This window comes from Xiphias gladius, chromosome 21 (genome assembly GCF_016859285.1).
Source record: "Xiphias gladius isolate SHS-SW01 ecotype Sanya breed wild chromosome 21, ASM1685928v1, whole genome shotgun sequence".
Lineage (NCBI taxonomy): Eukaryota > Metazoa > Chordata > Actinopteri > Istiophoriformes > Xiphiidae > Xiphias > Xiphias gladius.
Genome location: NC_053420.1, coordinates 13,543,925 through 13,767,665, shown reverse-complemented (window position 1 = coordinate 13,767,665; position 223,741 = coordinate 13,543,925). Strand labels below are relative to the sequence as shown.

Genomic DNA, 223,741 nt, shown 5'->3' with positions numbered 1-223,741 from the left:
AGGGCCTTCAGTGAAGAAAAATAGGCCAAAAATGTTTCCATTTTAAAGACAACGTGTTTGAAAACATGACTTTAGAATGATTTATACCAGATATGATAATTATATTCTAATTTTACAAATCTGTCTTCAGAAACTGAGTTCAGAGCCGTGTGCAGGTATGCTAAGAAATGATTAAGAGATGCTCTGGGGGTCTTGGTTTTATTCTTCGAGATTATGTGTCACAGGGAGTAAAAAGCTCCCAGCTGTCGCCATGAAAGCACTTACAGTATAATAATCCCCCAAATCCTGTAATTATGCCAGCATACGCCGTGTACCTGAGCCTCAGCTTTGTGCTCGTCACCTCAAGGATCCCACTGACACAGACGCACAGCTTGGTTTGCATATATCTTCTTCTCAACTGTGTGTTTTGCATAGGGAGAAAATCTTATTTTCAGAAAATTTTAGGTATTTTGAATTTCATGGTTACCCCTCTCAGGTATTATAGATAGATAATCTGTCATGTATGAGTAAAAAAGCAGGAGCTCAGATTGGGTATTGTCATATCTTAAAGTCGCCTGATTTACCAGAAACTCTGTCCAAGTTGTAAAATCTTTTACCTACATTGCATTTGATCAGTTTACATGTAGTTTATAAGAAAGGACTTATTACTTATTTTTCCAGTATTGCAAAGACATGTGTGCACATCCATGCACAAATACACACAGTCCAATGCACACCTCCCTTAAAGCAGTTTTTAAATAACAAAAGGAGAAGAAAAAAAAGTCCAAGTAAAGTTGTAAATCTAAGAAATCGGAGTGAGATAAAAATCACTGTGAAGCCAAGCTTGATTTACATTTAAAATCTGAGCTGTGCTCTCAAACTAATTAATATTAATAACAAAAATGGAAATGAGTGCAGTGGCGGCCCTAAGTGAAGAACAAGCTGGGTGCATTCAGTCAGGAGATTCATATATAAGCCCTTTCTCAGGAGAAGTGGGCTCTAAACAGGCGTGACGGCAGGGCATAGACCGCCATACACAGAGACAATTTTTCTAGATAATAGCCTATCACGCAGGATACAATTTAAATTAAAAAATGCAATTTTCACCTTGAAATGAACAAATGATTACAATTTCTATACAAATTAAGGCATCCAGGCTGTGCCTCAGTACTGTGCCAAGGCCATGAAACCTGACATAATTACCATGAAATACATTTTCAAATATTTGTATTTTGTCCATCGCTTTAAAACATGCCACTCTGCCTTCTGTGGGTTTGTGATCTCACCTTCTGGGGGAAATACATAAAAAAGAGAGAAAATCATCAGAGATGAAAAGCTCTTCAACAGGAGAGATAAAAATGTGGAAAAAAACAACCTCCCATACACACAGTAAATCAGCGCAGCTCAGCAGAGCGGCCCCCGGAGCTATCTCTAAAAGCCAAATTACTGCTCCTTATCTAAGGAATCATATCTACTAGTTATCTGCTCCTGAGATAGGCTCCTCTCTCTCTTGTGCCTTGTGCTCATCGCCAGAAATGCTATTTATTTGTGATTACACACACCCTTTGAATAAAAGATGTTTGTGTTTGAGATCCAAAGTTTCGGCAGATTCTGAACTCTTCAGATTCTTCAGAGAGGAGAGTACTTACGGCAGAACACCTTATTTGGGCAGGGTTGCTAGGGGTGGTCTGCTGCAGAGAGAGGGATGAAAGTGTAGCCGATGGGAAATACGAGACAAGACCTCAAACTTCTCTGACGCTTCATATCACATATGCTTTCAGAGGGGATTCATACTGAGATGAGGTGTTGAATTGACTTTAAGTGCAGAACCTTATGTTTGAAACACATGGGGATGGCAAGCTCTCGCATATATTTTGTAGAAAGCTGCCAAAAGCTGCAAAGTTTGGAGTTTTTGGAGTTTCTTTACTCAGAGATATAACTGCCCTCAACTGGGAGGAAGACGTGAAAGTAGAATGCTAGCAAAAGGTTTCTAGCAAATAAATGGAGAAGTAAAGTGCCATCTACTGGAAACTAATTTTGTATTAATATGATTAGGAGTATTTCAAGATGAAAAACAAGGTAAGAAAACAAAAAAAAACCCCAAAACACAAGGTTAATCCAAATATTGAACATGACCTTGAATAAATGGACACAAATTTTCATTATAATATTCAAATTCATGATCACGTCCTCTCTTCAATTCACTTCTGTCCACTTCAGTCAAATAATGGGTCAGAGTGATGTTTTTGCCATGCTTATAAACATGTTCACCTCCCCACAAAAAGGTGACTTTTAACATTGTCTGTTTGTTTCTTAAAATTTGTATTTCCTTACAAAGGATTTTTCCTGAATTTAAACAAGCCAGGATAAAGCAGATCACTACTGTCAGGAATGTGACTTTTGGTGGAAAAACCGAAAACAAATTCTCACCCTTCTGTCAGATTCTTTGACTTGTTTTGAACAATGTAACTTTTTAAGACTCAGTGCTACAATGCATGTCTTGTTAAGATGATTCTTTTACAAACACCTCCGTTCCCCTTCCACTTCTTACCTTCCCTCTCTTTCCCTCCATCTGTTGAAGTCCCTCAGCCAGAGAGGCGCACATCAGATTTCAATAGTTGACCTCTTAATGCTGAGGTCAGTACTGCACCGGCAGCGATTTCACACTCAAGATGAAAGGGAAATGAACACTGAGGATGCTGGGGGTGACATGGGGCCCTGACCACACCAGCCATTGCCTCTCTAACCGCTTCACTGCACCAGGCTTAGATGTGAGAGGAGTCGAGGAGGAGGTGCTAAGATTGAGGTTTGCCACCTGTACAACAACGGTTAAAGTCACTGGCCTAAAACTGATATGCACTGATTGGTTTTCAGTGCAATCAGCGCTATTGATTTGTGATGCAGCGCGAGAAATAGAGAAACTAACAGGCAGACACATGTAAAGCAGCTCTACTGTCAGCAGGTCTGGAGAGCTGCGCTCCCATGTGACTGAAACTCCAATCTCGCCGAGGCTCTCGGCGTCAAAGTCTCTACAAGCTACTGAACCCTGACGGCTTTTTTTTTCTTTTTTTTTTTCAATGAGCCTGGACCATCTTAAAGGTCTCCTGATGCTTAGCGTCAGAGTCCCGGCCTTCCTGCCCAGTTACAACGGCTCATTACTGGTGCATTTCTCAGAGGCCATTATTGAATGAACACTGAGACAAGGCTCGCGGTGAATGGACAGTTTGGCTACACCGCCGTGAGGCTTGAGCTCCTCAGAGTAATGTACCGCTTAAGTACCTGTCAGCTTTATAAAGGAGGGAGTAGACTGTGTAAATGTGTGTGTAAATAGAGTGTCAGATCAGGACCCCAGGGAGTGGAGGTGGGGAGTGTGCATGTGTGTGTGTGCATGCTCTTTTGTCCACTGACGCATATGTGTGTGCATGTGAGTGTCACAATAATGATCATTTAACCCTCCTCAGCATTCCCCAGGGCTCCACGTTCCCCTTTCGACTTCATATTGCTCAAGCCCCCCCACCACCCCCACCCCCACCAAACCACCCCCCGCCCCCTCTGTCTGCTCCTCACGGCTGGGCACAGTTGGGGAGCAGCTCCTTATTCATTCATGAGAGAAGCACTGGATAAATAAAAAGGTTCATTACTGTGCTAAAGTGTTACTAATGACATGTACCTGCCACTGAGCACCTCCGAAAATCTAATGTGACACACTAGAATGGAAAATCTATTCTGCCGCACCAAGGCCTCCAATGGCGCTAGCACATACTCTATGGAAATTTCTCTCCGCTTGCCCTCCAATTGTGTCTCTCTAAAACCAATATTTACAATCCCATAGCCATTATGTCCTACTACGCCCTCTGCGCCTGCTGTTGCGACCTCCATATTAGCTGAAAATTGGACTTTGCAAACTTAGCAGGGGAGAAGAGACTCTTCTCACAGATGAGAGGGGGCAGCACCAGGGAACTCAGCGTGAGGCCTGCGGTGGCTCTTAACTCCCTGCTGCCCCACAGCCTACACTGACAACACCCACCAAACGACAAACAAAAATACAGAAATCTCACAATGTGGCATTCCATCATTCAGTGCAGTCAAATTCAAATTCTGCAATAGTCAAATGACAATAAAAATGCTGATATACTAAAAAGATGCTAATAAAACATGAACTGACCCTTAAAACGACACCATGAAAACATCGAAAAATCTAATTTGTGTGTTTGTGTTGTTTCACTTGAGATGTGAGTTCTCTTCTACCACTAAAATAGCACTTCATCACATACCTGCCGCCACTGGGTTATAGGCACTGAAAATAAACACTTCAGCAAGAATGAAGAATGCTTTGCCAATTGTTAGATTAAAAAGTTTACTTGATAGGAGAGGGGCTCCCACAGTAACAGCGCTTAATGTCTTTGATGGCACACTTCAGTACTGCTGATGTTATAGTACTACCAACAATTCCCATGAAATCTTGAATTTTTTCATGATGTTATACGATTTTAATCAGATGCATATATGGTTCTCAATTACAGTAAAACATAATGTTTTTTTAATTGTTTTGCTATAATAGGATTTTATATACTATAATAATTTTGGTAGTTTTCAAGCATATGTTTTTGTAATGAATACATTGCCCTGCAAGATTAAACTTGAAAATACAGTTGTTCAGAAAATAACAAGTAAGCTACTATAGTTCCTACTCAAAGCAAAAGGAACTGTGATTTTTGCAGACTTTTTATTGCAGCAACTTTAGCAGCACAAAAGTTGAATCAGAGCAAAGGCTACTGAGTTAGTGAGAAAGAACAGACACTAAGTATGAGTTTCAGTGTGGCTTCAATACGTAACGTGTTGAAGATTATGTTGAAAAGATAAAAGTCCAATTCTGAAATACATGTCATTGGAATTTTTGTTACTTGTAACTGAAAATATGCTTGTAAAGTAGTAACTAGCCTGCTAGCCAACCATGTAATGAGACAATAATTGCCCGATGCAAACGAATGATAATGTTGTGGCATTTCATTTTAATTACATACAAAATATGTTGCGTTTGTAGCAGGGGTGAAATGTAAAATGGTGTAATATACTATAAAGTCAGACAAAGAAGTGAGAAAAAGAAGTTAACAAGATGTTCCCACTAGTGACGCTGTGAGGTTGTGTTTTACACACGTCGACAGGTGTTCCGGGTGTTTTCAAGCTCTCACAGAACTGCCCCTTCCTGGACCTCTGGTGCTGACCTCTCGATGCTCTGTACCAAACAAAAAATTTTTTTTTACTATTTACAATAATATTCAATAAAAAGAAAGTATTGCCGAAATTTACAATGTTTCCCAATATTACTCAGATTCTGCAGCTGTTCTCTCTCTCTTATCTATCAAAGAATTCGCCTGTGTGGGTGTCAGTCAGCTGTGGGCTTCCGCTGAAGCCAGCTGTGGTTGTTGTCCTCCCTCCTGAGAAAAGACTTGTTGCATCTTTAAGAGCTCAGAATCTAATTGAATCATGGCTTCTATCAGTGTCTCAGCAGAGTACTAAATGACTGTTTGCTCAACATGTCTGCCCATTTCCACTGATTAATTCATATGAAGCCAAACGAAATGTTCTGCCTTGTTTGTCATGTTATATCCAGGCCCTGCAGTCGTTCCCCTATCAGAATGAGTGTTTTTAGACTGGAGCAACAACACTGGAAAGTAAAGTAGAGAATTCATATAAGTAATAATATAATTCAGATTTATATTCAGAATGCAAGTGGAATTGCAGAGTGATGCATTTTCTTGTATTATTTAGTGTGTGCATAATGTCTATATAACTGTATCTAAATATTAAATCCTCACAAAATGAGATATTTAATGAGGTTTGTAGGTTGACAGTAGCAGCATGTACACACAAAACAAAGGTGTAGGTCCCACTGTTGTGAGCCCAGATTCACGTCATCAAAATTCATCATTTCCCACATTCGTAACGGCAAAATTGTACGACAAATGAACGGATCTCAAGAGGGGAAACTGTTCACCTTTTATCACTGAACACTAACACTAAGCATTCATGTTGAAAAGGAGTAGAAAAACACCAGTGAGATTTTTACAAGGGACAAGGTCCCTATCTTGCGCAGTTTTTACAATAGCTATTTTACACGTTTGCCATCAGATCTATTCCTCTTTTGTGTATACACAAAGGGAACGTGTGTCCTTGGCTGCATCCCAGTGGGTAAAACTTATCTGGTCAGTTGCGATTAGACATGATGCAGAAAAGGGCAACAACAATCAACAACAGGAACAATGTAAGACCAAACGTATTCCAAAGCACAGCACTTTCAACATCACTACACAAACCCATCTGTGTTGTCGTACACTAATTAAATAATTTATTCCCGATTATTTAACATTGGTGATGCATGGCCCAGTTGTCAAATACATAACCTCACACCAGAAGGAAATGCTATCAGCAGCAAATCAATCCCAGTCGGGTTTGATTTGATGTGTTCAAATCAGGCCCACTAACCATGATTAAACCATTCTTTTGCCACAACTAAGACGAACTTGGTGAGTCTGATCCATACTCAAGAGGTAACTCAGTGGGCCTGTGGACGGGATGTGATTCCCTGTGAAAACACCCTGATTACAACAACAGGTAATTTCGTTTTTCAGGTCCTTTCACAGCTCACCTACAGGTGACAAGTACAGGGAGTTTCATTTGCAGACGAGGTCACACACTGTTGGCATCAGGCCTTCAGATAGTCTTCTAAAGATGAGGTGTTATCAGCCTGTAAAATAGTATTTTAATATCAGCTGTTGATGGCTGCATATGTGTGTAAATATATATGCCTGTGTGGATGGGATATGGTGTTGTTTTACACTCAAAAGCATGTGTTAGTCTTATTGTGCTTACTATGAGAACAGAAATTCAAAGGACATTAGTATGGGTTAAATACTTAGTGCTGTTGTTATATCACAGACCTTGTGACAGCCACTATAATTATCTCCCCTCCCAGTGCTTCCCAAGGGTCCTATAAACCACATTAGCCACTCTAGCCAGGCAGATCATTTAGACGTATTTGAGGGGCCTCCTCCTCTGAACATCACTGCACCAATCCACTGAGGCATCTACGTCCAGGGTTCGACACAGCCATAAATATTCAAATATGATGATTTCATTACAATGTGCCCTCACTGAATGAAATCTGAGCCGTGGAGTCAGTATTTGTTTTTACTTTGTTTTTGGTAAATTTCAAACACAAGACAGACTTGTCTTTTACGCCTTTGTATCGTAAAAAACTAAAATTAAGGCTTGATTGAGTATACATTTGTTGCACTGTATCTCTTTGAAAAGCCAGGTCAGTTCCTTATTCAGCAACCTGTTCAGTCAGTGATTGACTTTTCCCTCAGCACCCCTCCAGCAGATGAAGGAACAGAGCTTAAACCTGTTACTGTCAGCTTCTCACCTGGATCATAAGAACTCCTGCTCAGAGCATGCAAACCAATATCCTCCTATTCTTTGCTCAGCCGCCCAGGATTCACAGCAATAGCTTTTCACAAAGACCGGGGCAGAGCATGCTCCGTGTTATCTTATTGAGTTACCTGTAGCTAAGCTCCGAGCGAGCACACACAATGGCAGGCAGTTAATGACAGCGCAGGGCCTAACCCCTTGTCCCCGTACTTTCCCTGAGCCTCATTTCCGCACGGCGGCTGCCATTTCACAGCTGTTAGCCACAGACTCTCTTTGTCATGATTAAGGGACAAATTAATAGATGCCTCCTGGTAATCAGCTTTCATTAGGGCTGTCAAACCGTCAGTGGCGTTCGCTCAGTGCACTGGACATGGAATGATCACTTCCCAGTTGAGAGAAGCTACAGCTGGCTGCGGTACTGCCTCTCAGCTGCTGTATTTGTGTGCTTGCTGTGGCTAAAGTGTGGGTAACCAGTGCATTAGCACGCTCCTTCGTGGCACAAGTGGTTGTAGTTGGAGCATTAACAGTGCTCCGTGTGGAGCTTCAAGATGGAGGTCATCGTGGGAATGACATAAAGAGTAGTCTTTCTGCTGGATGTAATTGGCCCCAGCATGCTGAAAATGGACTGTGAAATGTAAGGGGGGGTCAAATAATTGATTTTCCCCCGAATGCAGAATCCAGGGCAGGGCTGTTTAGTGAGTAATTTACAAGAGCAGTTCAGCACAGGCTGACTGGCATATCTGTTGAAAGTTCCCAGGGGCATGGGAAGAGATAACACACACCTGAGACCCTGGAGCAGATGGACAGCAGTCACTGTGTTCCTCAGACGGCAGAGGGGATTCACATGAAACTTACTTCCAAACATCTATGGATGCGGAGGGGATGTAAGTGTACATACGCACACGCACACACACACACACACACACACACACACATTCAAAACACACACGTACTCAGAGGATGACGGACACAGGCTATTGTATGTAGAAATAGACTCTCTCCTCTCACTCTGTCCATCTCTCTTTCACTTTCCGTCTGTCTCTCTCCCTCTCTCGTTCTCTCTCTCTCTCTGCAGCATTTCTGGAATTGATTAAATAAATTCATCAGACTTCCAGCAAGTTTGGCATTGTGTGACAGAGCTGAAGTCATTTCAGTATGTAGATTTCAGACTTAAACCCATAACCGTGTTGCGTGGTGCATGACCACCCCCACCTGCTGGAGAGAGAAGGCTGGGGTGTGCATGATGGGATAGGGACGTCTGTAAGACAGGATATAGCCTGGCCCTCTGTATGTTTAGTGATTTTTCTACACCACAGCCTAAGGGAATTAAGACAATAGCCTTATGTCAGATACCATAATCTAGTGACAAAATGGCACTTTATGTGCTGTGCCAAAACTGGGCTCAAATACACATGTAAGCTAATTGAGAAGACCCAGCTGCTTAGCCAACTGCATGGGTAAAATTGGTTTCATCTTTGATTTGGAGAATTTCTTGTTAAGTAAAAAGATGAGTGATGATTGTCAAGATTCATGATCTCTATAATGTGAATTTATGGAAATCGGAATGATTGGCTATTGTTGTGTTGCACCAGAAAGTCATTGCTGTCAGAAATGTAGATCAGCCACCCAGAGCTTGCATATTGTGCTCATTACAACAAGACATTTGTATGGTGCACAGTCAGTGCTCTTCAATTTTCTTAAGCATCTTGGTAAATTGCACCAAACAATTTTCAAGATCAATTCCAGCCTCAAAAACAATGCACACAAATCCCATTTCTTCAACCCATATTGTGTTGGAGAGGGCCCCTGTGTTTGCATGAAGGTAATTACAGTGGGATTTGATGTTGTGGTGTGCCCAGAATTCTCCAGCTTTAGATCAGGCTCAGGGTGCTCCACCCCATTAATACTCCATATGGGGAACCCAGCTGTGATCAGAATTGGAAGAGCGGGAGGGGAAATCGATTTCATTTGCAGGATTATTGATGTAACCGAGATGCCGTTTGTATGAAACATAAAGTCTCATTTCAGAGGTTATGGATAAAACTGGATTGAGGGGCTGTCTGTTTGTTTTATTCAATGAAACATTACAGAAACAGAGAAGTCAATATACACACTGCTGTACATTCCTCACCCGCATTGCACCACATTAAAGCTTTGGAACCAGTTTTTTTTTCTCTTTTTTTTTTTTTTTTTTTTACGTTTTCTCCTCTTCTCATATCTACCTGGCTATACTGAAACAAACTACTGCCTACAACTTACAGAGCATGTGATAGCATGTGGAGAAATTTAAGGTGGAGAAAGAATTGGGGAAGTTAATAGATTTTAAAAAGAGAACATGGAAAAATTAACAAGATAAAAAGTGATTTACTTCATTGCAGGAGGTTAAAAAAAAAAGGGTTCAAAGCAACACATATTGTTGGCAGTGAGAACTGACCTGGCATTCGGCCTTTTTCACCCTTTGCCAAACTTCCCCCTCCACCTGTTCCCTACATTTTTTAGGAGGCTTTATAAGTCAGGCTGATGGGCTCGACCATACATTAAAAACAATATCAGACTTTCCCAGGGTTCGGATGGTCTAACAGCTGGATCTTTCAACTGAATCCATCTTTCTCTCATTCTATTCCTCCTTCTTTTCTTCCTTCTCTGTGCCCAGTGGAGACCATTGTAGTTCCCACACGTATAACAGCAGCAGTTTGGAGTGATGACAAGCCAGATGGGAAAGTTTTTTTCTGGGTTCAGAGCGTTCCTCTGATGACAACAGCGGGGTCAAGACAAGGTAAAATCCTCTATAAAATACATCCTCATTCTTTTGATTACATTTTATAGATAGAAAAAGAAATTCTGCGTCTCATAACACGAAGATGGTGAATACATATAAAACTGCTGTAACACTACCACATGTGCTGTCTGTAAGTTATTGTAAAGTTCACATAAAGTTCTTCCATCAGAGAGATTTTTTAACAACTGGTCCTGGTCATCAAGTCAAGGGATGGATGTGTTTGCGGGCAGTCTTCTTCCCCGACTTACTGTCCTTGTTCAGAGCAGATGTTCAGGGTGTTCTAGTGTCAATGATGGGCAGTGTAAAAGCAGGCTTACACATGTTCATGTCACCATATCGTTACAACTGGAGGAGGAAGTTATGTCATTGGGCCAGCTGGCTCTAATATGAGCTGCAGCATTGTGTGAAAAACATAAAGGAGGGATGGAGCAAAAACTCAAATTTGGCCGAGTTGCTTAGAATATTTCGTGCTTTGGGTTCAGGGTTCAGACACACGAGAGGCATCGATAACAGAGTTTAACAAGTTCTCATAAGTATGTCATTAGTTTTACATTGAATACACATGCATGGACTCACGTGGTCTCCCTGTCATTCCTTCCTGCGCAGTTTTGTTTTCAGTGACAATAATTACAGGTTTAACAGTCGCGAAATGGGCTTGTTGCAGATGATAAAGGAAATTGCAGAATTCCATCACAGAGCATTTGTATTTTGACAGGGAGAAAGCTGAGCCAAGTGAAAAAAGAGAACATGCCATTTTTGTGCGGCATGTCTGTGAGGGGCCGGTGTTTTGATATGGGCCTGTGTGGAGTGAAAAGGGGAAGTGGGGCCCTGTCTGGGAGAAAGGGCTGAAGCTCTGTTATGGGGCTTAGGCCTCCATCTATCCTAATAAAAAACACTTAAGCCAAACAGCCCCCTCTTGCTCTCCCTGTGTCTGATCCTGGGAGCTACCTGCAGGCCCTCCACAGAGCACTTTTAATAATGGTCTCCACCGCGAGCGAAGGGCGGTCGTATAGACTGCCCGCTGGAGTCTATGCTTGGAGCAGCAACACAGTATTTTGGGAAGGCTGAGGCTTGTCGTGATGGCATGCAGGGTGTGGTGAGGGTCCGCGCAGTGTCTGTTGCATAAATCTAACAGGGTTGTAGTCTTTTCGAAAATTATATTTTTGGCTTTTTTCCAAACTTTGTTGAATTTAATCACACTTTAACTGACACATTTTATGTTTATTTTTCCCCCCTTGGTTCTTTTTCACCCAGGCTTTTTAAGACACTATTCTTTGATGGTGTTTATGGAAGCAGTTGGAAGTGGTTTTCCTTTGCCATCGTAATCCCTGTTTCTGTTCCACACAGACCCTGATGTGAATGAGCGGGAACATAATGAAAGACTTGTGCTTTCGACGATGTTAAACCTGAATAAAAAGTGGCATTTTTTATTTGTTTTGCCTCGTGTTTGATTCTTGGTAATGCAGACAATCAACAGGGTAGAGGAGTTAAGTGCATTATAAATTACTGAGAGGGAGCCACCTCGCTCTTGGAGCTCATCCTGATGCTGCTGCTGCCACTTTGGGTTATGTGAAGAGTAAAGTACTTTAGCAGAGACCGTGGAGCTGCTCCACAGCACTCCTTTGCATATCAAATAAACAGCAGTGCATGATGGCGGTGCCAACCCAGACAGCTATGTTATATGTACTTGTGATGCACATGCATCTGTAAAGGTGCCACTAAAGTCTATTGAATATCATTGACATATAGCCGTGTCTGAGGTTGGGGTAGTTTGTATATGGAGTGTATAGAGGAGATGTTTCAAATGGTGAGCATTACCTTCAGGGTGTGACACTTTTGATTTGAAGCATCACAGGTGAATATGGTAATTAAAACAAACCTATTCACAGAGAATATAATTAGGAATTTTACACACAAGAGATTTCATATTAACACTAACACTGTACCTGATCATTCGTACTTGTTTCACGTTTTTAAATTACATTATACTGATAAAGAGACGCATTTGAATAGTGCACACTTTCATTTACAGTAAAAAAAAAAAAAATCATGATTTTCATGCTGAAATCCCATGTTTTTAGTCCCTTTTTCTCTGTCCTCAATCCGTAAGGTGGCGATCCATAACTCTTATTTTCATAACAAAACGTTCCAGGGTCCAGCAAACAAACTGTTGTATGGATGTACTATTGATTTCACATTCACACGTCCGGACTTAAAGGGACTATGGGATAGCCCACGAATCCCAAATCTGTGTGCTACTCACAGTCTGTCAAGTTGACATCCACTCTCTTCTGTAAACTGGCAAGATTATTCACTCAACAGGATCTCCCTCCCTTTCATCCTGCGAACTACAGGCCAATCCGGCCCGCTGACAGCCAAGTGATAGCATACAGATGGAAATGAAGGCGAGCGGGGGAATGGTGCTGTTTGTCAACCACTGGAGAAAGCTTCTGGGTTCAGGGAGTAGACTGCTGCGCCAAACTGGGTCCTCTGACCCTGACTTCACTTACTGTGAGGTTTCAGCACCTGAAATCTTATACTTTACACAGTTGTCATACATTTTGTATGTGGTCTGAACTTAAATCTCAATATGATCTGATTACCACAAGATATATATGTTGTACAGCCATCAGAGTGACAGAAGAAATCCCACTTTTACCACAAGCTTGTAGCAAGACAGCATGATGCCCCTACCGTACTAATTGCTACCATTACACACATACAGATGTGGAAAACTTTAGTATAAGCAATGATAAAACATAGTGTTACAGTGCCAGTGTTTTTTGGCCTACAGGGCCTGCTGATGTGAAGAATTTATTTTTTCCCTCAAATGCCCTCCAATCGCTCTATTTTGAAAAATCTACTCTGAGCGAAGAAGAACACAAGTACAGAAAAAAACAAAACATACAGTCTGCTGAGGGAATGTGATTCATGTCAGCTATTTGCGGAAGTAAACTACATACAGCCACTACATTGATAACAATCATATAACAACTAAACTGGTCTCAAAAACTGATATGAGCAATATGTACTGTGAAATGTATTTCCTTCTCCTTGGGCCACAGATAATATGCATTCTTCCCTGTAGTCCACCAAGCAATACAGAGAATGTATTCTGCCTGTTCAATCATAACGTTGGCTTCTGCTTGAAGATGGTCATTGTGCTCTCTGGATCACAATTCACAGTCACTGGAATGAAACCAATTTGAGGTCCTTTCAAGATAATGGAAATAAATATCAGCCCTGATTTGCCTGTTTTTTTTCATAACTTTCCTCTCTTCACTCCCTTATCAGCACACAGAGCATTTCTCTCTTTCTTAAGGGTCGAATGAAAGGTCTCTCTTTTCTTGAGAATCAAGGCAGAGGAGAAGCCTGGTCCAGGACTGATTCATGTCGCACACACTGGTGGGATGTTATGCATGGATAATTGATTGTCGAAGCAGCATGGCCACTGTTGGATCTTGATGGTGCTGCCGAAATGTCACCTTACTGATGTTACAGTGGCGCCGATATTAAAAAGGCTGGTCTCAAAGGCTTCCATCCAAGCACACTCCTCTCCCACTGTGTCTGGGAGAGACAGCACTGTTTGTCAGGCTTCTATTTCAGAGAGACAAATCTTGCATTCGCAACCTTATCTGCACAGGACAGTGCACCCTCTTCCAGAAGTGCATTGAACATTTCCAATCATAGGAATATATCACTCTGCTTTTAAAGTGGAAATCAAAAGTGTGGGAATAGTGAGAAAAAAAAGCCAGACATAATTGAGATCGCATAGGATTTATTTATAGGTAGTTTGTCTCCTCCAAAACCCGGAAAAATTACACTCGAAGCTGCAAATATCCCCTTCGACAACAATAAAGAAACCATCATTTTCGTGGGAATGTGTTCGTACCAATTCGAAGAAGTTTTAAAGGAAAATTGTTTGGAAACGTCTCAGACATTAAGTCAGTTAATGCAGTATGCATTTGTATAAAAAGTAAGGGATTAAGTGAGTGGAATCCTGTTAATTTCAGAGTTTGGATTGTGAACCAAAAGCTGAGCAGGGACTGGTAAACTGTGTTAATCTATAAAGGTTTATGCAGGTAAAAATAGACTACACCTGCATGCCTTTTTACCTCCATAATACTTTGCAGAGGGAGACTATTGAGCATCCATTTCCATTACCATGGAATGGAAAAAGGATATTTTACCATCGGTATTCAGAGTGGCTTTGGTACATTGTTCAAAGAATGAAGCATACAGTTGCCATCACTTCAGAGGCCTGCGCGGGAAAAACCTGAACAGAATTAGAATTTTTTGCCACATTTGTTGCACCTTGAATTATGCTGAGTTACAAATAAATGAGGTAATAACACTGCTCTAATCAACGTATGATAAGTTCATAAAATAGAAGGTTTTTTTTCTAAAACATTAAACTATGTTATTTTGTTCTGCTCTTTAGTATCAGAAATATAAGTTCCTGAACAATGGTAGCTTAAATTTTTGAAGTAATATTACAGCATTTTTTGTTAAATACTGGATTCCCGTTGTGTATCTACTGTTAAAGGGATAGCCCTCTCCTTATTCTGCCTCTCTGCCATACTGAAACCATTCAGAACTCAGGGCTTCCCCCATAATCAAGTGTGAATGAACATGTAAACTTAGCCAAGTATTAGCAGAACTTGGCCTTTCTTCCAGACACAGCAGTTCATGCTGCTGTGTGAATCCCGGTTGGCGTGACAGAGGTAAAAGGCAAACAGCTTGGGGAGTGAAGATGACCCAAAACAGACAGGCGGGAACAGACCATACTTATGGGCAGAGGGCTGAAGCTGAAAAGGGAGAAGGGAGCATTAATAGCCACCATATGTCTGCATATTCTTGGGTCTCCAGCGTAAATTTCATTACCCAACGCACAAAATGGAACATCTAAAAGACGTGTGTAACGTGGCCTGAGACAGCTACCGTGTGAAAAGTGGGCCGTTATGTGTGAGAGCCATGGCCTGATCTGTCACGCTGGGGCTTTTAAGGAAAACCGGGGGTAGCAGCTGTTTGGTTCACCTGTCCTGTCCTGTACACGGCTCTCCATCAAACCAGAGGCTACTGTCCTCGCAAGCCTGCACCCACAGACATGTTCCTCCACAGTAATCTCAGATGTAACACTCCTATCTAACGTGACAACATTTATAAGACCACAGCCCCTCTCTTTATCAGACTTCTACAATTATATGGTGTTCCATTTGTATAAGCACACTGGTTATAGTGAGAGAGATATCCATAAACATCGTGTACAGCCTTTAGCCTGCCTGTGCTCTGTATCAAACCATGTTCGGCCGCTGGAAGGTGAGTGGGAGAAATCAACACAGAAAGACACTGTACTGCCCTTGTTGTGGACCGTCAGGTTGCTGTGTAGGCTAAACTACATGATCATGGGTTTATTGATGGTAAATTTCAAGCACCTACTAGTCAAAAGTTGGAAATTTTGCCTGAGTTCACTGTGGGAAAGTCTTTAGTGAAAAATATGCACAGTGCAAGTATGTGATTAAATTAAATTTAACTGTTTGCACATATGTTCCCTTGTTTAAGGGGGAAAGTTACTACAGCACTGCTTAAGCCGTGGATTATCTGTCTGCGTCCTCTGCCTCTTTAGCATCAACATGAATTCACCCACTCAGAGTCTATCACACATCCACAGAGCTCCCTGAGAGAGAGCGGACCTTAGGGAAGCCCAAGCAGGGGGGGACCTCGACAGAGCCGAGCAGAGCTGAGAAGGGTTGTGGTTGAGCCCATGGGCATGGCCCTCTCACTCTCTGGCAACCACTTTGTTAGGCACACAACACTAATCCTCCTTGTGTCTTTATTGCCCTCTGTGTAGAGGAGCAGGCCGGGGCTGGGGGGGAATCACCGCTGCAGGGCCAGTATCATCAGCATTCCTGTTTGAAGATAGGCCACGCTGTACAGCATTAAGGCATCTAATAGACACAAGCTGAGAGCAAAACAAACTGAGACAGAGAGGGAGAATAAAGAAAAGGGAGAGTCACTTTTGCCCCCCCCCCACGTAAAATAATATGGGTAAGGGAATAATTTGAGGATAGGCAGATTATTCTAACCAGAAATGACTGTGAGGCAATTCTGGTTCATGTTGTTACACATACTCAGTAATCTAAACAACACATTAATGTGCTGCCTTAATTTGTAATACTGCCTCTGTGGTTGAAAACAATTTGTCATGCATTGGATTTGTAGGAATCTCATTTTGGATAAAGCATTTAACACAAATTGTTTCATGAATGCTGAGACATACATCCAAACATATCTTTGTTCAGTTTATCTGTTTAGTTAGCAATACATATTGTATATCGGAAAACTTTTGACGATTTGACAAAGAAGACAACTGAATGCCTTCGCTGTATCCTTACAAAGTCAAGTTTTGTATGATTTTCTTTTTATTATTTGCAAAGATTATTGTTGAAAATATTCTCGCACAGTTGGCCTTGCTGTTGAACTAGCCCACACAGAGTTGAACTCACTCAGCTGGCGCCATCTTGTGTCTGTCCGGGGCTGCTGACTGCAGACACAGGAGCGTAAAATTCAATGTCACCTTTTCTCCCTGTCCTCCTCACTGTCCCCCAGCTGTCACCTGAGCACTTGGCAGCATAAGGTAATAGCATCAAGATGCAATCAAGATTATATGCTTGTCACTCATTCTGTGCACACAGTGGCTTACAATGTGTGAAACAGACACAAGATAAAGCCTGTGCACAGATGGGAAGATAAAAAATGCTCCTAAATATTCATCAGTTGTCTGACTGCAGCAATGTAAGCCCTGAATGCTGCCATTAGATCACTGGGAAGAGTAACCGGTGAGCAAAGGGGAGGACAAAATGAGTTGGAATTTAGAAATGCAAAGAATAAATAGGAAGAAAAACATCTGAAAATTTTAATCTCTCCCTGTAGAAGCAAATTTTCTGTAACCACTTTGAATTTTGTGGCACTCTTCCTTACTGGGGATCTGAAACAGGGTTTGCTGCTGTATATCTCAACTGAACAGAGCCTCTGCTTGTAAGCTACATCCATATTGGCAGTTTATTTCCATGTTTACACCGTTTCATGTTCTTTGCAATAGTAACAGGATTACTTTGTGACAAACGGTAATTTGTGGAATTCCCTCATTTCAGTTTGAGGATTTTCTTTTTCCTCTGTCCCTTATAAAAAATAATGTTTCTGTATTATCGTCTCCCCGGAGGTTTGATTCCAGAAACCCTTCAGGTTTTCGAGCAGACCTCTGTGAACGGCCAGATAAAGCAGAGCAAGGCCTGGTGATGCAAGCAGGACGGCGCATGAGAGAAATAATAATATGCAAAGGAATCCGCTGATGAGCACCCTTTTGCTCCACAGGCCAATCTCACATACACCAAGTAGTAGAAAATACATTAATACACACATAATGATCATTTGTTGCCATGTCACACTTGAGGGTAATACCAGTTTACATGTCTTTGCAAATTTCCTAAAATTAATGGACAAAGCTAATGCAGAGGTGTTTCAGACTGTTACAAAGATAAGTATGGCATTATTCTAGATGCTTTGTTATTGTGAAAAAATCTCATGTAAAGACAAAAACCAAATGTGTTTGTTAGTTTCTCAAAACTCTCCAACCGTCCCACCCTGTCTGTGGTTCTCAGCCCCAAGCCCACTGTTTCCTGCTAAAGATGTATAACAGGTCACACATATATCTATATTTTTTTTTTCATTTTTTTTAAAAAGAGGCTAAGTAATTTCCTAAAACAGATCTGTGCTGTAGTTTTTACCAAATGTTACTTAAACAGAGGTAAATGGTGCATTCGTTGGGGGCTATTTTCAGCTGTGGATTAATACGTACGCATTTGTGGCAGCAGGACAATGTATGAGGACTACCTCAAAATAAACAACAGTGCCCATGTTTGTCAGAATGGAGGAATATTTCACCCTGTGCAATAGTGAAGCTCATAATGTGTTTTTATCAGTGTCTTGAAAACAGTGGAGATCTACGGCAAAGGGGAATCAACATCAGGCTCTGGCTGGTTAAGGATCAATTTATTGATAGTTTTTTAGGGGTTCGTTGACAATAAAAAAAAAACCAGAAATCACCACCCTTCTCCTTAAATGTGTTTGTATTATTTTCCGGGAGTTGTTTTAAATTCATTCTGTATTGTATAAAAATCTATTTATAAAAACTCAAACCTCGCTTGAGATGTGAAGATAAAGCACCCTGCAAACAGTTAGATCATTTTATTCATCAGTTGTTACTTTAGACCCTTTGTTTTCAGTGTCTCAGACCTTAATTGTTATTACTGTGTCACAAGTCACTTTGCAACATTTCCTCAGTGTGATCATGTACTTTATCTTTACATACTGAAAGGAATTAGTATATGTATATAAGTGAATTAATGTATGCAAATTAACCTAAGTGCCACCGCAGGTCTGGTTCAGTTGATCCGCAGCTGCATATGTCGGTAATCACCGCTGCCTCTTGGATTCACTCACAGGCACGCAAGAAACAACGTGCTGCCAGCACCCCCTACGCTTTTGTCTAATCTGCCGTTTCACTGGGCTCCAGTTTGACGCACAAATATGAAAGTGAATCTCAGCAGCCGCATGCATAGAGGCACATTAACTAGGATAGGTGCCTGCACACTAAAGCCCCAGAAATTAAGAGTAGGATTTACACTGGGATATGATTCCCTGACTGTCTTAAGAGTTTGCTGCAGAAGTTCTCAGGCAGATCATGAAGAACTTGGTGACCTGCTGCCTGGTGTTGCTTTTAAAAAACCACGTTCATCCCATGACTGAATAACCCTGAATCAAAGGATGATAAGACTGTGATTAGTTAAAAGGGTCCATGGATTTGTTTAAAAAAAAACAAAAAACATCTGAAGTTGTCTCTAGAATGCCAAAGTTACATTTTTCCTTTGGGTTCAAGACTGTGGTGAACATTTGTGTTTAATGTAGGGTCTTTTTCAAGCTCCCTTTGACATCCTTTCCTGAATCTTGGGTTAATGCTACCACCTACTGGAATAAAGAATGTACTGCATGTTATTAGAGACCACGATAAGCACCATGCACTCTTGCTTGCTCACAGCTGAACTCTCATTGACTGCAAAATGATTTCTGGATTATACCACATGTTAATGGTAACTCTATTACCTTGTGTATGTTTAATAGCACCAGAAGCAGTTTACCTTTTTGACTGCACACTACTGACTGGTAGTTAGTATACTAACACACAGGTACTGATTCTTTTTTTCAGTGTGCACATACATTATTTTGTCTGCATGTGATACAACACTTATTACTAATGTCCTGTGCTGTCATGGAAAGCATCCCTTTAACACGTTTACTCTGTTTTGAATTTGCAGGTGTTGTTTGTCAATGTTAGTGCAGTCTTTGTGACTCTGAGGACAGAGCAACTATACCCATGGTTTCCATCCTGTGGGTCAACAAGTGGTGGCATGATGAAATCACAGGGGTCACAAGATGATTACGAACAGGATATCAAAGTGGGACAAATATATTTCTGAGACATAAAAAAAGATGTTCTATTTTTCAGAATTTTCTACAAGCTTTTCTTTTTTTTCTAGTGAATTTCAAAAATAATTGTACCTACTTAGGCCACTAAAGTTTATTCTAGTAAATGAATCAGAGATGGAAAATGTATTCGTTCACAACACACAGACTGCGACAGGGGGCTGAAATAGACATAGCTTTGTTTTGAGGGCCGAAAAGGTCATGACCATACATATGTCAACAAATGTTTTGAAAATGATCATTTTGATTACACTAAACTATTTATAACTCACCACATAGATCGGAGTTCTTATTATGAGCTATTGCACAATTTAAAACAAAACCAATAAATTAATGATATTGGATAATGACATTGCTGTCAGGGTACAGAAACCAAGCATTTAAATTGCTAATCTGAGCTGGAGAGTTTAGCCTCCAGTATTATTTCTCTGCAGAGGGCAAGCGCATCGCATCTGCTCTCTGTACAAGTCAGTTTAAATGTAATTTCTTTATGATTGTTTTGCATTCTGTGTCTCTGTAGTTCGTAACTTAACCATGGATCAGTTTAGTCTTGGCACACTCTTCAATAAGAGATCATACCTCATTGAGGTTCGTTGGCGTCGGTGTCCATGGGTAGAGTAGAATGGAGCACCCTCTTTGAAAGGGGGATGGAAGGGCCAATCTGGCAACCCTGCCCCTGTCAAAAATCTCACTGCAGAGTATGCCAGTTCCTGCTGGAAGTTGCACACTGAAGTTAGCGTCGTTGCACCTGGTACTGGCATAACTGCAAGCTAACCATGGCAGGAAAGAGGGCATTAGTAATCCTGTCTAAAGGTGCCGAGGAGATGGAAACTGTTATCCCTGTGGACATCATGCGTAGAGCTGGGGTTTGTAACTCGTCTGCAGTCCCTATGACATGCCGTGTGTGTTAGCAGCTAGCTAGCTAGCTAATGGTGGCGCAGACCAAAACAACTTAGCCAGCCAGCTTTAGTTAAAATTAGCCAGCCCTTCCAGTCAGGCCACCACGCTGTCGTGATAGTAACGTTTTATTGTTGTCAGCAGCTTAGTGAAGACATACTGTCACTGTAAAAATGATAAGCGGCATTTGTAAATAGCTAATGTTAACAGGCTAACTGCCCAACTAACGGGAGCAATACTTGACCATTCACAGGGTTTGATTTTTTTTTTTTTGGTATAGAGGTTAATAAGCTATTTGTTCAACTGTTAACGCCCTCACAACCTTTAAAGTGAGAGGCCAAGTTAAATGTCAAAGTCTAAAGACATTGCAACTCTCCGCCATTTGACAGCTTTCAAAACAAAAGTCTCCGTCAACCATACGCAGACACGATGCCATGCCATGTCGTGCAATTATACTAATGCTGTGGGGGTTTTTTTTGTTTTTTGTTTTTAATTACACACCCAAACTTGTAGATTGCAGTGACGATTGCAGGACTGACGGGCAAAGAGCCAGTCCAGTGCAGCAGAAACGTCGTCATCTGTCCCGATGCCAGTCTGGAGGATGCCAGCAAACAGGTGAGGCACTGGGGGTCGGAAATACAGTATTCTGCTTTGGGGGTTGTGTGGTAGCCAGTAGCGCAGGAAACATTACATGGATAAAGGCAAGAATGGATTCCACTAAATGTCAGAATGTCAAATTCTGGATGCAAATGTTAATCAAGCAGTCAATTTCTTTTCACTGCAAAAATCAACAAAATATGTAATTTTCACAGCTGCACCTTCCATCACTGTCATTACATGTTTGCCCAAAGGAAGGCTTAAGATTTCAAAGCCAAATGAAGTAAGCTATTCTTTAAATTGTTAGTATGTATAGATGATAGCTGGTGTTATCCAATGCTAAACCATCTAAGTCTCTGTATGTTATGGTCTGCTTCTGTTCCCAGGGCCCTTATGACGTGGTGCTTCTGCCAGGAGGTATGCCAGGGGCCCAGAATCTGGCAGAGGTGAGAAGAACTCAAACTCCATCTAAATGGATCAGTCTCTTCATGTTCCGATCTGCTAGGTTCTAGTCAAATAGACTAGACCCATGGATCACTTTATCTGTCACAATGCCCCCTTTTGGAGGCAGAGTGTAACCCCATGTAAAATAATATATTCTTACAAACAACTATGAAAATACTAGAGCTGCAACGATTGGTTAATTGATTAGTTGATTGGCAGAAAAATAATCAAACTATTTTGATAATCAAAAAATTGTTTTAGTAATTTTTTTAAGCATAACTGACAAACGCTTTCTGTTACCAGTTTCACAAAAGTGTGGAATCAATGCTGAATATGTTTGGGTTTCAGGCTGTTGGTCAAACAAAGCAAGACATCTGAAGACATCACTTTGGGCTGTGGAAAATTATAACAGGGTTTCTTTCACCATTTTCCTATATTGTATAGACAAGTTGAATAATTGATTATTTGAAAAAATGATCAGCAGATTTATCGATAATGAAAATAATTTTTTCAGCCCTAGAAATTACTAACAAGTTGAGTGTTTATGTTAATCAATGGCCAGGCCAACAATAGGTAATGGACTGTGGCCTAGTAATCACCAGTAATTGCAAATGGCTATGGTATATGGTCAGTCGGCGCTGAAATGAGCCAAACAGACGATCAAATTTGGACTTAAGCGGCCGGCTGGATTTGGTGTGGAGCTATACACCAGAGCCTTGGTCCTGGTTCTAGTGCAAACCCCTGGATCATCCGATGGTGTCGGAGTGACCATCCATTGTGTTAGAGTGTTCAGGTCCCGGAATACAGGCCGAGTGCAATTCTCTGTGGATTGAGCCTTTTGATACTTTCACAGTATTTATATAGAACCTAGACCTACTTTATAATCAAAAAAGTAATGAAAATCCCAGTTTTTACAATATGGGAACTTTAATTTTTTCTCTATAACAGTAAATACTTGACTCAATAAGCAACAGTCAAAGTTGAAGACCTCAGACAAAAACACAAATACCAAAGTCTTCTATTTAAAATAACCAAACCTTTTTCAACTTTGGCAAAAAGTTTTATATTCATGTAGAACCCTATTCCTCATAGTAAAGGCCCTGTTATCTAGGCATTTAACATTTAATTTTGCCGTCTTGATAAGTCTTGCTAACCTAAATCATAGCCTCACTTGCATGAAAGATGTGTATTATAGAGATGCAACGATTAGCTGTTTAATTTTTCTTCAATTGGTCGATCAAAAGAACATTGGCAACTATTTTGATGATTGATTAATCGTTTCAGTCATTTTTATAGCAAAAATGCCAAATATGGTGCTAGCTTCTCAAATATGAGGATTCTGTGCTTGTTTTTAAAAAATTTGTATCATATATAATAATAAATTAAATTTTGCTTGTTTTGGACTCTGGGTTGGATAAAACAAGTGTTTAAGCAGTTCTTTCTCTACGTTAAATGTTGATCAATAAATGACTCTTGCCCAGTGTTTGCTGGAATAGGCTACAAGCCCCTCTGTGACCCTAAACAAGATAAGTGAGTATAGAAATTGGATGAATGGGGAGATAAAATAAACCTAAAGGCAATATAAGAATGTGCCCTCATTATTCATATTTAAGAGTAGAGTTCAGATTTTTTGTGTTGCTTTTTGTTATCATCACTCACTCATCCTTTTAAAAAAATATATTTTGGGCGTCCGAATTTAGAGTACAAGAAAATTACTGAATCAACTTATAACATAATCTCTATTATTTTCTATTCCTCTGTGGTACATGGATGGCATAGAGGAAGCTTTTAATGTTGTAAAAAAATAAAACTTATTTGATATTCTGAAATTCAATATTTTAGTCAAACTCATCTGATAGATGAGATCTGGCAAAGACCATGTTTAGTTTAGACATCATTGTTACTGTTTTTGTTTAATAAATCTGTGGTTGTATTGGAACAGCGATGGGTTAGTTTTGATGTGTTTTAAAACATTGCCAGTTTGTTTTCATGATTATAGCATAGTCAGCATATACACTGTGCCATCACATGGCCTGGAAATGACTCACGGTGCATCTGGTTTCTATGCTCTCTTGCAGTCTCCTGCTGTGAAGGAGGTGCTGAAGGATCAAGATGGCAAGAAGGGCCTGATTGCAGCCATCTGTGCAGGTACAGTTTGTGAAAACAAACCAAAATCATAATTACACAGGAGCAGCATCTGGTAGTGATGCCTTTCTATGGGTTAAAATTTAAATATGACATGACCTCAAATTTGACCATCATGCTGTGCTTTTAATCAATTAGATGTAAATTACCCAACCTACACAGTGCAGTTTATTCTAGTGCTTGCTGTGTAAAACAGCATTGTCATAAGTAATTGAGCAATTACTTATGACAAGTAATTGAGCAAGTAACACTTCTCATGTTTTCTGTATCAAATCAAATCAGTTTTTCACAAATTAGTGATATAAAGTATCTTGGGAACTGTAAACATTTTTAACTAGAAACAACACTAAAGGTATGACATTCTGGTTTAAAATATACCAAGCTAATGTTGTGCTTGTAAATGGGATTTGGATTTGCTCACAAGTGGAGTTAAAGATCTTGGACAGAAAAAAGGTACAGTTTTTATATGCACATAACACTGGATTTGGGGGATTTTCTGGTATTTTAGTTACTGGATGTGCCCTAAAAAAGGTTTACCACACACCTTAACAACATTTTGAAAAATATACACTTTTAACAAACAACATGCTTCATTAATTCATGGTCATTTGTGACCCCATTTGGCATTTGAAATGAAGGGTGAGGGTATGATTAATAACTATCCCCGAGTGAACCCACCAGCACTTACATGTTATTTGACAGCCTTTGTATGTAGAGAAAGGACATTCGAAGGACATTATGAAAAAAGGACAGGGGACCAATGCGGCAAAGTGGATTGAAGGGTGTCCTAGAAAATGACTGAAATCCTCAAAGGAATATACAGTTTAATGAACCTGCCAGCAAGAGGGCCAGCTGCAAGATTTATTATTCTGCCCTATTGTGAAAATTATTATCTTGACATGTGAAAAAGGTCTGTTAAAAAAGGACTTGATTGAAAACCAGATTAATAAAAAGTGTTAAAAAAATAGCAGGATAAGTTAACCATAGTATATTTCTCTTTTTGAGTTAAGATTTGTTACATGCATGTGAGGTCATGTCCACATATACATCATTTTTAGGATTCATCAGATTATAGAAAGATCGTCATTATTACCCTTCTCTCCACGTCTGCCTTGCTGTATTACTCTGATACTCAGAAGGTCTCCCCCTGTCTCTGCCAGACTGGCGTCCTTTGGGTGGGGACTAGCTGTAACAAGAGTAGCTTGGCTTTAACTGGCAGTCTGCTGTTCTGCCAGGGGAAAGTGTAATCTTTAGACTGCATGGGAAGACAGCCAGGGAGCATAATCAATAACTTTCTATTTATTAACAGTTTTTGGATGAGCTCACTGCAGTGCTAGGGCACTGCCAAAGTTAATGCAGCAGCAGTCAATGTCTTCAGCCTCTCCTTTTTTTCTCTTCAATGTGGTGCAGAGTCTTTGGAGAGAGGCTGAAACTGTATACTGCATGTGTGTATTCTTAGAAACAATGGTACAGTTGAGGACACCTTTAGGACATAGTGTTGTCAACAGATATTTTGTACTTATGTCATTCATTTATGATATTAACTGCAATCCCAAAGGTCAATTGCACCATTTTCTGTACTAGGATTTTCTTTGTCTGTATGATTTTTATATTTTGTGTTTAGCTTGAAGGGAGTCATTTAGGGACACAGTATTTTACCCTATTTTATCCTTGACTCCTATAACCTTTTTTAAACTTCATAAAGATGAAAACCTGGACTGACGCAAACACTAGAACATGTTCTGAAGTGTCACTTTAGAAGAAGAAGCTGTTAAATGAATCTTAAAACAGCTTTACCCTTCTGCAGGCCCCACTGCTCTCCTGGCACATGGCATCGGTTACGGCAGCACAGTCACTACACATCCTGCCATGAAAGAGAAGATGATGGCTGGAGGTAAAAAAAAAAAAGAAACAAACAAACATGCAAACAAAGGGGTGGAAAATATGTTGAAATGTACAGCTAGTTGCTTTTAACATTTGCTGCTGTAACTCAGCACAGAAGGAATTGTAAATATGTGTAAAGGGCAGCAGATGGTGCTGTACTAGCTCTTTCTTGCCTGTAGAAAATCATGTCACTATGCAGCAGAAGAGAGCGCACCACTCACAGGTGAAAGCAGATGCAGGAATTTGACTGAACATACTACAACTGGGTCAATTGAAATAGTGATAGATTATCTATGTGTAAATGCTTATAGTACATTGTGGTCTCTAACGTGTGGCTTTCAGCTTGTGGCTGGACGCTCTCATATTGTGATAATCCTTATGGTATTGCTCTTTGTATATGTTTTTTTTTAGACCACTATAAATATTCAGAGGCTCGAGTACAGAAGGATGGACATTACATCACCAGCCGTGGGCCAGGAACCAGCTTCGAGTTTGCGCTGACAATTGTAGAGGAACTTATGGGGGCTGAGGTTGCAGCTCAAGTCAAGGCTCCTCTTATTATGAAAGACTGAATGTAGCTCTGTGCACTTACATCCTGCAAGCAGCACTGCCCACTATACATGCCTGGCACTACTGAGACAGTTAATCCAATGTAGCTGGCACAAAGAGTCAAAGTAGCTAGTGACAAATCATTTTCCCGAGGGGACATAGGATGTTTCCATTCTGACAGGTTATTGTCTTCCTTTGTCTTTCTTAGTTGGCAATGAAAGGCACCCTTGTGTTATCTAACACTGAAAAACAATATGAATAATAACTGCACAGGCGTTCCAAATGAGATGCAATTGATTTAGTTTCTTTGTACTTTTTTCCACAAATTGCTAGATCATTGTTCTGACTGCTTTTATTGTTTCATTGTCATTAAAGCATTAATGTGACGAATCGCTGGTTGTCTTATTCTACTGTATATTAATACTGGAGGTCACTGTGACTTGTTTTCACATGCCTGCAGTGGTTGTTGACGCCTAAATATAGGCTGCATAATGTAATGTATTGTGAGCGCTGCTTGGGACGCGGGAAGCAGAATCCGAATAGATTGCCAGGTGTTCTGACCAATGAAAATCCGCGGCCTGTCAGCAGTTGTACTCTGATTGACCAATAGGGGCTCGCCCCCAGCTAGGGGGCGGGGCTCTGATGCAGCGCGTGGTAGTTGTGTCAGAGCAACAAAATCAAAAGGGTCCTCACAGTCAAAACGGAAGAGACGGATTTCGACAAAGGTAAGAGACTGGAAGTGTTGTGTGGGTTGTTTACACTTTTATCAGTGACAATTTTCCTCTTAAATGGGTTTAATAGCGTTTAGATATTCTCCTGTCTGACATTTAATATTGGTAAAGCAGTTTACGCAGCGTTAATCGCGGCAACTAGCTACTAACGGTATCATAACGTTACCGTCAGTTAACAACACGACAGCAACACGGACAAGTTTAAGTTACATCATTAAAAGAGTGGGTGTTTAAGACTAGCAATCATTTTTTATTAAGCCGTGATTAGCCTGCTAAGTGTGTTGAGTGGTGAGCCTCAAGTTCGCTGCAATTCATGGCATAATGGATTGACATCAGCGTGTCAAATTGACCGGGCGGAGTTTCAGCGTTAGTCCGAGGTAAACCTCACTACATGTTCACAATTAAAAGATGCGTCCAGACTGAGCAGACACCAACAGCAGTGAAATCGGGGGAAAACCGTGTCTTAACGCTGACAGATCGTTCTGCAGATGTGAGCCGACATGGAGACGTCAGTCCCAGAAACTGTCCATCCTTAGCAGCAGCAGCAGCATCCGCAGTCAGATTGTGGTGCATACACTGACTGTAGCTAATACAGTGCGGCGGAGACCAGGTTAACTCCTCCATCAGCCCGAGACATCTCCGTGACAGCGAGAAAAAGCGCTATCAAACACGTGCAACTGACAATATCATAACCCAAAAAAAGGTCTTTTTAGCTCGTCTTGTGATTCAATAAACCACTGGGAATGTCATAATATCGAGGTTAAGGTCACGTTGATATGGATAATAGCTGACATACGGCCGTGCACGTCTACACGCATAGCCGTTTAAGAAAGTACCTAAGCGGAGATTTTCTGCCTGGAGCAGCATTTTGGAACATGAGTTTTGGTTTCACCATAGCGATACCCTCATTGCCACGAGGCTTGTCAAGATTCTGCTCATCATTTTCACTTGATCACTTAAAACAGGAAGAACCCAAGGTGTTATCGTCACCTCTGTCACTTTACATAGACAGGAAATACATTGCGAATTCTTTTCTGGTAGGCTGAATTTTCAATTGCTGGGAAACGGCCTCTTACTCATTCTTAACAAAGCATGCAGATCCACAGCAAGTCAGGGGTCATCCTAATTCTGTAGGAGGGCAGCTCAAGTGGATTTTTCATCTATAATTGCACAACCAAACAAAAGTGAGTCAAAACAGACTGAGGCTCTTTTTTCATTACAGTGCATCAAGAGAGCATTGTTTACTGGTAAAATCACATCACATCAAAATCCAAATCATCAGAATCATTAGTGTGCACCTGTGTATGACTATTACTTCTGGGTGCAGCACAAAAAGTTTCAGGCTAGTTGTTTGCCCTATGACAGCTTTCAGCATTATAGACGGGGCTATGCCTGTCATGGTGAGGCAACATCACTACATTGTGTGCCTGAGCTAATGTATTTTATTTCTGTGTTTCAAAATAAAGAACCATCCTTTGCCACTCCCTGGAAGACAAACCTCAGTCCTTAAATATTGTTTCGATGACAGTTGTACGGCACAGTCTCATTAATGCTATGTTTTTCAGTTGGATATTTCTGGAATGTTACCATTTTTGCGCTGTTGCACATAGCATGTTAGAATTATTCTGCTTGAGCAGCTATACAGTAAAGAGCTTGAGGCTTGACTCCCTATTTCTGGATGGGGCAGAAGAGGGAGGAGTTGGGGGAGGGTGAGGCTGAAGTCTCTGTGACTGAGTCATTGGTTTAGCTAATGATACAATTAGAGTGCTGCACTTTGCATCTCCTGATTAGATCACCTACTAGCATTGGCCTGCAGACAATGAAGACTGAATTTTCTTGCCCGTGTTGCTTCAGCAGATAAATTTCAGAAGGTAATAGACAGTTTTCAAGCAAATGGGATTACATCAAACATAAACGTTTTTTTTTGTGTTATCAGTAACAAATTAATAGATTTTTAAATCTCAGGCTATTCACTCAATGTGTAATTAAAATTATAATGCTTGGTGTTTGTATAATTTGGAACTACTACTGGTCAGGGATTGCTAGCCTTAACTTTTGAATAAAATAGATATTTGACATCATATTGGGCTGTAATATTTGCAAGATTGACTCTAAATGTACAGATTATGCTTTAAATTGTTCGTTAGGAGTTTTTTCTTTTTACTAGCCATTTTACCCCAATGAATGCCTCTGGGGGACTCTGTTTACCAGAAAAATAGTTTGGAAAAATACTCTGATTGGCATCTACAGACTTAATTTGTGTTTAGTTTATTTTCAGAAGAGAACATAGCATACTCTAATCTAGAACATTTTCAAATGCATAGGTTAATGAAAAACGCTGAACTTGGCTGTCCAGAGTTACATTTATCACTCTGTTATTAGGTTGTCTGTGCTGCTCTTTTAATTAGTGTTTCCATAAACATCCTTTAATCTTGATTGATCTACACGTATGTTTTTATATATTGGTTTGTAGTAGCCGTACACTGGAATTTGCAGTGACATAATTGGCCGATACGCATCAAATACTGGCTGCTTTCTGCATTGTATTCTGCTTAGATAAAGTACAATTAGCAGAACTAAGTAGGTCTGACCAGCGGTACAAAAGAGGATCGTAAACCAAAACAGGAAGAATAATACCTTATTCAGCTTGTTTATTGTATGGAAGAACTGTATTTGTTTCTTTCCTGTATGTTAGTAAAGGTGAGCAAATACACAGACAAGTGCAGATGCTGTGTAGTCCTGTGGTGACCTGCTAAATGTGCTGCATCAACTGTTTGCTGTAGCTCATGTTCCTTCACTTCTGGAATAATTGGTATTCTTATCATTCATACACTCTGTTGTCAAAAAAAACAGATCCACTGGGGATCCACATAGGTTTTTTTTGAAGTGGAAGCCAATATTTGCTACTTATACATGTACATGTTTTATATCTGCTGTCCGGTGGGAATTTTGCAGTAGAGTGTATTGCAAAGCACTGGTTTAAAATCGATTGATGCTGATGAAGTTTTGCTGTATATCTAGATTATATTTGTATGTCATAATCACTGTCTGCTATGAACTCCAGAATTGAGATCTGACACCTGCTCAAGGCTTTCCCCTTACATGTCTTGATTATTTGACTATGTATGAAGCTTGGAGTCATCATCACCCTCTTCTTTGTCAGTCTGAGACATCTGTCAATACTACATCTTTGCTCTCTCATCTACCAGGTCAGGAGCTGATTGAGGATTGTGTGGCTTTCTGTGGGTTACAAAAGTTAAAGACTAATTCCTCACAATCTGTAATTTTGTTACCTTAATGCCTGTCACTTGCTTTGTTCTCTTTGGTGATCCCAGTGAGACTGTGCAGAGACAGTAGTACTAAAAGCCTAATGGCCTTCTCCTCAGCAATACCCAAAAGACCTTCTTATTCAAAACTTAAAACTGTCTCTGGAAAGTTCATGACACTACTGAAATCACTGTGCATCTGAAGATCCAGTTGCTCCAAAAGTAACTGTGATCAAAGACACCACCAAATACCAAAAGCTGTATCAATATATCAGTCAACTAATTTGCAACTATTGCTTAAAATAATCATATCAGTCTTAAAAAGAATATTTGAATTGTTCCCATTACCTCATACTGATTTGATATAAAGATTATTCCTTCAACCTTTTTTTTTTTAATTTCAGGATAAACGCAAGAGAAAGTAAAGAAATACTTACATGTATTCTACATTTGAGTTGAGGTTAATTGTCCTCGTGTCTGTGAGTGACTGCAGAAACTTGAAAAAAGTAGTGTCTAGCAATAAATAAGGAGAGGAACTGATAAGTGTTTTTTAAGTGGTTGCATAATTCTGCACTAAGCATCAAAGTTACATTATAGACACAGTGCAATTCAAGTTAATAAAGTGGTAAATATCTGTATCCGGATAAGTTCCTGTATATTGTTAAAAATTTTAATATTGGACATCATAGACCCGACCAGTCACACTCCAGTTAAAACAACTGGATTTGGCATTACAGGTTCCCATAAGACCTTGCAAGTAATCAGTGATCTACAGCTCTTCCTCCCTGCCATGATTCACGTGTTCATTTTTTCTTGGACTTTTGTATATGTGTATATTTTGTATATTTATGAACAAAGGAGGATCACTGTTGTACTGTTGTGGTAGGAAGATTTAAATAGCTTCTCTTCATCCCCTCCATGAACAAAATACAGTTTAACTGCATTTCAATCCGTAACACACTTTTAGAGGCATGGTCCATCTGTGAAGTGAAATAGAGGCAAAGGAAGACAGTTCAAATTAAGAAGGTTTGTTCTGCTTGCTGAGGCACTCTGATGCTTGCTGTCAGTGTCACTATCATTAATTGAACTGTTGGCTTCTGTTAATACAGCAGGCACACCTTGAGCACAGTGGGTTACAATTAAGAAAGTATCTGTAATGGATCAGGCTTTGTATAGCTGATAGTAGTCCATTTGAAAAATACCTTAATCTGCCCAAATAACAGTCCTGCAGATTGGCTTGGGCCGTTTCAATTGGCATTGATTGTCTTTCTATACACCCAATGACCTTAAACAGGCATGGTTAAACGTAGAGAAAGGAACGATGGTTGTTGCAGAACATTGTTGGGAAATTAGGTTTTGGTATGCTTTCAGCCAGTTTTGGGGGCCTAAACCAATACCTAACAATTGCAGCAGGAAGATATGGGTTAACATTAATGGACCAATTGTTTCTTGAACTGCCCAGCTGGTGTTGAGGAGGGCAAACACTCAAGCACCTGGCATGATCACAGGAGTGTCACCCTTCCCTTATTCAGTTTGAGAAAGCTGCAGAGGTTCACATGCAGACTACAGGCTTACTGCACTAGACATACGCAGATCAGAACCAACCCTCACACCATTCAGAATGAACTGGGAGTGATGGGTAGTACATTTTGGAAGGCCATGGTTGGGAGTGTGTTTATGGGTGTCTGTTGACAGGTGGATGTGGTAGCAGAGTTCATGATCATGTTTTTTTTTTTCTCTCTACAACTGTCTCCTACTTGCAGAATCACACAATTTTATCCATTCCGTAAAAGGCAACATTAAATGTTTTCGTTTTATTAGTGCTTGGGAGGACTGAATGGTGTTCGTGTGGGTGTGCCTTTGACTCTCAGAAACTCTTAGGAGGTTGTAGTTATTGTTTAGGTGTGGGTTAAGATCGCTTGCTGTTCCCCCATCAGACTGTCTGGCGGACACCGTGTCATGTTTGGTGTCATGACTGGAGAGGAGCAGGCTGCAGAGCCCTAGTCTGGCTGAGAGCAGAAGTTGGAGATGCCGTGACTGGGCTTGAGCTCAGAAAAAAAGGCCAGGGACAGTGGTGCGCAACAGTGAAGCTGCAGCTTTCCCCTCAGGCTCTGGACTACACACACACACACACACACAAATAGATAAACAGACAGGGTGAGGCAAATCCATTAACACAAATCTAAAGGAAACTGATCTGAGCACCACACTGACAGCAATCAAAAACTACAGAGGGAGAGCACACGGTTAGAGAATGTTATTTCTTGGAAGTAGAAGTTCTTAGAAATTAGAATCAAGATAGAGAATGCAAAAACGGTCATTTTTCATTGCCATTATTTATGTATTCTTCTCAGTTTTGCTGAAGATGTAAACTACCAGGCCCATCTCATTTATAGGACTGCATACTATGCCACACATGGTTTGTGATAAATTACTGTTTTCCTGGCTCTCTGTGTCTAATAACGTAAATTCAGACTGGCTATGCTCTTAATGTCTTGAAAAATATAAACTATGCCACACCTTTTAATTCTCTCACCCATGCACTAACCTCATCTATACACTGATACCATACTGCTAAATATTTCCTTGGCCGAGGCTAATCAGAAACGCAGGATGGAACTTGGGCTGTGTTCCACTCAGAAGGCATCATCTCTGAGCCCTGGTTTGTGCAAACTGGTTTTGCACAAACCAGTTTGGTAACATGTAACCCCCCTTCTCTCTGAGCCATAGCCAGCTTTCTGAGCCCTGTTCATTTGCTATGCAGCCAATAACTTTGAGCCACTTTCAGTGGAAACCACGGATCTCCTAGTATGAGGAAGGACTGTCATGTGATTGATTTTCAAATGAACACACATTTTTCTTGCTAGCTTTCCTCTGGCCCACCCTTCTTCTCTTTCACCATTTACAGCTCACACTGATTCACTGAATGCATTTTTACTTGCATGCTGACAGTGCAACGGGAGGTGTGTGTGTGTGTGTAGAGGAAAGAGGGAGGGGCATTTCCTTTAATGCATCGGCTCTGCTCAGTGACTCTCCAAGCTCACACGTTTATTCTGTCTCTTCTCTCCGTCTCTTTCATTCTTTCTTACCCCGTGTTCCCTTTCCTGTTCTGTCTGTCTTGTGTCACTTTTTTTCTGTCTTTCTGTGTTTTTGTCTTTCTCGTGTCACGTACATGCTCATCTCACTCAGGCACATAATCTTGGTCACCAGGATTACACATTCACCAGTCTATCATTCCACATCTCTCTCCTCTCTCTGTTTTCTTGCTCAGTCTCTTGGATTTCGGCTGCTGCTCCTTCATCATAGCTACTGTATTCAGCCTTTACTCCCCGGTTCTGCTCACTGCGTCAGGAATCAGCAGCAGACTGAGGTGGGTGTTTTAAGAGCATCATTGCTAGGTCTGAGGCTACATCTGTCTCTCTCACCCCTCTCTCTTCCTGCTTCTCTTCTCACTTCTCTCTGTCAATGAGAGTCGGGATGATTGTGCCTGTCTGTTCCTTCAGGGGAGCAAATGCTGTACTATCTGTATGCAGCAGCCTTTAACAGTGTCACACACTATGCTAGCGAGGTAGCATATCTACCTCTCCAGATCTTCCTTACTGTCTCAGAGCTGTCAGCACGGTTGATAGTGCTGCTGCTGCATTGAAAACCGTCTTTGCATACCTTATTATACTAGCATGTATTTTGCTCTCTCCTGTCTCTACTCCATTACTCTCCTCTGTCTGAATGTCTGTAATGTTTTATGCATGCCCTGTCCTTTTGAGTTCTTGTCAGAGACTTGGACATGCTGTAAGATTTATAAAGAACCACCTTAAAATAGCCAGGTTGAAAGACATAGGTGCAAACTTTGGCAAAAATACACATGCACATACATGCGCATTCACACAGGAGGTTCGATACGTTTTCACCTTACCTGCCCTGCTGCTGCTGATGCTGCTGCAGTTCCATCTGTTGCAGTTGCCACAGCCAGCAACACCCTGAAGCGAGGCTTTGACTGTTCTCCCAGTGTTGTGATGTGTGTAGCTGAGAGGTTGTGACAGTCATCTGTGCCTGGCGGAATGTGTTACCGTGTCATTTAAATGTGTGTTTGTCTGTGGGTATTCATGCTATGCCTGATTGTTGTGGGCCAGTATTTCTGCACGACTGTGTGCTTGTACATGTCTGTGTGTTAGTGTGCATTTGTGCATGCGCACTCTTGTATACAGTATATGTGCTTGCCTACCCATGGGCTCTGATCCAAGAAAAAAAGCACACGAGAGGCAGGCTGCAGGGGTTCAGTTTGGTGCAGTAAGCTGTTGAACGCTATGTAAGGAGCAGAAAAAAGCAGATTCACGTGCAGGTGTGTCCTTTCACTGGGCTGGTACATCTATATTAAAGAGAAGCATATCTTTTTCTGAAATGTCGGAAATAAATTTCCCTGAGTAGCCTAACTCTTAACAAAGTCAACTTGCTGTTGTTAATACTAACCTATAATTTGTATTTTCAACAAATAGGTTTATGATGAGACGGACGCCAGTGTGACAGTGCTAGAACTGTAATAAGGTTTCTCATTATCTTGTATTTGTTATCTTGCACTTGAGGCAAAGGCACTGACAAGGCCCAGCAAACTATACTACCTACAATACTTCAAACATAATCCCCTCAAAGAAATGCTATAGTACGTGACATCCAATGACAACAGGCAAGGCTGATTAATCTGGAATTTGCCGAATTTGCAGTGCTTTGTTTGGATGTCATTCCTCATACTTGTAATGCTAGAAACAAAAGAGATGGTACTTTTTTGATGATGTTGCAATTATGCTTAACTTGCTGATTTTGAAGTGAAGTGTAGAAACAAATTTTCAGCGGTTACTGTACAGTGTTAACAAAAGATTAAAATAGGATAGGACTTTCACCATTTAATTCCTGTGAGTTAGCTAAATGCCAGTCCTTAGCATTTTTACCAGCAGCAGAGTTGCAACCAAGTTCCGTTAATGAACGTTAATGAAAAAGGAACCATATTATTCATCAGAAAATAAATCAACACACTCTGGGTAAATGTGAGCACATAATAAGACAATATCATGCAGCATTCTTGGTTGTATATCGATAAAATATTGATGATATGAAACTAGATATTTTGTCTGTGTCTTGTCTATGATTATCATATTGTGCTATTGTGCTTTTTTGGCTAGCAACTTGTCTAGCAGCACAAGTGAGCAGCACTACCACTTTTGTCTGGCCCGCGAGTTCTCGCGTGGGCCTGGACCGCTTCACCGCATGACGGACGGGAGTCACACAACGTCACTTTCACTCATTGAAAATGAAATGTAGGTAAAGCTGAAACAAGCAAATAATTTTGTTGTTCACAACCCAACTCAGCTGCAGAGAGTGATCTCCCCTGGGAGCACTCTAAAAATTCACACTTGGAAATACTTTGGATTTTGGTCATTAGATAGCAAAATTGTTGAACCTTGAGATAAAGCTGTATGCAAGCTATGTAAGCCACAGTTAGCCTAGCATTCCAACACTAGCAACCCACAGGCACATCTTGAAAATATGCACCCAAGTACCGATAGTTATAGCTCTCGTATAGGATTGCATCCTTTATAAATAATGTGCAAAAATAGATAGTTGAATAGTTCTAACCTGTGTGTATTTGTTAAAAAGGAATAAACACACGTCATTTTATTTGTCAATTTTGACGAAACTAATCCATAATAGGGGTTCAAGTTAACAGTTTTCATCACTGATTAATCTAATGATTATGTTTTTGATTAATTGTTTTTTAAAATATTTAAATTGCTTGTTTTGTCAGACCAAAAGTCCAAAAGCCAAAGATACTAGATAGAAAGCAAGAAAATTTTTAAAATGGAGAAGCTGGAGCCAGTGAATGTTTGACATTTTTTACTTGCTGATTAGTTTTTTGTCAATTGACTAATTGATTAAATTACTTATTATTTCTCCAATCCATAGTACTGTGCAAAGACGTATTTTACATAGCGTACACATGTTACAGGAAAAAATCGACTTAAAAATCTCATAACATGTAGTGAGGTGCATGTCATTATGTAGACAGTATAGACAGCTACTATGCAGAAGTGACTGAAATTTGTTTGACATTTCACTTAGCCCCGTCACAAATGTAGGTCCTGACTCTTTGCAGTTTTTACAGCTTGGTATGCTCAGTGCTGCTTGGGGTGTTTCCTAAACTGAGCTCAGTAGTCATTCGGCAGTCGAGATTTAGTGGCCTGTCTAGCTTCATTAGCCCTGTTTTGGAGCTCCCAAGGGGGTATCACTCTCACACATACCCACATGGACATAGCGTACACACACAGGACCTCAGTGACTTTATCACACATTTGTTTAGCAGGTGTGTTTTCCTCCTCTTAGCTCCCATATTTTGAATCTATTTTTGCTTAAGAAAAGAGAAGATAAAAGATTCTGGTGTTATTAGTTTTGATAAGGGCTGAACTGGGTTAAAAGTTTTTCAATCAAGATTTGAAAGAGTGCAGTTTTCTAATTGTAAAAGCCGTGATTCAGTTATAGTTAAAATATTAAAGGCCCTGAAAACATTTTGTGTGTCAGCTTTCTATGTGCAAAGTGTCTGACATAAACATATAGGTTTCTGCCAAAGTTAAAACAGTTTTGGTTATTTCGCATGAACGTTTGGTCTGTGCTGTTTTGTCTGTGCTCCTCTCACAAAGTAGTGGGTCTGGGCTAGAAAAGATGATGAGTACTCCTGCACGTCAATCAGGATTTAGTACTGTTTGAATCAAAATGTGATTACAGTCATGGGTTTGTTTGTTTATGTGACCAGTCCACTGTAAAATCTGGTCAAACCAAACCCACAGAATCTTTATGAGGAACATTAGCCGGGTTTGAGTGTTAAACTTACCCTTTAAAGTTACATAGAACCATAATAGACATTAAATCAGAAACATGACAGTTAGTGTGCAAGTATATGTTTATAACATATAGGCAAGCATAATATTTAATGGTATGGAGAAAAACGTAAGATAAGAAACCAAGTTTTCAGGGGCTTTAATCAGTGTCTTAAGGTGGAAAACGTTTGCAGACATGTAGTTGGCAACCGTTGACTTTGCTGTCTATAAAGACAACTATTGTTAGCAAATTTAGCTGTAGCTAATTAATATTAATTCCATGACAACTTCGGCTGTGGTTTGATTAATATGCACTCTATGTATACGGGTGATGGTGGCCTTATTAATTATGATTGGCTTAAAGTTATTTAATTGAGTAAAAACACCACTTTGTATCATTTTGCCCTAGCATGCCCTTGCTCTGTGGCAGGTATTGTGTGAATATTGTGCGCCCCTGAAACTTAATAAATCACTCTAATTTAGACAGTTGCTACAGAAATATGCTGGATAATGTATTGGTTGGCTGCTAAAGAGCTTAATTTACAGCATTACTTCTGATTAAAATAGCTGTTTGCTTTGATGAGTGTTCTTAGTGCAAGCACACAAATGGTCCCATAGCATGGAAAAATGAACTGGAAGATTGAAATTTGTCACTTCACTGGTTTGAACTAACCCTGATGAAGTCGGGGTAACAATTCAGTCATATCATTAATCACATATTGGTGTAATCATTTTGTGGTTCACATGTTTAGATAAATAAGTTAAATTTGATCAAAATCACTTCAAAATTATTTTTGATTTTAATTTATAATTTTATTCTGGTATTGTAAATTACTAAACCATAATAAATGTCAGTATACTTAACAATGATAGCAACTTTTTCCACCCAGATGAATCCATGTTGACCAAAAATGTGAATATAGCATCGTTTGTTGGAGAAGAGTTGTTTGACTTGTTATTTTAGCAAATATGATAACAAAATGATATTTAGGTAATTCAGTGACAATTACTGTAATTTTAATTTTATCCATATCATCCCTCCTACTTTTGATCCACTGTGAAGCACATAAACAAGTCTTTGTTCAGTACACAATATTTGAAGTGTTTTTTTTTTTAGGAGATTTATGGACACTAATCTTATCTCTTTTTGTTTTTATTCTCTAAAAGATAGTAGCTTTATTTTTCTTTTTTAAATTTGTTTAAATTTTCTGTGTGTAATGTGTTCGTTGCATAAAAAAATTGGTCTCTCAATTTTGCACCTCCACCCCTCACCTGACCTTACCACCTCACAGCCAATGAAAAATTTCCTAGCTGGAAAAAGTTCAAATTATTTTATGTTTTTAACCGAACATTTCAACATATTGCTTTGTTTAACTAGCAACAAGAAACTTAGCAACTAGATGAGAGTCTAAAAAAGAATCTTCACTCATTGGATATATGCTTTGTAAAATAGTGCTGTTCATATCTTCTGAATTTGGAGGAGGCCCGCCTCTGCCAGTATAAACAGCTGTGATATTTTCAGCTGCACAGTCTTTCACATGCAAGTAAGAAAGAGTGACCTACTGTCTGCACGTTGCCTTTCGCTAAGAATTGACCACAAACATCACAGGCCAAATGGCACAGCACACATTCTCACACGTACAGGCTACTTTCAGATCACACAAGGCAGTGCTGACATTCAGTGGGACTGTGTCTCCACTAGATTTTTCTCTGATGATCCCTGATCTTAGTCAGATTCAGTGTGATCATCAAGATTTATGTTGCCATGTTCGTTTTTTCAGGGTTTCTGTTTAAATAATGTGTGTGTTGGACGTGATTTGTGAGTGTAGATGCAATTGACAAAGCCCAGACCACGTTAATCATGATACACTGCAACACTTCATGGACAGTCCATGTGAATTACAGCAATAATATTGCAAGTGTGAATAACGATTCAGCACTGACTGTTGTGGTTGACGTGTATGTGATTTATGAGACATCGTGTTGTTCTTGATGACTGAGTTATTGGGGTCATGTCTGTATAAATACTTGAGATTGATTAGAAAGCCTCAGTATGAAAACAGAGCACTATGTGGGATTTTTAGTTAGATATTAGTAAAACTCCAACACTGTATTGCCTGTTTAGCAAACTAATCACTGACTCGCACCCATAATGTGCTAACTGTTTATTTTATTCTAACATGGTGCACCTTAGGCTAACTCACTATGGTTTAGTGTGATGTGCACAAATTAGTGTTGTGTGTGCTCTCTGTCTCAGTCTTTGGGATATTAGGGGAAGTGTTAAGAGAGCAGATGCCTTGGATGGTGTCACCGCCTGTTCATTTTTCTGTATGCAATTGCCTTGCCGAGCCCCAGGCTATGTCCGTTCTCCTCCAGGGTCCTACAGTTGTGCACAGCGCACGTGGGCTGGGCCAGCTACTGACTAAAAAAAGGATATGGCCCATCTCCATTAGGTAACCCCAAAAGAGTGAATAGTTAAGGGAACTTATTTGTCAGTACTTGTCAGATGTACCCATTAGAAAATAGCCTGCGACATCAGGGTTGATTATGTACTTGAGTTTCATTTCTTAAAAGGTGGGGCTGGGAGATGATGTAATGTTATTTACCATCTCTTGAAACAATCACACTGTGACAAAATTCTACTCCTATTTACTGCTTATAAAGGTCTTATGAACTTTGACAGTAGTAAATAAGATAGACTAAGTGCAATGAAAAAATTAGTTTGTGAAACAGGGTTTAAGTTTCTTGCTGAGTGACTATGTAGTGAGCTACTTTATATCCAAACCTTACATGAAATACTGTGGCTTTGTACACCAAAGGCCTTGCCTGCCTTTCTGAATGACTGTTGGTGAGGACATTAGGTTTGAACCCCTGTTACCCCTGTGGCTTAAAGTTTTTAGATCACTGGCTGGCCTGATTTGGAGACAAGATGCTTTTGATATTAAAAACTGTCTCTGTCCATCCTTATTTCTGATCAAATTGTCAGATTTATGTTAAGGACTGAAAGTAATCGCAACTAGGCAAGTATTGTACCAAATACTCTGGATATTAATAAGGTAAATGGATAATAATTGTTAACTTTGAATATAAGAGTAGAAATATAATATTTATTAATATTATTATTATTATTATTATTATTGATTTACAGTTGCTATAAATAGTAATAAAAGTAATAAAAATCGTCAACATAAAAATATGACCACTGGCATGACACTGTTTCACCAACCAACACCACTTTCATCGGTAGGTCTCATTTAAAATTTGTGTGCCACTGGCAGATACTTACCCTCAAAAGCCGCTAACAGTCACACAGATCACCATAGTGATAAATAAGTTAGCAGGGATATGAGTAGCTATACACTAGCTCTTTAGGGCTAGTGCTACAGCATTGCCGATCTCAAAGGGAAATGCTCCTTAAACTTTGATAGTCAGCTCTTGGTCTGGCGATGATTTTTTTCCAAGCACTCATCTGCTGTGTAGTAGTAGTTTCGCAATGACACAAACTGTGGAAGCAGGAGGTTTGAATAAGGGATTTTCACTTTCACTTCCTTTCAGCCTCAATATAATTACTGTAGTATATCTTTCATTTGCCACATGTTGTTTGTAATGCAGAGTAGGTCCACTTTGGCCTCCAGAACAGTTTTAAGCACGGATTCATTAAGGTCCTGGAAACACTCTGTGGTCACGGTCTGATTTGAATGTGTCAACAACCTCATCTCCAAGCTGTGATGTTGGGAATGTGGGGACATTTGGAAAAACTGAAGTTACTGTTGTGTTTAGGAAACATTGTCCTGGAGAAAGTAGCCAAGAAGGCATACACTAACTTAGCAGTAAAGTTCGTGTAAGAGGTGGCATTCAGACAATGCTCATTTGATACTAAGGGGCCTAATACTTGCTAAGAATATATTCACACACCCTATGCCAGCTTGGGCTGATGACACAATAGATAGATGCTGTCAATACCAAATTGTGTCCCCGTCATCAACGTGTCACACCACAACCTGGAAACTGTGGGAAAGGTTGAAGTTTTTCCACTCTTGGGTCCTCCAGGCTTTGGTGCTGATGTGTCCTCTGTAGCACTGTCTTCTTGTTAGCTGACAGGAGTGGGACACACTATGGTCATCTACAGCTGAAGCCCATCCTTATCATGGTTTGAGATGTATCTGGAAAATGTATTTTGCTTATGACTTTTCTACTAAGCAGTGTTGTATTGCTTGCATACTTTTGAATTGTCTTTGAGCTTTTTGGTATTCTCTTACTTAACATCAACAGACCATTTTCTCTTTGAGCACCCACTGAATGGTCATTTTCTTTTTGGACATTAAATTATGTACATTTTTGTGCAAACAACAATTTTGTAGTGCTTCTCATATATGTGGGCTATGGAGGAATTTGGAAATATTGTCAGTCGTTTTGGAAACAAGTTCTTAGCAGGAGGCAATGAGAGTTTTTCATTGACATGAATGTTGTGGAGACTGTTGCTAGTGTCAGTTGTAAAGCAAGATGATTTTAAATTTGTGCACACAATCTTTGTCTTGTCAGTTGTTTTGTTGCCATTTTCCTCTGTAATAAGAAAACACTGTTTTCTAATTCAGTCCTGTCATCTTCTATACGTATGTAAGTTAAACTGGGTTCACCACAGAAACCAAGCTAAAATTTGCTACCCTTCACAAGTGCTTAAAATATATAAGAAAACCATTATTCAGAACTTTTTTTTTTTTTTAAAGATATTAGATGGCAGTTTTGGTTGTTTTTAATTTCTTTCAATGTTGTGTTGTATATCAATAAATGTTTGAATCATAAGAATGTGTTGTACACTAGCAGAGTGAAAAATAGTGATGAATTTGTTTATTGCTCCTTCTCATATTTCTCACAAAAAAAGAGACCTTTAACTCCTTTTTAGAACAATTGAGTGAGTAAGACTCGATGACCTGACCTGATTCTGGGTCTCTGACCAGAGTGAAAAATGGTACCCGGTTTGTCAGTTTACATACTGCATTTAATTAACTTGCAAGAAGGACAACAGAATACACTTTAATTTTCTAGATCACAAACAGGGAAAATATTATCATGCTAAGAGAAAACTAAATTTTGATGTTCACTAATTAGAGTGAAGAAGGGAATATCGTATGAGTAATTCAACAAATACTGTATAAAATAAGGTTCATTATCCTGAAAAGACATTGATGTGGCAGAGGCAAAGTGTATTGTACAGGGAATGGCTACTTAAACAGGTTGAAAGACAGATGGACAGCACTGTAGGAGGCAGAGAAACAGTCTACTGGAGCCACAGAAACAGATACAATATTGATATTAAGATACTGAGATAGGTAAAGATGGAAAGCATTGGCATGAAACAGAATTTCTGTCCCTTGTCACCTCTTTCAGGATGAGTTTCAAACTGAAAAAAATAAAGGTTTGGGGGGATGAGGTTGTTGCCTGTGAATATGAGTAGGACAGGTCTTCAGCAAACTACTACCAGTGACATACTACGTTATGTCAAAAAATAAACTAGGGCAGGAACTAATAGTTATTTTCATTTTATCGCAGTATAATCGTATGCTGGTTATTCTTTCTAGTAACAAAAAAATTGCTTAGTCTATAAAGTCCCATCACAAGTTCCCAGTGTCTAAAGCCACTTCTGCAAACTGGTTTTCCAACATCTTCAACAGTCCAGTAACCTAAGGTTAGTGAACATACAGTGTTATTAAACAGAGAAAAACATATACTGTAGATTGGAGAAGCTACACCCAGGAACAGTTTGGAGTTTCTTTGAAAAAGGACTTAAATTCATATTGGATAAACTGTCATCTGTTAATTTTCTGGTGATTGACTAATTGAGTAATCAGACTTGACTAGCTGTCAAAAAGCCACTCAGCTCCAAAGTTCTACTTGGATGGGTGGATTTTTGGATGAAAAATGAAGGTTCAGTCAGTTTTGAAATGACTTTTATTTTGTGTATGTATGGTAGAAGGAACACACAGTGTCTCACACACAGAAATCAATAATTAAATGCCTACCATGACTTGCATGGCAGTGAAGCAATGAAAATTTTTTAGAGGCAGTAGGCTAGTTTTTTATCAGTTAAATCTCTTGATTAAAATGGTCATACATTGGATTTCTGAGAAGAACTGACCCCAATCAAATGCACACATTCAGTGTTACAGTACTGCTGCTAGCAGTATATTACATCGTCACAGCCCTACACGTTTCCTGCTGTTAGCCTCGCAGATTACGAAGGTTAATGTAACGGCACAAATGGCACATTGAGTCACTGTAACACCTGGACACATTGCACTAACACACAGGATCAAAATACGTGCTATTAACTAAATACATTTATAAGACCTCTCTTCTTAGAGTATAGCTGCTGCTGCCTAAGGGACACAGAAATCATTCAGTAAACAAACACTTGAACTTCTACAATGATTGTCTGTGACACAGACTATGGGCAGGCCAACGACATATATGTTGACATGAATAAACAGCATGACATTGACCCTTTATGCCTCAGGAAACCTGGGGCTATTCTCATGCTCGACCACGCAAGTACTAAGGGTTTGTGTAGGTAGTCTGATGTAATGTCAGTGTGTGTTTGTGTTTGTACAGAAAAAGAAAGAGGGAGATGGACAATCCGCGTCAATCTTATGTGTTCATATAGAAGCTCAAATAGATACTATGTTAAAGCATGCTTTGATGGATCTATACACTGCCATACAGTCATTGTGTGGGCACTTGCATGTAGCCATTAAGTTTGTCCTACTTTCGATGGAAGGCTCAGTGTATTTTATATGCTTGCTGCACTTCAGCTCCCGTGTTGTTACACAGATTCTGTTTGAAGGCACTTCTCTGCTTCCATAACACACAGCAAACAAGCCAGTAACCAGCTGTTTGAGATACAGGAGTTTTGTGTAAACAGTAGGCCTATTCAGTCATACTACAGTACATGTAGAGCATCTTTATCAAGCAGTTAGTTGCAGTGCCCTTGGGAGTCACAAAGATAAGTGAATGATGTTTCCACTCTGGAGCTACTTTAAGGAGCAGTGTTTTGTTTTAAAAGAGCAGCTGCAATCGTGTCCTGAGGTTGTTTTTGTGTGTGTGTGTGTGTGTGTGTGTGTGTGTGTGTGTGTGTGTGTGGAAAGTGACCCTGCCAAGTCATCCATGAGTGAGTCAGATCTGCACACATGTGTGTGATCAGAAGGATGGAAGCCTGTGCACTTCATGCTTATATACAGGAGGATTTTATCTGACCTTGGGGTTACAATGATGGCTAAAGATGTATGGATGTTCAAGTGTTCATTTTTCTGATAAATTTGGTTCTAAATAGTTATTTGATGCTATAAAACAGAGGTTTGACGTCATGATTCAAAGCTGTGTGTGTGCTTGCAATTTAGTCGTGCTGGTGTATGGATGGGACCTCGATACCATGGCTCAACCCGCCGATCACTACTGTGCAGACTCTGGCTCCAAATGACATCAACAGCGCAAGATGGCACTGCCTGTATCCAGGATATTTTGGCTTAATTTTTGTACAGTAGGAGGAAGTGGCGAATAATCTATGATTTATCTACAATCAGTTTAAACTGGCCGATAAAACTGACCCGCCATCGTCTTGGTTGGGCTCTATTTAAGATTGGTTTGACAACAACTATAGGTGAAGGTGACTATGATGCCCCCCCATCTGTTATTTCTAGTTTTGTAAAGTCAGGTAACTATATGTTACTGCTGTATCACTGCTTTGGTACAGTGGTGATGTTTCCCCTTGGTCTGTATATAGGTAATGTTAGAAACATGCACATGTGGTACTGGCATTTCATCGGTGATAACCACATTGACAGGACAGCATGGACTGTGTGAGTGAAGAGTGTTGATGAATGGGTGGTTATTCTGTGTGTGTAATTTACCAGTTTGTCACAATGCTTCTCTTTAATCCTCTTATACATTGACATATCGATGTATGGGATGCTGTAGTACAGTATACAGTATGCAGTACAGAAGGAGTTAGGGACTTTTGTTGGGAATTTATTTGAACATATTACCTCAGGTGGGAGCTGTGATTTTATGTTTTTTCCTTTTTAATGTGTCTTCACACGTCTGTTCGACACAAATACTCGCAAATTGCCCATTTTATTTATGTCCCTTGCCCTGCTTTTTTCTTCTGATATTAAGACGTGAATAAAAAGGTTGTTTAGTTGTTTTGTTGACTAATCCAGAGATTTTCCATCGCTCATTGTGGATTGACTTTGCAGATTGAGATGAACTATAAACTTTTTCTCTGATAAGTAATTTCAGATCTTACAGACAAAATGAAGAACGTCTAGTGACATTTCTTCTCCTTGTACTAGAAACAAATCAAGATGTGTTACTTGTATGCCTGGATAGGCTGCAAATGTTGTGACTAAGAATGGCATTAAGTAGGTTAAAACAATTAATCAGTAGGGAGAAGTGAAGTTGATGTTCACTAGAACTGGTTTTCTCAGTGAGAGAGGGAAGATGACATGCAACAAATATTTCCAGCCAGGGGATGCTGTGATCACATAGACACCTTCTTAAACCCCTAGGCAAAGGGACACCCAATAACAAACTAATTTAGGTTTAAACTTGAAACCTAAAGCACAAAGATGGTGTCGATGCTCTGTACTTGACAATGTTGAACAGAAGCTAGCCTGCATCACAGTTATTAGAGGGGGTGCTTTCCATCCTGTGCAATGCTCAACCATACTAACAGCATGGCAGGACTTGAAATGAAATGTGTGAAAACACATTTGCAGCACTATGAAATGTAAAAGTAAGTGCAAGATAATACCATGGAAACATCACCTCCATCTTGATAGTTGGTTCTTCAGTGACCTTGCACTGGTTAGGATGACACACAGAGGAATAGGAAAAGCATGTTTTCTTCCAGTGAAGTGGCAGCAGGATGCTTTACTGAGCCAGTCCCATTACTTAAAGGACACAGATTTGATCTTTGCAAGAGTTTCTTACGGCAAGACACAAACCGAACTTCTGTTTATTAACTCATTGTCAGTTGCTTTGGGTGACTGTCAAATATAAGCATAAAATAGTTTTATAAATGTCTGTAGGTGACTGACAGCCTTGTTCTTGTAGTGAAATAGAATCATGTCTAAACACAGAACCACTGAAAAGACTGCAGCTTGTATTTTATGTTTGGAGTGGTCTAACATACTCTACCATTAATGGAAAAAATCAGCAAGCTCTTATGTTCGTGCATCTAGTCACATGCTTATTTTTGTCCAAAACATATTCAGTCCAGATTTGTATTTTTCGAAACTGTGGAAATAAATACAAAATGTTATTACTGTAAAAATAATCTTCCAATCTTCCCATTTTTACCATGTTATTAAGTGTTCAGTTTTCAAGTAGTTCATTTTTTGAAAGCCTTGTGTAATGTAAGGGTGCTTGCCACCAAGTGTCAAGCATTAACACAGGACATGAGAGGAGGGAAGTGAAGGTCTGAGATGGAGAGAGACCATAGTGGGAGAAGTAATGCATAGCACTGCTGTTTTGCACTACAGGGCCTCCCTGGACCAGCCTGCTATCTAGTGCCTACTCAGCTTTTCCCCCACATTGTCTACTGCAGTTTTCTTTTCTTCTCTCTCCCCCTCCTCCTTTGCCCATTTTTTATTTTCAGTCAGTGTTTTTTCCCCCTTTTCCCCTGCTCCTCAGAAGATGTGTGTTGGTTGGTAGTCACTCCAGGCTGCTTCTCCTGGGGCCACTCAGACTCTGTTCAAAGAGCCGTCAGCCACTTGCTGCATTTGCGCCAGTTTTCATTAGGACTCTGGACCATACTCTCAATGTTTTTCCTGTCAGTTAGAAGCAGCATCTGTGAGAGTTGCATCGTAGCACCCTGAGGAAGAAGATTAAATCCTGTGTGGCTGGAAAATATAATACTAGACGTATCAAGGGCTTCTTTGTGAAGACATTAGGACAATGCATAAAAATCTTGTGAATTATTGAGCAATCTATTTGAATGATGAGTGCAATTGTATAATTAGAAAACCAGAAGGAGAAGCTGAGTATTGAACTTATCTTATACTGCAACGTCTGTCTGCCATCTGCATAAGCTCCAAGGAATCCTTAGCTGACCACACCAAAGCTAAATCCAGCGGATAACTTAAATACCACCACCAGCTATAATGTCTGTGTTTATGTTTATTGTTGCGTCAACCCAGTAACCTCCCAGACAAACATAGTCCCTTCCCTTTAGATAGGGAGCAGGGTAAGCTTACTCCTCTTGCTGGTTGTGTGTTTGAGTATGGCTGTTATATTGAGGCAGTACCAGAATCTCAGAGGCTTCGTTTCCAGCCAGGCCTAGCCAGAACCCACAGTTCTATCCATCAGTTATAGAAACCTTAAAAACTGCACTCTGTGTAGACAAAACTGATATAGTATTAAGTAGAAATATTATAGATGCTTACCTTGGCCACAGCAGCAAAAAGCTAAGCATTTATGTGTCTTGTTGAGTATCTGTTGTACATAGGAATACTGTAGTTTACTGCTCATGCAGACATTATGCATAAAGTTACTGTATGTGTTGTGCAGAATGAAACTACTGGTATTTATATAGTTTTTACTGATCTGCTGCTGTCCTCTTGATCCTCCCTAATGACTGACTGGATTTAGATGTATTGATTGCCTCTGCCACTTTGTGTCCCTCTGCGCAGCTTTGTTTTTGTATCAATTCTTTCTGCTCACCTATGCAGAACTAAAAATTGAACTCTTCAGTACAGCCTGCCCATGCCCACGTGTTATTACATGTGCATTAATGTTGATAGCACTTATATGTAATACTTCAAGGATAAAAAAAAAACCCCAAAAAACAGGGCAGACTATGCCTAGTGAAAAGATGTTGGTAACATAATGAACTTCTGGAATGTAAAGCATAGAGGAAGTAGTATGTGTAGTGGAGGGATTTGGAAGCCATGCCAAAAAAAGTGAGATGTATTACTAACTTACATTTCTGACTGGCAGCTTACAGTTGTGATTTAAACAGGCATTTGAACCTGCCATAAAGGCACACACAGTTCATTTGAACATATTGTTGTTTTAAAGTGCAGGTGGGGTGTGGTCTGAAAGCACAACCAATCTAGGTTAACAGGTTTTAGCATATAGTAAAAAGGTTAGTCTAACACCATGATCACAACTAAAGCTCCTCCATCTTTGTCGAGTCTTGATGGCAGTTCAAATACCATGTGCCAAGTGCAGGAATGTGAAGCCAGCATAAGACAGAAACACATCCTAACATCATACTAGTCTCTCCAGGCCTAATTTCCGTTGTCCTTATTTGTCTGTGGTGTGTAGAGGGAGAACTGGGATGGAACCATCAGAAAAGAAAGATGGTTTCATATTTCTACTGCAGTGCGCGGCTCAGTGCACTCAGTTCACTGCAGCATGTTCTCTCCCTGCAGTGCTCGCAAGGGCTTCATTTCAGCTTCACAGGCCCAAGTTAGCTGTACAGTCCCTCGTCAACTAGCTTGTAATTTTGTACTCATATTTCCAGATGGTCTGTAAACCTGACTTGTATTTGTAGTGGATGGTATTTCTGTAGCAGCTCCTGTAGCACCATGTTTTAATGTTAGGGATTGACTATAAGTCAGCACAACTGCATAAAGAAAATATTGGGCAAGGACATGCAGAGTGCTGATTCATTTTCATGCCGTCAGCGATACAGGCAACCTGGGACCATGCATGTCATACTTTATACTAACCAGGTAGTGGGAGGTATGTACTAGACTTAAAGGAGATACTTCATGTATTATTTATACACAAAGGCTCCAATCAAGGCAAAAGGCTTGGTCATGTTTTTATCTCATTTCTTGGGGTACTGTAGGTCTGGAATTTATGGACAGTTTGTAAATTAGTTAAATTAAGAAATATAGCATTATTTGACAGAAAGTTTCAAAATGTTTGTGGTTTCCAGACATACGCTGAAAATCATTTTCAAAGAGAAACTGTACAGCAGGCTCTGTACAACACCACACTTACCTGTGATGATGGGTCAGTGTATTTGCTTGATAGAATGCAAATACGTTGACAAATACAAGAGTCTGACATAATTAAAATCTAAAGCAAGAACCAGTAACTTCATTGTATTGGTTCTTAAATGTATAATGCCCGATATTAGACCTTTGCAGCTGAACTCTAATCTATGTAGGCCCAGTCACAGCAGCTGATGGGTATGGCTTAAAGTTTGATTATAGTGTGTGGTAAACCTCTGTGTGAAAAACAGCTGCAGCTGTCCTAGAATGTAATGATTTCTGACAGCAAAGCTCTCACTTGCGCTTTTAACTTCTTTTAACTGGGATGGGATGGGGTCGGGTGGTGTGTGTGTGTGTGTGTGTGTGTGTGTGTGTGGAAGGGGGGGGGGGTTGTATCAGAAGTTTGCTGTATAAATAGGTTATTTATGCAAATTTCTGTTACCTTTTTTTTGTCTGCTGGCAGCCAGTGACCTGCACCATTTCTGTAATGAAAGGGCCCTTCACAGCTTAACAGAGAGGATAACATTTATAAAACCACAAACCCTCTGTCTGATGATGAGGGTAAAGACGATGCACTGACATGGATTCACATCTTTACACGGTTTTGACTTCCACTCTTTTGCTGAACATCACTGAGGAAGAAGAGGAGATTCCGTCTGAATCCTCTTTGTAGCCTGACAGAGACTACGGTTAGCTTTTCTCCCTCTGCCTAACCAAACTCCCATGTAGGATATCCCCGGCAGTTCTCGTCTGTTAGCCTGTCTCCCTCTTCCACAGCCATCTGCTCGGGTCTGTGTGTGTTTTCTGCAGCTGCCAACAACTACACAACACTGTGCTGTGCTTTCCAGGCCAGCACTGACTGCCTGCTTGCCTTTCTCACATAAACCCTGTCTCAAGAGGGGAATTCACTCAGGCTGGGTGTAGGTGGATTTATGGATAGAGAGCATGAAGAACAGCCTTTTGTGACTCAATTTTGCATTTTGTTTAGAAGAGATTGAGGTGTATGAGACAGGCTAAAGAGAGGCTGTAGAGATGCACATTTTGCATGACTTCTGCTTGTCTTGTACAACATGGAACCATCTCCCCCATCCCATCCAGTCTTTCCTCTCTGACCACTGCCTCTGACCAGCTGTAATGTAATTAGTCTATAGTTTATTATATATATTATATTGTAGCCTGACTTGATTTTTGAAGCCACTACTGATATCAATATTTGACAAGTAAAAAATCTTAAAAAATTCATCGCATATATTTCTTTACGCAAATATATAACATGAACGAACATTTTTGATAAGGATCCTTAAATTAACTTGTAGAAGAGTTGTGACTAAGATCTCTATTGAGCGTGACATTGGATATAATGTTGGGTATTATTTTTGTGATAAGTTACTAAAATTTGCCGTACATTTACACAAGCTAGCAATTAATTGTCAAAAATCGTATGGTACGATTGTAGAATATGCTTTTGTGACATACTGTATAATAGTGACCAATCAGGATGTTATTCACTGAAGTACTATTTTTTATTCTCAGTTTCCCTGGAAGTCCATGTATCTTGTTCATTTGTTAGAAAAGTTTTCTAAGTGTTTAGAAAAGTTAAAAGAACACATAGGCTCAACAAAACTTGTAAGCTTCACTTCTTCTTCCACGTCCTAGCACATGAATGTTTTAACAACTAAAAGTCAAATTGTGACCAAGTCGTTATTTGGAGAAACACCTGTGTAAGCTAGATGACGGACCTCAACAAGCCACGATGAAAGTTGAATACCAAGTACTAAAATGTAAAAAAATTTTTAAGTGCAATAAATTGGTTCATGGAAATGGATGACTAATGATGATGTAATGATCCTGATCATAGTCAACTATCAAGTAAAATAATCCTGACTGTATTAGCTAATTAAGATATAGGGTATTTTTGTGCTAATGTGAAATATAAATATGTGCATCATAGGCAGAGATTAAGGGACAAAGTGCAGATATTATGTTTTTCTTTCTCTTTTTATTTAGGCAAATAAAAGGAACACTGCACATTCATGTGTGGTGTATTACAATGAAACAATTTGAAATGACATGTAAACGTACAATTGGCAAATATATAAGTCTTGATGCTTCAGGCCGTGTTCCAATCAACAAAAACACTACATCAAAAACGCAAGGGGCTGCATTGTTGTGGGCGTGTTGCTACTTGCTACAGGGTACTGGTGAGAAGATAAAATACAAACCAAAAAGTCAATTTTGATGGCTCATCAGGCACCTAAAACTGATTGATACCTCCTTTGTGCCAAAAAACATTGTACCTTTATTAAAATAAAGAAATTTTAACAGGAGCAGATGACAGTTTCAAGTCATTTGGAGATGGAATACTTCTCTTAACAGCAACCATAGTAAATACTTTTTAGCTTTTGATGAATGTATGCAACGGTCACTGTCTAAAATTTTTGTTACAGCCATTGTTTTTCCTTTTCTATTCTCACGTCGTAGAGTTTTTAAATCAGGACCCGAATGGTTGGACACAGGCAGGAAACAGGACACTTGTACTCGAATATCAACCACTTTCTCTCCCCACTTTTCTTTGTACTTCCTCTCTTGCACTCTGTCTGCAGTTTTAATCTGCAAAGTGCACCTTGGCCCATTAGTGCAGTAAATCTGTGCCCTCTACCTTGAGCCAGGATGAGTCTGTAGTGTACCGCATTGCTGCAGTCAGCAGCAGCACACTCTCAAACTGCAGCTCACTACAGGCAGCTCCGTGAGACTGGTGTATTGCTCCACAGTATGCTACAGTCAGTGATCAGGTGTAAACACAAGTGTTTTGCGCAGTATCTAAATAGGTTAAAACAGCTGATAACCTACTACAATAAACTGCAGAAAGGGCAAAAGTAGGCACTGGAGCCTGGAGGCCCCATGTGGTAGGTTTCCTAATTTATGCAGCCATGCGCTAATTGGACAGGTCAGGTTCTACTCCACTGTTCAGTTCAAATGTGCTCCACTGTAGGATTAGTTTTGTGATATAATGGAGCTGGCATTTGCCTTATGTTAAAATCTGGGATGTTGACCATTCAGTGTTCACCTGATATAATGTATTTAGCATGATTCTTTTTTTATGTAATTGATCAGAACTATAGTACAAATTGACTCAGGCAACAGTAACACAAGTTGTATGTTTTTATTGTGTTGGTGAATATTATTATGTCTGGCTTGTTATCCATATAGAAGTCATTGGTGTCTGCTATTTGGATCAATATCATGTCCTGGCTGTGTAAAACTTGACTGCTTCCGTAATTTCCCTTTCTTTCTGCTTTCTTTTTATATTGTTAGTCGAGCTTCCAGCAATGTTGATAGAGCATTGGTTGTTAGCTGTTTAGTTGCTACTATGTGCCAAGGTTATAGCCTCACTTACATTAGTGTTGTCCATTCCCTTTCTGCACAATTTGCTGAAAATTATTTTTTTTAATGTTCTGTTTTACTTAAGGTTCAAGCTACTTCCTAACAAATATGGCTACTCTCATTCTGGGACTTTTTCATCTTTATCCTGAACATGTGCTTGGTTACCTGTGGTTCTCGATTCAGTGGACAGTTGGTAGCTGAAAGACCATCGAAGGACAAAACCATTCTTTCTATGTATTTTACAACTGTCTTTGCTTCATCAAATTGCTTGTTTTGTCCAACAAACAATCTGAAATGTCAAGATATTCAGTTTATTTACCAAATGAGACAAAGAAAAGTAGCAAATCCTCACAGATGCTGGACCTCAGGAATGATGTTAGGAAAATATTGCCCAATCCTAACACTGTTGCCTTATTAAGTTTCATAGGCTTTTTAGATCCCAGGCCTTGCCAATAGTAACCTTTTAGAAACACAGAATGAGGTGAATATTCTGCTATTTCTGTCTGAATTGGTATCAGCCTAAATACCCTAAATCCTACTAGGAACAAATGACTATAAGAAGCTTTTTTTTTTTTGCAAGAAAAGTATGCCTTTTTAGCCCCCCAGCCAACCCACCATGTCATCTAATCCCCCCAAGTGACAAATGATCCAGTAGAACTTTGCTGTGCTGTGTAGTAGATCTACTGCCGTGCCATTTACCCATCAGGGTCATGGCATCATCATCACCTGATAGCAGCGATGACCTGTGTCCCATCGCGGCATGATTGAAATGAATGGGCAGTGAGCGTTAAATGAGTCCTTGGGAACATGGGACTCCTTATATGCTGCCTGGAAAATTGATGGGAGGAGAAAGTCACCTTCATGTTATCACTGCAATGTTGGTTACGAACCATGACTCACGTGAGTGCAGCCACTGGTAAAAACGGGTAGCAATGGGTGCTCAGCAAACAGCTTTGTCAGGGTAACATAGATGCCACTCTCTCTCCGCTGCTCTTCTCAATTTATTTTATCAATTACAGTAAACTGGGCTAAAACATCAGCAGTGTCGCCCTCCTCCTTCCCAAGCAATGGTGTTGACTTGAAATGTTCCGATAAGGTATTTTAAGTGTGTGTTAATGGCATCTGTGTACACCTAACCACCTAACCCCAACCCTCATTGATGCCAAGCTATCTTGCTGTACCCCTCTCTACAGCAGTGGCCTGCTTCTTGGGCAGACACTATGAATTATTCATAGAATCAAGTCGCTCTAAGCAGTGGATCGGCTACGGTTTGCTGTCATGTACGCACTCATGTACAGAATACAGCAGCCATAGGATGATGAAGTACCATCAAGCTCTTTATATTTACTTATATTTAGTGTGTGCTGCTTGTTGTTTCTGCCTGGCTTTTTACCACAATTTACAGTAGTGTTTTCTGTGTTGTGATGTGGTTATCCTTCTGTCTGAATAGGTAGTTGTTCAGATTATTCCAGACTGGTATCCATAGCCTTTACTGTGAAAATGTTAAAATCTCAAACCCACAGCTGTGGGAAACTACAGAGGTTATGTTGGTCTGATGTTTTATTCATTCATCTCATGTCCGCAGAATGAGGACATCACTCCATCTAGTGGTGGACATATGTAGCAGTTGTATGAAAAAGGAGATAATGTGTCAATCTCAATTAGCCCTCTTTTCCTCACTGATGTTTTCAATCTTTTGCTTTACTAAATATAGTTTTATGTTTAAGTGTAGTCCCACATTACTAAGTAATGTGGGACTGATCATTATCAAACATGCTTGATATTTTCATGGGCAGTGGTAAAACTACCTTGCTGAAAATTGCCACAAACACTTGATGGATGGAGGGCTGACCTACCATAGCCCAAGTTTAGGGGAACACTGAGGATGTATTGGTGCGGAAATAAAGACCACATCACTGACTGACACACGTGTGTCTGCCTCTCTCTTTCTCTCTGTCTATCCTTTTCATAGACTCTTATCAGTGATAGACTGTACCCTGTGGTCCCATTCAAAGAACACAATCCCAGGCAGGCTGGCCACACCCCCCCCCTCCTGCCTCCATGTATCCTGAATCTACCACAGACTCCCCTGCTCGCCTTTCCCTCCGACAGACTGGCTCACCCGGCATGATCTACAGGTGAGTTGATGGACACCCAGTATGCACAGACATAACACATTTCTGTACATTTGCATGTACACCCAAATGCCAGTTACTGAAGATGTGTCAATTGGGAGACTGTTTTGATCAAAATTTTAATTCAAAGTGTCTACAATAAATAATTTGCAGGAGTTAATTTAATAATCAAGCATTATCATGCTAATTCTTCTGAGTGGTGTACAATGCACAGTTTGGAGAAAAAAGAAATTTGAGTAAGCTGTTTGCATTTTGTATGTGACTAAGACTTTGAGCAGAAACTGTGTGTTCACTGTTTTACTGTTACTTTGACTACTTAATCCAGGCAGCAATTAAAGTTGAAATGTTTGGTTAACTACTGTTAGGCCACCCAGTGAAATGCTTATATTAAGTATGTTGTGATCTCAGCAAAACAAAAAAATATTGACAGCAAAAGAATTACTGAAGAGCAAGTACACAAACTATCTCTCTGTCACATGTACACATGCATACTTAACATCACTACATCATGACATTGACATTGTGATTCATGTTTAATCCCTGGATTTTTAACCATTACCAGTCTAACCCTAAATCCTACCTAAACTTTACCTAACTCTAATGAAGACAAAAATCATTTTGGCTTATACTGAATGCATTTCACAGTGTAAAGAAATTAATGGCACCAAATATACCTGCTGTACCTTCCTGGTAAAGTCTGAAAATGGTCCCCCAAAGTTTTCACATTGGCAGATGCACTCAGACATATCACAGCATTTTAAATTTTCACTCGCCTGATTGTGCATTGTGTTTACTTAGTTGGAGCAGCAGTATGGACAACCATTGCTAATTTGTACGGATCATTGTACATATCTCGCACTCTGATGTTTCACCAGCATGCGGCGCCAGAGACTCAATCAGCTTGTATCATTAAAAAGCATCTGTTCCACTCCTTTTCTCAAGCAGCTTTATGGCTGTGTTGCACATTGCCTCAGTTATGGCCAGATGGGACCCTGCGAATGCTATTGGAGTCTTGTCTTTTGTAGACTTGAGTAATATAACAATGAAAGTGGATTTTGATCTACCTTCACTGGGAGATCTGTGACATTAAGACTTAGTATAGCAGCCTGTTATCAGCACATCAATGCCATTCAGAATTTCCCTCATATTAGCTCACATGACTACTGTTACACAGTTTTTCATGCAAGTCATTGCATAATGTCTGTTTTTAAATATACTAGAAGATTAATATGGGCCAGCACCTTCTTCAAGGGCATCATCAAACATTAGATGGTGTGGAGTGTTGCTTCCTTTGTGAATGCAGAAATATAGTTCTTAAACATATCTGAGCAAACCCTATAAGAATTTTCTGTTTTAGTCTTTGCTTAACTCTTGGTATTTTGCATTAGTGTATGTTTAATTGATTAAAACATCAATTTTATAAAGCATATTGGTCACTTATTGTTCTACTACTATAGCACAGAGAACATAAGATCCATGCTTCTTTTTAACATCCCTGTGGTAAGTATGTATGTTATGAGGTATATTTTGTTAATTTGCTGCACAAGTCATTTGTGTGTCTTTCATTACGTCTTTTTAAATCATTTAAGAGAAGCACTCCATATGGAAGATTGAACAAAGCAAGAGCTCTACTAAAATCTTTTTCATTATACCTAGGAACTTGTGCTTAATGAGTGATCATGACTTGTGTGTGGCATACATTTTTTCAAGACTTCGAATGGAGTGCTGTTAAAAAAAATCCAAAAAAATACACAATCTTGTAATGTATATCTAAATTGCAACAATATATAAAAATATTATGAAATAGTTTTTATCCATATGAAGTTTGATCTGAAAATCTTGCTGTGAGATCAGGTAGTTAGATGTAATTTAGATGCAGGTTTGTACATCAGTTTGAGAAGTCAGAATGTATTCTAAGAGATCATTTTTTTTCTTTGTTATTTTCAAATCTTGAAAACATCTGGAAGATTGTTATTGTATTGTCCTCAGATATACACAAATAACTGCACTTTTCACTTCTAAAGCAGTATTTCTATTTCCTCCTCCTTTACTCTTCCACATTTTGTTTTGTCTGTGGTCAACGTCCCTAATCACCTTAGCGTTTGCATCTACGTTTGCGCCACTAATAACTTCTTCCCCTTCCTTCTTTTATTAACCAAACCTTTCCTTTTTCCTCCTTTCCCCTGATGTCTTCAGCGCTCGTTATGGGAGCCCCAAACGACAGCTGCAGTTCTACAGGTACTGTCTCTGTATCTGCCAGTTTGTTTGAGCAGGTTGCATTGTTTGTTTTGTGTGTAAAGTATGTATTTTTTTATGTTTGTGCACTATATATTTATAACATTTTTTGTTTTGTTTTTGTTTTATTTCACTGTAGTAACCTTGCTGTAGAGACTTGCTGTTCTGTCATTTAAAATCATACATCCATTAGTAAACCTCTGCAGCAGATAACACTTATCATCTACTATTTAGCTGGCAATGCACTATACAGATTAAACCTGATAGGGGTGAAGGTGGATTTTGTTGCAAGGTTGCTCACAAAACCTTCGAATTAACAATAACTGACTGAGTTCGAATGTTATTTCCTTTTTTTCACTTTTTTTCAGCAGTGACACTTGAGACACCCAATGTTATGTCAAATAAAAAGCTTTTTACTGAACTGATTGCTAGACACTTTATTTGTACTTTGTGACGATCAAACAGATAGTCATTGCTTTTATTCATCATTTCTTTATTAAAGCGTATCTTTACCATGGTCTGTCTTGTTCTAAAAGCCAGAGAAATAATTTTGATCAGCATTGGGAATGAGATGATGTTCTTTTTACGATAGCTGAAGCCCACTCATCCAGTAGTCTGCTTTTAGATGGTCAGTCTTTCTGCTGCTTTAGACTGGGGTCATGTTTTATGGTCTTATATCAGGCCTTTATTCTGCTGATCCAGTTATAAAAACCCTGACTATGTGGATGTGCTTGTAATGAGCTCACTATTGGATTTTTATCTTGGCGCCTTCCACATTTCTGTCCTTTTCAAGTGCAAACCGTCCCACTAGCTGCTCCCCTGGCCTACATACGGGAGGATCGATTAAGCCCCTTATCTCTGTCACTCTATCACTCTGAAAGCCTCACAGACTGATGCTGGGAAGGGAGGTATTACTGTTTTCTGTGTCATCTCAACATTGTAACACACATGGACTTAAACACTGCAAGCACGATGGCTACCAGCGTGAAAATAAACTCTGAAAGTTGTGTTCCAGTATGAGAGAATCTAAGCATTGCTTTGACTTCTCTCTGTCTTGCCTTTACAATGATGTATGTTGTGTACATTTTGATGAAGTTATCTTTTTCATTATGTTTAGTGTTGCATGAGTTGTGGATCCATATTGTTTTGTAACTATGATTTGGCCAGTTCAGAACCAATTCATGTTAGCCTTTATGATTCTGTACTAAGAATGCTTTTAGTTAAGTATTTCGGGCTCTGGCTATCGTTAAACCACTTTACAGTATTCATGGGACTGAGTGATTTCCTGACAGTGAGGGTCGTTGACTTTTGACCACTATATGTCTCTTATATATAGATCAGGGAAAAATAGGTCATGTAAAAAAATTTTATAGCAAGTGCTTCATGTAACGATTCAAGGAAGGATTACAGGTGTTGCAGATATATGAACAGTTTAGCATTTTTATGGCTCATATTACAACCCCTTCACATCACTATTTTTGTTGAAAAAAATATTTTTAGATTTAACGTTACTTTCAGTATCGGACATGCACTGTACTGTTGTAAGCCACAACTTGACTTAGAGAACTTAGCTAGGTGGTACCAGCTTGGTAAATTACTAAGTTTATATGTGAAGTTCATTTTCAGGTTTTAGTATGTTTTGAGCTCATGTAGCTGCTATTAAAGCAAACTCTGTTACTAGGAAACATTTGTAGTGTCCAGGCAGGGCTGGACATTAAATTTGAAGATCTCTCTTAGCGCTGCAATCATAATGACCAACTCAAAGCTGGTAGTTCATGTGCACTTGGGCAATGGCAGCATATCCAAACTCACCTGCTATTGTAATTAATATACACATACCACATTATGTGCAAGAGGGTAGAGTGAGTATATACAGTACAGGAGGGTGTCGTGATTAGCCATCATCTTCTCAGTGGCATCACTGATTTTCATATATCATATCTTTTAAAAAAGCTTTGAATTAAGTTTTCTCAGAAAAGACATTTTAAGGTATTAAAAAATATCAATTTAATATAAAAAAGTCAAATATTTTCTCTTGCCTGTTGTAGGCAGTGATGTTAGTTATAAATATTCTTCTATCCAAATGCAGACTGTTGGGAGATGTTACACACCTATAAACTAAAAGTGGAATTGTTCTGACAGTGGATTGTGCATGCAGGAGGCACTTCAATCCTTTTTTGTGGAGTTTCAGCCAGCACAATCAGACCTGTAGCAAACACTGTCACTACTGCTACATACGGTAGTTTGGAATCTCATCATCTTATACTGGGCAAGTGTCGATTTTAGCAAAGACCTAATTGGGAAGTTCTGAAAAAATGTTACATAATAGTTAATAACTTAAAGCCATATTGTCCCTACTGGTTTTCCATCATTCTTTCATACTTTGGCCAGTATGACTGTGAAACAGTTATTAGGCAGATGATGTTCTTTTGCGATTTTAGTGTATGTTAAGGTATTGATATGGATTACATAATACTGCTTAAATCAGTGACTGTTACAGTGCAATGTCAGCCACAGCATTGAAGCTGGCCACGGGATTTAATGTTGTGGCTGATCGGTGTATATTTGAATAACTTATACAGATTTTTAACTGTCCATTAGGGTTTTTATTTATCGTCAGAGATCACGATAAAATGAATTTGGACTTTCATGTAAGTTCATGGGATACTTTCCTCTGTGTACCAAATAATGACAATATAGAGTAACTCCAGTGGACTTATTCAGGTGGTTGACAGTTCTGTGTTTAAAGTCATTTTTAAGTGACATACTCTGATTCTGACCTTGACCTGCAGAAGAAGCATGCATAACCAGTGTGGTTTTTATAATGCCATGGTTAGAGAAGACTTGAACATTCTTGTTGGTTTGTCTTTTTCCATGTCTGTGTGCGTGTGTTTGTTTGACACTGTGTGTTTGTGTGTGTGTGTCATGTTCATAGAACACTCAGGCCCTCTTTGTCCAGCTCTTAGTATTCTTTCCTGTGGAACAACAATCAGAGGCTTTTAGTGCAAAAGCTTTGGTGAATAATTCAGGGCTGATATTATTTGCTGTGGTTAGCAGAAACAAGACGGGCCACTAAATGACATAAATGGATTTCTTCCATGAGATCTCACAGGGAGGGGAGGAGGTGAGGTGTTGGTTGTGGTGATAGAGTATGGTCCAAGTGGTGAAGGGAGGGAAGGGATGCACTCTCTTATTCACTAATTGGTTTAGATGTTTCTCAGTGAGACACTCCCAGTTTGGGTGGACCTGCTTTATCACTGTCTGCAGTGTGTGTTTATAAGAGCAGACTGGCACCTCACAACCTCGCTCATGAGCCGACCCCCAAGAAATCGGGTGAGTTTGAGGAAAGATTTTCACTCATGACCACATCAGGAGTGTGTTTGTTTGCGTGTATGTTTAGTGTGTGAGGGGTTGGCAGAGTGATGAGCTGTGTGTGCGTTTGCGCGTGTGCGTGTGGATGCATGCTGCCTAGCTTTAAGTCTCCTATATTTGTGTCTTCTGTCCCTATGCGAGAGAACCAGCTGTTTGGGAGAACTTAAATGATATAAAATAATATTAAAATAATACAGAATTTATGGCAGGGACCCGAGTCATGTAATTTCATGTCGTGTTATGATGGCATTAACGGTATAGACTAATTTTTTTATTCAATATTAGAATTTTGAACAGATACTCTTGGTATTATTTACAGTCTGTATAAAGTAATCAATACAAGATGCGTTACATTTAATATTATTTAATTACAACAAAAAAATCTTAGTTTTAAAGGTGGGTTGCTGTCAGTGTGATAGTGGCTCTGAAGGTGCTGTTCAACTGTTTTATTTGTCAATAGACTTTTAAAGGATTGATATATCTTAGACCTTACAGGCAGTTTCAAACCAGCAGTAAAATATATTTTCCTTATTCTCAGGTGGTTACAAAGAAGGGGTTGTGGATTGAAAGTGACCCAAACTGAGAGTAATTTTTGTTAAGAATACAAATTAAATTGCCTTTATTAATTTGCTATTTTGTAAACGTCACCTCTGTTCCGTCAGGCCTGAAACTCTTCATCATGTCTTATGTAAATATTTTACAAATGTGGTTATAACTGCACAATTTTCAAATCATGAACATGGATATGGAGTATGCCACATTGAGATATACTGTAACTAAGAAAAAGATTATCCTAGAGTGTAGTCTCAGCATGTGTTTGAATGATTTTTCATCTGTTTTTTGTTTGCAGACAAAAGTTTGTATGAACAGATTCTACCATTTATTTACAATTATTATTATTTATGAATTATTTACAATTATTATTTACAATTGTTTTGCAAAAGAATCATTAAACTTTTCTGTATATTTTTATTCTGTCAAAGATATAAAATTTAGAATGTATGTGTATGTAATGCTATCTTTAAATAGCATTATTCTGCAGGTCCAAGTATCATATATTAAGAATGTATGAATATAAAATCGCAGTTTCAACATTATACATTGCCCTTACCAAGGAAGAAGCTTTGTGGTCAGTGCTCTCTAGTGCGTTTTGCTTTAAGTTGCATTATTGTAGTGAAGGTGGAACTGACACAGTGTTGCCCTATTGATTGAATTCAGAACAACACTCTTTGAAGAGATGAATTACGGAGGAATCAAATCATTTAAACAAAAATAAGTCTGCATTTAACAGAGGAAGGATTACTTAGTGGTTAAAACAAATACTTCTTGGACGGAAAACACAGTTGGTTTAAGCTCTCTAATCGGCTATAAAGACCTTACATATGCATGTTATGCATATTATGCATATTATACAAATTCATATTATGAAGTTGTTTCCGGATTCTTTTAGAGCTTTTTGTGCCTTTTTTTGTTGGATACACTCAAATTATATTATGGACTACTCTCCATTGTAGTCCAATCACAATCAGAAGTGAGAACAGGAACAATGTCCCCTCCTGTTGCTTGGTGCATGTTTGAATGCTTCCCCTTTGCAGATAGCATGTGCCCTCTTTGGTCCTGCTCCTTAATCACCAGCAAGTCATCTGAATGTTCCCTGTCAATGTAATCCTGCCATTGTGTACCTGTCAGGGGAGGGTGGTGCTGGGCTATGTTGTGCGAGTCTTGATCACACGACGCATGGTCGTGTGCTGCCCCAAGCAAGAGAGCGGTTTCTTTATGGGAGCAGGTACTATTTAAGCAGGTGGCTGTGTCCTGTTGGCTCTTCGCTCTGTCTGTGTCCCTACTTTATTCTTCACTGCACGGACTGTCTCAGCATCATGGGGGGGGTACGCTGGTGTCCCCAGGGGTGCTCCTGGCAGGCGCAAGTCCAGTTACTGTCCTCCCGAAAACCTGCAGATCCAAAAACCAGCAGCGCCAGGCGGCGGTGTTCGAAAGAGCAGCAGCAGCGGCAGTGGCAAGATGCTGTCTATGTCATACAGCGAGAGCATCCGGAGTGGGATCAACCGCTACCACTCAGACCAGGGGCTGAATCAGCCACCGGCCAGGCCCACCGACCAGGCTGAGCTACAGAGACTCCGTGAACAGAGAGTTGCCGCTCAGATTAAGAACATGGAAGACTTTCTGAAGATGAATGGCCTGGCCCTGGAGGAGTGTGTGTCCTATCAAACAGGCATGAAGTACAGGTAAGAGAGGGGGAAAGCTTTACTGGGACTCAGATACTCTGGAGACCTGGATAGGTATGGGTGCTAAAATCAGCAGGTGAGAGCAGCTTTGCAGTCGAGGGTGGTCAGACGCTTGAGGTTCCATTGAACAGGTGTGTGAGATCGCATAGTTTTTGTTAGTGTTTTTTGGTTGGCCTTAAAAATCAATATTTTGTACCTTTGCTGTTAATTTTGTTTAGATAAATGCTGTCATCAGAAACAGATGAGCAGTAGGAACATGTTAATCTGGCTCTTCTTTGTTAACATTACATTCTTGCTCTGTTCCATGGTCAGACTGCACTCAAGCAAAGGTACTGGGGCTCAGGTTTTATTTTAATTATCTAGGTCGGTGGCACATTTGCCCAACTACATGGGAAGGACAGACTGCCCCGCAAGGAGTTACCTGGCCCCTTAAAATCTCACTCACTTTTCTTTTTTTTTCCTTTTCCCCTTGATCATGTAGATTGTCTCCCTTCTCCTCCAGCTATGCTTTCCTTAACTGTACAGAGAAGTCGGCCCCATAAAGACAACCATAAATAAATACTTTTAACTGTGATCAAAACAGAACTGGGAAATGCCGATAATATACATGTCGTAATATTGGATTAGATATTGGTTATGATTCTGAATGTCATGATAAATGTAATTTAGGTTTAAGTATTGGCTATAACAGAGTCAGTGTTTTCAGATCTTTTGATAATCTTGTAACTGAAGTGATAATTAACACTAAATGCCTTCTTAACAAGTGAAAACTATGTATCGCCAAATTCTGTGGTTTAGGATTTTTCAGATAATCTAATGGATTTGTGTTCCTCAATGGGTTGAGAACATTTTTCCATTTTTAAAGCTAAATAAAGAATTTAAAATCTCATTCTGTTATCTGAAAAATGCTTTGTCACAAAGCTGAAAATAAGGCTGTTTATCTTAGCTCATAAAAATGCAGAATATTGTCACATTATCATCGATCCTACATCAAGATGCTGTGCCAAAAATATCATGGTATTTGAATTTGTCGTTACCCCAAGCTTTAGTTCAAAAGTTGAAAGTTTGATTGTTTATAGATGCATTTCTAATAAATATGAAATGCACCACCTAGGCAGAACAAGAGAGAAACTGAAACATTGGCTCATTTTGTCTGTGGCATCAACCCAGTGACAGAAACCAAACAAGCTATTTTATGGATTGTTGCTGTTGAGCCAGTGCAGCAGGGTTAGCGGCTGTTGTGTTGGCTAATAAGGCCTGTTAAGCTGATGTCGTTATTGTTATGGACAGGGATAGCTTTCATCACACACAGGCTCAGCTGCTGTAGTTTTTGACTGAGACCAGTGACTAGGACTATGGGTGGCTGCTGTTACCATGTCTGGGGTGACCAAGTTTTACTGTTGTTTGTAGGCAGTGTTGTATGACACCAGTGATGGCATGATACTTTGCCCGTAGTTACCTCCATGGTGTGTAAAGCTCAGTCACTGGCCCATGATGGACTTGGGTGCATCTTTGTGAGCGTGCGTGTAGAAAGGGAGGTTAATATTGCAAAAAGCATGTGTGGTTCTTTATTTACAAACCTCAGAGACCCTCTTACAGAAATTGTCGATGCTGGTTACACAGCATTAACACTAAAGCTTTAGGCTTTACGATTAGAGTCATTTTGTTGCTTCTGTTCATCTAGTGGCTCTATTAACAAATCTAAGTGTGATTTATCATATTGTTTTGCGGTGTTGTATATAATTATACAATGGTATTACAATTATACATTGGTATTGCTTTACCATAGGTGTATTAGCTCATCTAGCAGTGGAAATCCTGCCAGGATACCTTGATTCGTGTATCGTGATCACCCGCTATTCTGTAATTAGTGCAGTAATACGGTCAGCAAGTACATGCAACCTCTGACTCAAACGCATCATTATTTCAGGTGTGTGGTGAGGAAGATGGGCCAGCATTGCTACCAGCCGCATTTAGCCATTCTTTGAAATGCGATCACCTTTTCCTCAAACTTGGCTAAAAAGGTTTTACTGTAGTCACCCTCTTTTTGTTTTTTTTTAACTCTCCTACTTGCTCACTGCTCTGCACACAAACTTGCATACATTGTTTCAGGAAATATCCACACAGACACTCAGAAATACTCAGTGCTATTAAGGGAGCAATTGTTTCACACCACCAGAAAAGTATGGGACTAATTTTCCCAACTCTTAATTAACATAACTGACTGTACTTCAGTAAGACATGATGAATGGTTTTTCTACTGATGCTCGAATACTGGTCAGTGAATTACTAGTTGGTACTAAGCTACCCTTCATCTTCGAAATATCCCTATTGTTGAATAGGAGGGTTTTAAGGTTGTAAATATTGTGCAACTCAAGGGAAAGGCTTACTCTATATCCATTATGTTGCCCTTGAAACAAAATACTTCTACTCAGCAGGACCATTTGGACTCCGGAAAACTTTCCCTAGTGTCCATGTCCTCCTTGGGTAAAGGAGCCGGCTTCAGTTCAGTCAGGCAAGACAGGAAGCCTTGTGTCTCCTGTTAAAGATATATGGAGTATGACTGGGAGAGTAAAGTTTTCTGGAGTGACTTAACTCTAATGGACATGGTAATGACCTCCACTTTGGCATTCATACATGCAAAGCTATGTTTGACTGTAACTGTTCCTGTAACTGTTCTTTTCTTAACCTTTTCTGCTCACTGTAGAAAGCTTTGATGTGCAGGTGGGCACATTATATCTTGGATCCTTTTCGATAGAAAAAATGTTTTTCACCTGTCTGTAATGAAATATACCTAAAGTTTGAATAACTTTTATGATACCATTGGTTAGACAGATTCATAGTGTTATGTTTTAGTAAAGATGCATTACTCCAGTCTTGGCCACTAGGAGGCAGAAAAACATCAAACCAAGCTGATATGTGCACAATCAACATCACATCTCTCTCTCACACACACACACACACACACACACACACACACACACACACACACACACACACACACATATATAAAATATTAGACACAAACACTGATGATTTCTTTTTCCAATTAGATGTTTAGTGTTAGTTCAGATGTCTTGTTTTGTACGACCAACAGTCCAAAACCCAAATATATTCAGGAGAGCTGCAACAGTTAGTTGATTAATCAATCAACTAACTTTTTTTTTTTTTTTTTAAAAAGCAAAAATGTCAAGGGTTTTCTGTTTCCAGCCTCTCAAATGTGAGTATTTGATGCATTTCTCTGTTGTATATGATGCTAAAGTGAATACTTTTGAGTTTTGGATTGTTGGCTGGACAAAACAAGACATTTGAAGACATTATATTGGGCTGCTTGAAATTATAACATGCATTTTTCACTGTTGTCTGATATTTTATGGCTAAAACAATTAATCGATTAATCAATAAAATAACCATCAGATTAATTGATGATGAAAAAATTGTTAGTTGAAGCCCTAATCTTCAGTTACAATTAGAGAAAACAGAGGGAAGTAGCAAATCCTCATTGGAAAGGCTGCAACATTTTTGCTGGAAAAACGAAACAATATATCAGTTATCAGAACAGTTACAGATTACTGTTCTGTTGGTCAAAGAATTGAATAATCGACTAACTGCTTCAGCTTTAATACAAGTTTGAGGAAACATGAACAGAAATCTAAAACATTCTACATTGGCGTTTTCTACATCGTTGAGTTGTTTAACAGAACAAAGAGAAGCTAAAAAAAAGCAAATACTAATACAAAGAATATAACAAAATGACATAGTTTGAACATCTATTAAGCAAGCTGTAGAATGTTTTGAAGTTCTAGAATGTGCAATATATTACATGTTACACAGTCAGAATGTGATAATTGGAACACCTTTTGAGTAGTTCTGTTAATAACAGCCGATCACCACTAGATGGTGCCGGTGTTCCACTTTAGCAGCTAAGTTACAACAAAGAATCACACCTTCCAAATGCATCCCGCTGCCATCAAGTTATAACTGAACACAGCAAATGTATCACTCTTAGCACTCCTATGCTCCTACACTGTCGAACAGCCTGTCCAAATAGTTTCAATATTTATCAGTTTCTATTGTAGCCTGGTATTGAAACATGGGCAAGAGATGAATAAAAAACAATTTAAAATAGAAAAATGGCAGCCTGTCACAAGGTGGCAGCATTGAGGAATGTTATAAGTTCATTGCTTCTGCCTCAATGCCCCATTCAAACATGTATTCTTAATGTTCTCACGTGGCTCTTTCTTACTCTCACACACACACAAACACACACACACACACACACACACACACACACTTTAACAATGTCCCCCTCATTTCTCTCTGATATACATACAAAACCTTTTGGTGAGGACATAAATCTGCACACAGCCACTCTAAATTGTTGTAACATTTTTAGTCATAATCTCAGCAGTGCTGCAGCCTGGGCAACTGTGACGCCTTTCTTCAGGCGATCCCCTACTCAAAGGCTAAATTTAGCAACAGACTCATATCCACAGCTGCAGCTGGATACAGCTGAATGGGCTGCAGCCTAACCTGTTCATCTGCTGTTTTATCTCGAGCCCACTGCCTCGCAATCTTACTGCTTTGACAAGAGCTGCAGAAATCGTTATACTTTATCTTTGTCACCAGAGTGGTAGATGATGCTTAGGTATTTGGAGTGATATAGATTTGCTTTCCAGAGGTGATCTCTCCTGTTCCTCTTTGAGCTATCTCCGGATGGCCTAATCTGACAGCATGTCAAAATGTTCTAGTCAGAAATGGAGCGTGGGCACAAGAAGTGGGAATGCCAGAGATTACACAATTCTGTTTTGTTTTGGTTGTTGTTGTATTTCAGTTTGAACATCTCTTATTAATTGCAGCTAAATTAGATGTCCTCATGATCACAATTTATGGCTTAGTGCATTACTTTTGAGATGTCCGAACTCACCATGTGTATGAATTCACCACCTTTGATTATGCCACAAGATAAGTCTGACATGGAATAGTGTCATTGGTTATTGTCAGCATATTGTTTCACAATGGTGCAATTTTCTAATTTGTAAGACTTTGCATTTGGTTGTATTACACCATAGTTTTTACTTTGATGTCTGATTCATGTCAAGAAGCGCAGCCAGGGGCGTAGCCTTGTCACACATGTAGTTACTGTTGGTTTTATTTGACAACATGCCACTAAATTCTTGCGAAATAGAAGGTCGAAGTGCAGCTCCTTCCTGTGATACAATTTCTCTGGTTATAATCAACATCATGATCACCATTTGTTGGACGGTAGGTCAAATGGTGATTGATTTATTGATTGATTTTTATTGATTGTTTTACACTGGCCCTGATGTTAATCTCAAAATTTAAATAGTAAGCGTGCCTTTATGATTCTCCTTCATCACACTGCTAATTGGTAGCTGGAAGCATTGTGTAGGAACATGTTGTTTTTAATTAAGCATGAGTGTTCGTGCTTTACACCTATGTTAACTTGCATGCCTTTGTCCAATAACATCGTGTTTTTCTTTATGTCTTAAAGTGTGTGTGTCTGTGTGTATGTTAGTGTGTGTGTCATTGGTGGCTGCAGGGGGATTGCTCTGTACTGGATATGAATACCCAGTAGTGACAGGAGGTAGGAGGCCCTCTCCACTGTCCTCAGCCTTTTAGACACTCATGCTTTAGAACTGTGCTGTTGTCACTTTGGATTCCATTAAAGTTGTTACTTAACAACATTCAGCACATATTTCCTAAACTGTCAAGTTCCATCTCTGAATAACATGTGATGTTTTGTTTGTTTAAAAGTTCTCCTGGGCCATGTGTATTGCTTTCCAGGGCTCTGGAACTTCTAATTAAACATCAAAATGTGCTTCATCAGTGATAAACTTGGCAGAAATCCTGCTCTTGTGGTGTTTTCATAATAAATTACAATAGGTCTTGAGGCAAAAGAAAATATGATGGATTTAAGCCTTAACATGCAGTTAAGCATTACACTTGCATTTTTAAGTTCCTGTGTAGGATACGGTTAAGATGTGTTTCTCATTCACAAGTCTGAGGTTATCCTGGTGAAGAAAGAGAGTTCACCAAAGCTTTTAGCACATTTTTGTGGTTTCGTGGCCACTCTTGCAAATTTAATGCAGAGGGAAATTTTCTGTTTCACGCTTGACCGATCTTTCGGAAATGCAGCAAAACCAGGTGTTTTTGTACTGCAAAGTATAAAACACAGATAATGTTTAGAACTAGTTTTTTTTTTTTCCCCAACCAATTTCTCTTAATTAAACTTATCAAATTTCCTTTTAGTGTTTTGCTGTGCATTTGATAGGAATCTCACTCCTGACTTTAGACATTTCTCATGGCTCCCTAGTATAAGCTGATGGCATATTGTTCTTTCTTGCTCTGTTGATCCTTCTGATCCTTTTCTGGTCCCTATATTTATTGGTTTTATTATTGACAAGACACAATATCCGCTCAGGCTGGATTGACCTCTTTAAAACTACAGTTTGACTTTATTTCTTACTTTACAAACAAACTTTGACTTTTCTTCTTCTTCTTCCTCTTTATTTTTGTGTTTTTCTGTCTTTCTAGTTCCCTTCTTGGTTTCTTCTGGTAAGATGCAGCATTTGAGTATATTATGATCTACAGAATTCTGTCTGTTATTTCCTCTTAGATTGTTCTCTTGTTATTTTAAGATGTCAGATCATAGTGTTGGTGTAGACTGTGACCTTCAGGCAGGACCCCCAAGGCAAAAGGTTGGAGCTGGTTTGATCTTTCAGAATGGCAAGGTCAGGGATTTACTAACATCAGTCTAACCACATTATAGAGGTGCCTTGTTTCTATATGTTATACAGCTATAGGTTATTTAGGGTCACAGTATCAGCAGCTGAAAATAAAATGGGAACATAAGCTTGTTTCATAAGCTTGTTTTTAACCCCTTTTATTTAGTGCTCATGTGACAGGACCATCAAAAGCTTAAGCTCAAATGGCATTTGCTATAAAGTGATTGGACCTTCACTGTAAACAATCATTGTTGGCCACCGGAGCTATGGATTGTCAAGAATATCACAATACCAGTAGAATTTCATAAAATGGTTCTGATTATATTTCCAATGGATTGCACACTTGCAATCTGTTATATATAGTATAATGTGTCTCAGGAATTTTTGTGATATAATCTGAGTGCACATATTACTCACTTTATTACTATAGCATTGTCAAACAGGACAGGTGCGACAAGTCAAGCCAGTAATTTTGTGGGAATATACCAGTAAATGTAATATTCTTTAGGGTTTTTTTCACCCCACCTTAGAGATAGAATAAAATAGACCAATAACATAATTAAAAGAGATGTTGTGTTAGCAAATGATACTTTGTAAAGGTAGTCATTACAAAACAGGTCCCAGAATCGATCCCTTTCACCACGTTTGATTTCAGAAGTTGACGAAATAAAATCCACTGGGAACAAAGAATTTTCTATAGGACAAATTGGAAGACAATGAAGATCAGAAATACTAGCCCACTGTCTCAATCAGTCACTGTCTAGATCAATAAAAGTATAAAACGTGGTTGTTAATTGGCAGCCAGAGTAAAATATCTCCGACTCCAAGAACCTTTTCAGTGCTGTTTAGCTCAATTAAATTAGACTCTAGAGTATCTAGATTTTTGAAACCATGGGTTCTTTAGACATAGACCAGGTCTTTTCACCAGTATTTGAACCAAAGTTTCTTAAAACAGTCTGGACCACAAGATACCAGGGCACCAAGTGCAGGCAACCACATCTTTCCACGGAAATGCGTGCAGTCGAAAGCATTTCTGCCTAGCAACACTTCTCTGTGTGAACATTCCCTTAGGTATGACAAATGCACGCTGGCAGGCGGGAGGATCTTCCATTGAAAAGGACAGATTATTCCGCTCCTTCCCCTCACCCTCTCTCTCTTCAGATCAGTGAGCCTGCTCCCTAGGACTGTATAACTCTGCCCGGTTTGGTTTAAGCACACCTTGTTTTACAAGATGTGATGCTGAAATCCCTACATGGCTGTTAAATCACTGCTATTTTTTAATGATCAACATATTTACTAAAATATGCTTTGTATAGTCACCATTTATCCATATTAAAAAAAAACATTTAAATTTTCTTTTTTGTTACAGAGCATCTTAAACTAAAGCCAAAATGCATCATCATGACTTTTTATTACATAAGAACAGGGGTTCCCTATTCTCTCTTTTTTTTTTTTTTATTGTCTCAGCTCTCCTGCTGTGTTAGATGTGTCAGCAGGGACAGCTGAAATGACAACTCCTCCTGAGCCCTGCTGTCTGTGGGGAATCTGTCATGTTCACTGGAGAATTAAGAATTGTAGTACTCGCTGCTCACAGATGTGACCCGTGTCTCTCTTCACCCTCTGTTTCCTCAGGAATTCCCAGAATCACTCAAATAGTATTTGGCCTTAGCCTAACCTCATTTTATACTTTATTTATAATTGTACAACAGCTGTGTAAAACCTCCAGTGCCTCAGTTGAGATCGTTCAGATCAGCAATAAGTGGAGTTCTTATTTGACTAAAGTACATAACTCATGATGCTAAGATAAATGATAGACAACATATATTTATATATTTTAAGATATAAATGTTTAGAGAGAGCCTCAGGATGCATTAAGCTGCTAAAGAAGCATTACCACATCTGTCGATCAACACTTCAATCTGTCTGACATCACATCGCTTTCCATTAACTCCCCTATGCCTGTTCACCCACTCACATACACACACACACACACACACACACACACACACACACACACACACACATACTCCTCTATCCCCCCAACCCCCATTTCAGGGACGCTATCCTTTTCATGCGGTCAACCAAATCCTCACTAATGCTGTTCAATTAAACCCTCAGTACGTGGAATTTAAACCTCTACTGGACAGCTGGCCAACAGTTACACATGATACAACTGTGGTCTTTCTGTCTGCGAGGGTATACAGTACACTAACAATCACCGCCTGCCACAAATGACCTTATCCTGGCCCGACCCCCCAGGATAAGTTTTCTGAAGTAAACAGTAAGCAAGTGGAAGGCTGAGTTAGAATGAAATTAACTAGATGAAGTATCTGTGACTCAATATTCACGAGTATAGGTTATTCTGTCTACCCAGCCCAAAGGAGTCTTTGCTTTGTTTAATTGCAGATTTCAAAGGAATTCTTTTCAAAGGGTTTCTGCAGTAGTCCCTACAGAGGGCTGCAGAAAGCCAGTGCTTGCTAAACTAGCTTGGACAGATAAGGCCTAGCACTCTGCAGCAACTCTTGATGCTAGTTCATGTGCCAATCTCAGCTATGGAGGTACCCAGACTGCCCATGAGAAAAAAATACTGAAAGACCGCATTAGACACTCACTGTGTTGAAGAATGTCAAATTTGGGAGTCCTTTAACCCCTCTTAGAAGCTAAAAGCATTCTTTGTATTTTGTCACTGTGAGGAATTGATTCAGAGAACCAGTGCCTATTTTTAGAGCTAATGCTGCCATGGTGGTGAATGATCACTGCTACTACCCCACAGTACCTCTGTGGTCAGAGTAGTTTCTAACTATCTGTTGTTCAGAGTAGGTTTCTTCCCCTCTACCATTGTGCTTCTACCTGCAGAATGTGGGGCTGTACTTTGGGAGAAGTCAGTTTTCTGAGCTGAAACTCCTGTACAACCAGGACGGACTCCGGAGGCTTCATTGTGGTATGGCATCAAAGATTGCCAAAGCCTCATCCCAATTGGGGCTTAGAGGATGACCACAACAAAACCAATAATTTTAATTGTTTGTTTGTGTGTGTGTGTGTGTGTGTGTGTGTGTGTGCGTGCCTGTAAGTTTTCTTTTCTGGTTTTGGGAATACGGGTGTAGGATTGTCAATAAGTGGGATACATTTCCGCAGCTTATTTTTACAGCTGTTTGCGTGTGTTCACAGTACAGCTGTTGGACTACATGGTGAATTTGAATCTGAATATTGTTGTACTCAAGTGTTTTGTTTTCCTTCACCATCTACACACTCCTGGAAAAAAGTATGCTGGGAATTGGTGAATTTTACTCCGCTGTAGTTGTGATCAGTGAAATCTACAGCTTTCCTCTCCTCTTCCTCCCCCACACGTTGAATGATGTGAATGGCCCTATCAGCATTTGCTCACAGTGATTGAGTGTCTGAGAGGGATTTTAGCAGCTCAGTAGATTTTTGGATAACCACAAATCAGGCACTTAATCAAAGCAAGGAGGGGAAGGCCACGACACAAGGGAGGACATTGTGCTAATATGTGGAGTGGGAGGAGATGGATTTCTTTTCTTGAAATTTGTTCAGTAACGCAATCTAACAACCACCTACTGAGTCCTATACTGACAATGGGGACTGATAGAAATCTGGTTTTCAGGTATTGTTCAATTGTTTCTCTCTGCATTGATACAAAAATAATTATTTATCATAAGAGAACAGTCGTGCATTGGCTTGAGGACATTCTGAGTCACCTCACCCTAAACACAATGTCACTAGTTAGCCATTGAACATCTGCACACTAAGGCATTATGTAAAGATCAGAATTTCTTCTTTCCTTTATAACTAATTTATCTTGTGACTAACAATGAATGGAGGTTCATTCCAAAATTTGCTCCAACAGACTCTGATGAATTAACACAAAGTAGCTCATAGTTCAGGCCAGTATTCACACGATAATAGTGTTGAGAAAAAGAAGCCCTGATAAAAGCGTGTGAGCATTTGTTCAGAGTCTCTTTGACTCGGGGTTCACTAGCAGGCCAGGATCCAATTTGTCCTCTGCAGTGCAATTTGACGTGTCATGCTAGTTAAAACTTCAGTAATGACATAAACATGGAGGTAGTTTAGGGGGCATGAGTTGGACACAGATGAAAAATCTCCCCTTCGGCAATGTCATGACTTCACTGCAGGAGTGTTATATGTTGATAAGTCGGCACATGTAGAACAAGTTCCCAGCTTTTTAACAAAAGAGATGTAACAGGTTTCCCTAATCGTCTTTTCTGTTGACAACAGTAGGTGTAGACCCTTAATATGTCTGTCAGGCATGCTCACAGTAGTGCATGCTTACACTGTGATATTTTTCAAGAGAACAATACATGTCATCATGCAGAGATAAGGTGTCTGTCATCTTTAATGATTGTCTCCTCTGTTTATCTGGTCTTTTGGTCCTTTTTTTCTATTGCAGATATAGTCAAAGGAAATGAAACACATGCTGTCTATCTAAAGAAAATTGGCAGATATGCCTGTTGTGAATTATTAAATCATAGTAAGTGTGACAGGCATGGATTATTGGATTGAGCATATTTTTTGCTTACTCTGGCATATTTTTTGTAGCAGTTCATAGCTCCTGGTGTATTTATTAATTACAAGGCATCGGTGCATGTGTTGCATAATTTTTATTTTACACATTTTCACAGGACTGTTAGAGTGAATAAGGATTATGAGTAGAAAATATACTGCTGCAGTGTGGTTTACATCTGGTGGTGGGAGTCAGTCCACTGGACAAAATGCCAGAAGGAGTAATATGTGAAAGATGGTTGTTCTATTGATTAATTTAGGTGATGGATGACTAGTCTGTTGGATGATGCATGCTTGTATTGATTACTGTACCTTGCATTGCACACCAGTCAATAAATGCGTAGATTTTCAGATGCAGATAAATCAAGGGTCAACAAAGGAGTTATATGGTGTGTTAATGAAAAGATATCAGTTGTCACATGGTTTCAGTAGCTATGAAAAGCCATGGCAGGGTAGTAAAATCCCCATAGATATGCTAGATATGTTTTAATAATGCCAAAACTTGAATATTATTAGGCATGCCTTAGGCTGGATGTTGCTGACATATTTCCATATCTTGCTGGGGCATCTAGATTTTTGTCAGGCTTGTTATGTGGGCTTAGCATGGATCACAAGACTGACATTGTATCTGTGCAGCCTGAGCTCCTGTCCCTGGCCTCTCCCACTTCTCATTTCCTTCCCCATGTCATGACTCCTGGGGGCCCTGGAGCACAGGGGAGTGAATTCTGGCATCACATTTCCACAACAGTGGTGGCAAATTCATGGGCTATAGCCTGTCATAAAGAGACTCTGTCAAGATGAGCAGACAGAGATGGTGGAGGGAATGGCATCAGCCCCAAATCTCTTCCCCACCACCCTGACCCAAAGCGCAGGACATAACCCAGTAGCAGGATGAATTCTGAAGTGTATAGGGCTATACGATCTGCTCTGATTCAGCCAAATGCTGCAAAACTGATAGGACAGTGCTTCACAGTACACATTGATAATGGCCCAAAACACTGTGAAAGCAACCCAAGAGCTTCTCAAGGCAAATAAATGAAATTTTCTTCAATATTCTTCACCTGACCTCAACCCAACTGAGCATGCTTTTCATTTACTGAAGACAAAACTGAGGGCAGAAAGACCCGCAAACAAGCAGCAACTGAAGGTGGCTGCAGTAAAGGCCTGGCAAAGCATCTCAAGGGAGGAAACTCCATGGGTTCCAGACTTCAGGCAGTAATTGACTGCAAAGGATACTCATCCAAGTATTAAAAATAATCCTTATATTTATTATTATGTTGGTTTGTCCAATTACTTTTGAGCTTCTGAAAATGAGAGACTATGTATAAAAATGGCTGTAATTCCTAAATGGCCCTTGATTTAAAGTGGAAAGTCTACATTTCAGTCACATTTTGATGGCTTCGTTTCAGATCCATTGTGGTGGTGCAAAATTACCAAAATCGTGTCAATGTCCAAATAAGTATGTACCTGACTGTATATCCTGTGTAATGATGGTACTAGGGCATCCCTTTTAAAATCCTCACTCTGTCTTTGTTAAAAGAAGGAGAATTTGAAAAACCCTCTTGAGCCTGGCTTGTCTGCTCTCTGCACACACTGTGAAATTTAAACAAGATTTCAGTTGAATTAAACCACCTTTCCCCTCAGGGTTCTATTCAAGTCCAGGAGACCAAAAGGTCACAGCTCCAAGAATAGGGCTGTCAGTTAGCACCAGCGTGTTTGCTGGATTCCTTTGATGGAGGTTGCTTCTGCGACTGCTTTACCATACATGTCTGCTCCTTATGGCATCTCTTTTAATTATCTCCTTGGCACACTAGCTGGTCCACTCAGATAAGCTTTAGTATTATATTACTGGGAGCGGGTGTCTCATCTACTGTCGCTTCAATCTGTAGCCACCGTTGCGTTTAGTCCAATTACTCTGGTGTTTACTTTCAGCCTCCAATCATTATTATATTTTTACTATTCACTCTTATTTGTGCTTACATGGGTCATCTAAGTATGCTTTTATTGTACGTCAGATCAGTTTGTAATAGTCAATAATAACAGATTTTCTACTGTAGTTGGCTATTCAAGCATTATCCTGCCACCTTTATAATTTCTTTCTTGATCAAACAGAGTTTGCTGGGTAGACAAATATTCGAGATTATATCATTTCTTTTAATCACTTAGAATAATTTAGTTTGAGATCAAGGTTATATAAACAAAAACACAGCATCTCAGATATGTCTGTGACACCCCTGCCTTTGAGATATACTGTCACAGATAAAGTTACATAATGAATATTTCATGGGCAGTTGAACAGACCCACGTGAGAGTCCCCTTTTCTGGGGCCATAGGCTATTGCAAAGTCCTGACCATTGAGCACGCAACTTCCCCCTTTTCTCCTGGCAGAATAAACTATATTAAACCACACTGCAGGGTAACAGACGGACAAAGAGGAACACAACAAAATGCACTACCCTTTTCTTAAGAGAGCTGCTGTAAACACAACAGATTTCAATGCCTTGCTCTCTCACGCTGCTGTAGCTCTCTGAATATTCCTCCTCATAGCTTCTCTTCATATCCCTCCCACCACATTCCCTCCCTCTCTCTCTCCTCCAATCTCTTGCCTGTGTGCACCGTGCTGCTTTATGCTGAGCACAAGGCATACAGATGTAAGTTTAATCCAGGCAACAGCCAGAGCTGGGAAGTGAATATGAGGTTGCCCTTTTGCTAACATGCAGTAGAATTCAGTAGAATATTCAGCAGCCAGTGCAACTGTCAAGGTGGGCTCAGAAGGGGAGATGAAAACCTCCTGGAACTGTCTGTCGTGTTTTATTCTCTCCATCTCTTTGTGTGGATATATGCGTTTCCACTCTTAAGCTTGGAAGCAAGAGGTGTTCTCTCTAGCACTAAGCTCCGCTTTAAAAGGAAATTGCAAGACTCTAAATTTTCTTGTCGGGCTCTGATGAGCCTCTGATTAATAGATAAAGCGAGAGGAGGACACTCGGATGAATCAAGGAAAAACTTGCAGAAGGAAATTCATACAAGCCCTCCTTTTTTTGGACTCTGGTTTGTAGACGATTTTGATTTTTGTTTTATTCACTGCATTGTACTGGAAGTGCATTTTATGTATCTGAAATCTGCAGTGATTGCGAATTTGTTTGTCACACCAGCTGAGCCAGAGATGCTGTAATATTGTGCTTGGATTTGGACTTTCTTAGAGATGATTTGGTTTTCACCTGCTCAGTGGTCCTTGAGTGTTTGAATACATTCCGATCTGCCCTCTACCCTCCTTTTTGTTTTTTTTAATTGAACATTGTGAGCTGGGCAGTCTCTGTCAGAGAGACAGTTTTTGAGGCAGTATTTGGAGTAATTGCATCCTACAGACTGAACAGTCAGACTTTCCACCTCTGGAAGTATCTGCTATTTGGCTCTGACGGTCAAAATCCAGGATGCAGGTGTCATTAGTGTGCACGGACCATCGTGGGGGGGTGAGCCGCAACACGGAGGACCGGTTAAACCGACAGAACGCTAACAGCCCCAACACAGGCACGCGCAGCAAGTTCAGAGCGGTGGCAATGGTGGCTCGCAGTCTTGGACAACTCTCTGTTCAGAGTGTGCCTTCCTCCAGCGAGCAAAGCATGAAGACTGGCATGAAGTATAGGTAGGGCATGTAAAAACTGTTGCATGGTAGCACTAACATTGGCCCTAAAACCTCCAGACTTATATTAAGTATTTAAAGGAATCTTAAACTGGAGGATTTTCCATCTCCTGTTATAGTATATTTTAACTGATGACCGTCAAATACTTTGGCTCATGATGCAATATATCACAGAGAACACAGCCTGTTTTTCCACTATGGCATACACTAACTATTGTATGCCAGTGTGCCTTCCTTACTCCTTCCTGTCAAAAGTGCCAAACCCCACCTGTTTAGGATCGATGACCGTTAACAGAAGTGCTTCACCATGAAAGTAATACACCTCCCCAAACTTTTATTTATCTCGCAAGTGGGGTCTCAAAACAGCTAGATGTCAGAAGAAAAGATTTGCAGTTTGTAATTTCAGCTGATCTTTGTATTTAAGTGGTTCGACTAAGTGGCTGGCATGTAATTGGAATTTAGTTAGTGGCAATTGATGTCTAATCTGTTCTGTGTAAAAGTGACGTAAACAAGCCACACAAAGTACAGTAAGCCGCATTTGTTCAGCTTTAAAGGGGGAACTAATTCGTATTTTTCCCAGATTAGTCTAAGTGCAAGAATACTGTTCTCATAAAATCCCATTTTTGTGTTTATTTACCTTACCCTTGTCTTGGTCTTGAATTTCTTATAGTGTGGGTTTATATTGATTATTATTGCTGCAGTTCTTTTTCTGAACGTATAACAGAAATATTCAGATCAGCTCATTGTCATTGAATCAAAGCATAAGTCAGTTGTAACTAATCTTTTTGTCTAATTAAAGACTCTCTAAAGGGAATGAGAACAAACATTGACACTTTGCATAATGATAGCTTTTGCCCACAACATTGTATGTTGACATGATGCTGCATTGAATATTTATCCCACTCCCTCAATCAGATGATTACTGATTACTGCTCGATGGTAATATTTACAGCTCCGTTGCTTTCATTCTGCCAGGGTGGATAAAAGGTTTTGAATTTTATTTAAGGAAAAATATATTGCCGGTTTGTGTCTAGCCACCCCAGGGGACATGAAGACTAATGAACATGTTTTATCTACCATACCCCATATTAACATTTAAGAAGAGGTTTACGTGCAGAAAAGCATTTGTAAAAAAAAATGCAAATGTCTTGAATTCGTGTGGTGAATTATTCAAATTATTCAGGCTTTTACACAAGGGCTGAAAAAAAAGCAGAAGAACAATTATGAAGAGGAATATCTTTAAGGCATATTGAGGTGCTTAGGGTATAGGGCTGAATGGCAAATTGAAAAGTACCGGAGGATATCAAATCCATAGGCATTATCAGTAAGGAAATGAGCTTACATTATTGTAATGTATGCAAGGTATCTGCTTTGCATTGCTGACTTGATTCAGCCTGTCAGGGTTAAATTATTTTGCAATAATAATCTGCAGTCTGTATATTTTCCCACCTGTAAACTCAACTTCTCATTAAATACCATCGTTTGGCATAAAGTATTAATTTAAAAGGACAAGCTTTCACCAAAAACCTTCATCCATGTTGCACAATCTAGCACAGCTGTAACGATTACAATATAAATATTTACAGCAAGTTTCCATTCACACTCATCATACTCCAACCAGCAACTTAATCTTGTGTGTTATATGAAAATATCAATTAATATTGTAACAGTCTTCCATGTTTCCAGCCTTGGTTTGAGTAGCAGTGTTACCAAGGCATACCGTCTTTTTGCTCAAAAGTATAGCTAGTCATTGTGATAGAAAATGAATATGATTGAACACACTTCTTGGTCTTGGTTATACAGATATTTGTGTCTGCGGTGGTATCAAAACCACAGAAGAAGTACCACAAATAATGGCTAATGAGGAGACTTAATGAAAAGCTTGTAATCAGTTTTCTTGTTTAATCATTTTATCGCTTTCTATTCTATTTTATATATTCTAATATTCTAATCTTTTACCAAACATTATAAGCAGAAGGATAAAAATGTTTTGTTGGGTATTTTTACTATGATTTTTATGGGATTGTCATGCAAGTGGTAAATGACTTTTTTGAAATCAACAGTTTATCTTCCCAAGCCCCAAACCTAAAGAAGAAAAAGCGCAAGTTGCTGTTGTGGCTTTAAAGCGGAATACATTTTTTGATTGTTGACTGAGAAATTAAAACTGGGGTCGGTTTGAGGTAACACATTACCCCTCCTCAGTGCTTTTGTCTGAAGGCACGTCACAATCCTTTGCATCTGATTTGCTAGCGGCAGGCTCGCCATGTTGGCACACTGTCATTATTGAGGCTAATGATATTGAATGAGTAAAATCATCTTCAGCTCGGGGGCCAGCAGCTGTTTGTGTTCTTCGCTTCTGCTGTGTAGTCCAAAGTACATAACGGGCTCTGTGTTTGTGAATCAGGCTTGTATATGATTTAAACTGAAGGTAATGCAGCTCAAAATGCAGCATGAGGCTCGGAGATTCATGCACTAAGGGTACAACATAGTGTTTGTGGTTTTTAAAAATAGGAATGAAAGGGAAGGAAGGAGAGAGTGAAAGAGAGAAAGGGAGAGTGCTGAGGTTAATGGTGTAGACATTATGCCGAAGAGGAAGTACAGTAGGCTGGAATGATCTGTGTTCATGTCCGTGTGTTTCAAACGTGCCTGTTGGAGTTGAATCTTGCAACCCCTTAAACATGCCCATGTATTTTTCTTCTAATTCTTGAGCACAAGACTTTTTTCTTTTGCCCCTTTGACAGCAGAAGAGGAAAGAATATAGTTAAAGCTGTCTTATCCACCCAATAAAACTTTCCACGATTATCCACACTGCAGAATAGCAGTGTGAAATTCAAATCAGCCTCATTTGCATACAGTCCTCTCTGTTTCCTTGAATGGCAGCTCTGAGACTGAATCAAGACTGTCAGTCTACATCTATGGGCAAAGATGCATGTTAGGTTGAAACTGACCTCACCCACAAGGCCAAGGAAGCCATCAAAGTGAATGTTTTTTTTCAAGGTGTGGATGAATTGCAGCAGCTTTAGTGGGCTGCCTCACCGAAGACTGAGCCATTCTGTAATGTGACACTGCGTCTGCATGGCATGACTGGTTAAAATCATCAAGCTCAGCTGAGAGAGCCCGCACCTCCTTCAAGGAATGATTAAATGGCTTCAGTCAGGACTGAATTAATGACGCACACAAAATGTCTTACGATTATGTAAAGTAGTTGTGCTCAGGGAATGGTAGAATATCTGTGAGATTAGGGATGCAGTGAAGGTAGGGACTCAATCCCATAAGCAGCTGCTTTTCACAGTCCGGTATCAGCTCTTCTCTCAATCGACGAAACTCAGGGAGGGTCTTTAGGGAATGATTCACATTTACTTTGCTTAGGCATAGCAAATGAACTGCTGCAAAGTAATGCTGAGGTAAATAAGTTTGAATACGTATCACTTTTCAGATGGACTGCCATTTTTGTCCTTCGTGTGGACTAAATTTAAGAGCTCACCATAAACTGCTGTGGATAACATCTGTGTTTTCAGATATTTTTTTTTCTGTCAAAGCATTATACTGTTCTTTGCCACGCTTCATATCAGCTACAAAAAAAAAAAAGTGCTATGTTGCATTCAGTATCATTTACTGCAGTGGCCATGTAAATCAGAGCTGACTCACCTCCTCCCCTTGGGTAAATCTACAAGTAACTCGCCTCAGCCCAGACTTCCAGTAGGCTACCTCACATCTCTGGAGGTCCACTTTTGGTTGTAAAGTTGGAAGTTAGTCACAGCCCCGGTAAATTGCTACTGGCAGTATTGTGTAAGCGGATGGCATTTAAATCCCAACACAGTGTTGTGCGAGGTTGGGATGTATCATTATCAATGACTGAGATAAGACACTAGTTAGAAAAGCCCATCCCCCTGAGTTATCTCTGTTTATTGCACTTTTAAGTTAGTTGATGTAACAAATGGCAGAAACAACAGAGAGAGAAACGTGAGGAGAGTGTCAAAGATTTACAAATGAAACTTGCAATATTTACACATTAATTATCAGTATACGGGTTTGATTGTCTGTCTGTTGTGTTATTAGGTGTAAGTGCAGAATGAAAAATGAATTGGTGCTTAAGTATGGGAATTTATTTTTTCTTGTTAGGGAATTTTTAAGAAAGATGATACTGAGCATCGTTTTTTCCAATATTTTGCTAAACAAATGCAAAAGCATGGATCGCCCAGGCTTGGGTGACAAAAGCTGTAGGTGTGAGATTTGGGGCGTTGTGAGTGTGGGTGCATGCTGGGACGTTCTCCCGCATTCTGAGGGCTCTCTTCATCAGGGAGCCAGCTTTCCTCAGCCTGCACTCCCCCTTGAATTCTGAATCATAAATAGACAATGGTAGTTGAACAGAACACGCATACAGCAGTACACTTTGGCCACACTTGTAAATACTAAGACTCATCCACAGCACAGATTTCAGGTCACAGTAGCCGCTTAGGTACCATCTTAAATGTGCACAGAACATTCACCATCTGTTTGCTCTGGGCATGTCGAGAGAAATTGCCAAACGGTGGGATGGTTCATTTATTGATGTAGGCTTGTGTTTCACTGTATGCACTGAGGTTTTGTCTGTGTTGGTGTAAAAGAGAGCGAGTGAGATGTGGGGTTGTTGTGGCTTATTTGTTTATAAGCGTGTCTGCATGTGAGAGACACACTTGTGTTATGTTGAAGGTGAAAATGAGGACAGCTGTTCTTTCTTTGCCTCACTGATAGAGTTTAATTAGAGCCTCTGTTTGTGTGTGTTAGCACCACTCATTTCTCTCTGCATTTTATTTTCTTAAATGCTCTAGAAATAGTCTAGATTTATTAATTCTGTTGTACACTGCCAAGAAGAGGCAAGTCCTTAATTCCCTCAGTATATGCGTTGTGGTTGGTCAGTTTATACTGTTTCATACTGTATGTGTGCAGGAATTTCATTTGACTGTTTGCATTGCATTATATTTTCTTTAAGGGTTATACATGATTGTTGGGCTTAATAAAGCATTGATAAAATACAGATTTACTCTAAAGTTTGGCATATAAGTGCAGAAATGCTCTATACAAGGTTATTGAAAACTGCTACAATATACTGTTTTTCTGCACAAATGAGAGGGTTTAGATTTACAAATGAACGCTGAATCAACAAACTTGTTTTGACAATGACATTTGCATTTAGCTTTTCTTTCTGCATGACGAGAATTTGAAATGAATGTTGCGTAATGTGGTAGTCAGTGATGTAAAAAAAAAAATTTAGCACATATAGAAGGGAGGCTCACCCCACAGTATCATGCTTAGTCATGTGTATTATGAATATTTAACCTTTACATTTTTTTAGTTAGGCAGATGGACCAGTTTTGTCTGAACTGATATAGTGCCGAATACAATCTCCTTTCTAGCAGCAAGATGCTCTCTTACAGGCTTGTTAGTACAGTTTGGGCCTTTTATGTTTACAACCTTGATTAGCTTATTTGTGATTAGGGCTGCAGCGAACGATTATTTTCATTATTGATTAATCTGTTGATTATTTTCTCAATCAACTGTTGGGTCTATAAAATGCCAAAAAAAATGAAAAATGTCCATCATGATTCATCAAAGCAATGTTTTGTCTGACCAATAGTCCAAAACCCAAAGATATTCTGTTTACAATAACAGAAGACTAAGGAAACCAGAAAATATTCAAATTTAAGAAGCTGTAGCCAGAGAATGTGGACATCTTTCTTAAGAACTGACTCAAAACAATTACTTGATTATCAAAATAGTTGCCGATTAATTTTCTCAAACACATTGTTGCAGTTCTATTTGGGATTTTGTTTGCAACCTTTTTCCAATGCATTAAGTTTGGTGTATTTGCTATCTTTAAAGACATTTACTCAATTTTTCTATCAAATTTAGGATTGTAAAATACATTTAGTCTGATGGCATTTTTAGTGAATGCACTCTGTCAGTGTCCTTTAGCTACGGTACACAGTTTAAAAGGACGTCAGGATGTTAGAGCTTGAAGATACAGTATAGGATCCATTGCAAAGATTTGGAATCCCCCACAGGTTCTACTAAGTCTCCCCCTCGCTCCTTTCCAACATATATCCTTGTGGGCACTGGCAGATTTATCCCCAGACAAGAGCCTCTGAAAGTGCCTGAGTTAGAGGAAAAACAAACAGCCTCAGGAAAACCCTCTGAGCCAACAATCTGTTTATAAGTAAAAAAAAAATAAACTGCCATTGACAGCTGTCTTACAGTGCTTCAGTGCCAATGGCTCTCTGTTTCTTGCTGCTGTATGTATGAAGTTATTTCCATACTCCAAATGAAATCACATTTGACATTGTGTTCTTGGGCTGCTGTCACACACAATGCTGCAAGCAAACACCATCATAAACTGAGCGTGTGTTTATTAAATCGCCTCCATGACAGACAATATATTTTGGTACAGAGAAGGTACAGAAAAATAAAACATTAACATACTCAAAACCAAAAAAAACCCATTTAAACTAGCATAACTGTGGGACTTTTATGAATTATGTAACTTGAAATTAATCACGTGGCATTTTTGACCAGTTATAGACAACTCCATATCTTTTGCAACAGTCTTAAACTCAATGTGGTTTTTTTTGTTGTTTTTTTTTTAAGTCACTAACCAGTGTTTTTGCTTGTGAGAACACACTTATTTCAGCTTTGATTGCAGTATACTGTCAATTTAACCCAACCACACTAAAAGAGAATCATGGCTGACACTCGAAAGGGCATTTGCCAGTAGCAAATAACGTTCCCTGATTTGTATGAAGATTTGCATACCTCTGCATAATATACACACTAAAACTCTTCTGGCAACCACAGCCTAATCCAGCTCTTTTTATATTTTTTTGTGTATAAGTGTGTACATACATTAAATGGGTATTTAAAAGATCTCAGGGTCTGAGGTCAGTTAGTTACCAAAGACATGTACTGTGCGAGTTTCAAGGACCGAAAGAAACAAGATTGGTGTAAGTCTTTCTAAGGGCAATGACAATTACAATTTAGTGGATCTTCTGTAAGGGTATAGCCCTGTGTTGAGATGTGAACTAAGGAATAGTTCAACATATTGAAAAAATATGTTTATTTACTTTCTTGCTGAGCACTAAATGAGAAGACCAATCCCAATCTCATATATGTGTTAAGTATAAAGCTAGAGCCATCAGCTGTTTAGTATAGCTTAGCATAAGGACTGGAAATTCCTTTCTATCACATGTGAAAGTCTTGTTGTCACTGTGAGGTTCCCAAGCTACCATTGGACACTCCAGGGCCTTTCCATTTTTATATTTTTGTTTGTGCATGAATTAGATAAACAGGATATATTGTATTAATTACTGAGCTTTAGAGGAGCTGGTAGACTTATTTTTTATCTAGCTTGGACACAACCAGGCTAGCTGTTTCCCCTTGCTTTCGGTCATTATACTGAGCTAAGTTAATTGTTTCCTGGCTCTAGCTTCATAGCTCTTTATTTATCTTCCCATTGTACTCTCTTCAAAAATCAAATTAGCGTATTTACCAAAATATGAAACCTTTCCTTTAAAACAACACAACAATGTCTTTATCCATTCATCTCCGGATTTTATTTGAAACAAGAATTGAGTCTTTTTGTTTTTGAGTAACTGAAAATGGTCATCCAGCTGGCAGCAAGTGAACAGAGGCTCATGGTGGAACGCTGGAGGATGTGCACAACAAAGAGCCCAACCATTCATGATTCAGCCAGTAAGGGGAATACTTAGGTACTAGTATGTAATTGGATAAATTGGGATCATATGCTGTATGACTGTAAAGTTTCAAATGATACAGAGAAGCCGATAATATTGATATTTTGATTTGGGGTGAACTGTTCCTTTAATCATGTTAATGTGTGTAAGCAGCTTTTCTGGTCAAAGTGTACCACCCTGTTCTGCCTTTCTTCTTGCCTAGTCAGGACAATTTTAATCCAATATTTTAAATTCTCCTCTGTCGCTCCATCCCTCCCTCCATGGATGTTACATAAACCTGAATGGAGCAGGAAACCACGAGCAGCCAACAGAAGCTAGTGGAATTTGGTGTGTGTGTGTTTTTCCCAAGTTGAAGCCACGGGTGAAGTAGTATTAATAGTTCAGCTCAGTCAACATATCTCTCAACATGTTTCTCTTTACAGCTCTGTGACCTTGTTTGCTCATTCATCACCCTTCCTGTCCTCTGACTTCAACCTCACTTTAAACCCTCTCTCCGACTCAGTCCTCCTACTCCTTGCCTCTAGTCCTTTACTTAATGTACTTATACTAAAACAGTACATGATTCAGTATTGAAATGATAATTGGAGAGGAACTGTTAAAGGCCAACCCCTCTAAATCCTCTCAACCATAGTTTTAAAAGACACAGTTAAAGCAGATTTGACATGATCAGCATTTGATTGATGCCCTGTATAAATCATGACTTTACATGGTCCAACAGTAGACTGACTGTATGTATTTCACTGTTCAGACCATTTTTTTCAAACCAGGGGTTTGAGGAATTATGCAAATAAAATTTGGATGCCATACTAACAAGGTGATTCATGCAGTTGGCAGTGCATAAATATCATTAACAAGAGAATATCAATGTACAATGTCTCAGCTACCAGTAGGCATAGCGGTAGGTGAGCATTGGCTAACAATGTTATGTACAATAATGTTTACTTTTTAATTTTTTTGTTGATGCCCCTTATTACATATTTTTCTCTTTTCTATTTCATATTTTTACTCAAGAGACAATAATCCAAAAATCAATAATCCGATGCTCAATAATAAACGACAGAAAAAAAAACTCTTACGTGAAATCTGGTTTTCCCTTTGATATGTTGACCATGATAGAAAGAAAAGATATTGCAGTTCCACTATTTTCCAGAGTTGCTCTTCCTTTAATGCCTGCCAAAGTCAGCAGTGGATCTGAATGATGGACTAAACATGCAGAATTCATTGTGTCAAGCTAAAGTTTAATGCAACCTGTGTGTAAACAAGCCCCAGATAGATCCAAACACCCTTAATCAAGTGAAACCGCATAACAAAATGAAAACCCTTGCCTTGTCCCCTTTGGCTTTGCGATGATTGGATCAGAAGGGTGGTGATAACAGAAACCTCAGTGAAAGGTTACCTAGTATTTCAAAGTAAACAAGCATACTGGACATGGTTACTACGTGCTCTGGATCCCATCTGGTTTTGCCCCTGCGGCTGCAGTGGTGTTGCTGTCCTGTACTGTACCTGTCTCCTTCATTATTGAGGAGGGTGTGAGAGAGAAGACTTTACTGTTGCGGTTCATGTCTGCTGTGGCGCAGCGGGAACCTGACCCCTGCCTACTTAGGAGCCTGGCAGAGGGTCATTGCAGCAACACACAATGCAGTATTCAAGGCCAGTCTATATTGACTACAACAATGTACTGACAAAGGGACATCTCTAACCTGAGAACAGTTGCAAGGGCAGAGCTTTTTATACTGATATACTTGTTACTTTGGGTTTTGGGAAGTGCTTAAATACACTGGTACTGTATGTGCAGTATTCATGGTTAAAACATGCTTATGCAACACTTACCCAGTAAGCTACGCTTTGTGATAAGCCCTAACACACACTGATGAAAATGGTGCAACCCTTGAAGCATGTTTTGACTGTTGCTCATAGTTTATCTAATTAGACAGATTTACTATGCATTTCTTTGGTGCACAACATGCTTTTGCCCAGTGTAATAACGCATTAACCAACATGAATTTGTTTAATCACATTATGTGTTTAAATTTGGAACAGTGAAAGACTTGGAATACATTCTATGCTGAATGTAACACATCTGCGTTTTAGAGACAAACTCTACAGTGTTTACAACCTATTTAAAGGACGATTCAGTCAAGCAGAATTTTGAGTGAAGAAGACAGTGCACTTCCATTTCGACAAATGTCTCATTTCATCATTAAAAAACACTCTCACTAACACGCTCCACTGACAATTTTGGTTAGTAAGCTGCTTTTTGTTTCGGTTATCTGTTTGTGATGCCGAGCAGCAGCCCCGGAGGGGGTATTTTACTCATGCAATTAAGAGGTAGTTAATTGTAGATCAGCTCCAGTGGTTTGCCGGAGGGGGCTTGGTGTTAACCTTGTCACCGAAGTGCAACGTACGGGCACGTGGTCCCTTTAAAATCTCTTATCGCTCTCTCTTCTCTCTTACGACTGACTGTGTTTGCTTATAAGTCAGTAGGTTCCTATACATGACGTCATCAGGCTCTTGGATTCAAACTCTAACACGATTACAGACCTCACTGACCATATCAGATCTTTTTAATGAGGCTCTTTGAAGATAATAAGTTGGACACAAATGTTTTAGTTGCAAAGTACACAGAGTGGATATGTTTTCATCATTTCTCTATCACTCGATCTCACTGAGACCTCACGTGGCTCAGAAAATGGTTGATTTTTGCCCTGATAATGCAATCTTGAGTTCGAAAACAGAGAATAGAAGTGATGGAGAGACTCTGAGAATCCATGGTGGTTCAGAGGAGTAAGAGTGGAACTAATGATGTTTGATCATGTTGTCAACATTTAACTGGATTAACTCTTCTAAAATAGAAAGTATATAGAGATCCATCAAAAAGAAACTTTGAAGAGCTTGTTTTTTTTTTTTATTCAACTACAACACAAATCTAGCCCACTTAGCCTACTTAGAGGGGATATGATAGAGATTTACATATTTATTTTAAACAGCTTAGTCAGTGTTTTTGGACTCAGACCACAATGAAAGAACTGTTTTGTTAGTCACTGCAGCAATTCAGCAGTCTTTTCGTTGCTTCACAAAACACCCACACACACACACAGTCCCACTCACACATGCAGTCACAAGCACAGTCATGTAACACACACATCTGCTCACATACACACACACAACACACCTATCCCCTGTCTCCCTCTCTGCACCTTTTCATTTCAACCGTATTTCTATACAGGCGGTCTTATAAAAATATATTAGATATGCTCCCACACACTCACTTTGACTCCTGCTCATGTTACATCATCTCTGATGCCACATTTCTCTTATCTTTTTAAACTGCCAGCATATCTCTCAAAGGAGGTTGACCAGAATTAGCACACTTAATTTGTATGTTTTATCATTTCTTAGAACAGAGATATCTGAAAAAAATAGAACTATTAAGGTCTCAAGGTTTTCATCGATCTGGCGATACATTGAAAAGATTCTCCTGGAAAAAAAACTGAAACAGATTAGTTACTTCCATGATTTTATAACACATCTGTTATGATGTTGCTTTCTAACCAGGAACCATAGAAGTTTCAGAAGACTTTAAAAGCTTGCACAAAAGAATCAAAGACCTAACCAAAGCTGTGATTGTCAGCAGAGGCCTCTGTCTGGACTGTGATAGGCTCAGAGACGCCAGCTTTAGGAGCAAGTTGTTGTCAGTAGTCAAGCCTCCGCATTGCTGTAGGGGATTTTATTCAGATGGCAGCTGAGGGATCCTAGTGTGCTGTGAGAAATTTCAGTGGATGTCACGGTGGGCCTGTTTAAGTCCCACTCCCTCTCTCCTACTTTCCCCTGACATTTCTGTGCACACACGTACAGCATATACGCACACAAATTCTCATTGTCAGCACACGTGTTACTGTCCTTCCTTACCCATCCACTCAACATGTGTCAGTGCTGCAGTATATGCAGGCTGGCTTCAAATCCACACAAAGCATTGTTCTTCTCATTTTCCGTGACTCTAAGCTTCCATTTCAGTAAGAACCTTAAGAACAGAGAATTTATCAATCAATCGAAGTAAAAAATTAGGTTTAGAGTCCTTCACTAATAGTCATAGCCACTGCCAGAGTGCAAAATATCACAAACCACTGCCACCTCAGTACTGCATTAACGTTAATGTAATTCTCTCTGTTTTGACAGAAACCTTGGGAAGTCGGGCCTGCGGGTGTCCTGTCTTGGATTAGGTAAGAGTCTCTTAGATTATGACACACATTGAGAAGTTTTCTGCTCCCAAACACTTTGTGAAACAGATTTGTGAGGCGAACTGATAATCCCATGGTCCTTTATCTTCAGATAAGGGGTTGCAGAAGCAAGATCCAGTAACTCTGCAGAAGTTATAAAGCAGCTAAATCCTATTTCTTGTAGAGTATGTGCAGTATCACTTGTGCTGTACATATAGTATCACTGTTCACTTGTTCATCTATGTGCACGTGTGTTTGTGTACTTAAACACTGATACCCACCTCCCTGTCATCCTCTTTAGGAACATGGGTGACGTTTGGTGGACAGATAACAGATGAGGTGAGAGCAGATGGAGTTTGTCATATTCCAGCAGTCAGGGGTTGGGAATGGAAACCCACCATATGATCTGGCATATTCTGGATAGCTCGTGAAGCCTATTTTTGCTTTTAGTGACAACATACTGCAAGAGAGAGTCAACAGCCAGAGAGTAAACACGTGTTAATGGAAGTCAAAGCCCTAGCCATCCTTCTTTAGTCTTGTGAATGAAATTTTAAAAATTGAAAAGCTCTAACACCTCACATCACTGATATCTCACCCTGTCATTTCCCCTCTCTGCTCCTTCTCCCCTGCTCTCTCAACAGATGGCAGAACAGCTGATGACTCTGGCTTATGAAAATGGCATCAATCTGTTTGACACAGCGGAGGTCTACGCTGCTGGGAAGTGAGTATATCCAGTGCCACAGGTCACTCATCAGAGAGCAGGAACACCAAATATTTACCATGCTTGAGTGTTGTTGTCAGGTGCGTACTTCACCCATATCTCAAAAAACATATTGTTTTATTTATTCTATTGGTGGAGAGCCATGCAGATGGCTTCAGTTTAATGTGCAGGGGTTTTAAAGAGCTTCTGCCATCAACCCAGCACAATGAAGGTAAATAAAATTATGTTCAAGCTACTCAAAGCATTGAAAATTACTTCTGAAAAGTCTTCAGCAATGTGTGACTACAGAAACAAAGTCCTTATAACTCTGGGTAATCCACAAGTATCACTACGATGTTTCCATCCACCTGTTTCTATGCAAATTTTAAATTTGAACATTAAAAAACAACAGTGGAACCACAGGAAATTCAAAAGAAATGTTATGTATATATATATGTTAATATAAGCAAAATGCACCAAAACGCAATGGAAACATACTTAGTGAGTAAATTGTGACGTGCATGAAGTATGTGACAGAAATGACCATTGAAGAGACAAAAAATTGCAGTGGAAGAAAACAGATTAATACATGTAACAAACATAAATGCCATGTTTCCATCACATTTTCAATCGTTTGAGGTCTTACTAGTGCTGTTTTAATCCTGTCATCTTGTTGCAACCTCTTCTTCTGCAGGGGTTTAATTGCGTAACTGTTTATCTTGTTGAGCCAACTCCTAATATTCATGTAACGATATGGATGGCAATGCACACTAATTCCCATTTTCTTTTTTTCTGGACATAAAATCGGCTCCAAATTTGGATGGAAACTTGTCTACTGTCAACAAATTTCATTAGGACTATTCTGTTGGCAAAAAGTAGTTCCAATGAATTATTAATGGACACAAAATATTAATGTCACTCACTTTGAATGTAGAGAAATTATGAAATCGTGGTTGTCTTTTTTTATCATCACCTTGTCATTCTTGTGGTAACATTCATGAGGGTTCAGATATTCTTAGTCTTAGGCCTAAATTTACAGGACAGCTAGTGATGATATTTTTAACCTCAGAAAGCTGCCCTGTGTTGCCTTATTGCTGTATGTAGTGATGGTTCTAAATCCCAGTGTGGATTAATCTGCTTTTGTAGTAACTTGGGTGCTTTGAAATAATCTAAGGGATTATCTTTTGCAAACAGTATCTCTGATTAACAGCACCAAGTCCTATTTTAATCCTCCCAAGAATATTCTGGTTTTGCCATTATGTTTGGGGAGATGCATCAGAGTGCTAGTGTCTCACAAAAGAAAATCAAAATGAAACAGAAAGACAAGAAACATGCAGAAGGTCTTGGTGGTTTTCCTCATTTCTCATCTAATGCCTTAGCGGCTGTTGTCTGCTTAATGTCATCACTACATGCTCGATCGTTCTGAGGAGCTTTCAACAATCAGTTTCCCTTGTTTAAGGATGGGGCCAGAAAAACAGGCACAAAGTTGATCTGTGACACAGAAATATTACTATCTCTGACTTTAATCATTGTGCTACCATAAAACGAACCACAATTCAACAGAATGCACAAATCTGACTGGCATGTGCAAATGTTTGTGACAGCATTCCACACAGCTCAGTATGTGTTGCACAGGTGTTAATCCTGACAGCTTCCAGCACAAAGCAGCGCTGAGGAGCTTATATCACACACACGCGCGCACGTGCATGCGCGCGCGCACACACACACACACACACACACACACACACACACACACACACACACACACACAGAGAAGTAGAACAAATCATACACACTGCACATCAGTATGGAGATAGCTTTCATGTGAAGTCCTCGGTCCTGGTTTACTGTCATTCCTTCATCAGTCAGACTCAGAGAACATGAAGTGGTGTAGGTAGCTGTGCTGTAATGTTGATTCTGGATTGCGATTGTGCACAGATAAACAAGGTTTGTAAGCTGTGCTCACACTCCTCGCCCTGCTCATGCACAGCACGTGGCAGTTTCTGGCTGTTTATTTGGCATGGTTTTTCTGGCTTAGCCCTGCAAATAATTTTGATTGTGATTCTTAACTAGCGTATCCATCCCAACATGCAAGCTATTGTTTATCAGAAATATAAATAAATATGTGTAACTGCACTAATAAACATGTTCTGCTTATTCCTTGTAGCTGCTGTTATCAGTAAACACACATGGCTTCAAAGCATTTAAAAGTATGAGTAATTGGCAGAAAAGAAATTCCATCTTCATTTTCTTTCAGGCTTAGACATATTGCTCTAGATGCATAGTAATTGCATGATATTGTGTGAGCCCAGTGACAAATTGGTAGCATAATTACATAGAAATCGGAAAGTAATAGAATATAATAAATCCATGAGTACTGCAGCATTATGCCATTGCTTGTACTGCAAGTCATCACATCGAATCGGCACTGGAATTAATGGAGAGATGAAGTAAGTTGACCTCCTCAAGGCACACTGTACCGTAGGTTTGGGCTCTCAAATTACTCACATTTCAGAAGGGCAACACACAGACCCTTGTGTCGGTATCCGCCAGAGATGCACACATATACACACGGTATTATGCACACAAACACACACACTATTGCTTACAGGGGAGTGCTTGAGTACTCGTTGTTTAAAAAGGTGTGGTTCCAGCTGTCAGGGAGTGAAACAGCTAGTAGCAGTGCAGCACCTACTGTACTCATGCTGCTCTTTGGATCAGCAGACTGTAAAGATTTTGGGAGGGGTATTAATATTTTTATTGAATTTACCTCTCAATAAGTAACAAACAGAAGGATTAAATAAATAAGAAAAACACATGCAGTGTTTAATATTAAAGCATGACCCTTAAAAACAAAACACAGGCAAAGAAAAGATCAACTATACAGCTGGACAAAGTAAAATGCGCGAAGAATCAGAGAAGATACTCAAGTTAGCTTCCAACAACTCATCCTGACTTGGAGAGGAAGAAATAAATAAGTAAAGATTCATCTATATAGCACTTTTGAAAACAAAAGTTGCTGCTTCACAATAAAAGAATTTTTCATGACATATCAAACAGGCAGCAAAGGTTTTTTTCAGTGCAGTGAGGTCTAATTACTGTATTCCCCATTGGTTATCAGTTGTAGCACAACTGATACTGTGTTTTTGAGGATGATACTCAGATCGATATTTGGGGGTTTCCATTCCAAAATTCAAAATCAAATTATATAAATCAGCCTGGCCAATTTATCACTCTGACTCTGTTATCAATTAATTTCAGCAACATAAGTATTTTTCGACTTTGGTTTTATTTCTCATGAGTGTGGCCATTCTGGCGATGGGTCATTCTATCTTTGCACTTACCTTCTCTGTAGGAACACAGTATATTAAAATCAGGCTGCACCACTTCAGTTTTACAAAAACATTTACAAATCTTAGTATTTGCTCTGTTTTACCTCTCAGAATCAAAAAATTTTCACATACACTTTATGGGAAAACTGTGTTACAAGGAGGTGTCTAATTATTTGTCAGAGTGAGAGGAATAGAGAGACATCCTACCGACAGCTTTCTTCCCAGCCCTAATGAGCCCAATGTTGAAAGTAATGCCAGTCATTAGCTCCCCTGTGGCTCCTAATGAGTGACATAGTAGTGGGTCCACAGCACAGCTGGGCCAAGGTCCTGCTGACTCTGACCTGGCAGCTAGTTCAGACTCCCCAGTCCTAAACAGGTGTGCTTTCCAATGAAGGCTGCCATATGTATTATACATTATGTGTGCAGAGTTGGACTGTTTTTCTGTCTAATTTAGGGTTTGAAAATCAGACAGCCGGGTTTAAACGCTCTTATCATTTCAAGACTGTCTTTATTACTCATGCGTTCTCCCCGTCTGTTTCACAGGGCAGAGGTGGTGCTAGGAAACATCATAAAGAAGAAAGGATGGAGGTATGAGGCAAACTTTGGTGTTTTTTAATTTCCGTCCCAGCTGGCCTCCATAATCTTGTATCATCTACTCCTTGCACATATTGGGAGGCTGTGTGTTGTGAACTGGAACGCTAAGGTAGGGAGATGAAAAATGAATGCAGGCCGCCGTGCCATGCCCACACTCCTGTGTCCCTCCTCAAATACGCTGAATAATGGATGAACTTCTAGTGCCTTGTCTTCTACTGTATCTGTCCTGGATTGGCATTTGTATAGCTTTGTCAGGTTTTACGCCTACAACACTCATTCATTGGCGCTGGCCGAGCTCTGACACAGTCACACTTATTGTGGGATCGATGTGGGTGAGTGTGACATTGAAGGAATAAGGTAGAAAAGCATGATTACCAAGAGGATGTGTCCGAGCTTTTCATCCTGTTAATACATACTGTATAATATAAGGTTTGTGTAGACCTAAGATCTCACCAACTCCAACACAAGGATTTTTTGCTATAAGTCTTTGTGTTTGGCAGATGTTGTAACAGATGTGCTTTCATTTTCCATTTTCAGACGTTCAAGTCTGGTGATAACAACAAAGATTTTCTGGGGTGGAAAGTAAGTTTCATGGTTGTTTCCAAATGAGAAACAATCCTGCCCTATAATATTTTTATTCGACTTGTTTGATGTTGCTGGCGATAATGGGATCATGTGTCATCCAAACTGATCTGTTGTCAGGTACTTTCAATAAAGCTGAAACAATTATTAGATCATATTTCATAAGGGATATATGATATTATATTATCCTGGAGGGGCATGTCGTGTTATATTTCAAATAATTGTTCATAAACCAAGGTCTATTTTTTTTTTTTTTTCCTTTTTTTTTTTATTAGAGCGGAGACTGAAAGAGGTTTATCCCGAAAACACATTATAGAAGGTAAGTAGCAGCACTGCAGATTATTGGATTACATACTGACTCTGCAACAAAAAAATATTTCCTAATTAGTTGCTTTGGCTCAAGGGAATCAAGGCTACATTTTAATAATTACGTACTCTTGGGTTTATTGGAGTTGCCAAGAAAACGTTTTGGTACAATAACCCTGTAAAAATACATTTTTTGAGAATCCTAAGCATTAATTATTCGGCAGTATATAGTGTAGTTTGGTTGTTTATGAAGAACTTAATAATGTAGCACAACACAGATTTTCTTACTAACTGTGGTGCTTATTTCTAGGTTTAAAAGCATCTCTAGAAAGACTGCAGTTAGACTATGTGGATGTGGTTTTTGCGAACAGACCGGACCCTAATACACCTATGGAAGGTAACGCTTCTATTGCCTTTATTGATTTTATTAACCAACTATCTTTTCTTGCCCTCTCACACACTCGTAACCACGCTTTCCTTATTTTTTGTCATACTGCACATAACAAATGCATCTTTTTTCTGTCTCTATGACTACTGCAACGTGAAGACACAGATATATAAACCTCTTGTAACTGAAATATCTATTTTTAAATGCTGTATGTTGTCCTGGTGCTTCCACCTCCACAGTCAAAATGAGCATAGATACTGATGCTGGAGACCTTTAAATGGCATAGTGCTAACTGTGTATGGGCTATGCTGGTCACACAGTATCCATCTGTTTCTATGTCATTGTTCCTCTTGGGGCTCAAAGTTCAGTCACAGGTCATCTTCTTGCCTTCAGTTTGATGCCTCACCGGCTCTGGCTCTTTCACAATAGTAGCAGGTGTTGTTTGATGCAAAAGTTGAGGCAATCCTTTTGTCCATCTGCCCTTTTAAGATTGCACACAGTTCACATGGACAGCTCTGACTCTATGTCTGCAAATCTACAGTGGATAAAGCATCTGGTACATCTTATTCTGAAGATAGCTAAAGGGCAAGTATACAGGGTGAAAAGGTGGTGATCTGCTGCTCTGTCAGTTTAAAGAGTCACCCTGTTAATCCAAGCACCCACTAGATGATAGGAGGGCTGATTTGAAACAGCACATTAGCAAGGATGCGTGAAAGAATATTACTGAGAGCTGACACACCCCTGTTTTATCGCTCTCCTGATCTTGTCTGGGACACTATGATCATTATCTAAAATGTTTATTTTCGAACAAAACAAATTGTCGCTTTGATCGACGAAAAATAAAGAAATTGCAGTCGAATAATGTGAGATTTAATTCGCCATGACACTGAGTCAGATATAGCTGGGAAAATGAATTCCTATCTGATATGTTTAAACAAAATATTGTGATGTGCTGAAAGAATAACATGAGATTAATCTCTCTGTAACATTCAGTCAAGCCTGGTCAGCACGTTAATGGAAAATAACTCAGGATCGTCATTATCATTTTCCATTTTATAGAGCCAACTTTTTTTTTTTTTAACCCTCTGTGCTTAAAATACAGAAACTGTAGTCCAGTTTGTTGACCTACTGAAGAAGCTTGTCTATAATCAAAGATTTGAACTGTTGCAAACATGCCTGTCATCTTCGATTGATGTCACTGACCTCTTTTCTGTAGCATGTTGCAGATCAAAAAAGACAGATTCTTGTGGATTTTTAAGTTAACTTCATTCAAGTGTGCCTTGCTGTAAATAGATTCCATCCTCCTCAGAATGAATCACTCACCATTCTGATTCACATAAACAGCTTTTCCACTTCCCTGCTGAATGGCCTAGTCCATTTGGATTGCAAATGATAAAAAACGCATCTTTTATAAGAATAGTCTTATAAGTCACAAGACATCGTCTGCTCTACAGAGACGGATATAGAAAAATACAAAATGGTAGTAATAATGGTAGTAATAATCCTTTTCTGTAAACACAACAGGGTGACACCAGCATTAAAGCTGTTTTTAACATTTTTGTGTATTTTTACTTGCAGAAACGGTTCGAGCAATGACCCATGTGATAAATCAAGGCATGGCCATGTACTGGGGAACATCCCGCTGGAGCCCAATGGAGATAATGGTGAGACTTAGTGTATCTGTGTAGACGACTTTCCAAAGAGCGGCAGAGCGCTTTGCTTTATCTTACCTGTTCCTGTTTAATGCTGAACTATGTATGTTGCGCTGTCCTGTACATGGGCCTAATCTTGTCTCTTTCATGTTTTCCCTTTAGGAAGCGTACTCTGTGGCGCGTCAGTTCAACCAAATTCCTCCCATCTGTGAGCAGGCTGAGTACCACATGTTCCAAAGAGAGAAGGTGGAGGTGCAGCTACCTGAGCTCTTCCATAAGATAGGTTAGCAGTCATAGATTTATGGTTTTGCATGGATTGTTGGTTGAGGTCTTCTTTAGGGTACAGTAGGCATAGAGAAGTAAAGTGACTTCAAAATACTGGACACATTCGGTACAAAACCATGCTGAGTTTTAAATTGCAAATCTGAACAGAGAGTATTTCACAAAAACTGGCAGACATGGTAAAATCCGTGCTTTTTTTTGTCATGGGATTTATCATCATAATGCAGTACTCAAATCTCTTTGCATGACAGCATGAGTTTTCAACAAACATGAATATATACAACCCCTCAGTTCCTGTTTTCAAGCTGTGACACTGTGTCAAAGTCCCATCTAGATCTGCAGCACATGAGCTGATCCAGACATCCGGGTTCAAATCTTGTATAAAAATTGTAACACAAACGGTTAGCAGTCTGAGACTTGACTGGCAGATGAGAGAAGATGAGTCCTTTCTGACATTGCAGATTCTCTTTAGCCAGCTGCTCTACCTAATCTATCAAGTTAACAAAAACAATACCATCTTAAAATCCATTTTGAAAGGAAGAATCAGACCAAATGGATTAAAAACTCGCACAGCAGGAATGTAGTGTTATGAATATCCTTTTTCTTCTAGACCAAAGAAGAGATTATAATCCTTTGAGAAAGTAAGCTATTGTTTTTCAGTGATGCTGATGATCACATTTGTGTTCTCAGGTGTGGGGGCCATGACATGGTCACCACTGGCCTGTGGGATCATCTCAGGGAAATACGACGGCAGGGTGCCTCCTTATTCTCGGGCTTCTCTGAAGGTAGACAAACCTCACTGGCTGTTTTCTGTCTTTTATCCCAATTTGATCATCTGTGCTGGTGTCACTGTTGTGTTTTTCCCCTACTGGTTGCTGGTTGTTTATTTGTTTATTGTGCATTTGTGTCTTTCAGGTTCTGTGACTCTGTGCACATCACATATATCTGTGTTTTCAGGTTGACGCCATGCACTGTGTACCTCTTCACAAGCAGTGCTGTTCGACATTGTTCGCCAGCTGGTGTCAGCTTAACGCACATGAGCACACACAATACATGTGCACAAAAATGCATTCACACAGAACAATAACAGTACAGCATGTGTGCATACTAACAAATTTTGTCTTTAATTTGACACTACAGATACCATGACTTTTTAAACTGTAACTAAATAGTTAAATTGGTTTTGATGAATCATGAAGCAATTCAGTATGTTATTCCAGACAGGTCATATGTGACCTAGAATCATTTTTTGTTTTGTCTAAGCATAAGGGAACAAAACAGCCCCGTTAACCGAACATTAATGAGGAGGAGAAGCACTTTTTATGGTTTAATTCAGGGAGCACTCAGAAACCCAGTGGAATAGTTCTCTTTAAAGTGTCAGTAGAACTCAGGAAGTGTGCAGTAACATACAGGGGTTGGATCAGCAATCACACACTTCACATTATGTCAAATTACTTTTATGTTGTTGAAACAAGATTTTGGCATTTTTCATCACGACTTTGAACATAAAAATAACTTCCTGAACCTCTGTGTTACACAGGAGCTAAAACCTGACTTAACGCAATGGTCTGTCCCTGTGGTGGAGTGGCATGTTGTCTATCTGTGGATTGTGTGTCAGTGACTGTCGAACTCCTGGTTCATGAAAGTAGCTCTCCATTTTGGTGTTGTGCAGCATCTTTGAAAAACTTGCGTGGAATGTGCTGCTTTCTGTTTGGTTCAGTGTTGCCTGTATATGTTTGTGGTATTTTGACTCTTAAACTCAGTGATTATTCTTGTTGGTTCCAATGTGCTACCAATAGCATTGTGGTACAGTAGAATTCCTGAGCCTTGATTCTATTTATATAAAAATTACTTTTTGACACAGTTGAGCACAAACAGTACAAGTACAGTAACAATTTCTTTAAATACAACCTTTTTCTGTTGTTTGTAACTTTGCAATTATAATATAATGAACTCAATAATCACTATTTCGGTAAGCGTAGCTAGAGATATGTTTCACTGGCTGATCTGTAGACAGCAGGAGACAGAGTCACATGTTTAAAAACAGGCCCTGGTGACACAGGAGCTGCGGCGCAGCTGTGTGAGCAGGGCTGTGTTTTTGAGCAGGTGTGCTGTGTTTTCGACAGGGTTACCAGTGGTTGAAGGACAAGATCTTGAGTGAGGAGGGCCGGCGTCAGCAGGCGAAGTTGAAAGAGCTGCAGGCAATCGCGGAGCGGCTGGGCTGCACTCTGCCCCAACTCGCCATCGGTACGCAGATACACTCTGCCGCTCTCTCTCTTTCTGTCTGTCTGTCCGTCCCTCTGCCTCGGACGGGCCGAGGTCAGCACCACTCGCTGCTGTCTTGTTTGACTGTCAGTGTGTTGTGTTGTCCTGTATGTGTCTGTGCTATAGTAACTATAACTACTATAGTTTTTAATTAGAAAATTGCTTAGACAAAAGGGAAAAGGAAACAAGGAAACAGAATAAATTGAGAATAAGGAAATAAAAGATAGATAGTGTCTGTTAAAGGGACATAAACTCGTCTAACACTCTCAACTCTCATTGTCTCTCAGCAGCCAATAGGAAAAGCAACACCATCAATAGCACATAGTGTAGCCTCTAAACAAGGATCTGGCAAAGTCCCTTGAATACATTCAGAAAATGATGTTGTGAACTTCAACATATGGAATGCAAATGTGTTAGTATATGCATGTCTGTGGTTTTTCCTGGTGTTAAAATGTATTTAACAGTTTCCAGTGTCAGCATTCAAATAGCAACCCAGACATAAATCCAGTGAGTCACCGATATCGATTCACTGCCGGGCAGCAAAGCGAGAATGTGCAAACCCCAAAGAAGCACACTCCTGCAAGGGCTGTTAAAGCGTCAGGCTTGAGGGACGCCGCGAGTAAATCTGGGACTCCGTCTCCTATCTCAGCGCAGATCAGAGCAGATTTTTCACTCTCGCAGTAATGCAGTGTCATAGATTAAGTTTCACGGCCCATTAGTGGACACTCCCAATTACCATAAATCCTTCTAGCACTCCTGAAGGCAACACAAGAGATTTATATCCACCATGTAGTCCTCTACGCTACATTGTGGCACTACAGTATTGAATTAAAAAACTATATAACATTGACAGACTCCTTCCTGCCTTTGGCTTGATACTGAGACCTAGGGGTGCTGGAGCTAGTGGTAAATTCAGGAATTAGATTGTGGTTGTGAGTGGGCTAGTAGAGTTAATAGATGCTGTGAGTATCTCATTGGCTCATTGGAAGGTCTACTCTTTCGTCAATTTAGTTGATGACCTTCATCTGTTTTTTTTTCGGGGGGGGGGTTTTGGGCCATATTCTCATGTTGGTGGAGGATTCGTGTAGTCATAATCCCACTATCTTTACAGCAGAATTCTCCATCCTTTTATGGTGTAATCTGTTTCAATTGCAAAAGCACGCAGTGGTATTGCATAATACAGCTCACAATTAAAATAGTACTCCAAACAGAAATGTTTTTTTGGTGCTGGTTTCTTTGGAGAGATCACCAAAAAAAAAGCAAAAAGATGGAACTAAGTACATTTACTTGAGTAGTTTACTTACGGACTATTTCAAGGCACTTGAGTATTTCCATTTTATTCTACTTAACTACATTTCAGAAGGAGATGTTCTACTTTTTATTCAACTGCATCCATTTTACAGGTAGTTACTTTGCAGATTGATATTTAAAAAACAAAACCTATGATCATTTTCTAAAGTGTGGAGAGAATAGATTCACCTTTATATACTGGCCAACAGTATATAAAGTTAAAATTACGAGCGAATATAATAAAATGCCTTACATATTAATTCATAAGTAATAATTAAAATAATATATGATATGTAAGTAGTGAAGATGAAAAACTGATTAGTTGATTAGTTGATTGAGGGTAAATTAATCTCTAATTGTTCTGGTAATTGATTAATCTTTTGGGTGATTTTTTTTTTTTTTCAAGCACAAATCCCCCCCCAAAAATCCCATAGTTTCAGCTCTGCAGTTGTGAGGACATTGTAAACTAAATATATTTCAGTTTTGGATTAGACAAAACAACTCATTTGAAGATGTCATTATGGCGTCTGGGAAACTGGGATTGACATTTTTCACTATTTTCTGACATTTTATAGACGGAAAATATATGGAGAAAATAATCGCCATAATAATCAACAGTGATGATCATTCTTAGTTGCAGCCCTAGTAAATAAGCATTCTGCTGCACAATGAGTACTTTTACTTTTGATACTTTAAGTACGTTTTGCTGATAATACTTTTGTACTTGTTGAGTATTTCTATCATGTGGTAGCGCTAGTTGTCTTTAAGTAAAGGATCTGAATGTTTCTTCCGCACTGGGAGAGTTTTTGTGTGAAGAATTGTGGCAAGCTATACTTTTGGACAGAAAGTATTGCAGTAGCTTTTCATGCTTAATCAGTAGCGGCAAAAGGAAATGTCATTTAGCAAGTTAAAAGCAAATCAAACTGTTGTGTGTTTGTGATCCTTGGTTTGAGAGATGTTGTGCAATGTGTGTGAATCCGGGATGCTGTGAGAGTGTAAGTGTCCATAGCCATGGTGGGGGTGTCATTGCTGTTTACTGGTTTCCTGCAGCGTGGTGCCTACGGAACGAGGGGGTGAGCTCTGTCCTTTTAGGGGCGTCCAACACTGACCAGCTGATGGAGAACATTGGAGCGATACAGGTGAGGCTACAGAGTGAGTGTATGTTTTGGTGTGTGTGTTTGTGTGTGTGTGTGTGTGTGTGTGTGTGTGTGTGTGTGTGTGCACTGTGTCTGTTGTTCTGCAGAGCAAATCAGTGGCTAAATCTCTGAAAATGTCACCTGACGTGTTTCATCAGCCCTGTATATGTGCCTTACAGTCTGTAACAGCAGCCTCCTCTCCTGTGTACAGCTCGTCCTCTTGGGCAGTTTGCTGCTGCACACTTGGGTGCTTTTCTGTACCGAGTTAATAAGGTCAGCGGTGTATCAGTTGCCAGGGGGATTGGAGGCAAGCTTATGGCCACTTCTTCCTCTCCTGATAAGATGCACTCTTTTAATGGGGTTTTCAGAGCCGGGGGGGGAGGATTTACATCCTCTCCTCACATTATGTCTGGCCTAGAGTAAAGAGCGTTGCTACACTCCTCTATTCTGATTCTTTGTGTATGCTTGATGTGTGTGTGTGTGTGTAGACACATTAGTATACTAGGTGTGTGCATGCTATATGTTTCCTCTCCCTTAGCACATTTGGTATTTCGTTTTTGAAATGTTATGCTCACATTTCCTCAGGGCTCTGCAGTTTTCCTTTCACTGGGAATTTTACATCACAGACCTGAACTAGAAACAGTCCCTCATCTTTAAAAAAAAGTCCACATAATTATATTTTTTCCCGCCATTTATTACAGTAGTTGTTTCATGTCTACACTGTTGGAAGAGAAAATTGGAGAACAAATTATCTTCAATTTTTTTTCTACTTGAGAATGGTTTGCATTTTATTCATAGTTTATTTATCATAGTAAAATTAAACTGTGTAATTTAAACCATTTTTTTGGACTGATGTAAAGGGAATGTTACAATTTTAATAGAACATATTAATTTACATGTTGTTTTGAGCTTTTTGTGTCAAATATAATTACATATATACAAACCTCTTGGCCAAAAATAAAATCTTCAAAATCAATATGAATTTACTAGGGGAATAATAATGCCACACACAATATCTTTTAAGATCAATTAAGTACAATTTTGAGTCACATGCATTGTACTGGAGTACTTCCATTCCATGCTCTTTTTACTATGAAAACACAACCTATTATCACGTTATAAAATATGATGCATGGCTGTAGATTGAACCACCAGATAGAATGAAGAATGATTCAAATTAACTCCCTCCTGACCAACATTTAAAAACTGGATTGCAATTGAATGCATTAGTAATAAACTATATAATAATATAACACTGACAGGCGACAGTCTGCTGTGTATTGAGTACTTATACTGCAAAATTAAAGTACATTTTGGTAATAATACCTTTCCTTGAGTTCAATTTTAAATACAGGACTTTTACTTGTAATGCAGTATTTTTAAATTGTGGTTATTAGTATTTTTACTTAAGTAAAGCATCTGAATACTTCTTTCTGCACTGTATGAAAGCTTAATAATTTACTCAGATCAGCTGAATCTGAGTTTGGAAAAAAAAAAAGAAAGAAACGAAAACAAACTGAAATAAGAAGTATTTTAATATGACCCACAAGTATTGCTTTTATAGTTTGAACCTTTTTAAATAACTAAAACTGCAGATCAGGTATACTATTGCCTGCTGATTTTAATTGGTTGTAGTACTGGAGGTAAAGAGTTAGAGGCCAAAATGTTGGTGACAGCTTCTCTAAAAGACAGTTGAACAATGACCAAAAGCGCTGGCAGGAAATATTATATATAATATAATATAAGAGGAGAACATGTTCATTGTTTGTGTCCCTCTCCCGTCACAGGTTCTTCCAAAGTTATCGTCCTCCATTACACACGAGGTGGACAGCATCCTGGGGAACAAGCCGTACAGTAAAAAGGACTACCGCTCCTAACGCGCAGCACGGCCCCGCCCGGCAGGGCTGCACCCGGGCTGCAGCCGCAGCGCCCCACCTTTGCCTGATCCTCTGTTTGCTTGAGCTTTTACTGAGTGAGACCCTGGCGCATGAGTCTGGCCACACCAAGGCCACCCAGGGCACCTCATTTAGAGTTACAGGGATAAGATAAGAATAGGGGGGAAAAAATTAACTCACCTCCACAGGAAATGAAGGGATTGACGAAGAAAGAAAAAAGTGGAAGAGGGATATGCGCTCATACTTAAATCAGTTATACATTCAATTCAGCTGAACATATTTTTAAAAACCATAGAGAAAAATACCTTTTTAAAAAAAATAAGCACATGCTTGCTTGGCAGCCAGAATTCTTTTTTTCTTTTTGTTACTTTTTTCAAAAACTGAATGCAACTAAAAGGAAGATGAAGTTCATACAGTATGAAAATACGAGAACTACTCTTGCACATGTACCATAGCCATGCATTTGTTCTTTGGGCGTTCTGTTTACAAACACCTGTGTACTGTACGAGTCCATCAAGGTTTCTCTGAAAGAAAAACTGTTTGTGTTGTTGACATTATCAGTGTACGAGCCTTCTCGTGGGCTTTAACAATGAGCACTTTAGTATTGTCCGTATAGGTGTTGGAGAGTAGTTTTAAGGAGGGGAGGGGATGGGTATTACAATAGTCTTATCTCACTCTCTCGTATCATGGCCATTGCATTATATGAAATGCATCGCCTTCTGATAATTCCTTCTCCTCATCCTCCCCTCTGCGTCTTCACTGGCAGTGCATTTGTCCAGCCTGTTGCTCTGACACTCCTGCTGCCTACGCATGGCGGTGAAGTCCTGCATTCGACAGGGCTGAGAGGATGAGGGGTAACAACTGTCCTCTGCCTGAGAGGCTCCTCCTCTGTCCTGACCAGTGAACTGTCCATGATGACGAGTCAGGAGCGTAGGCTAATGTGTCGGGCCACTGCCACTGAAGAGATTAGCTATTTATTCATCCCTAACAGTAGGAACTGCAGTCGTGTTAAATCAAATGCAGTGTCCTTTCTCACTGTGTTTCCCAGCCTCTGTTCTGTTTTTCAGGCTGAGGATTTACTCTACAGGAAGTGGTCAAATCAGTGCTGGCTAAACATCTCATGGAAACTTCTCCTTGATCAAATTTTGTTCAAGTATTTTGCCTTATTTACAGTTGCATCAGACTGTGCTTTGGGCTTTGGCGTAGACGAGCAGCTCGACGACTGTCCCTTTGGTCGACTGGTCTCATGTCCACAGTATACGCGGGAACGCCTACTGGTGGAAGTGGTGGTGTTAATCAGTGAGTGGCAGCAGCTCAGGGAACGGAGCAGGTGGTTTTAGTCGTGTGTTGGCGTGCACATGGTCAGGAGGTTGTATTTGCTCGTCTGTTTTTCTTTCATGTGTGGACACTGCGGAGGACCAGTGACATTTTAGCGTGGCTTGAGCCAAAGATCTTCTTCTTCTTCTTCTCTTTGATGACACACCTGAGTGTTTCACTCTCACTTCCTGCAAGATTATAGAACTCATCTTGACGCATGTAGTGTCCAGCTTGTTATCTATCTATGGGATGGACTTTATTCCATATATATCTTTACTTGACCACCATACTAATAACAAATGTCCTTCATATACAGATTGCATAGTACAGCTAAATGCTTTAGGATCATAAGGTTTCCAGCGACGTAAGACTTGAGACGTGTTAGAAGTATCATTGCAGAATTTGACGCCACCCTATATCATTCTTTCTACTTGGGGTGCTCTCTTACTATGATTAAAGCACAAGTGGATAGCATGTGATACATCCTCAAAGCATGGACTCTCTTCACCCAGCCTACAGTACCTACGGGGCAAGCAAGGTGATGCTACTCCCCTTACTAACACGTGTAGATAACAAATCTTTAGTAACAGCCGAAAATATTGATTCTTAGCGGAAAAAATACAAGTACAGATTAAGAAAACTGTCATTAGTGCGTATGATGATATGAATAAGACATAAATGCTTCTCAGTTTAAGTGGAGGGGATGATTCAAAGGGAGTGTCACTGTGTGGGATTTGTGCGGATGAGGTTTACAGTCTGCTCCTCTGTGATTTTTAACGGCAAAGTGAAATAATGGCTTTAATGCTGTTGATCCCGTTTGTGTGTGTGTGTGTATGGGGAGGGGGGGACAAGTAAACTACTCCCTTGCTTTCGCCTGTTGTATTAGTTGACTTCTGTATATGTTTGATTTGCTGTGTCTTGTATGTCTGAGTGAATTAAACTGGCGCAAGCCGATGCTGTTTTCTCAGAAGAAGAAAAAAAATAACTAAAGAACATTTAGTTCATTAGTCTGTGGAGTTCCTGTTTCCTAATATTTTCATCTGCAGGGAGTGAAGAGGAAGTTTGAAACTTAAGGCAAAATTCGGCATTTTGGGAAATGCGTTTATTTGCTTTCTTGCCAAGAGTTAGATGAGAAGACTGATACCAGTCTCATGTCAGTCTGCTAGATATGAAGTTGCCTAGCAGAAAGAGTGAAAACGGGGAAACGGCTTGCCTGGCTCTGTCTAAAGGTAACAAAATCTGCCAGGTGGGACCAGTTGCCCGATGGACCGCTACAACCTGCAACGTGAGGTTCAGCTTGTACTTAGCTTGCTAGTATTACCACTAGCTGGTGTTAGGGGTAAGCGATACCACGAAATTTGGCTTCGATCCTATTCCAAGCAGCTACTGTGTCATGTAAGGTGTCACAATTTATAAGGTGAAAGCACTAGTAATAGGTAACTTTTGAATATATTTTATAATTGCCATCAAATTTTCCAAAAACTTGTCATTAATATTCAGTGTTAATTGTTTAATTACACATGTTTGAACATGACAAAGTTTTTAGTGGTAAATAACAAATGTTTATTAAAGTGATCAGTGTGCACGTGCACACCAATGCAGCAGAGGTTTAAATGTTGGTCTCGATACTCAAAACAAGACTTTGTATGGGTAGTATCAATACAATGAGGATCGATCCAGCCACCCCTAGCTGGCATTACAGTTTATTCCACACAGGCTGTGAATTTGACAGTATTTTATTTTCTTGAGTTATTTAAAATGTTGAAATGAACACGTTTCAGAAGAAAATGATTCTTAAATGACGTTATGACAAGTGTTTTCTTTTGTCGTCTGCGACAGACAATACTGAACAGAGCTGCTGGAAGTCTCACATTACATGTGGAACTTTTTATACAGATATTACAGAAGGTACTGTTTATTTGGTTTCATAATCAGGTTAATTAAAAGTTAGATTTGTATGAATATTCATGAAGGTTAGAATGCCATATTAAGAAGAGGGAGGCTGTTTTTAATTGCTATTATTTTGGTTGTCTCTTAATTCCCCCGTCAAGCAGCAAATGGTGTTTTTACACTACGGTTTTTGTACAGATTAAACAAATGAGATGTTAATGAGCCTCAGAGGTGCTGGTATGCAGATCTTGTTACCGTAGCACAGAGCCAGGCTAGCTGTTTTCCCTCTGTTTCCAGTCTTTGTACTCGGTTAGTTTTTGGATGTAGCTTCATAGTAAAAAGACAGACAAGGGCAGTATCAATTTTCCAATCTAACCCTGCAAGAAAGCAAATAAATGCATTTCCAAAACTGTTGAACTTCCCCTTTAAACTATATTGCTGTGCATTTTGTTCGACCATCAGTGTTACTTTACACTATGCTGACCTACCCAGCAAAGATCTTGTGCTATTCACAGGTTAACGCACAATGTGAAAATGACCCTTAATGTTTTAAGGCTGGAGTGTAGTTAGAAAAATTCATGCTTTAAGTGGTCCTAGTTTCATCATATTTGCTGTTCTAACATTAATGACCAGTTCAGAAATGAAACCAGACCCACAGATGGAGAGAGCTTATTTTACAGAAGGTTCTAGGTTATACAGAGACTATATTTTTTATGTTTTAGCCTTTAATTGCAGTAGAGAGAATTAAAAGAACTGTTTTTATTTTCATTTTTTTTCCATCGTGCTGCATTTTTCCTATCTGTATTGTATCAATTTCGAGACCGACAAAAAGAAACATTTCTTTGAGTTGTGTATGCATTATGAGGAATGCAACGGTGGACTGAATTCACTCTGAAGATGACATATTGAGCGCCTGGTATCTCCTGTATATAGTTTGACCTTTGTAAATATTTCTGGTTGTGATCACCTCTGCCTTTTCTCTTTTCTTTTTTAATTTTCTTTTGCAGGCGTTGCTATCTGCACTGTGCTTGAATCTGAAATTTAGACAGGATGTACAGCTTCGATCTCTACTGAAAATGAAATCATGATAAAATAAGAATGGTAACAAACCTTTGTGTCTGTCTTTATTGGGATTCATGTATAAACCTCGTTCTGGGTTTTTTCACTGGACTGTAGATTTGGCAGAACGGCAAAGTCTCTTATCCATTTTCAGTGTCAGAGGTTGCATCCTATCCTGCAATATCACCTATTTTCTTACAGAATTAATGTTATTTTATATACAGTACCTGTAAGAGCTATTTTGAAGACAAAGCATTAAACAAAATACTAAAAGTGCAACCACAATCTCTTGACACTGCGATCTGAGGATGTAGTTTCTGAGTTTTTTATCCCTTATCCTGAAGACTAAAGATGTTTTTTGTTTGTTTTTCCTTTTTTTCCTTTATGTTGATATTCCACTTTAAGCGCAAGAAACTCACAATGTACCGGTGACAGGTCAGGCTGACGCCACAGGCTCAAACAGTTCAAAGGACACTTTGGCAATCAAGAAAAAAAAGTATTGTCAGCTCAGGTCCAAACATGGAATTTCAGTTCTCATCAGAGAGTCTATATCCATGAAGATCCTCCGGCTTCTATGACTTCCTGTCACTCACTTGAGTCACTTGAGTAAAAACTCGCTGATATGTCCCAGTTTTACTTGGAGTCGTCCACCTAGATGGAGCTGCTATAATGAGTTGTTGTGTTGTGAGTCTCCTCTGCTGCTCCCGTAGGTGAGGCGTGGAGGACCACCTGGGGAAACGCACACGCACAACGTTCATATTTGATCAGAAGAAAGCCAACAGCAAAGAGAACGTGCAGCCTCTGCAGTTTGGCCCACAAGCCGACAGCCACTGAAAGCTGTCAGCACTTAAACTAGTCACTCACTCTTATTTCACAGAGTCGGCAAAAATGTCACCTCTGTCCCGACCCAAGAGTCAGCAAAGCTCGTCACCTGCCGTCCATGTGGATGGAATGACGAAGTTGGATGACTGTTCAGACAGCAAGGATGTGTGTGTCATTCATTACTGTACCTTCCTGACAGGAGAGTCCGATCCAGCTGTGCAGGCAGCTGCAGCGGCCGTTGCGTCGGTCGCATTGTGCTCCATTCCCACACTCGCAGGTCTCAGTGCAGTCTGGCCCGTACCGGTTCGCTTTGCAGTCTGACACAAAACACACAAGAGGAGTTGAGTTAAACGACATAGTGGTGGAAGTACTATTAAACCAACTTCTGCACGTTCAACCCATCTCTAGTACACCTTGCTTTATCTAAATATTTTTGGCTAAACTGCCTCCATAAGGGTCATGTCCTGAGGTTGGATGGGGCTATGCACAGTCCAGAGATCAGAAATGGGACTTATAGAGACAGCGGTGGAAAGTAACTAAGTACATTTACCCTAGCGCTGTTTTGATTAACAAACTTTAGGTACTTTCATGAAGTGTTCTTATATCATGCTGCTTTAGAATCCTACCCCACTGCAAATAAGATGGGAAGTATTGGACTTGATGTTTTTATGTTATATTGGACTCTATTGGACACTCCTACACGTAATTGAAAGATATTGTTACTAGTTAATTTACAGATCAAGATTTTACAAACAAAATGGGATCATCCTATAAAATATGCTTTGTTAAAGATTAAAATGCCATAAATTGCTCTATAAAATAGTAAAATTTGCTCCACATTGACCATTTACAACAGTACAACACCTAGCTCAAACTAAAGGTCTAATACACAGAAAGGTGTTTGTTATTTACTTTACCATCATCGATATAAATGAGGTGGACAAAATAATATAAACTGTCAGTATAATGCAATACAGTACAAAACAGTTTCAATAAAAACTGAACATTATAATCCTCACGAAGGAGGATTTATTGCAGGTCTGTTGTATTAGACTGCATTAGTTTTAGTTGGGTGTTCCTAATAAACTGACAACTGACTGATCTTGATCTTGACTGATCATCGGATGGTTTATACGGAAACTAGAAGCAGCGTCTTGACACCACTTTAATGGAGGAAGGTTAACCCAAAAGGTTTGGTGAAAAAAAGCTTGGTGTGCTGGAGAAGATTTGTGCCATGTGTTTTCATTTGGATAGACTTGCATTCAAGCTCACACTGGTCTGCACTTCGCGCTGTGTGTGTTAACCAAGCCAGAAAGAGGGTCAAGGATTACCGATGTCACATCTGGGTCCAGTCTTTCCCGAGGAGCAGAGGCATCTTCCCGTCACAGGGTCGCACGGAGCGTTGTTGTCACAGTCACACCCCTTGGCACAGCCCTGACCGAAGGTGCCCTGTTCACACACTGAGGCACGGTCGGGGACATGAAACTGATTTTCGGTAAAAGGATAAATTGGACACAAACTGCTGGTACTCAGATTATTTTGCCGGGGTTATCAACAGTAGTTTGACTGACCTCTGTGGCACCGGGCTCCGTGATATCCCGGAGGACAGACACAGTGGCCCGACACAGGGTGACAGGAGGCTCCGTTCATACAGTCACACTGCAGCTGGCACAGCGGGCCGTGGAGACCAGGAGGACAGGCTGAGGACGAGGGATTCATGGAACAAGGTTTGAAGTTGACCTTTATGGTTTAAAATGTTTTCACTGGATTATTAAAAAGCGTAAACCCCAGAGTTTAACTCTGAATCCTCGAAAAGTTAAAGGATAAAGTAAGTCAGAATAATGTGGTTTTCTGTTTGTTCTTTGATTAATACTGAGCCAAATGCAACACTTTTGATCGAGACCTTTGACACTAAGGCTGAATATTGACCCTCAGTTCTGTTTTGGCCAAAAATATGCCAATTTCCACTACTTTATTTAGACACAGTTCTTGTATGTCTGCTTGTGTTTAAACAGCATCCAACGTTAGAAATTAAATAAAAAATTAGTTTTGAATAAATACATACATATTTATAAGAAAATAAGGTACTGATAACAAAACTTAAGTATCTTGTCTTGACAAATTGTAAGGATACCCAACTCTGTTACAGCCACACTGGCAGGTCATTACTGTTTGTCCTTCTTGTGTATTTGTGTAGCACAATAATGCTAATCCCTTCATTCTTTCGAGGATGAGAATAAAAAAGATCAAACCCCTACAATGTGTTAGGAGTAAGTAGTGCATTTGTTGGGAACTATTTCAGGCTGCACATTTGGTGTTCCTGTGAGAATTTTGCGCCACCAGAAATTATTTGTTGGGTACCCTGCACCTTGAAGGACTCCGGTTTCCGTTGAGGGAGAAAATTTAATTTAATGTCCAAATCAACTCGAATGATAACTCTCACTCTTCATCAGGTCTTAGAGGATCGGTCTAGAGTAATTCCTGGATAGGTATGTGATTGTTTTCTACTGAAATTTCTTAATTAGCTTTGTTTTGATTGTTTTGTTGCCTTGCACATGTCACTTCGCTCACCATGTGGGTTCTTTAGGCTCCTTCTCTTGGACTTACTTTATTTTAGGCTAAACCCAAGCACACATCTGTGCCAAACGTGTGAATAACATCAGAGCTTAATAAAAATATGCAACATATGACACGTATTTACAGCAGCAGGATGGTGTATGTGGGATCAACTCAAAATAAACTAAACTACAGTGCACATGTTCCCTATGATGAAGGAACATGTCATCCAGTGCAACAGTGTAGCTCACTGATGTGTTTTTAATCGTTTCTGAACAACTACGGAGCCTCTGTGGCCCAGAGGAATAAGATCTATCAGGCTTCAGCTGCACAGACAATACTTGTTAGTAGGATACATTTGTTGCTGGTTTTGGTCTTTAATAGGATTTATTCTTGGAGTATTTCAGTTCTCACCATGTTCACACAGATTTCCATAGTAGCCTGGACCACACTGACACGTCCCCGTCACTCTGTCACAAGTGCCGTTATTTTGACAGTTGCATTTCAGCTGGCAGTTGGCGCCAAATCTGCCCACAGGACATTCTGGGAAACAGACGAATAAAACAGGAAAAAAATTCAAATTCACGACTCGAGACTTGTCTCTTTGTTTAGGTTTAGCATGCTAGAGCAGATCACTTATGCAATAATGAGCAGAAGCTGATGCAACAAATAAGCTCAACTGCGGTGAGGAAGCACGGTGTGAACTGTGAGTGTTGTCACCTCTGTCGCAGTGTGCACCAGTCCAGCCGAGACCACAGGTACAGTTGCCAGTTACAGAGTCACACACCGCTCCATTGCTGCAGTTACAACGTTGGACACAGTCTGCCCCGAACCAGCCTGGAGGGCAGCCTGAGGCCAAGCACACACACTCAAATTAAACTGAAGAAAAAAATCCAAACTGGCAGGTGAATATAGAAGCTTCATTATCAAACAGGCAAATTACAAACAAAAGATGGCAAAAAAAGTTGCATTTATTCTTTAAAGTAATTCCTGCGGATGTCTATATATGCTTCTATATACCCCTTCTTGTTTTCCTCCCTTAAGAAGAAGCCATTTTCTGCCCTTCATTTTTGCACAGTAAGAAAAACAACTTACACTGATATGAAAATTGCCCGACTGAGGTAATTCATCACAGTAAGCACAGTCTGGGTGACACTAATGGAAAGCTGCACACAGGAGTCTAGACTTTGAAATGATCAGAGGGCCCATTCTCAGAGGTCTGGGGTTCTTCGCAGAGTCAGAGCCAAGGCGTCACGGATGAAACTTAGATGGCCCTCAACAGAACAGAAAAATGTACCAACGGTACCGAAACCTCACCATGTCCACAGTCCTCTCCTCTTCGCCCAGGGATGCACACACACCGGCCGGTAACCGGGTCATTCTGGGCTCCGCCTCCACACATCGCCACCTGAGCGCAGTCGACTCCGTAACGACCGGCCTGGCACGCTGCGAACACCCAGACACACAACAGACGCCTGTCAGCCCATGCTGTAACACTCATTTATTTATTCGCTGTCACCTCCGCAGCTTCTGGTGGACTCACTGATGTTGCAGCGGGGTCCTATGAAACCTGCGGGACATTCACAGGCTCCAGTGGAAGGAACGCACTTCCCCCCATTCTCACACTTGCAATCTCTTTCACAGTTAGGACCGTAACGACGCTCTCCACATGCTAAAAATAAACAGCAAACAAGAGTTCAGACATCATGTAATTGGCTTTTATTTACTTATTTGCCATAATGTTTGTGTATAAATAGGTTTTTCTACGTACCTTGGTCACATTTGGGACCATGGAAACCTGGGGCACAGTAACATGATCCAGACACTGGGTGGCAGAGCTGGTTTGTCTCTGAACACTGGCAAACCTGGTTACAGTTCTGCCCGAATGTACCTGGGAGACAAGCTGATAGAGAGCGCGTACAGACACATGCACAGTGTGTTAGAGATGTTCTCACTTTCTGTTGCACCAGAAATGTGTCATTCAATGTGTGTTATCAGTGCATTAATGAGTTTATAATGCCAAGGACGCTACTTAGGTTTCAAAATGGATTACCGCATAGGAGCAGCAGAAGAACTCACTCTGTTCACAGCCATTTCCAGTGAATCCAGGAGGACAGCCACACTCTCCAGAGATGTGGTGGCAGGATGTGCCCTGAGCGCAGCCGCAGCGCTGCATGCAACCCTTCCCGTACGTGCCTGGCAAGCACGCTGAAAGAAAAAGGCGACAAAACGATATCGGATGTTTATAGCTACAAGTCAAAGAAACTTAATTCTGCACATTTCATCCCTCAATAGTCGATACTCCATAAAAAGCCTTCGATGAGATTTTAAAAAGGATAAAAACCTCAAGAAGTGAAACAGAGAAAGGAGCAGACAGAAGTAGCAGTAGCAGAATTACAATGTGGAGAAGGTGAATGAACATTTCAAGTAAATAAGCGCATAATACATCATATTTAGTAAATGACAAGTGTGGTAAATGAAATGTCAAAGTATTTTTCTAATCCTGTCCACCAGGGGCTGCAAGAGCTCCACAGTGTCTTTAACTGCAGGTTTGTACCTTTGGCGCAGAGTTCGCCTCTCCACCCTGGAAGACACTGACACACTCCAGTGACGTGGTGACATGACACCCCGTGCACACACTGACATCTCTCCTCACAGGCAGCACCAAACAGGCCCGCTTCACATGCTGAGCAGAGGAAGGTGTCAATTAGGGGTTATAATTAATTAAAAATACACAGAATTGCCCGTCCCAGTTTCCACAGTGCAGCAGTTCCCGTGACGAAGTTTCTGCAGGTTCATTAGTTTTTGCTTCATTGACACAGCAGAGACTCACTGGCTCACCTTTCTCGCAGTGCTCTCCGATCCAGCCAGCGCCGCAGCTGCACCGTCCAGTCTGTCTGTCACACTGGCCGCCGTTCTCACATTCACACTGCTGCTGGCAGTCGGCCCCGAACCGACCCGCTGCACACTCTGTGTAAACATACAGCGGCGTGCACGAAAGGAAACACACACATGTGAGACTTGAAATGAGAAAGAAAACAGATACATCATGATGTGAAAACACGTGACAGGGAAACCTGCACTGTCACACTTCTGCCGAGGACTGAAACATGTACTTTTTCCCCCCCAGATTTATAGTCGGACTGAGTAAGGAGTTGGCAGTCAGAGGTAGTAGCCACAGAGTTTAGAGGGTAAAGACATTCGAGCAAGCGGGATTAGAGGTTTCCTGAGAATGAGGAGGGGTGAGGTGGGCCTGGCACGGCTTGACAGGGAAAGGTTGTAACAGGCACAGAGGGAGGATGGTGTGTGATGTGGAGCTCAGTAATGTCATCGACGGGTCGAAGGAGACAGAGCAGACTCGTGTGTGGTGCAGGAACAAAACTCTGCCAGCAACTACACTGGACTTCAGGCAAAAACAAATGAGCTAAGGCAGCAAATTAAACTCAAGACTGATGTATTTCCTCAGCACAGTAAAACAATCACAGGCCACCGTTTTTAAATATTTACTTCAGGGTTCAGGTAATGTTATTCTTCCTTTCTGTCCAGACTAACCAACATCATTATGGCTTTGCATTATCAAAGGTCCTGGTGGTTTAACAGGATGGATTTGAATAAGACTGGGCCAGCATTCATGTGAGTTTGTAGGGGTGAGCTATATGACCTCAAGCCTTTATTAAGATAGATCAGAGTTACCACGATAACTATATAATTATTATCTAATTATAATTATATTTATAATTAAAACTATATAATTAATAAATAATTATTTTTAAAATTTTTAGTGCACGTATTTGCTTTCTCATACTGGCTCAAACATGATCCGTCTGTCCCATTTAATTACAGTGAGATGAGTTGGACTGCGTTGTACGGTATAACGCTGGTCAGTTGTTGTGGCTTTTTTCAGTTTGTAGAAATGTATTAAAAACTGCAATTTGAGTGGATTTCAGTCGGTAAGAGATTCATGTCAATAATTCAATATGAGCTATGAGCTTGTCATTGTGAGAGTTTAGAGTGAAACACATCAAGTAAAGGCAGAAACACTGATTTAACAGTATAGTTGATTCATCAATCATTTGTCTGAAGGGGGTGTATAATCTGTACAACATACAACCTCCTTGATTTGGATAAGGAAATAAGGAAATGGATGAGAAAAAAACCTTTTTCAGGACAAATCTGGGGGAAACTATGCACGAGGTGCTGCATGTAGAGAGTAGAACAGAAGCAGCAGTTGCAGCAGTTAAAGGGAAATTCTGGATTTGTTCCAGCTGTGTCTTATTTTTGTAGTTTTGTCCACTGTTCATTGTGATAATATCTAACACTGCACTCACCAAATTCACTGCTGAGATCTTGAAATATGGTGAAATGACTAAAAACAGGTCTAACAAGAAACATCAGCAGTGAGACGATCATATAAGTCCTTAACAACCAGGCCAAACTTATTTGGAAGTGAAAGTGAGGCCGGATGTTGTCTGTCGTTAACATCAATAAGTTTACAGACTGACTCCCTGGTTCAATTTTGACCTGCAGTACTTTGGCTTAGGTTTATTGACAACACTCCATTACATGTGCAAATACAGTGAAACATATCAGACTTTGTCAGGGAGAGAACAATAAAGTCCTGGACTTATTTCCACTGTTGTCCCAGGTTTTTTTGCACAGTCCACCAACCTCATCAAGACGGCGAGAGACATTCAGTGTCCCACATTAAGATAATAGAAAACAAGGCTAAAGAAAATTAAGTCATATAAACAATTGATCAAATCTTTTCAAAAGCACACAAAGTAAAAATGTTAAAGACAAATTGTGGGGAATAATCATCATAAAAGTCACTGGTTGTTTGACATAATTCAAGATGTAATTATCACTGGATTTAAAGGTAGTTTATAATAATATATTAACTGATGCAGTTGCACACAGTTGTCCTGATCAAAAAGGGAATATTAACAACATGTCAGCTGCACTAAAATTTGGTTTTACCTCCAAAAAAAAGGTTTATATTAAACTGCTCATGACCTGCCTGATTGTCTCGTGTTTATTACCCCGTCGGCCTTTGCCGTAGCAATGTGGGTGTTCCCAGATCTAAGTATAATGTTGTTATAAATGAGGGCCGAAAGTACAAAAACAGGACCCAGGTTGTAATGAATGAGGATTTTCCTTTAAAGGATCCGTCTGAAGGTGGTTTTGTGGTAACATGCATCCCTGAGTCTTACCCAGCTCACAGGCTGTTCCCGTCCATCCACTGGCACATGTACATTTTCCACTGGTCTTGTTACAGGTGGCTCCATTCTGACACAAGCAGCGCTGCCGACAGTCTGCTCCGTAAAACCCTGCAGGGCATTCTGGGAGAAAAAAAGAACACACACACACACACACACACACACAGACACACAAGCAAAACCGTCTCGTGACCTCTTATTCACCTGTTGTATAGACGATCACTTTTCTCTGTTGTGTAAACTCACCCTCTGTGCAGTTGGGTCCGGTCCAGCCCGGTGTGCACGCACACTGCCCACTGGCCGGGTGGCAGATGCCGCTGTTACGACAGCCACAGGTTTGGTTACATCCTTCCCCATAGAAACCGGTCAGGCAGGCTGTCAGCAGAGGGACAAACAATATCATTACCTCTTCATGAACTCTGCTGATCAAAAATGGAAATTCCAGGGCCTGATAAGCGATACAGGTCGTAACATGGGGAACATCAAGTCCGTACTTTCTCATGTGTGACCGGGCTGGGTTTTCCCAAATAACTCTTAAACCAAGTGTGAGTCAGCATTCAAAACACGTTCTCGGTGCTTCGATGCTGCTAGAGAAATGTCCTGATAGGAACAATCTGAGCCTCTGATTCCGCCGATATTTCATAACACTGGAGTGACGCCAGCACCTGTAAACACTCACTCAGGTTGCAGAACGGACCGACCCAACCAGCAGGACAAGAACAAACTCCACTGACGGGGTCACAGCTCCCACCGTTTAGACACAAACACTTCTCCTGGCAGTCCAGCCCATAGAAGCCCTGAGGACATGCTGACACACACACATAGATTACTTGTTAATAGAATATATAAATAGTCAGGAGGTGAATTTGGTGAGCGAGGAGCTTCTCTTACGCTTTTCGCAGAAGGTTCCTGTCCATCCCACCTGGCAGGTACAAGCTCCGCTCACATGGTCGCACAATGCCTTGTTGTCACACTGACACCGATGGCGACAACCAAGACCAAACATACCTGCTGGGCACTCTGAGGGAATATCACAAAAACACACACACAGACACACACACACACACACACACACACAGACACACACACACACACAGTTTGGACCGACAGAGCCTTTTGTAGTTTCAAAATAGAGTGAACATGTCAGGTCAAGTTTTATGATAAAATGACAGGACAAAGACATGGTTGAGATTGTAAATTCATTCTCGACCTTGGAAACAGCAGCGGACAACTCAGTCTCACCACCTAGTTCACTCAGTAGCTGTTCTGTTCTAAACCTCGTGGTGAAATTGGTTTAGTGTTGTTTCCAAGTTCGAGAATAAACTTTTAATCTCAATTTTGAAGGCCAATGTGGACGAGAAGTGTTGAAAAGAAAAATGGAAATTTGAAGTTCCAAATTTCCTTTAAAGAAAAGAATAAAAAAGTTCATGTGATACAATTGAAAACTCAAGAACAACTATTGAGTGGATCATATGAGATCAACTGTCAACAAAGGCATAGATTTAAGACAAAAAACATGTACTGAATGATTGAAACAAATAAAATCAAAATCAAATCCTAAAATCAAAAAAACAACCCGATGGTAATCAGAGACAAAACGGTATTATTTAGGAGAATATTAAAGCCACTATATGTAGGATATAAAGATTTATTTGGCGCCACCTGGTGGTAGTGTCAAGAGTGACACTCGGCATTTTTCATTTCAAGTCTTGAGAGATGCCATGACTACATACAAATTCTACATCCAGTGACTTTACATCATGAGAGAATTAACACAGTGATACCTAAACTCTGTAACAGAAACACCGACATACTCTGATGGCAGTGTGTTCCAGTGTAACCAGCCTCACAGTTGCACTGGCCCGTCACAGCGTCACAGCTGCCGTCTCCGTTTCGACAGTCACAGGTTTCTGCGCAGTCAGCTCCCCAGTGCCCTGCATCGCACGCTGCAACACAGACATCCCGTGTGAGTGTCAAATATTACAAGTCTTATCAGTCACAAATATATTTCTATCAGCAATTTAAGATCCATTTTCCCACACGATTCCCTTCCTTTGTAGTAGCTGATGTCAGGTTTGGCCTGAAGTAGTAACCGCATGTTTTCCAGCACTGTTACCTCTCCTGCAGTTGTGTCCGGTCCAGCCAGGGGCGCAGGTACACCGCCCACTCACCGGGTCGCAGCGAGCGTTGTTCTCACACACACACTTCATTTGGCATCCTTGACCAAAACGTCCACTCAGGCACGCTGCACGAGGAAAAAATGAATTTAAAACGACAGGACTAATCCCTCGTCAGGAACTCCACCAGATCGCACAAGAAGCACAGCAAGTTCCCATGACAGTTTCTGTCCTGTGATACAGCTGTAAAGTGAGGCTTTAAGAGCTAGTGGTTGGCGGAAATGGAATTACATTCGTTCTTCCCAGTGAAAATATGTCCATGGTGGTTTTCAGGCTGTCTGAAGGATTTTAGCTAATGACCTCTGAGAAAAACTACTCCTCTGTCTTTTAGGACGTTGCTTCCATTTCTTGTCCAAACTGCACCACTGCATGATTTTATTATTCCACAGTGCTGCCATCCTCCTCTGCTGGTCGACTGTTTAATGCTTGTTGCTATGGAAACTTACCGAAAACTGCACGCTGCAGATACTCACAGTTTTGGCAGAGTCTTCCCATGAATCCTGGAGGACAGTTACACGATCCATTTTGTTTATCACACGAGCCGCCATTCTCACAAGCAGGGCAGGTTTCTCTGCAGCCTGGACCCCAGAATCCCTCCAGACACACTGTGAAAATTTCATATTCACGCTTTTATGTAAAATTTGTGCAGTTATTTTTATTAAGCTGTCAAAAATGTGTTTGCACTCACAGTTCTCACAGTGCTTTCCTGACGTCCCTGCTGGACACTTGCATTGTCCTGTCACCTTGTCACACGGGGCACTGGTGCAGTTGCAAACATGAGCGCAGCCTGTTCCAAACCTTCCCTCTGGACAGTCTGATACAAGACACACAGCAGGTGTCTGTCTTAAGACCTGGGGCATAAAAACTGGGGCCAAATGAGCCTTAAAGCATGAGTGAAGTACGTCCTCTGAGGGGCCACCTACCTTGATCACAGTTCTCCCCGTGACGACCAGGAGGACACTTTCGTTGGCACTCCCCAGTCACATGACTGCATGACACTCCCGGTGGACAGGAGCACGTCTTCTCACAGCCGGCTCCATACATTCCTGGGTCGCATTCTAGAGACGAAGGAGGACAGAGTGATTACTCGCCTTTCTGATTCAAACCATTAATATCCAAAAGACATGAGAAGAAGTACGAAACTTTGCACGGATACGCAAAATCAAAACGATGCAGAAAATATGCTTTCAATTTAAAGTAATTCCCAGTCAACTGCAAACTTTAAACAACCAGATCGTTTTTATGTTGCTTTTAAGTATCTATTTTAACAGTAATGGAAAACATAAAATACTTTTTAACCAGATTTCGCCACTAATCGTATTTGTGCAAAGGCCGATGAATACTGTGATGATACCATTTGGTGTGATATTTTTAGCTACAATAACCGATGTATGAAAATATGACACAGTACTGGCTCATCCCTCGGTGGTGGTAATGATAATTGCTTTTGTTGCTATTATTATTATTATAATTTATTATTATTTCTAAATTGTTTATTCTGTTACTTCCCTCTTCTTTTTAAATGTATGTACAGTGAAAAATCTGTTTTACTTTACTTTATTTTTACTTCATTTGGACGTTTAAGCTTCCCTGTGCAGAAGGATGAATGTGCAGAGCCTGACACTAGAAGGCTGTTTTCACATTTATGTGCTGGAGAGAGAAAGTTTGTTAAGTTTCAGTTAAACGTCTGGATGTAGCAGCACATTCTGTGACCTCATAACTGTGTAGAAGCTCATCATGGTCCAGTATGTAACTTATAACAAGCCATGTAGGAGACATATTGTATGCAGTAGTTATGCCGAGTTGACGTCATATCATGTAAACCGAAATTATGTGTAACTGAGGAAAACCGTTCACGTCAGCCTCCCACTTGTAATTCTGAGTTGGAGATATCAGGACTTTCTGACACTGATGATACTGTATCTCCCACTTGCTGAAAATAACTACAGGCGTTTCAACAAATTGTTGAAAGAATGGCTGCAAATGCAAAATAAAACCCAATATTAACACTAATACCATCCATTTAGCTCATTTCACAAAAGCTATACGCCATGGGTTTGTATCTGGTTTCACTTGGTAACAAACTGCCAAAATATGTGACATGGCTAAAACTGGAACGTTTACATAATGGACCCCAAGTGCTCATGTTAATTAATGTGGATCGTCCCTTCTTAAATAAAATAAACATAAACATATTAATAGATTCTGGATTTTTCAATGAGGGAGGAGGCGAAGAAGTCAATTTTATGAATTTCTAACCACGTTATTGAATTTTTTTATGTTATTCTTTTATTAATGGGGAAACCATATCAGACACACATTATTATTCAAAGCAGAGTATTTTAATATATCTTCAAACATGTCTGGAGGGGATCTTTAAGTGTTAATTATTTTACTTTTCTCCTCTTTTCAAATATAGTTTAATATTATTACTGTTGTTTAAGTGTTTTCTCATTTCTTTTTTTTTCTTTGTGCGGCACTGCCTTTTGTGTTTGAAAAATGCTATATAAATAAAGCTTATTATTATCATCATCATCACTACAGTACATTTATGGCCATTTGATGACAGTGTACTCACCTTCCTTGCAGGTGTTGCCCTGGTAACCAGATTTACAGACACATGTGCCATGGCGACGGTGACACTCCAGAGTGTTCTGCTGGACACACTGACACTCCTCAGAGCAGCCCGGTCCGAAGGTCCACTTAGGACAAGCTGGAGGAGAAAAAATAAAAAGACGATGAGACAAAGAAGACTAAGAAAGGATGATTTCACAACAGGAGTCTCATCATGAATGGGGCACCGAGAGAAACATGACAAGACACTAATTTTCCAACAACAACAAGACAGTGGTGGAAGATAAGTACAAAACACATGAAGAGCTTATAAAATTACGCTGTTATAAATCAAACTAGACGGCAGTATGTAAGTAGAGCTGTAACGATTAGTCAGTTAATCGATTAGATAAATTTAACCGGCAACTGCTTTGATAATCGTTTTAGTTACTTTCAATGAATAAATACCAAACATTTCGTGGTACCAGCTTCTCAAATGTGACAGTTTGCGGATTTTCATAGACCTGTACATTTTGCTAGAAGGAGAGCTAACATGGAGGGAGCTAAAAACAAATAATTTTGAAGATACACACATATATATACATATATACATACACACATATATACATATACACATATATACACACATATATATATATACACACATATATATACACACATATACACATACATATATATATATATATATATATATATATATATATATATACACACACACTGTGAGGCATCGGGCTTATTAACTAAACATTGGTATCAGATCGGTACTCGGTATCGGCCAGTATCCACAGCCCAGGTGTCAGTATCGGGACCGAAAAAGTCAGATTGGTGAATCCCTAGTACATTTACTCTTTAGGATTTGAAAACTACAGCAATAAGAGTATTTACAAGGTCTTTTTATCGCATGTGGATACAAAGTTAAAAGTGGAATGGAAAAGGGCAATGCTAGTAAGATTCACAGTGAGATCTTGGGTTCCTGACCAGGTCCAAGGGTGAGAGTCTGGTGATGTTAGAACAGCGGGACTTACGGAGGTGGCAGAAGCGTCCGTACAGTCCAGGATCACACAAACAGGCTCCATAGGTTCGATGGCAGTGCCCGTTATTTGCACAGTTACACTTCTTGTTGCACTGTTTTCCATAGAAGCCTTTTGGACAGCCTACACACAGGGGAAAAAAAAAAAATCATAATAAACTTCAGATGTTTTCACAAAAAAAAAAAAAAAAAAATTAAGGGAAGAAAATTTTTCTTGTCTAACTCACCATCCTGGCACAAGTCTCCACTGACTCCTGGCGGGCAGCGGCAGCTCCCAGTGACAGGATCACAGCTGGCACCGTTTTTACACTTACAGTGAAATGAGCAGTTTTTACCAAAATATCCCTCGGGGCACGCTGCGAAAGTGAACAACAAAAGGGTCTATCGCTGCTAAACTCTCAGGACCGACTTTACAAACTGATACACGTGTGTGTCAGGAGTGTCAGTGTGTGCTGAGCCAGTCCTCACTCTGGTTGCAGACGATGCCTGTCCATCCATCGGGGCAATCGCAGCCATTTTTCCACAGATTACATTTCCCTCCATTAGAGCAGTCGTCGCACGTCAAACTGCAGTCGTTCCCGAAAGTGTCATCCAAACACACTGGAAACCACAGAATGATGAATGAGGCCCTTTATAGTCTACAGACAATTCATATTTAAGAAGTGATTTTCTTTTAACTTTCATCACATCTAAATTCTAATCATGATATTTGATCCACGCAAACATAATTTATAGTAACTGTTGCGTGACTTTTAAGGGCAGAACACTGATTTTCCCAATGGATGTCAGATGTCTATGATTGTGTCTGTGTTAAGAAAGATTATTACAACTTTCAGTGAAGTTAGGAGCGTAGTTATACACAGATCCAGAGCTACAATCAATCAATCTACAGAAAATGAACCAGCAACTATTCTGATAATCAATTAATAGTTTTTGTTATTTTTCATTTTTTTCCCCAAATCACAAACGTATTCAAATAGACTTCCTCAGGTCAATTTGTTGTTTGTCTGCTGTTTTGTTGTTGTTTTTTTGTGATAGTGACAGAGGAGAGAGAGACAGGAAACAAGGGCAGAGAGCGAAGGGTCTGACATGTAACAAAGGTCCCCTGGCTGGGAATTGAACCGTGGATGTTGAGGTTATGTGGTATTTATGTGCTTTACTACCAGGCCACCAGGCGACCCAGGTCAAAAATCCTTTGACATTTTTGAGCTGACCAGGATTCCGCTGAGATCAAAACATTGTCCATTTAAATATATTTGTGCTTTGGAGTCAGTGTTCAGGTGATGCTCTTTAAAAGTTCAGCTACATCTGTTGCCAAATGAGTTCACCAAGTGTGGGCAACGCAAAACAGGGCCTTCAACATCCTGCTTCAGACCTCGCCCAGCTGCCGGTACATACAGGCCTCAGCATTCCAGCCAGAGAGGCTTTGGCGTTACAGTATGTACGAGAAGTCTGGGAGCATGAAGCGCAGTAATTAACCCCCACCATGAGGTCTGTTCCTGCCTTCAGTAAATGAGTCTGTCAGACAGGTTCACCTCCTGGGAGTCACTCTCAGGTACCTAGATACAGGTTCCTGTTGGTGACAACGAGTGGTTAATGGTTTGGGAGGAAACTGACCAAATTTCTCTGCCAGGTTACTCTCGGCCCTCAGCTCCCCCTCGTCGTCTTCATAATCGTCATAACGCTCCAGAGGTTGGCTGTAGTCCTGCAGCAAGGTGAGCTGGGGGCGAATGAGAGGCAGTTCGATGGCACTTCCGCTGGAGAGGGCCTCGATTGCATCTTCTAGTGCTATGAAAAAAATATGACGGGAAGAAAGTCAATTACACACAATACAAACAACATAAATTGTACATTATTTACTTTTTTGTCTCTTTTTCAAAATGTTGTTTTGAAAACTAATTTTTCAAAACAGGTTTAAAAAATCCATCATTTTGATGAGATAACGTGTTTGTTTTTTTTGCAACAGGTATGGTAGCACATTAAACACTACATGAAATAAAAAAGCTTTTAAAATTAAGAGGAAATAACCAAATTTCTTAGCTTGACTTGACTTAGGTTGACTAATATCAACATAATGCTACTTTGATTCAGGAAAATCCGGTTTTAAAGTGGCAAAAACGGAAACTATGGCACCCAGTTGGTAGGTTTTCTATTGATATCGATTAAGAAGAGACAGATTTTAAAGAGGGCTGGGGAGATTTCCTTATTTTTATGACAAATTCTGTATGTCTGTGAAGCACATTAAACATTTTCTCCCCGAGAGGTTTTCCAGCTTCACCAAAACTCAATACCCAGCTCTAATGGAACATGCTGTTAGTGGTATAGTCGTTTAACACTGAAGGAAAAGCTCAGCTGTGAATAATAACATGGGTGATGGATGAATTCCATCAGCTGCTTCATCTCCAGGGTCCTTGTATTGTTCCTGCTGGCTCACTGTCACACTGTCATGGCTTACTGGGACACTTGAATAGAACAGAACCATTGTTATTGTTATTATTAACAGCTGGGCTTTTACTACTTTGACATGTCAAAACCTCTGCCATAAAAAAATGCCTGTAAATCAAAAGCTACTGTGGTTATTGGCTGGCACTACTACTTTACCTGCGGCCGTATCTTATTGTTTTCCAGTTGTGGTCTCAAACTGTGAGCCAGTTCAGAATGGTTTGTTCAAAAAGAACAATTTCTATTACAAAAAAATGAGTTCAAGCTTCATGTTTTTATATAATACATCTCAAACTAGAAAAATCCAGCCCAAGTGTAGAGAGTTCTCTTCAACTCTCATAGTCTAGAGTGAATGACTCGATGCACAGGATGTTTTTTGCAGTACGACAGCAACAGCATCCAGGTTTTCTGTCGGCATGTGTCTGATGTGGTTCCCACTTGCCCCCTCTCCCTGCCCTGATTGCTGATACTCACGGATGCAGGATTGCCGGTCCTCGTCCAGACGGAAACCCCGGCGGCAGAAGCACTGGAAGGAACCTGCACTGTTCTGGCATGTGTGATCACAGCCGCCATTAGCAGCCAGACACTCATCTACATCTAAACAACACAGACACAGCACAGACTCAAGTGCTTTTCCCTCATCAAGAGGAGATGCTGAGAAAAATCAAAGCTATTTAGATGAACGGTGATCACTTTAAACGTTCCACCAAAACAAAGTCAAGATTGAGACCTATGAGTCAAACTGGAACTCACCCCAGTTCAACAGAAATAAATTATTCTCTCTCAAAATAGTGTGAGCGCCAACCACCTTTTTGACTTTTTGTTAGAGCTAAACATACCATCGCAGCTACATCCGTCCGAGTTGAGCCTGTATCCTGCGGAGCAGTAGCATTCATAACCCCCGGGGTAGTTGGTGCAGTCCTGCTCGCAGCAGGAGCTCTGCTCTCCACACTCGTCGACGTCTGCCAAACACAACAAGCAGGGAGACACAGATTATGATCCAAGTGTAGGGAGAGACTTTTTAAGAGATAATGTAAATTTTACAGGTTTAACAGCCAGTTAAGGTCAAAGTTGCAACTTGAGGGTATAGTACTAAACTTTTTTCCTTTACAAACTCTGACTTGGAAGTAAATGTTCACTCCGGTATTCTAAAGCCAAAAACTACAGAGAATATTATCCTCCACCTCCTGACCAAAAGAGCATTTTTGGCATCATAGATGAGAGACCTATAAATTCACTAAAGTAAAGAAAGATTTTTCCTTAAACTTGTACACACAAGATTTTTTTTTAAAAATCGGTACTTCGGGTGCTCCATAGCCTCCCAATTTTCTTTTAGTTTTCCTGGCACAAGTCGCATTGGGTGATCATTTACACCGACCGAGCTGTCCAATGCAGTAATACTGGCAACATTAGAAAGGACTTTTACACACTTATCTATAGTTATAGTACATTGTAAGGGGAGTCACTGGGAGTTACATTGGGAATTACAGTGCACAACTTTAGTTTCAATGTGACATCCTCCTGTAGGTAGGATGTGGCTCAGAAAAACCATTGAATCCAAATCCATTTGAATCCCTTATCAAATATATTCTTGTTTTAGCTCTCAATAATTTAAATGACACCTCTGTATAGAGGTATATATATTTTAAGCTGCAACGATATGTTGAAAAGCTCACATAATAAAATAACAAGCCATTAAATTGGAGTTTAAAAAAAAGAACCAGATCCAAAATGAAACCGTAGGTCTGAACCCAGTGCTAGTCTTAATCAGTCATTAACACTAATACATAAAACATCACTTATTATATGATTCAATAAGGTGTTTTTGTGAAGTTTTTTGAGTGCCAATCGAATGCATCAGAATGCATTATATCTTGTTATAAGCCCGGTTATTAGTCCATGTGACATTGTGATTTACGATTTCTTACCAACACAGGTTTTAAGGTCGTCATCTAGTCTGTAACCACGGTTACAGGAGCAGACGGGCCCACTGGTTGAATGCTGGCAGTGGTGCGAACAGCCGCCGTTGTCGTTCTCACAGCTGTTCACGATCTCCATCTCAATTCCTGTCACAAGTTCACGTTGAGATAAGCATGCGTGTTGATTAAAGGGCTGAAATATCTCGTACCAACTAAATATACAGTATGCACGTAATAATACTGAGGTAAGAGGATTTAAACTGACTGTAACACTGTTTTCCATCAGATCCCAGCTCATAGGCAGTGTTACAAACACAGGTGTAAGAACCCAGAGTGTTGTGGCAGCCATGAGCACAGTTGGCTTCTTCTGTCTCACACTCATCAATATCTGTGACAAAGTATATGTTTAAAAAAACAAAACAAAGCACTGAATTATAAGGAGAAATGCATCAGTTCAGCACAATTTAATTTACATTCGCTACCACGTGTTTCTCACAAATCAAATCCATTTCTGCACCTAAAAACCATCTTTCACACTCTTGAAACTCAGTATTAGTTGACACTGGCAGTGGAAACGGCTTCAGATTTTGCCTCATCTTTCCACTAACTGACAAAATGAATGACTGACAAAGTCCTACTTTTTTTCTTAAAAGCCACATTCTTTCTAATCATTTATAACATGAGCTGTATGAGCTTTTCATGAGCTGTATTTCTACGGTATTTCTGACCAAATTGTCTCTCAAATTCATTTTCATTTTTAGTGATTGAATTTGGAGACTTCAGTTGACTGAACAATTTAAGCTACTAAGTGTGGTGGGATTTTTTTTTTTGGACTATCTTCTATACGTTTCTGCTCAACACTCAATTTACTCTGAGCTCCATTAATAACCATTATAAAGTCATTATTATTGTTAGTGGTGGAACTACCTTCACAGGTTTTCCCGTCTTCAGCCAGGATGTAACCAGCTTTACAGTCACAGTGAGCCTTGCCACCATCAACTCGACACTCGTGCATACAGCCTCCGTTCTGATCTGCGCAGGGGTTCTGCACTGTAACACAAAAAGCACACACACTCGAACAGCAAATCCACATGGTGTCAGTCAAGTAGGGAAGGCTTCTGGCACAGCAGTGGAAAAACCTGTAAAAGCTGACTCTCTACATCTTACTTCAGAGGATGTGGAGAGCTTAAATCCACACTGCCACTCTTCACCTCCACCTTGTCTCTTTATTGTTCTCTCTGCATAGTTGTGTGTGTGTGTGTGTGTGTGTGTGTGTGTGTGTGTGTGTGTGTGTGTGTGTGTGTGTGTGTGTGCGGGCGTGCGTGCGTGTGTTTGTGTGTGTGTGTGTGTGTGTGTGTGCGTTCCTGTGTGTGTGTATGACTTATGTAAGCCTGTCCGGCGTCTGGGATGAGAACCTTCAGTTCTGCAGAAATTAGAGGAAGCTGTTCACAGCCAACAATTACAAAGTAAAAGCATCTAAAAGACAGTAATTCAAAATACATATATGTATAATTTCCCACTGCTCCGAGAAACATGCTAAACCGCATGGCCTCAGAGATTGGAGAGATGAAAAGGGCCAAGGACGTCAAAAACAAAAAAAACAAATAAAGAAGACTGCTGTGATTCACTTTAATTTAATGTCTGAACCCCTGAGTGACAGCTAATCCTGCTCCAGCACAGACATCATGTCAGATAATTAAAACTGGCAGCAGAGGCAGGCAATGTGTTTTTGATGTTATGATCAAATCTTCAGAATCACACCTTCATAGTCTTCCAAAGTACTCAGTTTTATTGGCACTCTTTCCTCAGTCAGCCGTACATTTGTTATTCTTCCTTTCTGTCCTTTGTCGTGTGTTGATGTGTAGTTAGTGTTGCCTTACACCAGCGTCTGGAAACATGGGCACTCACATTTACAGTGCTTGCCATCCTCTGCCAGCACGTAATTTGGCTTGCAGCGACAGTGGAAATGAGCGGCAGACTGTTGCATACAGTAGTGTTCACATCCTCCATTGCTGATGGCACAGGAATGGACGGCTGGGAAGGCAAAAAAAAAGGAAAAGCTAAGTGACATTACAAAAAGATGCAGGGACAGAAACGGAGGCAGTAACATAGAATGAGAAAAATTAGGAAACCATGCAGAAAAAGATCAGTTTCCAAATGTCCAAACTGCAGTTTCATACTAGTCTTTCTGAATTTTGATTTTCAGTGTCACATCTACAGGATTCGTTCTCAGAGAGGTCATGACCGCTGTACCGACATTCCTACATGACGTTTGGAGAATGCCTCTGAGAATTGCTATGATCTAAGCCATGAGAGATCAATCCCCACAAAACGGCCAAAAATCACTGAGAGAATTGAACGGCAGGGCCTCTGTGGTGGGCTACACTCGGCAAAGCCAGCTCAATCGTCTTTCTGTCTGCGTTTCCCTTCCGCGTAGCAACGGATGAAACCCCAGCAGACGGGCTGGACTCCCATCTCTTCAGAGAAAACAACAGGTAGAGGCTGAACAGCCTGGCGCTCTAAAAGATGGTGTTTTTCGTACTCAAAGGCTGGAGTCAAGATCCACCCATCACAAGTACATGTCAAACCGCAAAGTGGTTTCCAGCTCAAATATTATTCAGCCACATGCTAAGTGTGTGGGATACATCTGACCTCTGCTGGCAGATCAAGAGCTGGATAAGACAAGCAGAGCTGAGATTGAATTGATTTGAGGACATCTGCTCCTCTTCGTCTCCCCATGACTCTGTGCCGATTGGTATGTGCTGTCCTTTATCCAGTTTGTCGGGTGTCATTCTATCTGGTGCATAGTGCAAATATGAAAAAAAAAAAAATCCTTTTACTCAATCGTTGTATGGAAAGAAAGATTTCAGAGTTGATTTCAGTACCAGATTCATTGTGAACATGGATACCTTTTGCAGCTCGCCTCTGCACAGTTTTAACACGACGGATATGCAGCCTCACAAAAATGCTTTGGTCGATCCACATGTGCACTGTGATAATTAGTGCAATCAGTCATTTCTTCATGCAACAGCTGTCAAACAAGAGGCTCTCGGGGACAGTTGGGTCCCAGCTACAGCATCTGCTCTATACAACAATGAAACAACTTTGCTTTATGAAGCCAAGAAACACACAATGATTTCCACTCTAAATGTCAGACAGGACACACTGTATACATTCCTGGCTGCATAAACCAGTGCCAGGTTTATACTCTTTTCACTATCAGCTATTCTGAAAACTCAAAGCTAATTTATCTGGCACGACAGAAACATTGTAGAGGTACCAAGTAAATACTGCAGAGGTCAAGAGTGGCGGGATAATACACAGATTTAAGGACGTAAAGCTTATTTGAGCATTTAAATAACACAAAAGCAGAATTTAACATTGGGAAAGGCTAGATTCACAACTAAACAGAGGCAGGGAGACCATGGTTTTCCATCTTCTCTCAAAATAATTGTGTCACTTTGTTGTACTGTAAATACTACATTATGTCAAGATTAAAAAATTATTTATTGTTTTTCCTGATATTGTCTTTGTCATAATTAAAACAATCCCAGAGTGAAGACCTTTCACTTGTTCATGCAAGTCCAATAAAAATGTGTTTGTTGGCTTGAGATTCAAAGTTAATTCTTTATCTTGGAAACAGTAGTTAACAAAAGTATCTCACCAAAAGGTTTATTAAACAGCTATCCAGATCTGAAATTCTCTACACAGCAGTATCATGCAGTCAGGTGCTGGTCAAGCACAGGCAACGGCGAAGAGTCAAAACTTTAAAAGGAGGCTTACAGCACAACAAACCAAAAAAAAAATTGCTTTGGACTAGTTTAGAATTAATTTACATTTACTTAGACCGTTTCTGCAATTGGAATAGCAAAAAATAGCACTTGCTTCATCAGGCTTGCTTGGTAATCAGGAGAACATTTCATCAGTGTGATACAGGAAGACCCCAATCATGTGATCTAAGCCCCACGTGGAAACACTTTCTTTTTTTTCTTCTTCTTTTTTTTTTTTTTTTTTAAACACGGGCCCATTATTTCCATCTGATACAATTAAGCTGTATCTCGTGCATTTACATATTTTAAAACAGTATCTATTTATATACTGTATGTATCTAGAGAGATTTTGTAGTGAGGGGGGTAGGAGAGGCTCTGCAGGACAAATTCAAACAAATTAACAAAGGGGAATGTCTAGAACCGGTCCGTACATTTGTTTTTCCACCAAAAAACAAATGTATTTGCTCTTGATAGATTAAAAAGGAACAGTGAGGATATAGGCCTTTATTCTAAGTATAGATACAGTCAAATTATAAAATGCATTGTACAAACTAGAGCTAAAACGATTAGTCAGTTAATCAGTTAGAAGAGCCAATATTTTAGAGGCTCTTTTTTGTCTTTTAAAATAGTAGACATTAGCGAGATGACAGCAAACAAAGACAGAGAGATGGGGGTCGTCCAATCAAACATTTCAAGCAAAAATACCAAAAAATACCAAAAACTTGGTCATTCATTTGAGGATTTGATGCTTTAATTTGTCCTATGTGATCATAAACTGAATATCTTTGCGTTTTGGACTATTGGTGAAGCAAAACAAGCAATTTAATGACAACAACTTGGACTTTGGGAAATTGTGATTTTTATAAATTTTCTGACATTCAGATAATGAAAAAAATTGTTGGTTGCAGTCCTAGTACAAATGTTCTCCAGGAAAGCAAGGAGCTGATTCACTCACAGGAAACAGCTTCTCCAAGTTACACACTAAAGGGAATTAAAAAGGCACAAACTGTAGTCAATGTGGCTTTACCCGCCAATGTTAGTTATACCATCTCACGATAGGACTTTTTGTCAGACTCAAAGGGATCATCTACTGCAACATCATGAATGTGATTTACATGATTAAGCACGCATGTCAAAAAAGCACATGTGGCCAAACTTCAAAAAATAATACTCACAATAAAGACTTGCAACCTTCCAGCAGCCCAGGCCTCAAAAACAGAGTTTCATTGTTTATGCAGATATTGAAGTGAGGTAACTTTACAAAGCACCCTCATACTGTTCCTCAAATCATTCCACATGGTGTAGTTGTTAATTGATCTTGTGTTTTTAAAATTTTGTGCTTTCATGTTTTTCATTGGCACTACTTGCATGTACTGTATGTGTATGTGCAGCTTTTTCATATGGATGCAGCCCACCTGACAAATATAGTGCTATAATTGTAGCTTTAGTCACATCCTCTTGACAAATGATGCTTAGACACTACTTAGTGTTATTATTTCAGAGTTCCAACTCATGCTCTTTTTTCGAAGTTGAAAAATACAACGACTGCCACAAAACTGTAACGTTACTCACCGAGGCAGGTGCGGCCATCCACATGCAAGCGAGAGCCCGGGTAGCATTCGCAGTAGTAGGAGCCCCTGGTGTTAATACATCGGTGCTGGCAGCCTCCATTATGGACTTGGCATTCATCAATATCTGTAGGGAAGGAGGGAGGGAGAAAAGAGAAAGAAAGAAACAGGCAGTAGGAGAGAGACAGGAGAGAAATTAGTGTAATTTGCCCAAATCCCCTCTTTATGAGAAATAGCCAAGCTGAGAGCGGAATGTAATGCAGCCTTTAGGATAAAAATGTATTCCGAGAAGAAAGGAGATGATGGATGAGAAGGGAAAGTATTCTACAAGTGCTTTGCAGCTCAAACAAACAAATCCCCCATGTGGTAGCAACTACCGAACATTTAAAACCAAATTTAAATTCCTTTGCTTCTTGTCGAAGTCCCCGGTGTGCAGCAAACATATGGAAGCTTATATCAGAGGATGCAAAACATTCACATTCCTCTCAGCCGAGCGTTGAGATTATAAACAAATAAAAGAAAGGGGTTCTTCATCTGAGAAAGTAGTGGTGAGTGAAACATGACTGCCTCACTGTGTGACCAGATTTCTAATGAAACAAGCCGTGCTCCTAAACACTTCTTATTTTAGGGGTCAAAGACTAATAAATTGTTTTCTGAGTTCCACTGCAGACCCCCTGTGAGATCTGAGCTGACTGTTTGGACTTCTGCTAACTGCCCGTCTGCCGCCATCATCATCATCAGGAAAATTAGGACATGAACTCAAACCCACCTCCCCTCCAAGCCACTGACAAGTCACCTGTTTGCTTCAACATTACTGAAATTATCTGAGGAGTTACTGGGAATGTTGCTGAATGAAACAAGTGACAAGACACATTAAAAAGGTGAGTGTGAATGGCTTCTGGCTGCTGAATGAGGTCTGCAAAAACTGCTAACACATCAGAAAAGACGCCAAGTTAAATGTCTGGTTGAGAAATGTGTTGTTCAGTACAGCCCTGACTCCAGGCAACTACTTCCAGCAACAAGCTATTTCAAGAATTCAGAGGAATTCCTGTGAGAAAAGGGCTGGTTTTATTAAGTAGTGGCGTAATATTGGGAATATTACTTTTATTTAAGTGACTTGTTTTTTTAAAGTGTTGTTTATTACAAACTCTTGTGAGATGGACTGTCTAGCCACAGACCACACATTGTCCTAGCACTGAGCTGTAAAAAAGTCAAACAGTAAACACTCCAAAGAATACATAGACAGTCTTGTACCATTAGTGGGGTGAATAATTTGCACATAAATACACGTATACAGTTGCCTCTATATCTTGCCACAGAGACCAGTTTCCTCCCACGGACCAAAGACGTGCTTGTTAGCGGAAATAGGAAATTTTAAATTGCCCATAAATGTGAATATGATTTTGAATTGTTGTCTCCACCCCATAATAGACTGGCGACCTGTTCAGGGTGCACCCTGCCTCTTGCACAATGTAAGTTGCGACAGCAACCCTACAAAGGATTTATAGTTATTGATAATGGATGCATTGATACACAGCTGCACTGTCATGACTGTATATCTGTATATCTATATGCACTGTACATATCCTTTTTAACCACCCAACTGGAGAACAATAACTGTGCCAAATTCTGTCAAGTTGACATTGCAAACCCATTAGCAAACAGTTGCTTATTAACACATACAGCAGATATGGTGCAACATCTGCACGTATTTAGCTCTGAATGCGAGTCCAGTATTTTCTCTCCTTTTCTGTTTTTGGTGTCCACCATCTCCGGAGGGAAATATCTGGCTTTTTAGCTGCTAAATGCTCCAGTATGTTCACAAGCTAGATTCTAACCGTGTCTGTCTGCTTTTTGGTGCTGGGCAGGACGCATACAGTGGGTTTATCAATTCTTCCGCTGAACCCATCTTCTCCCAATAATATCCCACAACGTATTAAAATATATTGTTTGGGGCAGATATGAGCTTCTAAACTTTCCTTTTCTTCATCTCTCTGCTGCCAGACTTCAGCTTCTCTTCATCCAGGAAAGCTGGCACGAGCCCTCCTCTCATTTTTCCATCCCCGCTGCACGCCGTCCTTTGGTTTGGTTTTTCATGAAAGGTCTCCAACGTTGTGGAGCTGCTGTGCCTCTGTCGACTACAGTGCACAGTCAGTAAATCCCCTCCAGCCTGGTTTTTCTACGTCCAGAACATGATCCCTCTCCAGCTCGGAGCCAAAGCCTCAGCAGCCGTTGGCTTTCTCAGAAGGAACATTAATTCTCTGCCCGCACCAACCTACAGCATCGTGTCATCTTCATGGAAAACTGTTTTTGGTTGGTTTCCGATAGGTGATTTGTTTATTGTAAGCAGAAGATAAATTATTTCTGAACAGTCTTGATTTAGCTCCAGGAATGACATCTAAGTAAAGCAGCAGATCAGAGGGATTATCATCAATATGGTAGTAATAAATGTAAAACATGTTTCATTGTGTGCATTTATCCCTGAGTGCTGCATGCCTAACGTGCCAAACAAGAAGTATTCAGTCATAATAATATTGACATAATCGGTCGGGAGTATATCTGGTATCTAGCCCTGTTTGTATTAGCACTACAAAGCGTGTTTCATGATTCATAGTTAATGTTTTCATGTGCTCTAATCTCTGTTGATAAAAGAGACTAAGTTATCTTGGCAGCGCCAGACAGCGCGTAGAAGAGACTCATTATCAGCGGCGCTGATTAACCAGTCTGCCTGACTCATGACCCAGCACTGACAAATACTCTGACTACCGTAAGTCCTACTCTATATAAAAATGATGTGGAAAGTGCACATACAGTTCACAGTGCACATACATACCACTCTCCCATTCGCGAATGGGAGAGTGGTCTCAGATGTTTGGACCCCACTGTATTTTTTACAAACTACCCCTCTTGAAAATGGACCCTCAGTTCAGCTTCACCTGCATTTTGGCTATGTTATCAGCACCTACCTGCCTCCAGGTAGCCCAGGTTGTAGCCATGGTATCCATGGTAACAGTGTGGCCTATAGCAAATCCTTCTGTAGTAGCTTTGTGGATAGTTTGCAGCAGATGTCAGACATGCCATCACTTCAACTGATACCAAGAGGAAAATCCACCATCCTGATGACAGAGTCATGGCTGGAGTCTCACAAAATATTCAAAGTAAGATTTTACCTTTCAAAAATGCTTAAAAATCTACTTTAAAAAACAAAAGTATCTCAATATTTTTGTTTGGGATATTAACTATGAACTATTTAATGAATGAGTTCTCCAGTAAAGACCCCTGCTCTGAAGTAACATGGTAACTAGTTCTTATACACACTGCCTCCTGATTTTTCTGTCTCCCTCCCTCTCTCCATCTCCCTCTGTTTCACCCTCCCATCTACCAAAGCGAAATGCCCATCACATTTCCCACCTCTCTCTCTTTCCCCCTTGTCCCCACACTAAACTCCCTCTTACACTAAAGGTACATCCAGTACTGCATGAACTACAAATAACTATTTCATTGAATTTTACCAGCAAGCAGTGAGTTCTTTCTTTCCCTCAAGTGATTTTCTACATATTACTACATATCTCTTCAAAGAATATTTTGTGATAAAAAGTGAGGATTTATGACTGGACATCATTCAAGTGTTGGATAATAAAAAAAATGTGAACAGACTAAACAATGTGTTTCTAGTTTTTTATTTTGTTATTGACATGAATTAAAAAAGAAAAAAAAAAACTGACACCATAGGTATGCCAAATTTGTGCCAGGAGTCAAATTCACTGTTTTTAATCCAAACATCTGAGAAAGGAATGAGCCTTGCAGTGAAATTGTCTATTCAGGAGCTAAGCGCTGTGCTCTCTCATCTGTTGCCAACGCATACATCTAAAACACAGCACCAGGACCACGACAGCACTTTATAGAGCTCTTATAGCGCAAAGCGTTTTCATGATCATGATCACTTCCCTCATCTGAACAGAAATGGCCCGTAGAGACCTCTGCAACAGGCAGGGACTATGAGATTCTGTTCTTATGACGTTTCCTCTTCACAGTGTAACATTAAAGCTTTCTGTAACATACACCCGCACTGTCATTACATCAGGCCACAACCCTCTGAGGTGTACTCACGCACAGCCAGACCAGCAGAAACTGATACAGATCCTTTTTGTGAGACCACATGCCAACATATTCACAGCTCTGCACACATCGCACGTAAAATGCATATTTGTGCAGACACCAGAATTATGAGGACAATGATGCCAGCCAGGTGAGGAGAGAAAGCAGCTCACGCAAGCATGGAAGACAGCAGATAGGCTCAGAGCCACAATTATAAAATAACTCACCAGAGTAAAAAAAAAAAGAAAAAAAAAGTCTGCACAAAATTCCAGAAAAATCCAGGATAGAACCTCGCAACGGTGACGTGTTTTTCCTTAACCATCCTGCTCTCAGGGTCAACAAGAGCATATAATGCCTGTTGATTCTGGAAGACGTTTCTCACTATTACGAATGGTGGGGAGAACCGGCAGACCATTACTCCCACCTTCCCGGTCGTGTTGGTCTGAGCTGTACAGTTCATTTGGCATGACGCTAAAATGTTGACAGTGCTACACTGCACTTAGCATGACAGCGGTTGATGCTGGCCTCTTCTACACCAATCACTGCCATTTGTATCAATGCTGCTTATTCATACAAAATTAAACATAAAGGAATAAATAAATGCATAAATAAAATGGAATTTGACCAGGAGCTTATATGTTGTGAACTCTTCACAAGGGATTAAATCGTAAATTTGTTTTTGTTTTTGTCCGTACTGAACAAAAGATGTACTTGTTCATATCTTGTCGATGCCAGAAGTATCAGCATATTAACATCCCGCAGCAGATGTCTTCCATTGAAAAAAGTTTGCATGTTGCCAAGGACAGGAATCCCCCAAAGTATTAATGTGGTTGCGTACAGTCCAACTCCCCAGAATCATTTATTCTTAACAGCTAACTGAATACATGTTGTCTCTCATCCTGACTAATATGGGCTCTGCGCTGCGGCCCGGCTTCAGGCCGCGATGAATAAGGAAAGCTGCTCACTCGCTACAGATGCCGTGCCACACATGCAGCACTAACTTAAATATCCACAACATCCATCCAGCTTCTTTTACCTCTGTTAATACTCCTGCCAATTACAGACAATTAGGACATTAATGCTGCGGGTAGCTGTTTTCATCCAATATACACCCGTGGCGAGGGGCAGATATCTATGAAAGCCAGCTGTGACAACGTTCCCATCAACCCTCCTAATAACCGTGACCTGCATCAGATCTCTCACTGGTTCCTCCACCAGACAGTCATGCTGCAGAGTACTCCAGCTTCTCCTCTAGACTTGGCTGCTGCACAGAGGAATCATTATTCTGATTAAACCAACCACTCGCAAAGAGTCCTCTAATCAGAAACATCAAACTATGATGGAGCAAAAGGAAAAATCATGGGAAAATGTTGGGAAGAAGCTTAGTTTTGGTGAACTGTGGTTCAGAGACCATGGGCTTCTTGATAGACTGTTAGCTACACTTCTTTCCTCACGTAGTCTGAGCTATAAAAACAGCAAAAGCCAAAATTATTTTATCAATTGTGTTTCAATTGAGTTAAAATGATCCGGTTTTGATGTTCACTGAGTGCAGGATCGACATTCACCGAGTCACACATAAAAATGAAAACGAAACTCCATAAATGGCAACATAAATATGAGCAAATGAATACAGAAGAAAAGACCAAAGACATTTTGTCACTCTTGTTAATGTAGGATGGTAAGGACACAAACCTCAATTAGAGTGAGGTGAGACTTGCGAGTAAAATTAAACGCTATCAATTCGGTCTGTAAATTATATTGGCCATTTCCCAAGTAATATTTCTATAGTGCGCCAATATCTTGGGGATGAATGTTTGTGTGTTTAGAAGATATTTACACACGGAACATTTTAAGAAAACATTACCAGTAATGTGGGTTGATGACCAAACAGAAAGATAGAAATTACTCAGCTAGAACAGCTGATTAACATCAAAAAAGCTCTATCAGACAACATTAAAAGTTTACAGTATGATAACCAGAACCCCTGTATATCTCCTGTCATATCTGGTAACATAATATTGATTTTAAAGGGGCACTCCATTGATTAAGTATTGCACTTCAATAAAGTTAGAGGGGGACTTTATTTAAGAAAATAAATAAATAAATAAATTTGGTCAAAATCGACATTCCTCATGATGCAACTTGATATTGTCTCTCATTTCAAAACTGCTTGTTATCATCTCAAAAATATAGCTTCAGAGCAGCCATTTCTCCCTCTGAGGGGCACAGAGACTAATGCACTAAAATGCTTTTGTATCAAGCAGGCTAGACTGTTGTAATGCTCTCAAATCTGGTTTACCCAAAACAGTTATGTCAGTTACTAGTGATTCAGAACTCTGCTGCCCGAGTTCTGACTAAGACCAGAGGGAGAGAAGACCTTACACCTATTTGAAAGATTTTACACTGGTTGCCTGTCGGTTTCCGTATTGACTTTAAAATTCTTTAACTTGTCTTTAAAGCACTTCATGGTCTCACACCAGCCGACATATCTGATATGCTTCCAATCTATGAATCAGGACCATCTCTCAGGTCGTCTGGCACAAGTCTTTTAGTTGTTCCAGTCAGTTGTTGAACAGTCTATCTGAGGATCTGAGAACAGCTGATATCTTTAAATGCAAACTTAAAACCTAGGCTTTTGATAAGAATGTTTTATGGCCAATATCAATTTAATTTTATAATTTTATTTTGTATTTGATTGCATTCATGTTTTAATATGTTCTACATCTTCTCATCGATTGTATTTGTCATTTCTTTTTTTCTCTATTTTGTCAAGTTTGATTTATTATTATTCCTTTTAAAAATCTTTTTATAGGTTTTATTATTACTTTTTCACTTTTTTTTCATTTTTATTTCTTGCCTGCATCAGTCTCATTGTTTTACTGTTTATATTTGAATTGTCAGTGATCTGTAAAGAACTTTGAATTACACTAACCTGTACTAAAGGTGCTATACAAATAAAGTTTAACTAATGTCTTAAAAACCCCAGTTTGTAACACACAGACAACTGAGATAACTCTGATTCTCTGACTGACAGTCAAAGTTCCTCCAGAGCCACAGTAGACATTATATATACATTATTATAAGATATTATCTGTTTAGAGGCTAAATCTACTATTCATGACAAATAAAGTGATGTTCATGTGTAAAATTCAGGGCGGGAACCTTTAAATTGATAAACAGCCCAGCTCAACAACCAAATACAAAAGAGTACTCACCTTGACATGTTTTGCCGTCTTCATTCAGTTTTTGTCCATGAGGACACCTGCAGTAGAAACTTCCAATGGTGTTACAACAGAAAGCCTCACAGCCTCCATTGGTCTCCTCACACTCATTCACATCTGACAGGGAGAAGCAAGGACAGCGTTAATCGGGCTGCCATTAAAACAGCAGCCAGGAACAGAAATTAGACAGTCAGTAAAACAGTCAAATATGTTTGAAATGCTTCGTGTTTTGTTTAAAAACAGCACTGGGCTTTGTTCTTGAGCAGCTAAGATTAACAAAGAATGCATCTTCCTATTCATATCAGTCTGATTAAGTTTAAAAAATGTCTTCCATGAATACATTTGTATCTAACTTATGAGAGTGCGGAAAATGTTCAATTGCCCGGAAATTCATGAAAATTACTGTCGGAAACTGTGGGTCTTGTTTCCATCCCTAAACTTGTCTCCTCAGTACCAGCTTCAAGGAAAATTAAAGGAAAAATAAACAATATACCCAAAATAGAATAAAAATATATCAAGTGATAAATTGAGTGGGACAGGAGGAAATATGGAGCAGTAAGCATGTTGTCCTCATTGTTCTTCCTCTAACATGAACCAGGACTACCATTTGTCAGGAATGCAAGACCCTCAACAACACTTCCACAAGAAGTCACAGTTTTTCCATTTCCTTTCCATCAGCTACATATGCTTCCAAAGCTGTCATCAGCTAAACAAGATAAAATCTTTCCCCTCAGTTCCCAAACCACACATAATGACTCGGGTCTGATACAGGTGCTGACAGTTCAGCGTATCCCATAATTTGAGCTGAAGAGATTCTGCATAATCAGGAGATACTGAAATTGAGAATGAAAGTTTTAATGTGGTGTTCGGTTTTACACTGCAGTTTCAGGACACTGATGCACCAACGTTAAATTTTGTTCACATGGGAATTTGTCAGGAGAGATTTTGCTCACGGCGGAGTTTTAAACTTCATTACACTGGCCTGTTTCATTTGCAATGCCAGCAGAAGGAATCTTGGACCGAAAAGCCATGGAGAAAATCAGGATGGAGCACTAATCGGCTTGTAAACTCTCTCCATGTCCATAAAAGAAGAGAGTTACTGTATAGCGGGAAGAGTACGAATGCACAGAAAATTGCTTTATAGAACATTTTTCCCCTTCTAGCAAATTTTGGTACACTGCGATGCCAGCGTTGAACCAGCCAATTAAACGATTCCCCTCTCAGTTCACAACATCTGGAAATGTTCACACCAAAACCACTGTACACTCTCTATTGCCAAGTATTAAAAACTGTCATAAAACCTAAACTGCATATAACATGTAGCGTTACCTTAAACATCAAGAAAACATCTTATTCTACTATGAAATATAATTCCTATCAATTTATTACACAAATCTTCCTGCATCACAAGATCTTGATTTAATGAGTCTGGGTCCTGGGGTGAGAGAGTGCCTGCCTTTTAGAACACTTTTAGTACACATTTAATTTGCAAAATAAGTACCATGATAACTGCAAATTTAAAGAAAATTACAGAACATCCAGACTAAAGGAGACAAATGATGGTCACTGAGCAGACTGCGACCTGCAGTCAAGGGCAGGATTAAAGACCCTGAGGGATCCTGTGGTGAGATCTGCAGCATGAGTGTGTTTGTGTTGAGTGTGTGTGGGGACATCTATCTCCCCCCTGAGGCCAAACACCTGCGTGGCAGCTTGAGGAGGGGTCTGCCCAGGGTCAGTGTCATGCTCATCACTCTCCAAGTCTTTCTGCCCAATAAGCAAGTAGGAATGTTGAACAGCTAAGGGTCAGGAGGAGAATATGAAACGCACAAGTGGAAACTGAATGTCTACATTGGATCGATTAAGCACCGTGTTTTTTTAATAACGGACCTGGAATTGTGGAATTTCTCTTTATTTGCACATCAGGTATTCAGTTTAGTGAGACACAAATCATGTTTACAGGGTAGAAGAAACTCATTTATGGAAAACCATTCAAGAGATGAACTTTTATAATGTACTTTAAGGATGTTTCTATTGTATCAGTATCTTAAATTGCATTGTCTTAATTTTTTTTAGTTTTCTTTTACAATGAGGACCACATTGAAAATCAATAAATCATTCCAAAACTCTGCTAAAAAAAGATTAGACAGATTAACTGATAATGTGTGGTTGCGACATGGAAAGATTACTTTATTCTAATCACTATATCTCTATGCTACACTGATGTTTACAATAATGCAGGCTAATTTCAAAACAGAAAGATTCTCAGCCATAAAAGTCATTTTCCCTGAATGTTAAACTCAATGACCTCTGAGGACATGAGTGAGTCTGGGGGTTGGAGCAGAGGCTACACACTCACCTGACTGCAGGGGGCAATGGTGAGATCCGTTTACCATACGCCACCCTCACCCACCCAGCAATCCCTCACCAGACCGACCCTCCAGCAGAGTGATGTGACACAACTAGGGGCACGAAACAAGAGCTGTAGCCTCCTTAAAACAAGGGGAGTTTTAAGATCAGCCCCTTCCCATGAGCATCAGATCACCATAGTTTCTTCTCCCTGACCTGAGCCTCTGGGGAGGGGGGGGTGCAAGTTTTCCAAAAAGGGATCACATGCCTTGAGCAAAGTAGTGTGTCTGCAGCCCAATTTATGCCCCAGGTCAGTGTCAAAGGCCAAGGATCAGGGTCAACTTCATGCAGGGAGAACCGCACGGGACCATTTCGCCATGTGGTGGACGTTCAGATAAATAATGTATTTGGCATAAGAGTCCTCTTGGCAAGTGGTAAACTAACCATCGAGCCCTGAAGAATTCCCCCTGTGCAAATATCAGAGGATTCCTTGATGAAATGTTATCATTGAAACATCTTACACTGAGTGAAAAGTTTATTACCTACAGTCCTAGTCTCCAACACAACAGTCCTGCCTCCTATTGAAATCCTATATTTGGTGAAATGTATAGGGCTGAAATTAACAATTTTTATCATCAATTAATATAATATGTCAATTCTTCTTTCAATTGATCAACTAAAGGATTAGGTTGACAGTTGGTCAAACACTTATTCACTTTGTAGCCAAGGGTTAGATGAGTACATTGATACTACTGTCATGTCTGCTCAACATGACACTACTGCCAGCAGCTGCTTCGCATAAAGACTGAACGTGTTGGGAAAAGAGCTAGCCTGCCTCTGTCCTAAGGTAAACAAAGTTAGCGAGCTTCAGAGGTGCTGGTAATTGGATTTTATAACCTTCGGACAGAGCAAGGCTAGTATTTCCCAATATATTAAACTATTCCTTAAGTCTTTTAGTCAGTAAAATTTTAGGAAATAGTGGTAAATGCCCCTCACAAATTCCCAGAGCCCAAAGTGCATCTTAAATGTATTCGTTTCTTTTCAGCCAACTAACAGTCTAAAACCTGAAGATTTCGGATGATGTTAAACTGATAAACACAACAAATTCTGACATGTGCGAGTCTACAAACAGTACGTAATTGTCATTCGGCTTGATAAATGAATTTAAATGAATGTAGATTAACTTTCTGTCTATCAACTAATCAATTATTTGACTGATTGTTTCAGCACTAAAATAGTTTTTGTTGACTGCCAGAGAAGAGTTGATTCACCCTTATACCATTTTGGAGGCTTTAGTTAGTGGTTTTGTATTTTATTGCAGTAAATTCAGGTTTCCATGCAGCGTTTTATGGCAGAACTGGGCCACATTGCTTAAAGCCAAGACCACCTCTGCTTGCATTATTTAAAAAAAAAAATCTATTTTCATGAAATGAAACATTAAGTCGCCTTAAGGGGAAAAAACCAGAGGCCTTATTTCACACAATAAATGCAATATTAGGTATTTTTTGTAAATACTGTTTAAGCCATCATGCAGTCTCCCTTCTGTACTGTATATATGAAGGTGGAGTTTCTGTGCATTGTTCTATGAGGACAACAAAATCTTCCAGATTGCTCAGTGCTGTTATGTCTTCTTATAAGCTTATTTATAAAACAAAAACATATCTGTAAAATGGGTAGAAATGTGCATTTCTCTGTAACTGACACCCTGTTCCAAAGGAACCAGACGAAGAATGAAAAATAATAAAAAAAAAAAAGCTTCACTAAAACTTTTGATTGTGTTTCTGCGAGTTCAGCTCTGGGTTTACATTCCTCTGCCGTATTGTGTGACTTCCTGTGATAAGGACGACCACCACCGCTCCCAGGAGGACGAGGCTAATGTCTCGGCAGACTACGAGGGGCTATGACTGGGCCAAGGAAAACCACCAGACCCCTGATATAATCTCAGGGGGTCATGGGCCAGAAAATTGCAGCATTCATTGAGGATCGGATGGGGGGAGTGGGGGTTATTGAGGATATCAAGAACCTGCTTCCTTTTAGTGCCCTGATCTAAAAGCCTGCTGGTGTAATAAGGTGCTTTGCTAGTGTTCATTCCTGGTTACATTCCCTGCAGTCCTCACAGCTGCTTTCATTTACCAGGTGCTATAAAGATGGGGATCGGCTAGAGGCTCCATGAGACATGTTTGAGTCAGAGGTTTCATTCAGACGATGACTTAGGAAAGGATTTCTCTGACCTGTCCTGCACATGTGGGGGCTGGTGAAACACAGTCTCCGAAATCTTGTCTGACAAAATAACCATCTATGAAATGGAACTGACAGGACAATTTTGCAGGAAACTCATCCTAACCTTTGACCTGCAGTATAACTGACACGTTTCCTTTATCTGTCTGATAGGCCGCGCCGCAAGGCTTTCTGCCCGGAGCTGAAGTGAAACAGATAAACTGGTGAAATACGCTCAGCCAAGCTCACAAAAGTTATTATAAAAGTTACTTTATGGGCTCCATAACTCTTTGGTGATTTCACATGGATATTCAGCGCCTGGCGTCAGCTGTCATGAGAATCCCATAGACACATTCGAAATGGTTAATCCAAGCATTCCCTCTGCAGTTTGGCTCATTGTGTCTGCATGGTGTATGTACTATCGTTCTCAAGTTTCCTTTCTGTCGGACTGCTGTATCTGTGCTATGTAAAATTTACAGGCAAAAAAGAGCAGAGATCAAGATGTTTGCTCATTTTCATGCCAGGTGAAATCCGATTTTTTTATTTTCAGATTTTTGTAATACTGTACACTGTTTTTTTCAGGAGGCAAAGCTTTCGTAATGATTGTTCAGATTTCAGATACGGCTGACTGAAAGGATACACAACAGATTCAGCCATTTAAATATATTTAAAACTTCAGGAGAAAACTATCTGATAGTTCACACCACACAAAATTGAAAACTGCATTTATTTCTTTCCTTCTCCTCTGTAAGGCATCAGCTCAAATTCAACATTGCCCCCTGCTGTTAATCTCCTGCTACATCAATAATAGCCCAGATGTGTGGCTGGATGTTTATTAAGTTGACACTGTTTGATTCAACTCTGGTGCCATTCATCATATAACTAAAACACAGCTGCCACAATATCGCAATTCAAAGTCAAAGAAGACCACACTTTACTTGTCAGAGTGCCCTCTCTAGTAAAACATCTTTCACTCTGGTTTACCGCACTGACTTACACCAGAAAACTATGTATGCTGTATTAGGCATCCAATAATTTCCTCCCCTCGTCCTACTTGATGCATTCATCGCGCCAGGTTTGGATACGAGTTTTTTCCCGTAGCCCTGTAATTGTGGCCAGTGTGGCAGCTGAGTTGCCGTTAAGTGGCACTACCACTCGGACGCGGTGTGGCTTTCCTGGAACCAGAGAAGTTAAAAAATGTCCCCTTTAATGACAAAGGACTAACCACACACAGACCTCTATGATGTGTTTCAGACGTTTGTACCTCATTTCATAAAACCTGTAATATTTCCATGAAGTCATTAACAATCAGTCTCAAGTTTGGGCACTCCAAATACTCCAAATAACTCAAACTGTGCTAAAGTAAACAAAACAAAAAAACACTCCTTGAAGTATGAAGTTGCCAGTGACTCAGTTATTAAGTTAACAAAATATTATTCAGCAACTATTTTGATAATCAACAACCATTTAAGTCATTTTTTAAGAAAAAATGTCATTCTTTTGATGGTTCCGATTTCTTGATTGTGATCATTTCTTTTCTTGGTCTCACATTTTACTTGAGTGAATATTTTGGGATTTGGACTGTTGGTTGGGCAAAACGTTATATTTGGTGATACTGCAATGGTAATTTTTCACTGTTTGTCTGATGTTTTACAGACCAAGAAATGAATCAAATATGAAAATTATTGTTACTTGCAGACGCAGTCTTATACAGTTCTTGGTAAAATACAGAAAATCATTGCTGTATTAAGGAAATACAACAGGAGAAAAGAGAATATGTCTTGCAGTGTTTTTGCTTTCTTGACAGGTGCGTCAGCCAGTTAAAGTTAGCTGTGGTGCTCACTTTTCTTCGGTGATATATTTCTCATGTTAAAATGCAGATGAGCAAATTCTCTGCTTATCTGCCTGTTTAAACAGTTGTATTTTGTTGTTCTTCAAGTCTTCTTCCCCAGGCAAGTGTCGACAAGAAACCACAGACAAGCAGCAGACTATTGTGCTGAGAGACTGAGACACTGAGGCTGTCTGACTCTTGGGTAAAAATATCAATCAAGCGACTCGGTAGTGTCAGTACAGCTTATTACCCTGACCACTGAGCCCTAAGTTTTATCATTTGTGCATGTTGGACCATGAAGGAATTACGTGCGACATCAAAGACACTAAAATCCAGTGTTTGAATTTGTTTAAGTGGAAATCCTGCTCTACTGAGTCCCAAATGCCTCTAATCCCTATTTTTATGATCCGTTTTACTGCACTGCGAGGTAACCTTCTAAGTGTGTGTGCATACATGTGCAGAGTGAGTGTGTTTGAGTGCTGTGCAGGTACTCATGTATGTTTATATGTGTGGCATACCCCACTCTTAAAAGCCAGGTGCCTCTCATTCCTGTAAGCTTTAATTTTTTCTCTCTTCTTCGCCACAGCTGACTGTGACTCCCAGAATTCCTTAATTCCCAGACACAGCCAGCTCAAATCACGTCAGTGACGGTCACAAGACTGTGCCAGCAGTCAGAGACTTCAAACTGGAAATCTCTGTTATATGGTGGTAAAGCCAATCCCACAATTCTTTCACTGCACTGTTTGACTGTTTTGCTGTATGATCATATGATGATGGAAGGTGTCTGATAAAGTCATAAGTCTTATCCCTTCAAAGGCCTGTGGATAGCCAAAGGTTTCTGACTTCTATCGCTCATTTTTACTGTCATGAAAAGTTACAGGTTTCAACCCACAAAAAAGTAGACCAGCTGCATGAACCTATGCATGTATCCAGAATAACGTTTTATGATCTACGCACACGCAAAGGAGAAACAAATACCTCGTGGACCTCAGGGGACTACCCTCTGACCCTTTGCGTGTGCTCTGTGTGTATACTACCTGTTAGGACCTGTCTTTTCCAACTTTGACCCAGGAGTTTTGAGTGCCTGGGACAACACATGGAGGCCAGCAGGAATCCAAAAATTACTTGTTGTGGTTTCCAGCCTGTCTCCATCTCGGTCACATGCGTGAGATTTGCTGCAGAGGTATGCGCAGGGCCTTAGCAGACGAAAAGTTGCCCAGAGCCGTTTACCCACAGGGCAAAAGGTGGCAGATACATGACAGACTGTCATGCTCAAGGTGTACAGGGGGAATAAACACTGAGGCTCTGATTATTGCTTCACATGCTTCAGTGTGACACTACATGGTTTCACAGCTGTTAAAAGCTGAAAGGAACAGCAGTCAAATACATAACCCCCCGGGTATGTGTAGTTCAGAGGCAAGGGGCTCTATATTCATGGCATACACTGGCTCACGGCACACCACTTTGGGTCATATTTTAATATGGTGCAGTTGTACACCTTTTAATAACATAACTACTAAATAATCTGGAGGTAACTGTGGATCGGGAACTAGAGTGGGTCGTCCACTAACCGGAAGGTCAGTGGTTCGATCCCTGGCTCCTCCAGTCTGCATGTCGAAGTGCCCTTCGTCAGGGAACTGAACCCCCAAATTGCCCCCGATGTATCATCAGTGTGTAAGTGTGTGTAGAAAGCACTGTATCCTTAGAAAAAACGCACTGTATGAATGTGTGTGTGAGTGGGTGAATGTGGCATGTAGTGTAAAGCACTTTGAGTGGTTGATAAGACTAGAAAAGCGCTATATAAGTACAGTCCATTTACCATGATGGAAGTAAAAAGTTTTCAGCATTCACCAAACAGAAGAAGCATTAAGATCATTGGTTCCTAACTTTTTCAGTTTGTGAAGGTTTAAAACCACACAAAGTCAACTGACGATCTGTCATCAAAGGTTACATATTTCTACAAGCTTTGAGCCCTTCAAGCAAGGTGCGATTTTTATCGTATCAGACTGTTTAATTTGGATATCTTAAAAGGCTTAAATAGGTAAAATTATCCAGTATGACAAATCTCGCAAAATTTTAACAATTTTATTTAGCAATTATTTCTTTTTTTTTTTGCTAGCATGTTGATCATTTCACAACCCCTCAGATTCATCTTGTGAGCCCGTTGGGGAGTGCCACTGCCAGTGCTTGAAAACCACAGACTTAAATTAACATATAAAGTGAATGGAGCATTGTGTTAATTAAAGGCAGAGTACTGAGGTCACATTTATACTAACTGGCTGGTATGTTTCATTTATGTTTTACCATCACTGGCTCATTCATCAGCTGCTTGGCTGCCAGTTGATTATTAACACCTGATCATATTCTTGCAAGTATAAACTCCATCCATTACAACCTGACAATTACCACCATTACTTTGCTGACACTCTCATTCCAACGCTGTTTCCTTCTGCACCTTCCTCCACCATCACAACCTCTTCCTTTTCTGCTATATATTTTTTGTTATTGTTGGTTTAACTAAGATTTAATATTCATGTATGTGTTAACCACAGGTTGGGGTTAAGGTTGGTTTTCCAAGCAGTATCCTTGTTGCTGCCCAGATTCTTTGAGAGCTCCCTCAAAAAGGAAAGCTGTTTTCTGCCAAACCCTGACTGAAATACAAGTTTAATGCGACTATAGGAGTAAGGCCGGTAAAGTAGTCTATACCAAGGTGGAGACAAGATAAAACACAGTGATAAGATTCAAACTACAGTCTGATTTCAAAAAACAACCTTGACACGTGAAATTCGAGTGAACCTGTCCCATTACATTTTGTTTCGATTAGCATCTGCTTTTCACACCTCACAAAGCATCAGCAAGACTCTGGCTGTGCACACTCTTTGGTGAATGTTCCCCACGGCTAAGTGTCTTCCATGTGGAGATAACAAACAGCATAACAGATAATGTCATAGGTGGAGGGAAAACAGAGATTAGAAGTGTTTGACTCATTGGAATATACAAGGAGCTGATAAGGAGGAACAAAGGCAGCAAAGGCAGATTTAGTAAAACTGGAAGAAGATATGGAAGTTTCAGTGAACTAAAAGGTAGCAAAGATAAGGAGAATCAGGGTACCACTGGCAGACCAAGGCATCAGTCCACGCTGATTATCCCTCTAATTGTATTTTGCAAACTCTTGTCACTGCCAATTTGCACAAACTTGATGCCCTCGCCCCCAGCGTGACCAGGAGCGACCTTTCATCAGGAATGCTGTAAAGAGCCTAATGAGACAGGGTGGGAGCCTAGTCTCAGCACAATTAAGGGAGATTAGGGTGCTGCGCAGGATGCAGTAGCAGGTAGGTGGTCAAGGATGTACCCCACCCTCTTACTGCAATGCAGTCCCTCTCATTAGAGATGCCTTTCCTGACTTCACAGACACAGGGTTGCTCTCTCCCCCATGGTGAAGCTTAAATATCTTACAATATTTCAGGGTGGGACAGCTACCATAGGAAAAAGGAAAGACTGACTGACTTTTAGGATCCATGCTTTCAGGGTTACCAAACAAACGTTGATTAAGATTTCTTTCATTTTTTAATACTGTAATACAATGTCCATTATTTACGTCTGTGTTTGAGAAACTTTGCCCTGCTTTTGCTTACATCTTACTGTGTATCTTTACATGTTATTACTGCCAACTTTTGATCAGTAGAATATGGTGAAACTGGAGGCAGGACTGTGTATCAAACAAAACAAAACATAACCAGCACCCAGTCATACAGAAATTGCTCAATAACACTACTAGTTGTCAAAAACTACTATTGGTGCCTTTAACTTATTTTCTAAGCAAGAATCCCAAACATCTGCTGTGAGGATTGGTAACTTTTTACTCTGTTTTCATTCTAACTTCATTTAACCTTTTAACCAAATATCTTTGGGATTAGGACTCTTGGGCAGACACAAAAAAAAAACTATTTTTAGGGGTCCAAGAAATAGTAATGGACATTTCCCACTACTTTCTGATATTTTATAGACAGACAGAGTATGTTTGAGAAAACATTTGCTAGGAGCTTCTAGTTCTCCCAGAAGAGCTTACATTTCCTGGGTCTCATTCATTTCAGCTGCCCTGGAAGTCACGCTATACTTGCTGCTAACAATACTCAAAGAATGGGATTAAACCTTCAAATGGCAAAAAACAGAAAACATGTCAGGGACTCTGTGAATGGTCCATTTAAAATCAAATTTATGGCTGTTGGGAGAAATTGTGTTGTAACAACAACAAAAAAATGTTAAAACATCAAAAATTGTGAATAGCAAGATTATGTCACCACCTGACTGTTAGCTGTTCCTAAAACGGCTCTCATGACAAATTTTTCACCTTCTATTTGTTTTTTTAAGGTTAGAAACTAAAACGTCATAATTCTCTCCAAGTAAAAGTGGCAAAGCAGACTTCAACCTGTTCACAGCAATAGTAGTTGTAGCCTGTTAAATCCATCAGAGAGGAAAAGGGACACCCTGAGAATGGTTTAGAGTGCTTGTGACCTTTCTAGACATTTACTATCCTGTTATCAGCCATTTGATTTTTGCAACTTAAAATATGCTCTTAAAAGTATAAAAGCCAGATTTGGACCAGATAGAACAAATGTGGTAATCATTATACAAGGTTTATATAACCCTAATGCCCTGATGCCCAAAACCTTTTGACCTCTCAGTGGAGAATGGACCATCCAATCATGAGTGACAAACTGCTGCAGCTGGCCATCTCACAGCTTTAAAATCTCATGGCTTTACAGTCTTTCATGCTCACATTTAGCTCTGGGTAGCTGACCAAAATGGAAGGTAATCAGGTGAATTATGAGCAAATGTTAAAGGCTTTCAACCCAGCCAACACTTCCCAGTTCTAATGTACAGCATGAAAAAAAAAAAACAGGAAATATGTAAGGTGTGATATTTCTGGAATCGTTTCTATGATGAAGCTGCCAAAAGAGAGAGTAGGTTTGCACTGGTCACAGCTACTTTGTAAGCAAATTGTTTTATTAAAGCATATTAAATAGTCAAAACCATGGTACTATACCTCTCAGTCTGTTACACACTGATGTAAATCTCACATTCTCCTTATACATGTTTGGATCTATTCCTCCTGTTTGTCCTCCTGGAGCATGTACTTTGTCACAACACACCAAAAGTATGCTTTCTTTCATTGTTCCTTAGTCAGAGAACGCATGATAAAATTATAGCCACACTGGCTAAATCAACACAATGGGATCAGGTACTACATTAATGCTGAAGCAAATAGTAATCTCCAGCCATGACGACCACTGCGTGCACGTGTCTCTCATTTTGGGCCACTTCCTCACTTAAGTGCTCAGCTAGCTCAGCGTGGAGGTTTCTCAAATGTTTTTCTTGATCCCAAGTAAAAACCATTCAATGGGACTCAGAGTTCAGGGATTTATTTTTACAATGGGGAGGGTCCCACAGCTGGCACACTGAAAGCACCTCTCTCATTACATTCCTCAGTCAAACGTGAAGGGAGCAGATACACTACATATCTAGCCAAAAAAAAAAAATTAAAAAGTGTTTCCTCACCAATCAACTGACAGTCAAACTCATACCCTTGCCAGGGTAAGCAGCATGTATGAAATTGTCTCACCATACAGTAAAAGGGATCTTCTCTTTTATAACATGACCCCCATGTGGACTTGCATCCCCTAAACATGACAGATACCATCTGTGTCACTGCTGCTCCCTCCTGTCACTGTCAGTCTCTCAAGGACTTAATGAGCAACAGTGATGCTGTGTAGCATCCCTGCTGTTCATAACCAGTAGTTCCAGCCTCGGATGCTCCAGCCCGCTCTGAAAAGCTACAGACTGGGTCCACATGCCGGCTTAACCTCTAACCTTTCTGCTCCCCTGTAATCTTCAGTGCAAAAGGAGACATCAAAATTCACTACTGTCACATAAATCAGTTTAATTAAGCACCCAGTTACACTAATAATACTATAATCACTGGTGAGCTTCCACTTTGAAAGGCTAAAAAGATGAGCAAACTTCACATCTTTGCCTTGTTGTATTCAAATAACACCACTTATAAACCTCTGCCAAACGTGCCACTAATGTGTTAACTAGGATTTGACATCTGGGAGGCAAAATCCACCCACAGTTTTGGTCACATTTGGCCTTAATGTGCTACAGTGGTTACCATTAATAAACAGGAACAAACCTTGCATGCATCACAAACATGTAAACAGAAAAAAAAAAAAAAAAAAAAAAAGCAGGGAAAGAGATGCACCTTTGTCACGATTCAAGAAACACGGAGCAGTTACAGGACCCCCTCACCTGCATTAGGACAATTTACTATGTCTACGTGTGTGAGGTGAGAGGAGGGGTGAGAACAAGGCAGGTTACAACAGGCTGCTGGACTGTTAGTTTGAGGAAAGACCATCGTTGAACTTTAAGTAATTGCAGAGTAGGACAGCTATTAACAGAGGAACAGAGGTATTGCAAAGAGCAAGATCTGAAATCAACCTCACAGCTATACACACAAACTCACCCCTGTCTTGAAGATAAATTGAAGCACAAACTTTCCAGCACATGAAACTTTCTGGAAAGCTGGTCTACACAATGAAGCGAGAGAAGGACAGAGGCAACCAGAGAGAAGGTGTGATTAAGTCTGACGTGAGATGTCCTATGTGATGACTAGACAACCTGTTAAAAGTGCATTAAGCTAATTATCTCAACCATTCCACTGCTCTACCCATAATATTTTCACCTCCAAAATAAGGACCTATGAGATTTTTAATTGTTTTTTTGTCTGTAGGTCTTCCTTTGTACATCACGTCATTGGAAGTTACTTGAGACACTTCCTACATTTAGTACACCAAGCATATGACCCTGAGTCAAGTATGTGTACATCAAAGGTCATGTAAAACTCAACAAATGTCCTATTACAAGACAATGAATTCCCACAATAGCTCCAGGATTGCTGTCCTAACCTTGCAACCATGCTAACAAGTATCTAACTTAACAATGCAGCTCAAAAACACAGCTAGAATAACCAGTACAGCAATACTGAGAGAGCTCTATACAGATCCAGATCAGTTTGGTCTCCTACCTTTGTTACAATTTTGGTTCATGTAACTGTAATTATATAGTGGTGGAAGAGGTGTTCATATCCTCTACTTAAGTAAAAGTGAAAATACCACTGTGTGAAAAAAAAAAGTTTAAGTTATTTAAATAAAAGTACAGCGGTATTATCGGCAAAATGTACTTTAAGTATCAAAAGTAAAATTACTCATTATGCAGAATAGCCCCTAAAGGATGTCATTTATTACCGAATTATTACGGATACAACATTTTACTGTTGTAAGTTGGCCAAGGTGTAGATAATCGTAAAAACTTTGTGGATTCTTGGGTAGATCATCTTTGATAATGAATTATATTTTATAAGCGGATTGTATGTTTTATATGTGAAATAATTTCTGGAAAATACTTCTAACTACAGTTGTCCAAAAAAATTAGGGAATAAAAAGTACAATATTAGTGTAGAATTTGTTAAGTAGCATAAAAAAATGGTAATACTGAAAGCAGAAGTACCCCAAAACTGCACTTAGGAACAATACTTGAGTGAATGTATTACGTTATTTTCTACTTATTTTCTAGAAAAATAATGCAGCATTGTTGATGCCCTTTGTTCAGTGTGATATATCACTGTATTCCCACTGTGTCTTTTCTCAGCACCTCAGCTGAGACTGTGGAGGATTCGCATCATGCTCCTTCATGCTCCGACAGGCTCTACAGAAATAACTTACCTCATTATTTAGAGCTTCAGTCAACTGTTTATAAGACCAACTAAAACTATGAAGACATCATACTCAAAACCTATGTAATTTTAATCTTTATTGGAACAAGGCTCCAACTTCCACCTCTGCCTTTTGCTTTTGGTGGGGTCAGGTCTTTAAGAATGTGCCTTAATGCGAAAATGTCTATTGATGTCACAAACAATACAATTTCACAGAAAAAGATCTGTTTTGTCAATATTGTTATTGATCCTTTACTGTGATTTGTTCTTTTAAAAAGGAAAAACTTATAAAATTGAAAATTTCCTTTATTATTTTGCCAGATATTAGCCTTACAAAATAGTAGTATAAATCAGATTCAGAAGCTTTATTTGACTCAGCTATAATATTGGTCGACGAATGCAAGTAACGTTTCAGTTTATATGATATACTACATTTTTACACTGACTTAGAGCTTTAAAGTTCGACATGACAGTGACTGAGAGAGCAAGGTTGGGAGACCGCTTTCAAGCAAACATTAAAGACTTCTGATAACGATGATAGCCATCAGGAGATGGTCTGTCCTGAGTGATGCCTATGAACAAGCTGGCCCTCTTTGCATTGCAATGACCCCAAACCCAGCCAAGATATGAGCTTATGGTTCAGAAATTAAATATATATATATAGATATATATATATAAAATGAGACACAATTACTGTATCAGAGAAAGGGCTATGTTAAAACATTTCACAGTTTGGGATCCTGACATTATCAACATACAAAAGCCTATTAAAACTTTTAAACCTGTTGGAAAGGAATACAGCATTTTTGGCGATTGGGTGACGTCTATTTGGAACATCTTTCCCTCTGCTATCAAGGATTTAATTTTGGTTTTACTGACTCCTCATATTGTGTCAAATAACTCTTGTAAAGTAATTGCACAATCCATTAGTTTTATGTATTTGAGATAACCTTCATTTTACCTTTCACCTCATAACAGAATTCAAGAGGCAGCTTTAAGATGTTTCATGTTACCAAGAGTGTCTGTCTGCCTTTCTGTTTGTCTGTCTGCCTTTGTTTGACTGTGGCTGAGCCCAGATGTCAGCTGGTATGAAGACATCTGTCCTGCCAGAGGTCTAAAAGCCTTGGAAGCTGTTTATCCCAGAGGATACCACTTGTCTGCTGATGACAGCCTGGATACCGAGCACATCAGGCACCAAGCGACTAAATCCCGTTGGATATAGACAAGATGGAGTGTTTTATGAAGGACTTTGGAGCAAGAATAGAGACAAAAACATTATATTCACAGGTACCTATGGCTTTTACCAACAGAGCCCCACCAAATTCAAACTAATGACAAAAGCTCAGACAAAAACACAAAATACAGAAAATCTCTCCTATAAAATAGCCCAAATTGTCGTAACTTTGATGTTACAACATGTGCCCAATCTTTGTTAAAACTGCTGCCATCGGGACAGTAATTTACACAAGAACAATGACTTAACCTCAGAAGTCCCAATCAGTCTTGTCAAATTATGCAACTTTTAAACAAGCTACTCTATCATACTGTATGATAGTATCATGGCTTGAGTGGTTCAGAGAAATGGGATTCATTGTCTTTGAAACGACTAGAGGAGCCTCAAGGCACAAGCCCTTGCTTTACCACAGAGTTAAAGCACAAAAATGTAATTATTGTCTTACACATCACTGAGACACAATGCTACTTAAAAGATAAAAACAGATGAAAGTCTTGTACAACTATTGCAAGCAGGGCACTAATTGGCCCCTTTGAACAACATAAACACGCACCAAATTCTGTACACAAATGTGGACAAACCACATCAGAAGCGCTTCAAGTGGATATCACCAAATGCAGAGGAATGCTGCTGAGAACCGTCTAAAGTGATTAAATGATGAGTGAGTCTTTGAGTGAAGTACGGCTCCATGCATTTGTCCTCAGCCACATCCTCCAGTTTGGCTCCAGCTTTTTTTCCATAAACAAGAGAGAACAAGCAGTGATTGACAGTCGCGTGAAGCATGTGGACCACAGCCATAACTAAATTGTAACAGCAGCTTGTGTGAGCTATGTGCTCTCATCTACACAACCACTAAGATTATTTATCCGGGGCTCAAAAATGTGACAGCGTTACACAAATATGGTATGTGCCTGACCACCACAGAGTGTACTTCATAATGCCTGAACAATGGATCAGAGCCATCACTCAATGAACAGTCATTCATTAGAGGTGATGTTATTGCTCTTTTGCCAATGAGTCACTTTGTACTCAACCTGCAGCTCTTCCTTTTGCCCTCAGGACTCTTGACTCTGACATGACCTGTATTTGGCACATGCATGACCTCAAAAAAGGGACAACTGTGAGAGTATTTCTGTCTGTGTCCGACTCCCATCATCCCAAGTGTTGCCCGTGGTCAGGCGGAGTTGCTCGCAGCCCCACACCCTTCATCAAGCAGCCCATTCAGTGCCAATCACAGGGCAATATAACTGCCAGAGTATTTACGGACTGATAGCCTCCAACAGAGGGAGGGTCTGCTGCATAGCTCTCCACCAGCAAGGGCCCCTAGGTGCCCATTGATGACAGCTATCATTCACAATGCAGAACAATGCTGGCAGATCTCAATGAAAGGGAAGGGGGATAGCTGATGTCTGCACTGATATCAAACAGTGTTGCTCAAAGGCTGCCTGGAAGCTAAACTGAAAGGGATGGGGACTTACTGTGATGGGATACATAGATAGTTGGATGAATATCAAAAAACAAATGTTGAAAGGGCAAGATCTGAACAACAACTCAGCAATGATGATGCAAAATAAAAGAAAAATATGAGCAGGCTTCAAGTTCCCTTGCTTAAATTGGCTTTATTAGCCATTTTCCCCAAAACTTGTCTCCTTCAGTGGAGGAATAAACATTAGAGCCAACATTAATCTTTTCTAAATATGTGGCAATGCAGTGACTTAAAGTGTGTGTGTTGCGGGTATAGACATGATATAGATGAAGTCGTCTCATAATAAGGTTCCTCTCAACACTACAAGTGAGACTGCTTCCCCTTGTCATGCACATTGTGAGAAGAAGTGGTGCCAGAACTCCTGCTGTATTTCTCGTACTGGAAACACAACAGATATCAGACAATGTTTTTATGTGCATTATTTATGTTTAGCTTGATATTTTAAAATGAGAACAACAATAAAAGTATTAAAATTTGGCAGCAGGATGAGCAACACTGAGTTTCAACAGCACTGTATATTTCTAAAGCCAAAACTACAGGGAAGAGATGTGTTTTCATTTTAGAAGATTCAATTATTTACTTTGGAACTGATAAAAATGTATTTTCAATGCATGTGTTTGATGTGTTAATGTTCTGGTCAGTCTCACACTGACATGTAAAATTATGGCTGTCAATTACAAATACATCTTACATCTACTGCCGATGGTGAAGGAAGCTTCAGTTGCACCAAATGTAACAAAAGTATCTCATATTTATATTTTATATTTTATATTTTATATCTAGTCAAGAGGAGCTCTAAATAATGCCACAAATTTGTTCTTCCTTAGAGAAGTTATGGTTGGGTGCAGAAGCATCTAGCAAGGTTCAGGATCTTAATGTTGTTTTCTCCTGGTCAGGAGTGAAGGATGCGGGGCATCGTACCCCACTTTATGCACCGGCCCTTGTTTCACCACTCCATGCAATGATCCTTCATTATGCGTCGGGGAAAAATGCAGCTTTGTTCTGACCACAGTGACTGATGAGCTGCTGCTGTGGCAATCATGGAGGGCAAACATCCTATCATACACAACATACATACAGTACATGAAAGCACTCAAACACGTCATTCAGATACATCATTTCATCCACTGAGAATATGGAGGATTAAAACCCAAATCAGATGGTTCTTAGGTGTTGATTCTGAGTCTACTACTTTTAACTATTTTTATATGCGTAATTTTACGTAAACCTATGCTGACTTTTTTTTTTGCAACACTGATCAGCCAACATGTTCCACATATGCTGTCAATCTTCTAAGAAGACCTCCATTAGGCCCATCAGGTCCTGCTTGTGTAGGTACCCAATGGCCTTAAGATGTGCTCGGCAGTACCTCATTTAGAATGCGTATTCATGGATCCTCTGTCCTTAAGATTAAGTCTTTCATTCAAGCATGAAGTATATCAGAAGTAAGCCAGGTCAGTTTAGCTACTTCAGAGTTCTCTGATCATATGGAGTGGCAGTGCTGGATTTCCCATGGCTTAATCATGAATCTTACAGTAGTCAAGCAGGGAGTGAACGCATCGTATGCTAAGAGGTGTCATGAAGCTACTTCTGTAGTACCAGAGAACTCCTGAGAAAAATGTGTGTTGATGGAGAAGCTGGTAAGTTAGAAATGAGCTGGCAGATATTGCTTGCTGGCCAGACAGCGTAAAGTCAGGTCTGACCATCATTACAAAATGGGACCAGGATTTTCAGTTGTCCCCGCAGTTTGAACTTGACTTATGCAACAAAAGTCTGTATCATCTAGGAGGGCCTAACTGGAGGAGAGATGGGTGATTATGGTAAAAAGTCGACACAAAGAGGAATTTCCCGTCGTGTGGTGTTATCAGAAAAACAACAGAATCCTCCACTGTTTTACTTCATCAGCTCAAATTCAACAATGGGGTTGCTGATAAAATACTTGGGCTGTTGGTAAAGAAGCCAGCTGCTGATATGAGGAGATTCCTATTCACTCGAAGCGAAAGGCGATCACTCAAGCAGAGTTCAGCGGGGAGGCTTAGAAAGCTGACTCAAGTGGATCAGTAAAATAGACTCCAGCAAAGAGCCAAAAAGGTGTTTTTAATCAAACGGCAAACTGCTAGCGGTTTCAATCAGTCTGTGAAGAGTTTTCATGATTCCTACTTTTACTGTGGCTATTTTTCAAATTTCATACTGCATCCACTAACAATGATGGAAGATCACAAAGATGAAAAGAAAAGACTGTGAAACACTGTGAGGATGTTGCTACTCACCATACTGGCAGCTGGGTCCGTTGAACCCTGCAGGACAATCACAAAGCTGGGTGGATCCCTCCCGACACCGGCCCCCATTGAAGCACACACCGTAGCTACACACAGCTGTACGTATACATGTGGACAGACGGGGTGGTAAGAGAAGAGAGACAGAAAAAAAATAGGTGAGCAAAGCCGAGACACCTGGCTGTTGCCATGAGATGTCAACATATGCAGTTTCAAACACTGACCTCTTTCTATCAAAGCCTTATCATCGGCATAAAGAAGAACCTTAATTCTCCTTCATTCACACTAACCAATGTAAGAGGAATCCACCACTTGGCTCTTTGAGCAGAGAGGCAGGCTTTTGGCCAAGTGAAAGAAATTTCTAAACTCCATTTTCATAGAACCAGCGTTTAACATGACTGGCAGTAGAAGCCTGTATGACTTTTAATGAAAAGTGGCCGCTTTCCCACAGTTTGAGAATGTTACCTGAGCATGACCTGGATTGATTAAGTGAACTTTTGATCATTTTCAAAAGCACTGATCATACAGATGTGCCTGTGTGAGTCAGGGGGTAAAAATCAAAGGGCCACAGGGTAAGTGTGGCTCATCCATCTCTTGGAGCCTGCGGCCCTGTGTCCATAAATCCCTGTAAGTCAAACTGCTCTCGCTCGTTAAGACGTGAAATTCAAAGAATCCAAGACATATAAACAGCGAGAGCCACTAGTTTGCACAGAACATTTGAATCCACCTCAAAGGTATACCATCACATTCCATACACTCACAAAACACTCACATTAATCACGACAGTCCTTCACCTAAAACTTCGTGTGTGCATGTACAGTACATGGGTGCTGGAGTCTGCCTGCCTGTATACTTATCTGATGTGTGTTGAGGCTAATATCCCTGTGAAGTAAGACAGCTGTTTAAGCCAGGCCTGTTGTTTGCACTCTCTTGAGCAGAGTACAGTGCTTAGTGATGACAGGTCCAGAGGACTGATGTCTATTATAGCTCCTCCCGACTGGCAACATGTGGACACTGGGAGTGAAAAAGCTAGGTCCTACTAATCACAAGAGGAATTTAACTGCCAGTCCTTTCCTCATATGATTGCGGAGACGTCCTCTGAATGCCAGTTTCACTGAGCATCTTCTGCCAGATATGCATTTTTCAGCCCATCTAATCCAACCAGAGGCGGCGTGACCAATCAGCACACCAGGTGCTGACGGTTCTGATACATTTATTGGCCATATATGGTCACAATGATGGGGTCAGTGCACCCAAGACAGGTCAAACAGTGTAATTTCAGCTTGCCCCCATCTACACATTTGAACTTTATCTTATCTTTGTTCTTATTGTTGCTATTTTTCCTGCTTTTATCACATGAACCTTTTATTGTTTTCTGTATACTGATTGTATAGTAGTAGCAAGTCTTCAACTGTCTTATTGTGCTTTCGTTTCTGGTTCATCTTTGGGGTTTTTATGCTGTTTTGCTGTAAAAACAATTTCCTTTTGTAAGAAAATTAAGGTCTGAAATGAATGGAACTGAAAAGGAAAGCTGCAAATGCGTATTACAGCTAGTGCTGAAACAATCTGTTCACTAATCATTCTGTCAATCAACAAAAAATGAAAAATAATGTAAGTTTTTAATATCGAGTTGATAAACAATCATTTAAGTAATTTATGAGATTAAGAGATTTGCTGCTTTTCTCTGTTTTATTCCCATTGTAAATTGAAGGTCTTTGGGTTTTAGACAGTTGGCTGATTTTTAGAAAAAATAAATAGACTGATTTCATTGATTTCTTGAAAAGAAGTGGTGGTTTTAGCCCTAGTCACATTTAATATCTACTCTAAATACTTTTAAACAGAGGCAACAGGCAAAATGCTCTGCTAAGGAAATGAGAAACTGTTGCAGGGTATAGAAAACATAAGATAGCTGAATGTGTATGTACAGCCTGGCTGCAACTATATCATGTCTGCCACGGAGAATAAGAATAACATGTCCAGACTAAGGAAGAGGACATGAAGAAGTGATCCCTAATAATCACAGATGAGCCCGAGTAATTTCATCCGTGTCTTTCAGTAGATTTACAGGGCTCCTTGGAGACCGGCGCTCAGCCTAAATATCCACCTGTCATCTGGCCCCATCCTCAGACACCTGCTCAACAGTTGGACCATCCAGTGCATGTACAAAACATGACATCCAGTTCCTCTAGGCTGTGTGGCTACCAAAGCTATGACACACTGCAGTACTTCATCATAAAAGTAGCATAACTACCCCCACCTCTGTGATTATCTAATGTGAAGGAATTTTGATGCAGTGAATGCAACAGATGACAGATGAGGAGAAAAAAAGGCATTACTCAGTGGTCAGGTTTAATTGCACAGTTTGAACTAGATCCAAATTGTTCAGGACAATGATATTACCACCAGCTGTGAGAGATCAAATTAATGAGACATTCCTAAATAGTGGGGAAAAAGCTCTAAATTAACTAAATCACAAGCAACACTGTAAAAGGTCAGGTGTCTCTCAGAGTCACTTCAGGGTAGCATGGCTAAGAGACAACAAGGGGAATGTACATTCCCCCTTCTGAGATGTGAGACACACAGGATTGTTGGCAGCTAACCAGGGCATTTTTGGGCCGCCCCCATCCTGAGCCCCTGCTTAATCTTCCCTGAAATAATTCCTTAATGTGGCATGCAGCGTGGCATAAAACTCACTCTCATCTGTCGCTGTGAATGCTCTCAACTCTATTACAAAGACACCTTCTCTGAGAGGATTAGAAGCTTCCACAAAAAGAAGAGACCGACAGAGCAGGGGTCAGCGACTCGTGCCGAGAAACTGAAAACCAACGAGCAGGTGTCACCCTTACAGCTTCTGAAGGGGATGACCACATCAACATAGAGGCAGCGATGTGTTTGTTTAGGCTCCATCGATCTGTTTAACCCCCAGAGTGCGACCCAGAGGGAGACCACATTTAGGGCAATTCACAGACACAAAGGCCTGCACTCAGGGCTCCGTTTGGTGCCATAATTGGTACGCGCAGAGCCGAGCACTGTATTTTGAGGCAACAAATCATGTTTTGCTTGGCACAGGAATGTGTCATTTCAAAGAGTTCCCGTGAAAACCAGGGCCAGCTATGTCAGATGATCTCTGACAGGTTTCTTTGAAAGATTTAAATACCATTTGAGCTAGACACTAGGTCAGTTTGACAAAGGAGGCACAATAATGCTTAGCAAAAATTTCTAGTAGTGTGCAAGACCATGCAATTAGAATATCTTGGGCATCTTTTCCTGCATCGTACATCATATTGAATGTCTCTACAACACACTTCCTTTCATCTTTATTTCCAAGTAGAGGGATGGAATATTGACATTTGGTCACATCACAAAGAGAAAACATGATGTTAAAAAAACATACCCTGATGTCACATAGTCAGTATATGGCCCACTACGTGATATATTTCCTCACTGTCCCTCTTTAATGTGCAGGAATTAGACAGGAAAATGGCATGCATATCACTCAGACTAAACTGGAAACATTTTGTATATGCAAAAATATATGAATGGACACAGGCCAGCTGAACATATAACGGATTTTCTGCAGCCTCATTTATTCCACCCTATACACCATTGCTTCTAACTGAAAAACAATTGCATTGGACTGAAGGTATTTTTACAAGTTGTACATACTGTATAACCTTTACACCTAAACTTAACTTTCCCCAACTTGACCAGTATAAAATTATGGTCTGTCTGTCTTAGACCATTTTCTTTCTCGATGCCAGCAGTTTGATAATATTGCCTCTATTTGGCATGGACACCATTAAAGGAAGATGAAGAGTCTAGCAATTGTACCTATGATAGTTTTCAACAGGAGTTCAAGAGGATTTGAAAACACTTATTCAAAAAACAAGCATCAGTTTTTAATTTAACACGCTGGCCACCCCGAATGATTCTTGTCATGGTGTCATGTTTGCTGGGCAGACTCATACTATATAAAGTGTAATTCTACAATCTGCTCTCATTACGAGTTCTTCCAGTTAGCAGGGATGGCATCAAGCAGACCTCAAGTTGTTGAGTAAACTAGTACTAGCTTTGCAGGGCAGCAGTTCCACACAAAAAAAAAAATGAGGTAGCTCAGTTTTGATTACTAGGATGACCTTACTTCCTTGCTGCACATTACCCATTAGATCAAAAGGACTATGTCAGTGTAACCAGGGTCAGTATGTTGATGGAACAAACCATTTTAATTACACCACAGTTTTGGTGTGTAATGCTCCATGTTATATCTCAGTTGGTTGATTTCAGTCTGGTTCTCTGTATGCGTCTGTGTCTGTCTATTTGTGTTCAGCTATGCATGATGCGGTCCCCATGACCGCTGACATAGTTGTTGCTGTGTTCCATGACACACACACACACACACACACACAGGAGACCACCCATGGACATACAGAAGACCCTTTCCTCTTTTCTGGATACTGGGCCTATTTCACATGTAGCTACCTTCGCCAGCCTGGTCCCACCACAAAAGGGGGCCAGTTCCTATTCAGCAGTTAACGAGGACAACAAACCAGAGGAGCCATTGTCCCTGCTCCTCAGCCCCTGTCACAAAGCTTATTGTTGCCGTCAATCAACATAACTGCTTGTTTCCACTCCCAGCTAACCCTGTCCATCCTCGCCCGGGCCCGTGGCTACTGGCTGAGGTAAAAGGTTTAACTCACTGATTGAGTGGTCCTCCAAATGTTTAAGTGGAGGAAGTCGCCATCACAAAGTCAAGAGCTCTTCACCTTCAGGAGAACCAGATAGTAATTGAGCCAATTGGAGTCTTTACAAAACACACAAAAGTCACCTCAGTTGAACTTGGGGATTTTTCAAACACTCCATTCTGCCTCCACAAGTCACCTGGCTGACTTTTTGTAGACAAGAAGTCGTTAGAGGTATTGTAAAACCTTTGAATAGATGTAGCTCTACAATCTTAAATAGGAAACTATTTTGATAATTGATTTATTATATTGCTCCAAAGTCATTTTTGAGGAAAAATGTCTCTGGTTCCAGCTTCTCCAAAGTAAGGATTTGCTGCATTTCTCTGTTTTACATTGCCGGTCATTTCTCCAGTTGTTACTGAAATCTACATGGTGTAATGTCACAGTGTTTCTGAAATTAAAGCATAGAACAAATGAATAATCAAGTTTTTTTTTAAAAAAAAGGAATCATCTAATCTAAATTTTTAACTCATCCAGCAGCCAAACACACTTGCAACGTTCTTTCAAAAAGTTCATCCCAATACTTTTGCAGAAGTTTCCGCAAACATGTTGCACTTGTGGTTTGCTTTGCTTTCACCTTCCGTCCAGTTCATCCCAAACCAGCTCCATGTGGTTTAAGTCTGGAGACTGTGCTGGTCTTCCACCACGTGAAGCCACCGTCTGGCTCTGTTCTTCTAAAGTTTTGGGTCATTATCTTGCTGTAGGATGAACCTTCTGACCAACCAGTCTGTCCTCCTTTGTTACCTGTCTTTTTCTCACCATTCTGACAGAAATATACAGTAACTTCCTGCATAACAGTATTGTACTAATAAAGCATGAGATGCTGTAGAAACACAGTTTGTTCAAACACTGCCTTTGTACAGACAGAGGGACCTGTGGGAATTGTTTGCGTTAACTTTCAAGGCTTAATTTACTTCCATTGCTGCAGGAAAGCTGTAAGTTAACCAATTTCTTAATTCCCGAAAAAGGCTGTCTAACATTTTATAGACTAAATGATTAATCAAGAAAGTAAATGCTGATTAATTGATAATGATATAAATAGTGAGTTGCAGCACTAATTTTCATTTCTGCGTATATGTATCCCCGTGACAGAACTGCAAGGGCTTTAGTTTGACTCTCCACTTTGAGCATTCTTTGTGTAATAATGCCGGAAAACAAAAACTCCAAATCCTAGATATTTGTAAACCACTCAGGAGCTCTGAATCAATGCTTTTGTGTGAATGGAAAACTCATAAACCTTTATAATTAGATGATAGTAGCCTGAAACAGTAAGATTGGGGGGGGTCCAAAATAGCAGAATAAAATGTGAAAATAACCAGACATTTGCTGTGCTGTGGTATATTCTTTCTCCAAATATGTGACTAATTATGCTAATTATGCAGCAAAGAATGCTGGAGAGCACAACAACTGAGTCTATGAATTGCAATATTGTAGGAGGACGGCAAAATCTGCACAATGGGTGGATATAGAGCGAGAGAAAATACACAGCTGAACTAAAGGAAGGACAAACTACTCAACTTGCAGCCACTTCTCAGCTACTGTGCGCGCTGCATCTACAACACAATTAGGCCCTCAATTCCACTCAACTGCCCCACAGTAACCATAGGTCATTAGCCTAATTACCCCACACTGACATTTTATTAGGGAACACACACAGAGCGAAAGAAGGAAGAGAGACAATAAGTGCCAGACACTAAATCACTATCTCAACACAAAGCGTTCCCATCTTCCCAATCTTCCCCTCATTTGTGGGTTTTCAGGGGATTTGCTTGAGCTGTAGATTTTGCAAAGCAGATTTTTCCTTTTGGATGTTTGAGGTGCTGCTGAAAACAGTCCCACAGATTGTATTGTGCTGACTGAGGTACGATACAAGTAGTGCATAGCAAAATGCGCAAGAGCGGGAGAGGGAGGATTGTGGTGTGAGCTTCCTTTTATCCTGGTTCAATGGCTCAGAGAAAAGGGTGATTAGTTTGTCCCATCTCAAAGTGCTGCCACGTCTTTGGTTACAGAGATAAAAGCCCTGCCTCACGTCGAAGAGAGCAGCCATTGTCACGCGAAAAGAGAAAGAAAACTCCTCGTCTACTTAAGTGAGGGGAGACACTGGCCAGTCCTGAGGGATGTCTCTTTAAGACATTTTTTTGAGTGTTTTAAAACAAACCAGACTCACTGGAGTAGACAGCGTAATGCTTCCTCGTATAATTTAATACTGTAACCTTCTCTCTGTAAACAAAGAGCTCTTTGAAGAGAGCGCTGATGCCATAATAAGACACTGATGACAGGCGCATCCAGAAGATCTTCTCCTGCTCCCCAGCCCAGCCACTTCCCATCAGAAGGCTATTTTAAAGAGCAACGTGTGTGTACTGGGGGTGTGAGGGCTGGGCATTAAGCACACAGAGTGTTTCCAGGCAGGGCATAGAGGACAGGGAAGTGGGAACTTACTAGTCTGTCAACCAGACAGGGGACAAACTGTTTACAGGAAGCCTTTGCCAAGGGTCGGTCTATGGTATGCAGGCTATGCAATCTGGATCACTGGCTGTAAAATCCCATCAAAGGAGGCTTCTTGGTCTCAGCGGTGCGAAGCTAAGCTCATCCACAAGGAGATGAGCTCCTGGCAGCTTCAGTTTGACCGACACAACTAACTGTCCGTACATGGACCCGTGGATCGGAGAGTTACGGTGGGGAGATTCATTTTTGTTTTTCTTTGTTCTTTCTGTGAAAATCAGGAGTTGGTCTCTGCTGATGGGTATAGTTATGGGGTCGTCACCGTGATTGGTCGGGGTAAACACTGGGTGGGCGTGTCGGTTTTCATTTCCATAATGCAATCCTCTGACCTGCACTGCCATGTCACACCTCTGAATGAGAAGAGTGGCGTGACTGTGTGGATGAGAGCCAAGATGTAAACATGGGACTACCGGTAGACGGGGGACATTTTGAGCTGTCCTGTGCACTGTAAAGTATTTAACAAATGCTAACTGCCAGACAGGGCATCTGTCTAAACTTCAGGAGCACTGCAGAGTCATGACCTCACTGAGATTGTAAATGTTTTTTCTTGAGCGCAGAACAAGGTACCACAACACAAATGTTAACTCTTAAACTCCTTCAGCACTGGGGAATTATTTTCCCAGAGTCCACATCAAAAACCTTGTGGGACTGCTGTAACAACACAAGTGCTGCGGACATGGTACTGACTGATAACATCTGCTGCGGAGCCCGGATGGGCAAAGCACCTCTTGACCCTTTTGACCTTTCACTGAAAACCTTTCATTCAGCCAATGGTGAGGTGATGCTTGAAGCATCCTTCCTCCTGCTGAGTCAGGAAAAGACATATCGCCTTTTAGTAAACATACCTACCTGCATATTCTCTCTGTTTCACACAAAAAGGTCGCAATCAATGAAAACCCTGAGAAATGTGAATTCCTTTTAGCTTTTTAAGTGGTAGACAATAGAAAATTATAAGGATTGAGGATACTTACGATAAAGACAACCCGCTTCTCCATTAAGTTGGGACCATCCAGGGCAACATTTGTGCACAGTCTGATAATCCTGTCTGTACACTTGTCTGTATGCTGTGTAGTACGCCGTCCTGTTAAAATGACAAGCATTGAGCTAAAAACTTTCAATCAAACTTGCTGAAGTGGCAATTATAAAAAAAATACAAAAACTACTAAAGCAATTCAAGAGCTGACAACATAAATGAGTTCTTGTAGTATTCCTTCATAAAACACTAGTGTGTGTGTGTGCGTGCGTGCGTTAGTGTGTGCGTGTGTGCGTGCGTGACCATACATATATAAATGAGGATTATTTGACTTAATATTTGGCACATATCATTCTTAATGTTTCATGTGGTTGAATATCAGTAGATTAGGAAAAATGAACATGTAATCCGTTCAAACGGCTCCCAGTCTTTTAAGGAACATGCAGTATAATGTTCGGCAAACATTTTCCCAGACTCTTAAGGCATCGTTTGAAAGTGTGAGACTGGCAGGCTCTACATCAGAGAACGCTGCCTATCCCTGTACTTTGGGACCCCTCTCATTGCTCCACAGCCATTACACATTGTGGGAACACGTTTTGTTTACAGTGAGTAATTGTGGCCTTGACGGCCTTCAAAGCAGCCCTTGACTTGGTAACGCAGTAAATAACGCGCAGAAAGCGAGTGTGAGCAGCACATCGAGAAACTCCTCAAACTGACTCAGAGAGACAGGCTAAAGTGTTAGCATTAGGACTCCCCTTCAAAGGAATGCTGGCTCCGGAGACGTCTGCGTGTTTAATAGATGGTAACCTCAGTGAAGTGGGGCTACACCTTGCACTTAACTGTATGAGAGGTTCAAAGCAGTGATTACAAGAGTAAGAGAGATGAAGAGGGAAGAGGAAGGAGGAGATCAGGGAGTCAGACCTCATCCTCTTTGATACTGTTTGGAGATGGAGTTAGATAAAGACTCATTCCCTCTCTGATAATTTCTTTTGGATGCATGACTCATGGAAACTACACAAAACCATTAATTAATGCTTTGTTGTAGAAAGATCTTAATCAGCAAAGCACTGCATCCCCTGCAGGTGAAGTGGGGAGTGTTTGTATACAGAGTCAGAGGTTTTGCCTGCAGAGAGAGAGGAATAGACAGGCCACAAATGAGATTTATTACTCACCTTCTCTCATATCCCATGCACCATGACTGCCCCACACAGCCTTGCTTCCACACTTTAACCATGCGTGTGAAGGCCTGCACACACGGCTGCCTCTGGGCGACCAGCGTCACCTCCCTCTCCACGCACACATTGGGCCTGGGACAAAAACAGCGGTAAAAATACTTAACGTGTCAAAATGTTCTGCAGTGTTTTTACAGATGTACAGATGGCAGTGGGGGGATTTATGAGCACTGTAAGAAATGGTGCAACAAAAAGATACATGGACAAAGCTTGAATAAGGCGATGTAATGCCTGCGAGGGCATTACCTGTGTTGAGGTGTAAGGCTGCTTATACTGTAGTATAATATATATATAGTCTAGTTTGGGGATTTTTAAAGACTTAAGGGGAATTCCTCAAAACATCACAAAGAACGCTGAGCAACAAAGCACAAGATACTACCTGTGGTTCAACTTAAACTCAATATTTACCTGAAATGTGTTACCACAAAGTCTTTTAGGGGTCTGTATGGACGTAAAAATGGGAAAAAAAAAATATTTCCTTCTTCTCACTCAAAAAGTAAAAAACAAAAAAAATCATAACCAGACAAGATCAAAATGTTTTAGCATATGAAATGCAACCTCGGTAACCAGTTACCACTTCACTACATAATATTTTCAAAATAAATGAATATAACAAAACTATGCCACAATCTCCTGGAGAATTCACATAAAACATTTACAGTGTTCTCGGTGGATATACGGTACAACATACATGTTTTCACTTGTGTGTATAGGAGACTTAACGTCAGCTGAAAGAAAGTTAACATTTTCACCCTGAGGTAAGAAAAAATAAGCCTTCAACTGTGACGTTTTGCCCTTCTTACACATAGTCTGTCTGGGTTAACAGGCTGTGGTTCCACTGGTGTCTTCACACCATTCGCTGCACCACACAGAATCTCAGACAAAAAAGTGCAACGCGATCTCTGAAACATTTACTCTTTTGGTAACTCTCCAAGGACAGACGGGAAGGCTCGGCATATGGAGATCAGCAGGAATCTGGAGACAACATCCAGCTGCTGATCTGACAAACAATAGTAATCACTATCACCTCCACCTGTACACATAATTGCATATGAAACACTAACTCTTTGTAGCAGGTAACAGCAGACAAACTCTTCTCACATAATTCAAGCTTCTTATTTATTATTTTGGGGTTTAGAATACCTGTTATAATTGAATGGCTATTCACTTTGAGAGGCTTAAAACAAACAGCCTCTGAGAGTTAGGAATGCAGTACACACCATCCGCATGGAGCCAATATATAATCATTTAAATTACAGTGATATTATGCATGGATGCAATTAAAGACCGTGATAAGAGTGGACAACATCATATTGATTATATCAGCATTTACAAAATAGATCTGTCCTCCCGCTGCTTTTTGATACTTCTGAAAGAAGAGGAAAACACTTCACAAGCCTCTGTTCTCTGCCTCTGGTTGAGTCTTTGGCACAAGTTTGTGCATGTGCAGGTGAACCAGGAGTTTTCTCAAGCTCAAACTTCAAAGGAAATGTGAGGCTGTAAAGACGTCTTAGTAAAGATGAAGACTAAACATCATCTCTATAGAATCAGCGCACTAACTAAATGTAAGTAAGTTACAAAACGTAGGAAATATGTTACTCACATGTAGGGTTGCAGATTGTTGGCGATGCCATAACGCAATGTGTGAGCCTCTTTGATAAATATTAGGAACAAAGAAAAAATAATACCATCCATTTTCCTCTTCTTGGATTAGACTAAAGTTTTAGAAAAAGTGTGAGTTAATGGAAAACTCATTCATGGGTATAACTCAGACGTTTACAAAACAAAAAGCACCTGATAAATAAACAACCAAATAAAGAAATCCAAGCGGTCTGGAGTAAACTTAAAAGGCGCGTAAATGATCTTCCGCGTGGAAATGACCAACACTAACGCAAAATGACATGGCCATCACATGCCGCGTGTCTCCTCGCTCTCAGCCGATGTGTGACACTGACTGAAAACTGCAGCTCACCTACGCTTCCTCACTGCAGATGTTGGACTGACGGCCAAAAGACTCGCAGGGGCTGAGCGCTTTCTGCCTCCCTCCATTGACTTGGTAATGATGGCAGGGGTTTGGAGAGGCGGGGGGGGTGCAAAGAGTCCCGTCTATTATTCAGAGCTTCAGCAGCTTCTGAAACCCACACAGGACACCCCGCAGCCTGCAAAAGTACACCGACAAACTAAGAGACTTGAAGACAGAAAGTTTTTCTTCGGGTTTAGATTGAATTAGTAGCTTTAAAAGTCACAACGAGCAACCCCGATAATAATTTCCTTATAATGTTTCCTCAGGGACCTGTGCTTCCATGTTTGCTACTTGGGGCATTTTCTGGCGTGATTGTATTTAACTAGAGACTATTTATACGATGATATTCACTCCCTCCAACCATGTGTAGTTTACTTGGTTCAATGAGCGGCAAGTAATGACGAAAAGAGAGCGCGTAAAAACTGTGCTGCACCGAACAATTACTGCGCACACGGAGCTTTGACGCACGGAGGTCTGCGCGAAGGATGATGCTACTGGTGGCAGGTAGGACCATCCAGGAAAACGGAGTGAAACACTGTCGCCTATGGAGCAACAGAGGACGTTCGGGGTTGAGGCAGAGGGAGGGTCTGAGGCAGCTGGTGGGTACTCTGCGGGGCAAACAGCTGATGGTGCGGTCAAAAGGGTCAGCCGCCAGGACTGACCACTGCTGCTCCCCGAACAAAGCTCTCATTGCTCGCATGTGTGTTCATGACCCAAAAGAGTCCCCGGGTCACCGCGGTCCGTGCGACCACCGAGGGAAGCGGCCAAGCAGCATGGTTTTTTTTTGTTGTTTTTTTTTAAAGTAGATCAGGGGCTCTCAGATCGATCGGAACTTATACAAGATGTGTGTTGCCAAAGCTGGGACACAGGACGAGAATCATTCTTTCACTGCAACTAGCAAAGTGAGTCATACAGTGACCGAACTGCTTTTGTTTGTTTATCTCTGGGGACTAAAACACCTACTATATCCATCTGTTGGGAAGAAAAAAACCTCACATGCATGCTTTTTAAGTTTGGGTGCACCAAAAAAAAAAACAACTTTGTCGTTTATGCCAGACAAGTTGGATCATTCTACATTTCTCCATATTAATACAATTTGCTTTCACCTCTCATACAGTATTTAGCTTATCCCATCCACTGTGTATCTGCACGGGCAGGCCTGAGCTCATTGCCGAGGGCGGGAGAAGCTCCCGAGCAAGTCCTGAGCTGACACCTTGTGGCTAAAAATGAGAATTACGCGCCACAGTCTAGTATGACAAGGGTCCTGCACATGATGCAACGAAGAGACCTCAACAAACATTAACATGCGGGTCGGAAACGACAGGAAGTAGTCACGCAAAACGAACTTTGCACTGCCCCAGCTACAGCCAGGCGAAGAGGCCAAATAGCCAGCTTGATTTTATAGCTCGTGTCACGTTTTACACCGGTAAAGTAACTTTACGACGCTCCCTAGTCGCCACTTCCCACACGACCCTTGCCCCTCGCCGTGTTGCTCGCCGCAGTGCTGTAGCATGCAGCGGGTGACGACAGGAGGGCTGCGCACGCTCCGACAGAGCCACATTATCAGCGACCTGCTCGTACATTTGCCGGGGCCCGTGGCTCGTCGAAACATGTCGTCGTCTCCGGTGAAGCGGCCGGTTTCCTTGCTGGGAACCATGGCGTTCGGCGGCCGAGCTGACGCCGAGCAGAGCCTGGCGATGGTGCAGACTTTCCTGGGGAGGGGGCACAACCACCTGGACACGGCCTTCATGTACGTGGATGGGAAGTCAGAGACGGCCATAGGGGGCATGGCTCTCCCCAAAACAGGTATATCAGGGGCAGAAATGCTGGATTCGCCTAGGTGGCCTCACCGAGGTGTCCCTCGTGAGACACCGTACCTGCTGGTTGGCAGAGGGCGCCACCTTGGAATTATGGGAACCAAAAATGACCCAAGACCGCTGTTAAAATGACTGTTTTAGGGATAAAACCATGAACCATAAACCATGTTGGTCCCTTGGTGTGATTTGCCTGAGGTTCTATGTGAATTTAATAACTTGACACATACAATAAAAACAGTTAAAGCAATTTGATAGATCACAACTATGATAAAACAGAACGCAAACACGCTAAAAGACCAGGACCACAAGAGTGGAGGACCTGTCATAGCTGATACTTGAGTGGTTCAAATTTCTATAAAAAAAAAATTGAGATTAATTAAATTTGTAGACCTAAATGATACAGAGTTAACATGGGGATTTGGGGCCCCTGGACAGTTGCCTGCTTTGCTGACCTGGTAATCAGCCTTGGATTAAACTTTTTGTTTTGGGAGACTATATATTTTATTTGTAAGGGACCATGTAGAATTTTAAACATAAATCTTACCATTTGATATGTTGTACCAGATGTGGCATAAAGCTAATGTTTATCTGCAGGTCATAATTGAATCATACACACAGTGACAGACCAGCACCAAACAAAAAGGACACACAAGAGACATGAAACACCCCCACTCCGGGGCTGTAAATGCCCATGTCTTTCAAACCCCAACACCTCCAGCTGTAATGCAGGCTTTCTGTTTGAACCAGTAAGGGGAAAAAAGGCCTAGCCGATATAACCTTGAAATCGGTTTGCGCAATCGGTGTAACATAACGCACTCTGTTACAGAGTTTGTATAATAAACGCTCACCATTCTGGCAATGTTTTGATGTCAGGCTTGTGCCTGCAAAAGAAGAAAATCCCCATCTCTGTTTGCTGCAATAAGCCGTCAGATGTGGTATCTTTAATTAATTGTTCCTGTTTGACAGTAAGCATCGCCACCAAGGCCAACCCCTGGGATGGGAAGACGCTGAAGCCAGAGAGTGTGCGCTCCCAGCTCGAAACCTCCCTTCAGAGGCTGCGAACCGACTGTGTGGACCTTTTCTACCTCCATGCCCCTGACCACCAAAACCCCATCCAGGATACTCTAAGGGCCTGCAATGAACTCCACAAAGAGGTAAAGAGACCAGAGACCTTATTTTCTCTGAGTTAAAAGTTTGAACATGTTGCTGAGACCTTTCCTGTACCACAACTCACCAAAAAGCCAATATTTTTCTGCAGTCTATAAATTATAAAATCAGTTGATGATAATATACCTGTCATGTTCAGATACTATTAGCCTACTTGATAATGTTTCAGTAAATATGATTCAGTGTTAAAAAAAAAAAATGACCCTCAGGGAAAATTCAAGGAGTTCGGCCTGTCAAACTATGCATCATGGGAAGTGGCTGAAATTGTGTGCCTCTGCAGACACAACAACTGGATCGCTCCCACTGTTTATCAGGTATTGTGGCACTTTTTAAGACAACACTATAGTTTCATCTCCAATCAGCCATGTCATCTTAGAGTAAACCGGCCTTTTAATATACCATCTGTCATGTTTCATACCTCAGTATGAAGCATCTTTCAGAGCATTCAGAACTCAGTGTGTTTAATTAAATTTGACCTGTCTTTCTTTGCTTTCTAGATTTTCACTTTGATTTAACCTCTTTGACTGTTATTTGCATCCTAACTTCAACTCTTACAACCTTTCACAGGGGATGTACAATGCCACTACAAGACAGGTTGAGACAGAGTTGCTGCCATGTCTGAGATACTACGGAATGAGATTCTACGCATACAATCCCCTAGCAGGTGCTGTTCATCTGCTTTGTGTCCTGCACCGTACAGTCAGCATTTAAAATGTTTTATTCAGAAGATACTCATGACTGGTGATAAATGTCTCGCCTCTCATGGGACATGACATCTAATGTCACATTATGTTGTGGTTTGCTAGTAGCTTGGTTCTGTGGATAGTCAGTCACCTGGTCAGTCCACCACTTTGCTCCAGACTGAACCCCCTCAGCAACTCTTGGGGGGTTTGCCATGAAATTTTGTACACGCATTTATGATCCCCACACCATGAATCCTAATGCTTTGGTGATTCCCTGACTTTTTTGCAAGGACCACCAGCAGGTCAAAGTTTTTACTTATCCTGAGAAATATCTCAACATCTACAGTATAACTTGGCACAAAATCCAGCACAGACATTGATGGTCCCCAAAAGATGAATCCTAATTAATTTTCCTTTGGAGTGAAATGTCTTAACAACTATTGGATGGATTTCAATGAAATTTGGTTCAAATATACAGTATGTCGTCCTCGGACTTGGTCCTCCATGACTTTTGGGATTCCTTATCTTTTCATCTAGCCTTATCATTGTATTGTATTGTATTTGTCAAGTCCTTTGGTTTATACTGGAAAAACAATCAACTTTCCCATCAGCCTCTACTGTACTTTATGCTGAACACTAATTAACAAATGTTAGCATGCTAACACACTAAACAAATGGTGAATGGTAGTATACAATTTACCTGCTTAACATCAGGATGTTAGCGTACTGACATTAGCATTCATTGTAGCTCAAAGCACAGCTGTGTCAAACTAAGTACAGTACCCAAGTAGAGCTTCTCAGACCTGGCAGTAGACCCCTAGTGTCGTTTTTAACTGTAATATTTTCATAAAATGTTGCATGGAAATCCTTCATTTTGAATGAGTGACAGCGTTGAGCACATAAATAGTAGAACCAAGACAACTGTAGCTTGAATTCTGAAATTTCTCCTCCTCCGCCAGGGGGCCTTCTGACAGGCAAGTATCATTACGAAGACAAAGATGGTTCCCAGCCTGCAGGACGATTCTTTGGTAACAACTGGGCCGTAGCATACCAGGACAGGTAAATGACCTGCAGTTTGTTGTTTTTTTTTGAGATTTTCCTCAAGAACAAGCGAGGTGTTTTATGTTGTTGCATATTATGCACTGTGTGCACATTTGTATTTTGATAAAGCAAAGAAAGGAACTGAGACTGTCCTTTCCTGTGTAAGATACTGGAAGAAAAGTCAGTTCCAGGCCATAGATGTGGTTCTAAAGGCCTTGGAGACAGTGTACGGCTCAGAAAAACCCAGCCTGACTTCTGCTGCCATGCGCTGGATGTACCACCATTCCCAACTTAAGGTACCTGCTGTGCATGGAAAGCTGCAATGACTTGAGATTATGTTCTGAGAGTTGTTAAATTGGGGGAGTTTACAATATACAACATTTTTTTATCAAAACTTTAAATTTATGGGGGGTAAGTGGGCACAGTATCGTTCTCTCAACAATATTTTATATTTTTATGCATTTTCTGAACAAACATTGCTCCTGCCCAGGCACCCTATTCAGACTGTAGACCTTTTTAACTATTTTTGTTTTTTTTTTATCATGCAGTATTACATATCTCCAAACTTGAAACACATTTGTCAGGACTGCATTAATAGGTGGTCAAGCATAGCACTTTATCTTTAAATAGATTATATAATGATACTGCAGATGTTGAGCACCTGCCTTTGTATGATAATTGTCAGTTATTTTGTTTTAATTTTTCATTGAGATTTAGTTTTGGCCATATGTTATAGTTAGATTCACATATAATTAAAGGAATCAGTACTTTTAATTATATGGACATATTCAATTGCCCAAAATTTGTTTGGATATTCATTATCATTTTACACAACTACTTCACGTCAGCTGGCCAGTTTTAGAATTATAGCTGGTCATGACTTGCAGGCGGATCATTTGTTTAGGCTAAAGTCTTAAGTTCGTTTACCACCTGAAAGTGTCTGGTCAGTCTTTGTACATCTCCCCTCAATACTACAGAGTCAAAGGTTGAATTGGTGCTTAGCTGGAAAATGTTATGTGTCAACTTGAAATGAAACGCACATTAATCAAAACCATGTCGTGGTTCGACGGTGTAATTTTTCTCTCGACTGCGGTCTCATCTGTGGTTACAGGGTGATTTTGGAGATGGAGTCATCATCGGCATGTCAAGCATGGAGCAACTTCAGCAGAACTTGACTGCTGCAGAGGAGGGTCCTCTGGATGAGAGAGTGGTCGCTGCCTTTGATGAAGCCTGGAATCTTGTAGCCCACGAGTGTCCGAACTACTTCCGATGAGGACGCCCTTCTCACTGCAGAGCCAAAATCTCCATTACAGTTGAATCAAATATCATTTTACGTTTTTACAGAAAACAGAGGGGCTAATTACTTAAATTTACCTTTTTCCTGAAATCACACTTGAAATTTTCCATTGTGTAAATTTAAAAATGACAAGATATTTTTTCAGTGAGAAATAACTTTTTCTGGAGCCTGACCAAATTAAACTGTTACATTAAAAAGAAAACAAATTTTTGTCATATCAACAAGATGTTTTTCTTACACATAACATACATCAAATGGGTTGGTCTAACACATGAAACAGTATGTGCTTATTTGTTTTGGCTGAATGGCAAAGTACTTGAATACAATACAAAACCTTTTTCATGTTAACAAATCTTGACAAAACAAGTGGCATCAAGATGATTACATTTACAAGATTGTTGAGTCTTGACTCCAGTCATCAGTGTGAGGGACAGAGGTTCATGTTTTGGGGTGAAAGGACACATGAGAAAGATTTAGAGTCCAGGGGGTAGCACAGGCGGTCAGGACTAATGGTTTCAACATCAATGTCCCTCTGGTGTTGAGATTGACAAAAAAAAAAAGACTTTTGAAAATGTGTGTGCAAGCCCCTGCCCATGCAGATGTTTTATTCTGCATCATCCTCATCATCATCATCTTCATTCTCGTGCATAGGCTCTTCCTCACCAGCAAAGTTCTCAAAGTCGCTTGTTTCTGAGTTCCACATACATTTGATCTGCACCTTGAATTCTGCCATCTCGATACCAAAGAGTTTCTGTGGACAAAAAGGGAGCCAGTTTGAACAGCCTGTCAAACGCAACACAACACTGGTTTGTCCCTGTAAACATCTACCGAAGTCAAACAGTCAGGAACTCACCAGGATACGAGCTTGCTCAGGAGACAGCAAATCTCCTTCCTTACACACTTCATGGTCCTTCAGTAGTGTTACCACTCCTAGAAGAACAGTAGAAAAAACGTGACTGTTACATCCAACTGATATGAAACACAGACTGTAAAAGTGCCAATGGTAGGTTTTCTCATTAGTTTCTCTCACACGTTAACATTATTAAATCTTGCCTTTCTTGAGAGCAGTGGGGAGTCCCAATTGCCTCAACTGGGGCTCCATTGAGTGAGGAAACTGTTCCAGGGGTCCCTCATCCAGAGTGATGTCCATCTGTGCCTGGTTGCCGGCCCGTGCATAGTCCGTCTCTTTGAAATGGTTGAAATACCTATCAAGAGAAAACATAATTTAGAAAATTTATGAGCAATATATGATTTATCACTTCAACCATGGTCTGTGAGGTGATACTTACTCTTGTACCTCCTCCTTTGTTTTATTTGTGAATAGTACACCCACTTCTCCTCGTAGATACTTGGTGACCTGCATATTATCGAAGGCAATAAAGATTTCAAGTATATGTAATAGGTAATTGCAGTTATCGGGATATTTTCTAGACACCGGTCTTTAAGATCTCGCCTACCTTGTGCAAATTATCTTTGTATTCGTCTGTTTGCCCTTTACCCAAGGCAATCATCATGACTTTATTTTTGCCGAAGAAGAATCTGTGGAACAGAGAAGAGTGACACCTGTTGACACCTGTTAAAGGGGTACACCAATGTTTAGTTTTGAACCCAAATAAAGTTGGGCGAATTACAAAATGCAAAAAAAAAAAAAATCGAAGCAGAAGAAGCCAAGATAACCTGACTTTTAGTCTCCAATATGGGTCAAGCAATCTACAATTCCTCTAATGCAACTTGATAGAGTTTTAAATTACATCCTCCCTGAATGGTAAATGCCCACGTCCTTAAAATTATGTCTCCAGTTATTAACACAAACAGTCTGATGTAAATTTGTAGGCTCCAAGACAACTCCTGATGACATTATCAGGGTTGTCCTGTCAAACTTTAAAAAAAGCTCCCTCCAGGGCAACGCAACACATTATACAATGGTTTTCACAGGCATGTTAAGAAAACTGACCTATGTGTAAAATCAGTGGAGTGCCCCTTTAATACATTGAGGTGTCAAACCAGCAAGCTGGTTCAGATGCCATTACCTGCTGTGTTTCCATGCTGTCCTGATGTCTTTCAGCTTGTTGTTCCTCATATTGGCCACAGAGAATATGAACAAGTTTCTGTACGTCTCCACACATTTCCGTAACTAAAAAGACAAAAAGGAGGAGAATTTGGGGTGAAACATGTCAACAGCTTCAGCAAACTCTAATTAACATAGTATGAATATAGCTGACAGGAGACCAAAGCAGAAAACACTCACCTCTTCGATTAATTTCTGTTTTAACTCCAGTCCTTTCTTGGCTGTCTTCGTTAAAGAAACTGAGGGGAAGATCATGTGAAAAAAGGTAAGTCCGTTAGCAATGACTTAAACCGATTTCAGTCAGTAAGTGTTATAGGATCCCTGTATATCTTTAGCCTCCGATTCAGATCTTAAGCTGAAAGTTAAGGGAAACTAAAATTAAATGACTGAGCGGCTGATTCTTCGTTTTTTGATCCATTTTTTTTTGAGAAAGGGTTTTAGACGTCCTAGTTAAAGCGTTAGAACTGTTTGAAATCCACTTTCAGATTTGCGAAACATTCATTTTATTAACGAGAGCAAAAAGGGGGCGATTTCGCTCATTTCATCCCCTCCAGATCACATCAGAACAGGTCTAGATCAAAAACCACTCAATTTAGACTTGTCAAACCTGGACCACATTACATCAGAGAAGCTGAAGACTTTTTAAAACACAGTTTCAGATTAGTGGAATCTGTGTATCAAAGGCTAACTTCAGTGTAATGTGTATATTCACTGCTATTCCCCTTATTAGGAGAAGCTAACGTTAGCTTGTTTCCTCACTTACGTTAATTTTTTGTTGTCGCGGACAGCTGCCACATACAGGCAAGCGGTTAACATGAGCATCCGCCCGATGTGTTAGTACATAAAACAATGTGAACGGATATTTTCTTACTTTTCTTGTCCCTCTTTGACTTCGGCATGGTTTCCTCTCACGATGGCAGGGCAGCAGACGCACACGTGAAGTAAAAGGACCCCAAATGTTTCTGTTTGGTGAAGCTGACCGCGAGGTGCCTGAGTCAAAATAAAATAAAATAAAATAAAACAATGTCTTTTTAACCGAAATATTAGTGACTCATCGGTGTCGCTGCTATGCTGTAATTTACTGCTGCTCCTAAACAAATTTATATATAAGTTGAGTTGAGAGTCATGCTAGCTTTGTTTTGTTTGTTTTAAACTAAAATTACTAAAATGTTTTTGATAAGATCTCCTGTCTGTGTGCAGTTGTCTGCCAGATAGCAAAAATGAGCTAAAACAGCCTAAAATAACAATATTTGGTTTCAGACACCGGCATGATTAAATTGCAAATGATGACATTGCATTTCACCTATTTTCAGGGACAAAATTTTCATTAAAACCACATTTTTTGTGCATTTCTAGCTTCTGCTAATTTATTTTGCATGCGTATCCCAACAGGGTGGCTGTCATCTGTGTGAAGTAATCGGGATTATGAACGGATTAACCCGCTAAGGGTCTCCTGAGCCAAAGCAGCAACATGCAAGTATATGGCACAGTCAAGAAACAAATTTAGAAACTGCTCAAAGATCCGTGTATAGATGATCCATGGGCCATTTTGGAAGTTCTTCCCTTGGCTGCGTCTAGGCCTTTGAGACCCTTTTTCAATTTATATTCTAGAAACACACTTGCATTTAATGTTGTATGTTAATGTACATACATATGAAAAATATCGTCTTTATGGTCAGGAGTCCTAGGGCAATTGCCCCTTTTGCCCTTTGAGTGGCATTATAATTATCATTTCACTTTCAGAGTCATTACTTTATTACTTTCATTATCTACTATCAGGGGAGTTATTTACTTTCTGTGGTTCGTGAAAAAGAGCTGCAAAACATTCACAATATATCCATGGTCATATACCCTATTAATGCACATATCCTCACTGTGGAGTAGGATAAGTTAAAATGAAGTAAGATGAGACTTTATTGATCAGCGGGGGTAAACTAGTTGCTGCAGCAAGAGATATAGACCAGTTAATAAAGTTAATAAAGGACAGAGCAGAGTAAAGAATAGTAGAACTTCATAAACCAAAAGTAGAAAGTGATATAAATGTACAGATTAGTAGAGGAAAGTAAATAATATATAGAAAAAAACTTTGCAATAAATTGGAACAAGAAAGCTATATGCAGTACAATACTTTGGCCAGCATATAGAAATGTTCTTCATGTGTATTAATGTATATGTATATGCTAAAGGTTTTACCAGTACTGCAGTTTCCTTATATTTCAGAGCAAAGTGACATTCAGAAGATACTGTATGTGTGTATATTTAGTCTATATAGATTATATGACACAGCCTATATGTACTTATTTATATTGTAGTACAAACAATATAGGCTATAATATGTTATATATACATATCATCAGAAAACATTATTGCCCACTACAAGGCAAAGGAAATTTGTCTTTGAAGGGGCTCAGACGTAAAAAGACACACAGTGCACTTGAAGTATATATACATATACATAAATATATAATATCCTTCAATATAATGGAGAAGAATACACTGTGATTAAATAGAAAAGTATGCAATTATACTGTGAGTCCATGTAGAAATTTGGTGTCATTACTGTGGTGAAAGTTCATCGTTCATCAGTTAAATAATCCATAAAATGACAGGTCTCAATATAATGTGTAAAACTAAATTAAGTGGAAAGGCACTGGTGTCTACTTTATGCTATTAATTAGGTTTGTGTTTATGTTTTCAGTCGGGATGTGATGCCTCTCATTGCTGTCTATGTGGGTATGAGAGAGGGGGGGGCGGGGGGCGAGAGAGGAAGGAAGGTGGGAGGGGCTCATGAAAGTGATAGTGCCTAGTTTAGCACTTTGCAACATGATCCGTGCAAACCACGGAGAGGCCGGGCTCTGCGGTCCCGCATCCTGCCATTCCACCGCACCACACGGAGACTGAATAGAGCACCATTAAACGGGGAATGATAAGGAAAGGAGGTGGACCGTCGTCCTCTGGTGACTGGCTATATGAACCCGCACAGCGTCAGCTGCTCCTGACAAGGCAGAGGCAGAGACGGAGATGAGGCTGACGGAAAGTAAAGCTGGTGCCGATTGCGGTCTGCGTCAAACCTCTGGCTGCTTCGGGAGATGATGCCCTCGGTGCCTCATAAAGGACTTTCTGGCTTTATTATTTGCTCTTGAACACCCATGCTGCGGGGGTCCATGTTAATATCTCGGGGTAAACATCCAGCAGGGACAGTGATGGCCACCCCATCTCCAGCCGCCCAGTCACTCTCAGTATCTGCATTGTGAGGAGAAACTCGCCCTGGGGGAGTGGGATTGTGAAGGAATATGCAGAGATAAAACACAAACAAACAAAAACAAAACAAAGAAAAAACAAGCTTTCGTTGTTACATCCAAACCAGACATAGTCACAGTTGGATTACCGGGTGTTCTTGTTTACCAACATGAACTCGCTGTTTTTCTCCGACTCTCCTCCCGGTACGGCCAGCAACGTCCCCGCCGGGTCGGGCGCGGTGACCAGCGCCCTGCGAAATGACCTGGGCTCCAACATCCATGTGCTGAAAACCCTCAACCTGCGATTCCGCTGCTTCCTTGCCAAAGTCCACGAACTTGAGAGGAGAAACAAACTGCTGGAGAGCCAGCTGCAGCAGGCTCTGCAGAGACCGCAGTACCGCCACCTTTACACCCGCGAAGTTGCCGTGCAGACGGACGGTCCCCAGTCGCGACTGCCGGGAACCATCTGGAGTTTCACCCACGTCCGGAGGCATGGGGAGCGCTTTGAGACCCTGCACGGGCCCGGGGTGACGTGGACGCATCCGGACGGAGTTGGGGTCCAAATAGACACCATCACCCCAGAACTGAGGGCTCTGTATAACGTGCTGGCCAAAGTCAAGCGGGAGAGGGACGAGTACAAGAGAAGGTGAGGAAAGCCAACCTGACTGCACCAATGTGATGTATGTGCTGTTGATAGTTCCCCCACAAAGTTGGCAATTTAGAGCCTGTTTCTATAGTGGCACAATCAATTTTAGGCCAGGATACATCCAAATTAATATGAGCCTGTATACATTTCTTTTCTGTCGATGAGCTGTGGGCCCCTATTGTCACTGCTCTCACAGTAGCTACACAGAGGTAAGAACGAAATTGAAAATAAGTCCAAAATGTCACCACACACCTACCAGAGACTATCACAGACACGATTAAAGTCCCTGTGGGAACTCTATGGGAATATCCAAGCCCAGGTTATAGTCCACACTCCAGTCACTCAGTTGCAAGAAGGTCAAGGGTTGACCCGTTTATGTAGATGTAGCAGTTTATAAGCCAAGAAGTTGTAGTGCTACATTAGATCTGGACACATAATCAATATTGCTCTTGAAGATAAACTCGTTTTTCACATGTTAAATAGTTCACACTAGAGATTAAACAATTAGTCGATAGACAGATAATGAATAAGAAACTATTTTCAATGTATCGAATAAGTCATTTTTAAACAGAAAAAGCCAAACATTCCAGCTTCTTCAGTGCAATGAATGACTGATTTCTTCCATTTCACATCAGTGAAAATTGAATATCTTTGGGTTTTGGACTGTTGGTTGGACAAAACAGGACATTTGAAGATGGCCCCTTTGGCCGTCACTTTGGAGTCATTTGAGACACCTGATAGTTGGGATCATGGAGCTATTTTCATCTACCCATCACTTTATGACTTCTAACATCAGTGTTCTTTTTTCTTCCCATGTGGTTGTGATTAGCCACTGTCTCCAAATGCTCATCTGACAGTATGGTGGAGAGATGACAGACATCACAGTGATAGCGTACACTTGAGGTAGTGTTTCACGTGGCTGCTCAGCATTTACACAAAGACGTTTATCCTGGATTGAACTGATCCTGTTTCTCACACACTTTTGAGGAAATTCCTTTGCTTGGTTAATTCTCCACCAATTGTTCCTCGCCTCTAGTCATATTAATTGCATTTCCTTGAGGACTCATTCCAGCGTCCCCAGCTGACTCACGTCACTGTTGGCCGGCTTGGATGGCTACCGGAGGGAGACATGCCAAGCAACCGCCTGCTTCTGTTTTTGCCTTCATTATTCAAGCAGAGAGGCATTTTAATAGGCCTGCATCTGCTTGGTGAGGTCGGCTATGACGAATGCTGACTTCCCTGTGAGCACACTGACTCAGTGACACAGAATGTGTGTGCTCTCCCACTCCTCTGGGAAACTGGATATCCTGTCTAGTCATTCCCGGTAACTAGCATATCCTTTTTTGTGCATTTCTGCTTGAGAAGATGAACGGCAGTGGCTGGGACAGCAGCCGAATTAAAAATTCCTGCAGCTGAGTTCAAAAATTTGGATCCCCTTAGGCAATAAGTGGAGTTCTTGACTTTATAAGTAATTGAAACAGCCATCTCAGTTGCTTTTTAATTAGGGTTTTAGTTAGCAGAATATATCCAGTTACTTCTCTTTGCGCATTCACTCTTTTTACGTATATAATGCCTCCAAATAGAGGTTTTTGAGTTGTTGGTAAACAAAAAAGGAAAGAACAGGATTTCTGTACTATTTATTCATTATTTATACATTTATAGGCATTGTATATGTTGTGTTTTCATTACATTTTACATTTTTCTTCAGTGAGACAAGTATTGAGAGTCAGACACGTTTTTTGCAGTGTTTTTACACGTAGAGAGCTGTGGATTAAGACACATTCCTAGCCCCCTTTTATTGGCCAGTAATCATGGAAATCCATCTCTTTCCCTGGCTCTCTCTTTCCTTCTCTGCTCTGAGCCCAGTCATTGCAACACCCCTGAGTTCTCTACCCAGTTGTTTTCTCTCCGTCTCCCAGTCTAAATCCTCTTTACTACAGTCACGTTTCAGCATTCAATCCCCGAGCCTCATCCTGCCATGCATTCTCTGTTCTGTGCTCTTTGTCCTCCACCATTCCTTCGTCCTGCACTCCACTCCTCCACAGCCCCTCCACCCCTCCACTCCTCTCTATGTCATGTAGACTGCTTTGTAAAGCATCCTCAATCCCGGCAGAGCCCCCCCCCTCCTCCCACACCGCCCTGGTGATTTATTAAATCTTTACGAATGCGGACACACAGAAGGAGATGAATGACCAGCTGGTCCGTTTCTGATTTGACCACTTGCATTCATACTATAAAGTACAAAGTTCTGTACGTTCTGTCATTTTACAGTACAGCTCTTTTTGATCAAGAGACTATATTCTGAGCCTCAGGCAAAAGGGTGGGATTTGTCATACATTGTTCGTAACACAGTCGCTTATGAAGTTGTATTCTGAAGTCAGTTCATAAGGGTGCTTGAATACATGAAAGGCACCAGTGTAATGGAAAAAAAAAACTTGCCAGCATTAAGCAGACAATATAGATGTACAATATAGACCCACAAATGTAAAAAATTAGGGGCCAGTTTTGCAAATGTGTTCCCCAAGACGAAACTCACAATGTTTCTTACGACATTTTGGAAGCTGGTATGCTTTTGGCCCCTGAATTTTTTTTCCCCCTTGAATGTCCTCTTAAGTAGCTTTAAAGTTAGAAAAACATTTTCACATTTGTAAACGAGTGCACCTACTGTGCACCGCTAATGGATTTTTCAGTAATTAAGATAATCATGCATGTGGACATGTGCACATCATGTCTGATAGCTACAGCATCAGACTGTATAGTGCTGTGAACTAAACAAAAAAAAAACTTTGAAGCAGTTGTAAATTGTAGGTGGAATTATAATACTATGAAACACATACTTAAGAATCTAAAATCTGAGTAAGAGACTTTTCAACTGATAATGGATGATATTTGTCTTTAATTTGACACAAATGCCTTTAATCCATTTAAAGGTTTAATTCTTGCAGCAAATCATCTAAGAAAATACTTCAGAACTATGCTGTGTGTACTGACTTGATAACTTCTCTCTTCAGACAAGTCTTTATTGTTCTTCATATTATCAAATGAATTTTTGTAGGGTGTTTTTTGTAACCTCCTGATTTGTTTTGTTTCTGGAAAAAGTGCAGTTTTGTTATATACACAAAGACACAAATTCAGATTGAATCATACTGTCCCAAAATAGTAGAAATAAGTTTCTTGTCTGCTGTTTATTTCCATTCAGCTATTTCCTCAACCATTTACTGTACAGTTGTTAGCTGTTTTTCCTGAGCAGAAAAGATCGGTGCTTAATTAAGTCCTCTACATTATACGATATGCTTTTGGTAGAGAACAATATGGTCCTTTCAAAGACGCTGGGTGTATTTCTTGATCTGGGAAAGCTCTTTAAGCCATTTAGTCCACATTCTTAACTAATTTATCAGATTCTTTGGCTTTCAGAACACTGTTATATTCATGCACCATTATCATCATATGCAAAAGTGTGCTTGTTCATACAGACACACGCTGTCTGTCTCTCTCTCTCTCACGTTCAAACACACAGTACATAGACATACAGTTGTCCGAGGATAGGCTTCATTAATCCGACAGCCATCTTATATGAACGTCCACTTAGTGCCTCGGTGGCTGGACTGTGAGGTTACATACCTTTCACACTGACAAACGACCGTGCAAAGGAAAATGGGTAAGGTCAGTGCCAGTGTTCTCAGCCATACTGTTTTCATCCCACCCTCTTGCATCACTGTGAAATGTATCACGTGGGGGGGGTCAGTGAGTCCCTAACAATAATTGCCACCAGCATGCCATAGTGCTTAAGGGGCCGTGAAAACAGTGGCTGAAATTGACGAATGTATTTGACAGCCGTCAGCACACCATATGTTAACTAACAACAGAAGCTGTGTCCGGCTTCCTGTGACAGCTACTTTAATGTGGCCAAGAGGGCAAAGTGTCCATTTGATTAACATTTACATGTTCTACTTTTAGTGCAGAGATATTGCAGACAGCTTTACCCATTATGCAGATTACTACACAAACAGACAGATCGGGAATAAAAAACAGCAGTTATACTTGCAGTAATATGCTAATATATTTTCCATATAAATAAAGATACCTGATAGTTCAATGTTCATTTAAACAGATATCACTGTAGTTTACATGAATTTCTGTGGAATGGAGATGCTGTAGAAGGACGCTATGGACAGCTACTATTGAAATGACTGCACAGACAGCAAGCAAGAGATGCAGAGAGCAGTGTAATTTACAGTATTACACCATTTTCTTTAGGTACTACGCTTACTGCAGTGCTTTAGTCATACGTTAGTGCGAATGGACACATCAGCTACAAGCTCTGCCCCGGCCAGCATTAGAAGCAGAGATCCCCGGTCATTGCTCCGGGCTCCCCTAATTGGTTGTCTATCCCATCCCAGAGCAGAGGCCAAACAACTGTCTTGCTGGATCACAGTGTGGGTGATACAGGGGGTATAGTGAACCAGAACAGTCTCTGGGCCTCCCGGGCATGTTCTTCCTACATGAATAATTCAGGCACAGCTGAATTTAGCTGCGTGTGGATCAATGCAATTAAAATTCTGTAATTCTTTTTCCTGAGGCTTTGATCTCAATTCCTGTGTTTAAGAGAGGTGAAAGGAAGAGTTGAGCATCGCCTTTGAAAGTAAGAGTCGGGCTTATTGTAATAAAGAACTAACTAATTACAGGGTGAAGTAAACTGTGATTCCAGAGCTGAGGGCTGCATTGTGTTTCAAATATCATATTTCCTTATGAAGTGCAACGTGCTTCATATTAATGTGCTATTTAGCCTCCCCCTGTCTGTCTTTGCTGCTGACCCGCCCCGTGTTTAATCCAGGCCGTCCTTTCAGGAGAGGGATTTTCTCTAAGCCGTCACCTAGCTCCGTAGGCCCCAACCTCCAGCCAGCCCTGCACAGCATCCTGGCACGCAGCCGCTGTGCTGAACTGGGGCCTCTCGAAGTAGAAGACTTCCTGCTGCTGAGATACAGAGAGAGAGACAGAGAGAGAGCTCAGTTCACTAAGGCCATTGAGCTCCAGATTGGAGTTTATATTGTGTCTCTCTTACTCCCTCTTCCCGTCTGTATGGTGCTCTTCTTTTGAGCTCACAGCATGTTTTTGTATTTTCCAAGGCAATGGCACTCTCCAGTATTATTATAGGTCAGCTTCATTGCTTCGATCAAGTGTTCATTTTGCAGATATAATCACCATTACAAACCTGGATTGTCCCCAGTGGAAACATGGACAAGGCTACTGATTTAGCTTATTCCTACCATATATTGATGTCCATGGACTATTTCACTGGATGCCATGGGAACTGTAGTTTATCTTGAGTGAATCCCGTATACTATGCTACTGCTGTAAATACTCACTAAAGCAGTGGTACCTGTGGGGTCAGATGAGTCACAAGATCTGCAGGTCCCTGAAATAATAAACAAGTGAGGAAAAGAGGAAGAAAAGAGTACATTTCTACAACACAAAATGTTAATTTTTCTGGATTTCCTCAAATCATTGCTGTTTTTCTTGTGAAATGTTGAAGCATTGGTAAACTGCTCACTGCTCACAGCTGAAACACATATGCAACTTGTTATGGGGAGAGTGAGTAGGCAATGTTTGGCTATAAAGGGCCACAAGCCAACAAGGTTGGAAAGCACTGCACAAGAAAAATCCAACACATGTGGTAACCGCTGTGAAAAAAAGATGAAAATTTGGTCTCTCTTTCTCACTGTTGATTGCACTGGAAGGAAAATCTGGATGATACAGTGATGGGAATGTGTCCCCCCTCTGGTTTGTTGTGCCTTTGTTCTCTCAGTGCTTGTGTCTGGAGCTGCTGCTGTGCTGTGCAGCTGTGGTTGATTATTCATGGGTATCAATACAGCTGAGAGCAGTGGTGCTTTGCCATATATAAAAGTGCAGGGATGCATCTGTCTCTCGTAAGCACTGACTGCATATGGGGAGTAAACTGACTGTACAGCAGGTTTGGTTGGTGGATTGTCTTGGAAAAGCACTGCTATGCCTTGCAGCAGCTGTGGCCAGAAGCAAAGCAGGAGATGTGCAGTTTGCTAGGTCAGATAAATGTTATTGCTAAGTCCATAATCATCAGACTTAATAAATCTAACAAGTGTTTTTGCCTTTCTGTTCAGACCTGCTCTGTCTGAAAAGTTATTGCAGCTATTCTAAAGGTCTGGATGTGCTGACACAGCATGCAGACTAAATAACCTCTGTATTTCAAAAGCTTATTATTTCAGAGGAAATGTTGGTTTGCTAGACACCTTCAAAAACAAACACACACACACATCCTCGGACAGTATACAATGCATGTGCCAGAGAGGTATGTGAGTTTTGACAGGGGTATTAAGTCTGTCTCTTGCATGCTTGACATTAAACTAGACCAGATGTGTCTCTCCTCTGAGCTCTCTGGAAAGGTTAATGTATTAACAGATAAAGTGCGTTAATCTCCTGTGGTATCCTTTTCATTATGGCACTTACAGAAGAAAAAAAAAGAGTTATGTTAAAGGAGCAATACACGATTTAAGTTTAAACAAAAATGTACCAACACAGGATCGGAACTTTTTATCGCTACCAAAGTCATTGACAGGTCTCTCAATACAGATGCTAACAGTTTATTTCTGTTTTCTGGTAGTGTAAAGGTTTTTTTTATATCAATAATGTTTGTAAACAATAAAACAGGTCTATATTTTCAAGTTGAGAAACAGAAGAACGCATATATTTAAGCTATATATCAAAGTTATTTCATACACCTGTCACTTATATAGCTGAAGTTTTACAGATTGGGCGTTTAATGGTGTTGTAGGATTTTCACTATTTTGTAAAAATGCTGTACATCTGGGGTATCAAACTCTGGGTCTCCAAACTATGCTGTCACATGTAATGGATGAGGATGAAAGACACATAAAACCACTATATAAATGCAGTCCATTTACCAAAAATCAAAATGTGAAAATATAACAATAAATTCTAAATATGTGAGGGACGAAACTATCTGGTGGGCTGGATCTGGCCCCCAGGCAGGTTGTTTCAGTTGGCTGTACATGACTAATGGAAACATTATTGTGGTCAAGGAACCAGATTTCTTCTGAATAGAGCGGTGCCAGTTTTATATTCACTTCTGGGGTTCATCCTCCAGGTGTGTGTACAGAGAGCTACAAAAGATATTTGTCTAGTGGTGATGTCTCACAGCTCTGTTACATAATCTCGAATAATTTGACTGTGCCCAAAGTGAACATCTTCATCATCTTTTCTTCTGTAAAGGGATGTCCCTCCCAGTCCAGCTCCACCCTACCATGGCCTGGGCATGCAGGGCGTTGTTTGTGCTCTTACACTTTAAAGGAACCTGACAAATCCATGTCATTTGTCAGGCAGAAAATCCAACTCAAAGCCCCCATTATAGGATTGTGGGGGAAGCCAGCTAGCTCCCTATAGGTAAAGTGGTTTTACAAGTTATGTCTTTTTTTGTGCAGTTAAATGCCTGATACTTGTACTGTATGTTAAATAAATAGCCAGGGGCCTAGAGCTATTATGACAGTAGCATAATGTGTACTGCAGTAAATGAAATCAGCGGGAACATAATGAAACAACAGCACGGTAGTGCGCTTTGTAAGATGGGTGGGGTCAGTTTCATTTTAGATTTGGAGACTGCAGGGAAAACTGATTTTCTGTCACGACGCTCTGTCACCCTCGGTCTTATCAGTCCTTCTTAAGAGCGACTGATGAGAAAGAAACTCTTTTGCCCATTCTGCCAACAAACACATTTAGCTGCCAGTTATTGTAAACAGAAATAAACTATTACATTTTGAGTGTTTTCACAACTTTGCATGTCCCTATATGTAAACTTATGTAAGAGTTTGCTATTACAAACTCTTACATAAGTTCCCTTTTGAAAGCAATTATCCATTTTTTTTTCAGGGTGCTCTAAGGTCATACCTATTAGTTGGAAACGCCTGGTAATTATACGTAAAAACAACATGTGTTTCTCACTAATCCAACACAGTTTGAAGCTAACCTGAAAGCAGCATCCCTCAAGCTAGAGAAAAGAGGGCTAGGACAGACTTTGGGGGTTAAGCAATTAGATAATGTGCACAGTGCAAACATGTTGAGCTCACACCCAAATTGTCGAGAAACGTCCGCATGAACACGTTGTGGGGCCTGGTCAGGATGTAGGATTACACATGTTACAACAGTTTGTACCAAACCCTCTATTCAGATAGATGCCTTGATCAGTGTTAATGAGGTAATTATAGTCTCACCTTGTTCCAAAGAACATCAGGAACATAGTTTATGCCCAGGCTATATTTTTGTTTTAATGTTGCCCTGTTGTGTTGCAGCTATTCCGTGTTGTTGTTCTGCCTCAACTTGCTTCTCAGAGCTCCACGTTGAAATCCAAGAAAAAGTAGTTTCACTGAGCGAGGATTTACAGTAGATTATATACAATATGACGTTTTGTCTGCTCATGATTTATGAATTATTATTATTTATTAATTAATTATTACAACATTAGTTGAACATATGCTGCACTCATGGTGAGTTTGTTTGTGAAAAATAATTTGTTTAAATTTTCCTTATTTACATTAAAAACAAAAAAGAAATAACAGCAGAGAAAAAATAATGATAGACATGCATGCAGACATATGCTGTATATACACATAAACATAAGTATTCGACAATTATTCACATATTAAATACATAAATTAATAATAATGATAATAAAAATAATCATAAATATATAAAGAAAATCATTTTTAAAAAGAAATGTGAGGAGCGTATTTTTTTATGTATATTTATGTTAGTAGTTAACTATCTGCATATTTCATAACTGTATATAGTAAACATCCACATATATCTACTAACATAAACCCATAGTTACATACATACAGTACCAGTCAAAAACCCAAACACGAGTCATATGTTTGCTCATAATATGAGGACTTAATATTTTTATCCCATTGAGAGAATGGCAAAAATAGGTGGCGCTGAAAATTCATATGTATGTATCTACTTAACCTGGTACAGACATGTTGAAAATACTCAAAATATCTAAATATAACTGAAGGTAATGCAAAGTAAAAAGACCAAAGTACAAGTTTATATTAAAAAAAAAGGCATAAATTCAAATGTTTCATCAGATTACCATTCATGAGTTGAATAACCCTGAGGAATGTTCTCCTCTTGAACCTCCTAGCTTTTGATCAAAGCTCTTTGTACTTCCCCCCTGAAGAAACAGTCTCGTACTGGGAAAATGCTCAGTGAGACACATCTCTAACAGTTCCCAAAGCCTTTAGATGAATGGGGGCTGTGCAAACTGATAAAGAGACGGGAGGATGCAGTCATCGTATTTTCCCGGAAAGCTGACTGTTGTCATGTTTCGCAACCCGAAGGTCTTAAGTTTATTTTAAACCAGTCTTGTTCATGGGAAGAGACATTTATGACAGTAGCTTCTTAGGAAGTGGCATGGTGACATTTACTATACTTTATTTAACCCCCCCACAAACAGATAAACATATAAAGTACACATAAAGACAGATAAAAGACCTGACAAGAAGGTTGCCACAAAGGTTGCGAGATAAGGGCAGTAGTATGGTGCCTACAGTATGCAGGTACAGTACAAATAAATACACACGCACATACGCATAGTATACAAATATGAACATACACAGTACACGTACGTACATACACATTCACATTTTTCATAAAAGGTAAACTATAATTCACAAACTAAAACTTTCACTTTTTCTGCTACTTCAGACCAATTTTCAACATTTTTGCCTTTGCCACATGTTTTCTGGCTACCTTTTGTTTTGAATAAATAATATCTAACTGTAAAAGTAACCAGTATCTTTCAGATAATATGCTAGAACTTTTCCAGCGAACAAAAAGCAGTTGTTGTTTTTTTTCTTTTCTATGAATGGGTAAGATACACAAGATTCAGTAAGTCTTTTTAAAGGACCTTGTGGGATTTTCAGATATTGCCGGTGAATTATCTTTAAGAGAAACTCATGGTTACCTCAATGACCCGAATGCTAATGAGATACAAGCTAAAAGAATTTGATAAATAAATTTGATAAATTGATGAACAGAAAATTAATCTGCAGAAATCTTGATAATTGACTAATTGTTACAGTGGATTTTAATAAATTCTAGCTTCTCCAGTGTGAGGCCTTTTTTCTCCGTGTTATTATCACTGTAAGCTGAATATCTTTGGGTTTTGGACTATTGTTCGGAGAAAACGAGACATTTGAAGAATTCGCCTTGGACCTTTTTACTGTTTTCTGACATTTTACTGTCAAAAAGATTAACTGATTAATCAACAAAATAATTGACAGATTATTTGAAAATGTATATAGTATATGTATATATACAGTGTGTGTTTGTGTGTACAGAAAGGCTACGGTAACTCAGATAACCAAACTTAATTACTGTGGTGAGCAGAGAACCATCTCAGAATGAACAACATGTCAAACCTTGAGGCGGATGGACTACAACAGCGGGAGACCACATGGGTTCCACTCCTGTCAGCCAAGAACATAAATCTGAGGCTGCAGTGGACACAGGCTCACCAAAACTGGACAGTTGAAGACTGGAAAAACATAGCCTGGTCTGATGAATCTGGATTTCTGTTGAGGCAGCAGATGGTAGGGTCAGAATCTGGCATCAACAGGATGAATCCACGGACCCAACATGTCTTATGTCAACAGTCCAGGCTGGTGGTGGTGGTGGTGGTGGTGGTGTGGGGAATGCTTTCTTGGCACAATTTTAGCCCCTTAATACCAGACAATCATGGTTTGAATGCCACAGCCTATCTGAATATCGCTACTGACAATGTGCAACCCGATATAGCCACAATTTTCCCCAAAGTGTCTCAGACTTGTTTCATGAACATGACAATGAGTTCAGTGATCTTCAGTGCCCCCCCCAGTCACCAGACCTGAATCCAGTACAACACCTTTGGGATGTGGTAGAACATGAGACTGACAGCATGAATGTGCAGCTGAGAAATCTCCAGAAATTATGTGATACAATCATGTCAACATGGACCAGATCCTCAAAGGAAAGTTTCCAACATCTTATGGAATCCAGGCCACTAAGAAGTGATGCTGTTTTGAGACCAAAGGGAGGCTCTGCCCAGCATTAGTATGGTGTTCCTAATACAGTGCTTGATGAGTGTATACAGAGTATATACTCTGTGTATACTGAGTATACACTCTGTATACAGTAGATAGATAGATAGAACAAATATTCTCATCTAATTATTTATCATTTTCGAAACCCAGAGACTTCTTGGCTTTCCTAACCACGTGATAATATAACCTAATACTACACTGGTGCATGGATCACACTCTGGAGATGCCAATAATTTCATATAATATAAAATCCACAGAGTGGAAAATGCTCTTTGGATGTATTTATAATGCTCTTATAATCTGTGACTTAAAAGGTTACCAAAAAATGAAAATCTCCTGACATGGAAAACAAGATTTAGAGCAGTCAATAAACTATCACAGATAGTGTGTTCAACACTGTCCACTATATTAGCTATTAGCAATATTTGTTCACTCCCTGAGGGCCAATGACAATGGTGGCTTGGGAAAATGTCTGTGGTCACTCAGCAACACCGACAGTCCTCCTGCTGTGCCTGGTGGTGTGTGGGTTAGGAGGCCATTATTTAAGACTGGCCGCGCTCGTGGAACATAAAGCAGAGGAATCACTGTGCCCGGCTTACATGATTGAATGAGCCCAGAATTAATCAGGGTACACATCGAATGCACGTTGATGGCACCGTTTCCATGGACACGAGATGTCTTGAGAAGATGGGGTGATGGAGGACAAACTGGTGTGTGTGTGTGTGCTTGTGTCGTGGATATGGATTGAGGTCAGGGAAGGAGGTGGAGCAGAGAAATGAAATGAGCGCTGACCTTGGCATGTTGTCTCATCAGCAGAGACCCCCGAGCAGCCAGACGGTGGGCTCCTGGGCTGTTTTACCCGCAGGCCCGATCCATTTCACATCGCTGCATCATTACCACGCCACACATGTTTCTCTGTGGAGTCTGGGGAGGTATAGATTAGAGCATCATGACATTCAATCGATGGCTTACTGTGGTCATACCTCCCCTTTTTTTTCCCTAGGAAAGCGTCACATTGCTCACTTTTTCACATCTCTGTGCCACAAATGCTGCCTCCCATCATGCTCCTTCTATCCAGCCAAGATTATTGAGAGAATCTGTGCTGAAAAGTAAATCATGGTGCCCACTTGCGCACTTTATAACTGCATGTAGAAGATGGGGAATGCCGCTTTCATGGAGAAGACATTATATAGACACCTATAGAGCTCCAGGGGAGGGATCACGTGCGCTCTGGACTCTCAGACATGATTTATCAAAGCTGTCAGTGGCCTCATTTCATACGAGCAGCTCAGCTGAAAGGGAGTGTTTGTCCTGCATGTAGCCAGATGTATTGATTCTTCAATCGGTTATCATGTAACACTTCCTGTTTCACTGTTGCCTGCCCTCATGAGAATTAATTATATTGGTGCTATTAAAATCTCTTTATACTGTTCAGACTCAGGTCTAAGGTCTAGGTTTATCACTATTTAGGCTAAGGTATACTTGTTTTGATTTGATAATATTATTACAACACAGTAATGTTTTACAAATAATAATTTGTATCCAGTTACTTTACAAAGACGCCCTAACCCTTCTTCATATGGACAAGCATCACAACAGTTCAATATATATACATACTGTAGATTTTGGGTAATTTATACAATCAGAGGACAAATTAATTTATGTCAATTGGTGAATGAAACACATTAAGCAAACACACACACTGCCATCCAGGTAATAAGCAAAGAAAGCATTTTTTCTTTAAGGTATCACACTATCAAAAGATTTGAAACGCATTAGAAAATGACAAAGGTAAATAAGGGCATAAGTGTTACTATTCATCAAAAATCTTAAAATTGATCATATATAGAATATTACAACAACATTCATGTAACGTTAAATATCCAAAAACCAAAGTATCAAAAATTGTTTGAACAAAACATCAGGTAAATAAGGACCACTGCTACATTTCGACCCCAGAAAATAGTTTAGAACAAATAGTTTGAGGAATAGCAGGAACTTGAGGGTGAAATTGAATAAATTAAATTAATTACAAGGCGTGTAATATGATCTCTAACTGTATGTATGTATTTCAAGCTTTTAATTTGCTGTCTGGTTACAAAGAAATTCCACTCGTAAAAGTAACACTTTCCAGTGCATCATATAGTTTAAAGAGGGTGTTGTCTGACTCAATTTTTTTTTTATTAGCAACAGAAGCTTTATGGAATGATTCGCAACCACACCTCAAAGTTTTCCCTGTGCTCCTTCTGGTATTTACAACCTGTTCACAACAGTATAGTGGACACACCGTAAGAGCTTTTGAATCTGAACATCAGATAAGCATTTGATTAATAAAATAACAATTAGTAATTTGATAGTCACCTCCAATATTTAACCCTTCATCACCTTGATTCTGGCAGTCACTATGAGTGCCATAAAACCATGAGCACTGTCATTAAAAAGAATCAAGCACGAGAACATGAGTGCGTCAGATTTGGATGTGTGCATGCTGTGTAAAGACTGTTCTGTGTCATTAGGCGCAGTGATGGGAAAACACTGAGGCAGCTCGCATGCAAGCGTAACTCCCAGACATACCACACAAAGCAGGGAGTGTTAGTTGGCAAGCTCTGCAGGAATGCTATTGTTCAACAGACAAAAATTGTATGAGAAAATGTGTGTTTGATGTGAGACACCCACAGCGTTGCAATGCAGTCTCCTCTTAAATGACTGCTTTTCATGCATCACAAAACACGCAGTCGTGGTTTTTTTGCTTCCACTGAATTTTTTTATGAATTTAATTTGAACAATTCTACTTATGTGCTACTGCATTCAAGGATGCAATACTGATTTAAGAAAACAATTATCTGATGTTCATTGTGAGGTTGGATTGGATAACCCCAAAACAAAGATGATTCATTCTTAAAAAGGCTTTTAAGTTTCTCAATGAAAAAAAATGAAAGTATCTTTATGTGGCAAATACAAAACTCCCATCATTAAATTTTGGTTTTGCCTCCCAAAAATGAAAAAGAAACCACTTCATTTATTGCTGCAATTTCAGTTGGCTTTGTAGGCTGAGCTAACACATGTGAAAAACCACAGTTTTTGACTTATTAGAGCGAGATTGCAGAGGATATGTCTGGCGGTAAACAGATGTCTATGAGTTGACACAGGCTCCAACCCTCCTGCTGTCTTTGTCCTTGTAAGGAGACTCCGGGAGTGTTCATTTGACTGAGTCATGCCAAAGGTACAGGGAAGCCAGAACCACAGCTATGGCAGAGGGGTCAGATAGGATACCTTGGCTTTGCTGTTGTGCCATCTTTGTTTGGATTAGCCATTTTTATCTAGTTGCTTGAAAACTGTCTGTGATTTTCCATTTGATTTTTATGGACTGTTGGATTGTATCTGCTCCAAATAATGTGGAAGCAGTTGGTCCTTCAATGACTCCATTACCCTTGATAGATGACATAAATAGCCCCGACATATTGTTGACAGAGAGAGGCTTTCCCTCCATCAGTAGGTCAATTTAATCATGTTTGCCCTGTTATCACCCATTACAGAAAAAGTTGTTTTAGTCGTTCAGGAAGCGACAGCACAAGTGATGCAGATGCTGTGACAAACGGATTTGTGTCTGCATAGGATGTGATGCAGTTGTGAACTCCAGTGACCGTAGCTGGAGTCCTGCGGCAGACAGGCGGAGTGTTGTGGACACAGTAAAGCAGCACTGCCAGCATTTTTTAGAACAAGACTTCAATCACGGTGTGAGCTGGCGCGCCCTGCCAAGGAATACTTCTCTCTAATTAGACAGTGTACATTCAGTGGGTCCTGAATGGAAACAAACTGAGTTTTGTAGAGAAAGTGAATCTCTAGTGACGCATGTTTTGATGCCAAAGTGACTTCTGGTTGTGTTTGTGTTTCTCCATGGTAAAGGCTCATGTGCCAGAAGTCAGTAGTGGTGATCAGATGTCAGCTTTCTCCCTTCCAGTAAACATATATGGTCAGGCATGCGCTACTTACACCAGTACGTGCAAATTTTCCCAATGGCTCACCCAGTCTCTCTCAGACACACACACACACGCACACACGCACACACACACACACACACACACACACACACACACACACATACGAACACACACACAGAGAACCCCATCTGTTTTTATCATCCACTGTCATCATGCATGTGGGCCACAGAGGCTTATCATCATGAGTGTCTGACACTGTGCGGGTACTTCATATTAGTGAATGAGTTGCTTCTCCATTCTGAACCTCACACTGTCTTTTGAGAAGCGTCCGTGACTCAGCATCCTTGCTGTCTCATCTCCCAGGGAACAAGATGACTGTGTATTAGGAGCATGCTGAACTGACTGATGCAGTACAGGCTGAGCCTTCTTTGCCTTGTGTGCGATACATAGTGCAAGGCAATTAAAGAGGCTTCTCATTTTGTTTATACATAGCTGCCATATTGAACAAGGGTGATATGACCCATCACCAGAGGAAAAGAGAACCATGTTGCTAATCATAGCTTGCAGCCCGGGGGGGTCTGGCACTTATTTTTAGCAATGGTAGAGGCATGGCTTTAAGAATGGTAATATGTCCCCCTCTGCATGAACTTTTGTAATCCCTTGATTTTTCATCTAACGCCATCATCAGGCCAAAAATTTGTCCAATACTTTGTTTTACAAAAAACACTCATAGAAACTAATTCCCATCAGCCTCAGCTTTACTTTTGCAGCTGATTACCTAGAATTAGCATGCTAGCTCAATAAACTAAGATGGTGAACTTGGTAAACACTACACCTGCTTAACCTCAGCACGCTAGCATTGTCATACTTGAAAGCACAGAGCCGCTAGATTCTTAGTCTGTTGTCATCTTCTGTTGCTTGCAGTTGTATTAAACCAATAATGTGAGCTGCTTGTTTTACTGGGACTTGTGTGCTTAACTGGTGACTATGATGTGATGAATAATTCAGCCTACCTTATCTCCAGTAAATATTGGAATTGCTATGAATGGCTTTGCACTGGGGTTGGTAGCTTTATTACATGTTAAGCTCTGTACGTTTTTATCTCTGTTAAAAGCAGGAATAAAGATTTTCCTTTGTTTTGATTTCCCACTCCTGTGACTTCATGAGGAATGAAGCAGTTAGCATGAAGGAATTCAGGCTGCTGCAGAGATACTCCACCCTTTTGGGTTGGTGTTAGAGCTCTGCAGTCACTCAAAGATTCAGGAACTATTCATGAGCAATGTTTGTTGTATTTGGATGGGATGGGACTCTATTCTTCTCTTTAGTTTTTTATTGAGGCAGTGGGGTTTTAAAGATGACTGTACAAAAGAGGAAAGAGACAAAAGATTGAAAACAGGAGTGGGAAGTGGGTGTCAACCCACACTGTCAAGGGCATTTTGTAATCAGAGATGGCGGAATTATCCCCACAAAAGTACCATTACCCTGTCTAGTGGCCCCCAAGGGACAAGGGCCAGCAGTAACTGACCCACCTCTGTGCTCTGTGTTGCAGATGGGAGGAGGAGCTGTCCAAACGGGAGCAGCTGGAGTCCATGGTGGAATCCCTGCAGCAGGTTGGGAAACATAGAAATAAAATTTATGCCATTAACATACTCATGCACAGACTATTTGAAGTCTTGCTAAAGGTCATTTTACCACACGCAGAAGAGGAGCACAAATAAGATCTGAGGGGAAGAGAGTGTACACATACTTTTTCAAAATAGCCACTAAAGCACATGCACAAGCATTTAAATATAGCTCAGTTCTTCATGGTGTTTCATGCAGTCTGGACTCAGGAGAGCTGAACTAGGGGCAGCTACTGTACAGCCAGGATAATGTGTGTCAGATTAGAAAAAACATATTACAAACCCATCAAAAGGAGTCAGCTGGCCTAGACAAATATCACCAGCAGTCTCCCATTATGTTACTGTTCAGAGCAGGCAAACGGAAGTAAATGTAGAGGCAAAATCAAATGAATGTGTCACACCTTGAGGCTATATAACAATACGTACGCAATCCCCGCTGGTGTGAGTACCTCATCTAATCGGCATCCTTCCCTCTTTCTGCTTTTGCACAAATCAATCGGTGACAGCATGTGGGTTTGTCTTGGATTCTGGGTCAGCAAAACCCCCAGATAGAGAGGTGGAGTGCCTTCCCCCCATGGGCTTTAACATTTTAGAGCGCAAAGGCAGATGTTGCTGTGTATGGGAGAGCCGGAAAATCTGCTCACACATAGTAAATTCAATGCAAACAGCCAGCTATTGTTATGGGCCAGGAGCCATAGGACTGTTACTGTGTGCTGACGTAATACAGAAGCAAAAACTGGGACTTTACCAGTGACAGATTTGACTAAACAGGGTTAATAATCCTTTGCGTCTTTGTTTGTAAAATTGAGACTTTAAATTTCTGAGCTCATGTTTACTAGCTAAATACAATAGCCATCCATTGAATGTTGAAATTATGGGAATAGTTTATTTTGAAAGCTCCTATGAAAAGCTAGGTATCTTAAAAGTTACAATAATTAGGGCTCCGTTATTTAGATTAATGTTAATGAGGCCTGGCAGTGAATGTGATATTTTAAAACAACAACCTGATATTTTAACATTTTGGGTTTTTTTTTAACAGATTAAACGAATGAGATATAACATGTAAAATAGTCAGTTTTAGAGGCGCTAGTAGGCAGATTTTGTTACCTTCAGACAGAGCATGGCTAGCTGTTTCCCCTCGTTTCCAGTCTTTTTTGTGTTTTTTGTATTACTTAATGCTTTCAGCCAAGGCCCACGTTTGCATCAGGAAGAGGAAACTAAACAATGACCTCTGGGTACTGAGCTAAACAGTAACCAAGTTGATCTTATAAAACAGTATAACAGTATGAGTTCCTCATTTGCTTAAATGGGCCTTATCACAATGTTACCAGGGTCAGTCTTTAATCTACTGGACCTGTAGCTACATTTTAATCCACTGATATTTACATCTTGAACTATGTCAAACAACCAGTGTTGATGCCTTTTAATGTGTCTTTAACACTTTTACTTTGTATGCTTTTGAAAAGATTTTATCAGTTTTTTTTTTTATATGACCTACTTTCTTTAGCCGTATTTTCTAATGTCTTAATGTTGGACTGTCTCTTGCTGTCTTGATGAGGATGGAGGACTGTGTAAACACCAGCTACAACAATGGAAATACGTCCAGGACTTTATCGTTCTCTCCCTGACAAAGTCTAATATGTTGTACTGTATTTGCAGATGTATTGAAGTCTTGTCAATAAACCTAAACCTAAAATCTACCTGAATGTGTTTAATACAAGATTTACACCAGTTTAGAAATGGTTATTGCACAAATTTAATTCAAAAACTTTGGTAAGCAGAGTTTATGTGTGAAAACGTACATTCCACTAACCGTATTAGGATTTCTATTTTCCTTTATGTGTCTTGTTTTATATCTTTCAATGTGATGTTCACTCAGAGTGCCCGGCGGTCATCAGAGGTCCAGAACGATCTGAGCGAGAAGGTGGACAGACTGAAGGCAGAACTCGTGGTCTTCAAGAGCCTGATGAGCGATGTAAGTATTTGTTTGGCGCTAGGGTGTGGTCATAATCACTTCCCCAAGTCTGACAAAGCTTTCGCATTGTACAAAAAGTGCTGAGTTGACTCCCATACTTAAAGCAATCGTGTCAAGTGTTCCAGCAGCGTTCACAGCATGTATAACTGTTTTCCTGCACACTCCTAAGCATCATTCCGATGGAGGTTGTCATTTACACAGGTCTGAAGAATAATACTTAACACACACCCTTCCTTCTTTCCTTATTTGGATTCAGGAATAAAAATATAATGCAAGAAAGCCTCCAAGACAAGCATTCATTGAAAATAGCCGAAATGGCGGCTGTAGATCAAGAGCACTTCCTGTTCTGTTCAGCCCCGTATTGTTCCCTGGCAGGTCTGCTCTAGTGGGATATACAGTTGTAATATACTGTGGTGGGCCCAGTCACAGCTTGTGCTTGCTCAGGGATAAATATAGTTGGATGATGTTTTTGTTTTTATGATAGCTTTGTTGTTTGTCGTGCTTATCTTCCCTTTGGCATCTGTACATTGTAGATTTTTCATGTTATTTTCTGTGCTTTACTTCATCCCCTCTGTGAATCCAGAGCTGGGTAAGTGGATCTCTTATGATGTGTAGATTATTCTATGTCTAGTAGTAGTTAGACATCCTGTATTTTGTGGCTATGGATGTGTCTTTGGATGTAGTGGCTCTCTTGTCATTGCCCAGAAAAATTAGTGGTCTCATAAATAATGTGTAAGAGATGTTTGCCCGGTCCATATCTGCCCCACTAAATCTTATATGAACAGAATATTTTTGAATATTTTCTATATTGACAAAATACCTGTGCAAAATTATGGTTTTGGTGCTGTAAATACAGTAGATGGATTTTTTAATATTGTTTTTTAATGTTATCTTTATTTAACCCACAAAACTTCTTTGAGATAAAAATTTCAAGAGTTCACTGGCCAGTCAGTTACAGACTCACAGTATAAACAAGAAACACAAAATTTGTCAAAAGATCAGAATCAAACAAAACCTGATTATAATACAATGAATGAAATTGCATCCAAGAAGCAATGTAGAATGGCACATTAAAGGGGTCCATATTATAAAGTTTTGATAAATTTTGGGGGCAGACACAAGACAGATTAAATCTTATAGTTTAGGTATAGTAAACAACTTCTGTTTGTAACCTCGGCTTTCTGTTATATATTCTAAGTCTCAAACCAGATCTGAGGAAAAAATTACCCCGATGACATCATTGGGGTTATTTACTCCCACCAAAGCAACAGGAGTCACTGTACATTAACAGTTTTCACAGGCAGAGTAGTACTTCTTTGCGCAGAGTAAACTGACGGCAGAATACCCTTTAAACTAAAGGCTGCCAAAAACGATAAATAAATATAAGGTGAAACTTAAACATTCCATACAACATTACTAAGTGGTTTAAATGCTCAGCGGACAGGCACTGATAGGGAGATGAGTTCACCAACACCATCTAACTGAGAGATGTAATATAACGATAAAACATCAGCTGATGTTAGTCGTTGCCTGCCGCAATGAATCAAGTTCACATACCGTAGTTTATACAGTGTGAGAAGGCGTATGGATTATATATGTCACTCTAAAAGCTCTAACTATTTCCATGCAGCAAATGTCTGACCTGGACTCCAAGATTCAAGAGAAAGCCAGGCGGGTGGACATGGACATCTGCCGGCGGATCGACATCACAGCCAAACTGTGCGATGTGGCTCAGCAACGCAACTCAGAGGACATGACAAAGATGTTCAACGTCAGTCCAGTCAGGTCGCTCCCAGAGAAGGTGGGTATTCATCCATCCGCTGTTCCAATGTTTGTCAGAGGAGCTGACAGGAATCGCTGAAAAAAAAAAAAAGAATTCTCTTCTGAAGTAAACGGTCAGCACTGTATAAATGAAATCGGAGCTGCCGGTGGCCGAATATGTGCAGTGACTTTGTTGCTTTTTCACCCGCTCATAATCATGTACCGAGTGACCCCTCTAAAGGTGCAGGACCGCATGTTTGCATGTTCGCAAATACACTCGGTAAAACATATCAACATACACATTCAGAATACATACAGTAGTGACTCATACATACATGCAAGCACACACACTGAAAAGTGAAATGCTGATGTGGACTCTTCACACAAGGGTATCACATTACACCGACATTTCTGGCTATAGCCCAAGTATTAATCTACTGTACATTAAGCTGGAAGCTTCTTTTATGTCATATGTTGTTATATGTCTGCCTTAAATTAAATTTCTTACATTTACACTATTAATAAGAAAAATTCTGCACAAAAAGTGCTGCATCTGTGGAGTAATGTAAATTAAGCATGTACAATACATACATAGACACATGTATAAACACATGAACAGTCTTATCTGCTCTGCGGTTTTTTTTAAATCTTGATTCTGTCTTATCCTCTTGTTTGTTTAGTACCTTTAACCTGACTTTGAAACATAACCTGAGACGAGGACTACAAATTAGCTTTAGGTAGACAACCTATATACGTTGCATTTCCCAGTTGAATAAACAATTAAAAGAAAATGCTTGTGTACAGCTTTCACAAAAATAGCTTACTGGCTTCTGATGAGCACAGTGGTCACGACCAAGGATAAGGTGAAAAAATAAATCAAACTACAGCTGCCCCCTTTGCATTTTGCTTCAGGGTTCGTCGGGTTCATCTTGGATCCTCAGGCAGAAGTGTGTGTGTTTATGTTTCCGTGCGTGCTTTGCAGGGCGCCATGGCGTGCTGCAGGAAGAAAGAGCGTAAGGCGATGTCTGATGAGGAGAATTCAGAAATGGACGCCGAGCCCAGCCTGTCAGAGGAGGAGGTCCCCGGGTCGCTCAACATCACGGACGAAATGAAACGCATGCTCAACCAGCTGTAAGCGACACCTGACACACACATGTAGCCACAGTGCACACACACCAGAATCAGGCTCTGAATGAAACTGAATATGTTTTGCAGATGCACCATACCAGCAAAGGTGTTTCCTGCAAAGTTGTTGTGATGGAATTGTTCTGTATATTCCTTCTTCTTCCTCTAGTGTTTATATGGAGTGTTGCATCTAACACACACTATGCTCATTTAGCAAAACTCAGCTGATTTTAACACTGTGGGCATTCATTTGCTCTGTTAAGGCCACAGTGCTTATTTTTTGAATTCTCTCTAATTTTGTTCACTCTTACAAACATTGGCTGTTTTGGATTAGCCTATGTTCTAATCCCGTACCCCTAAAATATTTCTAAAAGAAAGTTTTCTGGCTATATAGTATGCTTGACTGCTGTCGGTTTCTATAAAATCTTTCCTTTCCACCATTCATCCTTTTTAAAAGTGCATCACCCTCTTTGCATGTGACCTATGCTGAATCTGGTGGCTGTTATTCTTCTCCTTCCTGCCCTCCCTCTTTCTTCTTCTTCTCTCCGTTCTCTGGCCTTGTCCTACACAGACATTGTTCAGATAACTCCTTTGTTGCCAGGCGCGAGACATTCGAAATCGACGACGACTGTGACAGTCTGACGTGGGAGGAAAACGAGGAGACTCTGTTGCTGTGGGAGGACTTCGCAAACTACAACGTGCCGTACGCCATCACTGCTCCAATCTGCACAACTACCGGCCCCTGCGAGGGCAACGGTGAAGCCGCTGATCCAGTGAGTCCTGTCTGCATTTATGGTCCTTTGCACCGTATATATACAAGTCAGAGCGTAGATCATTGCTGTGGGTGCTGTGTAAGACATCTACTCATGCATGATGAATGAGGCCTCTGTCTGTGCTCTCTAAGGATTCCCAGGATGGAAGTCTTGGCAGCCTCATTGATGAAACAGAGTCGCTATTTAAGATCAGAGAGCAGGAGTACCAGGAGACCATCGGCCAGATCGAGGTAGACAACCTGTGTGTGTGTGTGTGTGTGTGTGTGTGTGTGTGTGTGTGTGTGTGTGTGTGTGTGTGTGTGTGTGTGTGTGTGTGTGTGTGTGAAATAGGATGTAAAACAAAACCTTACATAATTCATTTTGTAGTTTAGTGTTTATTAAGAATTGCTTTTACTTTTTCATTATGGCAGCAGAAGTTTACAATTACAACATAATATGATCATATTACTTCTTATAAAAGATACTGAATTATCGCCCAGTCCTCTTGTATATAAATATACTTGGACGTTATTGGGGTTAGTATATCATATTTATTTTTTGTATGCACAGAAATCACAGTGTTTGGTCATGAAAACTGGTTCTAAGTCATGTAAAAGTCATTGAAATCCATCAGCCAAAATGCTTTTGAACCCTGAGAATTTACTTGCTATCACACACCAAGATTAAAGCACATAAAAATGTAAACAACACTGAGTCCAGGAAATATTCCATCTTTCATTTCTTTCCTTAGGGGTTGTATAAAAATGATTAGGGTTGGAAATGAAAAAATCAAACGAGAGGGAGGGTATTGTATTTTTTCTTCTTGCTGAAGGAGGGTCTTTCCAATTTTTCAGTTAGACACAGACAAGTTTAAAAGGTACCATTTTAAATTCTTTGTGCACCTGAGGTTTTAATGATTACACAAGTCGTACTACCTCAACAGTTATATTATTTTGAAATACTAACCTGGAGGGTGTTTCAGTATTTTTTTCTGAGTCAAGGGAAAAATTAGAAAAAAAATTTAAAATGTTAATGCATTTAAAATGTTAATAAAGCTATGCCTTGCTTTTAAAAAAAGTGAACCATAAGGAATTTAGTTGTTAACAGAATAATTTCAAAGAAAGGCCTCTCCAATTTGGTGCTAATTATAAGAGAAAGTGTTAGTTACTACAGTTATTAAGTACCCACTCATTATATTCTAGTTTTTAAGAAAAAAAAAGGGAAATTATGTAGTAGTAGGTAGTTGAAAAAGAGTAGATAAACAAATGTCAATATCCATCAGACTCACTGTGGCACTTTTTCTACCTAATCAAGAATTAAGAATTTTTGTCAGTCTTTTTATGAAACTCTGTTTATAACCTATTTTTCACTTAGCTACTACATAATTTCCTAGTTTTTTCTTAAACATTCATATATAACGAGCAGGTAATAACTGTAGGAATTAACACTTTCTCCATTTCAATTATAATTAGTACCCAATTAGGTAGTCCTTTGTTGGAAATATTCTTGTAATTTACAGCTAAATACCAGCTAATTTTATAAGAAATTATGAAGAAAGTCCTTTTTTTTTAAACTGGAAGATACAGGAAAGGCAAAATAAAGTGTAACCCTTCACTCTGCTTTATCCATCGTATTCTTTAGATGGAATTGGCAACAGCTAAGAGTGACATGAACCGACATCTGCATGAGTACATGGAGATGTGCAGCATGAAGCGAGGCCTGGACGTGCAGATGGAGACCTGTCGACGGATGATTAAAGGTGGCAGGAACTCTCCCTCTTTCAGCTCTGCGGCCAGCAGCGACTCAGGGAACACAGATGAGATCCAGGACGAGATTTCAGACAAGGACGCAGAGGCCGAAGTGTCCATTAGTTGATGGCTGGATAGCCGGGCTTTGTCCCATCCCCTCCTGAAAACCCCTTGTTTTCACAGGGGTTGAATGTGTATAGAGCTCCACCCTGCTAGAGAGGTGGACCAATTTAAATCTGGGTCTGTTTGACATGTTAAAGTTCTGATGGTCATGCTCACTGACGCAGGCCCAGAACTGGTGCTTTTATACAGTTTCCGTTTGGTTAGAGAGTGGTGGGAGCTGGAGGGAGGGGGGGGGGGGACTTCAGAAAGAGAAAAAGGGTGCATATGGAGTCCAAGCTGTGCTTTCTTCCTCACTGCTGCCTCGCTGGATTCTTGTCCAGAGCTTCACATCATTTTATGGGAGAGAAAAATACAATGTTTTAAACTGGCCCAGAAGTATTTTCTACAAATTCTTACCCTATTAATGTCCTTTTTTTCTAAAGGAATTGAAAATAGTACATATTGTGCTTCTTGTTCGATGAACAACAAATACGTTATTCACAGAAAATAAAGTACATCCATCCTTTAAATTTTAATATTCATTTTAGATTGCAGAAAGTCAGTGCCCCTTGATTGCAATACTGTTTTTTTTTGTGTTATTTAAGTCCAGGTGAGGTTATTTGCGATCTAGATTGTCTTCTGCCAGGGAGACAGAACAAGAAGTGGAGACTAATGGTGTTGGAGTTCTGGTGGTTTCTGAGGGAACTCTGCAGGGTTGCCAAAGTTGACAGAGCAAAGGAGCGCAGCCTTTTGTTGCATCAGTGCACTACTGAAGTTCTATGCAATGTAGCTGGCCTTATTTTCAGACTGGCTTTCACCCTTCAGTGTTTTTCTTTAACCCAGTACGATTAGCCTTTTAAGCAAAGCAGGTGTTTTCTATGTATCATTTTGAGCAGTCGCCTCTTGTGCGTTTGAGTGTGAAAAAATCTTAGTAAGGGACATTTGTTTTATCATGGACATCAACAGTAAAAACTGGAACAGTGCCCCCTGAACAAGGGACTAATGTCTTTATTCGTGACTATAATATAGATGCTACTTGCTAATGCACAGGCAGTGCATTGCTCTGATTCAGATGTACTTCACTGGGGAAACATTGTTCTTATCTTGTGCAGTTTATTTCACGCACATCAACACATATCATATTAAGTGGCCAAAACGCATTAGTTTTTATAAAAGAATCAAATAAATGAAAGTTATCAAAGCCAAAAAAGGCTCTGAAACCTCAAAGCAAAACCAAAGGACGCATTTTGAAAAGTTACCATTTCACACACTCATTCATAAACAATCCTAATTTTTATTCACTGTATTTTGGAGAAAGATTTCTTTGTTTACGTGTGGTGTTATTACAAGTTTCCGCCTAAATGACCGTGGATTATTTCCTGCTGTCCTGCAGGGGACTCTGTTCCAGACTGGTGGCACATCCTGCTTTGTCTCTCCTGAATCGGGGGTACAAGTGTCAGACTGTACATAGAGAGCTGTAGGCATGTGATCATATACCCCAGTGGCCTTTTTGTTCATATTAGTCTTTTGCAAAAGTTTGAGATGTCGCACAATTTCGCTTTTCAGTGCTTCCCCTGGAGAAAGTGATCGACGCATGGGGACAGAAGTGATCTTTTTATCACCTCTTTGTATCATATTGTACGTATGGTTTGCTGGATCAAAGATTAAGTGCTACTTCTATCTTGAAGATTTACTGAAGCAGAATGTTAAAATAAAGGCCTTTAGTTATTTCAGCATGTTTCTGTGGAGAGAATGAGCTTTGGATCTTTTTTTAATGACATTATTTTTTTTTCGAACTAAATAGCTGCAATGCAGACTGTGCGCTACGTTTTTAATCAAAACAGCATCTATCTTAATCATTGGTTAATTGTATTTGTGGCAGAAAATGTATTTTTCACTGTTTTTAATCATTTTACGTTAACTAAAAAGTGTGTTTATGTCATATACACATTCACATATTCAGCTTTTATTATATTTTCAGGAATATTTAACTTGTTCTAGATGTTTTGGTCATTTATTGACCATATCAGATCACCCATAATAAAGACTAATTGATTATATCAGACAAGAGGAACAGTCTTACTCACAGAGAAAACTTCACATGCTTTTTTGTTTGAGTTGATGTAAAACCAGCCTGATAAGTAACAAAGAGCCGTTCTTATATTGGTGCTGTACTTTTGCAGCGGTGACATCAGACACATTAGTTAATGATTGTACGGCTGTAACATCCAGAAACAGCAGGTCTAACAACACACTACGCTGTCTCTCACAACATCCTGACCATCACACTAACCAGCCAACCAAAGCAAATGTGTACAGTAACTTACGACAAAGATGTAAAACAAACTATGAATCCCACTAACTCTGGAAAGTTGTGTACTCTCAGTCTCAGTATTTGAACACGCCTACTCTGTGTTAGTTGCCAGACTTTTATATGATGTGGAAAAATGTATTATTTTCCCAAATCATTAATTCTTGCAAGCTGTTGTATTATCTCTAAGCTCCCATCACTTGAAGCAGGTTAAATTCCAGTTATACCAGTTGAAAATACTGTAGCAACCCTCCTTGTTGAATGTAGCTTGATTGGAGGTATCCTCTGAAGACCTTAAAAGTAAAAGCTGCGCAAAACAATGTAGCCGTTTAAAACCAGGGATATATGGTGTGCTGTTGCTTAGTGAGGACCTTGGTATGTTTTGCTTTACTAAGAAGGTTCTGACCTGAAGAACGTACAGTATGTGGCCTAGGTGTATGTAAATTAGGTCCTGGTGGATGTGAATGTTTCATACTAAAAAGGGTTTTATATGAGCGGTTTTTATCAGTGTGGCACTGGAATTATATGGTTGTGTTAACTGTTGTGTCAACATACGGTTTTACATGTTCACTTGCATACCTGTATGCCGTCATTATCAGTTTTCGATTTCATGAACATGACTGGGAGATAAAAAGGTACAAATACTTGTGGCCATATTTGGGTAAGATCTACTCACGTGTTATTGAATACTGGTCTTTGTGTTTCATTTGCATCACAGGTACCATCCTGTTGCTCCATTTTAAGCGGTTGGTTAATTTAATTGCTTCTCTTTCCTTTTTTTGTTTAAACTATCGATACAATGTATTCACGTGGGTCTGGGGCAGACTGTTTAAAAATTATGAATGTACTCAATTGATATTGGGGTAAAATGAAATAAAATGGTGGATTGGATAAAAATCAAGGCTAATTTGCTTCTTTTTTTACACTTTCCATTTAATATATTCTACTGTAATGTAAAGCGTAGGCTTCATGTGTTCAGACTGGTTCTTGTTTGCATTGTTAAGATAATATAAAATAGAGTCTATGTCTTACTTAAAGTAACATGAGGGTCCGTTTAGTTGTCATAAGGAGTTGTATAATGCCCTCTGTGGCTCTGGAGGGAGCTTTCCACAGTTTGAAAAAATAACCCTGCTGTTGTCAATGAAAGACACTGCGGAGTTGTACTATGGGAAGTGCAGAATGATTTTTGGAGCTCAACCTATCCCATGGACTAAAAGTTCAGATACCTTACCCTGTACTGCTTCAAATTTCCACCCGACAAGGAGGTTATATAAACACCCATGTCTGTTGGTTTGTTTGTTTTGTCAGCAGGATTACGCAAAAAGTACTGAACCGATTTGAACCAAACCTGGTGGAGGGGTGGGACATGGGCCAGGGAGGAACCCATTCGACTTTCTCTGAAGTCTGGTGTGTGTTGTTTGACACTGGCCTCTACTGAGCACATTTTCTAGTTTTTAATCTGTTTCTTGTGAGTCTCCCAACTTCATGAAAGTAACATTAAATTGTTGGATTACCCCTTTAAGTTTAATGGAACTGGCCACAGTTTGTATTGATTTAAACTGATATGTAGTTTCGTCCAGACTGCACACCACTTTAACAATGGACCGTTATTTTCTTGCACATTCATTTCAGTAAACTCTGGAGTGGATATCAACCGCCCACAAACATAAATCTGACCATTTTACTTTCATTTGGAGATTGTTACCAGGAAAATGTAAAAATTTATGAAAAATGCAAGAACGTGGCTGGAATAATATTTCTATTAGTTCCAGTAGTAGAGACACATTTTGCTCCACTCGGCGCAGTATCTCTTTTTGGTTAAATAGTAGCAATTTAGCTTATTTTAACCAAATTTTCGTTTCTGAATTCTCATTAAGTCTGAACCCCCTATAGGAACTCCCTTCACATATTTTCAACAAGACAAAATTGCCTTTTAACCAACCCAATGTAATCTATCATTAAAAAAATTGACATTTATAGTATTTTATAATGTATGGAGTTTTTAATTAGTATGACACATGACCAATTTTATTTTGCATTCAATGAAAACAAAAACATTAAAAAAACACATAACATGATAAAAGTATTTTTATGCTAAAATGCATTAAAACATTTTGTTTCCAAAACAACTCAACAGAATGGCACAATAGCCTAATAGCCTTAATATGTAATTTACATAAAAACTTCTAATACTTAAACCGCCTGGAAATCTTTTTATCCTCAAATGTCTCAGGTTGTAGTCAGAACAAACCATTACGAAAGAAGGTCCACAAAATTTTTAGATTTCATGTTGAAAGAATTGGGGACAACGAAGAAACAGACAGTGGACGTGGAAATTCAAACTATAATGAATATCAGCCAACTACCTCGCTGATTTCACACTAGTTATTTGATGTAAGAGATGCTTCTAGATCTCCTCCTTCATCCCTCCACCTCGAGAAACACTATTCTTTTGGCCACTTCCCTCTCACCATATTTCTCCTGCAGCTGCTGGTGGACGACAGGATCAGCGGAGCGCAAAAGACCGTCATCATGGCGATTCCAAAATGGTCCAGAAATGGAGGAGGGATTCAAAAGCAGATCCAGTGCAGCAGAGACGTCTCCGCTGGTCTTCAACAGGGCTTTGGTCACACTAACTAAGTCCTAGAAGACAAAACATTAGTAAAGGTTAGAAATTATATGCAACAGTCAGATGGAGAGGGGGAGAAACAAAGAGAAAAACAGAAAAATAACCAATTAATTAGTTATCGGCAATGAAATCATTACTTCTTTTCGGTCTGAACTCCTTTTTTATGGTTTATTTCTACTGCCAAACAGAAGAAAATCAAAAATAAAGAGTATATAACTGCAGTAAGATTCTGAATTGAAATCAAGCCTGGTGTGCTGCTTCTCTTCAGGATGCTGCCTGCCTTTTACAAAAAAAAAACAAAAAAAACCAAAGTCTAAATCACACTGCAAAAACAGAGGTGCATCTACTACACGGTAGCGCTCACCTGGTTTGTCTGGTTCATCAGCTCTCTGATCCGCTGCTCGTCCTCCTCTAACTGGATCTGAGTCAGAGATGGTGCAGCGTCTTGGTTCACTAGGTGCTCGGGGTTGGACACAGCTGCGGTACCGTCACCAATAGGGGACTGAGAGTCTACTTCCTGAGAGTCACTGTCGAATATGAAAAGGTGGGCCCTGGAGGCTGCGAAGACAGCGTCAGTAGCTGCAGGATCAGAAGCTGCGGGTTTAGGGCGGCCCGTCTCTGGTACATGGTTACTGCTGAAGGCCTGGGTCTGTTGCACTTTCTCCTGGGGGCTGGGCCCAGGTTCAGGGTTGGACTGTGTGGAGGCGAGATCTGCTGCTGTGTCTGAAGGCGGGAGGGAGGGTGCTGTTGATGTGGGCTGTAACACCTCTATCTCAGCTGGGTTTTGGAGATCTGGAGTTTCATCCTCAGAAGACTAAGAGACAGCAACATTACAGTCTAAATCTTTAAAGAAGAACTATGAAACTAATATAGCTCTCTGACACTGCCTTTGTGTCTAACCCAGTAGTAGGGATTTGTTGTTGGAGGTGAACAGTTTAGCAGATTAAGTGAAGATACAAAAGATAATACAAACTATGGCTGAAATTTAACTGAAAAGTTGATCAACACAAAGATATTCTGCAACTTTTGGACACCCAATTAATTTAAATGTAATTTTTAAGCAAAAATAAAATCCCCTACTTTCAGCTTCTCAATTGTGAAAATTTGTCTTATGTAATAATAAACCCAATATCTTTAGGGCTTTAGGAAATAATGATTGGCAAAAGATTAACAGAGAAAGCAATGTACTGATTGTTAGCAACTGGATCATACATTTACCAATAAAAACAATAACATGAATCCCATCCCAATACAACAGTCTTCATTTACAGTATGTGTCAAAATGTGCTGTAAGAACAGTTTCTACTGTGCTTTGATTAAACATCTAAAAATAACATCATTACAACAAACAATTTCGTACCAAATGTCATTCAGTCAGACTCAAGAGTATTTTGAAGTTGCTTGCTGAATTGCTAATATTTAATTAATGAGCAATTTTAAGAAACACCGATAAGGATTTGGAACAGTTATTGAGAAAACGACAGCAATCAGGGGAAACTGGAGCAATTTGTCGAATGCAACCAAATTTACAGCATTTAAATGCTGATGAATAGGGCTCATATTAGGTCACAATATTATCTTTTGCAAGATTGTTTTTTTTTTTTTTTTTTTTAAATTAAACAATACTATATTCATGTAGAATGATGACATCACTTTTGGCGGATGAATGGATGGGTAAATATGGTGAAATCGGTCAGTTACGTCAGGAAAATATACGAACACTCTACTTGTTTCCTCAATACTTAAAATACTACATATGACATACTGTATATACAGACACGAACCAAAGTACTTATTAAAAGAAAGGAATTAGGACTTCCAGTCTTTTTTTAATACGACAGATCATCTTAGCCTTTGTAGCACTAGAGCTCCCCAGAATTCTTCAGACCTCTCAGGTCATCGGTTGGTGTTTTTATGTACATAGAATGAATAAGCTCAAGATACTTTGGTCCTGCAACAAACTGCCTGATGACCCCAAGATATTCAAAACCTAACTGAAAATGTTTCTGATTTTAAAACTTATGATCAGTTACTGTATGTGTGTGTGTGGGGTGGATGTGGGTTCTTTACTGTGTTTGGGTGGGTGTGTGTTTGCACATGCATTTCGATGTAAAGCACATGGAGCTTATTTGTAACTAAATGAGCTGTATAAAAAGAAAAAAAACCCTGCCATTGTAAAGCTAAAAGTGCAGTGTTGTGCAGTGTAGTCATACCTCACTTTCATCTTCAAACTCCTTTGTAGCCAACTCCAGAATCCCCAGCTTTCTCTTTTCTTTTTTTGTCTCTTCTTTCTGTGGCAATGAATTAGATTCTTCATCTGAGAAACATATAATGGAGAAAGAGAAGAGGAGATCATGCACTCAGCTTGACTGAACATTTTATTTAAATCTCTGCGGTATCAGAGCTTGTTTAAGAAGAAGTTACTGTCTGTAGAGGACAGACAGATGACAAACCTGGTTGTGGTGTTTCAGAGACGGCAGCTTCTTCACTCTCCTCTTGCTGACTCTCTGCCACTGTTTCCACATTCTTTACTCTGGCTCTCTTAGAAGGCGGCAGGTCCATTGTTGTGTGTTTTTGAAGAGCAGGCTTAATGGCTGGTGTAGTTTTCTTTGCGGGCTGGGGAGATGGTGACAGTGTCTCAGCAGAAGATGACGATGATCTGAGTTTTTTGCCATAAGGTTCAGGTGATGATGACGCCTGGAGCTCAAGCTGCCTGCGTGTTGTTCGACGCTGCGGTTGTTCCAGTTTGGGGGAGGCTCCCTGTTTCTCCTTTGGCTTTTTTGGATTAAAAGTGTCAGGCAGGGAATGCGGGGAGTCCTCTGGCACACTTTCTTTCTGTGGAGAGACTGTTGTTTGTGGCACTGCTGTTTCTGGTTCTGTGATCTCAGCTGGAATCAGGTGGCCATCAGTCTGCGGGTCCAAACAAGGCCCTCCAGGTTGGGGGGAGTTTGAGGTTTCAGCTTCTACTTTTTCTGGTTGTGGGCTTTCAGCTGGTATGGGCTGGGCATCTATCTGCAGAAACACCAAACCCGTTGTGCTCTCAAACCCTTATTAAACTACATACAAACATTATGTCTTGAATCATCTACTGTAAAACCTTTATACAGTATGTACTTTAACTGTGGTTGTTTGTTTGAAGCAGTGTGTTCTGGCTACTACTGTACCTGTGTAAGGTCTGATTCATCTGAATGTGTCTGAAGAGGTTCTGTTGCTGGGGGATGTGTCTGGGGAGGAGCAGCATCTTCACTGGAAAGTTCCTGAACGTCTGTCTCTTGATTTCCCTCCTCCTATGAGCAGACATAGAAGAAGCTTCTGGCTACATGTCTATAGAAGATAAACTATGAACTATCAGTAGTCAGGAGGTACTCCAAAACTTTATCTGTACTTCAGTAGAAAATATGTGAATAAGGTCTGTTGGAATATATTGTATATGTTTTCATGATGATCATAATAAAAAAAATGAAAGTCACAGTGTGTACAATTGATTTTTTTTTAATTTGCCGCCCTCTAGTGGCTGTATCAAAAAAATACACTCCCTGAGGCTTTTGCATCAACGACCACAGTTTTTGGCTATTTTGAAAAATGAAAAGAAAAAAATATATAGTTTTTTGTTATTTTATATGGCAGGTTGCAGCAAAGACGACATGCTTCTGAATTGTCCAGTTAAAAGATAAAAGCAACATAATCTTATTGTAGCAGATTACTTTTTAAGTATTATTTGAATAATGATCACTGGGACATCGATGTAAAATTGCACATATTAACATTATCTTCTTTTTAATAAACTGTGTGGGAAATTTTTGATATCTTTTGATATCTAACACAGAGACACCCTGGATGAAATGCAGAAGGTGGCAAGCCTAAAGAATCTTTCATAACATTAAGTTACCATCATTGGTCCCCTGGCATTGTTTGGCCGTACTGGTTGCTGGCTACCTGGGAGGACTACACTATCCTGAAAGGTGTCACATGATTTTACCTACATGAGGGGGGGACATAATATAAAAAAAATCCTGAACATTATAAGATTTACAAATTTTGCAGGACTGCTGCATTGAAGTGGTTTAGATTTTACAGGCATACTGATACCTGTACCTAATATGTACATGTTGAAAGAAACTTGCAGCCTGGCAGCACCCTCCAGGTAAATTACCTTGGCCTCTTCCTCTGTTGTTTTCACCTCCTCGACCTCAGCCTGCTTCTTAGCCAGTTGTGCTCTGTAACGATATTTCATCGACTGCCAGCTGTGATCGGTCACACGCTGCTTCTCCATCTCTTGCCAAAGCCGGTTTCCCCCAGTCTCGGCCTTGTGCTTGCTGACATAACTTAAAATGGCTGCATCTTCTTCAGGGGTGTAGCCAACCCTGCCTAATTAGAATGACAGAAGGTACATATACCAGTAGATTTAAAACAAACAGAATTACACATATTCCTAATGTGACAACAAATTATACAGGTAATAAAAAAGCAGTGCACACATTGTGATTAAAATGGCTTTTACTAAAAGCTTTTTATGTCAGTTTTGGGTATTACCAAGTCTTTGCATAAAACTTCAATACAGAATCAATGGCAGAGTAAATCCTGACCAAAAGCAGTGTCAGTTGTTTACAACATTACCTCCTGAGAGTCTAGGGGAGCCCTCTTTGCTGTTGTTGAGTCTAGCAGAGTGTTTTGGGATCACTTCAGGATTTAACCTGTAGTCCTCTACATTTAGCTGTTCTTCCTTCTCGATACAGTCGTAAATGTACTGGGTGGACACGTACCTGAGGAGAAAACAGACAGCTGCTTCATTTCTGTGCTTTGCAATTTTGCTTGTTTGTTACATTGTAACAACTTGCGCCAAATCAAATGATCTCACTGATGGTGAACATATACATGGTAATGCTTTACTGCACTAAAGCTTACAAGTATTTTGCTACTAAAACACGGACTACACTTCATACAGTAAGCTTTGTTACTAAAAAAAACAACAACAAAAAATACAATATTAAAGTGTCACAAATTTTGACAGTGAATATTCTGTTCATGTCAATTATACCTACTGATAACATTAGCTGTGTTTGACCTGACAAAGGTCCCCCGCGCAGAACCGTATGTTGTTTGATGGTCTAATAAAGGTGGTGTTGGAATAATACACAGCTTTTATCCTTTGATCAAAAACAGTTGCTGTTATCCGTTAATACCAGGATTCAAAATGAATGTACAGTAACAAAGCTGTAAAACTGCCTTGTCGGCATTATTTTCAACATGCTTTGGAGAAATAGCTGTGCACAAGCAACAGTGATAAGTAGTGATAATAGTGAAATCCATCGTTTCCAATTACTTTATATTAAATGTTCCTTCTATACAGAGTGCAATTAGACACTCTCTAGTTTAACATATGCAAGACTGAGTTGTAACTAATTTATTGTCATTACATGTAAAAACTTTAAATGTTTTAGACACTGGTAGCCCCATGTTCAAATCTCCCAACTGCTTACCTGTGCACGTGTCACTCTCTGCTATACTGGGGTATGCTCCAATACTGCCCTCTAACATGCACACACTAAATTTTAAAATATGAGTGGTAAAAAGCCGAACAAACCCTTCATCACAAAACAAGTCGTGAATAGTACAGCGCTAAAGACATCTAGTTTTCTTTTCGTCTGATTGGGCTGTATTCCTTCTAATGTGAACACCTTCTAATGGCGCCTACCAGTGAGTAGTAGTTTCAGGAATAGAGCCTCTTTCCTCTGGGTCAATCAGCAGGATTGCTCCTGGCTGCTGGACGTTGCACAACATCCCTCCTCCACATGTGATGAGCGGCTGGATCTTGCGTTTGACGGGACCCGGTCGCAAGAAGAACGGCATGGGTTCACCGTCCACGGTCATGAAGAGAACTGGGGAGATATTAGATTTGGCCAGATCCCGTTGTTTGGACGACATGGTCAGAATCTCTCACCTGGTGCAAGGGATGAAATTACAGACAGTACTTATTACATTTCAATAATAAAAAATGGTGCTCTGTGACTAATCTTATGTGCATGACAGCTGACGTACCTGCAAAGTTAGAGAGCACTTAAGTATAAATTTGAGGTACTTGGACTCTACCTGAGTTTTTTCATGCCACTTTCTACTTTAAATTCCACATCATTTCAGAGGGAAATATTGTACTTTTTACCACACTACAATTATCTGACAGCTTTAGTTAGTAGTTACTTTGAGATTCAGATTTTTGCATACAAAAACTATGAAGAGCTTATAAAATTATATTTTGTTATAAATTAAAATACCCAAATATTTGCCAAACAATAAGTAGAGCTAAAATAATGATTAATCGATGAACTGACTGACAGAAGATTAGCAACGTATAAGTCATTTTTCATGTAAAAATACCAAACATTTAATGGTTCCAACTTCTCAAATATGAGGAGTTGCTGCTTTTCCTTTTAATAATTTTAATATTTAAAATTGATTTTGAATCATTTGGGCAGTTGGTTGGACAAAAGACGCCTTGTGCAGGTGTCACTTTGGGCTCTGGGTAATTGTGACCACATTCTCACTATTTTCTTAATTCTTAAAAAGCAAAAAAAAAAAATCAATCGAGAAATCGACAAAATGATTAGCAGATTAATCCATAATGAAAACCATCATTACGTGCAGTCCTATACAAAACAGTTGAAATAGCTCAACCAGCTAAAACAGTAAAATACTGCTTTTACATAAATGCATGAGTAATATTAGTCTAATGATATCTAATATCTAACAGAAAAACAGTCACAGGGAACATTTGTCTGAATTGCCTACATTTACTTTTTATACTTTTTTAAAATACATTTTCCTGGTTATTCTCACATACTCTTACCTAAGTAACATTTTCAAAGCAGAACATTTACTTGTCACAGCGTATTTTTCACGTGTATTAGTACTTTTACTTCAGTATAAAGGACCTAATTCTTCCAACACTGCTATTACGAGTTGTAGTTTACTGAACTGTGGCTAACCAATAACGTAATGACAGCGATTATCTCACTGGGAAATACTGTCAAATGAATCAAGAGCGATACAAAGCTGCATATAACCGATTCAAGTTAACATTAAAGACAACATTTAGACAGGTTTTCTCGGATCTCACACAAACACCTGGGAGGACTATTCCATTAGTAACAGTAGCTAGTCTGGTTAGCAACTTTAGCTTCAACGCAGCCCGATTACAGGCAATTTTTTTTTTTAAATCCTGGCGCCTAATCATCTGATGTTATTCTTACATTTAAAAATGCATCTTAGATGAGGTTAGACACTGAATTTAAAATTTACCGTGATCTTTCCCGCCGCGACAAAAATCAAAACAATGTCCACTTCCGTGTGTTTTTCTTCTTCGGCGATTTGCCTCCAGTTGGCAAATTGCCTCCAGCGTTGCGGTACCGCCCCCCTCTGTTTGTAGCTATAATATTTTGTATTTCGTTAACATCAAAAACGTCGCCTTTATTCTCCTTTGGCTTTTCAATGAGTGACTGCTGTTGCATTTATTTAGTCTATGTAATTATTGTAAAATATTAGAATTTTGTATGATTTATCCTTTATCTATCTACTGTATCTAACGCCACATTATATTTCTGTCTCTAGGAAGGGGTCCCAAAGGGACACAGCAAAATAAATACAAAGTTACTATGATTAATCAAAAATACATAAATAAAATGATTTGCAAAAAGTGATATATGAGTGTGCCATTAATCAATAAAAAAAGAATATATCTTTATATATTTTTATTTATGTTGCTCCAATCTGTCTGAAGGACAGAGGTTGTAAAGCCCCCTGAGGTAAATATATAATATTGGGCTACATAAGTAAAATTGTTTGATTTGACTTGACTATTTATCTGTATTTCTTCATTTATTTATATAAAATAATTCAATATATATACAGCTCCGGAAAAAATTAGGAGACCACTGCAAAATTATCAGTTTCTCCGATTTTACTATTTATAGTTATGTGTTTGAGTAAAATGAACATTTGTGTTTTTTTCTATAAACTTCTGACAACATTTCTCCAAAATTCCAAATAAAAATACTGCCCATAGAGCAGAGAGCATTTATTTGCAGAAAATGACAAATGGTTAAAATAACAAAAAAGATGCAGTGTTTTCAGACCTCAAATAATGCAAAGAAAACAAGTTCATATTCATTTTTAAACAACACAATACTAATGTTTGAACTAAGGAAGAATTCAGAAATCAATATTTGGTGGAATAACCCTGATTTTCAATCACAGCTTTCATGCGTCTTGGGATGCTCTCCACAAGTCTTTCACGTTGCTTTTGGGGGACTTTTATGCCTCTCCTGGCACAAAAATTCAAGCAGCTCAGCTTTGTTTGATGGCTTGTGGCCATCCATCTTCCTCTTGATCACATTCCAGAGGTTTTCAATGGGCTTCAGGTCTGGAGATTGGGCTGGCCATGACAGGGTCTCGATCCGGTGGTCCTTCATCCACACCTTGACTGACCTAGCTGTGTGGCATGGAGCATTGTCCTGCTGGAAAAAAAAACAATCCTCAGAGGTGGGGAACATTGTCAGAGCAGAAGGAAGCAAGGTTTCTTCCAGGATAACCTTGTACGTGGCTTGATTCATGCGTCCTTCGCAAAGACGCATCTGCCCGATTCCAGCCTTGCTGAAGCACCCCCAGATCATCACCGATCTTCCACCAAATTTCACAGTGGGTGCGAGACACTGTGGCTTGTAGGCCTCTCCAGGTCTCCGTCTAACCATTAGACAACCAGGTGTTGGGCAAAGCTGAGAATCGGACTCAGAGAAGATGACCTTACTCCCGTCCTCTATGGTCCAATCCTTATGGTCTTTTGCAAACCTCAGCCTGGCTCTTCTCTGCTTCTCGTTGATGAAGGGCTTATTTCTAGCTTTACACGTCTTGAGCCCTGCCCCTCGGAGCCTGTTTCAAACCGTTCTCGCCGTGCACTTCACCCCAGCTGCCATTTGCCATTCTTTTTGTAGGTCACTTGATGTCATCCCACGGTTGCTGAGTGACATTTGAATGAGTTGACGGTCATCCCGGTCAGTGGAGAGTCGTTTTTGTCCCCAATGTCTGCTGCTTGACCTTGTTCTTATGAACCGCCGTCTTAGAAATTTTAAGGATGGAAGCAACCTGACGCTCACTTTATCCCTCTGCCAGTAAAGCCAGAATTGAACCCTTCTTTTCCTCACTCAAAACATTTCTTTTGGCATGGTCAACAGTTATTTTTTGATTCCAATTACTTTCGCGGTACTACTAGCTCTGTTTTTCGCCATCCAGCTGGCCCTGTTGCAAGAGGATAGGGATGACCACAGCAGTGGTTTTTATACTTTTCCTCGTGAATAAGATTTGGTTCCGGTGATCACCTAACCAGTAGCTCATTAAGTAGAATGACCTGTGCTTGTGTTGGAATTCAACAGGCACTGGATTGGAATGGCTGTCATACATGTAGAGATGCTGATTTCAGAAAAATTTGCAGTGGTCTCTTAATTTTTTCCAGAGCTGTATATTGATTTTTTTTTTTAAATTTAATCGATTTATTAATTTATTAATTTGCCATGTTACTTTTAGGCCCCCGTACTCATGTAGTGACAGAGGCAACACTTCACAGTGACTCCTTCTGACTATATTTAAAAGGGGGCTTAAAGGTCTAAAACTAGCCAGAGAACCAGCACCAATGCCTTGAACGAAACATAAAAATGATGCTGCTTTTCCAACCTTTAATGAATGGAAAAAACAAAAAGATAAATCTGATATGTTTTGGTGAATAAAATTTCTTATAGTCAGTTAGCTGTTCCTTTAAATTGCCTCTTCTTCTAGACAGTAAAACATGAACTTCTCATATAAAGTCCCGGATTTATCCTGCACATATGTACATGTGTTTTATTTGATCCAGGCCCTTTCATAATGTCAGAGAAACTTAACCCTAATGGACTAAAAGCAGTGATGATGAAGAGTGACCTTCTTCTTTTGGAGAAATCCAATTAATTGCCACACATGAGCTAAAATGTGGCTTAAAACTGGTCTGAGAATATTAGATTATGTTTACACGTTCAAAATACAAGATGTACTGTAATGTGAGCGAAAATCGACATAAAAATTGAGTCAGTTTTTCCAGGCAGTGTTAATGATATACAGGGTAAGGACCACACACAGTCAGAGTGCAAAGTACACAAACTAACAACCCTCGTACATAAACAACTCAACTGAGCAGTGAGATTGCTTCAGCAGGCAAAAATTATGTCTCTGGAATCAGACACATAAATAGTGAAAGTACAGTGGGATATATCATTTCGGATCAGTTGATTGTCCCCTTGAGGCAGGTGCTGCTTGTGAAAGACATGACAGATCACTCCTGCGCTGATTTCAGCACCTCATTATTTAATTAATTGCGGTTTTATAAAGTTAAACCTGATGTGTACAGTCAAAAGTTGAGATGTGTGTTGCGTGTAATCTCCAGAGACGGTGCTGTGGAAACATGTTTGGTTTGTTTAGGTTGTAGTCAGGGAATTTCAACAATAATCTTTTATTGTGGAAGTCTGCCCGTCTTCATAAATGTTTAGTAAACAAACACCAGGCACATAATGTTATTTTCAGATTCCACTACTCAAAAATCATGTTAGATGAATTTTCTCTTTCAGTTTCTCAATGTTATGATAGATACAAAACTACAGAAGGAACCCTCTTACTTTTGGTGATGTCCACTGTTAGACTCATTTTCAGTCAATTTATAGTATTTATGTATTAATTTATTTTATATTGTTCTATTTTATTATTGGTCTGTTTTATGGAAAGCTATACAGACTTTTTTTTATGTTTGGAAGACACTTGGACCCTTTCCTCTCATATACAAAAAACACAGACTGATGATCAAGGTTTCGGCCCAAAAGCTGATTCTTAAAAATTAGAAAATGTGGTTACATAAATTTATTTCTGTTACGCACATAATAATAATAATAATAATAACCCCACCCCCAAAAAAACATTTTAATTACCTGAAATCTCAGACCACATGGGAAAATTTGGAGTATTATCTTGAGACAAAGTGAATGGGTTAACCCTCTTGAGTCTAGATTCATTTTGGTTCATTTTTGCTGACTTTCTATGCCTGAATTTTTATCATCGTTTAGCACCTTTTAAACCACAACCCACATGCATGTTTGTTTGCTTTTGACAGCACGAACTCAGCAACATAATTTTGCCAATTTAACAACGAATAAAGCTGCCGGGAACCCAAAATAGAAGTAAAAAGACACTGGCAAAATAAATATATTTACAAATCATTAGTGATAATCACTGAAAATAATTACAGAACAGTTCAAGGTTGTAAAAATTATTGTTTCATTATTTATACACACAAATACAGCAGAGATATGTACGAAATAAAACAATAATTCATTATATGTACAAGTAAAGTGATTTGATTTAAGTTTCGTTTTTGTGTGTTTTTTCATTGTCTATGTATGACATTGTAAATAACTGAAATTATAAATAATTCACACTTCTTTTATTGGTCTACAGATATAGACGATATATGACATGAAAGCCCCCACATCAGCACTTTCGACAGGTTTTCTCAACTTGTTTCTACATGTATATAAATAGAGTTATGTTACTATTAATAAAAATTGCTCAGTATATTCACTGATAAATAGACTCCAGATTGTTAACTTGTTTCTTCTTGAAACTTTGTGGAATCTGAGGATTTTTGTTTTCTTGAGTTTATTAATATCTCTATTCACTAAAAGCTTGGGAATAAAAATAATTCAAAATTGTCCATAGTATTTGATTGCTGCTTTTCATCTTGATTTTCCCCTGTGTTGATACGATTCCCTCCTAAAGGCCAAAACCTAATCAACACCTCCTAACATTTTCCTACCTGAATTATCACTGTCAGACTTTGTGAAATACACAGTACATCTTTAATTTGCTTATTCATCATTCACTTGAGCCAGGAGACCATGGGAAGGAATTGGACCGGACTGTTTGCTGTATCGCTCGCTGGCCTTGCCTCCCTCACAGCCCTGACAGCTCCATTATTGTTATTGGCCCCTATTGTTGCTCCCCCTCTTTAGCTCAACCAGCTGAAACAATACAACACACTGAGGTGCTGCAACTCCTCCAAAACAATGAATGTTTATGGACAATCTCTGAAAATTAGATAGATGTGAAAATATTCACTCCTGCGAGCTGATTACGATCCGTTCTCGACTTGAACCTCTGCCCTGAAATAATCCACTCATTCCTCATTAATCATCACACTGCAAGGTTGATCTTGTGCGTTAATATCAGTTTGTTTTTTTTCCCTTAGACTCAGCAACTGCAGAGAGGATGTGTGGCCAGGTCACCAAAGCGTAACACAGTTTGGTTTGGTTTGGCTCTTGCAGAGGAAAATCCTCCTACTGTGAGGCCCAGCACTTGTTTCAGCCTGCAGAGGGAGATACTGCCCCGCTGAACTGAACACCGGGGCTGCTAGTCAAACAATATTTCTGCAACTGATCACAACGGTCCAGAAGAATAGGTTAACGTTCTCAATGGATCTGAGATAAAGTGCATTGTTATCCAGTCTGTTTAACAGTCTTCAGTCAAGTGCATCTGTCTGCAGAATTAGCATTTGGAAACAA

At 40.0% G+C, this 223,741-nt stretch overlaps 7 protein-coding genes across 15 annotated transcripts; 4 read left to right on the top strand and 3 right to left on the bottom strand.

The window, feature by feature from the left end:
• The first annotated feature begins 20,377 nt into the window (after nucleotides 1-20,377).
• On the top strand, nucleotides 20,378-26,638 carry park7 (parkinson protein 7). Its single transcript, XM_040116595.1, has 6 exons — nucleotides 20,378-20,598; nucleotides 21,143-21,244; nucleotides 21,613-21,672; nucleotides 23,749-23,818; nucleotides 25,623-25,709; nucleotides 26,111-26,638. Exons 1-6 carry the CDS (start codon nucleotides 20,509-20,511, stop codon nucleotides 26,269-26,271), a joined length of 570 nt encoding a protein of 189 aa, XP_039972529.1. The 5' UTR covers nucleotides 20,378-20,508; the 3' UTR covers nucleotides 26,272-26,638.
• A 260-nt stretch (nucleotides 26,639-26,898) lies between these two features.
• kcnab2a (potassium voltage-gated channel, shaker-related subfamily, beta member 2 a) lies at nucleotides 26,899-103,833 on the top strand. 6 transcript variants are annotated; one of them, XM_040158789.1, is made up of 16 exons: nucleotides 26,899-26,973; nucleotides 54,464-54,629; nucleotides 56,823-56,864; nucleotides 89,308-89,351; nucleotides 89,650-89,687; nucleotides 89,990-90,069; nucleotides 93,924-93,968; nucleotides 94,512-94,556; nucleotides 94,832-94,875; nucleotides 95,173-95,259; nucleotides 96,829-96,914; nucleotides 97,065-97,185; nucleotides 97,875-97,969; nucleotides 99,311-99,431; nucleotides 101,790-101,878; nucleotides 103,663-103,833. In XM_040158789.1, the coding sequence occupies exons 2-16, from the start codon at nucleotides 54,553-54,555 to the stop codon at nucleotides 103,750-103,752; spliced, it is 1,104 nt and encodes a 367-aa protein (XP_040014723.1). In that variant the 5' UTR covers nucleotides 26,899-26,973; nucleotides 54,464-54,552; the 3' UTR covers nucleotides 103,753-103,833. The 6 variants fall into 6 exon arrangements, with proteins under 6 accessions (XP_040014723.1, XP_040014727.1, XP_040014725.1 ...); XM_040158791.1 differs by lacking the exon at nucleotides 26,899-26,973 and adding an exon at nucleotides 28,090-28,163; XM_040158790.1 differs by lacking the exon at nucleotides 26,899-26,973 and adding an exon at nucleotides 28,779-28,850.
• A 4,240-nt stretch (nucleotides 103,834-108,073) lies between these two features.
• megf6b (multiple EGF-like-domains 6b) lies at nucleotides 108,074-170,750 on the bottom strand. The gene is made up of 39 exons (XM_040159002.1): nucleotides 170,493-170,750; nucleotides 169,640-169,740; nucleotides 167,977-168,111; nucleotides 166,803-166,912; nucleotides 158,585-158,689; nucleotides 139,424-139,546; nucleotides 132,115-132,237; nucleotides 128,681-128,806; nucleotides 127,700-127,822; nucleotides 127,038-127,160; nucleotides 126,782-126,919; nucleotides 125,693-125,815; nucleotides 125,328-125,450; nucleotides 124,029-124,199; nucleotides 122,880-123,011; nucleotides 122,639-122,767; nucleotides 122,407-122,535; nucleotides 121,386-121,520; nucleotides 119,731-119,865; nucleotides 119,496-119,621; nucleotides 119,281-119,412; nucleotides 118,747-118,875; nucleotides 118,445-118,576; nucleotides 117,522-117,650; nucleotides 117,310-117,438; nucleotides 116,877-117,005; nucleotides 116,625-116,753; nucleotides 114,256-114,384; nucleotides 113,972-114,100; nucleotides 113,494-113,622; nucleotides 113,186-113,317; nucleotides 112,958-113,086; nucleotides 112,732-112,860; nucleotides 112,135-112,263; nucleotides 111,829-111,957; nucleotides 110,430-110,558; nucleotides 110,190-110,318; nucleotides 109,047-109,175; nucleotides 108,074-108,765 (listed from the first exon to the last, which is right to left on the bottom strand). The coding sequence occupies exons 1-39, from the start codon at nucleotides 170,748-170,750 to the stop codon at nucleotides 108,701-108,703; spliced, it is 5,064 nt and encodes a 1,687-aa protein (XP_040014936.1). The 3' UTR covers nucleotides 108,074-108,700.
• Nucleotides 170,751-171,285: 535 nt separating this feature from the next.
• akr7a3 (aldo-keto reductase family 7, member A3 (aflatoxin aldehyde reductase)) lies at nucleotides 171,286-176,279 on the top strand. Its single transcript, XM_040159472.1, has 7 exons — nucleotides 171,286-171,865; nucleotides 172,843-173,030; nucleotides 173,253-173,357; nucleotides 173,611-173,707; nucleotides 174,686-174,785; nucleotides 174,934-175,063; nucleotides 175,879-176,279. Exons 1-7 carry the CDS (start codon nucleotides 171,571-171,573, stop codon nucleotides 176,038-176,040), a joined length of 1,077 nt encoding a protein of 358 aa, XP_040015406.1. The 5' UTR covers nucleotides 171,286-171,570; the 3' UTR covers nucleotides 176,041-176,279.
• Nucleotides 176,263-179,108, bottom strand: mrto4 (MRT4 homolog, ribosome maturation factor). 2 transcript variants are annotated; one of them, XM_040159474.1, is made up of 8 exons: nucleotides 178,896-179,000; nucleotides 178,313-178,371; nucleotides 178,095-178,198; nucleotides 177,522-177,603; nucleotides 177,354-177,421; nucleotides 177,118-177,269; nucleotides 176,918-176,994; nucleotides 176,263-176,815 (listed from the first exon to the last, which is right to left on the bottom strand). In XM_040159474.1, the coding sequence occupies exons 3-8, from the start codon at nucleotides 178,142-178,144 to the stop codon at nucleotides 176,669-176,671; spliced, it is 576 nt and encodes a 191-aa protein (XP_040015408.1). In that variant the 5' UTR covers nucleotides 178,145-178,198; nucleotides 178,313-178,371; nucleotides 178,896-179,000; the 3' UTR covers nucleotides 176,263-176,668. The 2 variants fall into 2 exon arrangements, with proteins under 2 accessions (XP_040015408.1, XP_040015407.1); XM_040159473.1 differs by lacking the exon at nucleotides 178,896-179,000 and adding an exon at nucleotides 179,004-179,108 and having other exon boundaries at nucleotides 176,282-176,815.
• A 1,868-nt stretch (nucleotides 179,109-180,976) lies between these two features.
• On the top strand, nucleotides 180,977-206,401 carry iffo2b (intermediate filament family orphan 2b). 2 transcript variants are annotated; one of them, XM_040159471.1, is made up of 8 exons: nucleotides 180,977-182,017; nucleotides 198,640-198,700; nucleotides 200,592-200,687; nucleotides 202,318-202,488; nucleotides 203,431-203,579; nucleotides 204,175-204,346; nucleotides 204,478-204,576; nucleotides 205,967-206,401. In XM_040159471.1, exons 1-8 carry the CDS (start codon nucleotides 181,542-181,544, stop codon nucleotides 206,198-206,200), a joined length of 1,458 nt encoding a protein of 485 aa, XP_040015405.1. In that variant the 5' UTR covers nucleotides 180,977-181,541; the 3' UTR covers nucleotides 206,201-206,401. The 2 variants fall into 2 exon arrangements, with proteins under 2 accessions (XP_040015405.1, XP_040015404.1); XM_040159470.1 differs by having other exon boundaries at nucleotides 204,145-204,346.
• Nucleotides 206,402-210,494: 4,093 nt separating this feature from the next.
• LOC120783504 (telomeric repeat binding factor 2, interacting protein) lies at nucleotides 210,495-218,521 on the bottom strand. Of its 2 annotated transcripts, none has more exons than XM_040116593.1 (9): nucleotides 218,412-218,505; nucleotides 216,811-217,059; nucleotides 215,733-215,878; nucleotides 215,269-215,483; nucleotides 214,280-214,402; nucleotides 213,569-214,127; nucleotides 213,329-213,432; nucleotides 211,480-211,929; nucleotides 210,495-211,129 (listed from the first exon to the last, which is right to left on the bottom strand). In XM_040116593.1, exons 2-9 carry the CDS (start codon nucleotides 217,038-217,040, stop codon nucleotides 210,908-210,910), a joined length of 2,049 nt encoding a protein of 682 aa, XP_039972527.1. In that variant the 5' UTR covers nucleotides 217,041-217,059; nucleotides 218,412-218,505; the 3' UTR covers nucleotides 210,495-210,907. The 2 variants fall into 2 exon arrangements, with proteins under 2 accessions (XP_039972527.1, XP_039972526.1); XM_040116592.1 differs by having other exon boundaries at nucleotides 210,496-211,129; nucleotides 216,811-217,056; nucleotides 218,412-218,521.
• Between the last annotated feature and the right edge of the window lie 5,220 nt (nucleotides 218,522-223,741).

Excerpts from the sequence above, each read along its gene's own strand:
- park7 (XM_040116595.1), top strand. The coding sequence starts at position 20,509 with ATGGCAGGAAAGAGGGCATTAGTAATCCTGTCTAAAGGTGCCGAGGAG. Across the intron at positions 23,819-25,622 it reads GATTGCAGCCATCTGTGCAG|GCCCCACTGCTCTCCTGGCA; the intron begins GTACAGTTTGTG and ends ACCCTTCTGCAG. Across the intron at positions 25,710-26,110 it reads AGAGAAGATGATGGCTGGAG|ACCACTATAAATATTCAGAG; the intron begins GTAAAAAAAAAA and ends GTTTTTTTTTAG.
- kcnab2a (XM_040158788.1), top strand. The coding sequence starts at position 60,171 with ATGAGCCGACCCCCAAGAAATCGG. Across the intron at positions 95,260-96,828 it reads CCCTAATACACCTATGGAAG|AAACGGTTCGAGCAATGACC; the intron begins GTAACGCTTCTA and ends TTTTACTTGCAG. Across the intron at positions 97,186-97,874 it reads TGAGCTCTTCCATAAGATAG|GTGTGGGGGCCATGACATGG; the intron begins GTTAGCAGTCAT and ends TTGTGTTCTCAG.
- megf6b (XM_040159002.1), bottom strand. The coding sequence starts at position 170,750 with ATGAGAGCTTTGTTCGGGGAGCAGCAGTGGTCAGTCCTGGCGGCTGAC. Across the intron at positions 126,920-127,037 it reads TGATGGAAAACAGTGTTACA|GAATTGAGATGGAGATCGTG; the intron begins GTCAGTTTAAAT and ends AACTTGTGACAG. Across the intron at positions 113,087-113,185 it reads TGGTCCCAAATGTGACCAAG|CATGTGGAGAGCGTCGTTAC; the intron begins GTACGTAGAAAA and ends GTTTATTTTTAG.
- akr7a3 (XM_040159472.1), top strand. The coding sequence starts at position 171,571 with ATGCAGCGGGTGACGACAGGAGGGCTGCGCACGCTCCGACAGAGCCAC. Across the intron at positions 171,866-172,842 it reads CATGGCTCTCCCCAAAACAG|TAAGCATCGCCACCAAGGCC; the intron begins GTATATCAGGGG and ends CCTGTTTGACAG. Across the intron at positions 175,064-175,878 it reads ACCACCATTCCCAACTTAAG|GGTGATTTTGGAGATGGAGT; the intron begins GTACCTGCTGTG and ends CTGTGGTTACAG.
- mrto4 (XM_040159473.1), bottom strand. The coding sequence starts at position 179,031 with ATGCCGAAGTCAAAGAGGGACAAGAAAA. Across the intron at positions 176,995-177,117 it reads CCCCACTGCTCTCAAGAAAG|GAGTGGTAACACTACTGAAG; the intron begins GCAAGATTTAAT and ends CTGTTCTTCTAG. Across the intron at positions 176,816-176,917 it reads CTGAGCAAGCTCGTATCCTG|AAACTCTTTGGTATCGAGAT; the intron begins GTGAGTTCCTGA and ends TTTTGTCCACAG.
- iffo2b (XM_040159470.1), top strand. The coding sequence starts at position 181,542 with ATGAACTCGCTGTTTTTCTCCGACTCTCCTCCCGGTACGGCCAGCAAC. Across the intron at positions 182,018-198,639 it reads AGGGACGAGTACAAGAGAAG|ATGGGAGGAGGAGCTGTCCA; the intron begins GTGAGGAAAGCC and ends TCTGTGTTGCAG. Across the intron at positions 200,688-202,317 it reads TCAAGAGCCTGATGAGCGAT|CAAATGTCTGACCTGGACTC; the intron begins GTAAGTATTTGT and ends ATTTCCATGCAG.
- LOC120783504 (XM_040116592.1), bottom strand. The coding sequence starts at position 217,040 with ATGTCGTCCAAACAACGGGATCTGGCCAAATCTAATATCTCCCCAGTT. Across the intron at positions 215,879-216,810 it reads CCTGAAACTACTACTCACTG|GTACGTGTCCACCCAGTACA; the intron begins GTAGGCGCCATT and ends TTTTCTCCTCAG. Across the intron at positions 213,433-213,568 it reads CTCTGAAACACCACAACCAG|ATGAAGAATCTAATTCATTG; the intron begins GTTTGTCATCTG and ends TATGTTTCTCAG.